This window comes from Hydra viridissima, unplaced genomic scaffold, assembly GCF_058129835.1.
Source record: "Hydra viridissima isolate aposymbiotic clone 2 unplaced genomic scaffold, HvirCarnegie_v1 scaffold_6, whole genome shotgun sequence".
Classification (NCBI taxonomy): Eukaryota; Metazoa; Cnidaria; class Hydrozoa; order Anthoathecata; family Hydridae; genus Hydra; species Hydra viridissima.
In genome coordinates this window covers 6,384,672-6,663,390 of record NW_028324305.1, presented here as the reverse complement: position 1 = coordinate 6,663,390, position 278,719 = coordinate 6,384,672, and the positions used below count along the sequence as shown (strand labels likewise).

Below are 278,719 nucleotides of genomic sequence, written 5' to 3'. Positions count from 1 at the left end.
TGTTTGTTATAATTACTTATCATGATTGTTTATCGTTGCTTTTATTCTTCCATTTAACATAAAATGTTAATAAAAAAAGATATTTTTTGATCATTTATAATAAGATGGTGCAGGTTTATGATTTCGTCAATTTCTTCATTAGTTCTCATTTTATGGTACTTTTAAGAAAAAATATCTTTCTTTTTTTGGAAGCTTTTTACATTAACAAATTACATTTATATTTCCTCACTTTTAATGTGGCATTTAAAAGTCTCATGAAAGAAACAGAAACCAGAAATTCCGTTGTCTCTACAATTTTATACAAATTGTAGTAAGTCACTTTTCTTCAGGTAGTAGATATAACTTTATAAACCTAGTGAGAGAGGCATTGTAGAATAATTTGTAACAAAGAACAGAGTTCGGAACTAATGCTTTAAAAAGTAATAAAATTTAGTCACTGAAAAATCTAATGCATCTCTATCATTTTACTCCAACCATCAGAAAATTGATACATAGCGACCCTAAATTTCTAGTTTGGTAGCTATAAAAAAGAAATTTGATGTTTGATGAATTTCAATCAACGCGTATATAAGTACAAAAATTGGCTGAAATTAAGACAACAGGAAATTAGTTATCATAAAAAGAACTTAAAAATTGACAAATTTCAGAAGTTCAAAAAAAAACAACAACAACAACAACGAAAAAAAAAGCATCTTTTATAGGTCTTTAAGATAGAATATAGCTTCTACAAGTCAAAGTTTGTTAAAAATGCTAAAACAAGATTTTATACATTTATTGACACAACACTGTATTTCAACCAACATTTCGTGATATTTCAGTTAGAACAAGCCTATCTAATTTATAATCTTTGATCAATGATCAACGTTTTTTTCCTAAAAGAAAAAACTGCCCAAAAAATATTTATATATTAAAAGTCAAATGCCTGAATTACGTGTTGGATGTTTTTTTTATATCACAATTTACCAGTAAAAGCAACAAAAATACTTAATAAAAGTTTCTTAAAAAAGTAAATGGTTAACATTGCGTTGTTGTTGTTGTTTTTTATGAAAATAATCGTGGCTATTTTAAAGCTACTTAAAAAGTAAAGCTATTACTCCCAAGCACTCATATAAAAGCTAAAGTCGCTGTCTGCAACAAAAATTCGAGCTGCGAAGTAGAGAAACTCAGAAGAAGAAAGTGTATATTTTGCTTACTAAATGTATGTCTGAAGCCGAATCCCAAGAAACCAAAGTTACCAAAACTTCAGCAAAATATTCAATGCAGGATATACACTTGGAATGCAGGATATACACTTGGAACAACTTTTTCTAGGGTTATTTTTATAAGGCATAACGTAATTAAAAAAACTAGACTTTTTAAAATCAAAACTAAATGGCTTTGAAGTTGAATCTAATAAAACAAATCCACCCCCTAAAAGCGAATGACTGAGAATCTAAAAGACAAATCTATTTTTATAGAATAATGGGAAGCCGGTTATATTGAACAAAAACTATGGACTTTCAAAACTGCATTGTTGGAGTAGATCCTATGAATATGTTCTGGACTTTGCTTACATTATTAAAGTATTTGATACCATGGTAAAGAATTACAACAATATCTTTAGCAGGATATACCCTAAGATTCACCAAAGTTGAGTGAGATTTGCCGGATAATAATAATAATGATAATAATGATAATAATGATAATAATGATAATAATAATAATAATAATAATAATAATAATAATAATAATAATAATAATAATAATAATAATAATAATAATAATAATAATAATAATAATAATAATAATAATAATAACAATAATAATAATAATAATAACATTAACAATAACAATAATAATAATAGTAATAACAATAATAATAATTATAATAATAATAATAATAATAACAATAACAATAACAATAATAATAATAGTAATAACAATAATAATAATTATAATAATAATAATAATAACAATAACAATAACAATAATAATAATAGTAATAACAACAATAATAATAATAATAATAATAATAATAATAATAATAATAATAATAATAATAATAATAATAATAATAATAATAATAATAATAATAATAATAATAATAATAATAATAATAATAATAATAATAACAATAACAATAACAATAATAATAATAGTAATAACAATAATAATAATAATAATAATAATAATAATAATAATAATAATAATAATAATAATAATAATAATAATAACCCTGCAACAATGTTGCGGTATCTTAAAGAAAAATAAAAATAACAACGAACAAATTTTTAAATTTTTAATATTTGCAGTAGCAAAATATCTCAGGATAGTGCAATAAAAAGACGATACAAAGTTGCTTTGCGATCAATGTTATTTGCTCGGTGTGTTTTCGAGCGCTTCAGTGTGATTTCATTACTTATTCTGATATATAGAGAGCGACTTCAACACTGAAAGTGGGAAATGTAGGTGAAGTAGAATGAATGTGTGAATTTGTTTTGTTAATAATTATAGTAGTTATGTCACAGTTTTCAAATTTCAGTTATGGAAAAGTATGTTTGAGGTACTAGTGTAACACAAGTATGATTTCAAATAACAAGCAAGATTTACTTACAACGAACCGCAATAATGATCCTTTAAAAGTAAGCTCTGTCCATGTTGATGGCAAAGTAAAGCGCATGCAAGCTTTCATTAAGAAGCTCGGAAAAAATAGGAAATCATCGTTAGGTGACAATGAGTTTGATAAAGCGAATCATGAAGAATTTGAAGTTGTTGAACCGAGTAAGGAGCCAAAAACTCAAGAAACCCTTCTCTTGCAATATGAAAAGGATGTAAAAAGTGCCTTAACATACTACAAAGCGATTTTAAAAAAAGGTTTTATACAAAAGTTACCTGGTACTGCAACTGCTGTTCTAGAAAGTATAATAAATGCTGAAAATACAATTGAAAACTGTTTAGAAGTGCTTTTTAGGCTCAAAGAATTTGAACCTGAACAAATAAAAGTTTCACCCTTAAAAGTTTCACTTTATAGGAGCATCACTGCTTTAATAAGGTTATCTGATAATGTGCTTTTTGAATCTTATACTCATGTAAATATTGATATAGAATCTGCAAATAAAGCAGCTGATGCTGTTTTATCTTCTCTAGGATGTTTATATGAGTTTGTACTTCCTAAAATTAGAAAGTCTTCTCTAAATGAAGAGCTGATGCATTGTGGTACAAGTTCACATAGCTCATTAGATGCACTAGATAATATTCCTGAAAAGGACAGTGTTGATGATTGTGCATTTTCTGATAATGAATTATCGATGGATCATTTTGGTCCTTCATTAAAGCTACCGGCCAAAAAAGGTGATCCACCACCTAAACCCTATCTCCCTAATGGCAATAGAAATTTTTATGGAAATTATGAAAACACGCAGTTAAGAAAAGCCATCAGTCAACCAGGAGAAATATCTAATTTAAAAGATGATTCAAAACCTCTATGTGAGAGACCTTTATCTGATTTACAAAGTTTTGAATATGGAAGAAGATTTTCTGTTAATAATAAAAATTCAAGTTGTAAAAGTAGCAAATCGTCACTTTCAACTGCATCAAATAGTTCAATTGGTAGTCCTGATAAGAGTAGTAAATATAATACAGCTTTTGACAAAGAAGACTATGCCATGAATCGTCGATTAGAGTCTTACAGCAAGAGTGAAATGAATGACAGCATTAGTAAAGATGATATTCCAATGAGTTCAAATATTGTACAGAAAATCCAAAAATACTCATCTCGATATGAGATATTAGCAAAAAGCACACTTTCTCTCTTTAATGATGATGATGAATTGTGGGATACAAGTGATGATCTTATTCCACCAGCACTGCCAAAAAAGAAAACTAAGCATACTGCTGACAGCTATTTAACATTTGTTCAAGGCTATGATGTTATTGATTACAATGAGCGACCCTCCTCTTACTATGATAACTTACCTGTACCTAATGTACATAACATTACTGAAGATCAGTTTGTAAAAGGTGATGGTTTGCCAAAATTACCTCCTAAAAAAGGAACATACAGAAATAGTTTTGAAACGCCAAAGTTATTGCGTCCAAATGATGGCAATGTTAAAAAACAAAGGCATAGCCTTCGTGAGTCTTCTGCTGTCTATGATGAAGATAATATACCTGCTTTAGACTGTCATGATGTATCTAAGTTTCTTGTTTTTAAAGAAGAAGAAACTGGTCCATTATTATGTGGAGGTACTATTGATGCCCTAATTGTGTATAGTACTCAAGTTGAAGATTTGTTATTTTATCGTGCTTTTTTAGCTACTTACAGAACATTTGTTTCTCCTACAGAATTAATATGTAAACTTTTGTATCGTGCAAACCGCTTTCAAGATAAAGGTGGACCCAATGAGGAAACATCTAAAGCAGTACTAAGACTCTTAGTAAAAGTCATGGAAGAGATGTATGAAGAACTCGATAAGTCCTTGTTTGATCAGTTGCGATCAGTTGTTCATAGATTATTAAATTTTGGACAGCTGAAATTAGCTAAAGATTTGAGAGACAAAATTGTAAATTATTGTATTAAACTTCAAGTCAATCATATGCCTATATATACCCCAAGAAAAAGTGATTCTGAGTTATTTGACTTTAAAAGTGTTGTATTAGCACAACAGATGTGTGTTTTAGATGCTGATTATTTTATCAAGATTGAGTTGCCAGAAGTTCTTCGTTGGGGCAAAGAGCAGAGTGAAACTTTAAGTCCTAATCTTTGTCGTTTCATTGGACATTTTAATAGGATGTCATTTTGGGTACGAACTTTGATATTAAATGAACAACGTCAGCAAGAGCGTGAGAAAATCTTCAAAAAATTTCTGAAAATTATGAGGATATTAAAAAAGTTAAATAATTTTAGTGCTTTTCTTGCTATTCTATCTGCACTTGATTCATCTCCTTTAAGGCGTTTAGAATGGCCTAAACAGTATTCTGAACTCTTAGCAGAAGATACCAAACTTATTGATAGCACTTCAGCTTTTAAAACTTATCGCAAAGCTCTTAGTGAAGCAAAAGCACCTTGTATACCTTACTTGGGTTTAATACTTACAGATATCACTTTTATTCATTTGGGAAACCCACAAGACCTTCCTGATGGAAAAGTGAACTTTGTAAAACGTTGGCAACAGTATAATATTTTAGACACTGTTCGCAGATTTAAAGAAAATTTATATGAGTTTTCCAGAGATGAAAAGGTTTTAGATTTCTTTAATGAGTATGAGGAACACATGGAAGAAGAAGAAATGTGGGAAAAATCTCAACAAATTCGGCCAAGAGTTAGGTAGCATTAAAATGATTTTTTTTTATAAGCAGAATTATTTAATAGGCCTTTTGTTTCTCAAGTATGGCAAAGCTTCTTCATGATTTGGGATTTAATAATTTCTTAATATTTGATTTAGAAAAATATTAAATAAGAATTTGAGATTCTTCATTCTTTCAGCTTTAAAAAATTGAGTTTGCTGAATTTTCTCATTTTGAGAGTATATTTTTGTTGAGTATTGTCTTTTAATGTGTCAATTAAATTTTTTTATTTTTATGAAAATATTAATGAATCTCTTGTAAAGTGTAATTCGAAAAACTGTGTTAATCTAATTTCAAATTTTTTTCTTTTTTTACTTTTTTTGCGCTCCATGAATTCAATGTGTTTGATTGTTATTAACCTTGTTCATTATTCATATTTTATTAGTTGTTTTTTTTATATAGAGAGATAAAAGAATTGATATTCATAAATTATTAGGTTTCGTGGTATTTTATGATAAAAAAAATCTTTGTAATAAGGTTTTCTCAAATATTTTTTCGTTGTACAGCTTGAGTTTTGTATTCTATTGGCAGTAGTAAATAAATCATTTTACAATCATTAGTACGAGTTTGGTGCGATATTGATGTCACAGCTATGTCTGTAAATTAAATGCAACAAAAAAGCGAATAGTTATTGAAGATTTTTTTTTTCTTTAATATAAAAAATGATACGAATTGCTACTTATTCAAGATTTGTCTGTAAATACTACAATGGCTTATAAAACTTTTAGTTCTGTAAAATAACGCTTAGATACGCTAACTACTCAATAATTAGGCAAGTTCAATAGTTATTAATTTATATTATGCCACGGTATAATACAGATAACGATATATTCGTAATTCACTCCTCCACTCAAGATTTTTTCCGGTGTCTTAAAAAAAGTAACTTGGTTTTATCTTACAATTAGGTTTTCTAGAAAGAGCAGACTCGACTGACGAGAAGGTAAATTGTGATGACAATAAATACATAATACGCTAAGGACTAAAATTATTATACCAAGAGAAAAACTCCTACAACTGAGATTTTTTTAAAAACTGGAAAAATATTCTTTTTTTCAGTTTCTTTCATCTCCTCAATAAACCGCAACTGGCGAAAATTCATATTTAAATATCATTTTTGTTATCAAATTTCAACTATCAAATTTTAAATTGCATTACTCCTATATCATTTTTGTTATCAAATTCTATTTAAACAAATTTTCAAAACTACATTGGTTATAAACAAAGTTACAAAGTGTATTGGGTTTGATGATCAATTTTAATATTGCTTAGATCGGATTTAAAAAACAAGATGCTAAACTTTTTAGAGCATCGTCCTATCCAATAAAATAGTGTTTTTGTAAAGATAATAGTGTTTTTCCAATAATAGTGTTTTTGTAAAAAGAAAAATATGCAGATGCATGTAGAACTATCAATACAAAATGAAATAACCGAATAAGCTAATTTTATAAAATAAAGAATAAATTGGAAAAATGTAGTTGCCTGTAGCTAAACAATTAATTAGCACAAACTGCTCAACGGATCAAACGAATAGCCGCGAATTTTGAATTACTATCAGAATCATACAGACCTTTCCCTATCAAACTAATAATCGCGAAAAAGCAATATCTTGTAATTTAAAAAAAAAACTGTAATTAAAAAACAGAAAAGACTAAAAAGAGACACATTAAATTAGTCACATTGTTTCCTAATTTGTTTAGGAGGATTGATGGTTGATTCACGACTACAAAATGTAACTTCCCGCAGAGAGTTGTTTGTTCCTTCTAGTGGCGCAAAAAAAAGTCACCAAAGAAGAAATAAAGAAGTCTTCCCAAAAATACAATTCACACTCAAGAGTTGCAATTTTTCTTTTAGTTTAATTTTCAGACAGTAAAACTATTTTTTCTTTTCTAATATTTTTGTTGTATATCAATCGAAATATGTCGAATAGAAAAGAAAAAATTTGGAAAATTCGTTAATAGATTCAATATCAATCGAATATTGTCAAAAGCTTTTCAACTCTAGAACAGAGATGATCATTTTCCTCGTTAGTTCAGCCTTAAAAATTTAATTTGAAGAATGCTAAACTTATAAGCTGCCTTTTTTTCGGTTACTTTGAAAAAAATTTTAGTTAAAGCCTTTATGTATGTATATGTATAGGGGAGCATGGGGTAAGATGACGAATGGGGCAAGATGACGACCTACCATTATCTTCAAAATTCAACTAAATATGAAAGCTGACTGTAGCTGAGAGCGATGTAGATTATATCTACTAGATTTATTTATGTTTTCTTTATAAATATTATTTTCGGGATGAAAGATAAGTATTAAATAAGGTTTTTCCGATATTAAGAAAAAAAAAATTATTCACTTGCATCTGATTTTTTTCATCATTACATCACCAGCTTAAGGTAAGCAAGAATTTCTCATTCAGTTTGTTCAATTTGGAAGCCATACAAGTAGTATTAAGCTATGATAACTTATTTATGTAGAGTTCTGAGTCATTTTGAAGATTAAGTAGCCTAGGGGAAAGATGAACGGGGCAAGATGACTCGTTTGTCTTTTCGCAAAAGTACATGTTTTACCATAAACCTGCACTGTAATAACTTTTGTGTAGCATAGTCATTATTACATTGCTTTATTATGCATTAAAATATTTTGTTTGACATTTGCTTTATTTTGTTGTGTTGGAATTTGCTATGAACTGATTAATAGACTTTTTTTGCATAGCCCTATATAAATATATAGTTTAATTGTTGAAAAAATTACATAACCATTTGTAGGGGAGAGTGGGGTATTGGCGAACAGCTAAGCGGGAATGCGAATTAAAGACAACTATAACTATATATTGATGATATTTATTGCTTATCATTTAGTCTAACTATTCAGTTAAAAACACTCAAAAGCAATTTTCATACATCTTATAAAAAAATAGAAAATTCGATCAAAAACAAAACCATTGGTGTTCGGAATTACCCTACGTACGTGGGGTAATTCCGAACATACCGTGGGGTAATAACAAACACTTTTGGAGTGGATAAAATGATGATCAAAGCAAATCAAACTTAATTGAAGCGCTAAAATATTATTGAATAAAATTTTAAACAAATCAAATGTTAAGAAAGAAATATCAACAAATTTTATTCAAACAAAATAAAATTACATGAAACAAAGAGAAAAACTTAGAATAGATCTATCGTGAACAACATGCGCATCTATACTACACTACTGTACGTCTGGAACTGATCATGGAACACACTCTCGCCAGGGGGAAAAAAATTTGTCAAGTTTCCTAATCGAACATGCCGTAATGACCTTGTTCGGATTTACCCCGCGTTCGCCAATACCCCACTCTCCCCTATTACATATCTTATTAACTAAAAATTATGATATCGTGTTATTTGAGAAGGTAATGGTGTAATGGAATTTACTTTTTTTAAAGTCGCCATCTTGCCCCGCATACGGGGCAAGATGAAAATTTGAGGTAACTTTGGTTAATGAGTTTTTTCCAGTCTATTTTTATTTTTTATATAGGTTTTTTTTATACATATGTGAAGCATAATAATTTTTTTTCCACTTTTTGATAAAGTTTTACTTATTGAAACAGTTATTGAATAAGATATAAGTGCTTTTCAAAACGTTCGTCATCTTGCCCCATGTTCCCCTACTTATATATGTTTCCATGTATATCCATGTATACATTATTGTATATATTTTTTTCGATGAATGTGAACCCGCCAGCCTAAGATCGTCAAACTGAAACCAAAAAGAGAAAATTGAGGTTTCAAAGACATCAGAATGGCGGAAAACTCAACTGTAAAAAAACCAGTCTTATTTTAATCCCAAAAGATTAAATGAAGAAAATTCGATTTAAAGATTCTTGTATTTACTTTTTTTTTTTTTTTTTTTTAATTAAAATATTACAATCTAAATCTTAAGTGAATTAAACTTTTGATCACTATTGTATTTCCTATTAGTATACCCATGTACTAATACCACTACAACACCCCACCACCACCAGATTGTTCTTCCCAGATCCAGGAAATGAGTAAACTGAAAAAACCTAAAAATGCAAAAATACTATTTTTGTTTTTACTTTGGCATCAATTCCTTTGATCAAGTGAAATCTCCCTTCAGAGTTCGGGGAGTTTTAATAAATATGACGTGATGGTTTGTAATGAAGGAAAGAATATTTACTCAGAATTTTAAAACATTTAAAGTAGACTTCTTAAAATGCATTTTACTTAACTTTAGATCAGTTCACAGGTTTTCTTCTTGAATCCCGTTTGACCAGTTTTTTGCAGTTGAGTTTTCCGCCATTCTGATGTCTTTGAAACCTCAATTTTCTCTTTTTGGTTTCAGTTTGACGATCTTAGGCTGGCGAGTTCACATTAATCGGGATGAAGTTGATTTCGTTTCTTTTATACTATGTTGTGATCAACTTCGAGTATGTCGTTTCTTCGTGTAAAACTTTTAACCCATATTTAATGTAACCCAATTAAGTGCAATTCTATTTGTCGAAGCTGCATCCTTGTTTCGCAAGTCAAGACTCTTTATTTTAGAATTTAGACGCTAAATGGGAGGATTTGGTTTCTGATTTGAATTAAATTTACTGGCGACGCTTAGAACGTTCTCTGGCTCACAGATTATTCTAGGTGATAATTTAACGATGACAATTTTGAACGGTTTTTTTAATTTATTCTGCTGCAATAATAACCAGTTTCAACTTTTTTTTCAATGCAATAAGAACCAACGTTTATTTTTAACGCACTTAAAATGCGAATTTATTTTTTCGAAAGTTAATTTGCGCTGTAAAAATACTTTTAGTTACGTACAAAAAATTTCATAACGTTGTTTGTACGTAATTAAAAGTATTTTTACTTACCAACAAATTTTTCGTGTTTAATTTATACTCGCCCTTAACCCATAAAAACCCTCTGATACTGTTATAAAAAAAATCACTTAAATTCTATTTACAAAGATTTATAGTTAAAAGCCATTAGTTGTATCATGCAGTGAAACTACGCAATGTCGACTTGTTTCTGCTACTTTCCATGATTACTTCCGCGCAATCTAATTTAAAATAATTTTGATTGATGATTTATCAGCTTCTTTAACTAGGTAATGGTTTATATGAAGAAAAGGCAACGAAAAACTTTGTTATTTGCATAGGAAAAAAGCACTGGATAAAATTTATCCAGTAATGCTAGGGAACTTTCACCTTGAATTTTACTTTTTTTGGTATGCTATGTTAGTAAATGCGGGCTTTCTGCAACACACTGCAAATAATTTAAACGACATTCTGCACTTGGAATATATTATTCAAACATATTTTTCTTAACAATAGGGCCATTTTAAAACCCTGACATATTGTTAAAGTATTGAATTTCTTTAAAAATGTCAATACAGCGATGGGAAACTCTGCTTCAGTGTGACATGTTATTAGAAAAGAGTGATAACCTAACATGTCTGAGTTAGTTAGTAACCAACGTCCTCAGAAAGTTTGGTTAGGCATCAGAATATTTCATAAGAAAAGGTCATTATCAATGAAATCAAGAAAATTTTTTGCCCAAAAATTTACAAGTTGTTTCTCTATTCTTTTGCATGTCCTATCCATGTTTAATAAGGCTTTTTGTCAAGTAAGGCTTTTTACGTACCTGTCGTTCATGGAAATTAGCTTCCCTGATACTCCTATGGAATTGTTTGCAGAGTAATCTTAATCCCGTGCTCGTTTTTCACTTTTTCCGCTAAATTTCTTACAGACTAAAATCAATCCTTTTTGATTGTAGCATAATATTACGATCAATGAAAGTAATTATCTTTCTTATTGAGCTTCGTCCTTCCAAAGAAGCAGCAGCACCTCCTAACTTTTTCAATCCTCTCATAATTCTAGATACTGTGCAGTTGGGAATTCAGGTTTCTTTGTCAAACCCACAATATATCTTACCTTACTTTATTAGGTTCGCAACTAAATTAAGTACTGTGTCTGTCTCTGTTTGCCATTTAATTTTGTATATCTTTTCTATTTTCAAATTAAAAAGTAAAACTTAAAAAGTAAAAATTCATGAGCAAAGTAAAAATTAAACTTACTTTGAAAAAATTAAACTTACTTTTATTATGCTGCAATTATCATTTTGCGATTATTTTGGGCAGTTATTAACATCACATTATTTTTAAACTGTTTCGCAACAAAAGAACTGACCTATTTTTTTTTTTTTGCTAAAGATAACTTTATTTTTATTTCACCCAATTTTATTCTGTTATCTTTTATTTACATTACAAAAAAACACGATCCAAAAATAAAAAAATTAATAAAAGTCCTTTGTTGCAAAAAGTATTTATTTTTTGAGGTTCTACAATTTGAAAAACTCATAAATGCCTATAATACAGGGTTGGGCAGAGAAACTTGCTTATTTGAAACATATGTTATAACAAAAGTATTGAATATATACAAATGAATTTTGTTATAGCATAATCAAGAACAAATAAATTTTACAATTTGCCAGTTTTAAAGATGATATCACGTAAATGACGTCCGTTATTGTCAATACATTGTGTCAGTCGTGTCCGGAAATTGGTGTCGACTCTTTCCAGCATCTCAATACGAATGTTGGCGACGGCTTCACGATTGTTATTCTTGAGATGGTTTAGGTTGTTGGGTCTGTCATGGTACACGACGGACTTTAGATATCCCCACAAGAAATAATCGCAAGGCGCAAGATCAGGGGACCTGGCTGGCTACTGAAGATTGCCCCTCAAAGAGATCTTGTGTCCAGGAAAGGCTTCGTTCAATAAAACCATGGATGCTCTTGATGTATGCGCATTTGCACCATCTTGCTGGAACCAAACATCGTCCAAGCCCATCTCGTTAAGTTTTGGCAGGAAGAAATTCTGTAACATTATCACGTAACGCTCAGATATCACCGAAACTGTCCTCTTATTTTCTTTGAAGAACCAGGGACCGATTATTTAACTCGGGATATTGCGCACCAAACAGTCACACGTTGCGAGTGTAGAGGTTGTAGGTGAAGTTTTCGTAGGTTTTCAGAGTTCCAATACCGCATGTTCTGATTGTTCACAGCCCCAGAAAGATGGAAGTGCGCCTCATCGCTGAAGAACACAAGCGTGTCATCAGGTAAGTCGAGAAAGGCCCTACACGCAGCTTCACGAGCATTGAAGTCCCGAGGAATCAGTTCCTGGGCGACAACATTCTTGTAGGGATGGAACTTCAATTCCTCATGAAGAATCCGTCTAACAGAACGAGCTTATAACCCAAGAGCTGATACATGCTTGGGGGCAGATCGTCGGGGAGACCTCAAGATGGATTGCCGCACCGCTTAGATGTTTGCGGAGATCTTGCAGTCCTTTGGAGACCAGGCTTCTTCTTCACATTTCCAGATTCCCTGAAGTTCTTCACCCACAAAATGATTGACTATCGTCCTGGAACACGGCCACGAGGTGCAACATTGAAGTGCCGACGAAATGCACGCTGTGTGGCGATGATTGATTTATCACAGGAAAAATATGCCTCTACCGCAAAAGCATGTTCTACGTTCGTCAATTCCATGACTACTGCAAAGAAAAAAGAAAATAAACTAATGCGGTTCATCATAAAAACAAAACTTTACAGTTTGTGCCCTTGATTAAGCCCCTCCTTAAAGTTATCGTAGCAAATCACACTTCAGGAAGCCCCTCCTTAAAGTTATCGTAGCAAATCACACTTCAGGAAGGCTCAAATAATTGTGCTCTTGATTAAGCCCCACCTTGTAGTAAAGCGTTCTAACGGGAAGCAGATTTTGCTATGTACAATATAAGTTGTGTTTAACACAAAAAAAGTGCATGTTTTAAAAATCCTTCTGTATCTTAAAACATACTGTACATGTTTTAAAAATATAATTTTTAAAACATATACAGTACATAACGTACATGAAATTCACAGTACATGATGTGTATAGTACATAACGTGTACAGTATATGACGTGTACAGCACATGTATCTGACTTTCGATTTTGATCTTTGTAATAAGTCTTGTCCACTGTGCAGTTCTATGATTGTCTCGGTAATGTCTCGGTAATGTGTACGGTAATGTCTGGCTTTAAATTTACCTTCACTGAAACTGTTAAGGTTATTTTTTCACATTTCCTTTTTTTTTTAAACTAAATGTATTTGTTTACGAACACAAAAACTAGAACGAAAAAAGTTGTGTCACTTACATTAACAACAATCAGTTTGCTGAGCGAAAAGCGCGAAAGATAAACGCCTTGATGATTACGATAAATTTGTATTTTAAATGAATTGTGTTTTTAAGTTCCTAATGTAAAAGCGAATTGAAAGAGTCTAATATTTAAAGTTTCTTTTTTAAAAGATTCAAAGTTTAATCAAAGTTCTTTGTTGTTGTTTTTTTTTTGTTTTTAAATTTTTGTATGAAGGAGGACTCGGAATGATTTTATTTTATTAAGTTTGTCTTTTCTCTAATCTTTTTTTCTCCTTTGCATTGGATTTATTTCATTTATTTCAGAGGTGTTTCAGTAGATTTGTTTCATAAATTTTGAACGCGTTTCAGTAGATGTATTTGTAAATTTTGAACTTTATTTTCGTTAGAAAAAGGTGAACGTGTTTTAAATAGCTAAACGTTGCAAATTTTTTTTTAACTAATTTTATTTCGATTTCAGAATCATGCTTCTCAACATATGTTTATTGAGAAATTTGTGTTATTTTATGTAGAGTTTTTCCTCTTGAGTTAAATGACAGCTTAGTTTTTATGAACCGTGGTTTTTATAACAAAAACCGTGGTCTTTCCGACGAAATTATATTAAAAGAAAAAACAAATAGTTAAGTTGAAAATTAACTTCTATTTAATTTAAAATTAAAGTATAAATGCACAATTTATATAACTTTTGTTATTTTTGAAATCATTTTTAAAAGTTTGCTTTTTCTTTTAAAAAATTATTTTAAAATAAAAAATGATTAAAAATTAAAAAAAAGACGTAAAAAAGTAAAAAAAAACAACTACGAATCAAGTTGAAAAAAATATTCCTTTAAGACAAAATTTGAATGTGTTTGGGTTATATCAAGATATTTTTTGCCTAAAAAGACAATTAGTAGTTAGCTTAATAATTTAACAGTAAAAAAGTTGTTAAAATCCATTAAAAAGTTGTCTATTGTCATTTTGGTCTTCAAGAAACACATCTGCATATTTTCAACCCTTTCATGCGCTGGGTTGTTGTATAATGACATTCTAACCGATTGAAAACTTATTTTATAAATGAGAGTTGAAAAACAATATTATTTTATAAATGAGAGTTGAAAAACAATATTATTTTATAAATGAGAGTTGAAAAAGGCTGTAGAAAAAGTCTAATTTAACATTTCATAGTACCACTGTCATTTTGTAGATGGTTTTTAATGAATTATGTTAGTTACAGAAAAATAATTGGTACATGAAAGGGTTAATATTTTAAGCGGTTTTTTGTTCAGGGTTCTGTTTACAGCGTTAAGATTTCTATTTTTGGTCATAAACTTGCTGTTTTCTTCATTTGATGTGATTTTCTTCTTTAATAAACATGTTAGTTGATCTAGTTAGTGCATTTTTCTTTTTTATTTTTTGGGTAACTACTGGTTGACAGTTCTCTCTTTTTCAATTTCATACGTTTCAATAGTTCTTAACATTTGGGATTAATAATAAAATAAAAAATGCTTTGTGATAATCTTACTCAACTTTTTATTTTTATTTTCGTCCCAAAAATTTAGATCTCCTTACTTTAAGAGCAGGTTGTCTTGTAAACACTAAAAATAATTGGCAATTAAAGCTGAAAATACTTTTAAACCAGTAATGAGAAGTTTGATCGAAAAATTAAATCACAACAACACTAAGTTAAAAATCAATACAACAAAAAGAATATAATCACCAAATGTGATCCAGACATTACAATTACAATAAAAAAATAAATGAACCATATCAGATCCTGCGAATAAAGTCCTAAAGGTAAATAAGGTCCTAAAGAAACCTAATATGATATTCGTTACATCGAACTAAAAATTCGCCTTTTTAACTCTTCAATAATTTTTCAGAGCTTCAAACCGAAGTTTCATGCTGAAATATCAATTTTTTACAAATTTTTAGCTTTTAATTTGCAATAAAACTTATTTTATTGGCAAAAATTTATATCCAGGATGGAGGTTTTAGGAAAGTTAATACAAAATCTCTGCCAATGACAAACGAAATCTGTAGAAGTATTAAGATTTAGAAATTTTCTTTATAAATTTGTATAACTGATGTCAATATGAACGATTCTGAGACATGGGGGTTTAACAGCTTAGTTATTTTCAGAACAAATCACCCTATGGCAATTCTTAATAAAATTATTTGGTAGTCCTGTGGCCAGAGATCCCGGCCAGACCTCATACCCATTTTTCTCGGAAACATCAGAGAAAATTTATTACAACAGTGAATCGCACAGTTGGGTCATTCAGACTTTTTTTTATGAGGTATGATTTTCTCATTATCTTTAGTTTCAAGCAACAGCTCCCGACATGAACTAGTAAACATGGTTAGTTATAAAATATCTAAAAATCAAAGCCATACGCTTGCCTTACAGCGCTTTAACAATTTAATTCAGTGCTAGTGAACCATATGGAGTATATTTTTCTTTTCTTTCAATGTTCAAAATCTCTTTGGTAAAAGCTTTTTTCAAGTTCCTAAAGAGGTGCGGTATAACTGTCGAACAGTCGCCGAAACAAAGGTTCTGTTTATGTCGCTTTTCTGGTCCGTCATTTCTCATGATGAAAAATGGCGTATGAAGGTTCACAGGAAAAAGTGAATTGGAGGACTTCAGTATGTACAAAATCAGAAAAGCAACTTGACATTGGAGAAGTTATGAAACTTCTAGAGAATATAGATCAATATCCAAATGTAAGCTATCCTCCAGCAAAACCAAAAGCAGGAGATGCTTATCTTTTCGTGGCAGCCATTCGAGAGGAGCAAGGTAGGTCATGGTTTTTTGCCTTAATATGGATTTATTTTCCTGACCTTAAAATTCTTAATTTTTTTTCTTCTAAAGGGACTTGCGCAAAAAAAAATCTATGTGTTCCAGATATAAATTAAGTTAGTCTTAAGAAAAAGAAATAAATATCATCTTTCCTATCTAACAAACGTTGAGCGGATTTCTAATAGTGTACCTCTACACAATATTCACATTTATTAGAAACCCAAACTTAATATATTTTTTCAACATACTTCAATAATTTAAAAGTATGGTAGTAAGTTTTATGTTGAAATTTAAAATATCCAGGTATCCTTAGCTAACTACATAAACTATTATATAAACGTTGTTTTCAGTAGCCGTTTTTATCATTTGCGATCAAATTTACAATGGAACATTCAAATGTGTGTAAATGTAGTTTCAAATGTGTGTAAATGCAGTTAAATGTGTGTAAATGTTCATTTCTTTTTTAAATCTTATTTATACACTTATTATCTAAACAATAGAAAATTGGAAATCAGATCAGTATCGTTGGTTAAATTATGGCTCCAAGGACATACCCAAGCGTGATCCTTTAGTTAAAAAACTTTTTTTCGTTGGTAAAAACCCAGAAGGTAAAACTAATAAGTTTCAGCGTCATGTTTATACCCTAATAGGAGATCAGAGGATTCCCAAACCAGTTCTAGTACATTACATTGGAGATGAGACTGTTATGGTGGATCACCCACATGGCAATACAAAAAAGTCTAGTGACCCATATTATGCCACAGCTCCTTCTGTTCGAAGAAGTGCTGCTTCTATATCAAAAAAATCTTCTAAAATGCCTTCGAATGAATCAACTGCAGAAGCACAAGTTTTAGATATGTTAGGCAATCCAGTGCTAACACCACGTAATAAAATTCAAGTACGAAATATAATTCGCAACATGAAAAAAGCTAATGAAAAACATCGTCCAACAAATGAAGATATGGCAACATTATACAGACTTGGTACTGAGCTCCCTGGTTTTTTTCATTTTACTCGATCTTTTCCTGATCTAGCAATTATAGTGGGATTAAGTGATATAGCACTTGAGGTAGAAAACTTACTAAAACTTAATGCTGGACCTCTAGTGTTTAGTTTTCATGAAACTTTTAAAGTAGGTAAATTTTATGTTACTGCTTTTAATTTTGTTCATGCTGCTTTTTCTGATAGACCAGTAATACCATTGTCGTTTCTTGTAACTGAAAATGTGGATGATTACACCATGTTTGAAAAGTTTCTTCACTGTATATCTGACAGTATTTCATCTTTGGAATTGCTTGAAACTGCTGTAGTAACAAGTCAAGAACATAATTTTACATCATCTTTAAATTCAGTATTTCCCAATTTTGTGCAAGTGTATGATTGGGAACTTGTACTGATGACTGCTAGGTCGTGGCTTCGTAAAAACAACCAAAGTGTAAAAAACATTACTGACCGAGCAGAAGATTTAAGAGTTCTTTTAAACAGTTCCTCACAAGAAGATTTTGAAAAAAATTTAGATAAGGTTAAGAAACAGTGGGATGATTCTTTTATAAAATACTTTGATGAATATCTCCTTGAAATTATACGAAAACGATTAGGACGTTGGTTATTGGACAAGTACAAGCTTTATCATCCCCAAATGGGTGTTATTGGAGCTCGTAATCTTGACTTGCAAGTAGTTGTTCGTCATTTACAAGAAATTAAAGAAGTTACCCTTGACATCCTCCTTCCATCAATCTATCATTTACAAATATACCTTTCTACAAATGTTTTAAAAGGGTTTTGTGGTTTGGGGAAGTTTAAACTAAGTGCTGAATTGAACTTTTTAAAACGTGAACAGGATGAGTTGATTCTACCAAGTAAAGTGTATGAACCACAGGAAATAGTCAACATTTTAAAAGTCAGAGGAATCTCTTTTGTTTTTGAAGAGATGCAAGAAGAAGGAGACATGGGGAGTGTGGTACAAGCACAAAGAATTTTGGAAATGGATAACATTGTACACAGTCATCAATTGCAAGTATGTTTTACTTAACATTAATTAATTTTCTATAATTTGTTTAGCGGCTTTAACACTTTACCTCCATATGTCCAAAAAAAACATTAAAGGTTTCTATATGAACAATCCAATTTGTCCCAATTTCATTTACAGCATGGGCCCTTAAAATCTGCACTAACTTTGAAGCTCTTTTTAAAATTTATTTCTTAGGAATCATTTTTTTGATTCATGGTTTTGGAATCTCTAATTTGTTCAGAAACAAGTAATAAAATTAAAACTTTGATTTTTTTACTTTGACTGCCAAAAATAAGTTTGTCATTGGCTTTTGTTTCTTGGGTGTTATATTTAAGGACATTGTAGCAAGATTTGAGATGGCTAAACTAACTTTATGATATCTTAAGTTGATTACAAGACTTCAAGGCTTATTAGAGCAGTCAAAGGCTCAATTCATCACATTTCAAATCTGACTCATGATTAAGATGGTCAAGGAACTCTCTGAGTAATCACACAATCAGAAATATTGTTAAGTAAGATCTGAAGGCCAAGTCTAGAGCTAGTTCCAAAAGGCTTCTTACTACTGAAGAAATCAAGGCCAAATGAAATGAGAGAATTAATAAACTTTTGCCCATCTTTAAGAAAGGTCAACTAAAATTTGTTTTCTCAGATGAAAAACTTTTTACAGTAGATTCTGTATCAAATAGCAGGACTGATTGCTATATTAGCACCACAAACCCAGAAGATGTTCTAGAGTCCATTAGGTTTAAGATTAGGACAAAACATGCTACTTCTATGATGATATGTGGAGTTGTGGACTACGGCTTGAAGATGCCTCCTATTTTTATTGATTCAGGGGTCACAATCAATGCAAATGTGTATATTAAAGTCTTGGAAGACCATGTCCAGTCATGGATCACCTCTAACTTTGACCCTGATGCCAAAAGTGTGTACCAACAGGATAGGGCTTCCCCATACAGCCAGAAAGACCCAGGAGTGGATCAGAAAAATCGTGCAGCTTTTTTGGGAGAAAGTTTTGTGGTCACCAAGCGCCTCAGATCTAAACCCTCTGAACTACAGTATAAGGGCATATGTTAAGTTAAAAGCCTGTGCATCTTTCCACAACAGAATGCAGCTCTGAAGGCTTCTGTCATCAAGCAGTGGAATGCCATGCCCAAGGAGATGTCCTGAAGACATGTAAGAGGTTTAGACCTAGAATTGAAGTTGTGATCAAGGCCAATGGTTAATAAATTGAGTAGTTTATTTAAAACTCATGGGAAAATGACATGAAATAAATTATTTTGCTAAAAGTATTTTCTTGTTTACTTGTTTTACAACCTACCACTTTTGGATTTTGAAGGGCCCATATAGCATTTCTTTTGTCAAAAAGTTGAAATAGTAAAGAAAAGTGAAGAATCAAAATAATCACAATATATAAAATAATATTCAGTAGTTTGCTCATTTTTTTAACTAGAAAAAGTGTTAAGTTTGTATATGCAATATTTTATTTTTTAGTATGTGTTTCTAGATTATGTCAAATTTTTAGGCATTTTTAGTAAAGTCTCCTTCTGGCAGCCTTCAAGCTGTGCGCTTATTTCCTCGTGAATCATGCTCCTGTTCGTTTAATCAAAGATGTTCTCACATAATGGCTGTTATGCTTGCTGTTGGATTGCCTTTATTTCCTGAATTGCACACAAAGGGTAATGCTTTATACAAAGCTTTTTTTACTTGCTATTTCTGTAACATTTAGTAATTTGTTTCCCAAAATGTTTAGTGAAAACCTCTCGTAAGATGCGCATGCAACCATCTAAATTTTTTCGTAATGACCTCAATACCTCATCTACCTTTATGGATTATGAGCACGTGAATTTGCTGCCACAACCTACAGTTATAGTGCCTTCTGATGGTGACGATACCTTAGTGCCAGTCGAATTAGTATACCAAGCAGGGGGATTAAACTAATTTTATTTGTTACAACAGAAAAATCTTTTCAAGTTTAAAAAATTTAGCATGCATTATTTGATAGTTTATATTTAATTAACCAATCTCTTTTTCACTCTTTAATTTAATTTTTTTTTTTTTTTACTGTAAAAACATGCATTAACATTATCGTAAATCCTCGATTAGGCGTTCACCATTTGAATAAAAGTTATGTCAAAATACATGATCACATGAGTTCTGCAACTTAACTCTCGGTAGTTCTGCTATAATTTGTAAAAAATGGTTCATTCTATAAACAGCTGATGATGAAATTATGTGAACAATTAAATTAAGAAAAAAGTCAATGAACGAAGTGAAAAATTAAGCAGCGAAGTGTTTTTTTACAAATATTTTTCTCAGCAAATACCAAGATAAGGTCTGTAATATTTGCAGCAACTTGAGAGTTCAACTTTTTTTGAGATTTTGGTGAACAGTTAAACCAAAGTCCCCCGTGCATGAATTCAAAAAAGAAGTTATAAACAAAATTTAAATCGAGCTTTGGAATCTTTTGACTGACAAACAGTTAGATAAAAAATTGCTGTTTGACATGTTTCCTACAATATCATTAACCGTAGTGCATCTGATTGCATAAATGTTAGGTTTTGATTTGAATCTTTACTCTCATACGTAAGTGAAACTTATTCAGTGAGGTTTACTTTATGTTTATTTTGCCTTTTTTTACATTATCTCAATTTTTAAATGGTGAATGTTTATATTTGCTCTTATCTTAAACTCGCTAAATGATGTTTACAATACCAACTTAATAGAAACGTACAGTGAGAACAGAATTTAATTGTACAAAGTAATTTTTCAATAAATTTAACATCTTTGAATGAAACACTATATCATGCAATTATTCATTTGGTAAAAAACCTTCAAAATAATTGTTAAATTTTTGTTTATGCTTTTGAATTACCTGGTTAAGAATTTGAAACGAAAAGAAGGGGGTGAGAAAACTTGCACATAAAATATTTGTACAAGAAAAACGTTATAGAAAACTGAGAAACAGTTTCAAGTTTTTATATTTTATCAATATACTTTAATATTTAGTTAGTCCTCCTTTTGCTTTAATTACGTCTAACAAGCATTTCGGCATTGATTCTACTAGACATTAGACTTGATTATTCTCGATAAAGTATCTAATAAAGTTCATAAATAATAATCTAATAAAGTCTAATAAATGCTCTAATAGATAATCTAATAAATGCTGTATTCGATTTAAATCTGCGCTCTGTAAAGGCCATACTAAAACGTTTATGGCATTTTCATCAAAAAAGGTTTTAGTTTTTTTAGCAGTATATTTTGTCTCGTTGAAACAAAAAACTGTTTCCCAACCTAAGGTTTTTAACAGAAAATTTTAAATTTCGTTTCAATATATTGTTATAGAAATCAGGTTTGATAGTTTCATTAATAAATTCTAGTTTACCAACAGCAAAAGGTTTTTAATGACCTTTTTTTTTTTTTATCAAAAATGTTATTAATTGCTGAAAATAATAATCTAGAAATATAAATTCAATAATAAAGTTGATATTTTATAGCTTAAAAAAACCATAAACATTCATAAAAAATAATAAAACAGTACAATTAATTTTTGTGACGCAAATTAATAACTGTTTAAGTAAAAAATCAAAAATTGTATAACAAACATATTTTCTTATATTTTTACCGATTAATCATAAATAAAAAATAGCTATAATAGACTAAAAAAAAATTGGTTCAATTATTTTCATTATTAATCCAAGATAAAAGCAGGTTTTAGCAAAATAAAATGCAAAAATTACTTTGCGCGATAAATTCTGTTCTCACTGTAAGATTAATCTTTTCAAACATTAACATCTGGTATTATTTAGAATAGAGCAGAAATTATTATCTGCGTCAGCAGCACATGAATAAAGACCTCATTTACAAAAGTACTCTGAGGGCCTGTTTATATAGAAAAGGGCTAGCCCGGAAAACGAGCCAGTTTTAAAATTGCGCTAATTTGAAATTTTGCCAAAAATATAAAAAATAATATCGAGGTCAGCCTGGCTTTTTTTAGAAGGGCTTGCCTCTTTATCGGTAAAATAATAATTTTAAAGATGGCGGCTAGTGACAAAAAAACAAATTGCATTTTAACAATATGTTTAACTAGTATTATAAAAAAAATTTTGAGTACACGGAAATTGCCAATTTTATTAAATTTATTATTTTTCGCGGAAGCTTTCAAATTTAAAAAATGTAAGAATTTGTACGCATGTGTACAAATTTATATAAGAAATTAACCAACCCGTTTGTCGAGATCTCGGCAAAAAACAGTGAGATCTCGCTATCCGGGCTAGCTCGTTTATTCATATAAACGTAAAATAAAATTAAGTTAAAATATTGATGACGTCGAAATCTCGGCAAAGGAGCTGGCTCGTTTGCCGAGCCAGCCCGCTTTCCATATAAACAGCCCCTGAAAGAAAATCTATAGTCGGACCTTTAACAGAAATCTGTATTTGTGAGACACTCGCTGAACGATTAAATGGCGTTTAATTTCAAATGCTGGTTTAGGTTTGTTTCGATGATATTTGATAACAGTTGGTTCCAATTGCGAAGGATAAATTTTTAAGCAAATACAAACTTTCAGAGATTTATAGTACATGTACGGTTTGAACTTCATAGTGCAATTTTTAGCCACAACCGATGCGGTAGTGGCTAAAAAATACGCCCTACGGTTCTCCTTCCCCTACTTTTGTGAAAGGGGAAGGTCATATTTTGTTTTTAGAGGTGCTAAAGTCTTATTAGATTCTACCTGCTCTTTGTCTCTTTTCAAATAAAACTTCTCTTGCATTTAACTGAAAAACCTATATCGCTAAAATTAGTCAGTAACTACCTGTGTTTCATTGGGTTAATAATTATTCTTTGTAAAATGTTGTGCAAAAAATGTTAAGGTTAAAAGAAGTTTCCATTTGGATAAATCCGGACGTCATAAATATATGATCCTTTGAAGCATTACGAAAAGAGCAGGGAAATTGAAAGGAAAGGGCATTGGCATCCTCCGCCTTCGGCACGGAATTAGATAAAAGCCTAATCAAAATTCATTCAATTGGATTTCAGATCAAAATTTAATTAATGTGTGGGAATAAAAATGAGAACCATGCATTTTTTATTTTAATAAAAACGATTTAAACCGGTTAAATATAAAAACCATCGTCCGTATTAAAATCCATGATGTACGGACATGTATGGATATGGATATGTATGGATACATAGTACAGACTCTAAATACGCTCTAAAAACAGACAATGGATTTTCATTTACATTAAAGAAAAACAAAACTAGGGCAAAAAATTTTATTTAAAAAACTAAGTTTTTAATTTTAACAGCTATGCATTTGCTCCGCATTTTTCACCAGTTTTTCATTTTGATAGCTTAACAAAATCCTAATAAGAATTGTTAAAACCTAACGTAAGCGTAAACTCTAGCAGAATTTAAAAACCCATTATTAATGATTAATAGAAATAAATGGAAGGTGGCTAGATCAGGTTCTTCAAGAAAGAAATGATTCCATTTGGGATTTTTTGTTTACTTCATGCAGACTACAGTTTTCGAAACTCTTGGTTTAGAATTGATGTTTGTAAACTAATCGGTACTTGAGGAGTAGCTACGTGGTAGTTTGTTGGTAGTTGAGTGTACGTGATATTATCTTGAATGTATCTAATGCTGGCATTTCCAATTGAAGAGAGCGTAGTTACGTAGTAAATTAACCACGGTTGTACATTGAGTGTTTGTGGTAGCTCGTTCGACGATTGAAACATATTAAAAAATAAGTTAAAAGTAACGTTGTAGCTTCTATCAATGCAAAGATTGGTAAGTTCATAGGTTACAAACACAAACTCTTTTTTTCTTGTCAGCAATATTAGGCATTTTGAATCTAAAAGCCTTACTTGCGTTGTTGCTTTAAAGGATGGTATAGAAAGAATGCGCGCAACTTCACGACCTGCGTTGACGTCATTTTGAGATTCTTTTCTGCAAATGCAAAGCTCAATGTTAATTTCTTTATCACGACATTTACTAAAATGTTGGTATATGCTCACTCGATGCCAACGAGTAATGGCGACACTTTTTTTTTGTTTGTTCGAAAAAACCGTTGCCGAAACTTCAAATAGTTCTTCGTCACGATATTTGTGAACAATAATATCAAAAGTATATACTGTATTACCATCTTTATCTTTTCGTTTCCGAATTTTATCAAAACGCTTTCCTATTAACCTCTCGCAGTTTTTGTATGAGGTATTGTTCAATGACAATGTAATTAAATTATTTAAGTAGCCTAGCGCAAATTCTGCCAGCCAATAAACTTCTTCATTTGAGTCTGATAAATTTTCATTCCAGCCGTCGCATAAACACGACATAAAGGCGTACATTGGTATATCATTGCAATAACGCTCGGCAGATATTTCAGTTAATAAACCTAAGGGTGTGTCTGAATAAATGCTCATTAGCATATGGAATAAGTCGGTATGAGTGATAAGACGCTGTTGATTTACTTTTAGTGCGCTCATTCGGCTTTCTCCAATGATGTTTCGGATATTTTGTGGTAAAATCATAAACATCATAGCTTGTCCGATCTCATGGCGGCCAGCTAAGTAGTCTCTTGCAAATTTTGAAGTCTTTGGTCCGTGATCAGAAAACACTATAGTAAACGTGTTTCGAAGCTGTGCTACTTGGCCGAGAAATCTTGCCAACACAAAATCGTTGTGAGCTATGCGTCTCCCTGTTGTTTCGTGACCCGTGTTTAAATGGGTATATATAAACAACGGGTATGCCTCTTTTATAGTTTCAGCTGCTCTTAAGAACTTATACGTGTAATTCAAGTAGTATTCTGGTAAATGGTATCCATTGTAACAAACTTTAGAAGGGTAGTTGAATTGATTTGTTGTTCCGTAATCTTTAAAAACTTCGCAACTTAAATGAGTCAGACCATAACTGTCAATCGGTAAACGATATAGCTTTTCTTGGAGACTTTGCCAAATTTTCTGATAATCAAATGTATTGAGAAGCAGTTTCATATTATGCTTGTTTTCAGTAATAATAGCCCCCCAAGGGTCATACCAGCAGCTATCTTCTTGCAGAATAGTCTGATATCCCATATTACTAAACTTTCCGAACAGTGATTCAATTCCGTAGCTATTTTTTTCATCATCTGAATCCTGGTCAACCATTCCACTGAACAATGCACGCATGTTTGGAAAAGTTCTCGGGGCTAAACTCTGAAATAATTCAAAGTCATAAACTGTCGCTTTGGAGCTCACGTTTTCCAATTGTTGAACGGTATTTGGTAGTAGTCTGTAAAAATGCTGCCGTGAAACAGAATCAAGCACAAGAAGATTAATATTCATTTTTTTAATCTCAGCTTTACTTTTTTTACTTTTAATTTGAGGAGGTAAAACCAGTGCTTGTTTAATATAGAGCCTTTGATTCGCACATGTAATAATACAAAAATCGTGTCCATTATCATTTGTTTCTTTTATAAGCCTACGCACAATCCGCTGAATTTCTGTATTAGTCCGAGCTGTGAACCATATCGTGGAATCCATCATCAATCCATAGTCAGCCTGTAAAGCACCTATACGTATGACGTTTTTACCACAGATTCTTACATTGCAGTCTAATTTCCAGTTGTTTCGATTTAATGCATTCAAGTCGCGGAAACGGCAAATGTCATAAATATATTGCGATGAGCTTATCTTTGGACACAAGTAATCCGATGTTTTCAAACCGTACTGTTTTTTTGCGGCTTTACAGTCGGCTTCTGACAAATTCCGAGGTTTACATCGCCTATTAGTGTAAATTTCATTTTGTCGACCTGATAGATTTAAAGAAAATAACGGGCATTTGCTTCCTTCCGCTTGCGATACTTTCATTAGCTGCATCCTTTTGATATTTGTGAGTAACTTTTGATAATTTATTGAAGAGAAGATATTGAATCCATGCATGTAATCGAAAAGTAGACCTACCAATGATAAACCGATAACAGCTTTTAAGACCACGCGCTTGAAAAAGAAGAAAACAACATTAGGAAATAGTATTCTCCAATAATGGAAGAAAAATAACTTAGCATGGAGTACTTTTATTTTTGAGTACTTTCGAAATTAAACGTGGCTGAAAAAAATGCACACATTTTAAGTGACTTACGACAAACTTTCGCATGACTAATCCAAACAACTAAACGTTTCTCCCCATCTTTTATTTGTTATAAATATTAAAAGTTATTTACAACCATGTTCTAATCGGACGTTACTCTGTAAATATCCTCTTTTTTGTACCCAATAGCTCTGTGTTTTGCTCTAAACTATGCTCATGCTATTGTAAAATCTATCCAATCAGAGTACTATTTTTTCATGAAGAACTGGATTGGATACAAAGGTATTGTTTGTAGCCAGTAAAAAAGTACGGATTGCCCTTAATAGGAAATCCTCGGATATTTCAGATGTTTAGGATGGTGTTCTTTTTCTTAATTTTTACAGATGCATACGCAAAGATGACTTTAAAAAATAACTAACGAAGAATGTTATAAAGTTATTTCGTTGTAATTTTTTTTAAAAGCCGTTACAAAAAACATTCTAAAGTTGTTTCTTTTTTACACAAATATCCTGATATTGTTCGTTTTTCACACAAATATCTTTAAATTGTTCATTTTTCTATGATTAACAGCTATAATTGGCGAATCAAAATTTACTTTCTCGTGTTCTTTTGATGTTTAAAAGATGAATACTCTGTTGTGAAGTTCGTAACAAAGTATCTTTTTTATACCGAAGAACTAATTTGTTCAGCCTCTGAACTATTTGTGCTGTAGATGAGGGAATGCTCAATAAATGTAAAGCTTGTTACAAATAATTCATTACACAACAGATGAGTTTTCAACACTAAAGCAGCTTCATATTATTAAAAACTGTTCATATTTTTGGGAGGATGGCTTTTACAGTTACCTAAGACTGGGACCAAACAGAGCTGTAATTCAGCTAAATTTTGCACTCTTTTACTTAATGTTTACTTAAAGTTGCGCTTCTTTGATTATTTACCTTGGGAGGATCTTCTTACCCTATACCAATTAAAAAATTATTTGACAAGAAACAATTCATCAAAAAACACAATATACATCTTGTACTTTATTTGATTAAAAGTTAAGTCAAATCTTAAAAGAAACAACTTTAAAAAAAAAATCTTCTTTGGTTCATTCACTTATATTTTTCTTAATGCTCGTTGAATTCGTTTCTATAACTTAATGGATTTATAACGGATTTTTTTCTGACGACATTTGTCAGTTATTCTTTTTAGACTAAAAGAAGTATTTTTAACCAACCATATACTTCATTTTTAAATAGTAAATAAATAATGCAAGGTCTATTCACATACCAAGTCATCATTTTGAAATTGTTGACCAATACTATTAATGTTTTTTTGCAAAAATTTATCAATATAAACGTATCCCAGGCTTGACCTCTCAGTTCTTTATGAAAAGATGAGACTTCTGAAGATAAGCGATAAAGAAGAATTTTAAGTTTATATTTGGCTTTCTGTTTGCTCTTGATATTTTTTGGTGTCCTCCCGAAAAAAATCAGTTTAGAATCAGCTATTTTTTACTAAAGAACTTCAGTTGAATTTAAGGATTCATCCGCTAGAAATCAGTTTTAAACTTTAAGAACCAATTTTTTTTTAGGTAGCAATTGGCACTTTATTTTTTTATCAAATACGTTTGTAAATATTCATTGAATTAGGGAAAATGAATAAATTTCACAAATCAGATATTCACAAATATTTTTCCTGTTAGATAAACTTTTCCTTCTTCCACAAAGCAAATGTAATTAAAAATGCTTGCCTTCTTCAAAGATCCGATTTCTTTAAAGCCAATCATTTTCTGCAATTTTGAATGAATCCTTTGTGCTTTTGTGTTTTAGCCAACCTCAGATAGATACTATTCCCTAAATGTTGACAACATATAAACTCAAAGTTTGTTTTTTGTTGCTTTTTCAGGCAAATATATTTTATCTATTTTTATCGTACAGATTTGACGCATTTAGATAATAAGTTGACCCATTTTGATATAAAAAGCCGCCCGACCTTGAAAAACCACAATAAACCTCTTCTCCGTTTACATCCTTGGTCAGTTATCATACAAGAATTAAATATCTTTCTTTCGCTGTAATATCTTTTATCAACGGAGGAGAAACAGTAGATTTTATTTTTTCCTTATAAATTATATACATATTTTAGCATTCAAAAAGGATATCTGAAATAAAAATGCCACGAATGAATTCCTCGAAATTTGTAAGTGGTAAAAAAGCAGTTAGATCTTGCGCGTACTCATGTTCAAGAAACACGTTAGCTGCCATAAATACTTTGTTTATAGTAAGTTTAAATAGTTTTTATGGACATATGAAAGTAGATCATAAAATTTTATGAAAAATGTTTTAAAAAAAAAAAAATAATAATAATCATAATGTAAAAGAAACATCTGATTGAAAAGCAATCCTCCAAAACAAATGCTAATACTTTTTGTGTATTTTTGAGCATTGCAATTATCTGCGTAGGATATTTTTGTCATCAGAGAAAGTTTTAATTATCCTTGTACCTGTTCTCAAACTCCAATTAAACTTTGTTAAAATGGACAAAATTAAAACACATAAAGGTATTATAAAAAAGTAATTGTTGAGATAAATTTGCTGAATGGCTTCCCTCGAAATTGTTCTAAATCTCCAAATTTAATTAAAAAAAAAAGAATTTCAAAATTCAGGTTCAACAACTTTATTCTTACATCAAGCAATTCTCAATTGGTATGACATAAAGCAATTGGTTACATGAACAAAGTATGTAGGTGTTTTGATTTAGAGCTATAAAAGCTTAAACTAGAATAAGATGTATGTATAAAACGTTAGCAAAATAATGCACCTGCTCAAAAAAGCAGTTAAAAAATGGCTAAAACTTTAGTTAAAGTACGCATTGTCTGACCATCCACTGTATTCACTATATTTGGCCCCCAGTGGCTAGTATCCATTTTCAAACCTGAAGAAATTCCTTGCTTGAAAATGTTTTACATAGACCGAAGAAACCATTGCAGGCATGGATGGGTATTTTACAAAGTGAATCATTTTATAATTGTGGAATAGAATTATTGAAGTAATTTTAGACAAAGAAAATTCTCTGCAAGAAAATTCTGTATATGCATTATTATTACTGTCTTTTTTTTTTTTTTTTGAGAAATTTTTTAAAATTGAGTATCAGAAATTGTATTTTCATCAATAACACACTTGCTCTTTTTTTAAAAAAATGTTTTTCAGTGATTGTTGCACATTATGAAATGGAAAGAAGTATTATAACTTACATTTTACATAATATTTTTACATATCTATGTGTGTGCCATATTGTTACAAATAACTTTTTTTTAGTTTTTAGGTTTAGTCTTGATTGGAATAGCAGCTTATGGAAAAAAAAATGCTTTCTTAGTATCAGTTCCAGCTTTAGGCGGAGTGATAGCATGTGGTGTATTTATTCTTTTAATTGCAGTCCTTGGGCTTGTAGCAGCTATTAGACACAATCAAATATTACTCTTTTTCGTATCTTTTCAATGGATGACTTAAACTTTTACATTCAAACCAGTTTTTTTACAATCACACCAGTCTTTTTAGTGAGTGTAGTATATCATAAACAAAGATGTCAGGTATATGATTGCTGTTAAATATTTGAAATTTTATCTTTAATCAATTATTTTTATTGTAATTATAAATCTTACAGTGATGCTTTGACATTCAATGTGCATCTACCAGAGAAATGTTTTTTGTTAGAACAATGTTATGACTCATCAATCTAAAACCTATATACATTCAACTTAAAAAAGTGTATTTTGGCATATTTGAATTTCACCGTTTAAGTAAGCAATTTTTAAAAAAATTAATAGACAGCAAAAATCTTTAAAGATAAACTACAGAAGCTTATGATTGCTTTGAAGTCATATATGAAGGATTCTTCATCCTTAAAAAAGAACTAGATACCAGTTTTCAATCCTCATATACAGCATTGCATTTTCTGAAATGTATATTTCAGAAAATGCAGTTCTTTATTTACTTAAGCACGTGTATTTCAGAAAATGTGGTGCTGTTTATAAACCTTGGTGAAAGGGAAACAAACAACTTAAATCATTATACTTAAAGAGTTTGTTTTTTCATATAGATCACAGAGTATGAAAGTAATAGTTAATAAAAAGAGTAAAATATTTCTAAGAACATTTGCTACAACCAAGGCCAAAAAGTTTGATGTTTCAAAAGTCCGTATGAATTCTACATGAGTCTTAAGAAAGTTCTGTAAGACTCATAGAATCCCAAAAGCCTATAATAACTCTATGGGTTCTCTAAAGAACTTTTTGTTCAGGGAAGGCCCTAATAACTAACACGAAATGCATCATATTATAAATGTTTAGGATATTGAAAATTATCCCATGATAATCACTAAACTGAACACTTTTTTAAAGCATTTTTATCTATTATCCTTGACTTGATTTTACAGTACATGGTGGTCATGAGTTTACTGTTTATATTCCTTATCGCCTTCTCAGTGGCTGCATTAGCGGTTACCCAAGATCAACAAAAGCTTCTAATTGAAACAGCATGGAATATTAGCGAAAGTCAAAGGAAAGTTGTGGAGAAAAAATTAGGCTGTTGTGGTCTTATCAAAAAAGATAGAGAGACAAATGAATGCAACTATGTAATTCTTGTGTGGTTTTTTAACGATTTTCTTGCAGAATGGTACCAATACCAATATTTTCTAATCAATTGAATATTTTTCCCCCTTAATTTTTGTAGGTTGAGGCTTGCCAGAAAGATATAAACTGTCCTGCCTGTTATGAAGAGTACCAGGAACTTTTGGATAAAGGACTCTCAGTATCTGGTGGAGTTGGACTATTTTTCTCATTCTTATTGGTCAGTAATTTAAAATGATATAAATATCTTATTTAATTTGAACTTTTTTTAAAAAAACTCTGTAATTTAAATTCTATTTTAAATATATTTTTTAGTTACTAGCGGTCTATTTAACAGTGCGTTATCGAAATCAGAAAGATCCACGTCAAAATGCCGATGCATTTTTATAATATCGCGTTTTATCTTTTTTTTTTTTTACTTTTTGCAAGTTAAAAGTTTATCTGTTTTATCAAAATTCAATTTTCAATGACTTTATTTTTTAATTTTTTTTGTTATTCTTTCTATAAAGCAAATATGAGAATGATTTTTATAAATATTCACCCATGAAGTTTGTATCCCTTTGGGGATTTAACGTTTATTTATACTCATTTTGTTGTTTTTGTGGTTGTGCGTTAATGGTGTTTATAAAAATAGAGAACAAAGACTGTTAAATATATTCAGGTATTTAATTTTTACGGCAGAGAGTTCTTCCTTATTTAAAAATTGGAGCTACAGAATGACGGTCACATTCTTTATTGTTTAATGGTTCAGTATTTTTTTGAAACAAGAAAGCAATAGCAACTGGGTTAAAAAATAATGCTTCGATGACAATTATGTATTGAAAGGGTATTGTAAACGTCCAATGATTTTGGAATAATATTTTACAATTTAAAACAAGTCAACGTTCTTTAAAAATAAGTTGCATGGACTATATCTTCAAATTAACCATGTTTAAAATACCTACGTCTTTTTAATTAAGGATATTCGTTCATCATGCCACCAAACTTAAATTGCTTTCACGAAGTAGCTGATCATTGTTTTAGTACAACTGATTTTTAAAATGCGTTCATAACTCTTGAAAAAAAAAAACTTTTTTTCAAGAGATGAACGCGATGATAAGGATGCAATTAAAAAATCAAAACAGAGATAGCTGAACAAGGATATTTTTTCAAAGAGTTGAACTCATACAAAACACATGTTTTTGAAACCCATTCTAAAAACAGTAAAATAAATAATCTGTCCATACTTTCAAAACAGAAAGCAAACATTAAAAAGTAAAAAGAGAAATTTAGGCATTTTAATTACCCGACGCGCTAGAGAAAAAGTGAATACACGTTCTAGAAAGAAAAACAAAATATAACAAATTTTTTATTGAACATTAAAAACTTAAAAAAACTATACAAATATAAACGAAAACTTCTATAAAGTTTCATAAATATATAAAATCGCTTAAGTTTACCAGATTACTCTTCTTTTTATTATTAACAAAGTGGTAAAAAAAGAATTTTAAACATAAAAATTTATTTAATCAACGAGCCATTTGAATGCAATTGATTTCAAAATTAAATTTTTCGATCGTTAGAGTCATTCATATCCCTAACACGAAAATTGGATCTTAGGAACACTTCCTCGAAAAATCTTTTGTGATCTCTATACACCCTTTACGCTGTTTTCATCCAAGAAGTACTAAATAAAGCTGTATGCTTGAAATGAACGTATAAAGCACTGCGGACTGATTTTGTAAATTTGTTGATAATACAGAAAGAAGTTGAGGCCTCGAAGAGAACATTATAAAACAGAACTAGCTCAAAGTTACCCAGCCAATCCAGACGGCCGAACTCTCCCATTAGATTAAATGACGTAATCCCTATAACAAATAACAAGCTTTAATAAGCTTTTGCAAAAAAGTAATTATTTAAACTGACAACGGAAATAGAAATTATCATTCAACTAATTTTGTTTCTGGAAAGGTAGAAGAGAAAAAACAACACAGAAGACGTTTAAATGACAAAAACAACTTATTCAGGCATCAAGATTTTCAATAGCATTATAGTTTTAGGAAACTTTCTGCTGACCCATATTAATTTACAGGTTAGATATTTAGCGTTAGTTAAAAAAAAAAACCTAACAAACTTATGACAATGACGTCACTTACCGAGTGTACGAGATAAAACGGGCAGAGCTGAACTCATCACCAACAAGATTATGCAGTTCAAGATCAGCTAGAGAAAAACATGTATAATTGGTATATATGTATGTACACAACCATCCATAATTATTCGAATGACCGAGATTTAAATAAAAAATGCTTAAACTTTATATTTCATGGGGATATAATTGTGCATAGATAATTTAAGTAAAAAAGTGCCGAAAATAATATAAATTTTACAACATATGCTTTCATATTATCTCAAGTGGGCGTTTACGGTTTCTTTACCTAAATATACTATTTAAATAAACCAAGATAACTTCCGCGGTTTTCAAGACCAATGTTCATGTTCAAGTTATAGACGCTAAGAAACATAAACATTTAGCTATTCCTTCATATTGCATTTCAAAAGTTATGATAGTTTTACCACAGTGAAGTTTGATAATAATTGTAATTTTATTGTTTTTACTAAAGTTGATATTTTTAAACAAAAAATGGCAAGAAAACGCGTATTATCAGTAGAATCACGATCGGCAATATTTATATTGTGGCAAGAAAAGTATTTAATGGGGCAAATTGTAAAAAAAAAAATTAAAACCTCTACTTCAACAGTATGAAATATTACAAAAAAGGAAGAAACTGGAAATGTGATCAAGCAGAAACGATCAGGACGTCAGCGAATTACCTTTGCTGCTGAAGACAGAAGAATAGCTACCACTTGTAAAAGAAATAGAGTTTCAACTGCCCCAGAGATTTCAAATAGTATGAGTTGTATTAGGGAAGATCCGTGACAACAGTGAAGAGGTGATTGATGGAAGCAGGACTTGGTGGTATAGCCGTAAAGAAACCACTTCTTCGGCCTCAAAATAAGAAAAGAAGACTATAGTGAGCAAAACAACATGAGAAATTGACTATTGATGACTGGAAATGTGTTCTTTAGACCTACGAGTCAAAGTTCCAGATTTCTAGTTCGAAGAGAGGAATTCGATTATTAGAAGAGTTAGTTCGAACTAGTTCAAAGAAAGGTGTGTGAACGGATGATGAAACAGTGTAATTGGAGAACCATACATTTTTCAAGAAGGTAATGACCCAAAGCATTCCAAAAATTTTTATAGGAACCGTTTAATTGAATTAGAAAATGATAAAATTATTTAAAAAAATGATTTGGTCTCCAAACCACTGATCTTTCCCCTATTGAACTTTTATGGAATGACATCAACAGAAATGTCAAAAAAAAAAAAAAAAAAAAATGCCCCAGAGTGAAAAGGATATGTAGGAAAATAATGCTTAAGAGCGAAAAGGATACGTGGGAAAATAATGCCCAAGAGTGAAAAGGGTGTGGGAAAACGTAAAAGTTAGTGGCTTAAAAACAACTTTTAAAAACTGGAAAGTTTATGATGCAGAATGTATAAAGCAGTTATTGCCGCTAAAATTGGCTTCGTAGATCAGAAAAATATTATTTCAAGTGATTCTCTTTTTTAATTTTTCCTTTGTAAGTAAAACATTGAAAACATTAAAAAGTAGTCATTCGAATAATTTTAGAAGTCAGTGTATGTAATGTAATGTATGTAATGTGTGTAATGTATATAATGTGTGTAATGTAATGTAATGTATTACATATGTATCTGTCTGTCTGTACATAATTATTACGATGGATATCAAATAGAGAAACACCTTTGTCATACTTGTGTTGTTCTTCTTAGGTGTAAGATGGTTAAAGAGAGGCGAGCTATAAAATCCCACTATTGAAGCAGCCATTATATAACTATTTTGTTATAGTCAGTTAAATAATTTTTCATACGCAAAAACAAGGTGTACACCCATTATGTCAAAAAAATAACAAATTTTATAAAAAAAAAAGATCAAATTGAACTTTAGAGTTTTGCTCTGATGCGATTTTTCAAAATATTACAATGTAAATATAAATAATATAAATGAAAAGATACAAGATAAGGAATATCTGAAGCAATATACCAAACCACCCCAACTTTGAAATTGATATTTTGCCCAACGGATACTAAAAAATTGTTAAAAGCAATTTTTAATAATCTAAAACTTGGAATATACAAAAACAAACGAATATAAATAAAAATTTACTATGAGAACAAAGAAACGTTTTAAAACACAAAAAGCTATTCATAACAAAGACAAAGAAATATTTATAATGAAACACAAAGAAACATTTATAAAACACAAAGAAATTTTTATAATGAAACACAAAGAAATATTTATAATAAAATACGAAAAAATATTTATAATGAAACTTACAAACAAAAATTTAAAATAATAAAAATTTGAAAAAATATTTAAAAAAACTTCATCCATCAAAATATTCAAAAGTATTGATTTCTTAAAATCTTTTTTGTGGTATGATTTTTCGTTATTTAGAACTTAACTATAAAATATTAGAATCAGTATTAGTAATCAACGTAACTATTAATTATCAAAACTATAGGGTCATTTTCATAAAGACAAACATAGAAAAGTTATGAGCTTAAAAAACTAAAGGAGCATTGTTTGAAAGATGAATAATATGCATCAAGAAAAGAAAATACACCAAAGATTAATAGCAAGGTACTTATTTGACGAGTATGTAAATATACTGGGTTAACAAACTTTACCTTGTGAATTAGAGGGTGAGATTCTGAACCAAACACCAACTTAAAGCAATTTAAAGCTACCATTAACAAACATACTGCCTGAATAAAAAGAATTAAAAATAAAATATTGATCAAACATTTACATAAAATCTAAAATAAAAAAAAAACCAAAAAACAAATTGCATAAAAATACAAAAAATAAAAAAAAGTAAAAAATCTTACAGTTACAGCTAACAAGCCAATAAGACACAAAGGATAGAGTAAATTTTTTTCAAATACAGATGCATCTCGTTCTTTTTCTTTAAAAAGAAAAAAAAAAAAAATGTTGATAATTAAAAAAATTTGAAAACTTTATTTACTAGCCTTTGAAATTAGAGGAGTATATATAATATATGTACCAAGTTTAATTCTTTCATGAATGACATCTTGAATTATAGAACTTTTTGAGTTCACTAAGCCTCTTCGCTGAAGATATAGTCCGCTATCTCCATTTAATAAATTACTATGAGAACTCTTCACTAAAAAACATAAAAGCAAGAAGAATATTCCAAACATTTCTATATATAGTGACTATGTGTTAAATACAATTACTATACAGTTATGGACAGAACCATTCATAATTACTTTAGCCAATCTGCATATTTTAATGTACTTCAATATTTTGGTAGTTTTATCAAATAATTGGATAACTTAATTTTGGTTAAACATCCAACTGTAAGTTCAAATGTCATTATGAGAACCTTTTGCCAAGAAAAACATACTTTCAAAAAGAACATATAAACTCTGAATAATGGATGTGTAATACTAAACAGAGGTTTTCTTTGTCTTTTCTATGTTTATCTTTATCTTATTTAAAAATGGCAGCTTTAAAAGAAGCTGTTTAATGCAAAGCATCTAATTCAAATTAACTCGATTAAAAATTTTAGAATTTGAACTGAATTACCTAAATACCTACAGTAATGGGCAAATTTATTTTACTATTTACATATTATGAAATATTATGTTAAAAAACTAATGCTTTCTATTTAGTTAAATTTTATTTTAACTAACAAAAATTGAGCATAGAAACATGAAACTAAAAAAAAAATCCAGAGTTATTGTAAGTAAATATTTGATAAATAGAAATTAAAATCTTTAATAAATCTTTATACTTATTAATATAAACTTGATTATGTAAGAACACCTAATATATTTTATTACATTTATTTCAGGTAACTATGAAAATATTAAACAGAAAAATTCAAATTTTTTTGTTCCATGTTTTCATAGTTACAAAAAACTCCTTGAAAATGACAAAAAATTTTAAAATGACAAAAAAATTTAAAAATTCAATAAAGAATGTATTATAATAATGACAAAATAATGAAGAAAGAAGATAACAGTGTAGATAAGTTTATCTGATTTTATTTGCAGAAATTAGCGGTGTCCAAACTGTCAATTTTAACTGTGCAATGTTGTTTACCAGGGTGTAGCTTAATGGGGTAGTTAAAAAATTCTTATTGAGAAAGCAAAACAAAATTTATGGACATTTTATGAATAATTTAACATAGTAAATTTTCAGGAGAAAAAGAAGGGTGTATATTTGTTAAACAAGTGTTGAATGTGGCATAAACCAAAATATTATGCGGTGAAGTACTAACAACAAATAAAATCCATTAACTTTTTAAAACAATGCAACAACTATCTTATTGCATCAAGTCAAAACTATTATAGCAAAAGTGAAAAAGAAAAAATCATTCAGCATTTTTTTTAAAAATTGTTATTGAACTCTTTTTGATCTTTTTACTGAGGCAGACACCATTAAATGTAAAACACCATTAAATGACATGATTAAATATAAAACTCCATTAAATGACACCATTAAATGTAAAACACCATTAAATGACACCATTAAATGTAAAACACTATTAAATGACACCATTAAATGACAGCATTAAATGTAAAACACCATTATATGACACGATTAAATATAAAACACCATTAAATGACACCATTAAATGTAAAACACCATTAAATGACACCATTAAATGTAAAACACTATTAAATGACACCATTAAATGTAAAACATGATTTAATGACACCATTAAATATAAAACACCATTAAATGACACCATTAAATGTAAAACACCATTAAATGACACCATTAAATGTAAAACACTATTAAATGACACCATTAAATGTAAAACACCATTATATGACACCATTAAATGACACCATTAAAGACACTATTAAATGTAAAACAGAAAAAAAGAAAAATCAAAGATGTAATTAGTTGTGTATTAAAATTTTTAAATAGCAAAACATAAAGAAACTTTTGACTTACACTCCAACTTCCTTCTTATGCTATCCTCTTCCAATTGCAAAGCATGAATCTGATCATCCAGATCAACAAAAAACTAAAATTTAAATTCTTCTGAGTTACAGGTATTCTAAATATATTAGGAGTTCAAAACTTCTTTGACTATCAAATGTTTCATTTACCTTTGGCACAGTGATGTAAGTACCTAATACTGTGAAAAGCTTTGTAAACCCCAAAGGAGTGCATACTACATTAAAAAGAAAACAAAAAACATAGTTGCAAAATTTTCTTTTTAGTGTTAACAACTTTATTGAAAAAAGCTTGTAATTTGGCCTGATTTTTAAATTGGGAGGCCCATTGACATCAATTATAACATTTTGCTTTTAAGATTAAGATAAAATGAACACCATTTTCTTATGTTAATTAAATTTAACTGAATTTTTGTAATTTCATAAAATCTTTCATAAAGTAAATTTCATAAAGTAATTAATATCTATTAAAAATAGGAATTTTATTAGCAACTTATTAAAATGAGTAGTAATCACTTCACCTGTAATTGGGGCTTTTTAATCAAAAAATCAAACAACTTTTTTTTATGATCAATTGTAACTTTTGTAAATGTTTTGTTTTGTAATAAAAAAATATAAATAAAAAAACTCATGCAGCTGCAAGGAAATGAAAGATACAAACCAAAAGAAAAAGATGTGTCTAGAAAGAAAGCTATATGTCTTTCATGAATTGTAAACTCATAATTTACTAATGCTTTGTCTTACCTTATTTATAGACTTATGTATAGACTTATGTATAGACTTATTTATAGACTTAGTCTAAGACTTATTTTTACCTTTGTAAGTTCATCATTTCATTATTCATTACTGAATACAAAAGTAGTTTTTATCAATGCAGCAAAACTTGAACAAGGAAAAAAGTTAAAGAGATGAAATTATATGTTAGTTAAAGAGGTAGAAATTTAATGAAAAACAAGCTGCTTTTGTGAAATGGAAAAAGTAACTTTATGCCACACTTTTGGAAGCAATCAATATCAGATCAATCAAAAAAGATTTCTAAAAAAACATAACTACAAACTGTGAAATTATTTTCCTACATCATATTTTTTTTTGCTTTGTTTTGTTTTTAAACCTTTTTGTCAAATGAAATTTTGTCCAATATTCACCATTTTTTCTTTATAAAAAATGACATACTTGCCAACATTAAAAAAAACTTTCAAAGAAAAAAAGGCAATCAGAAGTATAAGTGATAGATTTTTTTTTAAGCTAGAGAAAATATTTTGAAAATTATAACTAAAAAAAACTTACTCAATAAAACCAATGCACCGAACAGTGATATAAAAGAATACATCAGTGGTAAAGGAGGAAGCCACATTTCTAAAGAGCATATTTTATCAAAAAATTCTAGTAGTTCAGTTAAAGGTTTTAACATAAAATAATAAATTTGTTTTTCTTTATTTGTTGATAATTTTGTTTGGCAGGTTCAAACTAAAAATAAAAATTTCCATAAAGTGATGTCATTACTAAGCTTCTTTACATAACAAAAAAAGCATTTTAATTCTATTTTTGTAATTTTTAATTCATAAGTAAAAAGTAGCTGCATAAATATTTCAATTAAATATAGTAATCTTATTACATATAAAATATTTAAATCAAATAAAATGAGACTAAAAAAAGACTAAAACTTTAAATAAGGATTAAACTAAAAATGAATTAAAGCACTGTCTAAAATAACAAAAACTTAGAAGCATTTAAACCATTTGTTGATTTTACAAACATACCAGAAAGACTTGAAAACCAGCTCATTTCTTTATTGAAAATAAATGCAGAGAAAACCCATACAAGAGTTGAAGCTAACACTAATAGTAACAATAGCACAACAAATGTTTCATGAACACGAGCACGAATACCCTGAAATAGAACAACAATAATTACCAACAACATACATACATACATACATACATACATACATACATACATACATACATACATACATACATACATACATACATACATACATACATACATACATACATACATTTAGTTACATGATTTACATCAAATTAATTTGAATTAGATGCTTTGCATTCTTTTAAACCTGCCATCATTAAATAAGATAAAGAAAAAAAATAAATCTTCTTAGTTTTTGTCAAGAAGAAGATCAAGAATAAGGTGATGCAGCACCTGAACAGATTAGTAGTATATAATGCAGAAATTAGCAGTGAAAAAAAAAAGACTTTTCTCCTATAGGTATATTTTATTGGATAAATTTTGCTAAATTAAATAAATGACAAAAGATGATCAGAAGCATTTGGAGATATAAAGTGAACAAGTTACTTCCAGATTTTTAAAAACAAAAAAAGAGGAATAATATAAATAACAGAGCAGAATTTCTCCTAGAGACTTTTGGAAATAAACCTGTAAGTCATTGCTAGTACATATAATAATAAATCTCATAGAGTACCCTTTTGAAATAAAAAAAAATATCTTTTGGAATTATTGTGGAGATTTCAAATACTTATCCATATATATTACTTAACCTATAGATTAACATCAGCATTCAGATAGATTTCATAATTCATTAGTAAAACTTTATATTCAAACTGAAACAATCATTCCAGAAATGAAGAAGCCAGCCAGCCTTGTAGTTGTGATACATGCTTATTAAGCATCGGCGTTACCGCACTGTTGGTAAAAATGCATAAATCTGCGTAAAAATGCGTAATACGCAAATTGACTGCATTTATCACTTTTTACTGCTTCTTATCACAATTTACTGCTTTTTTTGCTGATTACCGAAAAACTAAACAAGGATTTTTTAAATTGCTTTTTGTATTTCTATTAGTAAACTTTACATTTACAGTTTTAAACAAGTTGTTGATAAAAAAATTAATCAGTAGATAATTCATTGTCTGTTTCTAATAAAATATTTCCAAGCTCAGATGCTCTGTACTTTTTTTTCTCATTCCCCTTCCTACTTGACTTCATTATATTATATAATTTTGGTTTTTTGCTTTTACTTTGTTTTTGTTGTAGTGTCATCGGAATAAACAAAGAGACATTAAGTTTGGTCTTCACCTTGAGTCCCTTCATACCCTTCTTATTGAGCTAGAGTCCTTTGACTCTCTTGAGTATTTAGCTGTAGCTGTTGTTGCTATTTAGGTTCAAGATCAGTTTTAGTATCTGATAGAGTTGGAGAAGCCTTTTCAGGTGCACCTCTTTTTTTAGTTTCAGTTTTACTTTGTGATTTTTCCTGTTGGTGAGTCTTCTTAGTCAGTGGTCTGACATGTGGTAATTCATATGGCTCTTCTTCATAAGTTTTTTTCCAAATCTTTGAGGTTAGAAGGAACTTTTGCATAGTTTTGACTCATAAAAATTAACTCATTTACATTTTGCTTCCACCATTCTAAAGCATCCACATCTCTTTCAGGTAAGGCCATTGTCTGATACTTCTCACATTCAAGCATCAAGGGTGGCTTGAGCTTTGATTGGCTTGACTTTGAAGTCCTAGGGCATTGCAAACCTGCCTCCTGTCTTTCAAAAACTCAAGGTCCACTGGATCCATAGATTTGTCAAGATCTGATGTTTCTAGTGAAGTATGATCATCAACCAATGATTCATAGAACTGGATTGTGGTTGGGTGATTGTCAACCAATTCCTTGATGGCGGCTTCCCTCCCTTCCTCACTGTTGCTTGATGGCGGCTTCACTCCCTTCCTCCCTTTCCTCCCTTCCTCACATTATTATAGAGGATATACACTCAAAACTTTTGAGTGTATATCCTCTATAATAATGGTGGAGAAGTGAACCTACATTATAGAATTTGACTCCAACACCATTATTAGGTAAACCTTTCTCAAATTCTTCCATGAAGTTTTGAAGGCAACTCGGTCTGCAACTTGATGATCATGCTCTTCAACATCATTTACGGTTCTTTTGAGAAGCAAGTGGAGATTTAATGTCTTTTTGAACTTTATGCATGGTCACCTGTTTTTCAGAAGACCAGGAATCAGAGCATTGCTTACATTCTGCCAGAAACAGTAAAATGTTGTAAATACTATTGAACTCTAACTCATCCAGAATCAAACTTTGAAGATCTGGTTTGTTTAGAGTTTCGAGAGCAGCCAGTAAACTAGCCTTTAATTTGAGGGTTGACTTAAGCATCATAATGTTGGAATTCTATCTTGTTACTATTGGCTGAATGATCTCAACTGGTTCTATATTTGCTTCCACGCATGCTCTCTTGATGTCCTGCCAGTGAACTTTGGTGGGTCCTTTGAGCTTTGGTGGGTCCTTTGAGCATGTCCTTTACATTTCTTAATTATAGCATTAATTCCTTCTGATTTTTCTACAGCTTTTGTTAAGCAAGTGTTGAGCAGATGATTGGCACAGGTTAGATGATCACTGATCTCTTTGCTTTCTGTGATTACTTTCTTCATGTTGGCTGCAGCATCAGTAACACCCACTTTGTATAGGTCTTCCCTCTGAAAAGCAGGAAATTGAGAAATCATATGGTCTATTCCTTGAGCAAGCAAAACCCCTGTATGTCTCCCAATAAAGTTTTGGCAATCCAAAGATAAGTTTTTGAGTTCAAAGTCTTTGGTAACATAATGCAATGTAAGGGAGACAAAGCAATCACCATTTCTTGCAATCCATCCATCTGTTGTGAAAGCTGCCACTTCACAATATGGTATGTCTCTCCTTAAACCCTAGCTTAAATCCAAGTATATTATGTTCAGAGATATAATGAGATAGATTGAACTGAAAATGATTTTTCTGCAACCAGTGATTGGTTGCATCATATTTAGTTGCTCTCCTACTTTCATTTCAAAACTAAATAGTTTGGAATGGAAATAGGAGAATTCTTAGCTAAATCAATCTTAGGTTTTTAAAGGAATTTTAAAACCATTTTTCTGGTTATCTCCATGAAAGTTTCTGGTACCAACCTAAAATAAGCTGGAAAGTTCGTTACATCTTCACCATAGTCAGTATTGTGTTGGTATATCTGCTGAACAAGCTGGAGAAAATATGCACCACTATTACTATAAAAGTATGGAAGCATCACCAACATCACCAACTACCAAATGTATGAAACAATCAGTTATTGAACATTACAAACTACCAAATGTATAAAAAAATCAGTTATTGAACATTACCAACTACCAAATGTATAAAACTTTTATTAAACAAACTACTGATGAGCACAAAGTTATAAGAAAGCATCTTTCAAAACATATTTGCTTTTCAAATATAAAGAAGTTTGGATAAAAAAGAGAACTGGTTTGTCACTGTTAAAAGATTTGTGAATTGGTTGGAACTTTCCTTCTTTTCCACTATTATAACATCTTAAGCTGAGTTTGGCTCATCAAGATGACAACCTAGCAGTATTTTAAAATGTAAGTGATCCTCAAATGAAAAAAATCAAAAAGCACTTTGTCCAAATCTTCAAAAACAATAATTCACTTATTTCTAAAACTAAAAAATGAAAATTATTCTACATTATGCTTATATTGGGTCCTACATTATGCTTATAATGGGTCTAATCACTTGCCTAGTATATTAAAGTAAATTCCATATTTTATAGAACTAAAATTGTTTGCCATTTCATTTAGTAAAAGTATATTTCAAAACTCCAACTCACACATACCACACAAAATCTTTAAATATGAAAAAACAAAAGAACAAAACTGAGCTGTCAAAGAAGTATGAAGAGGCAAACTTTACACCTACAGTTACTTGGAAAATTATTCAGGGCTGTAAATTTTACAACCCAGTCACAAAAAATTGTTAAGTCTTAATGAAATTTTTTAAATCATAAAATACAAGCACAACAACTGTTTGAACAAAAAGCACAAAATAATTTCCAACAAAGACTACACAAACATATTTTCTTTTAGCAAAATTACACCACCATAATTTTTTTGTGTGTTTGATGATTGATGCTAAGGATGAAAGTTTAGGTAACATGTAAATGCTGCTCTATTTAACAATACTCAATTTTGAACACTATTCATATAGATTTATAAAGAAAAACCATTATGAATTTACCTTCCGTGATCCTGAAAAACCTTCTGATTCAGTAAAAAACCAAGCAAAGGGCATTGCTAAAAACATAGCAATATATGTTCCCAAGAAGATTTGGTTCCATAACGCTTAAAAAAAAAAAAAAAATCTTTTCTACATAAACATTGAAAAATATAATATTTAAATAAAAATTACAATTGAAAAATATTGGCGGTCTTATTTTCATACCATGTATTAGAGACTCATTTAACCAAATGACATAGTAACTGTTAGGATAATATAGAAGAATCTCATTACTGAATATTGAAAAAGGCAGCAGCAGAACTGCGCCAATAGATACAGCCATTGTAAAGCAACACAACCACACCCTTCATATCAAGTGAATAAAATAATTTATATTACAAAACTAACAAAATGATGCAAACAAATGTATAATGCTAATTTAATCAAAATCAATCAATAGTTATTTTAAAAAAAGACATACGCAACTCTGCATACAAAGTCATCTTCATACTCTAAAATGAATCAAATAAAATTGTTTGTTTTAAGAGCAAAAATGATTAAAGTCTATATATGACACATGTGAAAATTTTAAAATGATTAAGTTAAAATAAAAAATAACTTCTCAGAATTAAATTCTAAATTATATTTGCAAGATTAGATAATGTATATATATTGTGGCCTGACAGAAGGATTAAACATCACAAGTTGAAATACCTTTAATAGGATAATTTTTCTCTTACATATTTAGTGACTAAAATAAAGCCTCTTTAAATATGATAAATCTGAGCTTTTTTATGCTTAAGAAATTCCGAGAATTCCTCTTTGATATTTGAGAGATCATATGTATTTTTATTAAATATTTAGGATTAATTATGAATAATATTTGAAATAGGTATACAATTTGAATATTTCCAATTTTGAGTAAAATGATGTCAATAGTTTTAAATAAAGTTAGAAGTAGTAACATAGTTTCCAATTTAAAATTGGCACTTAAATTCTCCACAACTTTATAGACAAAACTCAAAATAATCTTTGAAAATTATATTTGTGTGACTGCACAAAAAATAAACAAATGCTTACAATCATGTTACTGTTTATGGAAAAATAGAAAAGCAAAGAATTTCAAAAGACAGGATTACACCAATTTGGAGCAACTGATTAGAGTTTTTTTAGTTCATAGATGATCAAAAAATAGTAATTACTAAAACTTTTTTTGGAATGTAGCATATGACCTAATTTTGCTTAGATTGCCTGTAGAGTGAACTGAATTTAGTAGATAACTCAAGATAAAGTCAAATGCTGATCTTAAAGTCCAAGCAATTACAAACACTAATTTGTAGATGAAACATTTAAAGTGTTACTAAGAGGTTGTGTTTTATTAGTTTAGGAATAAAAACTGATAGTTACCATAACTTTAACATAGCAGTAAAAATTGTTCACTTGATAGTACAAAATCATAAAAGTTGCAAATAGAGTTATTCAAACTTTATCTTCTTGTACTAAATGAACATTGGTCAGCTACATAAAAAGAAGCCACATAAAGAAGCGCAGCACTTTTAAATATATTTAAAATCATTTAATCTTATTATTTAATTAAAAAATGAAAGATAATTTTGTGTAAACTTTGCTCAAGTTTAAGATATCTTTATTTTTTTAAAGTTTAGTAGTAAATTAGTATTACTGGTTTTAAAAGGAATCTAGTTTTATTACATTATAGTTGTGGTTTAAATGATTTTATTTGCATTTAGAAACATCAAATACTATATATATATATATATATATATATATATATATATATATATATATATATATATATATATATATATATATATATATATATATATATATATATATATATATATATATATATATATATATATATATATATATATATATATTCCTTGCAAAGTTTGTATTAACTCTTTTATTAAATAAAAAAGGTTCTTGTAAAAACAAAAATATCACAATCATAGTAGAAATTGACAACTATTAGGATGTACTTGCAAAATGGTCAAAAAGGATTCAGTGAATTCCTAACTACATAATGTAACTACAAAGGATCCCTTAAAGATCAAAGAAGATTTACGAGAGACAATTTAAATCATAAATATATTACAGAGTATAAATAAAGAGATGAATATTTATAAAGTTAAAAAGATTGTGTCAATTTTGATAGGTTGCATAACTCTTTTCATGCAGATTTCCAAAACCATGCCATCTTGAAGGAGTTTAAGGTCTCCCAGGAAACAGTTCTTATATTAAAAAAAAGAAAGAAAGTTTTGGAAAAAAAGAAGAATGTAACATTTGGAAATACTAGGATCAAGGAGAAATTAAATGTCACCATTTGTTGCCAAAATAAAGATCCACATCAAGAAGTCATCTCCAGAAGTGATGCTCTGACTATATTATCTTCTGGTTGACTAAGAAAGGGCATACTGAAGGTTAAGATGTAAGGTTTACAAGTCCCTAGAACCAATCTTCCAGACCCTAAAGCTTTCCATCTCCTAGACATAAGTCTCTATGTTGATAGCCTTTGTTAGGATATAGGGTGTTTTAAAAAGACTCAAAAGTTTTTTTTAAATGTTTGACCATAATGCAAAGTCTCAGTTAATTAATTGAAACTGTTATATTATAAATAACTAACCTTCTTCCTGACTTTTTTTCTTTAGCTGATTGATGAGCAAATATGAGAAGAAGTATAGGCAAATGAAGGTTAATAAAGATATCTGGATAAGGGAAAAAAAAAAAACTAAATTGCTATAATTATTAAACATCATTTATTTAAAAAATTTTTTTAGAAAAGTTTTAAAATTTTTTAAAAAAGTTTTTTAACAGTAGTTACATAGAAGCATAAAATTTTCTAAATCTGTCAATCACCAGTGCATAATTCAGTGGGTATCACCATTGGAATAATAAATATATAGACTGTAATAAAAAAATAAATTTATAGAATATAATTAAAAAAACACACTACCCACATATATTTGCATGGAGCAACCACACTCTCACTCTATATACTACATATAATGAATAATTTAATATAAATAGATGCTGTAAATTTATATAGCTAAATTATAAATAAAATTGTTGCATGCATTTAAGCATTTATAATGTTTTTATTTATGTAAATACTTACGATATATTGTCTAATGCATTCATAAAAGTGTTTTTCATCAACATATTCAAAGTTTTCATTAGATAACCAAATATCTGCCATTCTGGAACAGATTTCAAAAGGCATTTTTAGATAAAAAAAAAAAAACAAAAAAAAAACAAAAAAACAAAAACAAAACAACCACTTATGATTAACTTAAGTTACCTTAACAATAATATTAAATCACTCTTAATATAGCAAAATAAACAAACTAAGTAATGCGATAAGAATATTTTGAACTCCAACAGTATTTCTTTTTTAGACAGGTTTTAACTAATAAGCTTTATGTTATCACTGCAAACAAATGCAAATACCAGTCTAAGAATTTGCAATATAGACAGTCAAATTTCACAATAATATCATTATTCAAATCATGAGAATATTATTTCTAAAAATAAGAAAATCAAATCATGAAACACAAACAAGATTTAAAGTATTATTGATTTTTTTTCTTTTTTTTCTTAAAGAACTCTACCTGTGAATTTAGGAATAAATAGATAGACATAGAGTATCCTTGATAAAGGTTTTCTGACATAAGTTTAAAAATAATTTGTTTGCTCTTCTTGTGACCTGTTGACCTAATGCCGTATTTTTTATTTGCGGTAATAATTTTATTGCGATCTCAAACGCTAGATTATTTTGAAAAAAAATTTTGCATTTCAAACCGGACCATTAACACCGTAACTATAAATACTGATTATTCATGTGTATATTATCATTAGTTCTTATTGTCAACACTTTCAGCTCAACATCTCATAAACCTCATATTTATGGAATACATGACGCGGTAGGACAATCTAAAAAATATTTGCTATTGAAGGTTATAAGAAGTAGTCCAAGTTTCACTTATTATTTATTTTTGCACCTTGTAACAACACCCTCATTTATTTTTATTTACTATTTTGCTGATTTAAAAGAAATAGGCTCGAAAACTCAATACTTTTTTCATTCAACATACTTTATTTGGGAAATAATGTCGTTTACAAATGTCTAAATGGTGAAACTAAATAATATTAGGGAGCCATTCGTCGTAAAACTGCGTTAATAATTTGTGGTAACCAGAAAATCTTATCGAAATTTTGTTCTAAAATTCGAAGAGCTTCCTCCAAGAGCATTTTAATATTTTCTGAGTCATGAATTGATATTTTGTGTAAGCTGCCAAGCCAAGTGTTTTTATGGGAGTCTTTTCTTGTAACAAAGCTAACACTTATTAGGGACTGCCTTACAGCATTTTTTTATTATAATATTGTGACCTGGAAGCGCTTTAAATTTGCTTTTTACGCGGATTTCATCTTTTAATCGCACAATTTAACAAGATACTATTACAGTTTTCGTCCATACAAATTCATCCGATTAGCTTTGTTATGCGCTTGTCTAAAAAGGATTTAAAGATTACGCCAAGTACAACGAGATTCCGTGACTGAATCTCGCTCGAATTTGTTGAAATCTCGAGCTTTCTAACTGTATCACACTGATCCACCGACGTTTATTAGGTTTATAAGAATTTTTGTGATGTGAAATTACTTTTATTAGCTCTAACTAAATATTCTATTATTCAAATATTAGGGTGTTGAATTTTTTTATATTCTACGCGATCGCTATTTCCTTTACAGCGGCACCAATTGTTACTGATGCCATGAAAATTGTTAACGATGTCAAGAAAAACTCCAAAAGGGAGGATTATTATATACTTATACATAAGTTGTCGCTTTCAGTTATCATGCTCAGATGAATTATGATTAAGACGATGATTGATGTGAAATCCGTTATTATCTCATAGAGATTACCGTTTTACTGTTCCCAACCTAACTTTAAAGATGTTTAAAATTCTAGAAAATTTAAACAAATTCTATGAAATTTATAAAAGTAACCAAGAAAAACAAGACGGATATTTATTTTTATAACGAGCTAATATACCGATAAAAAAAGATATTTTCTTTTTCTCTTTTGACAAAACAAAAATCCTGAAAGCAAATTGTTAAAGCTACCTAAGATTAAAAGTCATCACTGCAGCTCACAGACTTGTTGTATCAAATTATAAATAGAAGCACTAAAAAATTGAAATTGTTTATCAATAAACTTTTTTGTTACGAGATGAAGACTTTGGTCTCGAGCCTTTCTTTATATCGAGCTTGTTTTTGACTTGGCCATTTCTAACAGAACGTGTCTATAAAAAATTAAAAAAAAAAAACAAATTAGAAGGTGAACTTCTTTTCAAATGAAACGAATTACTTTTTTTTCAAATTAAACAAATATAATAAACAAACCTTCTTTGAATAAAACCTCGTCTTGTTTCGTTTTATCGAAGTTGTTCGCATTTTTAAAGTGCTGCTTATTCGACTCTCTAACGGCTTCACCCTGAAATTACAAATGAGTTCATACCTACATGCAGATTGAGTTGATTGAAACGTTGCACCACTTAATCACCACTTAATTACAATTGTCAAAATATCAAAATATATACAGTACATAAACGATAAATGAAGTCTTATCACTTGGAACAAATTTATTTCAGAACCTAAAAACTTTTTTTTTTTTTAATTTAAATTTAGAGATGTGACCATCTTTATTTAAAATAGTTGATCAGAAAACATAATTTTACTTACTTATATATTCTTACTAGCCAATGTTCAGATGTAAAGGCTTCTTCTAAATGCGTGAGCTTGATATTTTTGTTTCCTATTTCTGTATTACGGGTACGATCGTAGCCAGATGGGGCTCGATGATCCAACTAGGTAAAATATATTGAAATAAATTAATGTATGGAAAGTGATATAATTCTTTAACTTATATTAATAATAAAGTTAAAAAAAAAAAAAAAAAAAAAAAAAAAAAGAGAAAGAAAATTTACCCTAAGATCGCCGAATCTATAGTAACATAGCTTATACATTAGGCAGTTTAACAGAGTTGGTGAGCCACCTTTATCAACGCGAAACTCTCCTTGAGCTGTGAAATAATCTGATTCCTTAATGTAAAAATACAATAAAAAACACTAATAACACAAATAAATAAGTGTAACATAGCAAGATGATAAATTATCAATCAAGTATATTAATAGTTGAATGAAACACTTACTCTGATATCTTTTGGATGCTCACCTTCAGCTATTCTCACCATCCATAAAAACTTGTTTATATCGTCACCTGAATAACCTATCACACCACCAAAAATGACCAAAACGTAATCTACATCTAGCTTTCGCATGATTTCATATGCAGCTGACTCATTGGATGACATGGCTTTACCAACTAATGCTATATGACTATTGTTCCAAGTGTTGTTATCAACTAATGTTGTTCGATTTGCCATTCCAGCTATTTGGTATCCATAATCCCACCAAGACATGACACTGTAAGATAACAACATCATATAAATACACAAGTATCATAAATAATAAAACAAACATGGCTGTGTCCTTTCATAATCACATTTAGAATAAATGAGTTTAAAAACTAAATCATAACACATACCGTGCATCATCAGCAGTATTCTGTCTTAGCCAAAAGTAGGCTTCACGAAAGTCATCCAAAATGTTTCTGGATCTGAAAAAAATTTTTATCACATAAAAAACAGCTTGGACTCAAATTAATTCAAACAAGTTAAATACCATACAACTCTTTTTTTTTTTTTATATTGCAGTAAGATTTATTTCCTAATTTCTGTGGATAACAATAGATTAAATATTAAAAAAAAAAATTGATTAGGTGATATTTGATGAAAAGTATAACCTACTACCGTGATGTAACCTAAGTCCTATGCTTTAAGAAAGTCCTAATTTAAGAAATGACAAATTTCGTATTCATAAAATAAACATTAAGAGAAAAAAATTTAGTTATTTTATCTAACTAGATATCTAGTTAAAACAACAAAGTTATTTTCCACAAATGTTTCTTTTATATATACAAAATTTGTCATTTCTTAAATTAGGACTTTCTTAAAGCATAGGACTTAGGTCACACCACGGTACATAATAAAGAAATATTTGAGAAAAAACAGAGGTATGGTGACAAACTACATTAAAGGTTTGTTAAAGTAAATAATACCCATCATAATTATTTGTGGCAAGTACTATGGAAGGACTTGAATAAGCATTGCTTGTCACCCATGTACAATGGACAGCATACAAAACAAACATAGTAAATATCAATGCAATGACCATCATTTTTAAGTGACTTCCACCATTTTGTCCTTCATTATCTGGATCAGCTTCTGTTTTTTTGAGAGGAATTTCTTCTCTATCCTCATTTCCCTAAAAGTAAACAGATAAAAAGAACTAACTACTTATTCATTACTTCTTAATTTATTCAGCCAAACTACTGACTTTCAATTTGATGATAGTAACAAATTAACATTAACAAATTAACTAAAAAGAAATTAGCAAATAATGCCATATGTAGAGTTTAATGCTGAAGAAATACCAAATATAACAAAAAAAATATTTTAAAAAATAGCTCATTACCAGTAAAAAGTAACACAAAACAACCTGTCCTTTAATGTGGAATTGGGTTAACAATTCAAATTTTTCAATGAGAATGAGAATGCTATTACAATTTTAAAAAAGTGTTTAAGAAGAGTATTTAACAAATAAAAAATTGTGTTTTTAGTTAAATGCTTCTTGGTTTTTGTTAAAACAAAATAATCACCTTGCTTAACATTACAAAAAGTGAAAAATTCAAATAAGCATTAAAGGATTTCATAACTAAAACCGTCTTACAAGCTGCTTAATATTATAATATTAGCTAAGTAAACTATTAAGTTAAAAGAATAGAGACCTACTGGTATTGGTAAGTGATGTATGACAAGACATGTAACTTAGTTGTGGAATGAATAATTTATGATCAATTTATAAGTTTCTATTTGAAACATCATTTTTGGCTGTTGTTTAAAAGTTATGAAAACCAAAATAAAAATATCACTTTGCTTGATATTGTCTGATTCACTACATTTTCCTGTTTATTTGTTTTAAAAAAAAAAAAAAAAAAAGTAATAGAAATTGATCTAATAATTGAGTTATGAAAACAAGTTAAAATCTAGAATTATTTTACAGCAACCACATTTATAACTTTTAATTTTAAATACTCAAATTAATCCTATCAGAACAAAAGAACAAGCTTTAGTAAGACACTAAGACGGTTGCTTTATACAGTATTCTTCTTGTTTTAAAATCTTACCGATTTACCAGAAGCCTCTTTTTTAACATTTTCGATTTTCTTAATTTTTCTCTCCTCTTTAGAAAGAATAGGTGAAAGTTGATCTTTTTCACACAGGTAATGATCTAATGTGTTAGAAAAACCAATTGCTGCTAATACACAAACACATGGGGTCAGTGTTAACATTAAGCGCACCATTACACCAGCAAAATAAGAAGCAGTAACAGCATAGAGAATGACTAGAAAAAGAAAAATATAAGGATTTAAAACAGAATTGCATTTGGTGAGCTAAGTGGTACTGAAATTAAAACATCACATTAAACGAAATATACAACATGCAATCACAAAATCTGCACTAAAGTGCACTAAAGTTGGGACCATTTTTGAATAGATGATATAAACTTTGATTTTTTTTTTGAAAATCTCTAGTACCAAAAGTAAGCAAATAAGAATTTTTGCATAGAAAAAGTCTTGGAAGTAGAACCAACTAACACATCCTCACAATGAAGGCCTTTTCCAATAATAATAATAATAATAATAAAAAAAAAAAAAAAAAAAAAAAAAAAAAAAAACGGATGTGAATGGCAAGAAAACCTGCAAGAGGTTAAGGGTACATTTGGAATAATACGTTTAAAACTTTTGTATTGCTGCTTGCTTTCTCTTTATAATTTTACTACATTTTGTGTGGATTTTGTGTTGCATGAAATATAGAATATTTATCACCATTTTCAAAGGCATTATTAAAAAACTTCTGAATAATCTTTATTGGACCACATTGTGAAAAAAAAATTGAACAAAAACACATATCACATTAATATACTTTTATTTTTATATTATTACAAATGTTTAAAGTACATATCATTAACCAACAAATGTTGTATTGTATTAGTTAAAAGACAAACTAACTTTAGTCCAGTTTAAAATTTCTAAATATCTATTATTTTTGTGGCACATCACATCACATTTTTACATTATCTGATATGATAATAAGAATAACTTACTAAAAACTCTTTCACTGTTTACATGTTTTACACAGAGCCAAAGCCCATAAGGAAATACACATATCAGTATATGTAGATCAAAAAAGAAGGAAACCCATGTTGTTGGTTGATGCTCAGACACTGATGCAATAATTGGAATATGTATCTTTGCATAGCCAGTATCATATAAGGAGTAAAACCGACCACTCCATGGTGCAATATATCCTGCAATAAAATACTTTGAACTTCAACAATATACATTGAACTTCAGTAAAAAAAATTTTTAATGAATTATTTATCAATTATATTTTAACCCTTTAACAGGCCATGCCATAATATGCATACGGGACTATATAAGGGTTAAACTGAACTAGAATACTGACTCTTACATTTACAGTACTAAAATGAAAAATAAACCTGCATAGGTCAAAGCAACTACACCACAAAAGACAACTCCGGCCATAGCAACAATTGCAAAATTAAACAAGAACACAAACTCATTTCTTGAGATTTTATCACGAAGATACTTAATAAACGCATAAGCTTGCAGAAGAGCAAAAACACCTAGGTGTAAGCAGTAAAAAAATTACTTGGCAGGAATAAATCATCTTTATAGCAAACACAAAAAAGCAAATAATACAGACTTTATAATGTATAATATATGACTACTTTAGAGCAATTAAAGAAGTAAACTTTATCTACCTGCAGCAGCCATATGTTCACTTGTTCGAATTGGTTGAAAACCAACAAAAGGTATTTGCATCGAAAGCAATAACCCAATTATGAAGAAAATGCTATATGCTATGAAAAAATATACAGACATAAAAACATTTGGTTCATTCCATATTGAAATTATAACAACATATATAAAATAAACAAAGACACTTGTTTACAACCTTTTCCTTTTAGCTTATTTCTTTAAATTGCAATCTTAGTTGATAAGATTTCTGAATTCTCTAATAAAACCACCTACTTAATAAGTTCTGATCATTTAAAATAAAAGGATGTAATGGGAAATGTCAGTTTAAATTTTAGACTTCATTTTTCAAAACAAATTTTCTATGAAGTACAGTTTTAAATGTTGCATAGATTTATGATTTATTTAAACAAACTTAGTGCATAAAATACTTTCAAATCCAATACTTTAGTGAAATCTACATCTATTTTATGCAATATGTAACTAAATGATTATCATTTGACCTTCTGAAGCAAAATCATTAACACTCTCAGAATAAATTTGAAGAATTTTGTTCATACTAATAACAGAAATTTTCAAATCCTCTAAATCAGAAATTAATTCTAATTTCTATATGAAGCACACAACAGTCATAATTAAGGTTTGATTTGATAAAAAGTGATCATGCGGATCATTTTGTGATAGACATTTCACATTTTTAAACTAATCAACTTAAATTAGATGTAGATGTGATCTTTATAGCTTTTATCTAAGGTCATTGACTTTTACTGATTTTTCTTGATGAACAAATATTTGACAAATTTCTCTCAGTAATTTAATTTCTTAAATCAATTCCAGTTCCTTTCAGCAAAAGTTTGTCTATGTTCATGTAAGACTTCTTTTCAGGTTTTCATGCCTACTTAGTTCAAAGTTAGTGTCAACAAATTGCAAAAATTTATTTAAACAATGCAAGAACACCAAGTAGTACTCTTGCTCTGGCATGTTGAATTCCAGGTGCTTAATTTGCACTTAAACTTTCTTGATATATTACATAAAAGCAAAATCTTTACACTTGTAGATATTCTAAATGATTCATCATCACTCACTGTAAAACTTGGTCACTTCTAAAACTTGACTTTTACTTAGTATATGGTGCTTGAAAAAAACAGGAGGCGGAATTTAGTTTATCTATGTAAGGTAATTCTTTTAAATTATTGCTATCTTTTCAAAAGTACATTACTTGAAGAAAAAAAAATATCTTTACTTGAAATCAGTATCTTTACTTGAAAAAAGCAACTGGTAGTTGTCACAAAAAAAGAATCTTGAAAGATCTTGAAAGTTTCTTCAAGATTCTCAAGTTTTTTTGGTTGCTCCAAACAGGCTTATTTTTTTAGCTGTAGATTTTATCTTGAACTTGAATATTTTCATGAATGAAAAAAATTTTTTCGGAAAGAATTTTTTTTTATTCATCAATAGTAAACTCTGCCAATTATAGTCTAAAGTTTGAGGATAGCAAAGTTGCTAGCAATTTAAATGAGCCTGCAGATTTTTATTCCAAACTGATATTGATGGTCATAAAAGAAATCTGGAGTTTTTAAAACTTCATAAGGTGAAAATAGTTTTTCATAATTCTGTTGTTAAACACAATTTAATGAAACTGTTATAGCATTTTAAGAATACCATGTGATTGAAAGAAAAAATTTAAATGTTTTTATGTTTCTAATATCATATATACTTATAATGCTAAAATAATTTAATAAAATTGATACTTTTATCTAGTTTTGTTGTAAAAAAAACTAGATTAAAAAAGTCATTTATGTAGTTCACATTTTATATCCTATGACAAAAGTAGGAGCAAACATTTAAAAACTATTCTTTATTTTTTAAAGATGAGGACCTTGAAGTCAATAAGTAAAAAAGACAAAATTAAATGAAAGAAAGACCAAAAAGTCCACAGATACAGATATATTATTAAGTTCAAAATTACCTGTAAATATTTTACTAGAAAATCTTCCCATTAAAAGCAGGAAGAAGACATGTAAGGGAATCAAATTGATAATGAACACATACCCTCCCCATGCTGATACCTTTAAAAAAAGAAACACATTACTACAAACATAGCCTAACGAGAAAAAGATTTTAGATTTCATATGTAAACAAGTTTAACACAAGGACTAAAGCTGGCATTTTCACAGGAAAAGTAAATCAAAAATAGATCCCCAACCCAATTGCATTATCATTATTAAAATGCTGCGGTCTTATTATCTTCTATTGATAGGGACAATTTTTAGGTTTTCCCTTTCCTATAGGTCATGAATAATAATTTGTTTTTACATAATGTCAGTTATGATATTGTGTTAAAAGAAAAAAAAAATTTGAGTGGAGAATTTTTTTATTTTATTTTGCTCTTAAACTCCAACAAAACTAACAACCAGTCAATCAATCAATTTAAATCCAACAAAATCAACAATCATTTAACTGATGGAATTATTGGAGGTGGTAAAGAAAATGGATTGAAAGGGAAGATGAATTATTGGAGGTGGTAAAGAAAACGAATTGAAAGAGATGAATTATTGTAGGTGGTAAAGAAAATAATAAAGCTATTCTTTACTTGGTACACACTGTTTACTATGCTTTAACAAATTTATAACTAAAAAAATTATTTTAAACCATTAACTAATAGCAAAGGCAAATAAAAAAAAAATTAAAAAAAAAATACTTTATACCAAACAAGTTTTTGGTATAAAGTCTATTACAGGTGAGTGATACTTCTAATTGTACTTATAGTTTAAGGTAGCAGTTAAATTATTCATTAAATTCAATTGTTTTTCACTTTACTTGTCCAACTGTGCATAGTACAATGCTTCATCTTTATGTGAGGTCAACTGTTTACTATGATGTACAAAGTATGCTTCAAAATAATTGTGATTCATACTTAACAAAATTATTCAGCCTCAATTGGCTTTTACGAGTAGATAAAGTTTCTTTGCTGATTGGCTCAGTTTCAATTAATTTAATATTTTTAGATAAAAACAAAAAATTGAGAGTAGTTCTATCCAGATTTTTCACAAGGCTACATAGACACAAAAGAAAACATAATATGAGGTTTATAGTTTGTCAAATTTACTGAAAGTCCATGATAATATTTTCTAATGAGTATCTTTATTCATAAATAAGGTAAATTAAGTGTTAGATACTTATAGGTGGATTTTTTACTGAACTATTAGTTAACTGTATTAGTATCCTAGTTATTTTATATATATATATATATATATATATATATATATATATATATATATATATATATATATATATATATATATATATATATATATATATATATATATATATATATATATATATATATATATATATATATATATATATATTAGACATGTCCAAAAAACAACTTTTTTTAAAAATGTCTGAGCACAGCCGCTAAATGTGTTCTTTGTAATAAATTAATACTAAATTTAAAAAATTTTTGAATAAAAAAAATTTTTAGGGGTTGCTCAAGACCCTTAAACATCAGACAAGTCCCTAATATTTTGAAAAAAAAAGTTTTTTAAAACCATATCATGTTGGGTCTCAAAAGAAGTGAAATTTTATAAAAATTTCAAAAATATTAACTATTTTATATAAAAATTACCAGTTCAAATTTTATGAATTAAAAACTATCGTTTTTTAACAAAAAATAAAAAAGTGCATATTTTTAAAGTTTTTTTTAATAAACTTTTTAATTTGTGTTTTTTATAAACTTTTTTTTATTATTTTTGAAATTTTTATAAAATTTCACTTCTTTTGAGACCCAACATGATATGGTTTTAAAAAACTTTTTTTTTCAAAATATTAGGGACTCGTCTGATGTTTAAGGGTCTTGAGCGACCCCTAAAAATTTTTTTTATTCAAAAATTTTTTAAATTTAGTATTAATTTATTACATAGAACACATTTAGCAGCTGTGCTCAGACATTTTTTAAAAAAGTTGTTTTTTGGACATGTCTAATATATATATATATATATATATATATATATATATATATATATATATATATATATATATATATATATATATATATATATATATATATAATAGCTTTCCCCACCTGTTAATATATAATAAAGGGTGGGGAGAACTATGATACTGACACACAGTTACTAATTTTATTGAAAGAATTTGAGCCTGTCTTCAATCATACTTATTATTTTATCCACATTTTTCTTACATAATGCAAAACACACTTCTTCAATTTACATGGGGATATTCCTATGTTTATATCACTTAAAAAGGCAGGTTTGTTTTTTAATTTGCATTTATCTAATGGTAAACTTAAATTTTTTAGTTCCAAATTGATATTTGTTATTTACTAGGGTGCCACCCAGGGTTTGATGAAAACTTTGGTTTTCAATAAACAAAACAGAGCTATTCTGCATTCTAGACTAGTATTTGCAACATTTACTTATAAACTATCTATAGCATATTTGTATGTCTTTTTTTGGCAGGTTAGATTTTTTTTTTAAAAACAAGTTTTCATTAAAAGTAATAAGTACCCAAAAGTTAAGGCCACTTCTTAGGTACCTTTGTGATATAATATCCAAAGATCACAGAAGACTTAGATGAATATTGCACAAACTCCTAATGCTAATGTTCAACAAGTCCAGAAAAAAGAAACAGTAAAAGAATAAATACACTTTTTAAAAATTCAAAATGGCCAGTTCTTAACAAGTGGGTTAGGAGTAGTTTTTACAACCACTTTATCCAAGCCTTTCAGAGATCTTTGTTATAGACTAGCTTTTGTATTTCTTAGGATGGAAGATTACACAGATTTGAGTCAAGCAAAGAAGTCTGGAGTATGGGAACAGTTTTTGTTCAATAAAACTGATGAAAATGCAAAGTGTAAGAAATGCACCAGGATCTTATACCAAAAGTCTCAAGACTCATTTCAAATCCAACCATTCATGTCAAGTCATGCAGAAAAAGCTTCAGAACCAAAACCTAAAGTTTTAAAGATAGGTAACTTTTTCAAAAAAGACTGAAAAAATTGGAGAAGTCATTGCCAAACCTGTAGCTCTTGATGGCCTTACTTTGAATTAAATTTCCAAAATAAAATTTAATCAAATGTGCATTTAAAGCAGATGGATATAACATTCCAGTGAACAGGGATCATGCCAAATTTTTATTTATGAAATAATATGAAGAAGTAAAGACTAAAATAAAAAACAAAATTTCTGAAGTAAAGCTTTGTAAAGAAAGATTCAACAATTAACCTTGAAAAATCAACCTCCTCACCAAATCAGAGATATTTCAATCTTAACTTGCACTTCAAGAATGGATTTCAATCTCTTGGTATGACAAGGATAAAAGAAAGCATGGTTACAGAAAAAGTAATTGATCATATGAGAACCAGCCTAGCTGAATATGAGGTTTAATTGGAGGAATATGTTGTTACAACAATCACAGAAGGGGCAAGTGCCATGATGAAGGTTGGAAGAGAAACAAAACCTCTTTACTTTTCTTGTATTGCTCATGCAATTCACATTTGCATATGTGATGTCTTATACAAGTCTAATGCAAAGTGATGATGTTGAAGATGAGGAAGAATGTGAAGATGAAAGAGAATGTGAAAATGAAGATTTAGACTCATAAGATTAAAATGGCATTGAGTTCTTCCTGAGCTAAATATCATAATTACAAAAGTCAGAAATATTGTAAAATTATTCTGCAAGTCACCAGCTTTAACTCATTCATTCTTTTGGAAAAGAAAAGCAACTGCATCTTGACATACCAAATAGGTGGAATAGTTTCTTAAAAATGCTACAACAATTCTATGAAATGATAAAAATGGGAGTGCTGTAACTAGATCATAAATTCTATGTTGATGATGAAGATCTCACTAAGATCAAAGAATTTTGAGATGGCTGTCAATTACTTACCTTTGCCAAGAAAGAGCAGATCTTATTCTTCCTGAGATTGTTATTGCCTTTAAATTAAAAAAAATTGAAGGAAACAAAAACTCTAATTGGAAATGCTCCAGTTCAATCATTTGAAAAAAGAATTCAAGAGAGGACAAATAAAAACCTAATTCAATTGCTTTCTTATTTAAATTCTTCTGAATTCATAGAAAAATTTACTGATCAATTTAGAAAAAAAAACAAAAAACAACAACAACAATTTGTTCTCTTGCAACTTAACTGCTTCAAAGAATATTCAAAACAAAGCAAGAATATGAAATTGATGATCCAGAAATAGAAGTTGCAACCTTTACTGATGAAACAGAAAAAAAGAATTTTGGCAACATTTCTGATGAAATCCAAAAACTTCTGCAAGACCAGGAGAAAAAAGATCTAGACTCAAGCAACATTGAAAGGATTAAAGCTCAGATTATAAAAAAGGAATGTAGTTGTTAAGTGTCAAATTTTAAATCCAAAAAGGACACCCTATCATTTACATACAATTGAATCATACAATTTGACATAAGTATAAACTACATTGTGCATTTTAAAAAGTACCTTTCATGAGTGAAGGTTTATCAACATTGATTTTTATTTTTGGTTAGTAATTTATGGATTTTGTCTAACATATAGAGTTTTTAGTGGATATTCTACAAACTCATTACATTATTCTATATACAAGTAGCTTTAATGTGTATCTTGAATTACTAGTTAATATTACCAGTTTTTGTTGGGTACCTGAAGAAATTTGATAGGGTACCTGAAAAACTTCTCTTACCATATAAAAATAGGAGAGAGCTGTGCAGACAGACCAAAACACTGATCCAGTTTTCATACTACGAATCTATAAAAGTCAATATAATCATATGTCAAACAAATCCAGTTTTCTTAACAGAAAAAAAATTTTATGACTTTTTACAGAAACAATTTTGTTAAACAACTGACACAAACAACCACAAGTTTCCCCCCTTCTATAAGAATATTTTTATACTCTAGCTTTAAAACAGAAGCATTAAGTTTATGACGAAAAAAAAAGAAGCTGACAGAGAAAAGAATATTCAAGTAGGTAAACTTTTAATGATTTTTATCAAATAATATATTAAAAAAAAAAAAACAATTTTTTAAAAACAAATATTATTCAATATGTTCTGAATAACTTTTTCAAAAATTTAAGAACTTAAGCTAGAGGCTAAAAGATATTTGTAAAGAATATTTGGCAATAGCCACCACATATCCTACAATAATCAAATAGTTGCCATCTAAGAAATATACTAACCGACAATTAAGATAAAAGAAACAACTCACCCATAAAAAGTATGTAAACTGCAGGGCAAATATAGCAATTCCTTCATTGTCATATGACCCAGCAACAGAGCGTGAAATATAACCAGGTGCTACAGAAATTTAAGAAAGATTGTAAATTGAAAATAAAAAAAATATATAGGGAATAATCTTGTTAAATAAAAAATTAAAATCAAATTAGAAAACTCAATATCCATAATAAAAACAACACATTTTAAATATTTAATTTTAATTGTTTAACTAAATTAATTGCTTAACTAAATAAATAAACCCTAAAAAACATAAACACTTGACATATAGTTATAAAATAAGTAAAAACTATATATCCTATCACATAGTTACTGTCCCCAAATAATAATTCATCATAAGCAAACATTTACACACAAAAATTTAAGTGTGGAAGAATGACTGCTTAATTGCATCAAATCAAAAGAAATAACTTCAAAGCAAAAAATGATTGAAACTACTGTACAAAGTAACTTTATTTAATGGAAAAAAAAAAAAAAAAGCAGTACAAATTTACCAATTGAAATAAAACATGCAGCCAACAACCCAGCTCTATCACTCCAAAGTTCCTTTGTAAGAAGATATGTAGAAATGGCAGTCAAACCACTAATATTAAACCAAATTATTAATATAAATGAGAAATATAATTATTTTAAATTTATTTTTGTAATACAAAATTTTTAGACATTAAAAGAGAGAAAAAAAGGAAATCTTCTGGATTTTAAAACAAAAGTAAGATAAATGACAACTAGACTGAGCTTTATATAAAACATAAACTAAGCTCTCAATCTAGAAATATTACTTTTTATAAAATCAATTTGTTTTCTATACTTTCTATTGTGTAAAATATATGTGATTAACCTGAAAAGTGGTGCAAGGAAAACGCAAACATCTCTTATATGCACTGTAAAGTGTAGAGAATTAAGAAGCCAATGTAAACCACCAGCAGTTACCATTAACCCTGGGTAAACCTAAATAAAAAAATGTAATAACTTTAACAGAAAAAACTTACAAAATATTACTGTAGTCTACTCTGAATTAGACATTACAGTAATATTGTGAAAGTTTTTTCTGTTTAAGTTATAATATTGTATACTACATTATTGTATTAACATAAAAGTTATTAATTTGTATACTATATTATTGTATTAACATAAAGTTATTTTTTTTAAAGATACAAAATGCAATTAAAATACTGATTTTTAAACCCTTTTTATTGAATGGAATTCAACTTTTTTATTCAATTAAAAGTAGAAAAAATTGTTTGCTGTTATTTCTAGTATTTTAAAAGGAAATTTTGTTAAGAAACTAACCCTAGTAAACAAGAAACTAGTATGTTAGGCATTACCCAAGATGCAAATCTTCTCAAATAAAATTTTGAGTAGATTTCATGAAAGCTTGAGCTCTCCTTGAAACTATAAAACGAGTTTACTTGTAAAAGTTTATGAAACAAAAATAAATTTTTTCAAAAGTTACTCTTATGTTCAGTTTTTTAAATATACAAGTATTTACAAACATACAGTTCCACCAACAATCCTACCCAGTGGATACCAAGCACGATCATCAAACCAGTTCAAAAAGTCATAGAAACCATTTTCAACTAAATGATGTGTTGAACGATAGTTGAACCTAAGACATAATTTTAAAAGAGTAAGCAATGTTTGAACTTATACTTTAAGCTATTTAGAAAGCATACCAAAAATTTATTTAAGTTTTCAGGTATATGAATGTAACTTAAGATTAAAATTCAATAAACATCAAAACAAAAAGTAACGAATCTTAAACATACTTTTCTTATATGCTTATTAATAGAAACTTTTTAATTTTTATTTTTTTAATTTTTTTAAAAACTTCATTTTGAAAGGTTTTTTAGGTAATTACAAAAAACACCTTAACTCCTGATGCACCCAACTTATTGAGGATGTAGATACTTGAAGTACTATAATTATACCTTACAACTACAGCAAAGTTTAGTGAGGCAATTTTATCAGAGACCCTTTAACAATGAAGATTGATTTTTTTTGTGTAAACTTTTCTATTTAATCAAAATATACTTTACTCTCAAATATATCGCTAACAGACGGTAATTTTACGTAGCCTAGGAAAGATGTTTTTGATGTTAAAAAGATGAAGAAAAAATAACGTTTTTGAGTTTACCATGGATCGAACTCATGAATAATGCTTTCAAATCTAACTATAGCAAAGAGGCGACTAAAGAAAGCAACAACCCAGGCTGCTGCTAATATAGCAAAACTAAGTAACGACTGAACTCCTGCTATGCCAGAGACAGTCTTTTTAGACGCTGTATTAGGTGCTGGTGAGTCCACCATCTTTGACTTCGCAATATTGATACCAGTTACATCAAGTTGCCGTTCATACGTATTAAGTTGGTTCTATTACAGAATTTTTTATTGGTTTACGGTACCCGATTTTTTCATGAAAAAGAAAACATCTTGAAATTATTGATCAAGGAATAATTTAATTAAATGAACTTTCTAAATACAATCAACCCATTGTGAATTCAAAAGCAATTTACAAATATGATGCATTTGGAGTAGATATGAACATTTCAGGTCTACTCCAAATGCCTCCTATTTATAAATTGATCAGCTTAAAATTTTTTTTTAAAGATTAATCAGTTTAAAATTGTTAAATTGTTGATAGCTTTTAAACATGTCTGGGCTGCGCAATGTGGATATTTTCGCCAGAACCTATCCAATTTAAATCTTACGAGAAAGTTCTATTGTTATACTTTTGATGGCACATTTTCTTTAAAATTTCAATTACTACTTTTGAAATTTCATTATGCTTTAGTTTCAAATATTGAAATAAAGAATACACCTAAAAACTACATTTTGATGTTTAATCATTTGAATGTTGATACAAAATATTCAAGTTGATTTTTTTTTTAAAAAAAAAAACCCGTATAATGAGGTGACTTCGTCCAACTGTAGTGACATCGTCAGTGGATGGCATATTTTTGGTTTTAACCAAAACTTCACTTAATATTTTTATAAATTTTTAGACAAACTCACCTCATTTTACTACAAAAAAATGGACTAGACATTTTCTCCACTGTTCAGCTAAATTCCTAGAGGTTTTAACTATTTGCTGCCATCTTTAACATTAATGGAAGCTTTTAAAAAGGTTTTATTTAATGTCGTAAGGAAATCATTTGTAGAAATTTTTAGAATTGATTTTTGTCTAGTTTATGCACATTAATTTATGTTCTAATCAGTATTCACGTTGATTCTACAACAGCTAAAGAATGGTAAAAAGATGTATATACTCGACTTTGTTAAATACATCTAAGTGTGGATCCTTTACCCTATAGCTTTAATCATTCAATGTAGTTTATTCTAAAAGCTATAGCTTCAGTACATTAAATTCTAATATTCAATTTTATAAAAGTTGAACGAACCCGGGTTAATTATTTTAGCAAATTTCAGGAATAGGAAAAAACCCTATTCCTGAAATTTGCTAAAATAATTAACCCGGGTTTGCTCAACTTTTATAAAATTGGATATTGTTAAAATTGGATATAATTTTTTAAATTTCAGGAATAGGGTTTTTCCCAGTTGGGTAAGACTAAATATTATACAAAAAATATTACCGCCAAATTTTACCCATGAATCGAGGTAAAATACAACCCTTTCAAAAAATAAAAAAAATTCCTTGCATCAAAATTTGATAATACAGTTAAATCCCGGTAAGTCGAACCATCAAGGGACCAAGGAAATGGGGAAAACTAAAAAACTTTCTATTATTACTTGGGAAATTTTATGTTATTATGACAGTATTTTCTTGTTCACTTGATTTCATGTAGTAATTTTATGAAGTTAGACATGCCAATTATTGGATTTCATTCATTATTTGGGTAAAAATAGGAGAATCGATACTCGTGGTCAACTCGTCTTATCTGATATTAAAAATATTGAAATTGTTTAAACGGCCTAAGAAGTTCTTGAACCTACGAAAGCAAAAATAAAAACGAGTTCTTATTGAATAGGACAATAACAAAAAATATAACAAACAAAATAAATTTAATTTTAAATAAATAAAAAAAAATCTAGTTTTAATTCTAGGTTTTATATAACAATGAAAAAAGTTTTTGTAAAGCTGTAAAGAATATTAACTAACAAAAATAGATACAGATGCTAGAAGATAAATTTTTTATCAGCCGGGTACCTTTTAAATCAAACAAATTTCTAGCGAAAATTGGAGCAACAGATTTGTGAAAAGACTTTTGAGCTTTCGATATTTTAATAGGCTTGTCTTGTACAATTTACTTTAACCAAGCAAATATGGAGGCTATCTTTACTGTTCAACGTTATTACCGAAAAACCATTTCAAGAAAAAAATATCAAACGTGTTATACAAAGAGAACGAAGAAAAGAAATAAATAGTTATCAAACGTGTAATGTAAGAAAAACTTGACAATAAAGTTAATCAGGGGTGTATTGTAAATTGTATAGGGAATGCTTTGGCACCATTTTTTATATTTCCATAAGTGTTCTTCATGAACAAAAAATTTAATTGTTTTTTAAATTATTATATTAAACATGAAAATATTCAAAAGACATCCGAGTTTTTTGATTGCCTGGTTAAATTTGTCATATGCATTTTTATGCTAATATTTCCTACAGTTTGAGGTCAGAAGCTTCATTCCTTGGACTGTCTATGATCCACTAAATAGAAACTAGTAATGTAGTATCAAAAAGATAATGCAACATTGAAAAGATAATACAGCATCGAAAACATACATGTTCAATGAAAAACCATTAAGAGAAACAAGTGAGTTAGTTGTCACTGTCTTCCCTAAGCTTTCACTCGTTCAAATAAAACTTTCCTATGAAAGAACTTTTTTTGTAAAAAAAAAAAAGAACTTGAACACTCGACGAACTAGAACATTGATTGTACCAAAAAGTAAAGTTTCTCAAAGTCTTTTTGTTCACATGGCTTACTTAAAAAAATCAGCACAAAAGGAGCTATTCTATTATGTTTTGCAATATTTAGTGGTTTTGTTACAATTTAAATAATTCTACTCTCATTTCAGATTTTATTTGCTGACTTTAAATTTAATTATTAGTATGCCTAGAACATATAAAAATCATCCAGACACATTTTACTATGTGTGCGGATCATTTACAGCTTTTGGACAATGACGTAAAATTATGAATAACCTTATGAAAATTTACAAGTTGTATTTTGGATGTCCACTAGGCGATCAGACAAATCATGGGCTCCGCACATAATTTGTACTTCGTGTTCTAGTGGTTTGCGTGATTGGCTTCATAAGCGAAAGACTTCACTTTCATTTGCTATACTCATGATATGGAGGGAACCCAAGGATCACCTTACTGATTACTGCTTTTGCAGCATTAATACCACTAGCTTTTCGGTCAAAAATAAGCACCAAGTTGTGTATCCAAATTTGGGTTCAGCCATCAAACCAGTTCCTCGTAATGCGTCACTACCTGTTCCAGTCCCTCAATAGGATGGACTTCAGTCTGTTGAAGCTGAAACTGAATTTAATACTTTTACTGGCAATAGTGATCAGTATTCTACGGATTTGGACTACACCCCTGATTTTAATATAGGACCAGAAACCTTTACCCAAGATAAGCTCAATATTTGGTTAGAGACTTATCCTTGTCAAAACAGAAAGCCGAGCTTTTAGCATCTAGACTTAAGCAGAAACACCTACTTGGAACAGGCGTAAAGGTGTGGCATTATCGAAAACGTAATCTTGACTTATCTAAGTTTTTTGTTGTTGATGGCCCATTGTGTTATTGCGATGACATCAATTGAATGTTTGTAGCTTTATCACAGTCCCACATAGCTTTTGATTGGCGCTTGTTTATTGACTCTTCAAAGCGAAGTTTGAAAGCTGTGCTAATACATAATGTGCAACCAAAGGCCTTGCATACCAATTGCACATTCCGTTCATTTAAGTGAAACACATGAAAACTTGAGAATATTACTCAAAGTAATTGATTAAAAAACTCATCAGTGGAATATCTGTGGTGATTTAAAAGTTATTGGAATGTTAATTGGCATGCAGAAAGGGTTCACAAAATTCTGTTGTTTCCTGTGCCTGTGGGACAGCCGTGCTACTGCACAACATTTTGTCATACGTGACTGGCATCAAAGGAATGTCGCATGTCTTTGAAATTGTTTTTTTTTTACATTCGCATCTTGACTTTTTTCCTGAAAATCTTGGAGTTGTAAGTGATGAGCAAGGGGAATGATTTCACCAAGACATTCAACTAATGGAAAAATACTATCAAGATTTTTGGAATGAGAGCATGATGGCTGACTACTGTTAGATGTTATGTCTCAATAAACCAGATAAATTGCAAAAAATTCGTATTCACAGCAATTTTAATGTTACATTTTTGTTTTATTTTTTTTCAATATTAAACTGATGTCAAATATTCATGGTCTATAAGCTAAACAAAAATTAGATGAACTTGTGTTCGACTCTGTTTCCTGTAAATCTCTCAAATATACATAAAATCTTTGAAATAAATACAATGTTATAATCTCATGAACGAGACGTGCTAAAAGAAAACTAATAACATATTTGGAATCAGTATAAAAAACTGATTTAGAAAATTGTGTTTTAGTTTATGATGAGACGAAAAAGTCCCTTTTTATTTTGCAAGTGTAATTTGCCATATCCAAAAAAAGTTAGCGCTGCGTATGCCAATTTGTCCATGAATCAGGAAGTGACCTCAATAACAAAGGAAACAACGTAAGTGCAATATGTACAGCATGATAGTACATAAATGCTAGGGAAATATAGACCAAAAATGCATTGAATGCTGAAATTTTTTGGAGAAATCAAATGACATTCTTGCAAAGACTTTAATATTATTCTTCAATAAACTGGAAACTTAATCTGATATTACAGTTTTATGTTTCAAATATAGTAATTTAATGCCGTTTAAAACAGAGCATGTTGGTTAAATAAATTTTTAGGGCGGCGTTTTTAATAATTATTAATTTAGTTGTTGTGTTTGTAGAATGAAGCTGTAGTAAAGTTTGAGGAGGAATGGGTACAAGGGTTATGTGGGAGGTTTGAGGAGGTTGGTATTTAGGTTATTAGTATGGAAATAGCTTGGGATAGTTTGGTTAATGCTGGGCAAGGTTTAATCGTTAAAGGGTTAATCTTGTGTTCACCGTCCTTTGTGTATTTTATTATACAATATATCTTTATAAACGTTCTATTTGTGTTAATGGTTAGCACTCTTTTATTCATTACGTTTACATAATACAAATAATACGCTCTTGCTCTACTTGTACTGTTCAGTATTTTCATCAATTACTCCTCTTCTTTATCCTTCTTCTTTGAAAAGAATATCTCTTCTCCTTTTTTCTTAATTTGAAACGGCAAAAAACTCTATTTATTCTTCTTTTCTTCTGACTTTCTGTTTAATTCTTTACTTCTTCTGATTATCAAAAAAAATTTTTTCTTCTTTTTCTCTTTTGTTTATTTGTAAAACTTCTTGCTTTTCCAAATATTTTTCAATCATAAAAACTCTCTCTCTGTAAAAATTTTCTTAAAAACTCACTTAAAAACTCTGTTTTACTTCTCTTTAAAACTCTCTACCTAAAACTCTATTTTTGAGCTTTTAAATTTTTGTTTGTTTTCTGTTGCGATACCAAATCGTGTTTATTTCTTTTTCCAGTTGTTTTTAACTTTCCTTCTTTCCGCTTTATCATTTACTTGCGTGACAGGTTGATGAATAAACGTGTGTACGTCTTTTCCCTATCATTGTTTTTAACTTTTCTTCTTTCCGCTTTATCATTTGTATGGCATCGTGTGTACGTCTATTCCGATCGTTGTTTTTAATTTAAATCTCCCTCCTTACAAAATGAAGAAAAACACGATCAAATCATTACATTAAATGCATTAAAAATATTTTGACATCTTTGAAAAGGGAGATAAAGATTTTCTTACCGTAAAACGCATTTTTTAAAAAATTGTGTGCTAATATATACTAGAAATGTGTAACTAACACACGGAAAACAACTTCACTACAATTAATCATTTATTTGACTAAAAAGTTTATTTTTCTTTAGTTACACTAAGTATGGACTTAACTTGAATTTAAGGAAAAAAATAGAATTGTGTAACATTTTAAATTACTTATTGCAAAGTAGAGATCATAATAAATATTAATAATAAAAAAAACAAAAAAAAAAACAACAGACACATAATAAAATTCAGTTAATTTAACTGTTTTATAAAACTAAAACGTACAAAAAGACGAAGAGTAACAACAATATCTAAGGATAATGCACTCCTTTAAAAATAGTGAATTTAATGTTAAGAAAGGTTTTAAAATATAAATCAAATAAATAAAAACATTTTTAAAATCATTAACAAACAAATTATCATGTTTAAGTAAAAACTACGTCAGTGTTAATCTTTTAAATCATTTTTGACTAAAAATCTTTGTCGAGTTCCGAAATTTTAGAAAAAATTAAATTGAAAGTCAGCTTCAGTAAAATAACTAAAAATTAAACTGAAGTCGAATCCATGATATCTTCATTCTTAAATATTCGATAAACATCTTCCATCGAGGAACTTTTGGGAGTCTTTTTATTTCCTCTCTACACTTGGTAATCGTTTCCAAAGGCACACCAAGATCATTAAATGCCACGTACTTAAAGTTGACGCCATACACTTTTGAAAACTTATTTGTCATTAACAGTAATTCCTCTCCGTGTTTAAAAAGTATATTGTCCGTTTTTTTTGTAATTCTTTCAATCATCTCTTTAAAACCAACTCTATATTCTTGAGAGAGATTTCTCAATTCCTGTTGATAGGCAATCTTTTTGTCTAAAAATAAATAAGTCTAGCTATCAAAGTAGCATCGGGGAAATCAATGCCAAAAAGCAATGTACAAACGGCAAGAAAAGTTGATGCCAGATTAATCTACATGGATAATAGTTCTGCAAAATTAGAAGCAAAATATTGTAAAGAAATTTAAAACAAACAATCCGTCAAACAATACCTTGGCAGGAAACAACTGGAACTACTTTCTTTTTTCGTTTTATTTCATAAATACTACCCATCATACATGACAGAAATAATACAGTTGACAAAATATACATAGTTTTCAGGAAGAGAGGAGCTCTGGGACTTACCATACTGAAAGAATTTTGTTTAACTTTAATGGAAACTGTTGAATTCTACAAAACACAAAAACAAACTAAACTTTAGTTTCCTACAACTACAAATTTTTATAGAATAAAAAAAAAAAAAAAGCTAACCAATTTTAAATTTGCCATTTCAGCTTCTACCATTGCGTTGTTTTTCATAAACAACCTCTTCATGCATTTGCTCATGAGAGAGTAATTTCCACCCAGAGATACTTAAAAGAAAGAAAACATTCTTCTTACAATCTCAATTCCATAAAAAGTAAAACCTTAAAGTAAAACTGCTTCCCTCAAAAAATTCTACTTTTGGTTCAAAGTTGTTAAAACTAAAAACTCACATATCAAAAATCACATATCAACTGAATCACTCACATATCATTCACAAAGCATAAATAAACTAAATTCTCAGCCAAAGTCATGCATCATTAACTGTTATCTGTTGTTAATAATACTTATCTTGTAAATTACAAAAAAATACCTACCTCCATAATTACTACTTTGAGTCTTATAAGTTTTCAAGATGTCAAAGTCCACAACTTTAGAAGGATGTGTATCTACAACATATTGCTCCACTAGGGCATAATCTGCCAACCTTCTTCTCAATGCCTCATAAACTTCATCATGGCTTGTGAAATTCAGATCTTTATACATAAAATATGAAAAGAGAATTTTCTGTCTCTATTTCTATATAATTTGTTTTGGATATCATTTTATAGCAGCAAAGAAATATATTATGCATTATTCCTTCCTTGTTCTAACATTAAATTTCATAAAAATAGTAAACAAACCTGTAGCAAGTTTAAAAAATGACTTCTTTTTTGCCCATAAAAACTCTGGTGACCCGCGTTTGGCAATTATCTAAAGAAAAAAAATGTTTTTATTTTGTTTCATCAAATTAAAAAGCTATCAACATGTGGCATCCACATTTAAGGTGTGCAACTTAGGATTAAAAAAAAAAAAACAACAAATAATAAAAAAGAGAAAAAGTTATTTGAACTTATTGGCTTCTTAAATTCTTCTATTCTCTCAAGTTGCATATCTATGTAAAATCAAAATTTACATTTTAAAAATTTACTTTGTCATTGGGATATGCAAAATTGATAGTCTCAACTGCAGTTAGTGAGAATGCTGAACTCAGATTCCCCACACAAATGGCAGTAAGAGCAATTCCAAGTACTGTAAAAATTATTATACAAAACTTCCCTCGGGATGTCACAGGAACTTTATCACCATATCTTTACAAATTATCAAAATAAAATCATCTTTATAAAGTTTGTAAAAATAAATGAGTATTATTAATTAATCATTAAAAGCAAAAAATATTTTTAGTAAAATTAGAAACAATAAAAAGTAAAAACAACAATATTGAGTTCTTTAACTCACCCAACAGTAGTTATTGTCATAAGAACTAAATAAATGCCTTCAAAAATACCATATAAACAAAAGAAGCAACAAATTTTATGGCTTTGCAGTACTTTATTCTCTTCTAGAATCTTATGCTCCTAAGAAAAATAACACAAAAAGATACCAAACAAAAAATATTCAAAGTTTCATTTTTAAAAAACTTGAAAGAATAAAAATAAAACTAATCAAAAATTATGTTTATCAAATTGAACAATAAAAAAAAAAAAGAAGTTACAATAAAGTAGAAGAGAACTCCAAGTAAGCAATTCAGTAAAAAGTAGAGTACAAACAATGCTACACCCTTTTGAATCAAATTCAAAAATTGTGTTTCCTTTTCTTTCAAAATCTCTTCTTTACTAGCTTGTATTTGAAGTAGCATGTAACCTGGAGTGCTGAAAATAGGCGAATACTCAACATTTAAAGTTGTTCCAGGAGCTGTTACAGGAAATCTAATCATATGTGTTCGACGGTTTTCAAATTCCTCACTATTAAACTCCATTTTGTTATATACTACATTAATATTCCGAGAGAAAGAGAGGCAAAATGCAGCACATTGTAGCAATGATTGTTCTATTGAAGTGACCATCACACCATGTGGTTTTTGTGATGTAAGGAAGAAGGCAAAAGGTTCTAATTCAATATATTCAACTTCAATCTCAGGATTTAGAACATGGCACGTGTCTAAAGGAAATTAAAAAAGGAATAGAACTCCATGAATAACAAATTAAGAATGAATATCGAAATTTTTAGTTCTAGTTTTCTTGTTTCAGAATTTTTGAGAAATTTTTGATATGGTGTTGAATATTATATTGATATATAATATAAGAAAAGCAATAAATTTTTCAATAATTAGGATATTATATTGGATATAAAAAAAGCAATAACTTCATGGTAAAAAAGTTCTTTTCTGTGTCTTTAAGAGCAAATTGCTTATAATGCTATGATTTAAGTTCTAGAAATAGTCATAATCTTAACATTTCATCATCTCTAGTATCTTTTCTAGTGAAATTTTTCTCTCTGAATTTTGAAATTTATATTCTTCAATTAAATTTGTATTCTTCAATTGACTGATTGAAAACTAATCTAATTGATTGTGTCCATTTTTTTAAACATTACATTTTTTTTTCTAGCATGTTATCAACAATTTGTTTGTATTTATCAGCTGTCATTTCTTAAAAATACTTTAAGCAACAGTAGAAAGTTCAAAACAAATAATACAGACCATCCAAACGAATCATCACTATTCATAAAAATTAAAAATTTTTTGTCTTTTATAAATTTTCTGATTTTAAAACCATCAAAGAAACTGGCCTTTAACTTTTCTTAGGACAGGAAAAGATTGACATATATTGGAGGGAAGTTCCATTTATGTTTGATGCTTTCAAACTCTTTCATCAAGCCTAGATTAGCATGCAGAGAATTTATTTTTTACCTTGGTGCCAATTGTTTCGTACTAACCAGTGGTACTTTTTTTTCCTACAATCTCTTTTCTAACAAATGCCCTGCATCTCTACTATCTCTTTCACTCTTATGCTCAGTATATTCTTTGTAAACCATTGTTGATTATAAAAACAATTATAAAAGCTTAGAATCAGTAACTTATTAAATAACATTCATTCTAAATGTTTATTGTACCCATATCATTCCCATAGATATTCAGCACCTCTAAAATGCTTAGAAACTTCTGAACCAAATTATGTGTTGGCCGGTAAAATCTTAAACTTTCTTTTACAGATGAATAAATCTTACAACAAAAAAATAAAGAGCTACATATTCTAAATAACCCTTTAGCAAATATTTTAATTTGATATCATAATACTTTGATATTCATGGATTTAAATTCAACTTTTCATACTTACAAAATAATTTATGGATTTAAATAAGTAAAAATGCTCCATAAATCTAAAAATTATTGCTTACCTAAATAAACCAGAAAAATATAACCATTAGGATTACCATTTACTTCCTTTACTTTTGTGTTTCAATTCAGTATTTCATTTTATTGCATATTGTATATTCTATTTACTGTGAATCATTACACTACAGTATATTGTGATATTTTATATATTACAATTACTTGTTTATATTATTTATTTATTTATTTAAAATTTACTTTTATTTTACATTTTATTTACAATTATATTATTTACATAAAAAAGATAACAATAAGATGTAAATAACTTACAAAACTCAAATTGATTACTGAATGGTCCAACACCAATCTTTGTATAACCAGCTATTTTCAAAGTATAACGTGCATGAACTTTTAAGCCTTTGATTACAATAGAGGTAATTAAACTTGAGGTATTAATATAGTTCCAAGCTTCATCAAATAACGCTACTTCTCCTTGCTCAAAAACTTTGTATGCTATTCTATACCCCAATAACAAACCTCGCCAGTTTTCTTTTGGAATAGCACTCCATGTCACTGTGGTCCCATCAGGATACTGCATGGACAAAACATTTAGATCTTCAGGGGCCTTATCTGGGACTAAAATAGATAAAAATAAGTAAAATATCATGTATAAAGATACATAAAAAATCATCTAAAGTTACTATACTTACCATACTCATCAGTTGTACAGTTAACACTTGCTTTAGGACCTTCTCCAACAGATGTATAAGCAGCTACAGAGATTTCATAATTACTAATAGGCTCTAAAACGAATGCCTTGTACATGTCACTTGATGCTGATATTGAAGCATTTTGGACTCCTATGCCATTTTCTTTTTTATAATATATATTGTAACCTTGTCTAGTGCCTTGCAGATATAAAGAAGGAGAATGGGTCCAGCATACAGTTATAGAATCGAAGGATTTTTCACAGCAATCAAGATAGAAAACAGAAATAAGTGGCACTAAAAATTTGTAATAATCATAAAAAATATTTCAAAAATCAATTGAACAAGCCATACAAAATGACAAAATTAGATTGTGATCATTGATCTTATTTATCAGTAAACAATCATCATCACCATGATACAATCATAATCATAAATAAGAGAATTAAAAAATAAACACTTAAAATTAAATTATAGAAATACTACTTTGTTTTCTCTAATTGGTGTCTTTTCTACTAAGAAATGCTTGTGTTAAAAAGCCTAAGATGAGTTTGATAGTCTTTTCTTATAACTCGAATAATTACTATAAAGTATAATGACAAATTTTTTAGTATTCAAAATTGTTTTTATGATGGTATTATTGTAGTGTTTCTACTGGTACCAGAACTTACGCTAAGACTCGTGATAATATTTATAAAAACTACCTCCTTCAGCTGTTTTTTGTATGCTTCCAGAACTAAAAACACCCTGGAATTTTGTATTTGCTGATATGTTAGCAATGTACTGTGTATTCCCAAACAAATTCAAAATTATAATACTTGTAGCATTTGCAATGGTAATATTTTTAGACCTAGATGGCAAAGAAATACAAACCAATAATGCAAATAAATTTTTTTCAGCTTAGAGTTCTACCAAAACTACTTAAGATTTTACAATATCAAATAACAATATCAAGAAAATCTTACCATTCTAAAATCTCACTACCATTGTAAACATCAGCTAAAGATATATCTCGCCGAATTCTGTCTTTTGGTCTTTTGTAATCTTGTTCATTCACAATTGCTTTAACTAATATACTATAACCTTTGATAACACCAAAATATTCACTTCGATCAAGCAGTTTCCAGTTGAATATCATGCTGTTTGTTTTAATCGATGAAAATGTCAAATTTTTGGGGGGAATAAGCGGAGCTGAAAAATTATTCATGAATGTTCAAATTTATTATACATATAGTCACTTCGTGCCAGATCATTAACAAAAAAATTACAACTTTGCACCCTTATATCTCAAAATTGTTTGATTTTTACATTACATATAGTTTATAATATAAAACATAACTACAAAATTCTGAATCTAAAATACCCAGCAGTTCAAGATGTTTCTAAATTTTTGAAACATCTTGAGAATGTTTAATGTTATCTTTTAAAATTTACTACCCCTTGGTAGTAAATTTTAAAAGATAACATTAAACATTCTCAAGGATTTTGGTAAATGAATTCAAAAATAAAACTTTAGGGATCTTACCATTTAAGGAAATGCCTTGTTTTTACAATTTATTTTAAAAAAATGTATTGAATTTCTAGATTACTGATTTTCAGATTGAAAATGAAGGTTGTCACCTAGAATTTTTTTTCTTTTACTTATACATTAATGTTTACATTATCTTCTTAATTAATTGTATCACATACTTTAGGTCAACTCAAAAAACTATATTTAAGTTTTGTCTCTCTAGTATTTCATAAAAGTATGCTATCAAACATGAAAAAACATAAAAATTTTTAATGCATAAATTTTAACATAAAAAATCCTAAAACTCAAAGTTAACACATTGAAAAAGTCTTGAAAAATTCTAAAACAAATAATTTCTGGTCAGATTTAAGAAGTTAGTAAAATGTATTCTTTTGTTAAAGACAAGATAAATAGATTCTGTTTTAAACTATTTTTAAAAGAAGAAAATAACCACACTTAAACACAACTAGCAGAAGATAATTTTATTAGAGAACAATTCTTAGAGCAAGGAGATATCTTTACTTTACAATTATTAGTTTAAACATAACAGGTTATAAAAAAAACTAACAATGCTCACTGCACTGAAACATTTGATTGCATTTGTATCAAAGTAAATTAAAAGAAAATCAACAATATTATGACTGGATTGCATACAGTTATAATTTTGGTGGGTAGGGATCACTAAAGAAATAACCTAACATGATGTAAAACCAACAGCATTATATGGCTGTACCTACAATTTATGCGATTTATATTTAAAAAACACCACAAGTATTTTAAAAAACTTCTACTTGCATTTAAGAGAATGTTTGACTTTGAAACTTTTTATATATTTATCTTTACTTTATTCTTGCTTTTTTTTCTTGCTTTTTGTTAAACATTAAAATCAAATGTTAACATTTTCCTAACAAGAATTCTTTCACCAACTGTCATCTTTTAAAAAAATGAGTAAGCTATTTTAAAATTATGAAATTTTAAATTAAATTGTAAAAGCAAGGCATTTCTTCTTTTAATAGGATCCTAAAAAAGCCATTTTGAAATTCCTTGAGCAAAAATACAGTAATACCAAGTTTTAAGAAGGTTACATCAATCATTGTCAAATTTAAGGTCAAAATTGTTCCAATTATCAGTTGTCAAAAATGCTGAATCAGCAGAATTTCAATTACTGAAAGGTGTCTTTTTTACTATTATGATTTTTATCATGAACTATAAATAACGTAAAGATCAAGTAATTTTCAGAGATAAATATGTTATGGTCTGATTGACCCCATTGTCATCTAAAATAAAAACGCATTAACAACAGCACCACCACCAACAACAAAAATAAGGCACTTTGAAAATTTGTAATCAGAGCAGAAGATTTTTTTTAAGCTTCATAGACAACATTTTATAGCATTTTATTGCAAACAAATATACTTACGCATCTCGTCAGTTTGAACAGTGATATTCTGTTTTTTACCTATACCAGCCTTATTTTTGGCATAGACCCAAACTTTGAATATTGTATATGGAGGAAGGCCATGAATGTCAAGACTGTATTCTTTATTGCCATAACTATACAAAAATTTAAAAGTTTAAAATTCACAGAGCTAAAATTAGCTTATCAAAGCATTATAGATAATATTGAAGGAAGGTTTTTGAAAATTATCTGCTAAAAATCTATGTTTTAAAAGTCTAATACAAATTGAAAAATTAAAATTTAAAAATATTAATACAAATTGAATCTAAAAAAAGTTCTATAAGACCAGTAGATTCCCAAAAGTCTATATAAATTCTTAAGAATTTTTAAAAAAGATTTTGTCTCTGGGTATCTTAGCAGATAAGATATTGGGATTTTAAACTTACACTTTTAAATTGAATTATATTTTGGATTATGTTAAAGTAAACATCAACTTTTAGTTTCTATTGTTGAATTATGTTTTTTAAATTAAACCTTAGAACAAGACCCAGATAATAGAACCATTTAGAACTTTGATGCTATTCAATGCAACTATTCTAGATAATAATCTAAAAGGTTTAGTTGTAAAATTATAACTATCAATTACATACTCTGATACAAAACCTTAGCGATAAATGTAAAATAAGAAACTTTTTATAGTAATTACTCGAGGAAGAATTTTTTGGGATATTAGTCCAAAATTGACTAAACTCTTTTTAAATACTAGTTTAATTGCAATTGAATATTAGTTTTATTTGCAAAGTAAAGCCAGTGTAAATCCCTTTATGCTGAATTAAAAATAATTTCAACCTACGCAACACATATATTCTTACGAAGAAGCTTTGCATCTTTTTCAATATCAATACAAAATTCCCGACTTTCATTTATCACCCACATATTTGGTGGGATATCATACCACTTCACACAGATTGAAGAAGAGTTGATGTAATTGCCATAAAAAATATTTGGGCTGGTTTGTGGAACTAAAAATGTATCAAAAAAATATTTGAACAATAACTCTTTGTTTTGAATAAAAATGTTTATTGACATAAAACATGGATTTGCAACTTCAACCAAATAAACAATAAAACCAAATTCTTATACCTCTCATATGATTTATAAAAACAAAAAAAGAAAAATCAGTTTCAAGATTATTCCTGTTTTTAAAAATTATTTTGCACTACAATTTAGAAAAATTTTTTTGGTTCTTTTACTGCATTTTAACTTCAGCCTTGATTAAGTTGTATTATTAAATACTACAATACTCCAAGGATAAATGTTCATTTTGTGTGAAAATTCAAGAATAAATGTTCATTTTGTGTGAAAAAAAAAACAATACAAAAAAGCATAAAAAAAAAAAATAAAAAAATAAAAATGAATAAAACTGTGAAACTTACTCCCTGGAAATGTTTTATTAGATAGTTCTATTTCAACACCACAACCAGCAAGTGTGCAAGCAGCTATCTTACACACATACTTTGTATCAGGTAACAACCCATCTACATATCCATAAAAATTAGTTTCATTAGCTACTGCTTTGGCAGTTGATGTGTTTGAGCTAGAGCACCAAAAGGTGTAATTTCGTATAAAACCTTTGCGCTTGCTAAATTCAACTTCACTCCAAAACAAATTCATTCTTGAATAACTAGCCGTTATTACTGAAAAGTTGAGTGGAGGGCCAGTAGGAACTGGAAGAATTATAAAAAAACAATCAGCTAATGTAGTGAAACAAAAACATTTCCTCATTTTAAAACGATATTTATAAAATATTTATTAACATTTCCTAAAAATATATTTATCATAATTTTTAAATATATTTAAAAATTAAGATAAATATATTTTTAGGAAATGATAGCCAAAAGTTGTCTCTTAAAAATTATAGTAAACCATCATCAAAATTTGTGAAAATCTTTCTCCTTTTATTTAGTGAAATTAGTGAAAACAAGTAGAAAACAAATTGATGTACATAAATAAGATTTGTGTTAAAGTAATGTTTGTTTTCAAGCATTGAGCTGATTATTTAAACAGATAACTCTAGAGAAAACTGTTCCTGAAATTGTACACTGTGCAGTTAGTTTGGCAGAACAGTATTCAACTTAAATATATAAGATAATAAGAACTGCTATTAAATTATTTAAATGTTTTTTTTTTTACGAGCAAAAGTTTTTCTGAAAGAATAATTACTTTAACAATGTATAAGAGGAATAAACCAGTTAGAGCTAACAATATTTAGCTGGATGTCATAGATTTATAAAATCAAATTGTAAGATATGATAGAAAAATGGCTTCAAATTATTTTAATCATAATTGAAAAAGAGCCTTTAAATAAATTATTTGGAGAGTAATTCCTGAGTCCTCTGAGGAACTGTAATTGTTCCAAAAGTCCAAGCTTGTCTGGTTTTAAAATTTTAAGTTTTTAGATTTGGTTTTTAGAAGGTTGATAAGCACTTTTAGCAAGCAATAAAGCATAATGTTAAGTTAGATCAGTTTTTTCTCATGAAAAAAAAATATGAAAAAAATAAAGCAATCCTAAAGTTCTGCAAAACTAAAAAAAACTGCAGCATTATTTGTAATATTGGTGCAGTTTTCATACCTCAACTTGATAGAGATTGAGTAAAAAGCCTTACAGATTATCAAAAACTTATCAAATACTAAAAAGGGTTTCATTTTGCAAAGATAATTACAAACTATCCCAGAGCAACATTTCAAAGGCTCATATCTCAACTATTCTTCAAAATCATATTTTTTTCCTTTTTAAAAAATTTTTTTTATTAAATATAGTTTTCTAATCAACATAAAACATCTAGAAATTTAAACAAATACTTTTAAATTGATATCTTACCATCCTCTTGAGTTTGGTGTTTGTAGCTGTTGCCAAACAACCCAATTCCATATTCATTCTTGACTGCAACAGAAAACTCGTACACAGTGAAGCTTTCCAAATTTGATATCTCCAAATTTTTAGAGTAAAAAAGTACTTTTTGATTATCCACTTGCTTACATTTAATAATATATGGATATAAACTGTCAAGACTTATACTATTCCAAAGGCTTTTAGGAAAATCACTAACTGTAATCAGCACAGAGTATCGGGATAGGTCACTCACTGTTTTTATATCAGGACCAACCTCAGGTACTTAAAAGAAAAAAATTACTGTAAATGGGACAAACATGTTTCACAGACTTAACATTTATTTTGATAAACCAATACCTATAAACAAAAAACTTGTTTTAGCAAACTTTATTTGAATTGCTAGAATTCAATCATGCATGTAATCATGTATTCTTGTAGAAAAACATTGATATAAGAGTGCAATTATAATATTCGATAAACAGATTGTTAAAAGAATCTTTCATCAAAATAATGAACAATTAGGTTTTTGTGAAGAATTTAATATTAATCATGTATAGTTAAACAAGATACCATGTGATGTTCAAAGTTAACTAAAAGTGGAAGTTAAAGAGTAACACCTGTTCTTGTTTTCACTAATAGCTGTGAATACAATATTTCCCCAAGTGGAATATTTGAAACAATTCTTTGGCGTATTTCATAAGTTACATTAGGCATAAGTTTTTGAAAACTAAAACTTAATAATTTAGTTTGATATGCAGTTGTACTCCAATCACTGTTGATTTCTCTATACTGTAACTCGTATCCTGTTATTGGATATTTCAGGAAGGGTGCCCAAATAATTTTGATTGATGAATTAGTTACATCCAAAATATCCATTAATGTTGGAGTTACTAAAAAACAATTAATAATATGTATTTTTATAATGTATTTTTTAACATTTAATTAAAAAAAGAATAGAAGGTAAGTAGAGTACAGGCTAATCAATCATACTAATGATTAATTAAGCATATAGCTAGCCCTTTGAAAAAATTTGATGAGTGAGACTGTCATAAGTTAAACTTTACTAGTTTTTCAACAGTGTAGAGCTTTGTGTTGTCATCAACATGAAGATTCACACGTTAAAAAATTATTAAAGTTTAACTTATGTTTATCTTAACCAATCTTGCATTGATTTTCTTATTTTCTGAATAAAATTATATTTTGGTTACGTATATAAAATAAATGTATTCATAATGATATTACAGTAAAATTAAATAGATTCAATATTTTAACAAAGTTCAAATAAATCAGGAATCAAAGAGTTAATAAAAATTAAATGTATAGCAATAAGCTTTAAAATTAAAAACCTTTTTCTTTTAAGGCATGCACAACTGCAGTCAAAAACAAACATTATAATACCTACAATTTTTTTTTTTTAATTCAAAAAAGCTTATTACATTTGCAATACTTGTTACAGGTTTGTTGATCAGGGCAAAAATACTTTGACAAATTTCCTTTAACTGTGCAATATGACTGATAATATCCTTTTCCACAATCACCAAAATCAAATGAGCCACAATCACCATCATCTCTTATAAAACTTTGATTTGTATAATTCACATCAGGATGTTCACCTAACAGAAATTTTAATAAAACAATTTTAAAAATCAAATGAGCCACAATTACCATCATCTCTTATAAAACTTTGATTTGTATAATTCACATCAGCATGTTCACCTAACAGAAATTTTAATAACTAAAACAATTTTAAAAACTTCTCAACATTTCACAAAAAATACAAAGATAATCTAAACTTTTTAGTTTGAGAAGAATGTTTTTTTTTTTTAAACATGAAAACCAGAAAACTGACTTATTTTCTTATTTTTATCATTTTTGCAGAGTTTTAAAATTTTTCGAGTTAATTATGTCACTCAATTAAATCAATAAATTTTTAAAACTCTGCAAAAATAATAAAAAACTATTGCATTCAAATTTGCAGAAAAAGATTATACCATTCAATTTATGTGTATTAAATGACACTGCAAATTTGAATGCTATAATATTTTTCTGAAAATATAAGTTTTTAAAGAAATTAGATTTGATGCTTTTTGTAATTAAAAATAATAACCAAATATTGCTGGTAACTTTAATATTAAAACTGTTTCTAAACATTCTTTTTAAAAAGTTAAGGAAAAAAATTAAAAAAAAAAGTTCAATAAATATAAAAAGTCTGTAAAAAACAATATGAAAAGTTTGATGTTTAGTTACATTCAGAATACTATTATATCTAGATGATTAGTTGTGACTGTTATGTAACTAATAAATTTTTAATTGGGCAGTGAAACCAGAGCAGTAAATTGAGGAACTTTTCCAGGAGTTTGAACAACAATCAAATTTTTGCTGTTGAAGCTCCTAGAAATTTAGGATTGCACTATCTTTAAAGACATAAAAATTTAAAATAAATTTTTTTAAGTTCTATTTTAGTTAAATTAAAAAAAAAAAAAAAAAAATAGTGGGGAATTATGAAAAAGTGGAAAAATTAGGTCCTTGAAAGAAATAAAAATTTCCTCAAAAACCAAGGAAATGAACATACTGATATCTTTAACTAATTACAAAATGCTACAAGGAAATATACATTAAAATCAGTCAATATACATGTATCAGAAAAACTTGTAAAAAGCTTAATTTTAAGAAAAGAAGAATTAAGAAAATTAAAACTTTTTGCTCATTTTTATTTTTGTTGTTGGCTTTTTTTAAACTTTTTAAATTATGTAATTATGTAATTATGATCTTTTTAAAACAATTTTACTGGCTTTTTACAAACCAAGGAAATTCAGAAGCAGTAAAAGTTTAATTTCTAGATGTTCACATAGGCTGTGTTTAAAGCACTCATTTCTTTCTTTCTTCCTTTTTTTAAGTACTGAGTTTTACTAAATCAAATATTAAATCAACCAGTTTTGTCATTGCAATAGATTTAAATGTATGAAGAAAATTGTATAAATAATTGTAAATGTATGAAGAAAATTCTAAAATAAATCATTTTTTTCTTGAACAATAATTAAGATGAAAAGCCAACAATCAATCACTTCAAAGATTATGTAAAGAAAAAAAAAAAATATTGAAAAATTATCCTGATACTGGTAAGATTGAACACTCAAAAAATTAGGACCACAACATATGTTTTGACTGGTAAGCAGCTGAAGAAAATCAAAAGCTATTATATTAACAAGCCCAATATTAGTGAACATTTGACAGCCAGTAAACCCAAAACTTTGAAAATTAGTGTGGAGAAGAAATTGAGAATTAAATCTATGAAGAAGCTCTTTAATCCAAAATATGTGTAAAATCGAGAGAAAAAAAAAAAGAAAAGAAAAAATCTTGAAAGATCACTTAGAAGATTTTATAAGCATTCTGTTCTTTACTAGTGAATGAAACTTTATTAGTGCCAATTTAAAACTCCATCTCAGGTAACAGGTAATGAGTAATAAAATATTTTCAGTATTTTGAGGTTGATATTGAAGCTAAAGCAAATAGAAAGTTGAAGTTCAAAAATAAATATTTGGTTGTAGCAGACAATTACACAGGGTTGTCATGTTTCTGAGCCTCGTGTCAACTTAACAAGCATGTTAAACTTTAAATGTGTGTCAAGGAGAGTCTAGTTCCATTCACAAACCAACTGAAACAAAATGATGATGTTATCTTATGGCAAGATGTAGCTAGTTTGCATTATGCACAAATTGAGTGCAATTATTTAGATGAAAAAAAAGACTATGTAAACAAGAAGAGAAATGCACCAGAATTTAAGAACAATTGGAAAAAGATTTTGAAGAAAGCATTTCAAGTCTCAACTGTAAGACAATGATCATGAAGTTTGACAAAAATCTAATAAACATTTTTGTGTTCTTTTGATTGCAAAAAAAAAACTTTATCACCTCATTAAATCCAATTTTATGTACCTTCAAATATTGTGCTATTAAAGCTAAACCATGTTTTACTTTAAGTTGGTCAACCTTTTAACTAGGTCATGCAATTAATAAATTTATGTTTTTACTCAAAAAGGTAGAACATAATCACTTGTTTAAAAAAGTGTTGTTTTTTTTTTCAGAAAAACTTTAATTAAAAAAGGAATGAAGACTTACCTAAAACTGATCCAGTGAAACTTTTGAATTTTGTGAAAATTTTAAAACTTGATAAAATTGGTATACCATCAAGATATTTTACACCAATTGAATTAGAATTATCATCAAACCCTATTCCATAGTATGAATCAACAGCTTTTATTACAAACATAACATCAGCTAAAATACAATCACAATTATAAGATGAAGGTTAAAAAGGAAGCATATATTGAATAAGAACGTAAAACAGAAATTTGATAAAATGGTTCATAAATCACTTAACAACCAAATAAGAACCAGTTATTTAACAAGTCTTTGATCACTCATTTGGTTTCTGACAAGATCTGCTACATTAATACAAGGAAATTTACAATAATTCTTATTGTGTAAATTATTTTATCTTACATTGTTGGGTTATCCAACATTAAATTAGATTACCTTAAAGATCAGAACTTTGCACCTAAAACTCCAAAAAAAACCTAAACTTTTTTTATATTAAAGCAATTTAAGACTGATTAATTAAATGTTTTAAAAAAAGACACTCCTAAGGAATAGCTATCTAGAATAGAATTGAAACTAACAATATTAATATTTATTATATGAACTTATATAAAGAAAACTGTTATATTTATCAAAATTTTTGTTACATTTATTTAAAGAAAATCCATGATTGTAAGTAGATAATTAGAAAAAAGCAACAGATTTTTTAAGTGTATCATGAGACTAATCTGTCTAAGTTTATCATAAGACTAATAATTAAAAGAAACTGATTTTTAGTGAATAGAAACTTTCGGCTTTGGTATTGGTAATGGCTGAACCTGAAAACAAAAATTTTATTTCAGAAACTTTGTTTGTTTGATTTTGGCTGAAATTTCAGTTCCTGATGCTTGGTCATCCTTTTATAGTAGGTACATGATGCCACAATTCATTTCAAACAATTGGAAGCAGATCAAATTCTGTTGGTCATGTTCTAAGTTTGATGAAACATGCTTCAAACCTTTTTCAAAAACTTGATAATGTTACACAAGAGTGAGAGACAAGACAAGATCATAGTTGACAAATAGAATGAAGCTTTCAAAAAACAAAAGCATATTTACAGGCCTGCTGGGTGTTTGAATCATTAACTTTAACTTGTGATCAAAAAAGAACTTTTTTTACTCTGAACCAATGTTTTTTATCAAGCTTAAAACAATTTAAGTGTTGTAAGCTTGATAAAAAAAAAATTGGTTCAAAATATTTCTTTTCTGAGCTCTGCAAACAAGAAGAAATTTTAATGAAGAATTTTGACAGATTTGGGCTCAAAAATGATGTCCCAACATGCTAGAATTCAACTTATTATATGGTTGAAAAACTTCTGTACCTGAAATACCATACTGCTCAGCCATCCTTCCAATGACATTGAATTTTCTTTACAGGATTGGAACTTGTGTGAAAAGCTGGTGAACATCATAGCACATTTGGAGAAAGCTACCAAATTGCTCTCTGGATGGGATGTATGGATCAGTGCATACATTTTCAATTGTGACAACCATCATGAAGTCATTTAAGATTACTTTAGATGACAAAGAAAAGATGGGTATGAAAAAAGCTTTGAAGAATTCAATGGAAACATGTTTTCTGACTTAGAAACCATAGACCATTTTGGAATATCAAAACTTAAAACAGGACTTCTTAAGATCCCAAGCACCTTTTCAAACTGCTAAAAAAATAAACCTTATTGGAACTAGGCAATTTGAATTAGAGCAAACATGAAACTATCCCTGTGATGAAAACTACTATTGTTGATAATATGGGATTTTCTTCAACGTTGCAAAATATCATTGCAAAGTCAAAAACTAGAGGGGTCAAAAAATCCAACATCCTAATCAGCAAACAAAGTTTTAAACAAGTACTTAGAAAGCCTAATGCTTTTATGCTGATTAGAACTTTGGAAAGAACATGAAAAGAAAAAAAATATTAAAAACAAAGTTTTGAGATAAGAATCTTTTCTACCAAAAGAAAGTTCTAGAATAAAAAAACTGTATTTATGAAAAAAAGAGAAAGGAAGTAGCATAAGAACTTTTTATAGATAAAGATTAAATATATTCCTATACTGTTATAAATTGCAAACTCTATTTTTCTTCAATAAAAGGTTTTTTAGGTAAATTTTACCAAAATTTACTCAGATTTAACTTAACTCATATTCAAAAAGAAAACAATTCATTATAGAATTTAATTTAGTTTACATTTAACCAATCAGGTTTAAATGGTTAAAATAAAAATGCAAATAATAAAATTATGTAAAATTTAAATTATTAGTTTTAAAAAAAATTATTTATAACTTTTTCATTAAATGTGATCATGTTTAGATAACCTTGAATCTGAAGGATTTTTTTAAACGATATTTAAGACAGTATAAATGTATTTTACTCCTAGAATAAAACATGGTTGTGCAGTCTTAAGTTTTTTTAACACTATTTTCTATCTAAAAAAAGTTATAAAAAAATCAAATGACATTAGTATACCAAAATGTAGTTAAATATTAATACAAACTTACAATCCTGGAAGCCTCCATCTCTCACTGACAAAGCTGATAATGAAAAAGATTTTAGATAAAATTGTACTGATGACAGATTTGTTTCATTGTAAAATAATCAAATTTACAGAATGTATAAAGAATCTGATTGCAAATTTACTTTAGTTATAACATTTGCTTGTAAAATCTTGGGAACCACAGCAATAAAAAAACTTAACTATTTTCAAAGCATGAAATTTATTTTATATAAATTCATGTAACATCTATTATTTTTATTAAAAACTTCAGAAAAAATATAAAAAACAAATAATAAAACAATGCATACATGCAACAACTTTTTGTAAAAGACCATTTTTTTCTTCAACTAACTGCACATTTCCAGTATTTAATTTAGTGCCAGATAAAAGCAACGAATAAAAGTTACTTTCTTGATCAACTTTAAAACTTGCCCAATAATTGGGAAGATCCAATGGAGATGAGAACAGCCCAAAACAATAGCTAGAATAGCTACTTGAGTAGTATCTAACTGTTTTTATATCAGCTGAATCAAATAAACTTCCGTATTGATTGAGTGAAGATGAATCCCATTTTGTTTTTGAAAGATTATTTGTGTACCTCCATTCCTAAGTTTTTAAAATGAGATAGAACTTCAAAATCTTATTTTGGAATTAGTCTTTTTTTTTTATACTATTTTATCACAAAAGTTTGTGCTGCCTTATTGTGATTTATCTTGAAATAATGTATTATAAATATTTGTTGTGACATTTCATAAAGTTGAAAGCTGTTTCTTAAATTTTAACTAAGATATAACAATTCTGTGATTGCTATATGGTAATATAAAAAAACATGCTTCTCATTTATTTAAAAGTATTTGCTGATGTAGGCATTACTATGATTTTTATAAGCTTAATAATGTCTTATGGTAATTCAATTTTGAATCACCAGGTCATAGTATATCCTAAGACTAAAGTCAGTATAAAATATGGATAGACTAAATTATACTTCTCCAGCCAAATAATGCTCTTTATGATGTCACTAGTGCAGAGTGTTATTTACAGGAGTTAATTTTTCAAAATTTTATTAAGATAGTTTTCAGATAGCTGACTGAATTAAATATTAAATGGAGTTTCATTTTTTATTTCATTCCAGAGAATCTTTTTATCATTTCTGAGGAAGAATTACAAGTTATGACCAGAAAAAATTTAAATGTTCATGATGATGTAAACTCAAGATTCCCCAGGAAGATGACAATGCAGAAGAAAAAAAAATTTACACACAAAATAAAATTTAACACCTCCAAATACATTTTATTACCATGTACTCACAATTTAAAAAATGTAATTACTTTATTACTATATATTCATTACTTTTTATTAAAAACTTTTATTACTCTTTTCTTTAACATTTGTTTATTCATTATTTCAAAAGCAAATTTTGATTTATTCCCTGATACATATAATTAAATCATGGTTCACTGATGATTGATATTCTTCCTGGGACAAGATAAACATTAAACAATAAATAAATGAAGTTTTTTAATAATATAATTCTTATTATGACTCTGGAAGAGCAATAGTAATGATTAAGCAACTGCACGATTCAGATATACTACAAATATATTCTGAAAGGAAAAGAAAACTTGCACAAACTCATTAAAATTGAAGAATCTGAAAAGAAACTCTTGACAATATTTGCAAACAGGAAAATAATGAACTTAAAATAAAACACAAAAAGACTGTTGACTTGATTTAAAAAAATAATTAAACACAAGAGCTATTATTAAACTACTGACACCTCCCAGATCATCATCAAGATTAAAAAATAACTTCGAAGTCAAAGAACATTAAGAATAAAAACATAAAAAATATTTTAAAGAGAAAGGATTGTTAGCAATTCTACAAAAAGATGTAGAAGAATTAGTGAAAGTTTCTACCCAAAGATGTAAAAGAATTAATGAAAACATATTTTGAGTGCAAAGTTTTTTGCAAACTATGCCTGGAAAAAACCTTTTATGCACCTTTCAGAGGTTTCTTGGAAAGAAATTCATTTAACTATGCTATTAGATTTCTCAACCTTTGCCTGACTGAGACTAAAACTACATTTTTCCCAAAAGAAAAATTATACAAATATCTTAGTTCTAGTGATATACATTTTCACTTCAAAACTCATTCCATACAAAGTTAACAATGATTTAAGTACAGCTATTTGTTTATTTATTCACCTACTTTTCAAAATGTTTACTTATAAATAAAGATTATGTAGTATTATATATATCTTTAACAGCAGCATATCTTCTCTGAACCCAATTGGTTCCTAAAATTTGTCCAAATAAACCCTAATGTTGAAAACTACTTCTTCTTGAAGCTGAGTGACCAAACAGGAGTGTTGGAATGAAATGGATGAAATCACAGAACTTGGATAGTTTTTGAGAGATCATCATTGAAATAGAGTAACACTCATTGAAATCCCAAGAACATGCCATTAGGGAATATGTCCCAGTCCTTGACAGTTAACTTACAGATTTAGCTAATAATCTTTGGGTCTCATTCCACTAGCCATTCTTCACTTGAGTTCTCATACACTTGATCAACTGATCTTTTTCACTTAAGTAGCAATCTGCCAAGGGATATTAAAATCCCAGACATTCTCAATCCTGGTATTTTGAGATTGAGATATTTATTGGCGGGAAATCCCTGGATTAATTAGGAAGCAGAAACAATGATTGGTGGTGAAGAATGTGAAAAACAGATTTTTAAGTACTCATTAAGCACTGAAAAATGATTAATTTATTGATAATGTAATTATATTATCAATAAATTAATCATTTTTCATTTTTTAGTTAACTAAAATAGTTCTTTTAATGAACCTTAGACATTTAAATTATAAAACAATATAATAAAAAGATAACACAATATAAATAAAAATAATATGAATCTACATGAGTATACACAAATTATATTCATTTTTGAAAGTACCACCTTAAAAAACTGAATGCATCAATCATTTTGTGGTTTAATTGCGTTCAATTTTTTGAGCATAAAAACCCAGCCGCTGAGAATGCTTGTTTGTTCTCCACACTTGTTGGCCATATAGATAGCATATAATCATATGCTTTTTGATGATGATTACCTCTTGTGGTACTACTTTCAAATAATGACATTTCTTTTTGAATTTTAGAAGTTATACTTTCTTCCCTTATATGTAGCGTTTGTGTTGCTGCCAATCTTTTTTTCCATAACTTCATTTAATTCTTCACTAACAATTTTGATTTTATTATCACACTCCTTGGTTGATAAAGCCTTGTTCAGCTGAACATAACTATCACTGTTCACATCTGCTGATGTCTTTATATCTGCCGAGTTTAGATGCTTTATAAGGTTTATTATAATTTTTTTATTTTGAGCACTTATATTTCGTACAAAAGCATCTGGGATTTTCAATGAAGTAACCTAAGCATTATGAACATAATAAACTGTGCTGCTTAATGGTATTCTTCTCTCTTTAATTCAGTGACTCAGTTTTCTTAACTCAGATTGTTGTTTTTTTTGGTCAACATAAACTCTAATGCAATGTCAGCTGTAATTAAAGTTGCACCTTGTCAACAAAGTGTTTAACGGGAGTCAAAAGTACTACTAAATCTGATATGGTTTTATATTCATTTTTTGTTCATCTTAATTGAATCATCAAAATTGGAATCCAATTCTAAATCTAGAAATTCTTTTTTAACACAATATTTTAACTTGTCAAATCTTTTAAGCATAAGTAACAAACTGCTCCATTGGATTTTGCAATCCATGATTAAATGGATGACTTTTCCAAACTCAACTTTTATGTAATTTTGTAAATAGTTTTTATTTTTTGTTGGGTATCTTTTAAATACTTTTATGATTTTCCTAACTTTTGTTACAGCCTTCCTCTTCATAAACATATTCATTATTACAATCATCTTTGTTTTCATCACTGTTGTTATCTAAATTTGCAAAAACAGTGTTCTCATCAAACTTCCAAGTGACTGGCATCTTTTTTGTAAAGAACTGATAAAACTGCCAGTTGTAGAGCGTGGCCAAAGCATAACTATTGATCAATTTCTAGAATTTTTCCAAGTTTCTTCATAACACTTGCACCATCAGTCATAATACCAATGATATCATCCTCAAGGTTTATTTTAAATTTGTGGAGTCTTTCTTTTAAAAGTAAAAACGCACTTTTCTGCTGGCATAGACCCTAAAATGCAAATCAAACCTAAATTCAAATCGCCAAAAACTTAAATTTCAACTCATGTACATTCACATTCATATATTTGCAGCTTCTAAAAGAAGTCCACTCATCAAGTGTTCAGGAAAATTTAGAGCCTGGTAAAATTTGATCAATTATTTGTTTTATAACTTGCTTTTTAATCTGCTCGTAGTAGTCTAATACCATTTTTCTGATAGTATTACGTGATTTTGGGACATTTTTATATATTTGTGCAACTAACCTAGCTCGTATATTTATGGAATTACAAATTGTACTAACTGATATACCATCATTTGCTGCCACACTTCAGATAAATTTTCTTCTTTTTTTGATGTTGTTGAAAAATAGTTTTTGATTTTGGTTTTTTATTTAGAGAATCTTCTTCTAAATCTTTTGAATTTGAAGCTCTTGTGGATAAACTTGGTGCTTGTGATTGAAATGTTACTTTAAGTTTATTGGACAGTAAATGGGAATGAAGACCTTTCAATATTTTTTTGCATGCATTAACTTTGCACACAACTGTTTCATCTGTACCACTTAAGAATTGTCTCCATATAAGATTTGTGCTATTGAATTCAGCATATTTCGTCATGATATTTACTTAAGTTCTAACTTTTTTAGAGTTCTAATGCTCTTGAATTATTTCAACTTATGTTTCTTTATCAGATCTATAATTCTAACTGAATTTATTTCTATGAAAATGACTACCACTTTGAATAACTGTAAAAAAAGTTTATTTATTTAATAAACCTTCTATATTTTGAAAACTTCATTAATTTAAACCCTAATTGAAAAATTTTGAGAATCACGCATACATTTCGTCGCATAAGAATTATTGGGTTCTATCGAATTTTTTGTTGTTGTTCTGAGAACTTAACTTTCAATTTTTTTTAGTTAAAATGTTTTTATTCCTGTCATTTTATAATTTATATAATACATCTTTTTTTTTTATTTATGTTTCATAATTAAACTAATAAAACTATTTACAAAATTTTTAAATTTTTTTGTTTTTATTATTAATTGTTAACTAAAACTTATTAATAAATTCTTATAATATAAAAAAAAGCAGATAGTACCCTCTAACTCTCATGTGACGATTTGGAGTTAAAATGAAGCTGAAAATTTAAAATTAAATTAAAATATTCCAAAGAAAATAAACATGTATGAAACAAATATTTTACCAAAGACTATATTTACTAGACATTTTATGATGTACAAATAAGTTAATAGCTTAATCCCTGTTTTATTTCTTTTATCTTTACTTTTTTTTTACATTCTTAAAACCCCGGGAAATTTTTGTGAAAATTCTCAGGATTACGTGATCAAAGTTTGCACAGGATGCTGGGATTGCCATCCATAAATCTGTCATGTAAATGAGGAACTGAAAGGGCAATATGGCTGCTCTAAACCTCATTCCAAAAAAGTAAAAGGATTCATCAGTGAGTATCAGATACTAAAATTTCGGAAAAATATGTTATCACAATAGATATTCATCAGTGAACAGCATTAAAGAGATAAAAAGAATCCCCTTGCATTTTGTCTAGAGAGGAAGGGGTCTATCTGTCTTCATTTGTTCAACAAAATTGCTTATATATATAATCCAATATTATTGATCAACTATCTATCATATTTTCTCCCTGATCTTAGAAATTTTGCAATTCTTCTTGTAGGTCTTTAAACATGCCAATTCTGATATCTTTTTCTCTTTTAACAATCCATGGAAAAAGATGGATATTACTGAAATGCTTCTGAATTTCCACAATTTACTTCAAAATGGCAGTTTCCAAAATCTTTTTCTAGCAAACTCAAATAATGACAGATTAAAAGGTTTCAGCTTTCTCCCTTGAGTTGGGATGAAAATTGGACTCTCAGAAACCAACACATTCAACAGGCCTGAAGCATTAGAAACAAGACTATTGGTAGTCTTAGATCTTCTAAACATATATACAACAATCAACTAGAAACTTTTATTGCTTTGATTGTCTTGAACTTCTCTAAATGTATTTTGTTACATGATTCTCAGCTCTTACTACCATGTTCGTTACTGATCTTCAACTTGCAATGATTACACTTAACTAAGTTTTTATCAACTTGGAAACTTCCTTCTACTTCCAAGTTTTCTTTTCTAATGCTTCAAAATGGAATTGTTTGAAGTTTCAGAAGATTTGAATTGTTATAAAGGTACAGTATAAATTGCAATCAAATATTTTGCACTATAATTGTTTTTATGGTAACCAAATACTATAAATTCTAATGTTTACTGGAAAAATAGTTTAAAAAACTAGATCTCTATATTTTTTAACTAATAAAATTAAGTTCCAATACATTTCACACCTGAAAGACTTTTATAGCATACGATTCTAGTAGAATCAGGATAAATATTTACCATTCAGAACCATTAAAAGAAGACATTACAGATTTTCAAAGATTGAGGTATCTATTATTGAGATTCTATACTGGCAGGTCATAAAATGAATGTTATTTTAAAACTTATGACTTGTATGAACTGTTTGACTTAAATTGGTGAAAAGAACTACACTCCAAAAATGATTGGTAGAACTTTTGAATTTTTTTCAATTTAAAGATCTTGGTAAATGTTAATATCACAGTAGCAATTACTCATGACAATAATAATGTAAAAAACTTGTCAAAAAAGTTTGAACCAGCTATACCACTAGTGATATCTTCCTTCTATTTTATTATGTTCAACTGATAAAATCTGTTTGTAACAACTGGTTAACTAAAAAAAAATGAATCAATAAAATTTTCCAGTTGATGGTTTGGTTAAAGTTGCAAAGTGGAGTGACTTAAAATTACTTTATGAATTTGAAAAGGACAATATTGTCAGTTTATCAAAACTAAATGCTTCAGCCGTTGCTCAGTTGTTTCAAAGCTTTATTGATTTTTGTGATACAACTTAAATACATTAAAAATGGTACAGTTGCTTTTTATCTACATTGATTTTTAAACTGGCTTTAAATCTGATCCTAGAAAGACTCCCATTTAAGAGATGAAAACAAGTACTTAATAATAACAACACATAAATCTGATAAAAAAAATTTTTTTAGCAGATTTTGCTGAGGGTTTGCAGAACATGTTTCATAAACACTGAACAGGTTCACAAAGGCTGGTGCTAGACATGATAGAACACCATGCATACTGTAACAAATGCTTTATACTTTATATAATATTATACAATAAGCATGGATATTTGATTATTGTTTTTAAAACTTTGGAACTTTTTTTTTTTAAGTTCTCACTTTATGTAATGCAGAGTAAACATGTATCATACCTAAGTTAAATTACATAAGCTACATTTTTTTGAGCACATTTTTTAGTGATTAAAAAGGAAATTTTTGAACTTTTCATCCAATCATTTTTCTAAATTTTTATTCTTAGTAATTGTTTTAGCATTATTTCTCCTGTTATTCAGTAATAATAAAACTTTAACTGAAGTAAAAACTGAATCTTTTTTGGAAACCATATAAAAATTCAAAACCTGATAACTCATAAACTCTTTCATCTTCTGAGCAAAAGTTTTATAAATTTATTTCATATAAAAGAGTAAAGAAAGGATTAAACATTAAATCTAAAAACAATAGTTCAAAACATCTGAAATAATATTTGATATCAAATGTTGACTTACTTTGGTTGGGTGAGCTAAAAGTAACAAATCATACATTCCAGGACAACCTAGAAAATATTTTTTGTTTCAGAAATCTTTTTAAAAAAATGTCTAAAAACAAAGGTCTAAACTCTGTTTTCCAAACTTAATGAAAACATTAAAAAAAAAAAAAGAAAGACAAATTACAAACTGCAATGTGATGACACTTCAAGTATCTCAATTTATCAACTTCTTATTTTATTTAGCAGATTTCAATTTGAATACTTAAGTATTTCAGCTTATTAGTCACTCATTTATAATTTGACATTTCTCTTTCATATTATTGTTGATGATTTATTTAACAAAAATTATAAATATAATTATAAATCTTTGAACTAAGTTTATCTTTTATGTTTTTGATCTTACTAAAGATTTGTCAAAAATCAAGAAATGTTTTCAATACCAATATGAATTAATTTAAAACAATAACAAAAATTGATAACAAAAAATAATACTTAAGTAAAAAAAAACTATTAATCAAATACTGCTCAAAATTTAGATTTTTAAATATTGATATCAGGATATTATGATAGTATTATAAGATGCTAAAATATCCACATCATATTGTATTAAGATCATAATATGTTAAAATTATAACATATATCATTCTATGTACTATTTTAACATCTAACAGAATTTGATTGGTAATCTAACCTTAATTTTAACCCTGTCAATATAAAAAGCAGCAGCTTTTTTTTTGAAGTTGAAAACTAACCATATATGAGAATTAGACTAGACCTATGAATAATAGAATGTAAGACTTGATACTACACTGAAAAATAATTTAAATTGTCTACCTGTAAAACTACTTCTAAAAAAATGAATTGGCAACAAAATGCAACCACCAATTTGAATTGTTAGAACAAAGATTTTATGGATGCCGGATATTCTTATAATACTTTGATTCATGTAACGCAAGATAGTATTATTCATTAAGATGAATTTTCCTGATCCAATTAAAACTAAAACAACACGGTTCTCAAGTGGTTCAAAATCAAGTTTTGACCAATCAATAGCAATTACATCATCAGATTTTTCGATGGTTCTTTTTAAACTAAGTTTACTGTTATAAAACATGATTTCTGTATCATTCTGAGGGCAGGCTAAAAAAAAAAAAATGTTTGTTAATATCTTTGTTTACTTTAATGATGAAGTATATATGTATCTATGGATATAAAGTAAGTTACAAAAGGTAGTATATAGGTTTAAAATAGATTCAAAAGTCACATTTGAAAAACCTTTTGTAGAGAAATGTCATGATAGATAAATGTATACAAATGATTATTTAAGGCCAAAGATAAAAGCAGGTATACAACACTTTACCTATTATATCAATGTCATTAATAAACTTATAAGAAGACTAAAACATTGATGAAATATGCAATCTAAAGGTTTTCTATTATTATTTTGCAGATTCATTGATAAATTCCAATAATTTCATAATAAAACATTCAAAATTGTGCCATAAAAAAAAAAGAACTGCCAAGATTAATAATCTATTTTCTAAGCATTTCTGTGATGGGCAACCTGTCTGGAAGGTTGGTAAAATTTAAAAAACTGTTTAAAGATTGGTGCAAATGTTTTGGATCTTTAAGGGTTGTTTATTTTTCAGCAAGTGAATGAACCCAAACATGTAGCAAAAACAGTTTTAGACTTCCCAATCTGAGATGTTTACAAATACCTCAAAGCAAATGAACTGTAATCATCAGATACAAGCCCTGTAAATCATTTACAAGATCATAAAGCTAAGCATATAGAAAAAGATTAATCATAATTAAAAAAACCAACTCTTCCAGAGGAATGCTCTAAAATTAGGCATTTTGTGATAAAAAATTTAGTACAACCAATCCTAAAAAGGGTGGCAGTTAATATAAAGTGTAAGAGTATCTTTAGCCTTTATAACTGTTGCCATTCTTCCATTAAATAACTATTAATAAAGTGTTTTTAAAAAATGAAGTTACATAATAGTTAAACATTACTTTAACTTTCATTTATATTTCTGTTATGTAGTTTATGATTCGTTTAAAATGATTGAAAATATCTTTCACTTAAGAATTCAGTGGCAATTTTAAATGGAGTGATGTTTAAAAAAATTACAAATTAAGAATTTCAAAAAGTTAAACAGTATTGATTACTTTTATGTTTTTTGAAATAAAACCGTAAAATTCAGAATACAACTTCAGCCTGTAACTTTTGCAACTAACTATATATCACTGATAATAATTAAGTACTTATCGTATCTTTATATTTAATATAGTATACATATTGCATGGATATGATTAATAGGATTTAGTAAGATCAAATAAATACCTGCATTTCCATTGGAAATAGAATTAAAAAGCCATATAAAACAATTGATGAATGAAATCTAAATTGAAATGCTTTCCATGAATTATGACACAAACAATGTAAATTACTAGAACATCAATGAAAAATTAAAATATAAAGTCATTGAAACAGTTATTTTAGTTATGAATACATTATAGAAGACTTGGGAATATACTTTTCATGCTGCCACCCTAATTATAACCATGAAACTCACCTGATTACAAAATTGTAATTTAAAATTGTAAAACCTCTTATTTTTTATAAATTCCAGTTTTCTAACAATTAATTTGCTAAAACTTTCTTAATATTCTGATTTTCAGGTTAGTTTATCTTATACAAGTAAAACCAGGTGTTTCTTTTGAGCCAACTTGCTCTTGCAACACACATCACAAGGTACACTTGAACAAGTGTACCTTGTGATGTGTGTTGTAATATTTGTTGCAATGCATTTTCAGGTATAATGAATAGCCATTATGAAAATAAATCCTCAAACTATAACTTTAAGTTCATTTAGATTTTATACCAAAAAAATCTTAATTCAGTATTTTCAGAAAAAATAAGTACATAAAATTTTAAAAAATAGTATATCATAATAAAACATTGCTAATCTAAAATAGGTATTATACTTAATTGATTTTTATCAATCTATGCTTTGACTGTGCAAGCTGTGTGGGGAAAAATCCCATCTTGTTGAAACAGCATTATTTGTCTCAATCAATCAGAATATCATCTGATGGGATCATTCAATTTTTTAGTTTCTATGTAGGCATGATAGTTGATCTGTTTAGATATTTTACAAATGTACTTCATTAAGATTAAAGTAACTTGAAAAACAAATGTTCTCACAACCATCACTACAACCACCACCACCATGCAAATATGTAACGACAATGCAATTGCAGTACTTATCAGATTTAAATTTTTTCTAAAGATTTTTCTCCTATTTATTGCTATGAATAAAATACTATAAATAAACCATATTTTATTGTTAGTATGATTTGGGTAATAATCACATAGAGATTTTTTGGTTCCACACACAGCATAAATATTCACAGCTCATAACTTTTTTTTAACCAAACTAAAAACTTAAAGAAAAATAAAAAACAAAAGTTTTGATACAGCATTTATAGTCAAAATGTACATATTATCACAAATCCCATTTTGTAGACTACAACTGAAAAGTTTCTAGAAAAGTTTCCTAAATTTTATACACTATGAGTAAATCCTTATTTCTTTTTGATTTAAAGAGAGAACTTTTTATTTTTTTACATACTAAAGTTTATCAATATTGCTTTTAATTCATTTCATATACTGCTTTAAAAAGATAGAGTTTTATGGGGTTGGTCCTTGCGATACTTCAGATGCTTGTTCACTTAAGATTCCAAGTGAAGATTGATGCTTTTTGAAAATTTCTGTAACGTGAAAAACAGCATTGGCCTTAGGTATTGAAATACAGTTCAGTTATTGACAGTTAGCTACATTCTTAACTATTGTCAAATTCAAATCAAAGTAGTGGAACTCGCATAGTTTAGATTTAAATAAAGAATTATAATCTTTATTTTTTATAATTACATTATATGATTATAATTTAAATTGGAGAATATTTGAGATAAACAATTTAGGAATCCGTAACTATTCGGCGGCCGAACATTTCAGTATTTCGTAAGAACTGTTTGCTGAGTATTCGAATTTAGTTTTGGACAAAGCTTCTTAAAATTTATTGAAAGGTTATATCAATTCTATTTGTCTGTTTTTTTTTTAATTTTCGAATTTATAAGCTGCTTTAATTCCGGCAGAATGATGTTCAACTCTTTAAACGCTTCATATTAGTTGCACTCTTTTGAAGCACATTGAATGAATTTTTGATAAATTGCAAGGAGCAATACGTTATGTATACAATTCTAATATTTTAATGTGTAGATCCCAATTCTCAAACCCAAAATCGTTACAGGACTAAATGAACTTAGTACCGATGTTGCTAAGTTTCCTAATTTAAAAGTTCTGTAAAGGTTTTTCATGTTCAATTAAAAATCTGCAGCTTTTAAAAGCAATTGGCAAAAAAAAAAAAAAAAAATGGTTTTGACATAATTATTTCTAATTAAACTTAAACGTGCTGTAGATTCTTAGATATCACAATCGCTTGAGTACAGTTACCCGGGGTTGTCTGATTTACCTGATGAACACATCGGTTTACAGAAAGTTGAGCCATTTTGTGTTAATCTGTTTTTAAGAAACTTTAATCGGTTCTTCAATTTTTCCTGCAATGATGCTTCTTTGAAACCCTTTTTAACTAACAGGTTCGCTTCGATTGAATGGCAACTGATTATAGCAGTAGCTACAGATAACTTCACAGCAACTTAGATCTTTGAGGAGAATGAGCGAAACTTTGCTCTTCTAACTTCTAATTTATCCGTTTCAACAGAAGGTGCTGATTTTTTCAATATGTTTATGGTCTTTTGAGTTGTTTAAAAACATTTAATTTAACAATGATTTATTTGAACTGTTATACTCTAATGACAATGAGAATATTTAAATCATAGATGGATAGTATTTCATTCGCCATTTGCGGGTCTTAAAAAAATTTATCATATATTTACTATATTTAATATTTGTAAAGAACTCAATTAGTATTTTAGATTGTTTAAAGAATTGCTATTTATTACCCTCAATCTAAGAAATTTAACACGAAGAAATGTTTCAAGATTTCAATATGAAACATTTGATAATTGGAAGATTTTTACAACGTGTCCTCTTCAATTGAAAACGAGTGAGAAAATGCTCAATAGAACAGAAAGAAATAATTTATTATAACGGAGCCTTATTTGATGTATTTCATATGTTAACAGGATATTTTTTAAAACTATTTTAAAATTTTCAAATATAATCAAAAAATTACAAAAACCTTTACTGTTATTTGTGTCTTCATTTGTTAAAAAATCGTTGTCGTAGTTTTCTCAGTATTTTTAAAAAAGAACTTCTACTTGTTATTGTAAAAATTCACGTAAGAAATTTTAAATATGAATTCAAGCAATACGTATTCAGAAATACAAACTGGTTAATCTTTAGTAGCCTTATTGAAAAGTTAGATTCAATTGTTGCATTTTGTTCAGATTTAATAACTGGAGTACATGGCTTGATATTATTGCCGAAGTTTGAACAATTAACATTGAAATGATTTAACCCTGATGATTAACTGACATAATTTATAAATTAAAAATGTTTGGTACCCGAACTGCTTGGCGTTTGATCAGAATTCATTGCCATTTGGTTCAGTTTTCGGTCATAAAACAGTTGTGGTTAAGAAAGAAAAGATACAAAAATTATTATCATAATATATATATATATATATATATATATATATATATATATATATATATATATATATATATATATATATATATAGTTAATCATATTAGGGTCTCCTTAAAATTTTCTACAATTTTAGTAGCGTGAAATTTTAGCCAGTTCTGCTATTTCTTTCAGCAATTATGCTTTAAAAGATTCTAACTAATAGCTTTGCTTTAAATGAATGGCAACTACCTTTGATCATTCTAATAAGTGGCTGAATCTTCGCCCTTGAAACATCAGTTTTTACAGCGGCCACCTAATTTTCCTCTGATTTTTTTTTTTGATTTTCGGTGCCGTTTTTTAAAACATTAAAAAAACTTAGTGTGAGATAAATGGCATGTTATTCGATATTCTCATTATAATGAGAGTGTTGGAATTATGAATAAAAAGTTTTTCATCATCACCAGTCAAATAAATTCAATTTGGATTTACTATACTTATAATATGTTAAGAAAGTAATTAGCTTGTTACACTGATTTTAACATTTATTACCTTTATTCTCAATAATCTAAAACAAAGATTTCCATTTTGATAAAAATTTACTGGTAACTTGGTATTTTTTTGTATTGTGAACGATACAAATGTAAAGCGAATAACCTGTATCATAATTTTTTAGGAATCAATAAAAATGTTTCAAAAGGATATTTTACAATATCGGAATAAATGCCTTTACAAAACCAAAAGTCATTACAGGTTCAAAAAGATTTTCTTCTTAATGATTTACCAAACTTATGGAGAAAGATACTTTTACTTCGTGTTATTAGGATTTTACAAAAAATCTGACATGACGTTGATAAAACTCATAAAAGTTTTTGAAAATTCTGTCAAATATTTATCAACGATTGTTACTGCAGCTTTGCTTAAAATTAGTCAAAATATTCAACACAATCAAACTATTTAAAAGAAAAAAAGTGTAAAAGGGGACCTTAAAATGCATCTTATTGCGTATTGAAAAACCAATATGACATATCTGCCCACAGATGTAATTTCAACGACATTCCCTGTGATGAATGAAAGGCAAAGTTCTAACATTAACAAATAAGCGTTTTGCATGGATTTGCTCGCCAGAGACCAAGCTTGGTTAAAATCTAAGAGATCACTTAAGCTATTGATAGTTCAGCTTCTCTGCATTTAGATTAGTTTCTCTACAAATTCGTTTAAAAGAATATTTTGTTGAATATTGTTCTTATATTGAATACTGATTGGGAGCATATTTCCCCCGCCCGTGGTTGGTATGTGTTTTTAAGGAATAAACATAAAATTTAACTAAAATTTGATATGATACTGAATTTTTCTTATAAATAACAAAAAATTTCGATTAAATTGAAAAAAAAAATCGGAAAATTGGTTCCGACATCTGAATAAGATTTCCCCAATTTCGAGGGCCACGGCAAATGAAATTTTTAAATATACTTAATATAACAAAAAAAAAAAAATAAATAAATAAAAAAAACGTTGGTAATAAATTAGACCTGCACAATTTGAGATTTTGTTTTATATATTATCATGAAAATTTTGAAATACTTTTACAATCTACGAAAATCATTTAAAATATAAATTAATTATCTTTACCGTCATCTGTACCGCCATATTTAAAAAATAGAATCGTCGCTATAACATACTTAGTATATTTACAAGTGAACTTCTGCTGCTGATTCTAAAAACTTATTTACAAATTTTAAATATGGATGAAATCCAAGCAATAGATATTCAAAAATACAAGCTAGTTAACAATTAGTGGTATTTTTAGGAAGTTGGATTCAATCGTTACAACTTGTTTGGATTTGCTTAAGACCTAGTGACACGAGTTTTTTTTTTGTTTTGTTGAAATACAGTATTTATTAATTTTTAAAAACTTGTGTTAAAGACCGGACATGAAAAGTTATTTCTTTTTTGAGTTATGTAAACTCATTAAAATGTTTATCAAGTTTTGAAATACAGAAGCATGCCAAAGTATCCGGAGAAGCACATAACTTGAGATAACTTTTCAATGAAAAGTCCAATTTCTTTCAAATTTTCACTGGAATGTCAAAAAATTGATTAAAATTCTAAAAACAAATTAATTTTTTTTTACTAAATCTAAGCAATATTATCTAAAAAGTTCATTTTATTGAAATATGCGCGTGCAAAAGTATCCGGGCAGAAAAAAATACTCTAAGTAGATTTTTCTTTAAACATTTTTTTATTAAAAATGTTGTAATTTAAAGTAAATTTCTTTAATACTTCGTCTTGAAACCCTTGGAATTGATTACTGCTTGACAGTGGCAACACATTGAGTCCACCAGCTTAATAATCACATTATTGTCGATTTTTTCCCATTTTTGTTTCAGAATTTTAAATAAATTATATTTACTTGTTGGTTTTTCTGGCTGAAATTTGTCGATCAAGGTGTTTCCATAGATGTTTAATGCAATTAAGGTCAGGACTTTGCGAAGGCCATTCCATTAATCGAATTTTTTTGGTCTTGAAAAAGTCTTTCACAACGGTTGAACTGTGCTTTGCTTCTTTTTCCTGCTGAAATATCCATCCTCAAAACATTTTGACTTCAGCATGTGGTAGTATAACATCCATAATGATACCTTTGTACATACTTTTGCCCATTATGCCATTAATCAAATGGATAGGACCAACACAATCTCTATTGAAGCAACCCCAGACCATAACGTTTCCACCTCCGTGCTTTACTGTTGGTGGCTGGTATTTAGGATCATTTCTATGGCCTTTTGGTCGACGAACATATCTAATACCATCAGATCCAAATGACATAAACTTGGATTCATAACTAAAGAGTACTTTCGACCATTATTCTCTTGACCAATTCATATGTTCATTTGCAAATCTCAAGCGTGCTTTTTGCTTCTTTATAGAAATAAAAGGTTTCTTTGCAGGACGTCTTCCAAATAAATTTGCAGACCTCAAACGGCAATTGTTATGTCAAAACTACATTTTACATTATAAAATTCTTTCATTTCAGCATTTAACAAGACAACATTTTTGGGTGGATCATTTTTTACGGCACGAATTAAAATTTTAGCATGTCTTTCAGATATGATTCGAGGCCTTCCTGACTTCCTGAGAGATTCTATTTTTATTTCTTTCCTTATATCAATAATACCGCTTCTTTGACAGGTAAACTTATATGTTTTCGGTTTGTCATTTTTAAAATTTATTCAAAACAATCTTCTTTTTAATTAAAAATACTTTATGTTTTATTTACCGTTTTTAAACATTAAATAAAAGCCAACAAAAAGTATTGGAATTTTATTATTTTAGCTCTGCTCAGAACTTTTGCACGCGCATTTGCTACCATTTTATAAATGCTTTAAAAAACAGTATTGAACTTTCATTTCTTTTTTCAATAAAAAATGAACTTTTTACATGCTCTATAAAAATTGTGTAGTAAAATAAGCACTAAGATGCTTAGTTTCAAATCATTTGTTTACATATTACATTTTTATATCAAATATACATTTATCATTTACATTTTTTATCAATCAAAATATAAAAACTAAACTTCAATAGACAATTTTTTTTTCAATGATTTTGTTAAATCTGAAATACAAATACGATAACATACCATATGGGTAAAATGGTAAATCAAATGAACGATAAAGAAAATGATCGATGACATACCCAAGAAGATTTCTTTATATAGTTTCTTTATTATTACAAAAAATGCCGGAGTAAATATTCTTGTTAAGGTATCAGTTTTGCAATAATTAGAAAGTGTGATTTAATTCTTTTTGAATAGATATGAATATTGTTTGCACCTTTCAAAAAACAGTCAATCTTTAAATAATTCAGCTATGAAATGCTTTATGTAAGGTTTTGCTTTATGTAAGGTTTTGCTTTATGTAAGGTTTTACTTTATGTAAATATATTATAACTGTTTAGAGATAAAAAAAAAAAAAAAAAAAGGTAAAAAAATTGAGACCCTAAAGTTGCAAACATCCAAAAAAAATATGGACACTTTCTGTAAAGTATCAAGTGATAAGAGCTAATAAAGGATTTTTTAATATACTTTATATATCATATATTTAATACATCAAAGTGGTTTATATGATACTTTTTAAAAGTTGTTTTAGGAAGCACGAAACTTTTAATACCTTTTTTAAAATTATTTTCTATGCTTGGGTTTTTTTCTTACGATTATGATTTTTTAAAAAAACAAAATAAAATGCTAAAAATAGCCTTCAGAAGGGACATAGATTATACAATAATTCTACAAAGCCTAGAAGAGGTGCCTTCTAAACAAAAGTAACGTCTTGAAATGTTACCTCTTTTTGAAATCTGAAAAGCAACAGGATTGGACCAATTGCATTTGCACTTTTTGGCTAGGAAGGGTACTTTTTTCCCTTCTGGATTTTCAGAGAATTTCATGAGTATTTCTTTTTACAGAAAATATTTGTCAGAAAATATTTTTGCAAAAAAAAAAAAATTATCAAACTTCTATTTTATACTAATTTGGAAAGTCTCCGTATTTTGGAATATTAACTGAGATAAAATAAAAAATAATCTGTATAGAAATGAGGAGGAAGAAGAATAAGGAGAAGACTGGAGATTAGCTCTAAAACTACCAAATGTTCAAAGAGGAGACTTATGAAAGTTACTTGATAAAATTTCTGAGCGAAACTCTCTGGAATTATGAAGTGCGTTTTAAAGCATATGAATAGACACAAATCCGTTCTAGATAGTCCACACATTAACCTTCGTGTCAAAAGAGTGGTCAAATTAATGAAAGAACTTCATCAGAATTGCAAAGTTGAAAAACATATAACCCTTTGGTTTATTTCATTTAACACATTTTGATTTTGCATAATGTACTTAATTTTTAAAAAAGAGTTTCAGAAATTTGTTATTAAGTGCGGGACTTTGTTTATCTTGATAACCCTTGTATAGATACCTTCGATTTTATATACGATTGCGGACAAATAATAGTAGTAGCTGTAATAAAAACCCGAAGGGCATTAGATTAAAAATCAATTCTTTACAATTGCTTTACTCTCGCATGCCTAATATACGGGAGGGTACGCTTAATAATTTCGGTAAATTTTCTCACCAACTCAAAGCTTAAACCCCCCCCCCCCCCCTTTATTAATTTTTACTTGTTATACAAAAAAGCTTAAAAGTCAAAACTAAAAAAGAAAATTCAGGGGAAAAACTACAAAAAATATGTCACTGATAAAATAAAATACTTTCAGTGTAATCAGGCTTTAAAAATCGTCGACCTATAAAAAATCTCGTAAATCTCGATTTGTCGAAAATGAGCTTTTGGTTTATTCCTCACCATACTATAAAACTTATATAAGCATATTAAACCCTATTGAAATTATGATAAAACAGATGTTAAAAATGGGCATTTGACCGCAAGCCACCCTAGAATTAAACTGTTGTATGCGTGTTCTGTAAAAAATGTTAATTGGGATTTACGAGATTTTGATTATAGGCAGATGATAAATTCCCACTCACCCTTTTTTTTAAGACCCCCCCCTCCTCCCCGTTAAATAGATCTGGATTAAAATTGCAACCCCCACTTGTATTAAGCACGCGAGAGTATAAGTATTGTTTCACTATCAATTACTTATAAAACTAATTATTTGCAATTCTTATGTTTAACATTTCCTTTTAATTAAATAGTGTAAATAAGAGTAAAAGTTTAAAATTTTCTTATTAGGTTAAAAGTTTTTTATAAATTTCTAAGCAAATTAAAGCTAAGTTTTTAGAAGAATGTGACCTAGCTCTTAAATCGCGTTTAACAAATTTAATACACCATTTCATTTAGACCATGTAATACCTCAAATTTCATCATAATATTTACAGCTGATAAACTAACAAAGCTCTGGTAGAAATAGGATAGAATATTGAAATTCACCTCCAGACAGTACTATTATTATCGATTCTTTGTTTCTGTGTATTTGATGGAATTTACATTTATAAAGTAAAGACATTCATAAAACAAAGAATGCTATCGCCTTTCCCGTTTTCAATATTCTGCCAGAACTAAAAGAGAATTATCAAAGAATGTGTTGCTAACGTATGAAAAATTGTAAAATTTTGTCCGTGGGGGTAGGTTCAGTATCAAAATAGATCTGCATAAAAGAAAATACCTAAGAAAATATTAAAACAAATTATTTTTAAAATATCTTATGTTATAAAAAGTAACTTTTAACTGTACAAACTAATTGCAACGCTAAGTTTTACAAAATGGTTGTGTGTAAATACTAGTAGATGAAATTTACACCTTTTTTATAACGTCTTTATAAATTTGATGCATAAAATAAAATAACAGAATAACAATAATACATCATTATTCTTTCCTTTCAATTAAATTTTTGACGCTGTAATAGTTACATTTATACACCAAGGTATAAACGCAACCATTGAACTTTTTTGGTTGCATATACTAGACACTTCTTCCATCGAGACACTTTCGGGCGTCTTTTTATCTCCTCTCGATACATGGCTATTGTTTCCAAAGGCACACCAAGATCTTTAAACGCGACATATTTAAAATTTACGCCATACATTTTCGAGAACTTCTTTGTGAGTCTCAGTAGTTCAGAATTATGTATGTAAAGCAGATCATCAGTTTTTTTTGAAACTTGTTTAATCATTTCAGCACAGTCGACTCTATACTCCTCATAGAAATCTCTCAACTCAAGAAGATAAGCAACCTTTCTAACTGAAATAAATGACTTTTAATTAAAAAAAGCATATTTATGTAAGAAATAAGAACTAAATAACTTATTTCCTATCAAAAATACCCAGCTGTCAGACTACAATAGGTTATTGACAGTTTTTTTTTGTTAGAAAAATTCAACATTATTTGTTGGTAAACCGGAAAATTATAAATGCTCTAACAAAAGTTTGTAACTCAATTCACAGCTAAAACTAAAGTAATCTTCTTTTGCACAGAATAACATACCTGTTCGAGTCGCAACCTTATTTTTTTTATGTCTAATTCTTCTTCGTCTGAGAAATTCATAGACACCACCAATTATCCAGAGAAGGAGCAAAGTGGACGCTAAGTAGCCAACTACATTTTGATAAACAGGAGCCTTGGGGCTTATCATCTGGATGGTTTTCTCTTTGGGTTTAACAACTACTGTAGGATATTTTTTCTGCATTTCCTTTAACATAAAGAGTGATAGTGAGAACACATACTTTATTGTTAATAATTTAGTAAAAAATATTTTTCATAGAAATTAATTTCCTATAAATATTTTATAGGGATTGCTTCTAATAAACAATACAATTAGTACTCATAGTACACACACTTAAAATTTTATCAAGTCCAAACAAATTTTGGAAAATCCTTACCTCCTTTAACTTGGACATTTCTTGATCAACCAGAGCAGTGTTTATTTTTAACCGTTTTACCACACAACTGCTCAGCACAGAGTAATTTTCTCTTAAGGAAACTATAAGACAAGAAGACACAATTTCTGTAATAAAAATGAACACGATGCACACAAAAAGATGTATAAATGCATTTTTATATAGACATATACATCATTTTGTGCATAGTAAAGCAAGATTAACAAATAAAAGTTAATATGCAAACATTAAAAAAGAAAGAAATAACAGCAAACAAAAATCAATTATAAACAAACTTAAGAGACAAGAAAACAATGGGAAGTACTCAATATTTTTTCTACATTTTTTTTCTAAACATTTAATTAAAGCTTTGACTTATTAAGTTTTTGTACACTTGTTTAAAGTCCTGCTTAATGCAAACATCTTTAACTCTTAAAACTCATGAGCTTTCCTTCATTACTTGTCTCACCAAAACTTCAATACTTTGGTCTTGGAACCAAAATATATAAGAGTTGTAAAATGCCAGTAAAAGTTTAACACACTTTTGTGACTATCTTAAATTATTGCAATGACACAATTTATTACTCAATATCAAAATATAGAAAAAAGTACATACAGTAAGCCTACCCAGTATGGAACCATAATATACAGCATTGATTTGAGTATTTAGACGAAAACTAATTTTACATTTATTTACTTATATTAACTCTTTAACATAACAATTGACCTCAATAAGATTTAAAATTTCTTTCCTTTTTTGAATGATTAGCTTAAATATGCATTGTGGGAGAAATATCAAATTTATATTAATGATATTTGAGAAAAAATTATTTCTTATTTCAGTATCTTAAATACCAAAAAACTAATTCAAACTTTTAGTTTTAAAACAAATACAAATACTGGTCTGATTCAGAAAATTGCACCTGCTTTTCTGAGAGGTACTGTAAGGGGTAAAAATTATCCCAGGTTTATAGTCATCTTTAAAAAATTGGAGAGGAAAGAAAAATGTTAAGCAAATACAAAATTTTGAATATTTTTTTAGTTCTACTGAACAAAAAGAAAAATAAGCATTCAAAAAAATCAAATGTTCTCACAACAGAAACTTTACAAGCAGTCAACAGGCAACAAACATATAAAATCCAAACACAAGGACACTTGCATTGTATCTAAACAAATTCATTTGTGTTGAGTTCTACTTTAAGAAGTACTTTTCAACTCCAGAGAAATTATTCATTCTGTGTCTGAATGTTTTAGCAGCAAAGGAAATTCATAAGAGAGGTCTGCTGTACTTTGCAAAGTTCTAGATAAGTTCATTGAAGATGTAATGAAATCTTGGTTTTTATTCATTAAAAAAACTCTGAAAAGTGAGGATGAATGGTGGAGGTAGCTTTTTCAAAATCTGTCGGGGATTAGTCAACAATAACAAACAATAAAGTCAAAAGAAAGATGAAAAAACCATTTTGGTTTTCTTTTGTTTGAATGTATTCTTTTTTGGTGTTGAGTTTGATTGTATGGAGTGAAGAAACTTTTTATCATTAGGATTGTCATGGACATCATAAAAAACTCAAAACCCATCAAAACTCTTAAACCATTTTCAGTTTGAAAAAATCAAAGCAGCCATTTTGATTTAAAAGTTGCTAATATTCTTTGTGGAACCCAACCACATACTTTAAAACATCCTTGCTGTTTTTGCAAGATCAGCTTTATCAGCTCTTAATCTGATGATCTCAAAAATTTTGACTCTCTGGCTTTATGTAGAAGCCTTTCACTAATCTTTTGGAAATCCAGCAAAAAATTTCCTCAACTCTGTTAATCAGCCTCTTCTTGCTAAAGTTGACAGCACATGAGTTTTGAACATCATAACTCCACCGGAGCTTCATTTGCATCTTAGTGCTGTAAATCATCTCTATTCTTCTCTGAAAAATAATTGGTCTATGGTGGAGGCTCAGCCAAAGTAAGCTACATCAAACTAGTTATCTATCATGGAAGAGTTAGTTTCAATGGTCCAACATGCCGAAAAAAATTAGAACTTCTTCCTCATTAGCACAACAGGTTTTAATTGCAAATGTAGATTGAGGCATTTTGCAAATTAAAAAAGTTATTTGTGTTTGCTTTTGAGCTTATTTCAGTGAGCACTTTGATTCTCAGTGTGATCAAGATCATCAATTTTTCACAACTGCATTATAAATAATTGCACATTTATAATGTAGTTGTGAAAAATTGATGATCTTGATCACACTGAGAAGGCACATTTTTTTCCATATGATTCTCAATTTTTTAAGAGATCATTCAATCTGAGGAAAAATCATCCTGTTTATAAAGGGAACCTTAAAATCAATCCATAATGAACTTGGTGTAAATTGGAACAACAGATTTTAGAAACAGATGTGTCATCCTGACTACAAACAATAGTTTTTCAATTCATTAATTGAATTCAACAATAAATATCCCTGCAAGACACACAAAAATGTTGTGTTTTGTTTTTGGTTGTCACTTTTTTTTGAAAATTTTAGATTCAATTTTAATCTGTAATTAACTTACTTTATGATAAACTTTCAAACTTGTCTTAACATCGAAATCAAAGTAATTTATAAAGAAAAACCTTAAGAAAATGATTAACTAATAGAAGGTAAAAAATTAGAAGTAGTGAGTAAGGAAAGCTTTGAATTTAGGATGCTGAATCAATCAAAATATAGATATTGGTAACAGAAAATGTAAATACCCAGAGGTGAAGTTAGTGAGGGATAAAGGGCCTTCACCCCTCTCTTCCTGGGTAACAACAATTAAAAAATGGAAATTTTTCAAAATTAAAGAAAAGTCACCTCATTGGTATTTTACAAAAATATTCAAAAATCTGTCAGAAGGACAGTGAGTAGAGACAGTTAGAAGAGCATTTCTCTCCTGTAAAACATATTTTAAAGAAGAGTACTCAAAAAAATATCTCTGATATCTGCAGGAAATCAGAAAAAAAAACTAGAGTTTGCAACACAGTAACTTGATAAAGAATTTGAGTTTTGGAAAAACATCCTGCTTACGGATAAAAGATAAATATATTTGGAATTGATGGCCATAAAAAGGTTTCACAATCCACAACTAAGAAGTTGAGTTTGGCTCTGAAACCAGTGGCAATGCGATGGTTTGAGGATCAGTTTAAACAACTGGGTTTAGTAAACTGGTGATCATTGAAGATGTATTGAACCATCAACAATACTCACAGATTTTGTAAAGTAATTTACAGGTATCTGATAACAGGCTATGTTTGGACTTATCATCCTAAGCATACAGCCAAATTAAAAAAGGGGTGGCTTAAGACCAAGCAACACAGCCATCAGACACAAACCCAGTAAAACATTTGCATTTAGATTGAAAAATTTGAAAATAGATGGTTTTGTTTTGAACAAGGAAATTTAAAGACAGCACCTTGACTTGGGTTGAAAGTATTCCAGATACAACAAAAAATCTTGTTAAATCAATACCCAAGAAACTGCAGTTAACATTAACAAGGGGTGAGACTTTTTAACTTTAAATACTAAAAAAGCTAAAAAACTAAACAAGACCCAAACTGGTTTAATGACAAGTACAAAAAGCAAAGCATAATTTCAGAACTATGTACAATATCAATATTCTATATTTCACATATTCGACTTTAACCATATTAAAAAATGTTGCATTGGGCAGCAATAGTTTTTAATATGCTTATGTAAACATCCTTATTCATAATTTCATCTATCAGACAAAAGAGACCTGCACCATAGCTTAAAAAACAGCCCTAAACTGAGATAATGTCTTTTTATAATGGCTTAAAAGCTTGAATTTTGAGACAACTAACAAAACGTTTCCCATTGTTACTAAATAGCATAAAGTTGGTTTCATCACTAAAAAAAATATTTTTTTACTTATTAAACCCTAGATCCCCATGTCAACTTAAATGGTCTTTAATATAAAAAGGGTTTATCGTAGTTTGATGTAAAATTTGTCTACTGATTGTTCTAATTTTTTTCTTGGTCTCCCTCTTTTTCCTTTCTTATATTGATATTGCTACATTCCCAAAGAGTACTGAACTATTTTTGCTATTTCTCTAAATAAAATCCATCATTCTTTATCTTAAAAATAATAATATGTTTATCAACAGAGCAACACTTTTTTTCTGCCCATTTTGTCAATGTTTAGAACAAAACTATAAACTTTTTTTGATAAAATCATAAAATAATTCAAACAAGTTAATGTGCTATTTCTAGATGTGTAAACATATTTATTAAGAGTTAATGTAAATAAAATCATAAGAGCATGCATTTTTTTGTACATCTATTTCAGGTAAATTTTTCATAAAAACTAAATTATTTGTATGTTATTGAACTATTTGGAAATAAATACTGTTTTTTTTAACTTTTTATGTAGTAATTAATCACTTTTATAAGTATTTTAAAAATTGATTAAATAATTTTATTCCGAGAAATTAGAAAATATAATAAGTGTTTTTTGTACTTAACTGTGTATATATAAAAGAAAAAAAAAAAAAAAAAAAAAAATTACTTCCATAGCTGCTGTCCTGAAATTTATAGGTGTTTAAAACAGATATCTTGAAATTCTGCATGATCTGTCTGTAATTTTCCAATGCATACTGTTCTATGATGGCATATTGTGCTTTGCCATCTTTTAAAGCACTTAAAACACCACTGTGAGATGAAAAATTACCTAAAATCAAACTAAGATTTATACTATAAACTAAGATTTATATTTTATAAATAAATTATTATGCTTTCATAGTGATTTTTGGAATGTGAATTCCCATTCAAGATGCCTGGTTTATTACAAAGGGACTAAAGCATACTAACCTTGGGCAAGACTAATAAAAGATTTCCTAACAGCCCAATTATACTCTGGTGATCCATTTTTAGCTATCACCTAATTTAGTGTAAATAATATACTTGAGTTAAAAAAGTCAGCAACTTACAACTATTTCAGATCAGTTCTTAGTTATACTTTTTTGAACTAACTTTTAACAAAAAACAAATTAGACAGAAAATAAAAAAATAAAAAAAAAAAAATCACTTTATCGTTTGGATACTTCATAGTGATTGTTTGAATATTGGTTACTGAAAGTGTTGCACTGAGATTCCCAACGCAAATGCTAGTAATAACTGTTCCTAATAATGCCCAAATTATAATGCACAATTTTCCAAAAAAGGATACTGGGACTTTGTCACCATATCTAAATATGATTCATTCAGTTAGAACAAAAAAAGGCAATATGAAAGTAATTATATCTAATGAAATCAGCTAAACATACCCAACAGTAGTCACAGTCATCATTGCTAAATAGATGCCTTCAAAAACACCGAACAAAGTATAACAACGAAGATTTTCATTTTTGGTGTTATGTTCCTACGAATAAAATTTTCTATGGTAATTGTACTTGTATAAAAGCATGAATAGTGATAAACTTAAGAAACCAAACAAAGAAAGAAAGCAAAAAAAAAAGCTTAAAACAGTAAGTTTTTCTAAAACCACTAACAATTGTAAAGAACAAAGTTCCAATCAGGCAATTTAGTAGGAAGTATATTAAGAATACTGCCAAGGCTTGTTTTATATTTCCAACAAATTTTGTTTCATTCTCTTTTACTACTTGTTGTTCTGCACTTGCAATACGAAGTAGGGCAAATCCTGGGGTGTTCACAGTAGGTGCATACTGAGCGATGTTAATCATATTAGGAGTTGTTACAGGAAACTTAATGCAAGTAGAGTTATATTTCTCAAACTCTGTACTATTCATATCTATATAAGTAAAATTCACAGTAATATTACGAGAAAAAGAGTAGCAAAAGCCAGAGCAATTCAGTAATGATTGTTCTATTGATTCCACCATAATTCCCCCAGGTCTTGAAGATCCAGGTGAGAGTGGCTGCGTAACAAAAGGTTCCAGTAAAATCCATTCAATTTTAATTTCAGGGTTGATAAGATTGCAAGTGTCTAATATAAATATTCAAAAAAAAAAAAAATTATAGTTAATTTATAAAACTTTACAGCATCAAAAAAAAAAAAAATTTCAGTTATTCTATTTTTAATTATCTAGTTTTAATTATCTTTACTTTAAGAAGTTTCATTAAAACCAAAGTTTATAAATTTTATAAAAAAAGTATAAGCAATAGTATTAGAAAAAATAACAAGAAGCTGAAAAAAAACCGATTGAAAATTTTACATCAAAAAGACAAATAAACATACAGAATTGAACTTCATTACTAAATGCACCGCTTCCTTTACTAGTGTAGCCAGCTACTTTTAAAGCATACTTGGAATAAATTTTCAATCCTCTGATAATTAGACTGGTTGTTAAATTTGGACTTTGGAATATCTTCCAAGTTTCATTGACTTCCTTTTCTCCTTCTTCAAGAAGTTTGTATGCTAAATTATATCCCAATAACTGACCTCTCCAATATTCCTTGGGTATAGAGCTCCATGACACTGTAGTTCCATCAGGGTATTCTTTAGATGTAGCAGTTAAATTCAAAGGGGATTTAGAAGGAACTAAAATTACACAAAATATTGAAATCATACTTTACTACTGCAACTTAAATTCATAGCATTCTCTAAAGTATATCCTAGCTCAACATCAACTAAAAATGTTTAAATAACTCTGCTGTTTAATTTTGTCTTTTTGTTGTTTTATTACCAAATTTATTACTTTTTTTCTTTTTATATATTTTACCTTTTTAAATTTTTTTGCATTTATCATAAATTTAATATGTTGAAAATTAATATAAAATTGAAATTAATTTTCAAAATTACTCATTCCTAATTGTTACATTTATTATAGCTTTAAAGATAAAATTGGTTGAATTTTAAATATTGCAAAAAAGTTTAACATTTTTAAAAACATCAATACAAAAACATACCAGACTCATCAGTTGTGCAGTTAATGTTTACACCTTTCCCCTCACCAGCAGTAGTAGATGCAGTCACAGTGAAACTGTAATTAGTTAAAGGCTCAAGAGGAAATGCCAAATACTTAAGACTTAAAACTGGCAATGAATCGTTTTTTACTTGCATATCTTCAAACCCTTTATAATACACAGTATACGCAATTCTAACACCTTGAAGATAAACTGGAGGAGTATGTTGCCAACAAATTGCCAAGGAATCTGAAGTACTAACACAGCAACTTAGAAGGATAACAGAAAACATTGGTACTAAATTAGAAAAAACATTTAAGAACAATCAAACATAAATATCTTACATTTTCATTTCTTGACTTAATTTTTTATAATGAAATATTTAAAATTGAATACTTCCTATATTGGTTGTATTTTTTACTCTAGGGCTGAAAACACCCTGGTACTTTGTGTTTGCAGATATGCCAACCATGTAAGCTGTATTCCCAAACAAACCATTAAGGGAATAAGTTGTTGCAGCTGAATTGTTTACATTTATCACCCTAGACAACAATAATAGCAATTTTTGCTGGATAGAAAAAAACAAAAAGCATTTTTTTTAAGTAAAAGTATTTTATTAAGGAGAATTTACTTAATTAACAAATAAAACTTTAATTAAATAAAAAGAAAAATTCAAAATATGAACTGCAGTTTGGTAAATTTTTATTTGCATTTACCAATGTATTAAAAATGAAAGTAAAAAAAAGACAAACTATCAATATAATAAAATTAAGAAAAATTGAAATAAAAAAGGAATAACACAAAAAACATAAAGCAAAAAAAACAAAACAAACAAACAAAAAAACAATCATTTTGTAGAAAGGACATCATTTTGTAAAAGGATCACAGGATATAAAAAACTCATGAAATAACTATTCTTATTATTATTTTTTTTTTAAAAAAAGTGTTTTACCAGCTCTTACTGAAAACACGAATGTTAGGAGCTTGATAAATATATTGTTCTGGAAGCATGTAATCTTCCATCTGCACAGCTGCTTCTACTCGTATACTGTATCCTTCAATTACACCAAAGTATTCAGTTTCATTAAGAGGAGTCCATTTTAAGAGCATCTCACTAACACTTAGATATACAATGGCAAAATTTTGTGGAGGAACAGCTGGAGCTACAAAACCAAATATTCTTTTCAAACATTAATTTTTGCAAACATTTTACTTTCAAAGTTGAAAAAAAAAACAACTAAAATTCTTTTAAGTCAAAACTTACTTTCATTTAAAAAGATTGAAAAGTTCAATAACTATTATTTTTGTTATCTTGATTTTATCTTAAAAAATGTAAAAAAATTTATTTCTCTTAAAGACTGTTTGGAATATGCAATGAGAAAAATGATTTTCCTATAAACAAGATATTCAAATTTTTGCAAATCCTAAAAAATATAGACAAAATGGCAACAAAAAAACGGATGAAGGAAAAATCTTGCAGCTTACGTAGCTGATCTGTTACAACAAACTTTCTTTTGGAAATCTCTTTTATTCCAATTCCAGCTTCATTCTTACCATACACTAAAATGCTGTAATTAGTGTATGGTTGAAGACCATCAATGATTAGATTATTTATTCCAGTGCTATAACTAAAAATATAAATGCCAAAATCAAAAGATTACTAAAAAAGAACATTAAAAAGTACATAAGTATGCTTAACAAATTAAATCTCTATCTACAGGTAAAAATTGTCACTAAGCTAAGAAATTATGTAAAAGTTTTACAATATAAAAACATATTGCAAAACTTGATCAAAATTAAGCGACAAAACCTCAATTATACAACATACTTAACATATAAAGTTGTCTTGTTATCAACACTTTCAACATCTATACAAAACTTTCGATCTTTAAGAATTACCCACAAATCTGTTTTAATATCATACCATTCAACAAAGATAGAAGAAGAGTTAATATAACTTGAGTTAAAAATTTCTGCGCTAACTTGTGGAACTAAGATTAAAAGTAACAAAAAAATAGTTCTAACAAATGTAATTAATATAATAGAATAGCATTAAACAAGCAGTATAATAAAATAACATTAAAAAAAAAGAAAAAAGAAAAAGAAGATAAAACTAAGAAATAAAAATTTGATCCACAACCATTAGAACAAAATGCTTTTTTACAATCTTGTTGTAAATTTTGGGGAAACTTTTTTACAAAAATTTTTATTAATCTAAAACAGTACTGATATTTTTCCTAAAAGTTTATTTTAAGAGAAATAAGAAAAACAATTTTATGCGAATACCTTTTTCAAAACAATGATTTACATGTATTCATATAAAAAAATTAAAAAAATTAAGAAATATGGTTTAAGTTTGAAGAAGTAAAAGAAACATTTCCTATTTTTCTAGATATGCTTACGAAGTCATTATGTTCACTATAAGTAACAAATAATTCTGTCTAGCTATTTCAGTCTTCAAGTTCAAAATAGTGTTTGAACTGCTTCATCATTTAATAGTAAGTATTTGGTAATTTCTCAAGACAATATTAACATTGTGGAAAGACTAAACTTTTTTCTAAATATCATGTGCAGGAAGATAGGGACAAACCAACTATTATTGAAATTAGAAAAAGTATGACAAATGATAAAGTAATATAAAAAAGGGGTAGAGATGTGTAAAAACAAAAAAAAAAAAGTGATTCTAATATATAAACAATCCTTAATAAATTTGATTGCTTGACCAGACTAATCAAAATAAAATATTTGAACTCTTGTTGTAGTTTATCAATCAAACAATAAAAATTATTTTTAAAAATTCAGAAATTTTTTACTTTTCAAATTCAATAGAAACTTCTCATTCACACCAGAGGCAATCTAATAATGCACCAAATTAAGTATTTCCATATTTTAAGTCAAATGCTAAATATTTCACATTTTCACAATTTCCATTTTATTTTAAAATATCCTTCATTATAGTCAAAACTCTTTAAATTTTAAATATTTTGAAGTTAAATATCATATTAGTCAAAAGTATTTAAAACAAATTGTTCTTTCTTTTCACAACCAAATATTTTTTTTCTTTTTGATACATCTTTTTTTTTTTCCAAATACAGGATGCTCTAATTTATAAAATGGCTTTAATTTTGTTAAAAGTTAGACTGTTTTTAATTTATAACTTTGATTTTATTGCAAAAACATCAAGGTGAACTATTATTCAATTTAATATATAGAGCCTAAAGTTTGTATGTATGTGTGTATGTGGGTGTGTTCTTTATTTAAATCCACAGTTTTGATCCGATCCTCACCAAATTTTACACACAGGTCTAATTTTGACCAGGGAAGGTTTTAGGTCAAGTTATGGCTGGAACAAAGTTCAACCCCCCTCTGACCACTCCTTGCCCCTTGTGAGGAGGTGATTACAGAGCTAATAATTTTAATAGTTTTTACCAATGAAAAACCAAAAAGTTTTAAATATGTATTTGTGGTTTTTTATGACATTTTTCAAGAGATATTTTTGGAAAAGTATAGGTATAAATGAACATAAATGAACAAAAGTATTTGTAAAGGCAGGTTTTTGTTTGCAAAAAACATTGTAATTTATGTGTTTCTTGTGTAAAAGCTACATTACCACAGTGTGGTTTAGTTACTAAAAACATGACTACAAAGCTACAATTGCATTTCTGATTAATACAGTAAAGTTTTGTATCTAATAGCTTGAAAACCCAGAGCATTGCACCGGGTATTCCAGCTGGTATAGTTATATATGCAAAAATTAACTTTTAACATATATTTAAGAACTTAAACATTATTTTTTCGGCCTCCATTATTTAATTGCAATTTGGTGGCATTGATTTTAAAAAACCGCTAAAAAAATAACTGAAAAAATATAAAATATGTCATACAAAAAAGATATAATATATTTTATTTGATCTTTGAATAGACATTTCTCACTTTTTTTTTTCTTTATTTTACTCCTATAGAATCCCAAAAATCTATAGAAATTCTCTAGGATCTCTAAAGAATTTTTTGTCTCTGATATCTTTTGTACTTGGCCCACTCCTTTTCTTGATATTCATAAGCGATTTACCAAGAAGACTTCTTAATAAATGTTGTTTGTATGCTGATGACAATAAAATAATTGCTCCTATTAACACCGAGGTTGATTCAAAATCATTTCAAATTCACATAAAAAAACTTGATGAATGGTCTGTTGAATGGAAACTGAGTTTGAATTTTGAGAAATGAAAAATAATGCATTTTGGTGCAAGTAATAAAAGATATTCTTATTTCATGAAAAATGATGGTGAACTAAAAGAAATTGAAAAATCGACTCTCAAAAAAGATTTAGGTATTTGAAGGAAAAGGATTTGAAATGGGAAAGACAAGTAAGGAATGCTGCCAGTAAAGCAAACAATATGCTTGCAATATTATTACTTTTAGGTATAAAGATAAGTACCTCATGAAATGCTTTTGTGCACCTACGTTAGACCTCTTTTGGAGTTTACAATTCAAGCTTGGAATCCCTATTATAAAAAAGATATCTAAGAACTTGAAAAAGTTCAAAGAACAGCAACTAAATTGATACCAGAAATAAGACATCTGGGATATAATCAAAGACTAAAAAGATTAGATTTAACAACTTTACAAGTTCGAAGACTAAGAGGTGAGCTTATATAACATAAATTACATAAAGGTTTTGAATCTATTGATAAGAAAAGAGTCCACATAAAAATGTATTCAATCAATACACCAGGTCCAGCATCCAATATTAGAGGTTACAAACATCATGTTAGATCAGAGTTTGTTAAAAATTTTTTAAGTAGACAACACATCTTTACAAACAGGGTTGTCTTTGGATGGAATATTTTACCGGAATCGGTGGTGGAGTGTACATCAGTCAAAGAGTTTAAATCCAGAATTAAGCTGATTGACTTGCAGATAATATTGAACAAGAAAGACAGGTTGCAGCTAAATTTTTAGACAACTATTGTGTTGGCTATCATAGATATTGCCTGGCGCTCTATCTCAACAGTATTTGAATTATTATTATTATTATTTCACTCAAAACTCTATTTTTCAATGAAAACACTTTAAGGAAAAAACGTAAATTTGTTCAAAAAAATGATGATTTTGAAGCCATTTTGGTATTAAAACTTTTTGAAACTACACCAAAATGTAAAAAAGCCTTTACATTTTGGTGTAGTTTTTTTTAAAGAATCTGAGCCCCACTCAGATTCTTTAAAAAAAACTAATGCATACTGTTCTATAGTTTTTTTCTTGGATTAATAGAAGTAAAAAAAAAAAAAAAACCACAAAAAAAAATATATATATATATTGAAAAAAAAAGAGAAAAATGTTTATATTTGAGAAATTCTGATGTAATATGACCACCCTTAGTTATTTAAGTTAACCTTTTGATTAACTATGCCCAGCCTAAATAAAATAGCATAAATCCTACACTCTATATTTAGTGTATTGAGAAACTTAAGAAGAACTTTTTAACAAAAATATTTTACATTGAAATTACTCTGCTAATAATAATAAAAAAAGAAAACAAACAACTAACAATGTTAGTAGAACAGCAGCAACATGTTTATTATCCAGATCACATTTTCTTAGACAAAAGAGTTGCACAAAACATTTACTTACTACCCTCCTTCGTTTTGTTAGATTCTTGGGCTTGCACACCACAGCCAACTTTGGTACATGCAGCCACTGTACAATTGTAAATAGTACCAGGTTTGAGATGATTCACTACTCCTTGAAATGTATAATTGTTTACAAGACTTACATTCGAACTGAGATTTGAATTTGCACATGAATATTCATATCGGAGTATTATTCCATTTCGTTTGTTAAAATCTACTGCATTCCATGATAAATGAAATGACGAATGGTTCAATGAAATAACTTTTAAGTTACTAGGAGGAGCAGTGGGAACTAAAAAAAAATTATCATTTATCAAAACATATAACAAACAGATTCTTTTTATTATTTTTAAATGTATTAAAAGCATTTAAAGTTAAATCTAAACAAAGGTTAAAGCTAAAATTTGTTTTAATAACTTTACCTTTACCTTTAATGTATATAAGCAATGTAAAAGCCTTATTTTTAGACAGTAGAACTATTTAATTTCAAAAAATCAAAAAATAATTTAAAATATTGTATACAAATTCGGAAAATTTTAAAAAGTTTTTTTTTGTTATTAGGAGAGAGCATACAACAAACAAAAAATATTTTTGTTAATAAGAGAGTTGGAGAGTATTTTAAAATGTGAATATTTGAAAGGTATTTTCAAATTGAATATACTCACTTTAATGACAAGTATTAGAACAATTATTAAATACATAACACAACTAGTTGAGGCAAGAAACTGGCCTAATTTATCTGACAGTGTGGCTAAAAGAGACCTATTTCTTCAGAAACTGAATAATAGAACAACTTGCTGAATTACAGGTAAAATGTATCACAATAATTGCTGTCAGCATTTTTTTTCACTTCCGAGACTTTCCTAGGTTTCATGTGTGCTCAAGCTGTTAGGCAAGCTGTTACCTGCCTTGATAATTTCAAATGCTTTTGATTTATTTATAATCCATGACACTCTGGAATATTAAATAGAGTAAAACATTTTAAACTTTGCATATGTTCAGCAAAAAAAATTTGAAAATTTTCAAATGTTCAGCAAAGTTTAAACTACACAAAGTCTAGCAAAGTTGCCAAATGTTATTGTGTTCTATATAAGAAACTGTACATTACACAGAATATGGATTTGTTATCATTTCCTTTTGAAGTTAAGCTGCATTTTGCAGAAAAATCAAAAATATTTAAGTAATTTAAATCTTGCAAGAGAAAAGAAATCACAAAATTTGCAAGTATAGACAACCATTAAATCCTAGCTAGGTATTCAACAAAAAAATTTTCCTAGCACCAAAACAACAGCTAACAAACAAAAATCTGTTGAATTATTTAGTTGCTCATTTCTAGATCATTGACATTCCTAGATCCAGATCAAGGTACAAAGTTACAGGAAGATAAAACTTTGATGGATAATTTTACTGATTTATTTTCTACATATTTACTGTACCAATAGTCAACAACAACTAAGGTAGAGGTTTGTTTAGAGGATCTATTTCCAGAATGTCAAATACCACATTGCACATTCAAACATTTAATTGAAAGCAAGTTAATACTTGAAATCTTGTGAATTCAATTTTTCTATGAATGCTAGAAATTGAGACCAAAATTGAATAAGTTATGAACAAGAAACTATTTGCTATTTACTGTCTACAAAATCAGTATATTAGTAGTTTGCAATGGAATCCTCTAATTCAAAAAGACAACTAAGAATGCTAGGTTCTATAGATTGCTTTCTTCCTATACCTTTATAAGGAGTAACAACAGTCACTTATAGTTGTTTTTTTTTTTTTTTTTTGAGAATTCTAGCAAAAAATGTAATTGCTTGATGTTTTCAAAGATTAACTACTGAATGGGTGTTCTTTTTGCCTTATTTTCCAACATGCAAATGATTAATTTGCTACATTTTGAACTTTTTTGATACCTTTCTTAAATGGTTCTCTTATCAAAAATTCATTTAAGTTAAGCACAGTAACTAGGGTTGTGGAATTTTGGCTTTCAAATACTTCCTTTCTTTCTAAGTAACATTTTTTCCTTGATCTGTATGTTTGATTAATTTACAAATTGTTGAATGGGCTTCACCTTCATCTTTAAATTTTTTCCAAATAGACTACCATTTTCTTGGTGCAAATTATAGAACGCATACACACAAGATATTTAGATTAAATGTTTAAACACTACTTGTTATTTTTTAAAATTATTTGAAATATGAATAGAAAGATTAGGAGTAGCTTTATCATTTAAAAAAAGCAAACAACAATTAGGGTGCAAAACTAAGTTATTGTATACAAAAAAAATTGTCCCCTATTATATTGGATGTGTTACAACTGAATAGTTAGATTAATACTTGGTTTTAAGTAGGTTGTAACTACTACAAATGTGAGAACCAGAAGAATCAGGTTTACAAAAAAAAATTGATATATTTTTATTACTGTAAGCATGAAAACTTTAAAATAATTGAATCTAAAAAGTAATCCAATCTTTCTATTAAAAAAAAATAAAAACAAATGATATAAATATAAATTTTTTCAAAAATTGAAAAAAATTTATGAAACATTATTTCAAAACCATCTGGAATTTAGTGATTATAAGTTACATATATACTGGTACTTAATGAAAACTTTACCATAAATAAAAGGAGAAAAATAATAAAGTTCACTGAAATAAATAAAAAACCCAAAAAGAGAAAAAAAATCTCTTTCTAAGCCACTTACCAACTGCAGAGTTTTAATAAAAGAAATAAAATTAATAATAAAAATATAAGTAAAATAAATAATCATATGAATAAGATAATTTAAAATATAAGTAAAACAATTATAAATAAAACAACTTAAATAATCTTTTTAAACACTTACTGTATTCATCAGTAGAACAATTTACATTCTCCTTTTTACCTTCTCCCGCCGCAGTGGAGGCTGAGACAAATAATTCATAATTGGTAAATGGATCAAGAGAATATACTCTATATTGTTGACTATCTGGTGATAATCTGCTTTGATTTTCCGAGCCATTTCTTATATAGTATCCTGTATATTTTTTTCGCTCACCTTGAAGATACAAACGAGGGGTGTGTTTCCAACAAACAGTCAATGAATCAAATGTTGAGTTGCAACATTTTAGATTAATAAGAGAATACAGCGGTACTATTAAAAAGAAAACTTTATTCTTATGAGCTTACCATCTTTAATATCCATTATAATAATTGTTAACTTGTAAAGCCAGAAAAAAAGAAAAACATTATTTTAAAATATCCTAATACCTCCTACTAGTGTTGTTGCTTTTGTTAGTATGGTACTGAAAACACCTTGATATTTGGTGTTTGCAGATATATTTACAATATAAGTTGTATCTCCAAACAAATTTGTTATATTAAAACTTGTTGCAGCTGAATCATTGATATTTTTTTGCCTGAATTAGAATAAAAATAAGGGATTTATTACTTTGATAATAAAAAACTTTGCTTTGAATTAAATTTAAGAATTTATCTTTTAACAACTTTGCTACTAAATCAAAGAATATTTTTTTTTATATTTTATATTATAACTATCTAAAACAACGATATTTTTCACAATATTCACACAACTTATCAAAAATATTTGTGTGTGGTTTGCTTTAAAATAAGTATTTGAAAACAGACATTCTGTACAAAAAAATACTTGTAAACTTACCATTCTAAAGTTAAATTTAAAATATCGGCTGTTCGTTTTTTTCTTCTCTGTTGCACTTCATAATCATTTGGCTGCACATCTGTTTTAACTAAAATGCTGTAACCTTCAATTATACCATAATACTCATGCGGCTCAAGAGGAATCCATTTGAAAACCATACTATTTACATTAATACTTTCAAAGGACAAGTTTTTAGGAGAAAATAATGGACCTACAATTTAGTTCAAAAATCAAATAGTAAAATTATATTTTATGAAAAAAAATTAATTAGTAATCTAACTTTTTTAAAACAAAGCGAGAATTGTCTTAAAAGATAGAATAATGCAGCTTTCAATTCGATTACTATAATTATTTACACAAACCTTGTCAGAAACAAACTTTATGGATTGTGTTGAGAATAAGCAAGATCAAAAATTACTCTCTTTATTCAACATTTTACTTTAAACAGCGCTACAGTTTTAAAAGATTTCAAAATGTTGCGTTTTCTTATTTAAAAAAAAAAAAAAAAGACAGGCAAAACTTATTAGTAAAAAGAGACACTTTAGCTTTAACTAGCCTGCCTGATCTGTTTGCACTACAGCACTTTTGTTAGAGTCTTTAGTTCCATTGCCAGCTATATTTTTTCCATAAACTAAGACTGTATAATTTGTAAATGCCTGCAGCTCATAAAATTCCAGTCTATGAATGGTAATGCTATAAATGAAAAAACAAAATAGCTCAGCAAAATAGATAAATACAATAACACTAATCTCTAAAGTTGCTATGAAATTTAAATGAAAATTGATTGAAAAATTTCCTGCTTACTTTACACATTGAGTTCTTTTATAATCATTACTCTGAATGTCTATGCAATATTCTCTATTTTCATATATGATCCATGTCTCATTGAAAATCTCTTTCCATTCAACAAAAATAGAAGAAGAGTTTATATAACTTGCATTGTTAATTTCAGCACTTGCTTGTGGAGCTATAACAAAAAAAAAAAAAAAAAAAAAAAAATCAAATTTACACAGGTAAAGAAGCTAATTGAAAAAGTTCAATCAGTTAAACTTAATTATAAAGTTTGTATATTGAACTGTAGCTACTAATAAAAAAAGTAACACAAAAAAAACCAAAAAAAAAAACCAGTATTTTAAATATTTAAAAAATTAAATATCAAATAATGGAATAAAGCTTTTTGAAAACTGTAAAATAAAAACAGGCTGTTTAACTTACTCCCTGGTGATGTTTTACCCAAAAAGAAAGGTGTATGGCTACCACAGCCAACCTTTGTACATGCAGCAACTGTGCAATTATAATCAGTACCAGGAAGTAGACCACTTATTATGCCATTGTTCAATGGTGTTTGAGCAAATAATCTTGTGTTTTTTTGTAAACTTGAACATCCAAATGTGTAATTAACAACTATTCCTTTTTGTAAGTATTTCTCAACATCATTCCAGGACAAAAAAAGAGAAAAATAGTTTATTGCTTTTACTGAAAAATTGAGCGGAAAACCAGCAGGAACTAAAAAAAATTTTTTGGAAAATGAAAAAAAATAGAAAGAATAATAATAAAAAAAAAGACAAGTTAATTGCATTGAAGATACAAACGTTTTATACCATTTAAAAAATAGCTAAAAACTGCTTCTTAAAAAATATAAAACAGAAACTCATAAAAGTTTATAAGAATAATTATATATTCCAGTATAATTTTATTGAGATACATTAAATTAAATGAAAAAACATAAGTTGATTAAACTATTCAAAAGTCTACAAGACCTCACCATCCTCTGCAGTTTGATGATTAAAGCCTCTTCCATATGCTCCTAAACCAAACTCATTCCTCACTGCTATAGAAAAAGTATAGTTGCTATAACTTTGCAAGTTTTCCACTGTCACATTATTTTTAGAAAAAGAAATTACAAATTCCTTGTCATTTTCTTTGTATTTAAGACTGTAAGGATTTACTGAGTCAAGTGTTCCATTATTCAAGAAGTCATCAGAGAACTCCTTTATTGTGATTTGTATTGTAGTTTGATTGATGTCAATAATGAAATCTATATCTGGTCCAGCTTCTGGGACTAAAGAAAATTTTTATAACAAAATTTGATATGAAATATGATACAATAGTTACAGAGGCTGTTACAAAAAGCAGCACAGCATTAAAAAGTTTTAATTTTTAGCTTTTATTGAGTTTTATTGAGTTTATTTCAGTTAACACTTTGATTACTTAGTCCTTTAAAGTAAGACTAAATTTTGATAAAGATTAACTAGCCAAAGTGTTCTGGCAATCTAGATTTTTTAAAATTTTATGTAAGTGAATAATGATACCATGTACCTGTCTTTGTTTTCACAACTATGGTTGAATTAATGCTAACAACTTGAACAAATGGAACTAATGGAACTACTTGTAGACTTATGCTATATGTTGTGTTAGGTACTAAATCACGGAACACAAAACTTTTAGATGATATGATGCCAGTTTGATAACATTTGCTAATATTACAACACTCTAATTTGTAGCTAATGTTAGAAAAACCAATTTTGACAAATTCAGACCAGTAAATTGTAATTGAGCTGTTGGTCTCATTTGCTGTCAACAAGGGTGATATCACTAGAAAAATATTCAGAATAATTAGAGAGAAAGAATTATATAAATGATTGCAATTTAATTAAATCAACTTACATTTACAAGTTACGTTACACTGTGGAATAGATGGGCATAGATTTTTTGCAAATTCCCCTTGAATTTTGCAATATGACTCATATATTCCATTCCCACAATCACCAAAAGACAAAGAACTACAATTAGAGCCTTCAATTGTAAAATTTGTGTTTATGAAGTCTTTCCTCTCACGCAAACCTGAGGAAATAATATACTGCTTTTATGATCAATAAAAACAAGTAGAACAATAAAAAATGATTCTAGTTAAAATTGATTTTAACTGTTATTTTAAAGGATATGAATTAAAAGTAAAAAAAAAGCTTAAAAATTAGATTGTATTGGGAAGTGATTCAAAGAAGAAAAATACGTAATAACATTTAAAAATCATTTTATTACAAATACTTTAAGTCTCCAGCTAAAGAATTACCAATAATTTATCAAAGTATACTGCTGCTATTTAACAAACATGATAAACCAACAAACCTTGCTAAAGAATTTATGTCTACATTAAAATAAAACATAAAAGCCTGCTTATAATAGTTAACTAATTTTAAAATAAGGATAATAAACATTTTTGATTAATTTAAATATAAGATAATTATTTTTGTTGTAATCAAAATTCATAACTCAGCAGCAGAAAAAAAAATGTTCCTAAAAAGAAAGTACTAAATTTATATCAACTTAAAAGTCACACATTTTGATTACAAGTAATTTTAAGTTAGTTACAATATCTTGGCAATGATAGTAATTTATTGTGCTAGTAAGGAATTAATAGTTGAATAAAATGAATTGCTCACACAAGAAACTGTGCCTGTAGGAAAGATGAAAAAAAAAACAAAAAAAAAAACTTAGAGATCTTCATGATTATGATTGTAGATTATGATTAAGTTCTTTTTCTACAGTGTTATGTTAATGTGATATATTGATGTACAAGTATACATTTTGTATTATACTAGATATACTTTATGTACTTTGTTGTTTTGTTAAAGACTAGTATAATTACAGCTCTTTTGAGCCAACATAATTAATTATTCTTTACATACAGCAGTTTAATTTTTTTGGTCAATATGAGACTGAAGCATATATTTTTATAACTAAAAAATAAAAATATCTATAAATTGTAGGTACTCTCGCGTGCTTAATACAAGGGTGTGTGGGATGGGGTTGGGGGTGGGAATAAAAGGGGTGGGGGTGGGTTGGGAATTTTAGTCCAGATCTATTTAACGGGGGTGGGTGGGGTGGGTGGGGGGTGGGGGTGAGGGGGGGGGGGAAATGCTCTTAATAAAAGGGTGAGTGGGAATTTATCATCAGCCTATAATCAAAACCTTGTAAATCTTAATATTTTTTACAGAACACACGGCTTTTTCACTATTTGCTAAGTGAATTTTTAAGATCGTCTGTGTTTTATTATTCGGTCTTATTTTTATAAGATTTTTCATTCCGTGATTTCAAGGCCTTCTTAAACCAATGATATATTATGTATAATATGGCATTGTCTTGAACAGACTACGACAGCTCATTTTCCGTAAAGGTAGCGAAGGCCGACTTTTTTACGATTAAAATTATTTTTTATCCTTGCTTTTGTAAACAAACTTCAAATAAAGAGCCTTATTAGGACAAAACATTTTGATTAAATTTCGGAAGCAAGTATTGTGGGAATTTTTTTTACGTTTATAAATAAGTTAATTACAATAAAAAGTTAAAAAGTTTAGCTAAAAATGACTAAACCTCATTTTTATAACTACACGCCTTAGTTGCACGTAAATTTTATTTTAAAAGCATGAGGTATATATTGTATACGTGGTATTATATTATATTTGGGATTGAGGAATCTTTTTTTTTTTTTTAATTATCTGCGCGCGTAGATGACACTGAGACGCGTTTACGCGCGTAATGCGCGTTTTCTGTACACTTGAAGCTTGTTTCTAATACAAAATTTAAATTTTCTGACCAAGCACACCAGTATTGATCTATTACATGTTTATATTTGATGGTCATATAATTTTTGCTGTTTTTTCACCTTTCTGACTAAATGTGCGACTGACACGGTCGTTCAAACTGTTAATAAGCGACAGGTTATTGGGTGCAAGCGCAGTTGGATTATGAAAATTTTAGAACTTTCAAATCGGCTACAGACCTTCGTTACAGAATGAATTTTTACTTAGCGACCAATTTTTCATCACTTATCGCGTTTTTTAAAATCGTCTACGTTGATAACCAGCTTTTAGGCTGTTAGTAGTGTCTCGGTAATTAAATTTTATTAAGAAGTAAGTAAAATGAAAGGGGAATATTATTTTATGATTGAAGAGGATCTACCTAAAAAAAACTTTTTTTTTTGATTTGTTTATAAATTTGGAAGTCTTTTTACATTTTTTTTGAGCGGTAAAACTTAAAAGTTTTTCTACTTTTACTTATATGAATCTTTTAACTTTTTATTTCTTACAAACAATCTTAGCACTCAATTTTTTTTCTTGTTCAAAATTTACATCTACCCACTGTCCTAAATTGATAACATTTTATTTATAACGCTTGTGAAATAAAAATTGTCCTCATGTAAAAAATTTGACTAAATAAATGTTAATAATAGTTTTGAATAAATTTTTTTACTTTATATGCAGTTTTTTATTGATTAATTAGCTTAATTTACTTCATGAATATAATTACTATATAATGCATGTGGTTAAGTTTGATGGTTATTCACATAAGCTATCCAAAAAGTTTTATTATTTTTAGATGAAAATCCATTACAAAAATTTGAATCTTATTTACAGGGGCTGTGGATATTTGGTTTAGAAAAAAAAAGTTTTTGAAAAAAAAAACTCATCTAAAATTTTTCAAAACGTTATGATACCATAAACAATGTGATCAAAAGAATGATATCAATAACACTTCTTTTAAATATGAACTGGAAACCTAATTATGATGAATACTATTGTTGTAGGCAGGTAGAAAAACTCAGTAAAAGTTTAAATGTTACTAAATTACTAAAACAAAAATAAAAAGCTTATTGGTTGCCCTGGCATTGGTAAAAAAGTTTGGTCATCTTCCATGATTGCTACCATTAAAAAAAAGCATTGTGACAGCACATGACTTGGAAATAGATAATTGAAGAACTAAAAAAAGAAACCAATCCTCGTTTACAGCTTTACCAGTGTAATTTTTGTGGTAAAATACCAAAACAACCAGCAACTCTAAAAAAATTTGAATACTTCTTTTGTTTTTTCTGTCTTGTGGAAAATATAAAGGTTAACCAACTCAAAGAAACATTATGTTCAATATATAAAGAGCGTTCTGATTGTACTCTTTGTAAACTCGCAGTTTACAAAGAGCACAATTAGGAACGTTGGAAGTTTTCATAAAGACGTTGAACCCAATCCGTATTTTTTCAAGTGCTTTCGAACTTTATGACTTGAGACTATATCATTTTTAACAATAATGTCATCAATAAATCAGTCCATTACAGACTCAACGTCTCTGTCCACAGATTAATCCGTTTTTAAAATTTTCATCATTTTTCTGGGCGTCACATTCAATCCAAAACCTAATCTTGTCAAGCAAAATTCTTCTCCTTCATATTTGATGATTTAATATTTCCACAATCCTTCGTCAACGCGATCAGCAAATACACTTTTTTCCAATCAATTATCATTAAATTTTCTCTCAACTTTCTCCAGCTATAAAGTTTGGTACTTAAAACATGAACATCTGCACTTTTACTGGACAGTGAGCCTTGTCAGCTTCACTAGGTAGACATCAACAAACTCCTTTTCTTTAAGACGACGATTTACAAACTCTTCATAAACTGTTAGCGGTGAAGTGGAGAGAGCAACAGTGAACGCATTTCTCACATCGGTCTAATCTTCTTTTACATTTTTATACAAGCTTTGATAAACAACTAATGCCCCTCCTGAAAAGTACTACATGCAAATCATCCACTTTTTATAGTTTTGCTCTAAGTTCGAATCACAGAATCCAGCTGGAAAATTCTCCAGAACTATCGTATTGAGACACCAAGTACGCAAGTTTGAAAATGATACTTATTGCCAAAATAGCTTGTTAAATTATTTTTATTTAATTGTATCGATTCCTCTTATAAAACATTTTCACTGAATATCTTATCCAACTTCCGCTCTTCTCGCTTTACAGATCTTGCATGTGGTCGTTCTCATAACTATTCCACCACCAATGCTATGGTCAATTATCATTACATTTGTATTTACACTAGGTTCTCTTCAAGATAAGCATGTAAAAAACATTTTTATTACTTAACTGTATGTTTAAATTTTTTTTTATAAAAAAACTATATTGAAATACAAGTTTCGTATATGCTACTTCTGGAATCATAAAAAGTAAAATGAGTATTGAAAACTTGATGGATGGATATACCTTTTGTTTACAAGTGGAAATCCTCTCAAAGTAAAAATTGGCACACCAGAAAATTAGTCAAAAAGAACTTCATTTCAATAGCTATCTATAAGCAAGCAATTACAAATTGCACTTTAAAATGTGGGAATGCCCTATTTAGCTTATCTGGTCATTCTGGGAAAAAGGCTTATTTTTTGAAGGAATTACTACATTAGAGTTAGACTCTTGGCTGTATTGATAATTGGTATTAAAAACTTTTAGAAACAAATCAGTAAAATCATATATGAAAAACTCTATGAACTGTTTCAATCCTTAGATTGTGTAATTTGACTTGTTTCGGATACTTTAAGTGAGCTTCTGGCTCCTCCACCTGAACTTCATTTGGTAATTGGTTTTGTTTCCTGGCAAGGGTTTGGTGAATGGCTAAAACCTATAAATGTTATTGAATGAAGCTAACAAGGTAGACAATGGAATAGAAACAGCTTAAACAAGTTATAGGAAAAATTGGATTGTCTTGAAATTTGTCACAGTCATCTACATGCTTAATTCCAGTTGTTCAGTATTTAAATGATTTTCGAAATGTAAAAAAACTGTTATTTTTCTAGCATATTACAACCTGCCCTCAAAGAAGCCATAAATAATATTAAGAATTCATTTACTTTAACACAAAAGCTATAAAATTACATAAAAATGAATAAAAAGAAGATGGAAAGTCCACATTCTACTGCGACATGTACAGTCTTATGGGGAACATCTTAACCAAGGATTGTACAGCTTAGCCGAATAAGGCGGACAAAGTATTCTTACAATGTTTAAACCAATATGGTAAAAGGCTAAAAGATTAAAGGAGAATCCAGGTTATGAGGAAAGACTACTATAAGCATTTGTTGACTTTTTTGTTATTAAAGTATTTGATTTTTTATTTATATTAAAACATGTAATTTTAAAATATATTTTTTCAAGCATTTGCATCATTTTCAGGACGAGATAAAAAGAAAGATGAAAATCATTATGTAACAAACTTAAGAGTCAAATCAAGAAGAAAGTTTGTAGTATAAAAATTAAAAAAGCCCCGAGGCTTTAAACAGGTCTAGCCCCCTAAAATGTACCCGTTTGCCCAGTTTTCGATCCTAGCACTTTGTCCAGGTTTTAAATACACACCTATCTAAACCTACAAGTTAAATAATTCCATATTTAAAAGCTTTTGTTTGAATGTCATGACAGTGAACTTGGCGGTCTCTTTGGCCCACAGTGATCACCGTCATAAAATTAATCAAAATCTGTCGAGCGGGGAAAATCATTGTAGATCTATGTTGTTTTAAAAACTGCTATCAAATGGTAAAACTGATTGGTGAAGTAAAGATGATCAAATCATTGTTTAAGTAATTACGCAATTATCACTTTCAACAGTTACAACTTTAAAAATGTGCTTGTTATACAAACTTTCAATACTTGATGATAATTGTGTCATGCTACAAATTGATTGATGATTCTCCGTACTAGAGTGATATGGGTGTACCGTGAAAGTAACTTTTTAATTTTTTATAAAATTTATGACATATATTTAAAATTAATACATCTTGATAACTTTTAACAGAGAAGAATCTAAGTATTATTTGTAGCATACCTAACATTTTATTTTTTTGCTTTTGGGGTTTTTTCGTGAGACAAAGAAAAAACATAGAAAAGAAAAAAATGCCGTAAATGAAATGCTTGTTTACTATAAAAAAAGAAAAAAAAAAAAATTAATGTTTACTAATTTACCGAATTAACAAAAATCTTATGTATATATAACATAACTTAAAAAAAGCTATTTTCATCGCTCCATACTGATGGCCCGTCAATTCCATCAGATGCCTAGGACAAAAACCCTGCTAGTCCCTCTCTTCTAAATACTGTTTGGAAGTAAAAAGAAAAAATGAAACGTTTTGTTTATGCTCCTGGTGTTTCCTACAATCTTATATTACTATTCACACTCCTGAAGAATTGTGACACATTTAGCCCACTCACTAATTAAGTTCAAGGAAAACACAGGTGAAATAAATATTATAAACACGAATTAAGTCTAGAAACGTGTACTTCAAATGATCAATGCTCAGACAAAAAGAAAATTTCCCTTCGTTGATGAAATGGACGTATACCTTTTGGTCAAGAATCGATTACTTGAATTATGAGGAAATAAGGCTCTACTTAAAATCGTACTTGTAATGATTTTCCAATAATCATTATAAGATGTAATTTGACTCAGGGAGTATCAGAAAACCTGAATTTTGATTGCATTTTAGTTACAAGTTGTTTAGTATGGATAAATTACATAATTTTTACATAGGTGAAATATATTCTGTGGAATCTAACTATTCTTATAAAAATTGCACCTATTCGGGGCTTTTATTTTTTAAAACCCTTTTAAATGATCAGTTACACGCCATATGTACACCATAATTAAATATTGAAATTCTAGTAGTTAATATTAATCTAAACAAAAGTGAAATTGATAATTTTTTTTCTTTGAAAAAAGTTATTAACAATTCATCTTTTTAAATATTGTTTTAACATGATAGTCAACACCATCTTGAAAAATTTTTTCAATTTCAAACACTTTTGCGGTAATGTCACTGAGAATTAAACCAACAAGAAAAACTTTAAAAAAATTTTCACTTTTTTTTTTTTTCTAAATTTAACTTTTTCCTTAAATAAATCTGAATTTTTAACATTATATTTGGGCTGTATTTGAAGAGCCATAACTCTTTTCAAAATGGAGACTAAATTTAAACGAAGACAGATTTAGATTTAGAGTTTTTGACCTCTTTTTTATATTAAAAAATTAGTTTTTTTTACCCCATTTCTACGGACAAAATCAACTTTAGAAACAATCGATTCAGCTAAGCTATGCATGAGCTTTGTGTCGATTTTACGAATACAAAACTGAATGCGTTTTATTAATTGATTTAAATTTTCAGCTTGCCAACTGTCATTTTATACCAGTCCTTTAAGAATACTCCAAAAGTTCTCTATGGGACGACATTCTTGTAAGTTTGCTTAGTTGTCTTCTTTTTCAACAAAAACTAATCAACCACGGTTTTAGCATAATGAGCAGACGCCAAGTCAGGCCAAAATACAAATTCATCATCAGAATGGTGCACTTCAATGAATGGAATTAGTCTTTTTTTGATACAATATTCTAAAAAAATTTTTTAGTTGATAGTAAGGCCGCTTGGAATGAAAAAAGGTCTAGACTTTCCATTTTTTGAAAAAATATCCAGACTTGTTATCAAATTTAGCAACAGGCTTTTATTTTACGTTTGTAGAGGTGACATTTATATTGCTTGTTACCATTAATACTGGTATGAGCTTAAGTAAAATAAGACCCGTCATGAAAGATGAAAGCTCGATTTCGAAATTTTTCATCCAGTGTTCTGCATTTTGTTCTTTCAGAATGTCAGTACGGCTTATAATCTTTTTCTTTTTCTCGAACGGATCTCAGTCTTTGTTGCCAGCATTTTACTAATGAACTTTCGGATACTTGTCTTCAAGAAATTCCATCCTTGTGGTTAAACATTTCCTTTATGCACTTGACATTCTTTTTCGTCATCATTTTGGGTTTACAACCACTTCCTGTTGCTTTTCGACAGCTAGCTCCGCTTTTGTTACGCCTTATTGTAGTATAGATAGTTAATTTTGGTACAAATTCTGACATAAAATGGCCAGTAGTAGGGAAAGGAAATATTTAAGTTTTTTCTAAAACCGGTTTTTCGAATAAACCGCGGTTTTCAATATTTTAAAACCGGTTTTCCGGTTTTCTTGTGTATCATTTTATTATGTATATTTAAAGGGAACAACAGCAGCAAAAACATAAATATTTATTGCAACAATGTAATATACGTACATTGAATACAATTGAGCAGCAAACAAATAAGTCTTTTTAATGGTTAATTTTACGTTTCTTAAGACAATAAGCACGTAAAAAACATATAACATTGAGTGTTTCATCATTTAACCTTGACCTTAGTTTAGTGACAAATAGACCACTTGCAGAAAATGAACTTTCAGCCTCCACACTTGTTACTTGGATTGACTTCAAAGCCGTGTACAACAAATCTAAGTTGCTTGTTCGTTTTTTTGTTAGCTCTAATACTGCCATTTCTTTGAGCATTAATTTGGAAGTTGATTCTATTTTTTGTTTCTTTGGTGAAACTCCTTTGACTGTCTCTCTAATGGAGAACTCGAGCTCTTCTGACAAGAAGTAAATTGCTGTACTTGTTCCTGACTAATTTCATTATCTGACAAGTTTTCCTCATCTATAGACTCACTTCTCTTTTGCTCAAACAAACGATTAAACAAACTTGATGTAGTAGTAGCAATTGCATTTCTCTTTGGGATGGAATTTTCGAAAATGTCATGAGTTGCTCCATTAATGACATCAGGATTATTCAGATATTTAACTAAGTTTACTAATATAGCATTCCTCCTCTCAGTGACTCTTTTAGTAAATGAGTCAACTAGCTCTTGACTAAAGATGTTTTTCTGGCTTTTTAGATGCTTGAAAATGAACTTCAGAATGCCATCAGATGAGAGCAAGTTCAAATCTCTTCTGCAAAGTGCTTCAGCACCAACCTTGATTGGTTCTAAAGCATTTACTAGATTTTGTAAGGTGGTAAGTTCAGGTGAAATCATAATATCGCTTGATAACTCAATCAGTGACATTTGAATACATTTCTTAAGGTTAACAAATCTTGAAATCATATCTAGTAAGCTGTTCCAACGTGTCTTAGAGTCTAAGATTAGCTGCAGCTCCTTTCCAAACTCAGACTGGACATGCTTTTGCAGAATCATGTCATTTTTAACTGGAGACTTTTGAAACAATCTGACACATTTTCCGACCTTGTTGATGAGTTCTGTGACATCCTCCCTGATCATCGGAAGAGCTGATACACCTGCTTCTGATGAAACTTCTAACCCAGGTTCCTCATCGCTGTCATCATCTTCTTGGTCCTCTTCTAGAATAGTGACTTGCTTAGGTGTCCCATTGTTTTCTTTCCTAGATTGTCTATATAGAACATCACAGACAGCCAAGTGGATTCCATGTGCGAGGCAGAGCTGATGGTCTGGTAAAATTGAGCTACCAAATTTTTTCATTACAGCAGCTCCGTCTGTGGTTACTGCAGCAATATCACAGGCAAAACGTTGCCCAAATTCTTTCAGTTTCTCGTCAACAATTACACAGGTTAAGCTAAATTTATGACTAACAAGCTTCTTTTCTAAAAATTTTTGTTGATATGTTTTCTTGATATCTTCATAATGTTTCATCAGCAGAACCTTAATCGATTTAGCATCCTTGGGCAATTTGTATCATTTTGTCTCTAGAGCTGTTCTCAAACGTTGACTAGTTGAGAAAACACGAAAGGGCAGCCCATCACATGAAATAAGCTCAGCCAAAACCACATCAACAGAGTCCTTTGTCTTAAAAAACGAATCAATAGGTTTGATGACTTCAAATTTCCTCTCAGGAGGAACAACTGCAGCAAATGTGATATTGTGCTTTGTCCTCAGGTGGTTCCTCATGGAGCTTGTGGTTCCTCCTTTGCACTTAATTTCTTGGTCGCAGAGCTTGCACTTGGCCAATTCAAGTTCTTTTGAGTGCAAAAAGTGCTTCCAAACTGGTGTGTTATCCTTGTGGACTTCAGAAAACGATATTTTCGTTTTTGTGAAAATTTGTTTCACTTTTTTTACTTCACAAATTGCATTAACTTACTGTTAAAGTTCAAGTGGAAGCAAATTTAATGTTTTCATTTACTTTCTTGAGCAACTTCTCATCAAGAAATGTGGTTTAGAATTGCCAAATAACCAAGTAAATTTTGTACAAAAGATATACAGTATAATCTCTCTAATTCGAATCTCTTTAGTTCGTAAATCTCCATAATTCGATTAAATGTAAAGTCACCGTGAAATGCGCGAAAGAAAAGTCAACTTTCTATAATTTGAAAATCTCTCTAATTCGAACTTTTATTTTTCCCCATAAAGTTTGAATTAGAGAGATTGTACTGTATATACAAAAACCGGTTTTGAAAATAACATTTTCGGTTTTCGATATCCAAAAATTTTACGGTTTCCGGAAACCGGAAACCGGAAACCGGTTTTCCTTTCCCTAGTCTGTAGTAAATTTTTTTCCCTTTAACTTTATACGTTTTATAAAGCTCGTACTTACGATTTCTTAAGGTCTATGACTTAAAAATCTTTTTTTTTTTCAATTAATAAAAGTTTATAGATAAATAATGAAATGTTTTGAATGTATTTACAAAGTTTCAAACTAAATGTGGTGTCAAGAAATTAGTCTAAAACTACAGGCCGAATAAAATCTTATCACCCGTTATAATATTATAATATTATAGAAGATCTAACCAAAAATTTCTCCTTTATACTTCTCACAATTGCCATTAGTTCCATAGAATCCAACATAAGCATTACATGGCTTTTTATCAAATCCTATTCCTCTATAAAAATAAGAGCCAAAACTCTGAAGGACGAATCCAAACATGAGCCGATCGCCATTTTCTAGAATAGAGAAAATTATATTTTCATTAATTAAAACAGCTGTTGTTATTTGCATAAACATAAAGTTTGCAACAATTAGTTACAATTGAGTCAGTTATCTCAGAAACCCCGTAAGTCAATATTTTTTAAAAATTAAACTTTATGTGCAATTTGATTTTATAGGTAGACATATAACTTGAACTATACACAGCAAAAATCAAATTATCTACAGAGCATAAGAAGGGGAAAAGAGGTATGAAGGCATCCAATAAACTATGAAAGAAACTCCATTTAAAACGCTTGTATTCATTGAATAAATTGCTATAACTTCAAGGATAATAATTTTGCACTTGAAACCACTGCAAGTAGGTACTTCAATTACATATGGTTACTTTTTAACTAAAAATAATTAACAATTTGGAATATTCTGTTAAATCAAAACGTCGTTATTTCTGATAATAAAACTGCTTTTTTTTTCATTTTTTCTTAGCTTATATTATTAGAAAACACATCTTTTTTTCTGAATTGTTTTCACCTCTGGTTGCGGGTTGAAATATTGTTCCTTAAGAGCCATTGTCTGAGAAATGTAGGCAAAATAAACAAATTTTGGAAGTGATGTCTTCAAATTGTACTCATTTTTAGATATTTTGTAAAAGACAATGAAAGTAGGCCACTGGTAATTTTTTTTTCTAAAATTTGTATTAATTTCGGAGATATTGGGTCCCAAAATTTGGCCCGTTTTGAGAAAATTTTGCGCATGGAGTGCAATTGCTACTTTGAGGAGTAGTTTTAGCAACATGAATATGACAGAAACATTTCTTTTTAACTTTTTTACTAATCTGGATAGATTTCTACAGTAAAAGTAAAAATTCAACATGATTACATTTTCAGTTGTCTAGAAATCGTTGTCCGAAACCACAACATTTGAAATTTTACCCTAACTTTAAGCTCTAATATCTCTTTAGGCCAATACTTGCTCGTAGTTTTTTTAGGTGTTTTTGAAAGATACTAAGACATACATTGATTTTTCGGAACAAAAACCATGTGCATGCAAGGACCTGGGAAGGAGTAACCTGCCAAAAATCACACTTTGCGTTTAACGCGCTTTGATAGATTACCCATAACAACCGTAGCCTTAGGTCCACCATGAACAGTATAAGTTATTTATTTTCCTTAAGTATGCATCTTCCAATATCTGAAAAAAAATCCATGTGCTCGGGTGATAAAAAGCCTACAGAAATCCTAGAAGTAGCCTAATTTTGCCAATTATTTAACTAAATAAATACCCTAGCAACGGTATAGATATACTTAGCAACGGCTACTTTACAGCCTTTTTAGTTAGTACTGCTATTAAAAAGTTTTTTTCAAGTTCTCTTGTAGAAGTTTTATCAATGAAAGAAAGAACCATTAAACTTCAAGATCGTTTTTTCCGTTTAAAACTGATGGGAAATACAGTTTTCTAAGAATTACAAAAAAAATGTAATAAATTTATTAATGGCCAATCTGAATCTCCACGTTGTCAAATCATCTTTTGAGAGTGAATAATCTCCTCTTTGATTAGTTAGTGTTGGTGCATCAATCTTACAAACAATATCAAGAGACGAACATTGGAGAATATTTTCTTTGATTGGCCACTTGAAGCAGTTCTTTCCAGGTGTAACAGAATATTCCATACAAGAAACATATATACCATCATCATTGACCGAATGGTTGAGGTAAAGTAACATCTAATTATTGCTGCTTCCTAAATATTCCTTGAAATTAGTTAATATGGTTAATAAACCAATAATTTTGTAATAAATCTCAATACACAAAAATATAATATTATAATGTTAAAACTTCTTACATTTTTAATTATTGCAGGATACCATTGCATAAAGTATGGAACAATAATCCAATCACCAATTTAAAAATCAGCTGCTAACTCCTATGCAAAAAACTGAATATCGTTATTTAAATCATCTTTGTTTTCAGTTCCATCATTCATATCAACAGTTTCATCAATCACATCATTAGTTAAGTTAACCTCTTCACAAAAAGTGGTTGCCAACCTTCCTGTTCTTTTTTGCTTACTCCATTTAAAAAATTACACTTGAAGGAAATTGCTAAATATTTATCTAAAGTCCCAAGAAAAGAAAAAAGTCACATTTTTTAGCATAAATACTTTGGGTATTTGTAAATATACAAGTTCATTTGCTTGCCTACAGAATAATGATCAAGTTTGTTGAGTTGTCACATATTCACTTGGCTTTAATATTGTCCTCAGCTGCTGGTGAACTTGCTTTGTCTGAAAGGACAGTGGACTTGCTCTAGTTGCTTCACACAAAGAGGTAGCTGCTTTTTTTGATTCTTCGATAGATTCATCTGAAATGATTGTTATATCTGGAACATACATGTCATCAGCAGGAAAGCAAGACTTTATTGGTGTTGGAGCTGGTTCTAAAATGTCAATATTGTTACCTGTAGAAATACTTTTTAGGTGGCTGAAGCAAAATACGGCTCCAACAGGAAGTGATAAACTCTTTTCATTATAAGCAGCAAGGGTGTTCAAAGGGATGGATCTAATTTTTGGTGCTTTTTTACCAATTTGAAATTCATGACTTGGGTGTTGACAACCGTTTGGCTGCTTCCAGCCAATACCAAAAGAAAAGCAATGGTACGCACATAATGAGTCATAGCGTGAAAGATAAGTTTGTAGTCGGCTTTCAATCAAGGTTTTTTCATTCCACTGGTTTGTCGGTAGTAGTTATAAAACACTAACGTTAGATTTTCCACCTATGGAGTAAGAAATCCTGTTTCTTTTAATAAAAAAGTAAATAATACTCTAATATTATTCATACCTTTAAAGCTTGTAAATGATTAGTTATGTCAGCAGTTAATTCATTAACTTGAAAAGTTCCATCTTTGTTCTAACGCTTAAAAGGACCACAAGAAGTCTTCTCTTTATTAAAATATATGGATTTCTCATAAGGACTGACTTTATTCTTGCTCTCAGACATACTTTGTTTATTGATAATTATTTATCGAAAAATATTAAAAAATGCAGTTTTTACTAACAAATTTTATTTCTTCTACTGAAAACTGCTAAAAAAAATTTATGTTATGTAACTCAAGTAAACCATGGGATGTACCAAGTAGTCATTAACAAAAATATCACACTAAGTCGGCAGTCATTTCGTCCCCTAAGTATTGTCTCGTTCTATCTACAAATGAAATAAATAAAATGTTCTGTTTAATATATAAAATAAATACAAATATATATATATATATATATATATATATATATATATATATATATATATATATATATATAAATACAATGTTCTACCTGATGTAATATATTATATTAGATAGAACATTGTATTTATTTATATATAATTTTTATTTGTTTTTATTTTAAGTGCTATATGTATTTTTTGAAGTTCTCTTGTACAGTTCCTTTTAAAAAAGCATTATATTAAACTTTTTAATAGCAGTACTAACTAAAAAGGCTGTAAAGTAGCCGTTGCTAAGTATATCTATACCGTTGCTAGGGTATTTATTTAGTTAAATAATTGGCAAAATTAGGCTACTTCTAGGATTTCTGTAGGCTTTTTATCACCCGAGCACATGGATTTTTTTTCAGATATTGGAAGATGCATACTTAAGGAAAATAAATAACTTATACTGTTCATGGTGGACCTAAGGCTACGGTTGTTATGGGTAATCTATCAAAGCGCGTTGAACGCAAAGTGTGATTTTTGGCAGGTTACTCCTTCCCAGGTCCTTGCATGCACATGGTTTTTGTTCCGAAAAATCAATGTATGTCTTAGTATCTTTCAAAAACACCTAAAAAAACTACGAGCAAGTATTGGCCTAAAGAGATATTAGAGCTTAAAGTTAGGGTAAAATTTCAAATGTTGTGGTTTCGGACAACGATTTCTAGACAACTGAAAATGTAATCATGTTGAATTTTTACTTTTACTGTAGAAATCTATCCAGATTAGTAAAAAAGTTAAAAAGAAATGTTTCTGTCATATTCATGTTGCTAAAACTACTCCTCAAAGTAGCAATTGCACTCCATGCGCAAAATTTTCTCAAAACGGGCCAAATTTTGGGACCCAATATCTCCGAAATTAATACAAATTTTAGAAAAAAAAATTACCAGTGGCCTACTTTCATTGTCTTTTACAAAATATCTAAAAATGAGTGCAACTTGAAGATATCACTTTCAGACTTTGCCTAGATTTTTCAGACAATAGCTCTTAAACTTTGAAAAGATAGAAAGCTCATATTTAAACGATTCCGAAAGTTTTACACAAAGAACGAGAAGAAAAATTGCCTTATTAGTCTTATTTGTGCAACCAGTTTTAAGCAGTGAAGAAAAGACATAAAAATGAGTTTATTAAACAGTCCTGAAGTTTCTGGGCTTTTTAACAATGTTACATTCTTACTAGAAAGTTAGGGGTGCATGAAGAAGCTATATAAATTTGGTTGGAATTGTATATAATAATGCTCAAAGAAATATACATCAGGAAATTTCTTACAATACATCGCAAAGCGGCGATTGGATTTTATAAACATCTTTAGTGATTTTTTATTTAAACTTTTTAAGGTATCTTTTTTCCATTCAGTTTTATATTCACAACAAAGTTAATAATTTAAGAGCTTTTTTTTGAAGGTTTAAAAAACTGATAGCTTTGTTAAAATCCTTTAAAAGCATATAATAAACATTAAATTTCTTGATCTATTTTTATGAATAATCAAAGTAATCACATCTTTAATTTAATGTAAAACTAGAAAAAGAAAAAGAAAGGTGTTACTTATAATTTTTTTTTGTTGCAAAATTTTCGGGCGACCCCTGTGACCACCTGAAGTCAAAAGAGCTACTTTTTGTAAAAAAACAGAAAAAAATTAAATGGTTCAAAATTCAGTTCTAGACCGAATTCCATAAATTTATGGGTTTAACTTTAATTTTTAAAAATACGGGGGACAGTAAATAAGCTGAACTTTGCTATAAGTCAATGCTTATTTAAGTCCACAACCTGCTAAAATAGTAAAATTTTTCCCTGTAAAATTTTTTAAGTAAAGATCAAGTTAATTCAACAAATGAACTCCTTTGAATAAACTTGTACAACTATTTTGATTATTTTATATATATATATATATATATATATATATATATATATATATATATATATATATATATATATATATATATATATATATATATATATATATATATATATATATATATCTAAAATAATCAAAATAGTTGTACAAGTTTGGAATGGCTTTTCATTCAAGAAAACAAAGTAAGGACCTCTTGCTCGTAGTGATCGACCAAAATTCGATTCCGGTTCCTGCCACAATTTTTTTTGTGAAAGCCTGAGAATTAATCGAAATAGGATTCGGCTTTGTTTGAAAACTAATTAATTTTCTTGTTTAAATTTATCTTAAATTAATATTCATATCTTGCAATGTTTTTTTTTGCTATTACTTGAAAGACAATGTTGTTGTTATGTGTATAACTTTTATATAAACAGATATATATTAAATATTAAAATTAACTATAAAATCTATAAAGTGTTAAAATATTCTTTGTTTCTCTTGAATCAGCTCCTTTTAAATTTAGAGGCAAACGTGAAAAAATATTTTTTTTCAAGATGAATCTGCCATTGACGAAAAAATCAGTACTAAAGAAACTGAGAATATGCTATTTCTAATCGCTTAAATTTTTCTTCTTCTTTTCTTCCTCTTTCCTGTGCGACTAGCTTTTGCTTCCAATGCTTCATCTGAAGTTATTATGAAAAAGCTTTTTTAACTCAGGCAGACTAGTTTGACTGGAAAGAGTTGTATCTCTAAAATCTTTTTATAAGTTGGATCTAAATCAGATCAGATTGATTACATACACTTCAATGCAGCCGGTCTTTTTTTAATGTAGCAAACAGCTCTCTGCTTGCCTTCAAATAATTTACTTTGAACTTTCCCACCAAGTATAAAAATTTTCCCGATACTGAAAGACGAAAATGTTAAATGCTGTTTAGCTAATTCACTTTGAAAGACTAAAAAACAATACGCAATTTTAAGCGCATTGCGAGGGAAGTACTGCTTTAGACAAAACCATTATCCATTATCCCATCATCTCGCAATATGAGAAGTAATCGAATTTTGTTTCTTTCTTAACTTTTAAGCAATTATTCTTTACAAAGCTGTGTTACGTAACTGCTATTAGTTCGAGTTTCCAATGTTGCACGTGAAAACATTAAAAATCTTAATGAAAACTATTATTACTTAAACAGTAAGAATTAATTGAAACTCTACTTATTAGCAATTGCTTTCTATATTGCTAAAGGATAATAAGACTGAAAATACAGGTTGAAGTAGCGATTTACATACTGATTTTTAGAAAAGTGCAATTTAAGGCCATCGAAATTTTTGTGTTCTGTTGATGCCTAGCAATTTTTTTACAATTAAATAAACAAAAACAGTTTTAATGAAGCAAAAAGAACTAAAGTGTTATACTTCATTTACGTGGGTTTCAAGATCAGTAAACCTGGAGTGTCCAAAATAAGAATGTAAAAGCAAGGTATAAAAACTTAACAGTGCTGAAAGGGCTCAGATGAATAAAAGCATTAAAAAGAACAGCTTAAGAAGCATGTTGAGTGGAATCCTACCATTTCATTAGAAAGTCTGCCAAAGTGTCTAAAGGTGATGTAAAGACCGTAAGATTGTCAGATATACCAGTCAACTTTCGACAGAAAAACTCATAGTTCTAAGAGTGAAACAATGAAAGAAGCTTTCAAATTGTTTAAAAAGTTGTAACAATTGGTCTAAGCTTTCTCAGATTAGAAAACACTTAACTTCTTTACAACATAAAACATTCTATAATAATTCTGGAATGAAGAGAAAGAAAAAGTGAATGCATGTAGTACTACAGCTGAAAATAATGGATTTATTGTGTTCCAATAGAATAGAGATCCGAGGCATTGGGAAAAAAAGAAACAACAGTTTTTAAGTTACAATGTAACTAACTTTAGGTCATCAAATAAAACCGTAATTGCAATTGAAGCAGATTTTATTCAAGAACAAAAGAGTCTTAGTTTGCCAAAGTCACCTTACAATTTATACGTACGTTCAAAAGCATCAAAATATTTGAGAGAAAATGCCATCAGCCTTGCTCCCAACCTCCATAAACCTTTTTACACAACTTTAAAACCCAAACCTCCCTTTACTCTTTTGCTCAAACACAACGAAAAACATAAAAGAAATACATTTCATTAAAAAAACTCCACCCTCACACTGGGGGTCCCACCGAGATTTATGTATTCACTCATTTCTTCATAAATCAATGAGTTTTTTAAAATTCAAATAATTTTCGAACGAGTATATTAATTATTTTGAAACGGAATTGAAGAGAAAACATTTTAGTAGAAATCATTTTTATTTAAAGAAGAAAAAGAAACAAGTGAAATCACATTTTTAATAAACATTTAAAAACAGCTTTATCAACGTCAAAAATGACAAGTTGTTCAGGTTCACCTCACTCCGATGATAATCCTAATGTTCTACCATTATTTTATTCAAAAACACCGTGTGTACCAAACTGTCTTACACCCAACAATGATATTTTGCCATTAGAACATTTTGATCGAGACTCTTTCGGACATGAAGACAATGATAGACTTGATGAGTATATCGATAAAATCATAAGTGAAAAGAGAATGGAAAAAGTTTTCAGACGGTTATTTAACTCCACAGCAAAACAAGAAGCGGAAGTTTTCTGCTTAGATTGAAAGATAAGAGAAACACGCTCATTTGGTTAGAAAAACTTACAAGCTCACTCAGACCGACGATTGATAAGTTAAACTTACCACAATTTAACGGAGGATCAGAGGATGACATTAAAGAGTTTTTCCTCCAATTTAAGTGAACCTTTAACAAATGGGACAAAATCTTAGCGCATTTCCACTATGCTTAAATAAATCTGCTTCGAATGCACCTAGAGAAGTTGCAAGGCTCAAAGAGGAGATTAGGAAGTTAAAAGTTGGAGACAAGCAACACTCTCCAATATCATAACCAAATTCCAGTAAACAAACCAACCTGCTTTATATGCAATAAGAAGGAAAATTTAGCTAGACATTGCATACAAGAATACCAAGATGCTAGAATTCCACAAAACAGCTCGCAGTATCAGTACAGAAAAACTCTTCTTCTTACCCTCTGGACTCTCTTCTTTTGAGTTTGTATAGTTTTCGCTTGTTTTTTTTACCTTTTCATTTATATATATGGCAGGTTGATGAGTCTTCGTGTTTACGTCTTTTCTCAGTTGTTTTTAACTTTTCTTCATTCCGTTTTATCGTTTACTTACGTGATAGGTTGATAAATCATCGTGTATAAATCTTTTCCCGATCGTTATTTTTAACTTTTTTTCTTTTCGCTTTATCGTTTACGAGTCTCCGCGTTTACGTCTTTTCCCAGTTGTTTCTTTAACTTTTCTTCTTTCCGCTTTATCGTTTATTGATATGGCAGGTTGAAGTCTCCGCGGTTACGTCTTTTCCCAGTTGTTGTTTTTAACTTAATTGTTTTTGCTTCATCATTTGTTTATATGGAGAGTGGACAAGTCATCTTGAGTGCGTCTTTTCCGGTCGTTGTTTTTAATCTAATTCTCCCTCCTCACAAAAGCAAAAGTTCCACGAAAGAAACCATACCTTTCAAAAACCCCATCGAGAGCGAAGACTCACATTTGCTAAGCAATATGTAAAAATGCCGTTATCATTCTGGAAGAACGTTTTGTGGACTGAAGAATCAAAGTTTAATCTTGTGATATACGATGGAGTTCAAAAAGTATTGTTTTCAAAAAGTCTTTTCTAATCGTTGTTTTTAATCTAATTCTACCTCTTTACTCTTTAAATCCACTCTCTTTCAATCAATTTTGAATAGAAAATGGGCTCACTTGAATTCCAATTATTTATGTAAAATTTAAATGTGAAAACTTAAAAAAAAAAAAAGAAGAAGAAGAGGTTTAAGGCCAAACGAAATTGCTGGAAAGGCCGCAATTTGTTGCTGATCATAGCTATTTAAGTATTACTAACATTTTAAAGGAACTGACTTCACCAGTTCCAAATATGGAGATTAAACTATAGCAAACTGCAGCATAAAATTTTTCTCCAATGAATTTTCTTGTATTGTGTAGGAAAAAGGCAGTTTTGATGCTTTTAATGCAGAAGCAGTGAACAGTTACTAAATGAATTCTAGTAAAACTTTATATATGTAGTTATTCATATTAGTATTTATCAAAAACGCGCCTTTTTTTTTTTTGGATTTTTATGCACTTCAGTTTAGATAAAACTTTAAATGGGAAAATGTCTAAATTCTTAGGTTTTGCTTGCAAGAGAGTTAGCTTTTGTACTAACTTAGGAACTCTTTGATTTTATAAAAGCAAATGAAAAAAAGATAGTATTCCATTTTATTTAAATAAGAAAATAACTGTTAAAGAAAAGCGCGAATGAACAGTCAAGAAAAGATATCAACGGAAGCTAGAGCCGGAATATGACACCTAATACAATTCATTTGAATATGTTAAAAAAAAAAAATTGAAGCAAACATAATTAATTGACAGCATTTTTTAAATCACAATCAGAAAATAAAAAATAAAAAAAAAAGATAACGATTTTCGTAATATTCTTCTTGCTCAAATGTTTTCATACTTAATTTAATCAATAGATTGCTGCCTTTACTGCCTTCATGATTACCTTTAGCTGAAAAAATGGTAAATCAATAAACGGCATTGAATGTTGTTTTTCATAAAAACGCGATTGGACTTCAGTCAAAACGCTCAATCAAAGGAAAAGAAAATACTTAACTTTTCTTTTCCTTTGCGCGTTTACTGAAGTCCAATCGCATTCACATATTTTTATTTGGGACGTTTATGCAAGTGATAATGTTAATGGTATAAAAAAATTTTTGATATTACTCCTAACAAAGCTGGCTACTAACTTTATTAAGAAGTATTATTTTTTGACAGATCTCAGCGATAAAGTTGGATTTACAAAGTTCTTGATCTAAAGCAATCCTTCATTCTTTATGATTAAAACAGATGCTCTCAAGTGCTTTACGACTTTATATGACAAAAGTGGTGTTAGTTTTCACTCACGCATTAAAGAAAATTATTTTAAGCAAAATAAAATTTTTTATAAAATACTATTAGAGAATTTACACTATATAGAAACATAAGTATTTAAATCATTCTTATTTAAAGTAAAGTAAAAGAATAACATATTAAGTGAATTTTAAAAAGGATTTATTAAGATGAAATTATAAGCTTTTAGGGTTAGTTAAGTAATATGAATAAGAGAATCAAGTTTCCCTACATACTTGATGTAGTGTTTGAGCCAAAATTAAAAAAAAAAACAGTTTTAATAATTGACTGATTATTCAACAGTAAAATAACTTAAATAACTTTGGTAGTATTAAATAATCAAGTTATTGTAACTAGGATCACCAATGAAGCTCTTAATGAAAAATACCTTTTTAAGTCTATATAAATTAAACTCTAGCTCATATATAAAGCCTTGCTCTGTAAAACAGTTGAAGACAATGGATACATAATGCCCACTTTGCTTGGAAAGGTCGCGTTGTAAAACAACTTTTATTACAGCAAGCATAAAAGATGGATATTATCTATTATTCAATTACTAATCAATAATGGAACCCATGACTTATATTTAATATGATAAAATTTTCTTATATTGTAATTAATGAAAAAGTAGTATCAAGAAGCGCTTCATTTTTCCTATTTCATAAAGTTTTCAATAAAGTTTTTTTGATATCAAACATAAAATGAAGAATAAAAAATTTTACCTTTTAAACGAAAACCACTTGATACAAAAGATTGACTACCTGAAAAAAAAATGCTGCTCTAAAATGATAATCAACCCTATTAACATCATCATCATCATCATCATCATCATCATCATCATCATCATCATCATCATCATCATCATCATCATCATCATCATCATCATCATCATCATCATCATCATCATCATCATCATCATCATCATCATCATCATCATCATCATCATCATCATCATCATCATCATCATCATCATCATCATCATCATCATCATCACTATAAATGAATCAAATCAAATATTTACCCGTTATATGGTTGTCATACTTCATACTATCTAATTGGACTTTAGATAATGAAAACAGATAATGCAAGTTTTGAATCAAGTTAGGTAAAACAAAAAACCAATCATTATTATCATTACTAAATCTCCAATGGTCTTTGTATAAATGAAAACAAAAACTTTTAAATTTAGTCAAGCTATAATGAGATGACTTAATCTCTATATTGGAAATGATGGTTTCATATTGATTGAGTGAAGATGAACTCCACTTTGAACTTTGAGCATCAATATTGTCTGAATATTGCCAGCCCTGAAACAAATAAAAACAAATGTGTTTTTCTTTAAAGGTATTGTTGCAATATTATCATCATAAAAGTTTCAAATAAAATTTAACAGGAGTTCCCAAAGAGAAATAGTTGAGTTTTAAATTTTCAATACCAGTGACTGTTTTAAAAAAGCATTATCTGTCTGTAGTATTTTTTTAAATCATAAAAAGATAATGATTGTGAGTTAAAGCATTTCATAAATTTGCTAATCAAATTTATAGTTAGAGTTAAAAACTGAGAGTTTTGGTAATCCAAATCATTAAACAAAAGCAATATTTTTTCAACACTGATCTAATTTTTTTCTTTCTTCTGATTTAACACAAGGTATGGAAGAATTAATAAACCTTTTTAATAGAATGCTTCATTTATTTCTTATAAAAATTTAGTTTAATTAAAAATTAAAAGTTATAAAGTAAAATGCTTTGTAAAAAGCGCCAAAATTGCTATTTAGTCAATACTTAAATTGGAAGTCTTTTGTAAAATTAAAGATTCAGATTGGGGATCTACAAAGGCGCCAGTTCCTGTCAATATGAATTTCCTCCTTGCTCCCTTTCCTAAATAATTGCCAACCCTCTTCTTTTGTGTGTGAATGCTTCTGCCATTCCTTAATTAATTTAATAATATACTATAAATGATAACTTTCTAGAAAATAATTAACATTAATTTACGCATGCGAAGTTACATTCCTCGTTATGTCATTGGTAATTGCTGTGTTAATTTTCTTACATTCAAAGCTATGCTTCAAACTTTATTTAATAAATTTGATTGTGATTCAATGCTATGCTGTTACCCTACTTATTCAGCTCGCACTGATCAGATTACTAACCATTTGAAACAGAAAATTAATTATAAATTTAACCTGTTGTTAGTGAATTAAAAAGTATTTTGCAGAATAAAATTTTATGTCACGAGGCAAGCATAGAAGATTTTAAGGTCAAACCATATAAATGAGAAAAATGTGTTTTAAAATTGTGTTTAATTATGTATATAAGGTCTATATTTAACCTTATAACCCATTCACACCAACAAAACCGAGTTTTAATAACACTCGCTTTTAAAACGGTGTTTTATTTAGCTACCGTTTTTTTAAACTCATTCATAGGTGTAGAGTTTTAGTTTCCCCGGATGGGGCATGAACTATTTTGTAGGAGTTGAAAATCTATAATAAGAAATAAGAAGTTGTTTCAATGGGCATAAAATGTAATCAATTTTCTCAAATAAAATATGTTCATGCGTATGGAGGCACGCATTATAAACTCATCGATCAAATGATCAAGAGTGTAGGCAATATCGCGATGGCAATTTAAAATAACGAGATAATTCAATCACTCATGAAACATTGTAGAACGCAAATAAGTCTTTAGCCTACGAAGACAAGAAAAAGAGCGCTCGCACGTACATGAGGTGACAGGCATACATAGTAAAATTTTTACCAGCCTCCCAAACTCGGGAATCAGTGGATTTAATTGAAAAAGAACACCATCATGGTCTACAAGCTCATTCAAAACTGATTCAAAATCAATTAGTTGAATATTCTTGAATTTTGCGTGATCCAAAAATATGTCGCGATGGAGTTGTAACCTTCTATAATCCTCAAAGTTATCTTTGTAAAAAGCCTCAACGAATCCAAATTCCAAGCGCTGATCAATGAGAAATATTTCTACATTTGCTAAATGCTTAGTGGTCTCAGTCGGTTCGAAACGGGTCGCAAGTTCCGCTAATACACAATCCAGAGATGCATAGAAAAGCTGGCGGTGGTGGTCCTCTGGAGTCGTATCAAAGTATGGAACTCCACTTTCAGTAAATTTTGATGTAATTTTACGTTTCCGTGGCATCTCTGGTTTGTCAAGTAAACTGCATTTTGCTGCTACTACGGCTGCATCCCATAAGACTTTGAAGCGAGTATCACCCCGGGCTTCTTTTAACACCTCCTTGCGCGTGTTAATGGTATTTCTTGCTTTGCAAAAAATAAGCTGCATGCCTAAAATGATTTTTAATCAACGTTTAACATTATAATTTGCTTAAAATAAATTGGCCCCGAAAATTTTGAATCAACAGGCTAAATTGACACAAAGCGTCCATCAAACAGTTTAACAAAGTTACGCTCTTGATGTTCCCGGTTTGGTAAAATCCCATAAAAAGCTCCTCAATTTTAAACTTTTTATTAACACGCCGAATGCAGATCGAAACTTGTTCTTTCGCGGACATATCCATTGTTTCATCGGCCATCGAACTACAGAATTGTGATTCCCTTATACTTTCGCATACTTACGAAGCTTTGCATGAGCAAAGTCTTGTAGGATTTTGTTTTCAATTTCAGGAGAGAGCCACTTTTGCTTTTCAGGACGATTCAACCATTTCTTCAGTTCCAGAGAATCGTCTGCTCGTAGTTTGAGTAGCATGCGAAAGTTTGAATTATTTTCAACCTTTCCACGAATGGCAAGGCCTTGCGTTCCCTAACACATTAAGAAGAAACATTTAGTTATCCAGTAAATAAATTCTTAAACAAAATTGAGGAATTACCAAATAAAGAAGTGTTGTAAATATTTTTGATAAAGCCGTACAATTATCCATTATTTTTTTATTTTGGTGATAATTAAGCTGTTGGATAACGGTCAATTCCAGTGTTACTTAGATGATCATACTAACAGACGCCCTATGGAGTGCAGATCGCTCGTGAGAACCAAAAATTTGTAACGCTTTCTTCCAATTAGAAAATCCGTTTAAAATAAAAGCTTCGTACGAATCTTTTTCTCTTGAACTACGAGGTAAAGGCATTTTCATTTGGGTAGCTTTGATGCAGGTTTATTTTTTAAATATTTTTTAAAACTCGGTGAGTTTTCCCGGGTGGGGCAAAGCCCCAGCGACAAATTTCCGGATGGGGCTCGAGCCCCCAAGCCCCTGCGCGTTCTACGCCTATGAACTCATTTATTTGAAACAAGGTTTTAAAAAGCAGTGTGAACGGAAATTATATACATATACATATGGGGTATTATATACATATTTAAACAATTTATTGTGTTTATAGTTGGTACATATGTTTATATTATGTTGTTTCTGTGTTTTCAAAGTGCTGTGACTTGGTAAACATCTACCTGAAAATCAATTAGTGTGTTTTAGAGAAGGAGCAGAACAATTTAGTGTATTTTAAAGAAGGAGCAGAACAGATGGTTTTAGATTGTGCAGCTCAACGTGATACGCACCTAACGGCATGGTTTAAGTTGAATATTGAAAATGAAAGAGCACATTGCTATTCGTATTTAGACATTCCTTATCACTTTATATTTAATGATAAACATTGTAAATGGAAGGTTAGACAAAGGGGTGGTGATAAGGTGATAGTAAGAATGTATAAAGTTAATCCAACTGGAGAATTTTTTTTTTAGACTTACTTTTGCAAGCAAAAGGAGCAACATCTTGGGAGGATGTGCATACTGTTAATGGTATTGTCCTTGAAATGTTTCGTGAAGAATGTGTTTTGAAAGGTTTGTTGCAAGATGACACTGAATGGCAGAATACTTTTTCTGAGGTGGTTTCTACATGTATGCCAAAGCAAATTAAACAGTTGTTTTCAATTATTTTGACTTTTTGTGAACCTGATAATCCTTTACATCTCTGGAATACATACAAAGCTTTTATGATGGCAGATTTCATTCACTGCTCAGTCCCACTTCTAATAGCTGAACAAGCTACTCTTCATCAAGTTAAAAAGATTATTAATCAAAGTGGTGAAACGCTGGCTGATTACAATCTGCCTGTTATTGATGAGTTTATAGGCTTAAATCTAGAAAATTTTGATGAAAATGTTCAACAATCTATTGACAAAGCCAATCGAATGAGGCTGTTGCTTAATGTCAATCAATTAAATGTATGTAATTCTATCCTTGCTGCACTGAATAAGCAACCAAGTGTAAAAAACCAACATTCTAGATTTTTTTCATGGAAGGACCAACTGGTAGTGGAAAAACCTTTACTTATAATTATTTGATTGCTGAAACCTTACGTAGGGGCTTTAAATCTGCTACAGCTGCATGGAGTGGCGTAGCAGCAACTCTTCTTACAAATGGATCTACATTGCATGGCTTATTCAAACTTCCTGTTCCAATATTGGATAATAGCACATGGAATGTAACTCCTAACTCTTTTCACTGGCATTTTTTAAGACAAGTTAGTTTTTTTTTGCTTGATTAAACATCCATTATACCTAAACATGCCTTAAATGCAATTGATAGGTTGTTAAAAGATATTTGCAACAACAACTTTTCGTTCAGAGGAAAAATCATTCTTTTTGGTAGTGACTTTAGGCAAATTCTGCATGTTGTGAAAAGAGGACAACCAGCTGAGATAGTAGAATCGTGTATAAAATGTTCTTTGCATTGGCAATGGGTGCAGAAGTTTGCATAAACTGAAAATATGAGAAAACAAGATGGGGAAGGTGAATTTTCCCAATGGCTAATAAAACTTGGGAATGGAGCAATACCTGTCAAAGAGGAGAATCCTTTTAAAGGATGCATTAAAATACCAAATCAGTACATTATTAGAGAAAATGAATTGATTGTTGAAAAGATTTTTGGAGATCCTGATCAAAATGATTATTCTAAATGTGTGATTTTAACACCAACTAATGTTGATTCATTATCAATCAATGAAGAAGTGCTTGAATGTCTGCGGGGTGAGGTCAAAATTTATCTAAGTGCTGATCAAATTGATACTGATGACCTTAATGAAAGAAATAACTTTCCTGATGAGTTTTTGAACAGCTTAACTCCTTTAGGTATGCCACCTCATTGTTTAAAGTTGAAAATTGGTTGTGTAATTATGCTACTTAGAAATTTAGAACTCAAAGCTGGGTTATGCAATGGTACTTGAAGGAAAGTTTGTGGTCTTCAAAATAATTATATTGATGCAGTGGTTTTGACAGGTGTTTCTGGTGGTAAACAGGTTTTTGTTCCTCGAATTCAGTTGGCTCCACCAGATTCTAATTTACCTTTTGTTCTTAAACGCTGTCAGTTTCCTGTCAGATAGGCTTATTCAATGACAATTAATAAAAGTCAAGGTCAAACATTTGATAGAGTTGGGTTATGTCTCAAAAAACTGTGTTTCTCTCATGGTCAACTATGTTTTGCATGTTCAAGAACTAGAGCATTTAACATTTTGTTTTTCAAAATTGATAAACATCTCATTCAAGGTATGGAAGGTGAAAAGTGTTACACAAATAATGTTACATTTTCTAATGTTCTTAATTTATGGTCTTTAGATTTTAAGTCACACCTCTATAAGTACATCGCTTGGCTGGCAAGATTGATAACCTTGCCAGCCAAGCGATGTACTTATAGAGGTGTGACTTGACAGCATTTAGTGCCAGGCGGTGTTACTGCTTTAGAGCTAGGTTGTGTTGTCTAGCCTTTTTTAATTATTCTGGAAACACATAATAATGTCTGTTAATGTTTAGCGTAATGTGTATGAGAGAGTATGCAACCTTGATCTTTAAATCTAGGGTGTTTTAATGTCCGAAATTTGAAGTAATTGAATAACTAATATTGAACATAAAAACAAATATACTTTTATGTATTTATATGTTTAGTAAAAAGATAAATATAGTTAACTTTAAATTGGTTTTCTAATTTTGCCTTTCATATTTTAATTTGGTTTGTTATTTTCGCTGGATTTTAGGATCAAGGGTGTAAATATTCTATTGTGATGTGTTATTGTTGTGATGTTTTGTGTTGATATTCTTTTTTTAACAATAGACACCTTCATGTTGGTGATTATTGTTAAAGATGAATAATAGGTAGTTTCATTATTGGAACTTACTGCTTTTTTTTATTCACTAAAAGCCAAGACAACATGCTAAAAATGCAATTTATATCTTAATTTGATTTTTTTTTTTTTTTTTTTTTTTTATAGCATTATTAATCCTTTTGTACTTCGAAATAGATTTTATAGTTACATTTTCGATGAATATTTATATTAACTGTCATGTCAAAATAGGTAATTCTATAAATAGGTAAATTGATTTTCAGTTTTTATGTGGTGTTTTATTTTTGTTTTTTTTTATTGTTGTAATTATAGTATCATAATTCCTTTTTTTTTTTTTTTTCTTTAGGATTTACGATTGACGCATTTATACGATTTATAAAAAGAAATCTGATTACCTTTTATTGTAAATTTTTGTCAGTTAAAATGATATAAATATATGCAATTAGTTAAATTCTTTTTTTAATTTTCTCTTTTTTATGTCTAATAATTTGTTGTACATAACTTAGGGGATCTTTTTAAACGGGGGAAGAATATTGTAGTTTTGCGCATTTGTCAAATATCGAGTTACTTAAATTTTATAAGGTGTTTAAGTAATTAATTAGCTTAGTTTGCATTTGCTACACTTTTGAGGAAAGAAAAAATTATTATACATGTAAATCATTGTTTTACATTTTATTATTCTGGTAAAAGGTCTTCATCAAAAACTTGATTACTCTTAATAAAAATAACTCTATTCTCCTGACCACCATTAAGGCAAAAGCGGGGAAGGGAGGTCCTTTACTAAAAACTATTGAAACAAAGAGGGCAGATATAAAAATGGTCAGATTAGTGCCATATATAGTGATGGTCAAATGGTCAGTTATTTTTAATAAGTTTATTTAGTTGTGTGCATTTACCGTTTTAAAGACAATTTCCTTTTGTAAAGAAACATATCAAGGGGATACCAAAAAATTAATAACTCATGTATAATATACGTTAGCTTTATATAAATCTTATTAAAGTTCATGTTATAACAAATATAAGAATTTAGCCTTACTTTTTCGTCAATTTAAAGCATGATGAAGTGTTATTATTTAGTGTCAGTAACTAAAAACGTATTGTTTTGAACTTAGTAATATCGAGGAAAATGGTTCTGCCTTACAATGATATGACCTATGTCACGGGTAGGAGTATTTGACAATTTTAGCTGGCCAAAATTATTTATCTCATTTTAACAGCTGAAAACTTTACCATATGACAAGAAATTGTAAATTAAATGTTTTTTGTACAAATCCAAGCCAGTGGCGTTCAATATAGGGGAAAGATGGGTACTTTAGGGATTACATTTTATTCTATTCAATAGGATTTGAGGAAATAAAAGATATATTATTTTTCAAACTTTATTATGGTAAATAACATACTATATTTTGATATTTAATTAGATTCCACTTCGTCATTGTCAGAATATTCTTCATTTTCGTTGTTTTCAGTGTCGGAATCTTGGACTTCTCCAGGAAGAAGCAATTCCACAGCTTCCTTTGAAAAAGGCTTTGTAAGTTTGTGTTTCTTTTTCCCAATGCTGGACAACAGAGGGTCGAATGTTAACAATAACCTATTGATGATATCTTGGTTACAATCTTTTCTAGAAAATTTTCTAGCATAGCTAAGTCTGTACTCCCGGAAATGTTTGTTTCTGGCTTCGGCAGCCTCTTCCGACAATTGTCCAATTGGCAAAAGCGCATTCTCCACTATATCAGGACCATGTACTAAAACTTTATGCAGAGTTGGAGTCATTAGGCACCAGGGGTATAGTTCAACATAAAGCTTCGCAGTATCCAAAGTATACTGTCTGAACTTTTCTACATCAATCTTGTGGCCACTGGAAGTTACTTCTAGGATAATTTTCATTCTGGAAATTAAACGGAAGTCTACTCCAGTGATATCTGCAGATGTTTCCGGGTCGTTGAAGAATCTCCTGCTTGTGTTGCCGTTATTGGTATTCCCAAATCCAACCTTAGGTATGTCGACGAGAATGCCCATTTTGCTCTTGAATTCATCTTGGATTTTCTTTTTCCTATCTGAGATGAGTCTCTTCTCATCTTCATTCAGCCTTTTCTGCCATTTTCTTACAGGCAATTTATATGATAGGTGAAGGAGACTTTCAAAACACCGTATTCTAGCATGCAGAATGGATAGTCCAAATTTGTAGCTGCTTTGATTTTCAACACATGTTCTGTCCAAATCATTAAATTGTCTTGATGTTGCACAAATATAACATCGCATGGTCGATTTAGTGGTGGTTGCTGCGTTACAGACTTTTCCGTCATTCATAGTTAACATCATCACATGATCTACTGCTATGTCTTGAAGTTGAGTTGGTTTCAAGCCTGCAATTTTGTTTTCCATGTAAGCAATTTCTTCAGCTATTACATCAGCAGTTTCTTTTATGAACCTAATTCGAATTGGCCTGCAAAACCTTGGAGACGATGGTGTAGGGTTTTGCCAGATAACCTTTTTATTTACTCCACAAGTTAGCTGTAATGGAACCATTGAGCATTGAAATATACTGGCATCAGAATTAGAGTCATCCTCAAATTTTTGATTAAACTGTGTCTGCTGGGAGCCATCACAACCCCATTTCGTAGATAATTTCATATGTTTACGCCCCCTTTCCGTTAGAGTCTTGATAACTTCTTCTAAATACAACACCAATCTTTCGGCAGTATGGTTTAACAGACTTTGTAAGTCTACTTCAGCTAAACTTTCTGTGACTGTGAACGAATCAGGATCAGGATAGTATGTTTTTTTTTTCTTCGACCAAAATACTGTAGCAGGGCCATTGCTTCTTGTCACTTGTACGTACGATTTCATATTGAGATTTTGTTAGGCCTGCGTCAGTAAATATTAAAAGAGCCTCTAACGGTGTCAATGATTTTTTTGTTGGTTCAAGACTGCTGCGATAGACTTTTTTATACTTTCCCGCTCGTTTGGGAGATGTTTTAAGATCTTTGAGGACGGTTGCAGCACTTCTTTTGCCACTTGTTGTCAAACAAGTTTCAGCTGCAAAAACAACAGCTTCTGGTTCCACATCTTTCCTGAGCTGTTCTGTTTTTCTCCTCTTTGAACGTTCACTAGAATCGACAAAACTTTTTCTTGGTCGTCCTGCTGATGATTGAGTGGATGGGGTACCCGGTATTTGGAAACTCCCTTGCAGCCAAGGGCCATGCTTCTTATTAAATATTTCATGAGTTCTGGATGAAGACGACCACATTTTTCTAAAAATAGCTTTCAACCTCGACATTTGACGCTTGTATACTGTTTTTAGTTCTTCGGTATATTGATTTCTTGATAACAAATTTTGATCAGCTAAGTCCATTTTTTCATTGAAATTTGGAGCCTCCTGCTGCTGAATACTGTTGTAGAAATCCAAACGAGAGATTATTTGCATTCCTGATGACCCATCTAGAAAAAAAAATAAGTTGAAAAATTCATCTTGGACCTTGATGTGCTTAGAACATGATTAAAATTTAGATGGCATCAACAGGCAGTTGAAATTAAGATTTTTAAATAGCTAGTGGTATAAACTCATAGAAAAACGAAAAAAACTAAGAGGGTTTCAATGCTCACTACAACTTTTTCACTTTTAAAGTCAAAATTTTTTTTAAAATTCGTTAAAAAAATGCTAAGTTTCATGGTACATAATTTTTGTAGTAACTAATATTTCAAAACGGTAGTAAGAGTAAATAATGTACATACCTGTCATAGATTAATCCATGATATAACACTGTAAAACTTCTATTGTAAACACTTGTACACAGCTTCAATAAACACCACTAAAATCGCTCGTAAATAAAATGAACCACGCAGTCATAGATCGGATATTTAACTAGACTGTGTAGTTCCAATTACTACTTTTATAACCAAACCATTAACTGCTCATTAAGCGACCATTATCGAGAGATAATAAGGGTAGGTAATTAAGTGGGTACGGCCACTTTTAATAATTCCAATTTTGGCCAGCTAAAATCGTCAAATGCTCCTACGTGTGTCAGTTGTAAATTACTCAAATAACGTCAAATAATTGGTACATTATTTTACCTCCGCATACTTTTTATTTTAATTTAACAGACCGACCATAACCCGAATTACGGGTTGCTTTTTGCTAGTTTAGTATTATTTGCAAAACCATGGGGATTCAAAAAAAAAATTTTTTAATGTAAATAAAAGTTGATTCTTCATAAAAAGAATCCTGAAGGGATATGAGAGACATTCCATTTATCAACCATCCGATTTTTCTGCCAACAGCAAATGAAAACGAAAAAAGGGCATATTTTTTTTATAATACTACAGAAACAAATGAAAACATAAACTCTAATATATATTCAGACATAAAAATTTAATTTCATTAAAAATTTAAAATGCCTAAACCAAGTTAATTTTCACAAAAATATTATTTTTTTGGCAGTTAAGTTAGAGAAAAATGAGGGGAAATAGAGTTTAGTTTGCTATATCAAGAAATTCATTTGATCTGGGGTTACAGAATTAAGATTCTGTTGTAATTAACTTTTTTCTTCAAAGTCCTGGTCATACTTTTTAAATGCTCAATAATTTACCTCATCTTCTGGGTTGGCAATAAAGATTAGTAAATCGTATATTCCTTTTTCACAGTATGTTCCTAAATATTAAAAGATAAATTAATAAAAAAAAAATTATTATATAGAAATTTCATTATATAAAAATGTTTGTAACTCAATATGTACCAGGTTATTTAACGTTACCACATATGCACACAAAAAATAAGTTATTTAAAATTACCACATATCCACACAAAAAATGATTTGAACAATTAAATTTTGAAATAAGTGATTTCAAAATTAATTTTTTTTATTGTACCCGTATTTTCAAATTATTATGTAACCACTCTCATCTTACGTCTGTAATATAGATAAAAACTGAATTGATTATATCCAATTTTTTTTTCATCTAGTATTTGTCTTACAAGTTTATTTAAAATATTCCGTTTTCAAAATTATTTTTTTCAAATTTTATATTATCATTTTATCTCTTAAAATCAATTTAGATTCTTATCTCATCATTCATTTCTTTTGCCAATAAATCAATAATATACTTATATTATCCACTAAACTTCATGAATCAAGCTTTGTTAATTAATTTTAATCAATTTGAAAAAATTTCCCCAGGCCCCGTTTTAATAAGAATATTCCCCAAAACTGCTGGTAAGGCTCGCACGTCAGGTTTAGCCTTAAGATCTACAAATCCTAAATACTGTTATGAGAATAACTGATTACAATAACTAATTCAATTTCTCGAACAGATGCTCATGAAAAGCTGACGCAGAGACCACAATTAGTTTTAGCAGATATCTTGTCATTAAAGTTTAATACACAAATTCAAGATTTATTGAACACCTTCAAAATAAAGAAGAATTTAAAGCAGTCTACTTACATATATGAATCAATACTATCAAGCCGGTTTTTTTTTCCATATAGTTTTCAACAAGGTATAATAATGACTGAAGACATGCAATCATCTCCTGTGAGATTTTCACGTTATTATTTCTTTTTTACGCATTTAATAAATAGAACAAAAAAACTTGTAAAATGAAAATCATTTATTGTCCTAAATATATCCGAAAGTGCCTAAAATTGTCTGAGAACACAACCTACCCTAGAGAAATATACTCCCTACCCCACTTATTATAATACCAGTTTCTTTAATAAACATGATTTATTTAAAACACTTATAATTTTTAAATGTATCTTAAAAAGAGTCATTGCTGATATTTAAACAAAATAGTGAAATATCATTTTTAAAGTTTAATCAGATATCGTAATTAGATGAAAAACCGAATTGATAATAAAACATCAAGTATATGTTCTTTTCACACATCTTTATATAATATGCTGCCCACCCAACATGAGACGACTTTAAGACGTATGTAACTTATCTTTAACTCGTCTAGACGTCTGCAACTTGTTAAAGACGTGTTTATGACGGCTTTTCCACACCTCATTAAGACGTCTTCCGACAACCAGTTTAAGACGTCCGCAAGACATCTTAACAAGACGTCTTACAGAATAACCAGTTTAAGACGTCCGCAAGACATCTTAACAAGATGTCTTACAAAATAACCAGTTTAAGACCTCCGTAAGACATCTAAACAAGACGTCTGTCGGAACAACCAGTTTAAGATGTCCGTAAGATATCTTAACAAGACGTCTTTTGGAATAACCATTTTAAGACGTCTTTAACACATCTTAACAAGACGTCTGTTGCAACCACCAGTTTATGACGTCTTTTAGTATAACCAGTTTAAGATGTCTTTCAGAATAACCAGTTTAAGGCGTCTTTAACTTATCTTAACAAGACGTCTATCGGTACAGCCAGTTTAAGACGTTCGTAAGACATCTTAACAAGACGTCTTTCGGTATAACCAGTTTAAGATGTCTTTAATCATGGACGTTTCCCACCCATCAACAAATCGTCTTAAAGACAAATTTAAGACGACTTGAAATTGATATTAAAGATGTCTTAAACTGGTCTCAAATGAAACACTGTTAGTCGTCTTATTTAAAACGTCTTAAAGTTGTCATATTTAACACCTATTAATGACGGCCTAAAAAGACGTGTGTAATATATATATATATATATATATATATATATATATGTTTAACAACAGAAATATATACAGTTATGGTTAAATAACTTACACATAAAATGAATACAAGAAAGCAAAAATAATTTGTCACAGTTTTAAAGAATTTAGCAAAGCCAATATAAGGCAAACCGCAAGAAGAACTAAGAATTTAATATTAACATAATACGATTTACCAGCTATATATAACCTTAATTTTATTTAACAAAAACTAATGGGTTGTTATGTGCTTTTTATGATAAATGAAAAAATATATGAAATATGAAAAACGAAAACATGAAATATCTGCCGCATTTTGTAAGATAATTATAAATTTAAATAATTTTTGAAAAGGTTTCGCATTATCAAATGAATTATAAAATAGCTTGATGAATGAAGGACTAAGCTGGCGAATGAAGGACGAAAGAATTGAATGAAATCAGATCTTGATAAAAAAGTATATTTAAGCTTTTTTATATTTAGCTAAACTTTTTTTAGTCATTTTAAATTTATCCTTACAGGCCTATTTTATCATTTACAGACTTTGTTTACACGAAAAAAGTTTTCAAGTTTACAAATGTTTATCTTGAAAAAATGATAAAACCTGTTCGTGCGGACAACTAATTTTCTTTATCTTGGTGTAATTTGTTTAGTAATTTGTCAAAACATGAAGTAGTTACTTTATCATGAACAGTCTTATTAAAAAAATGCTATAAAAATTTAAGTTAATACAAAAAGTTAAACTGTAATAAGTTGCACGTCCACTCTTATACGTCCATGCTTTAATTCCTTCCTTAATTGCCTTTTTAATTACGTCTTTATATCCATTTACGGAAGAATGACAAGAATTGTGTGGTTTAAAGTTATTCGGTCTGACAATAAAATCAGTTGAACACACTGTTAAAGTTAGAACTTTTCTCTGTGATGCTCCAGCAAAATCATTTTTAAAATGGACTGTTGTTTATACTGGATATTATTCTTGTTAAAGGGTGCATTATCAAAGGCTCTTGGGAAGGAAGAGTAGTAATGATGTTTAAAATAGTTTAATGAAGAATAAGAATTTCGCAAGCGGACAGATTACGATTTTAGTTGCCAGTCGTATAAGTAACATCAAAGATATAGTCTCCTCTTATAGCTACTGGTATTACATATGTTTCCGGATTTCTGCTTTGACTATATGCAAAAGACCAACTAATAATTCAAAGGAATTTTGAACTACTTCCGTAAAGGGCCTATGGCTAGGTTAATATAAGCACATATTTTAGAAATTTCTGAGAAACTAATCGAATTTAGAAATTAAATTGTTCGCTTATGATAAATTTCAACATGGATCGACAGAGAGGCGGATAGAGAAACTTTAAAGAAACCCACCTTTATACTATAAATGTATAATTGGTAAGTGTCTTCTAACGCTGCTTTACAAAAAAACAATGATATTCTTGACCTATTACTGCTTCATTAATTTTCTCTTTTTAGCGGCTGTCCGAAAGACATATCCAAAGGATTCGGAGAAGACAGTCCGTAAATTTATTCAAGGTGTGTTAAAAAACGTACCAGCATCACGAAAATATTAATAAAATTTTACAATCATGTACTCTTTTTTTGTGGATGCTGTGAAGTATTTTTCTATAGTAAATCATGTCTCTATTTTCAGTTATTGCATTTGGATAGTTTATATATTCACACCTTTCTATTTTCTGTCACCACCTTCCAGTCTCCTAATACAATATAAATATATATATTTATGTTGGCAGGAGACTGAAAGGTAATATATATATATATATATATATATATATATATATATATATATATATATATATATATATATATATATATATATATATATATACACACACGACTTTTTAAGCCGTCATTAATACGTGTTAAATAAGATAATATTAAGACGTTTTAGTTAAGACGACTTACTGTGTTTCATTTGAGACCAGTTTAAGACAAATTTAAGACGGCTTAAGTAAGGCAACTTTAAGACGCTTTAAATAAGACGACTTACTGTGTTTCATTTGAGACCAGTTAAAGCCGTCTTTAATACGTGTTAAATAAGACAACTTTAAGACGTTTTAAATAAGAAGACTTACTGTGTTTAATTTGAGACCAGTTTAAGACATCTTTAAGACCAATTTCAAGACGTCTTCAATTTGTTTTTAAGACGGCTTGTTGGGTGGTGGTTACCTTATAAGGGCAGCAATTAAATCATTTTCATAATGAGCTATTTCATCATATGTCATTTGTCCTTGTTATAAAACACATTGTTAGCTTCTTCACAAGATTGTTTCACAGGGTAAAGGTAAAATCAGAAAATATCTTCAAAATAACAACGCGATTAGTTTTTGAAAAAACTCCATTTTTACAAATTTACACTCGAGGAATAAGATAAGCAAATTTCGAGGAGAAGGCCTTTAAATAACGGGGAAGAACAAGCGAAGACATTTCACATGGATATTTTTTCATCTTAAATATGGGAAGAACATCTTTGTTCATTAAAAGTAGATATTAAATAACGAAGTAACATTTTCACATTATTAAGTATAAAAATATTGAAGAGTTTTTTAGATTTTTAAATGATGCAAAAGAAATAATTATTTCTTGCAACAAACCAAGTAGCAGAAGTTAGAATCGCTTCATTTTTGCTATCAATTGTCCCTACTCTTCTTGAATCTTTTGCAATATTTCTCTGCTCATGAAAATTCTAGGCTTGGATAAATTAAAATACACAGTAGTAATTGATCTAAAAATTTATGATAATATATGTCTTTAAATGTGGGCTCCAAGTTTTTTTTAGAAAAATTAGTGGTAAAGTCTTCCGTTCTGATACTTATATTTGGTAAATGTTTGTTATAAACATTGTTTTCACAAATAAACTTTTTGTATTCTAGTCACACTTGATATTGTCATAAAACATCTCTTTTGTCACAAAATAATCCAACAAATTTCTAAAAAGCAAAACCAATTAAATTTCTTGAATGTGATTTCAAATTAAATATGCGCATTAATTAGAATTTTTTCTTTCTTTTCCGACGAATAATTTTGTATAAGAAATATTTTAAACAAGTTTAATGATAAACTGCGGAAACATACCATTTCTCGACAATTCTTTATTTTGGAAAGTTCTCTAGTGGGGAATTTGCAGCAAGAGGATGAGAATGGTTTTTCTTAACCTTTGCAATTCTGCAGATTAGACATTCACAGGTTGTGGTTGTTCTTGAAAAAATGCAATTAGTTTTTGCAGCATTTGAGTTGGTAATATTTTAGATCACTTTTTTAAGGGATAATTAAAAGAATATTTTAATTATTTGAAAAGGAACAGTTGTTTGCTTTTCGTCAAATGATTTTCTTTAAGCCTTTTTCCGTTTTAAGTTTTTACTGCCTGACTTTTTTCCTATTTTTTTTCTTTAAAAAAAAAAAAAATAATATGAAGAGCAAAACAAATCTTTGTAGAAACAAATAATTATAAGCAATTAATCAGAAATAAAGGTTTGAGAACTTTTTTTAGTTTTAATTAAAGCGAAAATGTTTTTTCTAATTCAGGTATATAAAACATGCTCTATTTAAAATTAACTTTATAGAAGTCAGTGGTATCGTTGATAAAGACATTTAAACTTTGTCTTTATCAGCGAAATAAATTCCATGAAAAAAATTAAATACAGTAAGTCTTAGAAAAAACATTAAGACTGCCTCCTGTATGATGTAATTTACATTAAATCTCAATAAAAAACTAAAAGCTAACCTTGGTTAAACAAGTAAATAGGAAGCAATGAACAAGAGCCAATCGTTACTTGCAAAATTCCAACAATAAATGATGATCTTATTTCGTAAGATGTATCATTTGTTATACAGTTTAAGTATGTGTTTGAATATATTGGCACCAAAATTTGAGGAAAGTCAGTTGATAATTTAAGTGTTACTGAAACGTTTTCACATCCATCATAATCGGACCAATCAATAAAAAGATTATCGTACGATTGATTTATCGACCACAATAAGGTGTACAACTTCTTATTATAATTTACAGTACCATCATCATCAGAAGGGCATACTTTAAAAATGAATAATGAAGTTTTACTTTATGAAAAAGATAAACACCAAATAAAAATTTGAAAAAGAAAATGAACAAAAAAGTAGTTAATATCAACATGTGATTTTTATGTATAGTTAGTTATGTATTTAAAACCATTCAGTCTTAAAACACTTAATACAAATAAATAGGTTTTCCGGTTTCGTTAAATGCTACTTTGCTTAATTATTACTTGTGCAATTTTTTTATTGGTTTAACAGATTACATTATATATTAGTGTTAATTATTATGCTGTAATTTGACATACATATCTATCATAACTTGAAAAAAAAGAAAGTGTGAGATTGGGGAAATTGTAGCGCTAATTTTCTAGGAGCTATATATTTAGAGCTAAAAAAAACTTTTTATGTGCACATGCCCTACTATAATTACACGGCCGGATATCTTGCTTTTCGGAGCGAAAAATTAGAAGGATAACTTTTCAAAACAAAAATATATCGTATAGAATGTTTGGCCACACTTACCGCAATTAAAATTATGATTTTTATAGGGGTTTTATTTACGGAAATGTGTATACAAAATAAAATTTGTCTGACAAATATGATAAATGTATCATAAATTAGACACTTTCCTTTGCCTGATAATTATGTTTCTAAAAAACATACATGTTAAAATATTCATACATGTATGTTCAACTTTGTGAAATAATATCGCTGCACATCGCAGTTCTCTTGAAATAAGTCTAATTTTAAAAAAATCCTCATTTCTCTTCGTGAAATATTGACAAAATTCAAAATGGCTGCGAAATAATAATTTATTATCATTTATAATCAATGCCAAATAATAAGTATTAAGTTATAGCCAAATGTTTTAGCTATAACTTATTATCTTAGGGGCATAAAATTTACTACCAACTAACATAATTCACTAACTGTAAACAAGTTTTTTATATCATTAATGGTCACTCTTAAATTTGTAACTGCTCCAAATGGTTTTGAAATCTGAATGAGCACTCTCTGAAACATTCTTGCTCGATCTTTCAAAGCCAGCATCCATTTCACACTAACTTTAGCAAAGTAATAAAATACGCTATTAGTTTTGGGTGTTTTTGAATAGAATGTCTGTTGAAGATCCAACCTAGATAAAACTTTCTTTCGAGCATTTTAATTGAAGTGAACATCGTAAAACATGAGTTCGACTTTTAGTATTTTATAACAGCTGCATAGATAACTTCAACTAAAACAATTAGGCCATGATTTTTAGTTTTAAGTTTGGAATCATATACAACCGCACAGCAGAAATCAGTTTTTCACAAATTGACTTGAGTCTAAAAACCCTAAACAACACTCTTGTAAAATATTTACAGTATTAGAAGAGATTGATTAGATTGAAGAGGCCTTCTTCACCATTTACGCCTTTTTAAACATAGTTATCACCAGAGTCACCTTTTTTTTTATAACTGAACGATTTAAAAAAATTGTCCTGCAATTCATTTTATAAACTTTAAATCATTACTTTTAGAAAATTTATTTACTATTTTTTTTGATATTTACGGAACGGCTCTAATACCTAAGTTTAAATTCTCCCTTTAAAAGTTCCCCAGTTAGATCTTATCATTTGAAAGAACATAAAAAATTTATGCCATGACCCTTAATGTGCTTTTTCCATCTCAGAATTTCTTTCGAATAATAAAATTCTTTAATCGCCGGTACCAATTGTGAAATACCGAGAGCTATAGGAACAAGCTTATAAAATCTTCCTATTTTTTTATTTATTACACAGATTTACCAACACGTTTAAATTAAAAATGAAAACAAACCTGTAAAAATTAAACCGATATTTGTCATCAGCCATACTATACCAGTTGCATACACAATCTAAATTAGATGAAAAACGTTAAAATATTTGTGCAGCTTGTAAAACGATAACAGTTATATCTGTGGTAGCAAGGTAAGTAAGCTTAAAAAATTTGTAATTTTGGTGGAGAAGCAAAACAAACTTGACTGTAATTTTTTATTTGTTTTGTTTAAAGCAATTTTATTTTTTGGACTTTCCATTTCTACCATGAATATAATAATATAAAAATTTATACAATAAAATGTCACATTAAATACTTAAATAATAAAAATAACGATACCGCTAAAAACGTTATGCTAACGTTTTTTTAAGTTTGAAGTTTTCATTCCTTCTTACAAATTAAAATGCAAAATATCTACGGATTATTATTTTAGATATTAAATCATCACATTTAAATACTGTAAAAGGAAAAATTTTCATTTCATTTCATCCTATTAGTGCTACTTGTCTTTTTTACTTAAGTAAACTCATCATTTACAAACACTTAAATAATACAGTGTGGAAAAAGTTCCCATACCAAATTATAGTTTAAAAAAACTATCTGTGTTTTTTTAAATTATAATTAACCAGTTTTCAGTATTCTTTTGTTTTCAAGTATTTTTGAGACAAATATTGCTTAAAATTAAAGTGCAACTTGTTTAATAGAATAATGATTTCCTCTGATTATAACTAGTGTTGTTATCGACTTCGACTAAATCGACTAAAAGTCGACTAGTCGAAAGTCGAAATAAGTCGACTTTGAAAAATCGAATAGTCGATTTAATCGACTATGGATCTCTTACTAATCGACTAAAAGTCGATTTAGTCGGGTAATCGTCCTAATATTGTTACGATGCTCAACAATTAGTAAAGAGATATATTTATAAGTAGTTTATCTTGTAAAGATAAATTATTTATAACAATTGAGCCATGCGTAAAAAAATATCATTCATAGCGGTTTTTTAATTCAACTAAAATATCTGAGCATTGAACCTAAGTTGCTGTATCACATTAACTTAACTCTTAGCTTACTGTATGTAGCACCACTTCATTAATGTTTCCTTTTTCTCATTATAGTAACCAGTTGATTTTTAAACCAAAATGTTAAGTAATGTGTTATAGTACTCAGTTAAGGATGCGAAAATGTTTTATAAATCTGCCACCCCGAAAAAAGTTTAGCACCCCCATCTTCCCCACCTATCTACGCCACCGTTTTTTTTTTAAACCAAATTTTCTGTTGATTTTTGCTTTAATTGCTGTGAAAAATGATGTAAAATGCACATCTGTATTTTTTTCTTTAGTTTGCGATAGTAATTTCCGTTTTATTTTGTTTGTTTATTCGATTTTAATTCATCTATTAAATTAGATGAATTAAAATTGAAAGAAAATGCTCTTGATATAACGACAACATGTGTTATTATAACAGTATTGCATACCACCTAGGATTTTTGTTTACTCTCTTAAAGTTCTACTTGTTTCATTCCTTCTAAAAAATAAATTGTCAAGCAACATTAACCCTTTCGAGACGGTTTTTTTTAAAAAAATAGGAATATGTTTTTTTTTGTTTTTATAAATTTTTAAGTCAATAGTACCTAATCTATTGGAAAAGTGCAAACAAATTATCTAGGGTTCGGTGGGGTGGTGGTACAAACATGCACCAGTAGTCTTCTGTGGTTCATATGTGTACCATCAGTACCATACAAATATTGTTCTTGAAAAAAGTTGAATTCTTTATTATTATATAATAGAGTATTTTTTCTCAATAAATATTGTATAGTTTGATGTACAACATTTATTGAGAAAAAGTATTCAATTTACGATCCAGTTCATATAGTCCTATCATTTGGTCAGCTTAATCCACCCCTCCCATAATTTCGCGATGAAACGCAATCATCTCTGGGCAAGAACCACTAGATTTTAGGCCGTCTTTCAAAGTTTTCGTCACTTCTGTAACATCATCTTTATGAAAATTACTCAACATAAGCACTTCTTTCGTGTCTTGCCATTTCACAAATAGCAGTCCATCTTTACTGCACTAAAATAAATACTCACCTCTTTTCAGCTTTTTATTGATTTTAGGTAAATATTTTCAATTTTTATTGCACGCTCCTAAAGCGTCATCAACAAATAAAAATATATGCATTTTAAGCGAATTTTACTCACAAAAAACGTCTTGATCAGCAATGTAATTAAGTGGTATATAATAATAATAATAATTAGAGATTAAAGTGCCATTATTTACAACAATCACAATAGTGATGAAGTAATTCAGAAGCACTAAAACAAGTTAGCTAAGAGTTTGAAAAAGCGTTTATAAAAAGTTCATATTTTAGTCTTTTTTTAAATGTTTCTAAAGAGGTTGAGTTTCGCGTGTTCATAGATAAACCATTCCAAATTCGAGGTGCAGTCATACAAAAAGAATTTGAGCCCAGAGAAGTTTTTTGCTGACGACGTGTAAGTTGACAACTGTCTAATGACCTAGTATTATGTTTTGAAGTTCGGATTTCTAGGAGTTCAAATAGATATGCTGGAGATTTAGATAATAAAATTTTATATGTGATAACTGATATCTTATAGATTATTCTTTGATTTATTGGCAACCAGTGAAGAGATTTCAGCAATATTTCTGAATTTAAATGAATAGCAGAATTGAAAATGATTCGAGATAAGCTATTTTGAATTCGTTGGAGTTTTTTAATATTTTTTTGATTAGTACCAGATAAAAGACTGTTACAATAGTCAAGCTGAGAGTTAACAATGCCACATGCAATTGTATTTGCAGCTTCTTTAGTCAGACACGGCCGAATGTGGCGTAGTGCTCGAATATGGTAATTGCAGGATTTAATAGTGTTGTTTATGTGTTTGTCCATAGAGAGCGATGAATCTAGGGTGACACCAAGGATTTTTACTGAATTTATCATATTTAGTGTTGTTCCAGAAAAAACAATTTTTGAATCATTTTTATGCTTGCTAATTTGTTTTCTAGATCCAAATAAAACAGCTTCTGTTTTATTTGGGTTGAGCAGAAGTCCATTTTCTAGAAACCACTTTGTTAATGCATTAGCACACACATTGATTTTATTAATACTATCTATGCCTGGGTTGATGGCAGTATAAAGTTGGGTATCATCAGCATATTGATGATGATTGGTACCAAGCTTAGCTATAATACGATATACAGGTGAAACAAACATGGAAAATAGAAATGGGCCTAATACACTACCCTGTGGTACTCCTGTTGAATTTGCCATTAGTCTAGATTTTGTTGATCCAATAGAAACAAAAGATTTTCGAGAGTGCAAGTATGATGTCAGCCATTTTAGTGCAATATCTGTGACACCAAATTCATCTTTAACACGGGAAATCAGCAGGCTGTGATCAATTGTATCAAATGCTGAAGATATGTCCAGAGATAGGAGAATAGTGTTCAAAGCATCATCAATATATATGTACCGAGAGTCTCGAAAGGGTTAAAGTATATGATTATGATAAAATTTTTATTCAAATATTTCAACTAAATCGACTTTTAGTCGACTAAGTCGATTTTAAAAATGTTTTGTCGATTTTCGTCGACTTAGAAAAATATATTAATAGATTTAGTCGACAGTCGAATAAGTTCAAAGTCGTAACAACACTAATTATAAACAGTTTTTTATCCGCCTGACATTAGAGTACGCCAGAATATTTTATAAAACTAATTCCGCATATTCCTGCCAAAACTTTATAAGATTAGATAATCTGTCAAAAATTTCATATGAACGACAAAAAAATGAGTTATGATTGCTGAGTTTGTTATAGTAAAAGAAGTAATTATAAGTAACAAAGCTGAAAATATTTACCAGTTTTCCAAATTCTAAAAAAAGTTTTCCAAAAGATAGTTTTATTGAAAAACTCAAAAAAGTCTTAAGGGTTTTAAAATTTGACTTGTATTTTATTTCTAACTTTTAATAAAATTTACTAGAAACGTGTAAAAACTTAAAGGTTAAAATTTTAAATTTACATTTGCCATATTAAAATTGTTGAAGAAAAGTCATTGTTGTATTGCAAATATTCCAAAATTTAACTAGTACATTTTAGATATAATCTAACATTAAGTTTTCAAAAAATTTATCAAAATGAAAATCACAGATAAACGACCTTCAAAAAAATGTTGCGTCATCATTTATTTCAATAACTTCTGATGCCACATTTTTAACAAAGTTTGAAAAGTAATTTTATTTCCCTTTGAAATTCATTTCTGTCAAAGACCACTAAAAGTGAAAAAGTAATTCGTTAAAGTTACTCAGTTTTGTTTTATTTGATTTTTACGTTCAGTTTTATATGAAAAAGAATTAGCAAAAAGTATTAACACTTACTATTACAGTATTTGCCATAGATATGTTTTTCTTACTTTTTTCTTCTTTTCGTTTTGGTGGCAAACAAACTGTAATGTAAAGTGTAGAATGATCTATCGCCATTCAGTTATTGATTTCATTGATTCAGCTCATAAAGTTTTAACAGAACTGCCAAAAAAAAGTATTTTCATTTTACATGGAAAATCTATTTTTTATGACTTTTATTCAATTGTTCGTTTTTCAGCTTCTAACAGAAACCTTGCATTGTGTGCAATTTTATTTTACTTTTGTAGTGCTTATTAAGTCTTCTTTACAAAATTTTTTGAAGTAACATGTCTTTTTGTGTATGTCTATATTTACGAAGACAAAAGAAATAATTTGCGCTTTAACAGTTTAAACGTCACGTCCTATTGAAAAATATATAAAAATTACTTATTAAGCATTTGTGTAATAAGTAATCATTAAAATTAAAGAATTAGTTGTTGAAGTTTCATTAAAATCCCTGTGTGTAACTTTTTCTGTTTGCTATAGGCAAATGTCAAATTCATAATCACCACATAATTCTTAAAATTTATGCAAATTGTTCTTCAATTTGCTCATATCAGCAATTTCTCAACATCATATTTAAAAAAGTAAAACAAATAATTACTTCCATTGAAAGTTTTTCTAATAAAGTGATCATCCTTTTCTCATTTTTTTAGTTTGAGACCAACGAAAGTAGTGTAACATAACGATTAGGGTACTTGCTTTTGAGGAAATTTTTGAATTTCAATAAACTACCCTTTGAAATGTGGGACATTGGTGATAAAAATAACTTTGGAAAAAAATTAGCTTGATTGGACCACTCTTGCGCCTCCCCCAGAGCCCATTTAATTAAAAAAAATACGCCGAAAACACGCCAAAAACGACTATGTTCGACAGGCTAGGGGGAGGTGATAATATCAAAAAATTTTTAACTGATTTTTTTTTTATAATACAGGTATTGATTTATATTTTTAAATAAAAAGGGTAGTTAAGACAGAATATGAAAACTTTTGCTGTTTTATTGTGTTAAATAGTGTTAAAAACAGCAAAAAAAAGAATTATTTTGCCGCGAATTTTAAGAACTAGCAAAAAGCTACCCGTAATACGGGTTATGGTCGGTCTGTTACTTATTGGGTTGAGGAATAATTCATGAGCGTTTTTTTCAAACTTATTTTAAACAAAAAAATTACAACGATTTAATCAGTAATATACTCTCCGTTGTTGTTTACGACTTCCTCCCATCGTTCAATAAGTTTTTCGATGCCTCGGCGATAGAAATCTCCCGGTCTTGACTCAAAGAATTCGTCCAACCAAGCCCTCAATTCCACGTCATTATTGAACGATACACTGCGCAAAGCGTTCGAAAGCGATTGAAACAGATGAAAATCTGACGGCGCCAAGTCTGGAGAGTATGAAGGATGAGGCAGCACTTCCCATTCGAGTTCTTGAATCGCGGCTTTGGTCATATTGGCGATATGAGGACGGGCGTTGTCGTGTTGCAGAAGAACGCCATTTCGCCTATTTGGTCATTTTTGCTGAATTGCTTCGTTGAGTCGGTGCAGTTGTTGAACGTAGAGCTCCGCATTGACTATTTGGTTGCGCTCAAGCAGTTCGTAATGAATTATGCCTTCCCAATCCCACCATACACACAACATGATCTTTCGAGGATGAAGGTCTTTTTTTGCTCGCGGAGTCGCTTGTTTTTTGGGGCTGAGCCATTCTTTACGCTGCTTCATATTGACGTAAAGGCACCATTTTTCATCGCCAGTGACAATGCGGTAAAGAAAACGCTGTTTGAGACCATGTGTTGAGCGATGACGAGCGAGCAAACCGGCGGCGATTGTGGAACGTTGATTTTTGTTGTTTTCGCTCAAAGTGTGTGGCACCCAAGTGCCGATTTTGCGAACCTTGCCCATTGAGTGAAGGTGGTTCACCACAGTTTTTTGATCACAATCCATCTGCTCCGCCAATTCTCTGGTCGTTTGACGTGGATTTTCGTGAAGAAGTTGATTCAATCGCTCTTCGTCGAACTCAATGGTCGACCGGTGTGTGATCCGTCCTTGAGGTCAAAATTCCCATTTTTGAAGCGCGAAAACCAACGGCGGGCGGTACTTTCAGGCATTGCTCCTTCTCCATACACAGCACAAATCTCACGAGCAGCTTCGGCGGCCTTAACACCTCGATGCAAAAAGCAAATGGTGTCGAAAATGCTCAGTTTTGTCCACTTGACATTCCATTTTAATGATCTGAAAATGCACAAAAATAAAAAAAACTAACTAATCAAAACACACTATCTTGTAGAGAAAAACATTCTCTTTCAAACAACATAAAACATTTTGCCAATGCATTTTATTTCTGCGTGCATTTTTAAATTTGAAAAAAACGCTCATGAATTATTCCTCAACCCAATAATTTATAGTGGCTGTTTTCCCCAATTTAACGTTGCGAAACCTTAACTATACCCTTTTAGAAAAACGACTTCAAATTGAAAAAATCAAACCATCTGTAAAATTAAGTTAAAAAGTATGCGGAGGTAAAATAATGTACCAATTATTTGACGTTATTTGAGTAATTTACAACTGACACACGTAGGAGCATTTGACGATTTTAGCTGGCCAAAATTGGAATTATTAAAAGTGGCCGTACCCACTTAATTACCTACCCTTATTATCTCTCGATAATGGTCGCTTAATGAGCAGTTAATGGTTTGGTTATAAAAGTAGTAATTGGAACTACACAGTCTAGTTAAATATCCGATCTATGACTGCGTGGTTCATTTTATTTACGAGCGATTTTAGTGGTGTTTATTGAAGCTGTGTACAAGTGTTTACAATAGAAGTTTTACAGTGTTATATCATGGATTAATCTATGACAGGTATGTACATTATTTACTCTTACTACCGTTTTGAAATATTAGTTACTACAAAAATTATGTACCATGAAACTTAGCATTTTTTTAACGAATTTTAAAAAAAATTTTGACTTTAAAAGTGAAAAAGTTGTAGTGAGCATTGAAACCCTCTTAGTTTTTTTCGTTTTTCTATGAGTTTATACCACTAGCTATTTAAAAATCTTAATTTCAACTGCCTGTTGATGCCATCTAAATTTTAATCATGTTCTAAGCACATCAAGGTCCAAGATGAATTTTTCAACTTATTTTTTTTTCTAGATGGGTCATCAGGAATGCAAATAATCTCTCGTTTGGATTTCTACAACAGTATTCAGCAGCAGGAGGCTCCAAATTTCAATGAAAAAATGGACTTAGCTGATCAAAATTTGTTATCAAGAAATCAATATACCGAAGAACTAAAAACAGTATACAAGCGTCAAATGTCGAGGTTGAAAGCTATTTTTAGAAAAATGTGGTCGTCTTCATCCAGAACTCATGAAATATTTAATAAGAAGCATGGCCCTTGGCTGCAAGGGAGTTTCCAAATACCGGGTACCCCATCCACTCAATCATCAGCAGGACGACCAAGAAAAAGTTTTGTCGATTCTAGTGAACGTTCAAAGAGGAGAAAAACAGAACAGCTCAGGAAAGATGTGGAACCAGAAGCTGTTGTTTTTGCAGCTGAAACTTGTTTGACAACAAGTGGCAAAAGAAGTGCTGCAACCGTCCTCAAAGATCTTAAAACATCTCCCAAACGAGCGGGAAAGTATAAAAAAGTCTATCGCAGCAGTCTTGAACCAACAAAAAAATCATTGACACCGTTAGAGGCTCTTTTAATATTTACTGACGCAGGCCTAACAAAATCTCAATATGAAATCGTACGTACAAGTGACAAGAAGCAATGGCCCTGCTACAGTATTTTGGTCGAAGAAAAAAAAAACATACTATCCTGATCCTGATTCGTTCACAGTCACAGAAAGTTTAGCTGAAGTAGACTTACAAAGTCTGTTAAACCATACTGCCGAAAGATTGGTGTTGTATTTAGAAGAAGTTATCAAGACTCTAACGGAAAGGGGGCGTAAACATATGAAATTATCTACGAAATGGGGTTGTGATGGCTCCCAGCAGACACAGTTTAATCAAAAATTTGAGGATGACTCTAATTCTGATGCCAGTATATTTCAATGCTCAATGGTTCCATTACAGCTAACTTGTGGAGTAAATAAAAAGGTTATCTGGCAAAACCCTACACCATCGTCTCCAAGGTTTTGCAGGCCAATTCGAATTAGGTTCATAAAAGAAACTGCTGATGTAATAGCTGAAGAAATTGCTTACATGGAAAACAAAATTGCAGGCTTGAAACCAACTCAACTTCAAGACATAGCAGTAGATCATGTGATGATGTTAACTATGAATGACGGAAAAGTCTGTAACGCAGCAACCACCACTAAATCGACCATGCGATGTTATATTTGTGCAACATCAAGACAATTTAATGATTTGGACAGAACATGTGTTGAAAATCAAAGCAGCTACAAATTTGGACTATCCATTCTGCATGCTAGAATACGGTGTTTTGAAAGTCTCCTTCACCTATCATATAAATTGCCTGTAAGAAAATGGCAGAAAAGGCTGAATGAAGATGAGAAGAGACTCATCTCAGATAGGAAAAAGAAAATCCAAGATGAATTCAAGAGCAAAATGGGCATTCTCGTCGACATACCTAAGGTTGGATTTGGGAATACCAATAACGGCAACACAAGCAGGAGATTCTTCAACGACCCGGAAACATCTGCAGATATCACTGGAGTAGACTTCCGTTTAATTTCCAGAATGAAAATTATCCTAGAAGTAACTTCCAGTGGCCACAAGATTGATGTAGAAAAGTTCAGACAGTATACTTTGGATACTGCGAAGCTTTATGTTGAACTATACCCCTGGTGCCTAATGACTCCAACTCTGCATAAAGTTTTAGTACATGGTCCTGATATAGTGGAGAATGCGCTTTTGCCAATTGGACAATTGTCGGAAGAGGCTGCCGAAGCCAGAAACAAACATTTCCGGGAGTACAGACTTAGCTATGCTAGAAAATTTTCTAGAAAAGATTGTAACCAAGATATCATCAATAGGTTATTGTTAACATTCGACCCTCTGTTGTCCAGCATTGGGAAAAAGAAACACAAACTTACAAAGCCTTTTTCAAAGGAAGCTGTGGAATTGCTTCTTCCTGGAGAAGTCCAAGATTCCGACACTGAAAACAACGAAAATGAAGAATATTCTGACAATGACGAAGTGGAATCTAATTAAATATCAAAATATAGTATGTTATTTACCATAATAAAGTTTGAAAAATAATATATCTTTTATTTCCTCAAATCCTATTGAATAGAATAAAATGTAATCCCTAAAGTACCCATCTTTCCCCTATATTGAACGCCACTGGCTTGGATTTGTACAAAAAACATTTAATTTACAATTTCTTGTCATATGGTAAAGTTTTCAGCTGTTAAAATGAGATAAATAATTTTGGCCAGCTAAAATTGTCAAATACTCCTACCCGTGACATAGGTCATATCATTGTAAGGCAGAACCATTTTCCTCGATATTACTAAGTTCAAAACAATACGTTTTTAGTTACTGACACTAAATAATAACACTTCATCATGCTTTAAATTGACGAAAAAGTAAGGCTAAATTCTTATATTTGTTATAACATGAACTTTAATAAGATTTATATAAAGCTAACGTATATTATACATGAGTTATTAATTTTTTGGTATCCCCTTGATATGTTTCTTTACAAAAGGAAATTGTCTTTAAAACGGTAAATGCACACAACTAAATAAACTTATTAAAAATAACTGACCATTTGACCATCACTATATATGGCACTAATCTGACCATTTTTATATCTGCCCTCTTTGTTTCAATAGTTTTTAGTAAAGGACCTCCCTTCCCCGCTTTTGCCTTAATGGTGGTCAGGAGAATAGAGTTATTTTTATTAAGAGTAATCAAGTTTTTGATGAAGACCTTTTACCAGAATAATAAAATGTAAAACAATGATTTACATGTATAATAATTTTTTCTTTCCTCAAAAGTGTAGCAAATGCAAACTAAGCTAATTAATTACTTAAACACCTTATAAAATTTAAGTAACTCGATATTTGACAAATGCGCAAAACTACAATATTCTTCCCCCGTTTAAAAAGATCCCCTAAGTTATGTACAACAAATTATTAGACATAAAAAAGAGAAAATTAAAAAAAGAATTTAACTAATTGCATATATTTATATCATTTTAACTGACAAAAATTTACAATAAAAGGTAATCAGATTTCTTTTTATAAATCGTATAAATGCGTCAATCGTAAATCCTAAAGAAAAAAAAAAAAAAAAGGAATTATGATACTATAATTACAACAATAAAAAAAAACAAAAATAAAACACCACATAAAAACTGAAAATCAATTTACCTATTTATAGAATTACCTATTTTGACATGACAGTTAATATAAATATTCATCGAAAATGTAACTATAAAATCTATTTCGAAGTACAAAAGGATTAATAATGCTATAAAAAAAAAAAAAAAAAAAAAAAATCAAATTAAGATATAAATTGCATTTTTAGCATGTTGTCTTGGCTTTTAGTGAATAAAAAAAAGCAGTAAGTTCCAATAATGAAACTACCTATTATTCATCTTTAACAATAATCACCAACATGAAGGTGTCTATTGTTAAAAAAAGAATATCAACACAAAACATCACAACAATAACACATCACAATAGAATATTTACACCCTTGATCCTAAAATCCAGCGAAAATAACAAACCAAATTAAAATATGAAAGGCAAAATTAGAAAACCAATTTAAAGTTAACTATATTTATCTTTTTACTAAACATATAAATACATAAAAGTATATTTGTTTTTATGTTCAATATTAGTTATTCAATTACTTCAAATTTCGGACATTAAAACACCCTAGATTTAAAGATCAAGGTTGCATACTCTCTCATACACATTACGCTAAACATTAACAGACATTATTATGTGTTTCCAGAATAATTAAAAAAGGCTAGACAACACAACCTAGCTCTAAAGCAGTAACACCGCCTGGCACTAAATGCTGTCAAGTCACACCTCTATAAGTACATCGCTTGGCTGGCAAGGTTATCAATCTTGCCAGCCAAGCGATGTACTTATAGAGGTGTGACTTAAAATCTAAAGACCATAAATTAAGAACATTAGAAAATGTAACATTATTTGTGTAACACTTTTCACCTTCCATACCTTGAATGAGATGTTTATCAATTTTGAAAAACAAAATGTTAAATGCTCTAGTTCTTGAACATGCAAAACATAGTTGACCATGAGAGAAACACAGTTTTTTGAGACATAACCCAACTCTATCAAATGTTTGACCTTGACTTTTATTAATTGTCATTGAATAAGCCTATCTGACAGGAAACTGACAGCGTTTAAGAACAAAAGGTAAATTAGAATCTGGTGGAGCCAACTGAATTCGAGGAACAAAAACCTGTTTACCACCAGAAACACCTGTCAAAACCACTGCATCAATATAATTATTTTGAAGACCACAAACTTTCCTTCAAGTACCATTGCATAACCCAGCTTTGAGTTCTAAATTTCTAAGTAGCATAATTACACAACCAATTTTCAACTTTAAACAATGAGGTGGCATACCTAAAGGAGTTAAGCTGTTCAAAAACTCATCAGGAAAGTTATTTCTTTCATTAAGGTCATCAGTATCAATTTGATCAGCACTTAGATAAATTTTGACCTCACCCCGCAGACATTCAAGCACTTCTTCATTGATTGATAATGAATCAACATTAATTGGTTTTAAAAATCATGCGTTTAGAATAATTAGCTTTATTTTTATAACTTACATACATATTTAAACACCTTTTTAAAACATTTTTGACACATTAATATACACAAACAATAAAAATACACTTTACATTGTTATAAAAACACAATGATAAAACAACTATAAAGCACCTATTACCACATACACATACATATCAAAAAAACATATATGCAAACAATAAACAGGTGCAAACAAAAATTTTAAAAATGATGCAAGAAAATTTAAAAAGATTCAAAGTAAACAAAATATATATTTACAAACAATACTCTTTACCTTCTTTTTTTTCTTCATAAGAACTGTAATCCAAATAACAAAATTTAACCTTTACATACAATAACATGTGACATGCCATGTCAGTGTTGGCACAAAAGCTTTATTTATTTTTCTAAATTTTCTAAAAAAGAACAAAAATAGTTAATAGCATCACAGAAATTTCAAAATAGTAATAACCATTTTATGGAAATAGCATTTGTATAACTTTAAATAACATCCATACCCCTATTTTCCTTCTAAAAAATAAAATAATAAAAATAAAACTGCTAAAAGAAAAACTAAAACAAACAAAATATAAACGATTTAAAAAATTAAAATCCTTTCTACTTTATCGAATAAAAATGTATATATATATAACTATTTCAGGCGCTACTCAACTTTTCCCCCCCCCCCCCCCTAGTTTTATGATTGATTCTGATAGAGAATTTTATGCTGATTCATAAAAATATAAAAACATAGACCTGAAAATCAACGGAAAGTGCTCTAATTCGAAGTCAAAGTTGTAAAAAATCCCATTAAAAACCCTAATATTCGCCATTTTGAAAATAATAACTTAATGAACTTTTAGCTGAAAAAAGCAATACATTAATAACATGGTTTTTACATTAAAAAAGTCGTTAAAGTATGTTTATCTTGCGCAATTTTTTGTGGCAATGAAAATAGCCGTTTTTTAATTATTAGAGAATAAACTATTTTGCAAGTAATGTACTTTTGTAATAAATTTTAAAAGAGAATTCAACAGTTTTTTTGCCTAAAAGAAGAACTTTTGAAACTCAGTTCATAGTTGTTCTATCACATGTAAAATTTAGAAAATGTAACCTTAAAACCGTTTTTTTTAACAAAAAAAACCAGCGTACGATACAATAATAATTATTCATCAATTTTTCTACATTCTCAAATTCTACGTTCAAACTTTATTTGAAATCTTCTATTAATTTCATTTCCTTATAACACTTTCGTTACCATACTTTAAAATAATAATGCGAAGGCTTATGGAAACCAGGTTTGTTTATTGCGCAATGTAATGGTAATTTATTTTTGTTGAAAATGAAAGCGTTTTGAAAAAAAATGGCGAATATTAGGGTTTTTAATGGGATTTTTTACAACTTTGACTTCGAATTAGAGCACTTTCCGTTGATTTTCAGGTCTATGTTTTTATATTTTTATGAATCAGCATAAAATTCTCTATCAGAATCAATCTTAAAATTAGGGGGGGGGGGGAGAAATTCGAGTAGCGCCACTACATGTTTTTTTTTTATAAGCATAACGCTTATAAGCATATGGAGGCTCAGATTTGGAAAAAAAATAAGCATATGTAAGCATATTCGTGAGCCTCCATAAACTATTTTAAAAATTTGAATTTCATTTATTTAAAAATTTTAAATATATATATTTCTAAATTTATTATTTGTAAAAGAACAAAAGCTTGATAAATTTGTTCTTTTGCTGGACAATTTGAAGGGACAGATGCAGGAGAATTTTAAAGATGCTGTGGTTGCTGCTAAAGGACTTCTATGGTACGGTCTACCAAGTGTCACTGACCTTTGGCAACTAGTTGATGCAGGATATGCTGCCACTCTGAAAAGACTTATTGTGATTGAACATCAAAAATGGCTCGATAGAGATAATCATTTTGATAGATGGTTCAGTAATACACTGCAAAAGAGAGACGAATTTTGATTACACATTGGGGAGGGGAAGCATGAAAAGCTTTAAACACTTCAACGTATGACAAGCAAAGGAAGAAATGTTGGACAATGACTGGGTGTTTAATGACTTCTGATGGCTCAGAAGATTTGCTTGTTAAACCAGAGGGCCTTGATAGTTACAAAGTGCTGCCACCATCCATTACAGATCCTGGCAGTGATCAACCCATAGGAAATCAGGGTGATATTCAGCCGGAGGAGGTAGATGATGCTCTAAATGAAAGTGCCAACAAAATTCTTCCAGATGACACCTTTATTGGTCCGGACGAGAAGGAACGCGAAGTTCATATCTTTGATTTCATTGATAGCATTTGTATATAGTATATATGTTTTATTTTTTGTTATTATACTATAATATTAATTCAGCTACATTAAAACCAAAGCAAATACAGAGCATAAGTCAACTTTTTATTTTTCTTATACCCATTAACCTTTAGTAACGCGCACACTTTAAGAAAGTATTGAAGTAAGCATATTTTATTAGAAATATGCTTAAGCTTAAGCATACTTTTGAGCCCCTTTTAACTTTTTGCTTAAGCATACCCGAGCCTGTTTCAAAAATTTCATATGCTTTTAAAAAAAAAACATGTATTTCATATACTTACTTCAATTATAATATGGTATATAATTGATTAACATGGTTCTTTATGTAATATATCTAAACTAATAATTAAATTCCAAAAGGAAAAATGTTTTAACTCGCTTAAAAGATCTTTCTCCAATTCTCGCTTGCATTTAATGAAAGTGCAGTTACAAAGCCTAGTAACTAATTCAAAGCCTAGTAACTAATGACGAAACGACGTTAAACATTGAAAATTAAGCATTTCTGTAGGAATTATATTATAAAGAAATTGTTTGTTTTACACTTTAATTTTGTTTTTGATCAGTTATTTTCTTTTCTCTATTATATTTGTGAGACAGTAACAATTATACTCGTTTAAACTATAATAAGATAAAAAAAAACAACTTATTACCCTATCAAATTGTAGTTTTTTCTCGCGATCAACAAATCTATAACTGGTAATAATCTTTTTACAAATTTTCTCCTTCATATATACCCCATGCTTTTCCCAAAATATCCTTCCACAAACCGTCATAAATTACCACAAACACATATTTACAATTCTTTTTGGTAAAAACTATTAAAGCTATTAAATCCCTAATGTCATTAAATATTCTAGAACTTTCCGGAATTACACTCCTCCTTGATCCTTACGGATCATCCAAATAGCAATCAAAGTATTTCGAAGGCACGCGCCGTTCCCGACCACTCCGTCGTAAAACCGTGTCGATTTCTTGGGGTCTATCTTCAGCTTCAATATTTTCCTCGTTCGTCTCTAATACATCTTTAATTTGCTCTCCTTGATTTTCAGCGTTCTCTTGACCTATTACAGTATTCATCTCTATTTCCACGTCAGGGATAATTCAGGAATGAGTATCATTTCGAGGTCTAATGTGTTTCACATGAGACATTTATACTTCTTGCCCTTCGAGCTTACACCGGTTTTGTCGGTTGAAACATCATACCAATATAGCGCCTTCGGCCTTGACATTTTCGATCGTTCTACTATTCTCTTATTTGTTTGGTGGTTTCTTTCCACAATTCCATTTCCTTTAGAATAATATGCGGCTTGCAACTTCCTACCGCCAAAGTTCCACCCTTCTCCACTGCCATTATCAAATTGGCTTTTACCACTTCTATATCCTTTTTTACCCAGCCGGTTAGGGAATTCTCTCTTTCTGCATTTCCATTCGACTCTCCTTTGATCTTCATAGCCTCCATATGGTCCATTTTATCATAAAACGTTTCATCAGGACTCCATTCACCATTAGGGTCCGCTATTTTAAGAGTCGGATTTTTAGTTCGACGAGGAAGAAGATTCAAGTTTGGTCGACGTGAAAGTTCCTCATTTGATTTTAAAAACTCTACCCGGTGAGGCGGTCTTTTATCCTGTCGGGGACCACATTTAAAACGACGAAAAATCTTCTTCCGGGATAAATTCTTTGCAAACAAACAGTTCTTTGCAATGTGGTTTGAACCTTTACAGTTGTAACACACTGACGCCATTTTTGTAGCATGGCGCCTAGATACAGCGCCAACAGCGTCACTGTCAATCACATTCGCACAGTTCAAAGCAGCTTTCACTCTGGGTAACATTATATCAATCGGGTCCATTACGGCTCGAAATCTTGATGATAAGACTTCTGGCAAACCTACAACAAACGCTAAACGCACGGACTTCTCTGATAGTTTAGCAAGATAGGCTAATCTTCTTAAATTAGCCAAAAACACCTCTGCTTTTTCTCCGTTACATAACTTTCGTTTTGTAAACAGTTCATATGCAGTGTAGTCATCTACAGAAAACGCTGCTAATAACACACGCTCGACTTCTACTTCATCTTTTTTATCTTTCGCGGTTAAAGCATCGTACACTGCATAAGCAGCTTCTCTGAGAAGAATAGGAAAAAGTAGTTCAAGCTTTAATTTCTGAACTTCAGCAATCACTTTCGTTCGTTGAATCCAGACAGTAGCATCCGAAGTGCCATCATACGTTTCAAACATATCAAATAATCTCATACTTGGTTCCATGCCCGGTTAGCTTGTAGTTTTTTCTCGCGATCAACAAATCTATAACTGGTAATAATCTTCTCTCCTAACTAAAAAACTATCTTTTTACAAATTTTCTCCTTCATATATACCCCATGCTTTTCCCAAAATATCCTTCCACAAACCGTCATAAATTACCACAAACACATATTTACAATTCTTTTTGGTAAAAATTATTAAAGCTATTAAATCCCTAACGTCATTAAATATTCTAGAACTTTCCGGAATTACACAAATTTTATTCGCATTATTGTTGCCGAAATTAATGAATTTGCAGTTTTCTTGAATTTACAGGTACGTTAACTAATTGTCTTTCTTTCTTTTTCTTTTTTTGAACATACAATAAAATTTATTTTTGAAAGTACTAATTATTTATACATTTATCCATGTTTTATGACTTATGGTATTTCAGGTTTTATGATGAACATTAAAGAAACTGAAAACAGAGATGAAGAAAGAGAGCTTAGGTCAAGAAAAAAAGTTTTTTTTTCTTATTGGAGAAGCTAATCCAGTTATATCAGGTGCTATATTGTAATTATTTTGATTGATAATTATATACTTTTTATTTTGCATTAAAATGATACATTGTATGCGTAACTTAATGCATACACGAGTACTTTATATAAAAAATGATAAGGCTATTGTTTATATTAATGTTTCCCAAAAAAAAGAAGCTTTTAGTTTAAGTAATGAAATATTAAGGTATGTATATTATTCACATCAACAAATACATTTTTTATATTGTTAAGGTATGCAACTTCCAACAGGAATGGATAAAATGAAATATTGAAAAACTTTTACTACATCAAATCTTCACTGGAAAAAAATGTGAAAAAGTCATTAATACTATATTGCATACCTAATACAATGAAAAAGAATCAATGTAAAAATGACAAATGCAAGTGCATATTTTCTTTGATTAAAGCTGGATTTCCAATAGTTTCTGACAAAACCTTTAGAAAGCATCTAAGTAGTAAAAAAACAAAACTATTTTATACAGAAGACAAAGAAAGTGTTCTGGATTGGTACACCAAATCTTAGACGTATCATAATGAACGACAAGAAAAGATTAGATAAAGACAAAGCCGAAGATTTGAAGTTTTTAGATGATCGAGAAAGCGATAGAAAGTTTATTGTCGGAACCGATGATAAGAAATATAGTCAAATGTCTAGAGAGAGTATTAGAAAGAAAAAATGCAAAAGAAAGCACAGCACTCTAGGAGTTACAAAATTTCAAATAAAAAATTCAGGAGTCAGAAAATTTAGATCAGGAACCAATTTTAGATAAAAACGATACAGAAATCTTGAATGATATAGACTTTGAACCTGGAAATTGGACAAGGAGAAAAGAAAAAGAAAAACCAATTACGTGCTATTTACCGTGGTAGTGTTGCTCTTGCAGCAACAATGATATACCTCCTGCAGTTCTCCAGAAAGTTATCGCTTCTGTTGTTCATAAATCTTGTGTGGATGTAAGTAAACTTCATTTCAGCATTTCAGCAGCCTCATCACATATGAAAAAGGTAAACTTAATAATAAGTAAACAAGCCAGAAATGACATTAAAGCTGCTTTAAAAGCCTCCAAATATCCACCTATCATTCATTGAAATGGTAAAACCTTATTTGAATTTGAAAAAGGCAAGCGATTCAAAAATGACAGATTAGCAGTTCTTTTAAATATTAATGGAGAGGTTTATCTTCTCGGAGTACCTTCCCTAGCATCATCCTCAGGGAAAGATCAGTATAAAGGCGTGATGAATCTCCTTAAAGAATATGAAACCGAAAGAAACATCGGAGGGTTATGCTTTGATACAACTTCCAGTAATACTGGAACTAAAAAAGCTTCTCTTTTTAGAATAGCAAAAAATCTAGATATCTATCCATTGTTTCTTGCTTGTAGACACCACATATTAGAGCTAAATATTGTTCACTTTTGTAATGTTGTGACACAAAGAAAGACATCTGGAAGGCATATTTGAAAGTCCTGATTTTCATTATGATACGAATGATGTTACACGATTTGATTGGGATAAGACAAAAGGAACTGTTATCGAATAAGCTGCAGTTGAGTTACTTAATTTTTGCAAAAAGTATATTAAAAGTAAGAATATATTTAGAGGCAATAGAAAAGAACAACTGAGCTGGTTGTTGTTTATTTGTCTTTTGAAGGTGTAAAAATTAGGAAACCAGGAGCTGTCCACCATACAAGGTTCCTTGGAAAAGCCATATATTATCTAAAATTGCAATTGCTTTTTAATCAGATTAAATTTGTTCAAGAAGATAAACTACTTTTAGAAGAAATAAATATCATGGCGGAATTCATAGCATGTTTTTATGCAAAATGGTATTTGCAATCTGACAAAGCTATCAAAGCACCATATCTTGATATTTTATCAATACATAAAATGCATCTATACAAAGAGGTTTGTGCCAAACCAGAGGCGATTGAAGAAGTATTGAAATCATTTTACAAACATTCCTGGTATCTTGATTCTACAATTGTACCTCTTTCTTTGTTGGATAAAGATGTTTCTAATGAAGAAAAAAGTAAGATTGCTTCTGCTATGCTTCAATATGACATGCCAAACTCTGATTATTTTAAAATGAACAACAAATTGCTCATTGAAGTGGGAAACAAGATTAGGATTGAAAAGAGAGTTTATAATGATCCCCCAAGTTTATCATTACTAGTTGATCAATTCTCCTACTTAATTTTTGATAGAATTGGGTTGGATAAACAAAGGATTAGAGACTGGCTTACCCTCCCACCTCAGTATTTGTGCACACAATCAAGTTTTAGAATCTTCAAAGATTTTGCTAAATCTCTAGTTGTCGTAAATGATCCTGCTATAAGAGCAGTAGGAATGATGCAATAGTTTGTACACAGATACAATAAAGAAAAGAAAATTCAGAACAGACTGCTAACTGTTGATAAAGCTAGATTTGCTACAAAAAGGCCAGGAAAAAAGTCTTCAAGTTTGTCTAAAAAGAGGTTGATTGACTCACTTTCTACAATGGCAAAAATGATTGAAAAATGAAAACAATTTATACAACAAACTTTAACATTATTTTAATTATTATTTAATTAAAGATAAATCGTCATTCATAAAATATTTTTAATTGTAATGTTTAATTATACTTATAATTCGCGGTAAAAATAATTCATTTTTTTGAAATTTTTAACACTATTTAACACAATAAAACAGCAAAAGTATTCATATTCTGCCTTAACTACCCTTTTTATTTAAAATATAAATCAATACCTGTATTATAAAAAAAAAATCAGTTAATAGTTTTTTGATATTATCATCTCCCCCTAGTCTATCGGACATAGTCGTTATTGGCGTTTTTTTGACCATTTTTTTTAATTAAATGGGCTCTGGGGAGGCACAAGAGTGGTCCAATTAAGCTAATTTTTTTCCAAAGTTATTTTTATCACCAATGTCCCACATTTCAAAGGGTAGTTTATTGAAATTCAAAAATTTCCTCAAAAGCAAGTAACCTAGTAAAGATAGAGATAAAACAATAAAGGTAGAGATAAAACAATAGCCATTCAGTTAAAAAAGTACAGCGGTTGAGTTCATAATTAAATTGTTAGTAAACTATCAATAAAGATAAGTTTTAATTAGAAGTTTAAAATTTTAACATAAAAATAATATATTTTCATCAACTAAGTTCAATTCTTAAATTTCAGCTCATGATTGAACTCCCTTTCTATCGCTTGCGAATAGGATTATGAGCTATATCAGAGCAATAAATCAAAAACACCAGTTGGCAATTGGTGGTCAGTTCTTCATTTTAAAGAATTATTGACAAAACCATTTTGTTTCTTTCTGAAAGTTTTAAGCCAACAATATTTGTTTAAATGTATTTAAAAAAATTTAAAACATAAAAATTAGTTTTTTACCGTGATCATCACCTCAATTTAAAATTGAAATGCCATTATCGCTCTTAGACATAAAGTAATAACAAAGAAATGTAATAAACTGAAAAAAGAATTTTGGCATAATGATGACAATAATTATGATTTTTACGAATATATGGAGACAAAAGGGAAAACCAAAAAATAAATTACTATAACTGCATTTAGAGAAAAGTGGGTTCAGATGTTGAAGTCCAGCATATATAATTTAAAATACTGACCCTATATTGGTTTGAGAGGATCATTCATAACTATTGCATACGCAGTCCTATTTAATTACTGAACTTATCAAAATTAGTTTAAAATTAAACCTAAAAAGGTGTTTTTTAAACTGTTTTTCATCAAAATAAATTTCGTGTTTCAGGAGCTGCGTCCTAGTTCTAAAATTGCAGAAACCGGTAAAAACTTATAAGAAATGTGAACAATATTCTCCTCTAACTCTTGCTCGTTTGTTTACAAATTAAGCGTTTCTAAAGGCGGTAAAATAACTGGAAATTTTTAAAACTTTCGTATATATGTTTAAACTATACTATGACTTTTAAATCGATTTTATAGTGATTACATTTCATCGACTACTCTAACATAAGACTGAGCTCAATATCATCAGATCTGAAAAATTTAAATTGCTCATAACACAATATATATAACAAAGGTTTTGCCCACAGATTTTTCGATGGTAGTATATAGCACTTTTTCATATTTCGAAAAGTATTTAGGAAGTGCCATATTAGTGAAAACAAAAAGAAACAATACAATTCTTTAATGTAAATCCTTTGCTCAAGATTAGAAATGCTTTGACGATCGAGATTTTCTTAAGTGCATGCTTTCATATTTTCTAACAATAGACCATATATAAAATCCCATCATAGTAGTATCCCATCGTCCTTGATATCCACTTTCCATTTTTGCAATGTCCTGATAAAATTTCTCACCATGCCTTTCACTGAAATCACCCATGTTTTCGGGGAAGAAATCTAAATGTGAATGCAAAATATGAATCTATATGGAAATACGACAACCCAGTTTCATGAATTCTTCAAAAAGATTTTTAACTAGTTGTTTTTAATTAGTGTCCTTGAGATTTTTTAAGGAATCCAAAAACTACATCACCGAATGCATACCAAGCTAAATTTTGTCATCTCTCTTTTGAGTTTCTTTGACCTCAACATTACTTTTATTTGAGGCCCAACGAATATGCCACCTTTGATCTATACCTCAGATAACTTTGGAAACATGAGAAGAATTTATTGAAAAGCTTCTCCAAAATCTAAAGCTTTTACAAAATGTATTACCAATCCTAGTTTTTTATGAAGTAGGGGTAATGAGACTTCATTGGAATCTACTTGAGGCTGCTTAAGAACATTAAACAATACTAGTTGTAGTTTCACTCGTGGGGACCAATGAACTTTCTTGTAATGATCACCATCAGTCCTGCTGTCTCATAAGCGAAGGAAACATGAATACTTTGTGTATTCCCCTTGTAAGCCAAGCAAAGAAGCAAGCATCCTAAAATCACCGCAAGCATCCCTTTTAATTTAGAATAACTAACTTTGTCAAAAAGTTCTTTGACATTATCATAGTCTTCTTTTTTATGTACCGAGTGTGCAAGAGACAAAGATGGGTATTAATTTCCATTGTGGAGCAACACTGTCTTGAGACTCCGTTTTGAGCTACCTATGAACAGTCAGCATTGTGTAGGATCATGCCCGAGCCTAAGAGAGTTAAAAAAACCAGTCACATCTTTGCAATAACATAAATTTCAAGTTCTTTATGTTGTTTCCGGTACAAACATGTTCTGCAGTCTTCGCCTAGTAGATACCATTCGATCAGCCTTGATGAGAGAAGTTCAGCTCTTGAATTAGTAAGACCTAAATCTCTGATTAAATTATCTAGCTCACTTTGATTTGGAAATTAAGGCTAAAAAGTTGTTATTGGTGCAAAATCTTTCTCATGTCTTCGCTACTGTTACTTGCTGACACTTGCGAGAGATGTAATGAAATATTCATTACATCTCTCGTAAAAGAACGATTAAATTACATAAAGAAACTTTAACATAGTCTTAAATAACAGTAACTTTCAAAACTTCATTAAAAAATAAATGCATATTAAATACCTCATGTTTAATTAATTTAAATGTAAGACTTTTGGAGAGTATGATGAGAAATATGTTTAAATTTGTTGCGGTACTGGTAATTTGTCAGCATGTGAAACAGGTGCTGTATATGATGGTATGTCTGGATATTGAAGAGCTTGTCTTCCTTTAGCTTTTCCCTACTTCGTAATAGCAATCATACAAAAGTAACAGTCATCGTGATGGTTCTTCTGCAATTCTACTTAGTTCCGAGAAAACCCTATGAAAGCAAATCCCAGAATTTGGCTTTGCTTTAGAAAATAATCGAAGATTCCGTTCTCTTGTGTAAGAGTTCCTGATGACCGTTTTATGGAGGGCGAGTTCCATATTAATCAGATTTGCTTTCCAGTCAGGTAAGTCATTAGGATTTTTTTTTTTTTTAAATTTTGGCTTTACTTCCAAACAGCTAGAATGCCTCTCGGAAGGTGGGATGTTTGATGCTTGCCTATATCACCTCGTTTAACGTCTTGAAGTCAGAAAATCTGCCCGCACAACGAATCTACCTTGGGGCCCCCGGGTGACCGAAATACAAACGAAAAAACGAAAGAAATCGAATAAGACCCGCATCCCCTGCCCGACTTAAGCAGCTCATGACCAAGCTACGTCCCACCTCATCGAATTTTTTACACCACAAAAGTGATGTACCGAATTTTTGATGGGTTTTGGGATACTACACTTGATCTTAGCCATTAGGCCGAGAAGTAAGTGATTAAGATTTCTTCTGTTAATAATAGTCTCATATAGTACCAAACGTAAGTTTAAGTATGGGAGGGTAAAACAGTAAGTAGTTTAATTGTGGTTCACCACTACGTTTTTGCTTAACCTAGGCTATCTAACTCAAGAACTTTTTGTGTTTGAAGGCCACAATTCACAAAAACAATAGGAGTTTATTGCCAATATCATTATCTCATACTAGAAACTCATTTCAACTTTATCAAAGACCTCTATCAAGCTTCATAAAACATATAATCAGAATGGGATGTTTTAAGTTGACAACATTTTAATAGGTAGCTTGCATCAGTTTTAATAAAAGCAATAGTCAAAGATAACATTTATTTAAGATGTAAAGAAAAAAATTCTTTCGCAAACAATTAAATTTTGAAGAACATCACTAGTAGGTCGTTCTTAAAATAAATAAATCAAACTAAAATTTCAAAAAACTTTGGCACAGTTGATATTTTTGGGGATAGTACCCTTCCAGCTAACCCGAAAAAGCCACCTATATGGGGTGATAGTGGACACATGTAGGTGTCCAGAAATAGGAGTTTTGAAATCTATCTATTATGTCCGAGAAAAAAAAGACAATTTTAAGTTGAAAATTTCCCAATTTTTTTACTGTTTCAATTATTTACTAAACAAGTCATAAAACTTAATTGGGGCATTGGGACTTCATGAAACTTTATGGTGGTGTACCTTTATAGTATGGCTACCAATGTATAAAATTTCATGCAGATATCTTGCTTGGTTATTAAGTTATAGGCCAAAATGTTTTGCAAAATCATACATTTTCAAGGTGTTGGTACCAAAAGTTTTTAGTTTCGTTAAAAAATTTTGTCTGATTGTCACACAAAGTGTCAGGGCAATCAGGCAAAATTTTTATAACAAAACTAAAAACGTTTGGTACCAACACCGTCAAAATTTCACTCAAAAATTGAATAATCCATACTGTGAGGATATTTTGTGGTTGTAAATGATTTGTAACCACAAAATATCCTCATAATATGGATTATTCAATTTTTGAGTGAAATGACCAACTCTGAGGAAAATATTTAAAGCATTTGCTACCCTGAGCAGTTATCTATGTAAAATATAATGAAATGCATGTACACATAACACAATTGGGGGTTTAGCAAAATAAGTAGATTTTAAAATAGTAGATTTTTTAAGTAATTCGATCTTTTCATTAAATCCGTATGAATTTCATTCAGAAAAAGCATTACAGAGGCCGGAAAAATTGAGCTATCGAGTAAAAAATTAAACCTAATGTGAGCAACAATTATATATTATATATACTAGATGTCTAACTTGCGGGATTTTATTGGACGAAAAGTGAAGCCGCTTTTTTTGTTTAAAAATTGAATCCGCCATTTGTAATAAGGGCAAATGCTATATCCGACGCGCGAAATAAAAGTTAAAAATGAATGTTTTTGCCCGAATTAGAAATGGGTTCCACGGCTTCACTTTTCGGATCGAAGTTAGACATCTAGTATATATAATATATCATTGGTGAGCAATATACTAAAGAACATTCGTGTAAATTTTGTTTGAAATCTGACGGGTAGTTTTTGACAGAGAAAACTTTTACCGAAAAAAGAAATGAACGGATTTCCCTATTTTTTTAATTAAGCGGGTTAATCCATAAAAAAATCACTTGTTATTGTTTTCAAATCTTGCATTTTATTGCATTTGGAATTTATATCTTTCTTCAACAAAACTACAATTATCAAGGTAAGATTCTTTTTTTACATTTTCAACTTCTGAGGAAAGTTTTTGGTATATGATGTTTAAGATGGAAATGTTTTTCAGCGGAAAAAGTAGGAAGTGGTAAAAAGTTTATTGAGTATAGTGCGCACTTTTATTACAAAAAAATGATATTAAAGAAAAAGGTGCACACTTTAAAAATTGTATTTATTTGATAGATGTATTCCATATTTATTGTTAAAAAAGTTGAGTGTGCACTATACACATATGCAAAGTATAATATATAAAATACTGTAAGATGAAAAGTGGGTAAATGAACTAAAAGGAGAGTAGATATGAAAATAGTTTGCTCTTATATCAAAACTTTTTTAATCCTAATAAATATATTTTAAAGCTCTGAAATTAAATTATTTTAAATTTTGTGACAAAGCATTGCTTAAATTTTAGACCAATCTCCAAATAAAAGGTTCACCCTCACTTTTGTGACCGTCCATATTTCTGCATACAGGTAAAGTTTCGATTCGTTTCAATTGCATATAATGTCAATAACATCAATTATATTTTGGCTTATAAGTCTACAAACATTTGCCTGTTTTTTTTAATTCTTTCGATTTGCACAACTAAGAGATAGTTAAAATTTCAAGGCTGATAAAACTATTTGAATACTCTTGCATTTACAGGAGACTAAGCAATTTCTCACAATGCCAAATCATGCAAGAGGCCACGAGGAGAACAGAAAAATTGTCTGTCTAACTTTCCTTAAAAAGTGCATGAGGCAAAAAACTTCATTCCAAGCGGAGCGTTTGTCAAAAATTTATGGCATCAACTTTGACTTGGGTGATGCAAGAGTGCCTCAAGGAATATGTGATGCATGCCGGACAATCATGAAGAAGCGAGATGAAGGCAAAGAAGTTATTCTACCATCATTGTATTACTTCAAGTCTATCCGTGTCAGATTGGAAACTCGTGGCGAAAACTTTGACTGTCTTATCTGCAGGATTGGGCGTCTAAAGCTGAATGAGAAACATCCGCTATGTTTCTCGAGCTGATGAGAAAGGGCCCACTATGCGCTGCAACGATTGTCTGAGTCCCATCAGGAAAGGCTTTCCACACAATTGTAACCAATCCACATTTCGTGAAAACCTCAAAGGGCTAGCTGCTCAAGATGAGAAAGTTGAAGAACAGATTGCTGCAAAGGTGATTGTAAGCAAAACAGCTTTACCAAAAGGCACTGTGTAGCTATCAAAATCATCTGATGGACCACCTCTTTTTGTAACTCCAGGTGCTTCATTTAATAATGACTACCTCAAGTAATGCTACATTGACACGACAAATATTTTTATTCAAGAAGCATTTTTCTCCTCAATAGTTTAGTAATTGGAAAAATGTTTCATAGGCCAATTTGTAATTACAGGGCCAAGCGGAGATATACCAAAACCCATCTCTCCTGCTTTGAAGACACAAGATATGGTCAATGTTTAGCTCAGCACAGGTTTATCTAATGTGGGAATGATGAAATTGGCAAGAGTAGTAAACCAGACTTCAAGCACAAAGCTTGTTGAGCCGAGTTTCAACAAACATTTTCTGGCTGCTGGTCGAAAACTGAGTGATTTTTTTACCCACTCAAATATAAAGGCTTCTGATGCAAAAGGTGAAACTGGTTCAGATTACACTGTTGCCCACTGTAAAAACATCACTGGCCTTATTGGCACAATCAGCACATATCGAAATGTTTCAACTGAGCGAATTATAAAAATCGGAATCGATGGTGCCAAGGGATTTCTGAAGTTTTGTTTGGGAGTCATCGAGCCACAAAAGAGTCCCCACCTCAAAAGCGGCTCTTGACTGACAGGCTTGGAAAAGATACGGGGTAAAGCGCCAGATGCTTTTGGCAGTTGTAGAAGAGCTTGCCGAGACTTATGAGAATGTCCGCCAAATTTGGTCGCTCATTCAATTCGAAAGAGTAAAGACCATTGTTGCTTGTGACTTGAAACTGGCCAATATTCTCTGTGGGCTTCAAGCTCACTCATGCCCTCACTCTTGCTCTTGGTGTAGCACTGATTTCACAAATCTAGAGAAGGCCGGAGCCTTGAGAACACTTGGGTCATTAAGGTCAACACTTGTGTCAATAAGAGAGCTACAAAAGCTTCTTGAGTGCAAGGAGTATTCTTGCCAAAGCAAAACACACCAGCAATGTTGTCCATCCACCTATCCTCAGTGGAGCCGATGATACTCTCATTCTGGAAATTTTGCCTCCACCGGAAATGTATCTTTTGCTTGGAGTTGTTAACCACATTTTTCAGAAGATGAAAAGTGTATGGCCCAATGAAGAAAAATGGCCAACTTCTCTTAACATGAAACTGAGCCCCTCTCATGGAGGCATGTTTGAAGGAAACAATTGTCGCAAACTTCTTCGGAATGTGGATAGGCTTCAACAGTTGGCAGAAGCTGAGTCGGCTTTCCAAGTTTTTGGATTCATTGAAGCGCTCAGGAAGTTTGATGCTGTAGTGAAAAGCTGCTTTTGATCAGACCTTGAAGATGACTTTTTGGACAAAATCCAACAATTTCAAGGCTCATACCTTGCCATCCCAAATGCTAGTGTTACACCCAAGATCCATATGGTATTTCACCACATCAAATACTTTGTGAACCGCCACATGTCACCACTTGGAATTTACAGCGACCAGGTAGTTGAAGCAGCTCATCAAGACTTTTCTCATCATTGGCAACGATACGAACAACTCCCATCTCATCCAGAATACGCTCTAAGACTTAAATATTGCCTTGTAGACTACAACAGCAAGCACCTTTAATAGTCTTACTCTGCCAAAAAAGCCACATTTTATAATTCTAAAATTGTGCAGCTTATTTTAGAACTGTTTAATTAAATTAGAAAGTAGGTGTTTCTTGAATCAAGAAAAAAAACCTAAATTGTGATTGAGAGTAAATTGTTAAGTTATCAATTTAAGAAGAAAATAAAATTTTTGAGTTAAAAGCTTTTACCTCTAATATTTGAGTTTTCTTCAACTCTTCATTTCAACTATTTCAGGTGACTTACCTGATTAAAATTCAAGTTTTATTGCATCTAAAAGTTATTTTCAGCTTTGAACCTTTACTAAAGCCCCAAGGTGCTTGAAGACGAAGACTTAAAATTTACTTATTGAGCAAAACCCCCCAATTTCTGTTATGTGTACATGCATTCAATTATAATTTACAGAGTAATTTTATTTTTTAATTTTTCATGCAAAAAAAGCCATGGTTACTTATTACTTTTCCATTTTAAACCTATACTAATGCATAGAAAATGTACACGAAAAAGGCCTATTTTATGAAAATCTAAAAACTGACCTAAAAGTTGCAATTTTTTGATATTTTTCAATAGGCTCTATAATATTTTATATTGATTGGTGCTCAAAGTAGCAAAAAAATGCAAAATGGACCTCAGTTGGTCATTTTCATTGAAAATTGATCTGCCAATTTTATAAGGATATTTTGTGGTTATAAATGATTTTGTGGCCACAGTTTTTCAGCAATGGTCCTAATTCCAAAACAGTGTTAATAAAACTTGTTACTTATAACCTGTAGAATATGCACACAAAATGTCAGGGCAATCAGACAAAATTTTTTTAAAAAAACTAAAAACTTTTGGTACCAACACCTTCAAAATGCATGATTTTGCAACACGTTTTGGCCAATAACTTTATAACCAAGCAACATATTTGCATGAAATTTTATACATTGGTAGCCGATGTATAAAATTTCATGCAAATATCATAAAAGGTACAACACCATAAAATTTCATGAAGTTCCAATGACCAAATTTAATTTTATGGCTTGTTTAGTAAATAATCAAAACAGTAAAAAAATTGGGAAATTTTTAACTTAAAATTGTTTTTTTTCTCGGACATAATAGATAGATTTCAAAACTCCCATTTCTGGTCACCAACATGTGTCCACTATCACTCCATATAGGTGGCTTTTTCGGGTTAGCTGGAAGGGCACTATCCCCAAAATATCAACTGTGTTGGGTGAGTCATGTGGAATGAACTCATGCATGTATTTTCTACGAAGGAAGCTATTCTTGATTATATATTGTTGTTTTTTACTTTGAGTAAAAAACCGACTAGAATTAACTATAAGTTTAATATACGCCGTATATTGTCCGAAACATGCTGATTAATAAAAAATGCATATATAACTAGTTAAAAGATCTTTTAGTTCTAGTTGATTTTTACACTAATTTCATCTTTTGTTCTTCATTAAATTTAGGGTAAGTCCGGGAGATTTTTCCATATTTTAAGGAAAAGTTAAATTTACCCCACAACTTTCCAATTTAAAGACTTTCAATGCTATGTGAGCTAACAAATTCACTTTGGAAATTTACTAAAATTAAAAAAAGTCTAAGGTAACCTTAGACTCAGATGAATTCCGCTTTAGAGGAGGGAGACAGCAGCTAAGAGAGATTGCCATGTTACTGCTCTAAAAAGGTGGTGCTTTCAAGTCAGCTAAAAGGGGGCTATCTATTTTACTTAAGAATGATTAGTTGAGTAAAATTGGAGCAAACCGATCATTAATTGTTAAAACCGAACATCTTTTTAACATTTTAAATACTTCAACCTTTTTATTCTTACGAAAAATAAAAAACACTTTAATATTTGAAAAAGCAAAATATAGACGGAAAATATGATCAAAGATCAAGAAAATTGAATTAAATATAAAAACAAAAAGTAAAAAAATTGCGCTCAGGTAGAAAATCTGTTCAAATCAATTTAAATAAAATATAATCAATAACTTAATTTTAAAAACCAATTTAATACACATGGGATACAGAAATAAAAATAGAATTAATTTTTACATTTTTTATACCAACAACAGCAATATATTTTTTGTAGTTTGGTTGGTAAACTTGTTTCATTGCCGAGACAGCTGTTGTAATCCACCAATGACTCAAACTCTAAAAAAGACTATTGTCGGATGTAGAGTAAAATTAATTTGTGGATTAATTGTTTCTGAGAGAGATGATTTCTGGTGACTAGTGACGTTTTAGGTTGAGTGGAAGTAATTCAGTTTCTGAATGGAATTAATTTTAACACTTTTTGCAGTTAATAACTTTATTTCTAATATTTTTTGCAAGAAACTGATTTTTCTCTAGAAATACAATTTCCATTTTATTTCTCTCTTCTTTTTTCATTCGCAGTAGAACGAAAAACAGTGGGCAAACATGTGAAACTTTTGTAACTCTCAAACACCTAAATATTCTACAACTTGTGTCTTTGTAATAATTGGTAAAACAATTGGTAAAAATTGTCTTTCACCTTGTTTAACATAACAATAGACACTTCAGTCCATCGGCTGTAGAAAATGAGACGAATGAGCTGGTAGACAAATCAAGATTATACAATTTTCACAAAATAGCGATAACACTGCGACATCTATGCGAGTTGTGTGTCCATCTAAATGATAAGTAAGCAAATTATCAATAACTTTGATAATCAAATTAAGCTCTATCCAACCAGAAATAGAAATTGAATATTTCTGAACAGTTCGACAATTTAAAACCCATTCAAATAAAAAGTTTCGTTTTGATTTGCATGCTACGAATAGTGGTGTAAAATGTCCATCAGCGTTACAGCAGTTATTCACTAAATAATTGATTTTTTAATTGTTGACAGCGAGTTTCAAATTAGACCTTGCACATTATAGGCCACCAGCGGTTGCTTTGCCATTAGTTCTTTTAACTATCGGTTCTTTTGACCATCTGTTCTTTTTACCATCGGTTCGTAAATGTATAAAATCAGCATTTGCTAGAGCCACCCTTTTTGAATTTGGATGAAGTTATTGAGAGATAAAGATAGCCACATACAAAATCGATGACATGAATCTGTGTTCAAGCTTAACCTCATTCACAAAGGAATTTAAACTTATAAAAACATTATTGACTGTTATGAAAACATTATTGACTGTTTGGTGTGTACCGTTAATAAGCCTAATCCATGAAACTTTATTTTATAATCCATGAATCTTTATTTATATTTATAATAATAATCCATGAAGCTTTATTTATATTCTTGTAACCATAAAAATTGGAGCGCTTATGTTTCATTAACAAATTTAAAGATCATTTCTGTAGACTAACTTTAATAAGAAACAAACCAGCTAGCCAGCCCATAAGGTACCCGAGTGGGTCAAGGCCAGGCTGCAGGACGGGGCCCGTGCGGGTAATCCAGACGGATCCCGGCATTTTTTATCTGCGGGATCCAGACGGGACCCGTCTGGGATTTCCGCCAGAAAACACAAACGGTACCCAACCGGGACCCAGATGGTATTCAGCCGGGATAGCAAACAGAACCCATACGGAACCCAGTTGGTATTCAGCTGGGATAACCCACATGGATCCCACAACTATCCCAGGTATTATAAGTATAATAATAATAATAATAATAATAATAATAATAATAATAATAATAATAATATTAATAATAATAATAATAATAATAATAATAATAATAATAATAATAATAATAATAATAATAATAATAATAATAATAATAATAATAATAATAATAATAGTAATAATAATAATAATAAAAATGATAATAATAATAATAATAATAATAATAATAATAATAATAATAATAATAATAATAATAATAATAATAATAATAATAATAATAATAATAATATTAATAATAATAATAATAATAATGTTAATAATAATAATAATAATAATAATAATAATAATAATAATAATAATAATAATAATAATAATAATAATAATAATAATAATAATAATAATATTAATAATAATAATAATAATGTTAATAATAATAATAATAATAATAATAATAATAATAATAATAATAATAATAATAATAATAATAATAATAATAATAATAATAATAATAATAATAATAATAATAATAATAATAATTATAAAAATAATAATAGCAATAACAATAATAACAATAATAATAATAAAAATATTAATAATAATAATGATAATAATAATAATAATAAAAATAACAATAATAATAAAAATAACAATAATAATTATTATAATAATAATAATAAAAATAACAATAGTAATAATAATAATAATAACAACAACAACAACAATAATAATAATAATAATAATAATAATAATAATAATAATGATAAAAATAATAACAGTAGTAAGAACAATAATAAAAATAATAATAATAATAATAATAATAATTATAATAATAATAGTAACAATAATAATAACAATAACAATGATAATAATAATAATAAAAATAATAATAACAATAATAACAATACTAATAATAATAATAATAATAATAATACCAATAATAATAATTATATTAATAATAATAGCAATAACAATAATAACAATAATAATAATAAAAATATTAATAATAATAATGATAATAATAATAATAAAAAATAATAATAATAATAATAATAATAATAATAATAATAATAATAATAATAATAATAATAATAATAATAATAATTGTTATTATTATAATAATAATAGTAATAATAATAATAATAATAAGAACAACAAAAATAATAATAATAAAAATCGCAGCTGGCCTATACAGACGGGTCCCGTACGGTATTGAACCGGGGATCTGGTCTGGTTATCATCTGGGTTATGGCACCGGGAGTCAGACGGGAACTGTACGGTTTTCCCGGGCGTTAACGCCACATATCGACGGTATTAGAATTTACTTCATGCGTGAAGTTTGATATTGCCATTTTGTTCTGTGAAAGTTTTTGCGATATTTTGTTAATATTATATTACTTTTACGCTTTAATGTTGTTTCTTTTTCAAATAGTGGTATATATTTTTTTGCATATATTTTTCAAATATTTCATTAATGTTATCCGTTTTTAAATTACAATTGTCAGATAAGAACAACATTTTTACTGTTTGATTATAGTAAAATCTTTTTGAGGATAACTTTTTTATTAACAGTATTTTAGGTATTGCAGTTTCATTAAGTTTTCGTTATGTTTGCAATAACTATTTATATATAATTCTATGTTGATTTTTGCAAATTGATTGAAACATTAAGTTGAAAACACTGGTTTTGAGTTTTCTGAGATACTGTAATTACAATACGCGCAAAAGCAATTACAAAGAGTGGACATTGCTCAGTTTCCTTAAAATCCTATAAACATACTTTGAGCGGTATTTTTATGGGCATATTTGAGTTGATTTGTAAAGTGTAAATTGAAGGCGAACTTTTGTGGATGGGAGTTTTTTATTAGAAGAGAAAATGTAGAGTTGAAACGTTGCGGTCGCCTCGAGAAAGCAACATATACGTTGTTAATAATTTTTACCGCATTAAATTTATCAAATCTATCTTCATTTAATTTATAATAATACTATTTTTAACATATCTCATAGTGCTATAAATAATTTGCTTTAGAATTTGCAAAAATCAAATTTAGATTTGCCTAAAGATGCTAGAACACTTCTTAGAACTGATTGAAACATTATTACTGCTTCCGTAGCTGGTAGTGAATATTTTTATATAGGATTAAAAAACTGGATATCTTTGCTCCTAAATAAACCTTCAATTTCATCTGATATTACACAGCTTACAACTCACATAAATATTGATGGTATTCCTTTGTTTAACAGCTCAAACATTTCTGTCTGGCCAATTCTTAGTTCGATTGTAGAACTTGAGGGTAACAATGTCTTTCCTAGTTCTTATTAGTGATGGTGGAGGCAGCTTGACACAATTTATCAAGCAAAACATGGCCTATTTAATGACATCTAAGCAAGCGTAACAGTGTAGCTTGATTGGCCAACGAAGCAAAATCAAATTTTGAGCACTGCAACACTTTCAGATTTTGTTTAGAAAGTATTCACTTCAAATTTGTATGCCCACATATAAAAGAAATATATTAATCTTGAGTTATTTATTTAGATCACAACATTTACCCCAGAAAAGTAATATTTGCTTAATGGTGTAATAACAAAAATAATAATTTAACTTGTATACTGCGGCATCAACATAATTGTTTTATGTGTATTTAGGTGCTGCTAAACAGAACTTTGCCACTAAGGACACAACCAAGGAGATGCTTGAGAAGGAACTTTCTACGTGGTTTGGAAATTCACGGGATCGTGGAAAATCACGGGAGAAGGAAGTCGAAAGCCGAAAAGGAAGAATGCAACAGAAGTCAATTATGTAATACAAGTTCCTGATGATACAGTTACAAATGTTAAACAGTGAACAATGTTTTTTGATCTAGCATCAGTTAAGAGTTTACAAACTGTTTGCCATGGTCTAAGTTATGATTTATTGAAAATAGTACCCAAAGTGTTTTTCAAGCACTGTATACATTATACTGGTTTGTCCAGCCTGTAAATATATTTTGCCTTATAGCACACTGAATCTGATTTCAAATACTCTTATTTGTTTAATTCAATTATGCTCGTTGAAAATTTAGTTAACTAATTGTTATAACCTATAAGCATTCATGTGTATTTCTGGGTATATTTTCTATCAGTTATGACTTGCAGTGATGCAGTAATGCAATTTGCATCATTTATATGCTATATGATAGTATTGGTGCATTTTTTGAAAACATTTTAGTTTAAGATTTGTAATTGCTTTTTTTTTAAATAGACTCTTGCATATAGTTAAATGCTTATCAGTTTTAGCAATTATTTTTTGCAGTGTTATTGTTACCATTAATAAAATGCATCTTATCTGCCAGCAATATAGCTACAGGACTTAGTAATGTGACATAGTGATAATAACAATAATAATAATATTAATAATAAAATTAATATTATTATTATTATTAATATTATTATTAATATTAATAACAATAGTAATATTATTATTATTATTGATATTATTATTATTGTTATTATTATTATTATTATCATTGTTATTGATATTATCATTGTTATTATTATCATTATTATTATTATTATTATTATTATTATTATTATTATTATTATTATTATTATTATTATTATTATTATTATTATTATTATTATTATTATTATTATTATTATTATTATTGTTATTATTATTATTATAATTATAATTATTATTATTATTATTATTATTATTATTATTATTATTATTATTATTATTATTATTATTATTATTATTATTATTATTATTATTATTATTATTATTATTATTATTATTATTATTATTATTATTATTATTATTATTATTATTATTATTATTATTATTATTATTATTATTATTATTATTATTATCATTATACCTATAATACCTGGGATAATTGTGGGATCCATGTGGGTTATCCCAGCTGAATACCAGCTGGGTTCCGAATGGGTTCTGTTTGCTATCCCTTCAGAATACCATCTGGGTCTCGGCTGGGTCCCGTTTGCGTTTTCTGCCGGGAATCTCGGACGGGTCCCATCTGGATCCCGCGGACAAAAACCGGCGGGATCCATCTGGATTACCCGTACGGGCCCCTTCCTGCGGCCCGGCTGGGACCCATCCGGGTACCTTACAGGCTGGCTAGCTGGGAATAATAATAATAATAATAATAATAATAATAATAATAATAATAATAATAATAATAATAATAATAATAAAAATAACAATAATAATAACAATAATAATAATAAAAATAACAATAATAAAAATAATAATAATAATAATAGTAATAATAATAACAATAATAATAATAAAAATAATAATAATAATAATAGTAATAATAATAACAATAATAATAATAAAAATGATAATAATAATAATAATAACAATAATAACAATAATAATAATAATAAAAATGATAATAATAATAACAGTTATAATAATAATAATAATAATAATAATGATAATAATAATAATAATAATAATAATGATAATAATAATAATAATAATAATAATAATAATAATAATAATAATAATAATAATAATAATAATAATAATAATAATAATAATAATAATAATAATAATAATAATAATAATAATAATAATAATAATAATGATAATGATAATAATAATAATAATAAGTGTTTTTTTCCATATCTCAATCAGAAGTCGAATAAAAAAAAAAAAAAGTGTGAGTTTTTCGCACTATTTTTACTAAAAATTATACGCAAACAAATTACATATATCTGTACCTCGGAGGGATACAACACTATGTCCATTTTCACAACTTTACAGGAGAGGAGTTTTAAACTTTTTTTCAACAAAAAGTGTTATTGGCACAGGACTTGGTGTTGTTTTAAAACATGCTATATCCGATTCTAACTGGTTTTGGACATAGTGCTCTATTCCTCTAAGAAATATGAGAAAAGTTGATTTTAATTCTGTAATAAAGTCAATATGGAAAAAAATGGACATAGTGTTGTATCCCTCCGAGGTACAGATATATTTCGTTAAAGGCTCTTCAAGTTCCACTTAATATTCAACTAATTCTGTCTTTAGTTCTCAATTCAATCTCTAATTCTTCATTCATTATCTTCATAAGTTTTACTTCCTAAACCAGTTATTAGTTTCTCGCTAATTAAATGAGTAATTAAAGCGAACACTTACTAGTTATTATTATTGTCAACCTGCAAGTTTGCTAAATTCAAACTTCAGATTCATATGCTAAATTTAAACATTAGATTCATGTCATAAATCAGTTTTACAGAAACTTGGATACTAATAAATTTTTATTTTAAGGTGTAGAAGACGTTTTAAAAACAAGAATCTTCAAAAAAAAAAATTTACTTTTAAATAAAATTAAATAAAATTTAAAATTTAAGTTTATTGGAAAAAGCAAGATAACCAACTTTGTTTTTTGTTCATTTTTCATCGCTGGGAAATTAATCATCAATATTAATTATAAATAGTTTTGTTTTAAAGAAAATAAACCACAGTAAAAAAAAAAAAAAATGCTATAATAACGTATTATTATCTCTCAAATCTGACAAGTTAGTTTTCATTACAAAAGGTATATTTGTCGTTTAGAAATATGGAAAGAAAACTTAAAAAAGCCACTTGATTCTTGGTAACCAGTTGCTTGTAGAATCGTTGCGATAAAACAACCCGTCTGCGTTTCCTTTTTAAAAAAATTGAAATTCACATCTCAATAAAATTTATTATGTTATATAAATCTCATTCACAAAGTCAAACAAACAGTAGTAGATAAATAATTGCAGTAGAAGATAAATAATTTGAAACCATCTACTTATCACATAAACTTATTTATCGGAATTTGAGTAAAATTTTTGATAGAATGTAATACATTTGAATACCAAATCTTTCTTTTTTTATATATCTCTACGGAATCAACCAAAAGTGAATGGTTTACGTAAATAATAAAAAATAAAAATTGGAATGTTGTAACTCTATATGAAATGCAAATTTTTTATTTTCTTAATGGTGAGCATTTGCATGTTTGGAGTTGATTTAAAATCAACTATTGAGAAATAAGGTGTTTGTTATACTTTTTTGGAAACAAAGTTGACGTAGAGTTGGCGAACTTTTTACCGTTTGTTTATTTTCTATCGGTTTTATTCTTGGGAATGTTAGATTATTGCTTTGTTCTGAGAATATTATTTCCTTATACACCAACTAAAATAGCAATCACGGACAAATAAATAAATGCTTATTGAATTTATCTTTTTTAACGCCATGTCTTTGAACTATCTGCGAACCTCCGCACATTTAAGAACCTTTAATACATTATTAGGCTGCATAAGAACTACAAAATCTGCATTACAGAATAGGTAGTTTTCAATATACTTACCCATCCACTGGTTCACACCAAAAGTATAAGTTTGCTCATCATCTCCTTCCAAACTCTTGCTCGTTTTTGAAGTAAAATTGGTTGAAGACACTTTCATGAACTGCTGATTGGTTAGTGACAACCACTTTTTAAGATTGCTATGAAAATACAAATAAGTTTTTTGATTGCGATGGATTGCATAGAACGTTTTTGTGACCGAATGATGCCCAAGCACATATCCCACGCGAGCATCCATGTCTAAAAGATATTTATTTAATTTAAAATTGGCATTAAGAAACAGAAGTTTGTTCAAAACAGCGGTTTAAAACCATTACACAAAAACTTAGTCTGTTTAAAAAATTATTTTCTGACACATTTTCGACACAATTGTTCACTGATCCTTTTCAAGGTAGTTAAAAAAACCTTGCTATACAGAGTGCAGTGCCAAAATCCGGACAAAATTCAGTTTGAAGTTTCAGCTGCTCTATACTGCATGTAGAGGTCATGATTAGCGTCCAAAGAGTTTCCACACAAGTATTGAACAGTTGTAACATAAAAATAATCACTACGTTAAAACCAAGTGCGGATAAAAGCCGAAGAGCCACCGTTGGCGAAAGTGTTCACGCTGGACACTCGGAAACAGAAACCATTTGGTTTAAAGTGTATCCGAGACTATTTGCAATTTATTCGCAAAGTGCAACGAGTATCAACAAACACCATGTTTTACTAACGAAAAATTTAAGATAAAGTTTCCATCTACATAACGAAAGATAAAGTTTCCATCTACATTTTACTAACGAAAGATAAAGTTTCCATCTACATAAACAAAAAAGCAGGAGTGGCAGAAGAAAATTGATAAAGAGGTTTATCATGGTTTCTAAAAGATTAAGTTTTGGCCAGACTCAAAATAAACATTTTGGCAATGCGCGTTAACAAGATTATGCATTCTGCAATCAGCCATAAAAATCGAAAAAACTTTTCCTACATTGTATTTTTACTTTTCTTAAACTCATCTACTAAACGAGTCTAGAATCCGATGAAAAATGAACACTATCAGTACTTATTATTCCTTCCACCTATACCAAGTGTCTGTTATTTAAAAAAATGAAGATCAAATTGAATTATATGGTAGCTAATTAAAAACTGGCAGAAAATCCTCCTAATTTTCTCCTAAACTAATTTCCAAAAGTTTTAAAATAAAACTAAATATTTATCACACCATTTAACTTTCTAAACTTTAATGGTAAAGGTTGCGTGAGAAATATTAAGAAGTTTTACCGTAAAACATCCCAGCAAGCACACGACGTTGAAACAAGGTTGAAATAACGTTGATCAACGTCTGTTTCAACGTCGTGTGCTTGCTGGGATGAAAAATCTACGCGACCAGGTACGGTAAAGATAACTGCATATTAAGGAAACTATCAAGCTACTTTCATTTAAACTATCATTTAAGCTACTTTCATTTAAATATTTGCATTGTAATAAGATCAAAACAATTTTTAAAACGGATTTCTGGCAACTTTTAAAACCCTATTCCCAAACTCAATCTAATTTGTTTTTCTTTACAGTTTAAAATTTTTTTTTTGTATGAAATTATTTCTCTATAAATCCAAAATTCAAAAGGGGCCTGAAAACTGAAATATTATATAAAGGTAAATGGAAGTTAGTAACTTTCATGGGTGTCATATTGAACGTAAAATATTTTAAAGGAAACCAAGAGGATCACTTTCATTAAAAAATTGCATTAAAGTTATAATAAGTAATAAAAATATCAAATAATTTTTTGAAGATTTTGTTAAACCCTTGAAGTTAATTTTTCGTTTCTATCAATTCAAAAGTTTCTAATTTAAATTAGATTTTCTTCGCTGTTAGAAGAAACGACAAATGAAGACGTATTTTTACCTGTCCATAAGAAACCAGCATCACTAGAATAATAACAGGCACTTCTTGTGCTGAAAAAAAGAAGATTATATTGGTATACTTGTTGATCAGTTAAATAAAATAAAAAGTACTTAGAAAGGAAGATAAAACCAAGTTGACAAAATTTCACCTGTCAATATGTTGATTCATGCAGATGTAAATGTATGAATTTTCTGCATCCCAATACATTCCACGGCCGTAATATTCTTAGATGAGAACAAATTAAGTTTACAAACTTGGTTTTAAAAATGACAATTTTTTTAAACTAAAGTTCACTATTCTAGTTTAGAGTTGGGAACAATTAAATGATATAATGCAAAATTGAATTGGTTCCATGATAAATATAATAAAAGTAGAAACAACAATCAATAAAGATAAATCAAAAACAAAACCATTAAGATATAAGAATTTTCAAACGCTTTTTTTTTTAAATTGTTTTTTAAACTAATTTATTATTACCATTCACTTAAAATCCCTTGAAAATTCTATAAATAGTAATAGAATATATTTATTATATTATTTTATGTATCATTTAGATATTTCGGAAATATTACAGTCGTTTGTTTTTTATTACACACATCAACTCACGTAAGGTAAGTGATAAAATTAAAAACTCACCTGGAAGGCTGAGTATATCCCTTGATATTTTAAGAGTTGCTTGTACGCATGGGAGACTATTTTTGTATACTTTTGTTAGCATTTCAGGTATGCCAGCAATATTTTCATAACTCAGTTTCACAGGGATATAGAAAAGAATAATACCAAGTTGAGCACATTTTCTTTTGCTTAACTTCATTGAGATACTATGGTTTATTTTACGGGAAGAAAGAAAACTGCCGAAAAACTAATGAACAATATAATAAATTACAAAGGTAATACACAATTGGAAGTTTTAAAAGCAAAAAAAAAGAGATTTAAAAAATCAAGAAAGTAAGAAAATAAGTAAAATCAAAAAAATTATGAAAAAATCTGAGTACACTTACTGTATATTTATGGTGATAAAATTCATTTTCTATAAAATCTAACGAACCACTATCAGAAGCAAATGAAACAAAAGATGGAAGGAAGTACTCAACTGTTACATTATAACCATACCCAGTCATTTCGAGAGATAGGTTCAGCATGTTTCTATGATAATATTAAGATTCATAATTATAATTTCTTTACAAGAAGTTTGGGTTGAAATAAAATATATCTTTTTTTCAATTTATTATCAAAATTTAAATTGAAAAAACTGATGGCCGTTATTTTCCTTAAAAAAATTGTGTTTCAAAAAATTTATTATACCCCAATTATTTAATCAAAAACCAAATTTAAAATTTGGAAGTTTTAAATTCTAAAATTTTAAATCAAGGTTATTTTTAATAAAACCTTTCTGAAAGATGAGGAGAACTACACTACTGGCAATTAATTTGAGACCAGTGATGAGAAAACAGTAATTCTATTAAAAATCAATTAAATCTATCAGTTATACTTTCGTTTATGTTTTTTTTTATCTCAGTGAATGAAGAAACTACAAATTAGTTCAAGAAATATACTTCATTTAGTTTTCTTCAAAAATATTTCTAAACAAATAGAAAACTTAACAAACATAAAAAAGTCTATTAATTTGCACAAGTTTCAAACTTTGCGTTCATCAAAATAACGACCACGTTTCTTCATCACTGCTTCACATATTCTTGGCATACGAAAGATTACATTTGTTCAAAGTTTCCATGGTTACAGCTTTCCAAGCTTTTTGCAGCAACTGCCATAAATGTTCCTCAAATTTTACTTGGAATTTCTTCACAAACCGGTCTATTTCATCCCAAAGAAGCTCAATGAGATTGAGGTCTGGTGACTACGCAGGCCAGTCCAGTATGTAAGGGTTTTTTTCTTGTACTAGTTGATTCAGATAATTTGTACAAAGTTTAGATTTGTACTTTGGGTCATTATCTTGCATAAAAACAGGCTGGCATCGAACCACCATTCGATGAGCAGATGGAACGGATGATTCTCCAAAATTTCTCTGTATTGCTCCTTTTTCATAATTCCACGAACTCTGATCAAATCTCCTATTTTGTAATCGGCAAAACAACCCCATACCATTATTGAACCTCCTCCATGCTTAACAGAAGGCACAATGCACTGCGGAATGTAACGTTCATTCTGGTGCCTGCGTACAAATATTCTTTTCTTGTTGCCAAATAATTTAAACTTGGACTCATCGCTCTATACTACTGTTTTCCATTGTTTTATTGTCTAGTTGGCATGTTTGCGAGGCTGTTGTAGTCGTTTCACCTTGTTTGCTTTCCTTAGCAACGGTTTTTTGGCAGCTACACGCCCTCTAAGTCTAGCTTTCATCAAACGGCTTCTTATTGTCCGGACACAAACAAGTTTTTCAGCAGTTTCATTGTATTCTCTCATTATTTGTGGAGCTGTTAATTTTCTGTTTGACATAGATAATCTCGTAATACGACGATCACCATGTTCATCTATCTTTCTAGGCTGTCCAGGTCGTGGTAAGTCACAATATTGACCAGTTTCCTTGAAACGCTCGATTGTATTGTGAACTCCAATCTTTGATATTTTCACTCTTTCGGCAATTTTTCTTTCTGAAAAACCTTTTTCATTAAATAAAACAATGAGAACTCTCTCTGTTCAAAGCTTAATTCTTGAACTGGAGCCATTTTATTACGACAAAATAGAAACTAAAAAATCCACTTATTTATTGTGCTCTATTTATTTTTGATCCAAAAATAAAGAAGTGCAAATATGATAATCAGATATATGTCAGTTAAATAGATATGTATATAAGAAGTATATATATATATATATATATATATATAAACATTTCGCTGACTTTTATCAATCTTACCTCATTAAGTCCATCAAAAATTCAACTTTAACTCCAGAAAAATTTAGGAACTTTTTATTTTGTTAAATCGTTGTCTTCTTATTCAACTGCGTACGTAGGTAAGCAGATTTGTTTTAAATTGTTTTTTATTGATTTTTAAAAAGGTCAATAAATGTTAACTAAAAGGTCAAAAATCTTTAATTTTAGGTTCTGAAACTATGTTTAGTTTTGATTGTGGTCCTTTTTCCAAATTTCGCTCCTTTTTCAGACTGTTCGATATAAAAATATTTCTCAATTATAAAAGATGAAAATAAAACGGTGACGAAAAGTGTTCTTACCCTTTGAGGTTACCATAAATGCGAGCTTTTAATTGATCATATTCTAAAAAAATTAAAAGAAGTTGAAACTTAACATATTTTTGAACTTTTATAGCCGATAAACGATAGTGAGCAAGAAAATGAAATCTCGAATTTATAAAATTTGCATGAGCGCTAATAAATCATCATAGGGTTACAAAAATTAAAATCAATAAAAATTAAGCTTGAAAAAAATAATTGTTCTTTTTTTTAACCGATTTTATAACCAAATTTATATCCGACTTAGTAACCAACATTATAATTCACTTTAAAACCCACTTAACAACCGACTTTAAAACAGACTTTGTAACCAATTTTATAATTGGCTTTAGAAATGGGTAACATGATAGTTATTTAAAATCAAGGAATACCGGGCATAATATAATTTTATATTTTTACATCAGTTCTACCTAAATCTGTCTGAGGAACATTTTTCTAAATAATTAAGTAAAGTAATTATGTTAAACTTAAAAAAAGATAAAAAAGCAAAAATAGATTAAATAGTTAATTGCATCAACAACTGCAGTCAATAAGGTTTTTACAGTCAGTAATAGTGGTCAAAAAAAATTATGGAGACAAAAAACTTCACCAAACCGAGCCAGCTCCTTAAAGTAGGCCAGCTGACCCCTCTTGTAAATCAACTCATAGGTTTGAACTTGAGCAAAAAAACGTTGTACAGATAAATTTTTGAGACAGTTTTTTTTTCTTTTTAATTAAATTTAATTAAAATTAATTTGGGAAAGATCTCTCTTAAATTATAAAAGTATGCTTTGTAAAAATATTATGCACTAAATTATTTAAATTTCTTTTGATTTTCTCAATAATCGCTTTTACTAACAACCTCTGACGGGTTAAAAATCTTAGTGTAACTTACCTCTCTTTGTTTTCGCCGTTATGGTAGAGCTGATGCTAACAGCTGGAACTGATGAGACTACTTCGAGATTTATATTATAGATTGTGTCAGGTGATAAGTCTCTAAACACGTAATTCGTTGATGAACCAACGTCAATATTGGTACAGATGTTTGAGGTATTAAAAGATGATACGTAGCAACAATGTAATTTGTAACTAATATTAGAGAAACCGTTTTTGATGAATGGAGACCAGTAGACTGAAATTGAACTTTTGTTGGTCTCATTTATTACCAATGAGGGTGATATCACTAGAAAGAAAGTTTAGAGCAATATATTGCCTGTAAATAAGTATCCAAAAATGAGTATCAAAAAATAAGTATCAAATAATAAGTATTCAACTTAAATAAAAGTAACGCACATATACAAGTTACATTACAAACTGGAATAGATGGGCAGAAGAACTTTGCTGAAGCTCCTTTAGCTTTGCAATATGACTGATATATTCCAACCCCACAATCACCAAATGACAATGAACCACAATCAGAATCTTCTCTAACAAAACTTTTGTTGATGTATCTTTCGATGTCATGGAAACCTAAGAAATGGTCATATTGCATTCTAAAGTGCAATTTACAGCCTGAATTAGTATATATAATTTGTAAAATTATATGCACTAATATTCAGTCATCAGTATATATAATTTATAAAATCTTTTGCGTAATATCCCTTAACTGATATTTTACGTTTATTAAATTACTCAGAATACTATTAGATGATCATTTGACTGAAAATCCTTTTTAAGGGGAAAGACAGGAAGGGGGGGGGGTGTCTCAAAATTATTAATATAGGCAACTATAAGAGTACTCTAGCTATAAACCTAAATATTTGTCTAAATAAACCTTTAAATATTTTTAGAAAAAGTCTTACATTTTTTAATAACTTGTGATTCCAACTAGCTTTATAAAAATTATAATCCTAGAACTCAAACCCAAAATATTTCTGTGGTTTCCGATTGATTTTTAAAGAGAAGGGGAGAGAATACCAAACAACATATCATTAAGAAAAAGTTTTTGTCATGAACTAATTTGCCACTCTTATTCTCAACAAAAAAAAATCAAATTTTTTTGCTATATTAAAAGGGATTTGAGTTTTACAAAAACTTATGTTTCATTAAGTTTTCTCAAATTTTATCTGCTCTCAGTAATTTAATAACCCAAAGTAATAAAATTAACTACGGGTATGTTTTTAATTCAAAATAGCTTACCAAGAAAAGTAATAATGAGTTTCTTTATTTTATTGTATTACAAAATTAAAGGTTTTCCCAAAAATGTCTGCTAATGCATCTCATTTTTCTTTAAAACGCATTAAAAAGGGCAATCACATTTTATATTAAGCTTCTGCAATACTACTGCTTTAGTTTTAAAAACTTTGCAGTTTAATATTTATTGGAGTTTTCAAACTTGCAATTCATTTTTTTACTTAAAAATTTTCATTAATTATAATGAACTGAAGGGTTGGGAGCAGTGTTTTTCTCTTTAACGAAAACTAAAATGAAATTTTTTTTTCGTTTTAGTTTTAGTTTTAGAAAAACGAACTGTTTTTCTAAAACTAAAACTAAAACGAAAAAAAATTTTTTTAATTAAAACTAAACTAAAACTAAAACGAAAATAAATTTGAAAATTAAAACTAAACTAAAACTAAAAAGATTTTATAAAAAACGAAATAAAAACTAAAACGAAAGACTTATGAAAACGAGAATGATAAAAGTGCGGTTTTCATTTCCAGCCGTCAATGGTCAAATCACGCACCGTTTACGATTCCAGGGACCTTACGTATATGCTAAATACTCGATCAGACGCAGGCGCTGTAATGAGGTCTGATGCTTGTGGGATCACTATTGCTGATACAACCATAGCATACTATACTGCGATACAGCTTCACGCGCGTGCGTTTTTCAATAGTGAAGAAATCTGCAAAGTCATGCAGTGCAGCCGCACCAGCTCTTTACGTCAATAATTGCGTTGTAACAAATATTAATAAAGTATAACTGTATAAAGACTATATAGGCGCCATATGGCTTATTTATTCATGCAGTTCTCCGCCGAAAGGCATGTCCTTTACTCTTTTGTCTCGATTTTTTTCTTTCTCCAACTCTTTTCTTCATTACTTCATAACTTGCGTTCATAAGGATGCAATCCAGCATCTGCATCCGAGGCCGTCCTGGGTAATTTTTGCCTTTCATTCTCCCCTCTACCAATGTTACTCTTCACAAGTTAATTACCAAGACAAAATTCATCCACCAGCCGAGAGTCAACTGTACATGCTATGCAAGCAGCTTGCAAAACAGAACTGTTGCGTTATCAAATTGAAATTCATAGTTCAACTATTTGCAATAAATATAAAGGCCATCGCGGTGCTATCAACTTTTGGATTGAACGCAAAACGACTTATCCTATATTAGCACCGCTAGCATTTGACTTAATGTCAGCTCCTGCCAGTGAAGCATACGTTGAGAGAAGATTTTCGCTTTGCGGGGATCTAACAGTGGGCAATAGAAACAGAATGTCAACATTATTGGAAACAAGAGTTTTTCTCAAGCTTAACAATAATCTAATTTCTTAATCTAAGTAATAAAAATCCATTATTTGTTAGATTAATCATGTACCCTATTTAGCTCATGTATGCTTCATAGGCACTCTAGGCAGGAGCTGATATTATGTCAAGACTAATGTTTTCAATAAATTATGTTACAAATAAAGAATAGTTAACTATTTCTGTGAAAATTTTATTGTGAAACATTATTGTAACCAACATTATGTCCAAGTCTTATAGTTTATACATCATAAATCTAATTCCAACAATATTTATTTTATACCACAATTTTGCTTAAAGTTTTAGTGGGGTATTGTACATTCTCTTTTAAAGAATTTTATATCCACTTTCGATAATCGAATAAGATTTTAATATAAAATATTGAGGAATGATTATCAATGCTGTTGACTTTGTTAAGTATATCAAAACTGTTACACTAACTTACACACATTACAAAATATAGTCTGGCTTATATAAAATTACATTGATCAAAAAAGAACGAACATAAAATGTTTAAAAAAACAATACTGAAAAGTTTTAAAAACGAAAACTGAAGCAAAATTGGTTTTTTAAAACTAAAACTAAACTAAAACTAAAAAATTTCAATAAAAACGAAAACTAAAACTAAAATGATTTTAAAAACTAAAACTAAAACTAGAACTAAAAAGAATAAACAAAAACGAAATAAAAACTAAAACCAAAATGTGTTCTAAAACGAAAACTAAAACTGAAACTAAAAAGTTTAATAAAAACGAAATAAAAACTAAAATGATTTCTAAAACTAGAATAACACTGGTTGTGAGAATGTCAAAATTTAGTTTAAAGGGTCAATTTTTATAACACAAACCTAAAATATATCGCTAACCATGGTGAACTAGTTTATTCGATTCTCAAGTAAAGTTAAACAAAAAACAAGTCAAAATTCTTATATAAAGTCTTAAGCCCAAGTGCTGGAGTTATATCTGCAACATTATTCCGTATTAGCAAAAACGTTCTTTTACTTAATGTTTAAGACTTTACTTTTAAGGCTATCAAAGCCTGATGAAGGTGAAAAGAATTATTGCCGGACTATGGTTGCTTATTTACTGCAGTATCTTCCGGAACCAGCTCTAGCAAAGCAATTTAAAGAATTGCATAAAATGAAAAAAAAAACAATGGTAAAAAGTGTTGGGGAAGAGTGAGTAAAAAAATAAACTTATTGTAATGGTATTGAATAAATTGAAAAAATACTAAAAACAAATCGATGATTTAAATATTCTTCAGATTAACAAACTAGAATGTTGAACTGTGATTATAAAAGTAAACTAAATAAGTAAATGATTGGTAAAAGGTTGTAAGAAATATAAATCTTTAATTTATACGAAACTTTACATAAAACCAATGAACATTCTTTTTTCTTGATTTTTTTTTTAGAATTCGTTGAAAAAATGAACTTATTATCTTTATATTAGCATGTAATTCTTTTAATCTCTTTTCATAATTTCTTTTTGCCAAAATACTTTTCAACCAAAATAAAATATAATTTCATTTGATCCAAAACTTATAAATATATATATTGTGATTAAAGATTTTTTGACCAGTTGTATAACTTTTTTTTATATATATATGTTAAACCTTAGGAGTTGATTTATTTATTACGTTATTACTAAATCTTTAAAAAGCATATAATAGTTAGCGAATACGTCTAAATGTTGTACTTGTTATGAGATACTCTTGAGCTTTTAGCAATAAAGTTTTAAGATGCTTAAAAAAATCACAAAGAATTTTTAAGAACTTTTGGGTAAGTTCTTTTTTTCTTCGGACCTCACGTATTTCATACTAAATTTTTTTTTGATAATAAAAACTTTGCTTGTAAATATCCTCAATTACATTCTGAAAACAATAAGATAATCCAGCTTTAAAAAGGTAAATTAGGCCGTAGTTTGAGAGAAAGTTATAAAATATTTCTAAAGCAAATATGTACATGAATAAAAAAATATTCAAAGCTGCAGGCGCATTAGGGTTTTCGATTTCGATTTCGATTTTTTGACTTCCATTACCATTTATAAATGGACTTTACATTTATTTACATTTAGTAAGATGCTTTTATATTTTCATTTATATTGCATAATGACTCACAAAATAAAAGACATAGAGAAACAAGTATACCTGGAGGAATACTTACGAAAATATCGGCAACTGAAATAAAAAGAGGATAATCGCCTTCGTAAGATTTGTCTCTAGAATTATAAGAATGCCTCTCTGAATTGAAGTAGGAGGAGAAATCAAAGAAAAAAGTTACGATTAACGGAAATATCCAAGAAACTTCAAAAACAGTCAAATGATATAACAAAGCTTGACAGAGCGCTGAATACTGATGATCAATGTGTCATGAGGGGAAAATAAAAAGGTCTGAGTGATTTTGTCCATGAAAAAAACTGTGAAAGGTAAATAGTTATTTATTGAAGATCTACAGCAATACAATCTACAAGTGAAAAGCAAAGAGAAGCCAGTTATTCAACAGGTTGAATTGCAATTGAAAAAACAATTCACTATTTAAAGAGAACTCATTAGTCAATTTGTTAAACCATCAGTATCAACATTATGATCAATCGTGACAAATACAACTTAATAAAATAAAGATTTTTACTGATTACATGAAATTTTTTATCACCTAATGCGAGTGTTCAGATATCTAGGAAAATGGGGCATTTTCACTGATTTTTTATCCAAAATTAATTAACATTTACAATGATGGAATCTATGGGGTATTCGCGTAAAGTATGCATTCAGTTTATCCCCAAAGCAAGGAAGAGTTGGAACAATATTTATTTTATGCAAATATGTTGAAATAGCATAACTATAAGCAGCGTCTTCAATAAGTAATGCACATATGTTACTAATTCGCCAATGAGAGTATTTCTAAAATATCTTTTTTCAAAAATATTTTTGTGAATACAGTCATGAAGAGTATTTCTATGGAAGACAGAATTTTCATCATCTAATGCATTTCAGAAGTAGTGGTGGAAGTGCAACAGTAGCACTTCAAAAGTTCAAACAAACACATGGCTTAATAAAAGACCCATTCACCATACACAGCATCAAAAAGTTAGCTGATAAGTTCAAAGAAACAGGCAATGTTCTAGACCAGCAGAAATCACGAACACCGGTAGTGAAGGAATCATTGAATTGTATTGCTTTGAGACTTTGGAGGCTACTGCTCCACTCAACAAATTTCAGATGATACTATCCCTAAAACATCCATTCATCATATCCTCCGTAAAAAGCTTCAAATGTTTCATTTGTTTAAATGTTTCATATGTTCCTAGAAATTTACCATGTTAAAGGAGTTGAAAGCAACCGACCAACCACATCGACTTCATTTTGCCAATAATACAGTTTTTAAAATTAAAATTTAAAAATTCTCTTTAGTAATTTTAAACTTACGATTATTTGAGAAAAAAAGCTTCGCCTCAAAAAGTTGAGTTTGAAGAACCGAACCAAAAAAATATTTTTTTTCAAGTTTTTTTGCTGGTAGTCTGAAAAAAAAAACAACTTATTTCACAAATCTAATTAAAGCAGCAGTTGTTTCTACTGCCGCTACTTTGTGTCTATTGTTTTAGTTATGATGGAACGTTTATCTTTCTTCACAGACACAAATACTATACTAAACATCCTATTTTTCTTTGCAATAAAAACTCATGTTTGTTGGAGAACAAATTACTGCTTTTTCAATTTTTGGTTTCACATCTCCAGTATCTTTATGCTGATTTACCGTGCCCAGGATATTTTTTTAACAATAACCACTATACTTTTTAAGCTTTTTTTCTCTGAACTTCGAATATTTGTGGTGTTAATTTTGAATAGATATGTAACAGAATTTACAGCTTTGGTTTTCCAAAGACTATTTACGGTTTTGCATATAACATTCTCGTACGTTTTTTAAGTATTTAAAGAAATTTTCTGACTACTGAATTAATTTTTTTCCTTGAGATTTCGTGACCCTTGAAAAAAAGTTTTTATATAAATGTAGCTTTGTAATATTCTTACCAAATGTTTCTCCTTTACACATCCAACTCGCTCCATTGGTAGAAAAGTAACCAACTGAAAAATCTACCTTAAAGTTATATCCCATTCCTCTACAGTATATATTTTCAGCATACTGAAGTATGAATCCAAACATTAGTGATACACTATCATCTAGAAAAAATAAAAATAAATAATTTTTGTTCAGCCATGATAATTTTAAAAGTAAAGTAAATGAAGCATCGCTTTTTAAGTAATATTGCTTTATTTTAATCAGTTTTTTAATTATCAATTTTATAAAAATTTCAATAAAATAATATTCACAAACTAATTACCTTAACTACCTAATACTTTAAATTAAAAATCCTAATAGTTCTTCCAATAAAGAAAATTTAGTATTAAAGTTGAAATAAGGTTGACCAGATATCCGTTTATAACCAGAAATGGCCTCTTTTAACGCAAAATACTTATCCTAACTTTTTTACGTGATGTTTTATGTAATACTTAAGTGCATGATCTTCATAATTTCAACAAGAACAAGAAACTATTTTTAGCGGATTTTGTAGGAGTTTAAAATGAAATAGGAAATTTGTTGGAAGAAATGATTTGGTAAACCAGAAAAATGCAATAACAGTATGAAGTGCTTTGTTACTCCAATTTCATAAGTTTAACAATTTCTTTTTTTTACAATATTCATGAAATTGATGAATAGACAAGTTGACTCAAGCTTTGTATTTTACCAAACTTACAATTTATATGAAAACCCTGAGAGAGAAGTAGTTGATAACCTGAATAAATAAAATAAAAAAATGCTCTAAAATGATAATCAATCCTAAAAACATCATCATCATCATCATCATCATCATCATCATCATCATCATCATCATCATCATCATCATCATCATCATCATCATCATCATCATCATCATCATCATCATCATCATCATCATCATCAACTTCAACATTGTCATCACTATACTATAAATAAATCAAATTAAATATTTACCAGTTATATGGTTGTAATAAAGCATACTATCTAATTGGACTTCAGGTAATGAAAACAGGTAATGCAAGTTTTGGTTTAAGTTAGGGGAAACAAAAAACCAATCATCATCATTACTCCAACTGTTTTCATATAAATGAAAACAATAACTTTTAAATTTAGTCAAATTGTAATGAGATGACTTAATGTCATTAGCGGAAGTGATGGTTTCATATTGATTGAGTGAAAATGAACTCCACTTTGAATTTTCAGTATCAATATTCTCTGAATATTTCCAGCCCTGAAACAAATGAAAACAAATGTAGTTTGCTTTAAAGGTTTTGTTGCAATATTATCATCATACATATATTAGATAAAAACTTAACAGGAATTCTTAAAAAAGAAAGGTCGAGTTTTAAATTAGGTCGAGTTTTAGATTTTAACGCTAGTGACTATTTTAAACGAGAATCCATATTTATCTGTCTGTAGTTTTTTTTTCAACGATTAATATATATTGATTGTTATTGAAAGTTAAGGCTATTTTATGAGATTTAATTTGTAGATATAACGCTAAGAAAAGTGAAAATATTTAAATATTTTTTCAACACAAATCTTATTGACAGGGATTTTAATTTCGAATGGAGATTTTTTAAAGATAATTCAGTTTACAACAAAGTCAGCTAACTTATGGTATACAGAAGTTACTGTAATAAATTGCAACTAACTTAGGTCTTTTGTCGAATGAGATACTTAATTTTTAAACTCAATACAAAAAGAACTTGGTTTAATTTTTCAATTTTTTAAATTTTAGTAATATATTTTTTGATTTTATGTTCAATGCTAAAAAATTATATCAAATATTACTACTTTGTATAAACAAATTTTAACAAATCATCATCTGCCAATTGTAGATAAAGAGCAGCAGCAGGTAAACAACGAAGAAGCCATGCCGTTTTAAACGGTAAGAAAATAAACTCTCTGCTTCTTTTTTAGTTTAGATAAACATTTAGTTGGTCTTTCTTTTAATAAAACATTTCAAGATTTAGATTAGATTCCAGAAAACATTTTCTAAGACTTGAAATAAGTTAGAATCTGAACTTCGAGTTCATTTTAGTATGAAAATATTGTTTGTGAGTTTAAGATTATCTACAAAGAATAAAATGACTTTGATTCAAGGCTGAACATTAAAAATTCTAAAACGTTTATTAAGTTGTAAATGCCATTGGTGGATGCATATGCTGCAGTTGATAAAAAACTTAAATGTAGAAATGGCTCATTAATTTTAGAATAGCAATATCTACATTTATTTGAACATTAAGAATTGTTTTTCCGTAATAATCTCTGACAATTTATTAAATCAACTTATCCTGAGTATTCTTTTTTATTTTTAAAATTTCTTGTTAGAATTATTTAAAACTTGTGCTTTGTGGCTTTCTCTCAATATCCAAAAGATATTATTGAATGAATAAGAATAGAATTTCAAGTTTGATGAAAAAAATTTCAAGATGTACATGTTTAAATTTCTAAAAAAATGGAGAATTTTTTGCATTTCAAAACTCGTTAAATGAAAGTTCCCATCCCAGCAAAAATTCAAGTGGGTGTGTATTAGCAGCTTTACCTCGTTGAAAAATGCATACCAAAATCTAAAATGCTTTCTAAAGACATGGTTCAAACAATCCCACAGGTAGAAATTTTTAATATAGCATTCTGAAAAATGATATTGATGACAAATTCTTTTAAGTTCATCCAAAAGTATTTCTGAACGAAAATCATAAATAAAATTAGCAACTTAACATTTAAAAAGTCATTTTATTTCTAATTAATCCAACAAAATGCTGCTATCTTTGCATCATGGTGAAATAATTTAGATCTAAGATGATAACTTTCAAGTGAAAATATGCAAAACGTTGAGTTACATTAAAGAGAACTCCGGAAAGGATGAAATTCTTACTGACATCATTTATCAAAAAAAGACTTAAATTTGTTAGATGAATACCTTTCTCATGGAGCAAGTATTCTAGAATAACATTTAGCTGAGGCCATATGAAACAATTTTGCAACCCTTGGAGAAGTATCATTGAGTATGATACTGCTCTTAAGGCTGAAATATGTTCCCTGATATTAAGATAAGAGTTGCTTAATATTTTCCGTCTAGAGTTTAATACTGTTGAATGATTTTTTGGTGCTTATGGTGATTGAGACACCGAATTGGTTTTGTTGCAAATGTTTCCCAGGGCTGGTAGTAGAAGCCTCTTCAGGAATAATACTAATTCAAACAAAAGAAAGATCATATATAAGAGCAAGTCGCTCGATTTAAATATCTCTATTGTAGAATATTTTTTTAAATATGTGTAATAAGTGGCTGATTTAAACTTTAAGGTTCTTATTATTCATTTACTTGTAAGTTATGGTTAAAAAAACTGACTCATTATATCGGAAAAGAATGTTCTTGCTGGAATTTATCTGGAATTTATCTTTGTACTGTTGTTTAAAATAATTACAACTTTCTAAGCTTAACAAATGTATTAATCGCTTTAAATACTACAGCAAAGTCTTAAATATATTTTTAGTAAGAAACCGAGCGTTAAGTTTACTAATTTTTTCTGTTTGAAATAGTACACTCATCCGCGCAAAAAAAGAGTTGTTATAGGGAACCATTTAAAACCTCATTAAATAGAAATAAAAGAGCTGTGCAATAAAACAAAAAGGAATTATGAAAGATAAATTAAAATTAAATAAAAGGAAAGAAATACTAATTACATATGAAGCATACTAATTACATATGCAGCAAAAATATATTAGCACTTGGAAGTACAGCATCATACAATTAACACATAAAACAACAGCTCAATAAAACATCCTAAAATCGAGTTTATCAGTAGGTGAAGTTGTTTACACTCGTACATCACCAAACTTTGAAAATGATTTTCATTATGTTCTAATAAATTTCAATCACAGAGCTATGTATGAGGCCTTTTTTAAAAAATTAAAATGAAATTAAATATTTTGGTGATTGTATTGGATTTCACATTAAATGTTTTCTTCAAAATATTGGTTGAGGTGCGCGCTGTATTTATGTGGCCTCTTCTTGTTGAAACCACAGCTTTTTCGCATTTACGGTAAACTGCTCTATATTTAGCCGGGTCCAAATTCGGGCCGATTATCAGAAGACCAAAATGTTTTAACGTAATAGTTTACAGTCTGTTATGAAATAAAATATGATATTTTATCTTTTTAACTTTTAAATGTGCAGTTAAGAAAATGTATAGATATGCTTTGAAAACTTAATGACAATATTTGATTATTTTTTTCCTCCGTAAACTCGACGTTTGATATTTTCAAAGTTTTGATAATTACATTCATATATTATTTTGTTTGTAAATCGCTTGAATTAAAAAAGTAGCATTAGAATATTATGTTAAAACTGTATATGTAACTATGCTAGTTTTGAATAATGTATATAAAATCTATTTATATGTGAATTTCTATATATAAACTTGTAATATATTTTCTACCAAATGTCCTATACCTGGCCAAAGATTATTCCTAATTCTGGCCATAGACAAGTTTACGATTTGTTAAAATATAAAACATCTATAACTTTAAAAATGACACATGTTTATAAATGTGTATGTTTGTGTGTGTAATTTTGAAAACTATGTTATGCGCGAAATTTATATTAATGATCAAGTATATAGTTATGCAATTATTATGTGTTATATGTACATGTGTCGGTTTTTATAAACGCTAATGTATATATACTGCATTATATAGCCTATACACAGTACTGTGAATAAGTTTTAGCCCACTTATTAAAACTCGTGTTTTCTTAACAGATTTTAAATAATAGCTTCCGATTATCTTTTTATATAAAATGTCGAACTTCAAGCATTACTAAACACTATTTTAACAAACAAAAGCAATATTTATCAAAATTTTACATGGATTTTGTACTTAGATATCTAACGTGTTTATTTTTATTGTATGCTGATCTGAACCCAATTAGTATCAGCTCGTTTGTTTTTAGTTTGCTCTTGCATTTTTGTTTATTTATTGCTGTGAAGGCTTCATATTAGATGATAGTACAGTTTACAAAGATATCATAGATACTGTGTGTTTAATATTATTTTTTGTTTTTTTAAGAGCGAAACTTCTTCTAATTTACGTTTTTTTTTTTTTTTCTTTTGTATTATTACTTTTATTATTATTTAAGTAATAAAATAGGTAAAATTCCACTACTGGAACGTAAAAAAATTATCGTGCTACATGAAGAAGGTTGTTCTCAACGACAAATTGTTCAAAAAACAAAATATTCATGGACAGCCATTAGAGAAATTATAAAAAAATTTAAAAACACGGGATCTCTAGTGGATAAAATTCGAAGTGTAAGACCTCCAAAGCTTAAAAAACATGACATAAAGTATTTAAAAAAGGTGTCTCTGCGAGATCGGAAAAAAACCTCCAGTGAACTAGCCCAAGACATTCAGGCTGCGACTGGGGCAAATGTTTCCTCATCTTGCATTCGACGACATTTGCTAAAAGCTGGGATTAGAGGGTGTGTTGCAGTTCGAAAGCCTTTACTACGTCGTGACAATAAAGAAAAAAGACTTAAATATGCAAAACAGCATAATAATTGGACGAAGGAATGTTAAACCATGAACTATACACAGATGAATCAAAATTTGAATTGTTCGGTAGCAGAATACGACAGAATGTAAGAAGAAGGGTAGGAGAGACTTATTGCCCTAATTGTCTACATCCAACAATCAAGCATGGGGAAGGTTCTGTTTTAATTTTGGGTTGTATTTCATCATCTGGAGTAGGTGATTTAGTCAGAATTGATGGCAAACAGAAAGGAGAACAGTATAAAGAAATTTTAAGACATCATGCAATTCCATCTGGAATGAGACTAATTGGTAATAACTTCATTCTACAGCAAGACAATGATCCCAAACAGTGTTCCCGAGTGGCCAAAAATATTTACAGGACATGTGTGAGAAGGGATTTCTCGAAATAATGAACTGGCCTCCTCAAAGTCCAAATTTGAACATTATTAAACATGTTTGGGATTATTTGGTTAAAAAAAAGGCTGAATACAACCCCAAAAATGTCAAAGAATGTTTTCGAATATTAAAAAGAGTGGGACAATATTCCACAAAATTTCATTAGAAATTTATATGAATCAATTCCCAGGAGATTCGTGTGATCAACGCAAAAGGCGGACATACGAAGTATTAATTGTTCTTTCTTTTTGTACCATATTTTATCAAATTATTTCTAGATATTATTGTTTATAATATTATGGCTATATGCATTTAAATGCAAGAAAATTCGTTAAATATTTATAACTATCTTTTAGTTTAATACATATGCTTTTTATAGAACTCTGAAATTTCTTATCAGAATGGAAAAAAATTAAGAAAGTAAAAATAGGAAAAAATGTACAAAGTTCTAAAAAAAAATGAAGAAAAGTAAAAAAGTTAACGAGGAAAACACAGTTTACATAGTGATGCAGCTATGATGTCAGCTATTGAAGCTGTAAAAAATGGATTCTCACAGCGTGAAGCATGTAAGGCTTTTGGTGTTCCAAGATGTTCTCTGCAGGTTTGGCTTTCTGGAAAAACAGAATTGGGAGCCAAGCCTGGACACCCCACCCTTCTAAATGATGAAGAAAAAAATGAAATAGTTGATTTTGCATGCAATCGTGGAGCATTAGGAATAGGATCTCAGTTTCTAAAATATGCTGAAAACTTTCCTGCAAAGCATAATAAATCATTCAAAAATAGAACACCTTTTTAAATATGGTGGCGTGGGATGTACAAAAGGCACAAACAGATAACTTTACGTCAACCAGAAGTTATAGCTGCCGTTTGACATCAGTGGATGAATGCTTGTAAAGTTTCAACATACTTTTCTATTCTTAAAAATGTATTAATGGAAAATTAGTAAACCACAGAACATATGGAATATGGATGAGACTGGAATCCAGTTTGATTATCGCCCTGGGAAAAGAATTGCTGAAAAAGGAGTAAAATATCTACATAGTCGTACATCAGGTAATTGGGAAACAATCACTGTTATAGCTTGTGTCAATTCAATTGGTAACTCTCTTTCAACACATTTTGTAATAAAAGAAAAAAACCAATAGGTCAATCAACAGCTTTCTAATTGAAAATGCACCAGAAGGAAGCACATGGAGTATTTCTAATAGTGGTTGGACTAAGCAGGGAGTTGCATTTCTCTGGTTTACCAAATCATTTCTTCTAAAAATTGGTTGTGACAGACCTTAATTACTTATTTTAGACGGCCATGACTCACACAACTTTGTAGAGTTATTCAAAATACATATTTTTGAATTGAAAGCTCACACTTCTAACTGGCTTCAGCCTTGTGATCGAACAGTATTTACCCCACTGAAGAAAGCTTACAGAAAAGCATGTGAAAATTTGATTAGTAATTTTTGTAGGACACTTGTTTCAAGAGTATGTTTCTATGGATTGATGAAGCAGGCTTGGAAAGAATCTGTAACCCCAAATAATATTATATCTGATTTTTTAGCTTGTGGAATTTATCCATATAATCCAAATATAATTCCACCTGAAGCTTAGATACCTAATTCTTTATACATAGGACCCAGTTATCAAAAAAAAATGAGAACCTGTTAAATACTTTAGGTGACATAACTCAAGTATCTAATGACCATTGTGAAACAGCAGCATGCAACATTGATCAATTGAATCAATCAATTGAAGCAGATGTTGACTTTTCTATTTGAACATGTTTAGCAACAAAGCATTCTTTAATATTAAATTTTGACCATACCTATGCTACTCCTAATCCATCACCAGTAAAAAATATAGCTACAGATAATAATAAAACTCGAATTGGTGCCATGAATGAAATAACAGGTTCAAAAGTCTATCAAAACTTCCCATTTAAAAGTCAATCCTTTGCAGGAGATTCAGATTCTGATGTTTTAACATATCCCACTCTATTGAAACTGTATTGAAACTAAAGTATTTTTTACTTAAATCTCAAGAAGAACTGGATAACAAACATAAAGTAGTTCAAAAAAAATAATTAAAGAAAAAAAAAAAAGAGAAGAAAGTGTTATGTAAAAGAGAAAAGAACAAGAGGAAAAAAAACATAAAACCTCCCAACCGTAAAAAAAAAAAAAAAAAAAAAGAAAACGTGAACAATTTATTATTCTTTTAATTTTATTTTAACTTGAATATTGGTGTTCCTGTTTCTTGCTTATGTAATGTTTCTTCTTTCAGTTGAATTTTTTTCTGTTTAAAAACATGTAATTTATAAAAGAAATTATGTTTAAATCTAGCCGATGGCCAGAATTAGGTAAGAAGTGGCCAGAATTAAGTCTCAAAAATTGATATGTGTTTAAGCATCTGAAAAACTTGATATGTGTTTAAGCATCTGAAAAACTGATGCTTAAACACATATCAAGTTTGATTTTGCTCAAAAATTATTTTGAATTACATCCACCCCTAAATATTCCTATTTATATGTTTACTTATTTATTCATGTAACACTACATGAATTTTTATTTTTAAAGCAGTAAGTACGATGTGAGCAGATATAGGTCAGTTTACCCTATCTAATTTGTGTACGAAAAATTAGCAATCATTATTCTGTAGCAGTTTCAATTGACTGAGACGGTATCGCGCATCTTTAGCAATTTAGCTAGTTATCTAGGGCCGGTTAAGAAATCGACTCATTAATGTTGCGCTCCACAATAACTTCTTCGATGCGCCCTATTTTTTGTCTCTGCGGATGAGTATCATCAAACTATGTTAAAATACTTACCAAAGATAATTATCAAAAAAATTCTATCCTTGAGATGATTATTGAACTCTCTTACATTGCACTTAATGATTGGAATTTATGCCAAAAAAACGCTGCGGAATCTTGGATCTCTGCATCGATTTCGGTTAATAGTAAAGACAATATACTTAAAAAAAGTTTAGTTTCTTTTCAGCAGTAGTTTAAGATTATGAATCTTGCAGGATGCGAACTACATGACTAAGCATCTGCGTATCGTTATCGAAATATCGAAACTAACCGATATTTTTTACGATAATGGGTTTCGATATGAATTGGTATATCCGATATGTTACGATATGATTCCGATAAAATATCGTTTGGGTTTCGATATGCACGATATCATTATCGCTTTTAGCGATAAATATCGCATAATTCATCGATAAAAATTGTATAACGATATTTTTGAGTTTCGATATGTACGATACGTTCCGATAAAATATCGTTTGGTTTTCAAAACTTTTCAATATTTTACAAAATTTTGTATTAGATATAACTAAATGTTAAGTTGTTTTATATTAGATATTTTACAATATTTTGTATTAGATTTAACTAAATGTTAAGTTAAAATATTTTGCAATATATTTTCTCAATTTATTGATTAAAATATTGATAAAAAATAATAATCGCCTATTTTTTAACGCCGTTTTTTAGATTAAGTTGTTAAAAACGGCTCAGACAGTTAGGAGAACAATCCAACTGTTTATTTTTTTAAATAAAAACATACCGTGGTGTGACCTTACAAAGTCCTATGCTTTAAGAAAGTCCTAAAATAAAAATTGACAAATTTCGTATATATAAAAGAATCATTTGCGGAAAATAATTCTGTTGTTTAAACTAGATATCTAGTTAGATAAAATAACTAAATTTTTTTCTTTAAATGTTTATTTTATGTATACGAAACTTGTCATTTCTTGAATTAGGACTTTCTTAAAGCATAGGACTTTGTTAGGTCACACCACGGTAAGCGCTCCAAAATATTTTTATTTTTTTAAAAAAGAAAAAGTTATTCTTTAAATATTCGTAACAATTGTGGTTTATTCGATTAAAACTCATTATTAAAGTCCGCTTTTTTAATAATAAAAAATACTTATGTGATTAAAATATCGTCTAGCTGAAATGTTGCCGCTAATTGTAGCGAATGGAAACTTTCGCTACCGGTTTCGGCCGAAACCGAATTCAAAATTTCTGCTTCGACAACCTTTTACTTATTCTGTTTCGGGCAAAATTACGGTTCAAACTACTACTGTAATGAACCAAAACTTTTTATAGGGAGGTTTTTTCTTTAAGTTTAGAAAACTTGTTTTTATTTAGTGTGGGATCATGATGATTTCCTAATTATATTGATGTTTTAATCGTTTGTGGGTAAATCAATTATCAATTACAAAAATTGAAGTAAATATTAATTGAAATCACGTGACAATTGAATCAAGTTACTATTCTCAAATCATTCTTTAAGCGATCATCAAATATTAAAATATTTTCACATGTTCTATTTTTTATCAAATCATGTTACATACTGATCATTTAAATGCCTTATGTCCCATAAATCATTACAAAAACAAATCTATTTTATTTTTTCAAATATTTATTTGTTCAAACAAATTTGAATGATAAAAAAATGTCATAGTTATGGAGTTTTTGAAGATTTTTGTTATTATTATCATATATATATATATTTGATAATAATAACAAAAATCTTCAAAATTTGTCAATTTTTAACTTAGGACTTTCTTAAAGCATAGAACTTTGTTAGGTCACACAACGGTATGTTTTTATTTAAAAAAATAAACAGTTGGATTGTTCTATAGAGATATATAAAGATAAGTTGTTCCGTTGCGAAATTTGTTAGAACGTTATGTTAATAATTTTGATAGTTGTTTGTAACAACTATCAAAATTATTAATTCCGTAATCTTGTTGGTTTTTATGACGTTTTTGAGGGATATTGTCTGGTAAAAAAGAAGTACTAAATTTGTAAAGATAGGTTTTTGTTTGAAGAGAATATTGTTGTCATCTCATCGATGTGTTGCGAGAAAACTACAATATCGATCGATAGATAGATGCATTTGAATAATATATAAGTTTTTGTAATGAGTTATGAGACACTGTTAAGTAAAATAGTTATTTCATGTTATTTTGATAATGATTTGGCTTTCATGTTTCAGATTGTTTCGATTTCGGCTTCACTCAAACTTCGGTTTCGGTTTTGGTTACGGTTTTAATTACGGTTCTACTGAACCAAAATTAACTTGCTAATTGTAATAAAAACGTTTTTAAAAACTCTCTGGGAAAAGGTTTTTGGGATACTCTTTAAATTACTTAGATGTACATAATTAGGCTCTTAAAATAAATTTTTTTTTATAAGGAAAGATATTAAAATTTTAGTTTGAATTAGTATTAAATTTGTAATTGAACAACATTTTGAAGAATGCCAAGGTCAAGGAGCGAAATTTGGAATCACTTTGATGAAGAGGTCAGTACTACACCAGATGAAGAGCGACTTGTTACAGCAAAATGCAAGTATTGTTTTGCAATTTGGAAGTTGGCGGACAGGAGCACATTTGGCATGAGATCACATTTGACAAGGAAGCATCCTGTTCAGTTTGCAGCCCTGGAGGAAAATCGCCATGTTGCTTTTGATGAGTTAAAACAGGTGCAATAAAGTTTACAAACGTTTTTACTTTTTTAATTTAAATATTAACTTTTATTTTCATATGTGTTAGTTATTATTACTATTACAATACCAAGATTTAACAAGATTTAACGATAAATATCAATAACTTTTGATAAATGCTGATGAATGTTTCAATATTAGGTATTTAAATGGGTTTCATATTAATTTTTAGACCTATAATGAAGACGAGGCTTATGAGCAGGTCCGAGATGATAAGACACCATTAATGTTGGGCAGTAGAGTTAAACGAGGAAGACTTTCCGGACCATCAGCAGAAAAGGTCCAAAATCTAAAGCATTGGGTCAAATACAAGCCACAAGACAACGAACAGCTCAGAGGAGACATTAAAATTGTCAAGTTTTTGGCCCGTTTAAATTTGCCATTCTATTTGGTTGAACATGAAGCTTTTAAAGATTTTGTTCACTACTGCAACCCAAAAATGAATGTGAAGGCTGCAACAACATACTCCCGGTTCAAGTACAAAAAATTTTAATTGTTTTAAATAAAATTTTATTGTGGGGAGTCAATTCAATGGGAGTTCCAAGAGAACTAAATTTTTTAAAAAGCTACTTTTTTAAGACCAATCCACACCAATTTTTTTTTGGGTTATCTTAGTAGGTAACCATATTGATATGTAACAAGAAATACCAATAATTTTTATTTTAATTTTAGGTTGCCGTTGTTGTACAAAAATGTGAAAATCTGTTTGGATGACATTCTAAAGGAGGAATTGCCAAAGACCGCTGGATTTGCAATCTCAACTGACCTCTGGCAAAGTAAAAACAATGATGCATACCAAGCCAGTACATTGCACTATGTGAGTGAAAACTTCCGATTAAGGATGTTTGTGATTGGAGTTTCTCCGTTTTCCGGACGACATACAGCTGAAGCCATTGCTCTTCTTCTGGATAAGTATGTTTTAGTATTTAATTTTTATTAGGTTAAAATTTCTGTAAATTAAGTTAATCGTTTGAATTATTTAGATAAGCAAAATCCACCATTTAGTTTAAAATTAATGTCACAAATTAATACTTTTATTTATATCTAAAATAACAACAAAAGTATTAGTTTATATTTTAAAACATCAAAAAGCAAACAACTAATTTTACTTTGCTTTACAGGAATGTCTCAGAGTTGGTCGGAAATAATGGAGTTTCGTCCGTTGTGTGTGTCCATGATTCAGCCGCTAATATGAAGGCGGCAATTAACAAGTGCAATTTTGTAGATGAATCTCTTTTGTGTGCTGATCATCTTTTGAATTTGGCAGTTGAAGCAACTGTCAAAGAAACAAAAGGTTTTGACAGTTTGGATCTTCACGAAGCAATCCAAAGAGCAACTGAATTAAGTTCAAGATGCCACAAGTCATCTTTGTCTGAGCAAAGAATTAAAAAAGAGGTAACTAGTTTAACATCTTTCTTCGCTTTTATAGTAATTTAGTTTATAGTTTAATACAATACAAGCGCAATATAAACTTCTTAGTACACTTTGTGTGACAAAATTTTTCAACTGATAAAATGTTAACATTTAAAAAGTAAAAACATAACATAGTTAATATCAGTTTTTTATTATAGTAAATAGTACTAATCAACTTTTATGTTATGTTTCTTATAATTCTATTTTAATTTTTAGCTAAAGCTGTTGCTTGATGACAGTGATGTTGTTAGCAAGGATAAGTTGAAATTTGTGAAAATCATCACTCCTGTGAAAACACGCTGGAATTCAACTTTTATGATGTTGGAAAGCATTGTAAAAATGCGTCGTATCCTCAGCTCCATTTGGATTTCATCAAGGCTGGTGCGGGATCACCAACAGCACAAATGTTTAACCAAAAGCTGGTGGAAAACTTGGATGTTCGTTTTCCGGACATTGGTTGTCAAAACCTTTTTTACTCTGTTGCCAACTTGCTTAATCCCTTGTACAAGGGAAGAGCTCTGAAAAAACTGGGTGGATTTGATGAAGTCTATGAGGCACTGATTACTCAATCCAATGCTTATCAGGAATGGATTGCTGCAACAACATTATTTAATGAACGGTTACATGCTGAAATCCAAGGTCATGTTTCGGAAGATGATCCTTTCTATAATGTTGGAATGGAAGAAGCTCCTGCACCTATGACTTCCTATTTTGGTCCGGCTCCACCTCCAAAGTCGGACATTGTCACTGAATGGGAAATATTTCAAAAACTCCCAGGGGTTGTTGGTGTGGACGTGCTGGAATTTTGGAGAGCAAATAAATACAAATTTCCTCTCCTTGCTCAAGCTGCTAAAAAATGGCTATGTGTACCTGCTTCCTCAGCATCTTCAGAAAGAGCTTTTAGTGCCGGTGGTGGAATTGTCTCTTATAAAAGAACAAAATTGCAGCCTGAACAAGTTGAAAAATTGTTGTACATTCAGCAAAACTACCCTAAGGTCCAGATCAAAAGATGGCTTCTAACCAGTCGGGATGAAAAAGAAGAATTGTTTGAAGAGGCTTCTACCAATAACTCTCAGAATTCAGCTGCTTCAAGTCAGGGACTTCCTACTTCAACTCTTACATCAGCAGTTGAAATGGATGACTAACTTAAATTGGTTCATTGCCTTAGTGGCGTCATTGGTTTATTTTACTGCTTAAAGTTTATAAAATTTGCCATATAGTGATTTAGTGATTTCAATAAACCTTGACTTTGAGATTAAATTTTAATCTTTTTCTTATATTAAGTCACAGGCACAAACCTTAACGTGTTAAACATGTCACGTCAACAATTTATCAAGTAAAAAATTATTTTTTGTTTTTAGCTGCTTTTTGCTTCAACTTAAGTCTTGAATAAATTAAAAAATCAAAATTACAAATAAAGTTTTGTTTATTTCTTTTTTTTTACATTAAATAGTGCACTTGTCAGCAATTTTATGACAGTATTTAGGTTTTTAAAAAAATTATTTTTTTAGTCGGAAAAAATAATATCGTAATGAATCGATAAGTATCGTTATCGTTTGAGTTACGATATGAGTTACGATATTTAGGTAATTGACCGATAAATATCGTAATGAATCGATAAATATCGAAACTTTATCGTGCAAACTTTTTGGGTACGATATTATCGTAATATAAAAAAACTTACGATACGCACATTCCGATACCTTATCGTATCGTATCATAATACAATATGTTTCGATACGCAGACCCTTATACATGACACTAAAATTTTTAATTGTTTCATTGTATTTATTTATGATCTGCCCTGGATAACTAGCGAAATTGCTAAAGATGTGAGATACATTTGAAATAGTGGTAGCTTTTTTGGAGATTATCTTTTTTAAATGCAGCCATTAGCTTTTTTAAATGTAGCCAGAATGATGTCAGAAAAATTGAACATCCCGTTTCTACCATTGTTAACCGCAGAAGCTATTGTAAAAAACCTTGCTTCATTAAATAATTATCATGTGTTAATTTAGACGTTGAATAAATAACAGAAGTGGAATTAGCCACAAATAGTAGGAAAAAAATTATATTTACTATGCTGCTTTAATAGGGACAAACTATATGATAGTATTTCTTAATATTGTATTTATAATGTTGCAATACCGGTGGATTGCTATTCAAGCTAATTTCCTTTTTTATTAACTGTTTTACAAATTTTTGCTTGACCATGCAGAGTGCTTATGCAATTGTTAGGATAAATATTATTCTCAGTATCTATATAATAACTAATTTAACAATTGAGTCGAACCATAAAATAGGTGCACGTTTTTTAGTTAATATGGCACACATATGCTTTGCATAGATAATCAGTAATGTAAAGAAAAAAATAATCAAATTGCCGATATTTCATCTATGATTCCAAGAACGAAAAAAACTCTAAGACTGTTGCTGCTGAAAGATTTACTTTCGAAAATAAATAATCGCTGGTTTGCAACCATATCTTCTCCATTCCCAAAGCTTTTCTACACACACACATCTGCATCTCTTCGATATGCCTCAATAAAATCGTTAGCTTCTTTACAGCGTAGAACAGGTCGGGTTTTGTTGTCTTTGTTTCATTGAATGATAGCTTTAAGGGAATTTTCCCTTTGGGCGACCCTATTTCATTTTCATCATGCTCTAATAACCATTTTCGATCAATCCAATTCTGCAGTTCGTTTTCATAGTCTGCTTTAGCGCATGTTGGTATTCCGTACTAAGCAACTTTGTTATAGAACCAGGCGGGGCTTTCTCCATTTCTCCATCTCTATTTGACTCTCCATTCAACACCATTAAAAATTGTTGCATGATCTTTCTTTTTAATTTCAATTTTGATGACTTTCTTTTTGTTCGAAACCGCTGTTCCACACTCGAACCAAACTTCGTTTTCCCATTGGAGAAAGGGAAACACCTCCTAGTAACTTAACTGAACTCATTCCAAGCATCATAGCAACTCCAAATGCTTCGAAATCCTCTAGCATAACTTCAGCACATGCTTTAGAGCCACGACCGCTGATCTAATGCGATGATGAACCTTTCCTTCAAACGTTTGGAGAGTTTAAGCATCTACGTCAATTTTTGGGTTGGAAATTTTTATTTGAAATTGTCTTGAACATCCCGTTTCTACCATAGCTGTCACTACCATACCATCAACTTTTAAATGAATAACAAATGAGGTCCTGATTCCACCATATAAGCTGCAAGTAGTAAAAAAATTAACGTAGAGACAAAATCGGGATTCAAGCTGTTAAAAATGTTCACATTATTTGCAAAATTCTTGCACACATGTCGGTATAATTAATTACAAGATAAAAGAATGAAATAATCAAATCATTAATATTTCATCTATAATTTTTTTGAACAACCTGAATAATGATAGTAAGTGTGACCGATTATTTTTCATAAGGCTTTGCTTACTCAGTTGCACTAAAATGTTAAAGTAAAATGAAAAATGTATGTAACTTTTTAAAATTTAAGAGAGAACATTTTCAATACTTAAACTAAAACTTGTTATTAGATAGTTCTGCAGGAGCTGCTGAAGCAGTCAGTATCATATAGTATGTTACATACAATTAAAGAGTTATTAATTACTAAAGACTTAAGTAGTTAATAACTCTTCAGTCTAAATAGTTATTAACCACTTAAGTCTTTAGTAGTTCATTACTTGACAGTACTTAATAAGTATTACCGATAAAGTGTTGCATTTTATTATATGCATTTGTGGTATTCTACAAAATGAATGAAATGCCAACAAATGTACTGATTAGTATTTTTTAAATCACGTTGTTTTGCCATGTTTATGCAGGTAGATTGAAAAAATTATTTTATGTTTTATATGCATTTTATTTGTATAAACTAAATATTTTTTGGATGTGTTTGTCATTAACTATTTTTTTTACTTCAAATATAGATTTTTATTTTGATATAGACTATTTGTTAAATATAAAAATATATAAATTATGTTACTGTTATCTACAAACACAAATATATATAACCTATTACCTATAATTTTAACTGTAGTTATGTCTAAAGCTCATCAAATGAAAGATGCAAGTTCAAATGTTTATAAAAAGTTGTATAATAAGGAGCATTCAAACGTTAAAGTTGCTCTCAAGCGAAATCAATATAGAAGATTTGTAAGAATGCTGAGCAGTTAGAATGAACATTATGATGTTTGAACATGTGTATAATTTGTACAAATATTTCAATATAATTATAATTATTGTTACAACAAATTTTGATTTTTTTCTGTGTACAAAGTTAAAGATGCTTCTTTGATCAGCATTAATGTTAAATATTTATTTATTAGCAGATCCATGTGTTTAACAAAGATAACATAATTTTAGTAGATGGTTTTATTTTACAAAGGTATTAGCAAATGCATGTGTTTTACGAAGATAAGATATTGGTAATAAATATACGTGTACCTCATTCCTGTATTATAATTCTTATCTGCATTATAATTATATGTTGTTAAAATGTCCTTAAGTTATAATAGATTATATAACTTCTTGTTTCTGTGTAGTTTTTGTATTGTATGTTTTTATCTTTTATTGTTTCATTATTATTTATTGACATTTATAATTATTTACTGAATGAAGCTTTTGTTTAAATTGTTCTTTTTTTTCAGTTATGTTCAAAGGGGCGTTTATTTTTTAATTCATTTGGCAGCTGTTAAAGAGGGAGAAGGTAACAGTTATTTGGTAGTGTATTAATTATATATATTTGTGGCATTTTAATGGTAATTGGAATTCTTTTAGTATTTTTATAGTAGAGTTTTGAAGCTTTTTGTCTCTAATTATTGCAGTGAAATACTGATACTATTAATTGAAAATTTTCTGTATAGACCATGAAAATTTCTGTATAGACCATGAAAATTTTCTGTATAGACCAAAATGAATGCAATATCAACAAATAAACCTATTATTTTTTCACCGTTTTTGTGCAGGTGATACATACAAAAAATGTTGTTTTTATTTATGCGCATTTTACACTCACACAAATATATATAATATAATACTTATGATTTTAACAGTAGTTATGGCAATGCCTAAAGCTCATCAAATAAAAGATACAAAATCAAAAATTATCAAATTAAAGATTATCAAAGACTATCAAATTATATAACGAGGAGCATTCGAACGTTGTAGTTGCTCTCAAGCGAAGTAAAGATGCATGATTCGTTAGGATGCCAAGCAATTAGAAAGAACTTTATTATGTTTAAATATGTGTATAATTTATATGATTATTTTAACTTAATTATAATGATTATTATAACAAATTTTGATTTTCTCTGTGTAATTATTATATTAAAGTTGGTTCATTAATCAGCATCAATGTTTACTTTTGTTTCTTAGCGCCAAATTTTACTTTAACTTATTTGGACATTTTAATAAACATTACAAAGAAATAGTTGCGCTTTATTTAAATTAATAGCTGCGCTTTATTTAAAGAAATAGCTGCGTTTTCTCTAAAGAAATAGTTCCACCTTAGTTAAAGAAATAGTTTACTAATTAAAGAGTTAGTTTTAATTTGTTTGCAAAAACTTTACTATTGATTCAAAAGGTAAACAAAAGCAATGATTTTGCAAACAAATTTAAACTATTAATAGTAATATTTAACGTAATATTTTAATAATAATTACTATTAAAGTATTACGTTGGGCCAACGCCAGAATGCGACGCTCGCCCAACGTCGATATCCGACGTTGAGCCAACGTTAGTCCAACGGTTGGTTTGGACGTCGCGCCGACTACCAAATCAACGTTAAGCCAACGTCGGTTACCGACCATCGGCCAACCAATTTTTCGACGTCGGCCCGACGTTGGCCCAACGTATGCGTGCTTGCTGGGTATGTTGTGTAACAGAGAATAATGCTCTAGACGGAAAATACAACTTAAACTGTTTAACGAATTAACCTTTTCCTGTTCTAAGCAATTAGTCCCCCGACCTAGCCCTTACCTGACAAATAGTTCCAGACCTTAAGCCTCATCCTAAATCTTCTCATTTCTTTTTTTTTTAACCCTAGATCTCTTACTTTCCTTATTACTACTACTAACCCTTCGTTTTAAAAATTAACAAAGCTATAAATAATACACCGCCTTCACGGAAAGATAAAAATTTGCAATAGTTAATACATTAACACATTTAAGTGAAACTTCATTTTTTATATTTAAATGATATCTTTAATTAATTTGTTCTATATTTAGAAAGTTATATCAGAGAAAAGCGAAGAGAAATAGCTATATCGAGTTTCTACTGCAATTGACATTTTTCCTTAAACAATCTGAAACAACAAATATTTTATATGCTCGTTTAAATACCTCATCTTCTGGGTTGCCAATGAAGAGAAGTAAATCGTATATTCCTTTTGGACAGAAATTTCCTAAAGTTTAAAAAAAAGATTATCAAATTAAATTTAAAGTAACATTTTTTTAATTTGAAATAGTTATGAACCTACCTTAAAACTGTTTAGTGTTTGGGAAAGTATGAATTGATTATATATATATATATATATATATATATAAACTAAATATAGGTAAATTTGGATTAGTTGAAACATTCCATACTTTCATCTTGTATTTCTTTTACAATTTTACTTTTTACTTGTTCTTTTCAACTTTAAAATGAAGTTGATTTTTTTAAATGCCAATTTTTTTCTCACAATTATAGCATTATTTTAATTCATCAATTCAAGTCATTACTTCAGTTCTATTCATTTTATCTATTTCATATTTCATCGTTTATTTTCTGTCAATTTATCATTAACTTATTTGTACCATCCATTAAACTTCATTAAAAAAAACTATTAAAATGAGCTTTTCCGGAAAAATATTCTCCAGGTTCTCGGTGCGCACATTAAACTCAGCAAAGATATGTCAAAGATGTTTTACTCTCTATCAATTAAAAAAATTTTAACTACAAATACAAATCACTTTAGAACCTGATGGTTTGTTCTAGAGTCAAAATTCTAGTAAAATAGTTTTGTAAAAGCAATTTCTGGCAACACGATTCGTTTCGTCACAACATCAAAATAGAAAAGAAATTTTTTTTCTTGCAACTTTTATCTCAAAAGTGAATAAACTGCTTAAAATGTTTATAACGTATTGGTTTGAAGTATACTGAGCGTTAAACATATTGTTAAAAAAATAAATAAAGTTTAACAATCTTGTAAATAAAGTATTTTTTTGGTAGATATCATGGTAATTTTGCAAAACTTTCAAAGCTTCCACAAATGTCATCGGTCATCCAATAATAATATTTTCTATAACTTCATGCTAGTATTTTATGAGGGCAGAGTTGTTTCATACATTTTTATACTTGGGTAACTTAGGGTCAAATTAAATTGTTAGTAATGTTTTATGTTGATGTCAAGTCATTACAAAAAGGAGCTTAAGACCAGAAAATACAAAGACAACCGAATATGCAAAGAAAATGCAAATGTTTTGAAGATGTAAAATCTAAAAAGCTGACATAATAGTAAGCAACAAAGTATGGTGTTAGTCGAAGAACAATTTGTTACAAAATTAAAGAAGAGCATAGCTTAAAACTTGGTAAATTCTGTTATTTCACCATATTAGAGAAGACTGCCTTTGTCAATTGTACCATGTCATTTTGGACTTTCCTATTGGTTAAGAAGATTCACGTCATATCATAAACAATTATCTCCATAACAAACTCATAGTTCTGGTAGAAAAGCAAAAGAATATAAAATCTTTTCCTTGATTAAATCAAGTCATTTTTACTGAGACACCCAGAGCTAAGAAATAAAGATAATGAAAAAGTTCTAAAAGAATATATTCAATATCTTAGAAAAACCATGTAAAATGTTCCACCATGCAACATATACAAAATGACGAAACAACTTTAACCGTTGACCTTGGCTCAAAATATGTTTGGTAAAAAGAGACAGTAAATACCCCACAAATATAAGAAACACTTTCAAGACAAGTATTTCTTTAATAATATCAGATAATGCACCAGGTGAAATTTTACCATTTAGTGTACTTCTAAGGCTATTAATCTGTGGTCAATTAGGTATGTAGGTGGTCGTAAACCACTAAAAGTTGATGATTAGATGGGGTAGCTTTTGAATATTTTTTTTCTGTAGTTTAAACCTTCTTTAAAAAAGAAGTTAGGAATTAAAGACTTTTTAGGCGATAGATTATTCTCTCACATCTCTCCAAACATTATTAAAGTCAGTGAAAAAAATGAATTAAAGTTTAATTGTCTTCCACATAGCTTTCTTTAAATCTCTGAAAATTGCTCGGCATAAAATTGTTGCAGATTATAAAGCTTCACCTGCAGGCCGCACGAAGACATCTCTTGACAAACAACATTACCAAGAACTTTTAAATATTATTGTATGCTGTAGAGCCAAATCAGACTAGTAATTTACAATCAGATTTTAGAAAATAAAGTGTCTAACCAGTGAATGTCAATGAACTTCTTACAAAATTTAAAGAAAGAGAACCTTATGATAAAGAAGTTCTAGAAGACTGCCTTTAGGTTTTTTTTAAAAGACAATTTTAAAACTTTGGAATATGTAGAAACTTACAAACGAAAAAAGAATCTATCTATTCCTGCAGGTAAAAGAATTAGCATTGAAGATCTTGAAAAATTTAATGTGGTATATGATATTGCCTCAATGAACATTTCAAAGAGGAAAATATAAGCAAAACTTGGAAACTTTACTTAGACCCAGAACAAGGCTTTCAATTGGGTTTTTTAGTGTGCTTTATTAGTTTTGATTTTTTAGTTAAAAAAAGGATAAATTATTTTGTGTGTTTTTTGTTTTTTACAAGGTTTTTTTCAGTGCCATAATTGTTTTATCATACCTTAATTTCATTTATGCAAAAATGATTTTCTTACAGCTACAGAGTCTCGTAGTCCAGGTTTTGTTAAATATCTTTTGACAGTTAAAAATTGTATTACTGTGTCTGCTACCCTTTCTAAGGCTTTCAGCTAGTTTTGCGCTAAATTTTAAACGATCACGCGTAGGAGCAACTTTTAAAAGTTTTTCATTAGATCTACTAAAGTTTCTCGTTTGTCTAGACATTTTTTTACCTACAACATCCTTCGTTTCAATGAAATCTTTAATTGCTGATTGCACCACAATTCAAGAGCGTAATTTTTGCTTTTTTTTTCAAACTTTATAGGATCATTGGTGTTTAATAGTTATTCTGTTTCTGTCGCAGCAGTCAAAAAGATATTTAAAATGCATCCAATATGCATCTGAGAACAAATTCTGTTTCTGTTGATCAAAATTATCGACTTCTTTGCATTTTTCTAACATTCATTAACTTTTCACAAACATTGCTTTTTTTTCAATAAAAGATAAGAGCTAACTTTAAAATATTTAATTAATAGCTAATTGACTTGTCGTTTAATGAAAAAATAGAAACTAATCGAATGCCTTCTATAAACTATTGCTTATGTTAAAGTCATCTTTCTGTTAAAGGCCTCATTCTGTAAACTAGTTCCAGGACCTTTTTTGTTTTTTGATTTGATTAGAGCATTTTGTGCCTGATAACTTTTTTCCATCATTTGCAACTATTGGAAGGAGGAGTTAATAAAATGTATAAGCATATTGAAAAACTTATAGTGAAAAGAAATCAGAAAAAAACTTTTTAATAGCAATGCTTCCTAAAAAATTCGTTAAAATAACCAAAAAATGTAATCCACCAAATTTTTCAAAAAGCAAAACCAAAGAAATTTTTTAAAAGCTGCACATAATGGGTTTCACATTAGATCTGTCTAGTGTTTGTAATTAATACGTAGTAAGGGGGGGGGGGGGGGTACAGTTTAGCATATGAATGTAATGGTTTCAATCATAATTATTAACCAATAGCTTTGGATTGCTTGCCCATCCAAAGCCAAAAAAAAGAAATTACTTTGAGACGTACCCCTCAGATTATTTAACTTGTTTATTGGCCTCAGATTAATTAACTTGTTTATTGGCCTTACTAAACAGCAGAAACAGAATCAGCTTGCTTTATACAATTTCATAATTACAGATAGTATTAAACTATATATTGCATTCTAAACTGATTGCTTCGGTGCATTGAGAAAGGTATTTGCATATGCGTCAACTTTTATTTATTAAATATTTTTGTGGAACTGAATATTGAATTTCTTCTTTAGTTTTGGTCATACATGAGGAGGCCGAATTCTTCCCGTCTCTCCTATATGTACTCACTATTGGAAAATAAGATAAGGAGCAAAGGAAATTCTCTTAGAAAAAAATATATTATGAGCAGTAATTCAGAAAAGACTTTTTAGATTGAGTTTTTAGACATTAGTGGTATCTTTGATAAAAAGGACTTCAAACTTTGTCTTTATCAGTGATGGAAAATTTATTAGATTAAGCACATTCAGAAAGCCTTAGAACAAATGCTAACAATACCTCGACTGAATGGATATTGTATCAGTTTACATTGAAACACAAAACGTTACTGTATTTATTATCACAAGTACAAAGAAAATTTAATTGGTTATGCCATTAAATTCAGGCAAAAGCAGGAGAGTACATTACTTTTTCATATTTTTTAACAATCAAAAGAGACCCAAAAAAAACTAAAAACTAACCTTGGTTTAACAAATATATAGGAAGCAATCGACATGAGCCAATCGTAGCTTGCAAAATTCCGACTTTAAATGATGATTTTATTATGTAAGACGTACCCTTTGTTGTACAACTTGAATAATTGTTTGAATATATTGACGTCAAACTTAGAGGTAATTCCATTGAAAAATCAAGTGAAATGGAAACATCATCACATTGATTGTAATTGGACCAATCAATAAAAAGATTATCGTGTGATTGATTTATCGACCTCAATGAGGTGTACAACTTCTCATTATAAAGTACAATATCAGCATCATCGGAAGGACATACTTTAAAAAATAAAATAATTGAATAAAAATGTAGTAAATATCAACTAAGTCATTTTATGCATAATTAATCATGTATTTATAATATGTATAATTAATAAAGTATTTACCATTATTTAGGCTAAACTTAGAGCATGTAAAAGGGTTTTCCGGTTTCATGAAATGTTATACTTGCATAATTACTGTTTGTGCTGATTTGTTCTTGGGTTAACAAATTATATTACACAAGATTTACCGGAAAGTTCTATGCGTTTTTATCACAACAAGTTTTGAAAGGTAAGCTTATGTTTTATTTGGCACATGTGTACCTCTCTATTTTTATTACTTAATGTATACATCCTCACATAGCAATTTTACTAAAGTAAAGTTAATTTCAATTTTTCTAATAAGTAAAACTATGACGTGACCTTGGCTAAAGTTTATTTACGCCACTGTATTTTATACGATTTTCAACGAGGAAGAAATGCAACAGAAGCATGTTGAAATTTATTGAAAGTGTTAGGTTAAGGTGCTGTTTCTGATAAGACATACCAAAGATGGTTAGAAAAAGTCTAACCAGGTGATTTCAACTTTTCTGATAAGCTAGGTTCTGTGCAATCTTTGATGAAAGACCATTTTTCAGCTAGATCCTTTTCTGACAACATCGGAGCTAGTGGAAAGGATTAATTAAGCTAACCAAACTATTTTAGATCATTTAAGGAAGAAAATATTTAACTGAGAAAATTTTGAATAACAGACTTGTCATATGCACATCGTTGCTTGCTGGAAACAAAGTTGAACCCTTCTTAGACCGGATGAGTTTACCTACGAAAAGATTGTACAGAAAAGGCCATATTGTGAACCCGGAAAACCTTCTCTTCGACGTCTTAATCAAATTTGTCTCTAGATAAGAGAATTTTGTGAACATGGTAGGACATTCGAGGATTAAAAAAATAATATTTAAAAACTAAACGATAAGCTTAACTTGGAGAAAAGTTGTCAGCAACTGGATAATTTAAAAAAAGCAGTCTAAGAAGGGCCCGGCGATGCTAAATAGGAAGAACATCATACTGCATCATGTTTATGCCAGGTCACATGGTGCTTTGTGGACTCGTAAAAAAAATGCAGAAGTAGGTTAGGAACCTCTCTATTCCCCGGACTTAGCATCATCCGACTATCACTTGTTTTTTTCTTACAAAGGTTTTTTAAGAACAAAAAATTCAAAGGTGAAGATGGTCTAAAACAAGCACTGGTTTGATTTTTCGCAGCAAAAATATTTTTGAAAATGAGATATAAAAGTTGCCTTCTGGCAAGAAATCTTTAACAATAACGACAATTGCAGTATTTAGTAAAACTTGATGTTAAGAAAAATTGTATATTGTTTTATTCCGAAAACGAACGAAACTTTCCGGAAGACCTGATATGTTAGTCTTTATATTATGATATTTTAACATTATGCTACCTTATGCTATGTTATTATTATGCTATGTTATATATATTTTCTTATGAGGGGAGTTATATACTTAAAATTTGTTCCTTTAAATGTTAGGATAAGAGTATTGATATATTCATTGAATTAATAAATTAACATTAAAAACCCTAATTTTTCTGTTTACAATTTGAAAATATCAAACACCTGAGATTGGTGGAAGATAATTGCGCTAAATTTTTAAGAGCTACCACACTCTTTTTGGTAAAATTGATTTAGCTTCAGTGCATGCAAAAACGCTTTTCGAAGCAAATCCCTTGACATTGTTAAATTCCTGTGACATTTAAAAGCAGAAATTTAACAAAAGAAAATACAAACTGAAAAAGACGTTTGAACATGTCATCGCCATATTTTGAATAAATCAGTTTTAATAACTATATTCCTTAAATTAAAATTTTAAAAAAAGATTTTAAAAAATCATTAGATTAACAAACAAACAAAAAAGTTCTTTTTGGAGCTCAAATCAATCTCATATTTGAAACATTTGAAAAATGTTACTGATGAACTGCTATAACTTAAAAATAAATAAAACTCGAATCTTTTTAAATTTTTAATTATTTAGTTCCGATTCTCTTACAATCAAAGTAGTTATCAGTATGAGGAATTAGTTTTTCCTTAAGAATATCACGATAAACATACTGATCCATAATGCCATTTATTCGGTAAATAGGTCAAACTCCACTAAAACCAGAAAAACAACCCCAAACCATTGCACTTTTTCCACAACCATGCTTGATTGTTCCTCTTGTGTATTTAGGATCTAAGCGTTTACCTTTAGGTCTACGTACCTTTATATTTCCATCAGGACCTTTCAAATTTTACTTTGAATCATCGCTCCAGAGTACTCTATTCCAATCATTTCTAGTCCAGTCTCTATGAGAATATGCAAACTCAGCTCTAGCTTTTCTATTCTTCTGAGAAATGAAAGGTTTTTTTGCTGCTCTAAAACTCAAAAGTCTTGAAAGTTGTAACCGTCTACAAACTGTATTTTGAGACACGGAAAGTTTCAGTTTTTTAATAGTATCATTAGTGCTGTCAAAAGGATTTTTTTTTAACATGACGAATAATTTTTTGATTGGTGAAACGACATATTTTGAGTGGTCTTCCGACCTTATGTTCCGTTTCTAAAGGACTACCTTTATTAAATCGTTTGATCATTCGACATACAATTGACTTGTTAATGGAGTATTTCGTTCCGATTTCCTTCTGTTTGACTCCTTTCTTGTAATCTTTTAAAATACGTTCTCGAAAAGCTAAAGTCTACTTGTTTCCTGCCACTCTAATCCATAACAGCATATATACGCGATCTTAAATTAATATTGTAATAATTGCAACACTCCATATCCATCTCTGGACAAAAATTAACAATTAGTTGATTCTCATTGGTTAAGTGCTAATAATTTCAACACAACAATTCCCTTGGGCATTATTTCCACACTTGTACTGCTGATTTTCCGTGAGTTTTTGTGAATAATAATAAAAAGTTGCTAATGTTTTGGAGAACCACGTTTTTGCGTTAAAATACCAAAAAAAACAAAAAAACAAGTTTATTCATTTTCAAGTAGTCTTATTATGTACAAACCTTTTTTCTTAAATGTAATATTAAGCATTTTTTGTATTCAAAGCGTAATTAAAAAAATAAAATTGCTCTAATCAGTATTCAAAGTAGAAAAAAGCATTTTTTTATTTGGTTGCTAATGTTTTGGAGGACAGTGTATTGCGTCAATCATTTATTTAAGCAATCCTCTGCTCTCTTTATCAAATTTTAATAAGTTTAAAAATGGCTTCTAAAATAATCTTTTAACATTATTATATTGGCTATAACTTTGTAACTGATTATCTTAGGGGCATATAATATACTTATAACTAATATAAGCTTTACTAGTATATTCACCAGCTGCCCATAGTAAGTTTTTTTCATAGAATCAATGGTTAGCAATAACTTTGTAACTATTCCAAATCTTTTTGAAATCGGAATGAGCACTCTCTGAAACCCTTACTTCTGCAATGTGATATGTATGCAATAAGCTTTTGGTATTATTGTGATTCCAATTGCACTGTAATCTTTCTTGAAATTAGCAAGTGATCTGGTTAGTAAAAATAGTGTCTCCTATCTCATTAAAAGTTTGTGGTAGATGAACGTTTATGGAGAGATTTCACATCTTTTTTGATAAAGTTATTACCAACGCCACCATAAACACCTCTTTCACATTGTTTCTAAGTTGTTGTAAATAACTGCCTTTTAAAAATTATGCAGTTATTTAAAACAACTTTACAATGCCTTTATTCACTGAAAATTGAGTGTTATTAATTGTCGACCAGCTTAAAGTAGGCTTTTGTAACAGCAATGATGGAAATACTCCGGGAAGAGCATTTGAGAACTCTGAGATTCTATGAAATAACAGGGTTTGATATAGAAGTTATAAAAAAATGCTAGGTTGCACCACTCAGCAAAAGTATCAAGAATTAACACTATGAAGATCAGATACCTTTCGATTAGATCGGATCCACAAATCTCAAGCATCTCATTTGTAAAACACAGGAGTTATTGTTAACTTTATCAGGATGATAGTAATGGCTGGTTATTACCGAGAGCAAAGGATTATATTAGCATAAAAACAGTTAATCGTTGACAGTACATATAGAAGCAACTCATATTATGCAATCTTTTAGAAGCTTACCAGAAACAGTTTGAAGAATGGTATAGTTAAGGTGAGACTGATATCATTTGCTCTTTTAAGGCCAGGCAGCATTGTAATGTTGCTGGAAAATCTAGCCAGCGCATAGCCTGTGTTTTTATCTATCTTCAAAATCCAAATCTTATGGTTAAAACATTTGAAAAATTAATGATGGACTTAACTGTTTGCTCAATAGAAAATAAACCATGTATGTTTTATGAATATGAGAAGTATACTGGGAAAGAGAGAAATGAAAAAAAGTTAAATGAACTGGTAGGGGATTCAGAAAATGAAATCTTTTATAAGCAATGATTGAAGACTGATAGATGCTCTTAAGAAACAATAGTTTGAAGTCCTAACGAGTTTCTAGAAGAGTTAACAGGCAAAATATGTAAGCTCACAAAACATCATTCTATCAGCAAATCCCGAAATAGCTGCAAATAAGACTGTTTAGTCGAGTGGACTATATATTTTTAGATTTATTTGGTTTCTAAAATTTAACAAGCTGCTTATATTTTGCCCGTTTGTTGTAGACAACAGTAACTAATTCGTCAACTAACATGTAAAGATTTGTTGGTGAATATAAAAATACTACGGTTTACTTAATTTTGCCATTTTTTTGTACTTTTAAGAATTTTCCCAAAGTTGCAGAGGGTATAGTTTTTTCTAATATATAAGCTAATAAAAATCACTATTTTTAAGACAGAATTTTTCAGAAAGTAATTCTCGAAAAAATGAATCACTTTTTGAAAGTTAGAAAAAAGTAGAAAGGCTTTAAAGTTGTCTATTTTTACCATTCGAGAAATTGAAGGGTTCCACCAGCAAGTATTTATAAAGCTATAATTTTTAAACCGCTGCACTTTGAACTCTGAAATTGCAAATTTAACCTATTTATATAATTTAGATGATAATATGCAAAAATTAACAAAAGCAGAGATGTTGTCGCACAGAGTTTGGTGCGAAATAAAATGATCTGACCCTTTTATCAAGTGGAAGAAACCAGTGTTTTGAAATCCAGCAATTATTTGTGTTTGTATAAATGTGTCACCGGAGCTAAAAAACATTGCTTGTTGTTTAATTAAGCTTCCTTTTTTTAAGTGTATTAAATTCGTAGCAACAAAAAAAGTTGAAAGTACTTTGCATTTAATTCGTTTATTGATAATATACACTGAGTAATTTTTGCTTTTTTTGATTTGTTCTTCTGAAAGCTGCAGTTTCTCTTCAGTGTAAGTTGTTTGCCCTTTAAAAATACAAGTACAAGTCATTTTTGTTTTAAAGGTTTTATGTAGCTATGATAGCAAGAGCTATCACTACTATTTATATTATAACTATTAATTGAACCGTGCTCATTTTAATACGTAAATGTGAGTAATAACCATGTTTACTCTTCTCCAAGTTGCATAGGAACATGCTCTAGATCTTGCAACACATCCCCATAATTTTTTCATTTAATTATAATTAAAAAAAACATTTTCTAATTGAAAAAATGTAATAAAACAGCTTTTTTCATTCAGAACTGTTCAATGTCTTACTAACTATACATACTCAAAAAATCAATATGCATAGTACAATCTTAAGCTATCTAAAAAACTGTAGTTAACAGATTGCCAATCTCTTTGTTTTTATTTACTTCTAGTAGCAATGGGAATTTATCACCATTGAATAAGTTTCTCATCAGTATGTTGTTTTCAATCAGTTTAATATTGAAACAAGGTTCATTGTTTTTCTCTACCCCCCCTTCCTTTGTTAACTCAGCAAGCAAAAGACGTCTTTTAGGCCATCTGAGACTACTCTAACTTGATGCGTATGCTTTAGACGTATATTAGACATCGAAAAAACATCTAATTACAGAGATTTATGTCCAATTCTGGACGCATATTAGATCTATAAACTAGATCAATACATAGATACCTTTTTTTCGGCGAAGTATAGATGTATTTAAGATGGCTTTTATAGATCAGTTAAAACTGAAAGAAAAAATGTTAACTCATGATATAATCGATTTTACAAAACCGCCATTATAAATGACCGCCATTAATGAGACGTGCATTTAGAATGACGGAAACTTGTTTCTACAAATTAGGTATGTGCGTATCTGCGATTTACGGCACCGATTTTAAAGTTAAAATCTGTGACCATTTTTTCACCGCGTGCTCGAGGTAGGTGTTGTAAAGGATGGACTTTTCTCGTCTTTTTTTTAGAATTTTATATTGACTTAGATAATATTTTAAAAGTAGAGTGTTGTAAGTTTATTGCAATCTGTTTTTTTTTGCAGTTACTAACGTTTTTAGTGATTTCATTGCTATTGAAAACTTCATTCCTGTTCTGGAAGTGAATTGACATTGAAGGGATGATGGGTCTTTTTTCTAACTTTTGAATCAATTTTATATATCTATTTTCTATGTACCTGCAAAATTTTGTTAAAAAATAATGACACGCTCATATTCTATTTTTGCACGCAGTAAAGGTACCAAATATTCTTCTGTTGGAGAGGTTGGGGGGGGATTCAAGATTATGAACCTTTTGTATATTTGACTTTTTTATTCATTAAAAAATTGTTTTTTTAGAAAAATGAAACTTTATTTAAAATATTGGTGATTTTTTAAAGTATTCAAAACATGATTTACACACAAAAACACACAAAAAAAAACCATATTCTGTTATTAGTTGAATAAAAATATAACCGAGGCAAAGTAATGCGCTAAAAACTAAACAATGAAGTTCTATTATAAAACCACCGTAAAGCTTGGTTTCCAATAGTTGTAGGAATGTCGTACAACAGTTGTACAACAACTTTGTTTTATTTGCCAGAGCATCTAATAAGGGAAATTTTCTTTCAAAAACATTTTTGAAAGGTTTTTGCGCTAATTCAATGCAATGGAAACATTGCGTTGCACAACAATTTACCGCACAACAAATCAAACGAATGTTGCACGATTGTTGTACGACGTTTCTACAACTATTGGAAACCAAGCTTAAGCCGAACGCTAATTTTTTAAGTTGGTTGCAGTTTTCTTAAGCATTCCTTATAATGAATTTTTGTCACTCAAGTGGGCATAACTTTTAGTAGAATCATTAGTTTTTTATGAAATTTTCACAATCGTTATACTGATTTAAAGCTCTTTACAATGATGTAAAATAATTAAAAAGCTGAATAGTTTTAAAATTTTGCACACATACTTATACAAAGGAATCTTTATTGTGAATCAAAAAAACTTGCTTTTACACAACTTTTTTTAATTTTACTAATATAGTAGCAAAGACACAGTCAATATGTTGGTAATTTTTCTATTTCATAAGTTTTTTAAAAGAAAGGCGAGAAATTCGGCTACCCTTTAATACATTTTTAAATATATTTTGTGCTTTTTCATAGATAAATAGATGCGTAACGAAAATTGTAAAGTACTGTTGCTTGCTTTTTGAATTAGCATTGATTTTTATAATGCCAACGAGGAGATGGGTAAAAATTAGCTTTAAATATTAAAACCAAAGGTACTTTTTTTAATTTCTTCTTTTACAATTTAAGCAATTTAGATTCCTCAACCTAAAATTCACTTAGATACCATCTTTCAGCCAATCAGAGAATGTTACTTGCTAAGTTATTAATGAGAGTACAAAATTATTTTTTTACTGCAAAAGAGGGGTCGTTACTGAAATGTGGTAAAAATTAATATTTAATACCTCTAGAAGAACTTGGAATTGGATGTTCAAGCTTAAAGATTTTTTTAGCTGTAACAATTTTTGTCTCAGATTTCTAAAAACCAAACCATTCTTATCATTCCATAGCTTAAACTTAAAATTTTAGATTACTGATATACAGGGTGGGATTTTAGATTTCTTATTTTTTTTGGTTTTTGAATTTACGTAAGATTATGTATGAGGAATTACCTTAAATTACTATATACGTTTATTAACCTTAACTGTAAATATCTTCAATGATTCTTTTAAAGGACCGAAAAGTTTGCGATTGAAGAACCCCTCTCCTTTTTCGTTTTTGTTTGTTTTTTATAACCTCTTGAAGGACGCACCTTTTAATGACTTCTACACACAATTAATCAGCTAAAATATTTTTTCTTAGCTTGTATTATTTATAGAACATTTATAATTGGTAATAAATTACCTGAAGAAACAAAACCTGTACGGGATATCAACAATATTATTCGAACATCCCATATGAGCTAAAATTAGAATGAAGTAAAGCAAATGCACTTTGCAAGTAAAGATATAAACAAGTCAAACATTTTGGTTAAAAAAAGAAGTTTAGAAATAAAATTAGTAATTATAGTTACATTACTGGAAGTAATTAAATTCTCTGTTAAATTGATTTTCTTTAAAGAATTATTGAAATGAGCACTAATTAATAGCATCGTAATTTCTCTACATTTTTATTTTAAAAAGAAACTATAAATAACAATACTTACTGCGATATTTTTTTTAAAGGTAGTGTTCATCATCTTTTCCTCTTCTTTATGTTTTGGTATCAACAAAAATAGTATTGTTAAAAGTAAAGTCAAGTAATAAACTATCATAAAGTTATCAATAAACTATCAAAAAAGAAATGTTTAAACAGAATTTTAAAATCTTTGTATTGAGAAATTTATTTTTTATAAACTAAATTCATATTTTTGTTGTCGGCTTTTGAATGAACTTTCTTTAAATAGCTTGGGAAATTGTTTGACGCTATTTCAGACCAATGAATTTATAAAACTATTTGGCTAATCATAAATTTGTGGGTTTGTCGTATTATTTCAAAGAATGATTAACAAAGATCTTTTCACCAAAATGTTCGTTTAAAATATTTACAAAACTGAAAACATAAAAAATAAAACTTTAAAATGAGTGTTACCTACACTATAAAATTTTTCAAAGTAATTTATATGTTCGTGTTGGAAATGATTTTGTCATCACGGCAAACATAGCATAATGAAATGAAACTGCAATGAACTGAAAGAAAATGAGATATAAGGTATACGGCAGCGTTACTTCGTGAGAAGTTATTAAAAAATGGAGGTAGCTCTTCTAAGATGCATAGGAAATTCTTTAAAATTGTAAAATTATTTATTATTGAAGAATTTCTCTCGCAAAAAAAAAGAAACAGTTGTTTGAATGAAAAGTTGGAATGTTTTTCAGACAACTATTATAATCCAGATAGTACATGGACTTGGTACGAGCCAACTAATTGGCTCGAGTTGCGTAAAAAAATGAAATAAAAGTGAACACAATTATACCTTTAATTTTTCTTAGGGCCTGTTTATATGGAAAGCGGGCTGGCTCGGCAAACGAGCCAGCCCTTTTGCCGAGATATCGACGTCATCAATATTTTAACTTAATTTTATTTTGTGTTTATATGAATAAACGAGCTGGCCCGGATAGCGATCCGGGCTAGTTCGTTTATTCATATAAACGTAAAATAAAATTAAGTTGAAATAAGGACGACGTCGAGATCTCGGCAAACGGGCTGGCTCGTTTGTCGAGTCAGCCCGCTTTCCATATAAACAGGCCCTTAGACATGCAATGAATCAGATCAGAAAAACACCAGTACAAGTACAAGAAAGTTAATAGGATTGCATAATTGAAGCTAAAACTCAGTTTAGCAATAAAAACAGAAATGAACATTTATGTTTTCCTTATCCAGATGACAATAATTCGTGTTGCCTACATATGATTTTTAACTGAAAAAAAGACTTTGGAAAAAAAAAAGTTTTTAATAAAACGTTCTTTAAATACGGAAATTAAACACTAGACGTCAATAAAGCACCATTTTTTCACAATTTTGCATAATTTTTATATTTTTGGATGTGTTGAATTTTGCATAATTTTTATAATTTTCGCATATGAATATACAGAATTTGAGAATTTTTTAATATAATATCTGTGTATTTTTCTGATAAATATATCTTTATTTTTCAGCGCTTTTTCTTATTGTTCTATGCATACTTTGTGTTCGTAAAAAGTTTCCAAACAATTTTTGTTTTTATATTTAGCGTTAGTAAACATAATTTGGCGTTTTAAGCTAAATAAAACCTATTATAAAATAGAGGAAATGTATCAGCCAAGTTGTTTAAATTTTTAATTTGTTTAAATTTAAAATTTAAATAACTTGGCTGATACATTTGTTTAAGCCAAGTTGTTTAAATTTTAAAATAATTAACCTATTTTAGAATATAATCGAGGTCATATTGTGAGAGAACGGTTCGCGATTCAAAAAAAAAACAGATATTAGATACGGTTCAGCACCCAAAAAATTCATGAGATTCATTTAAAAAAAAAATTTTTTTTTGATCAGTGTAATTTAAAACACAACTCTCACAATGGCCCAAAGAAACGATCAAAACATTTACATTCATAACCCTATGAAATATTTCAACTGAGTCGAGAATTTAATCTAAAAATGTCACACATGAGTGCTTCTCATCAAAACGAATTTCATTTTACACGCATCACATCCTTATAAGAATAAAAACTTATAAAAAACTAATGCCGAACCATTGACTTTGAATCCGACCTCTAATTTTGAACATTAAATTTTAAATTACAAGTTTCTTAAGGCATTAAGAAGTCTGGAAATTACTTTAATTAAAATATTTATGTTTTAATCAAAATATATGATTACTGGAATCAAATATTTTGACATAAGTTGATTTATAAAATACTATCGTAGCTAAAAAAAATCAAATCGTTTGTAAAGCCTCGGTTAGCTGCATTTAAATCAATTTTTAATATTTAAAAAGTAAAAATTTTCCACATTTCTCTAATGAAAGTTATCTTTCTAAGCTCAATCCGGATTAAACATTATCTTCATCCTTCTTTCAGTTGAAAATGATGACCTAGAAGTTTCACTGGTTAGAACATTAAGAAGTAAAATTTGTACAAATTTTAAAATAACCGACACTTTTTGTAAACTTGGGACCCAAAAATCAATGAAACATTTTATAAAAACTATTTTGAGTGGTATATGGCAATAAGAGTACATATCAAGTGGTTTTAAAATCCTGCATTAAAATCCAGACGACTTTGTCTCAACTATTTTGACTTTGACTTATGAAATGTCATGTAAAACTGGTTATTTTAACTGAAATACTCGTTCCTTGAAAAAATATCATAAAATAAATAAAAATTTGTTTTAAGATTTTTTATGAAAAGTTCACCATTTTATCTCGGTTTTGGAATAGAGTTGCGATAATGCGTAACTTTTTGAAAAAAAATTAAAAACGAATTTTTTTTGCTGGCAAATGGCAATATTATTCAATTTAAATTAAATTTTAAAAGTTGGATAAAAATAATTTTATCCATTACAAAAAAATCCCAGCTATTGCCGAAAATCATCAAGAGTGCAGAAAGTGTGTTTGTGTAATCTGCATGAAGAAAGGTGATCAGTACCTGACAGATTATTACATACAAAAAATTCATTCACTGTATTCAGAGTGATATAACCTTCAAGAATTACAGAGTCTCTTAGGCCGTCCCCAGATAACACATGGACGTCGGCCAGATGTCTTGCCGACATTTTTTATATCAGCTTTAGATCGGCATCGTTTTACTTCATCGGCCCAATGTCGGTCCGATAAATAAAATAAATTATGTTCCATTGGAAAACATCATCGGCTTGATATCTGCGAACGCACCATAAAATGACTTGTTCTGTGAATGTTTACAATGCGCAGGCGTAATCATACTAAGCGTGCACAAATTAACCCATTACTTAAGTAATGCGTCAACATGCAAAAATTGACTTACAGTTTTCATTACCAATACTTTGAAATTTTCAGCTGAAGTAAACTTTAGACTTTAGTAAACTTAGTATTTGAGACTTGAGTCTCCATCAAAGTTTATCTTCGTAATAAATTGAAAGGCAAGCTTTTTTAATAAAACTTATGCTAGAAATTAACAAAACGTGTATTTTATAACACACATACACACACACACACACACACACACACACACACACACATACACACACACATACACACATATATATGTATAATATGCATATATATATATTGTATATATATTTCCCATGACTGATGAAGCCACTAAGCTTCTGCATTACGGGTGGCGAGGTCGTTCGAAGTCGAAGTTTCGAAGTGTACATTTGTAACTACGAAAATCGAAGTCAAAGTTTCGAAGTCAATCAAAGCAAATTCGGACTTCGAAAATGTTCGAATTTTTTTCCGAAGTATTTCAAACTTTTTTTGAATTTTTTTTTGAAGTATTCCGAAATTTTCCTGATATATCAAACCCAGTTTTAGATCATTTTTAATGGATTTAAGAGTGTAAAATTTATTCAAAACAGAAAAGTAAATGTATAAAACTTTTTTTAGATTTTATTCTTTGTAACAACTATTATTGCTTGTAATTGATTTGTATTACAATTTACAGATGTACAAATTAAGTTTAATCATCAGAAATATCAATGGAACCACTGTTTGTTGGGATCCTCTTTCTTTGTCGTAGTGGAGTGATAGCAGATTGATCTTTTTGGAAGGTCTTGGATTTCCTTTCTGTTTCCTCTTCTGCTGTTTAAATTGTCAAAGCAGATCGTTCATTATTCATCTTTCCAATGTTGGTCTTGAGGTAAACAATTTTGTCAACATTTTGGGGATCCAATTTTGTTCTTGAATCAGTGACCACACTGCCTGCAGCTGAGAAAACTCTTTCACTTGATGCAGAAGTTAAAGGAATGGCCAAGTATTTTCTTGCAACTGGAAAGTAGTGGAATCATTTTTGCATGGGCTTCCCACCACTTTAGGATATCAGTGTTTGAGGAATTGGGAAGAGGGAGACCTTTGTATGTGTCTAACTCAATTTCAATTTTTGAATTTCCATCCCTGAAAAGAATTTCTTTTCCAGACATTTCTAATGCCATTTTTTCAGCTTTGTCAAGGTCAAAGCTAGACCCTGTCAGATTAAGGAAAGCATTCCTGATTTGGGACAAAAATTCTTGCTGACTTGGATGCTCACTCACCAACCTGTCCTTGAGCCCTTTCAAATCACCATACTTTTTCACCAATGTACCCTTGAAGAAGGGGTGGAGAAAATTTCCCATGGCATGATAGTGATTCTTTGTTCCACTGTTTGGAAATCGCCTATTCAGCTCACCAATCAGAATTTGGACAAAGTCTTTTGTGGCAGATTGTATGTCTGATTGAACAATGGAGTTTAGCTTCATCTGAAGGTTGACCAGTTGGCTGCAGGCAAGATGAAATGTAGGATTCTTGTCAGCAGAAAAGGGCTCGCTGACTTTCAAGAATGAATCCAAGATGGGTTGAACTTCCGCCAAAAGTAAAAACTGACTCTCTGACTGGATGACATCAGCAAATTCACATTTACTGTCACTCTCAATTCATCAAGGACTTCTCTCAACCAAATTACAGAGGTGACATCATGGACTTCGCGTTCCATCTAGTCGAGCAGTCTGTGATGATCTTGACGTAAGAAACTAAAAATAGAAAAAGAAAAAATAAATATTAAGTGTCACAATTATTTGCATGTGTGAGGAGGAGGAGGGGGTAGACAATATTTCAGTGTTTATGAGATTTGTAATGTTAATTTTTACCAAATACTTTTATTAAATTAAAAGTTTCAATTTTAGACCAAAATATTATTAATATTACCTTCATTTTCTTGACACTTTTTTTGATGTCATTTTGACAGTTTGAACTTCTGAGAACCTTTGCAAAGAGATCCTGGGCTTGTTTGATTGCCTTGTAAATGTGGTTGTCGTCTTCTCAGAAGATTAGGACGTCCATTGTGGCTTGAAGACTTAAAAACTTTCTTTTCGTTGGCTTTTTGCAGTACTAAGTTAATCAAGTGATCAGCGCAAAGCAGAGAGCCTGTAATCTCTACTGCTTTCGGAATTGCAGCCTTTATATTAGCTGAGCTATATGAGTGCTGGCTCTGAGAAAAGAAAGGTCTGTTTGCATACCCTTATCCAAAGCTTTGGCTGCAGCTGTATGTTGACCACTAAATGGCTGGCAAGCAAGAACAAACTTTTTCAGTTCAAAGTTTTTGTTGATGAAATGAAGTGTTACAGATATGTAAGCATTGTTGCTTGTGCTTGTCCACATGTCTGTCGAAGCCCCAAGGCCTTCACAGTCATTGAGTTCTCTAGCTAGTTCCTCAGAAATGTATTGCTTTACCTGCCAGTAAAGCAATCGGAGTTTTTGCCTAAAAAATAAAATAATAATAACCAATTAAATATATATAATGCCAGAGTTTCAATTCAAATTACAATTACCCATGCAAACATTTTTAAAGCAGTAACTTATTTTTGACAGCAGCATGCTGTAATAGGAAAGAATTTTACACACACACACACACACACACACACACACACACACACACACACACCTTGAAAAAGTTGTTGCAGACTTGGCTGTCATTCTGGGTTCCCTTTTGGCCGCATACTTTTTGAATCCTTCCGTATCAACAATGTTGAATGAGAGGGAACAGCTCACCAACAGCTCAAGTAGGTCGAAATCATAGTCAAGTTGGCGCTTGTCAAAAATTGAAACTTTGGGCTGAAAGTATCCAACAATTGAATTGTTAGGTGTGGATTGGGCTGGCAACAACTTCTTCTGTTTGTGTGTTTTCAGAGGAGTGTTGTTTGATGGACTGTTGATGAAATCTGAAAAAAATTAAATTGAAACAGTTAAACTTTATTTATGAGCATCTAAAGCTAAATAAGAAGATCGCACATAAGAAGGGCCGCCTGTATTTTAAATTTTCTTACCGTCACGGTTCTTTTTATATTCGTCCACATCAACCAAAGTTTGGTGAAGTTCCAGTGAATTCGCGTCATCTTGCTCAGTTTCTGCTAGCTTAGAGGTTACCACTCTTGCAAGAATTCCTTTGTGACACTTTAAATGAGACCTTAAAGCGCCGGTTGATGAGTTTTCCATTTTTAGAATTCTTCCGCATTCCTTACACTTTCCAGAAGGGTCACGCTCACCTGGAGGTGCGTCATCAGGAGCCTTTATTTTGTCAAACTCTTTCCACAATGATTTTGTTGAAGGAGCCATTTTTTAACTTGTAGAGAGGTTTTTTTTCAAGTTACACAACTAAATGCTTCGTGATAATATATTGAATATTTGTTTATTTACTCTGATATTTAATCAGCTAAAGTCGTAAATGATTGTTTTTGTTAAAAACTTGTATTTACTAAATCTAGAACTATAAATTAGTGCTCAACAAACCATACTATCTGCTAAGCATTTATTTAACTTTGAAAATATAAACTTCGAAAAATTCAAATTCAAATTTCATTACTTTGAAATACTTTGATTGTATTTTAAAAACTAAGTTGAACATTTTACTAATTACTTTTCATTGGTTACAACAATTTTACAATAAAACTCAAAAAATATATATATATATTATAAAAAAAAAAAATCACTTCAATGAAATGGTAAACAAAATTGATACCAATGGCTACTCATTTGTAAAAAACACCGCTCCAACCGTTGCTAACCTTGACACTAACTTTAATTTAAAAATTATTTACGAAACAAAAATATTTCAAAATTAATTAGTTTTTATTTAATATACAATGTGCGATAAGCAAAAAATAGCAAACTTTTAATTAAAAAAACTTTGACAAAAAAATTGAACTTTGAAAATATAAACTTCGAAAATTTGAAATTCGAATTTCATGACTTCGAAATACTTTGATTGTATGCGCAATTGTAAGGACCATTTTGTTCAACTTCGCAAAAAACTGAATTCCGGTTTTCGAAGTTGTTTCTAATGATAAACTTAAACTATTTTTTCTTTAAGTTTAAGTTATAGATTATGTTTAGACACATAATCTTGGTTTTCAAGGAGGTGTTACTTTGAAAGATACTGTCAGATGAAAATGGTCAATACTGATGATTTGGTAAACAGTTTTAATTTCATGGGCCATGGGAATAAACATGCTTTTTCTGTCCTCCAGCTTAAGGACATCATTTGCGGTTAGTAAATAATTGTATGTGTATTATTTAAGTAAATTGAAAAAAGTTGCAATTGTTGTTTGAAAAAGAGTATTTTTGTGAAAGAAGACTTTAGCTTTCATGTTGTCAAGTGGCATTTGTCCTGCAAAACTAGTATCTTGTGATCAAAGAGTTCCGTTAAAATGCTTATCAGTGTTTATGTTCTTTTTTAATAACATTTATTAAAAATTAACCAACAGAAATCTAAATTCATGTACAAACATAGAATCAGCAAAACTTATTTTAGAGTGCTCTTACCACTGACTTGTGATCTTTTCAGATATACAAACCATTACATCAATTCTTTATAAATGCTATTGTAAAAATACAATAAACAAATCCCATGACAAAGGAAGCCAAAAGCGCTGAAACTTAGTCAGCTTAAAAACATGGCTGCGTGTTTCATCTGATAGAGGTGAAGGTCGTAAAAGGCTAGAGGAGGCCAAGAAAGAGTTGCCTGGGATAAATGCAGGGGATTTTTATAAAGCTTTGATAAAATTCCCATTTTTTATGTTTGAGGTGTTATTTTTGTTTATTCTTCTAGGGATGCAAAGCGTGCAAAACCTGGAACAAATGAAGCACAAAATGCATAATACGAAATATCTAAAAATAGCACAATTTGATATATATATATATATACACACAGAGAGAGACATACATACATATATATCAACTTAAGCTATTTTTAGATATTTTGTTTGAATGTATTTTTACTAACTTTTGAATTAAACATAAATATAAATGTGTGTGCTTTTACAATATTTTTGTATTTAGTTCTTTTAACGAAAGAATTAATATCACAGAATTCTTTTTAAAATTAGTGATCGCTTAAATAATATAATATGGCTGTTTTATTGAAATTATATTTATTTTTACTTTAAGTTTATTGTATAAACATTTTTTGCCATGTCTACAATTTTAAAAAGTAATATATAAATGTATAAGTAAATAATAATCCTATAAACATACAATACTTTATACAACAAAGAACTTATATTAAATGTATTATATAGTTAAAATTAATTATTATAATAATATGGTTATTGTTTTCTTATTTGATTGAGTCTATCAAATATACCTTTATTGATATACCTTACTATAGAATATATTTTGTACGTGTCATGTATAGTTTAGCTGTATTTTTTCCGGACAGTTCCTGATCGGCTATTCATCAGCTTATTCATCACAATAAGGTAAATTGCCAATGCTATTTTTACGTTTTTGTTTACGTCCTGCCGATGAACAGCCGCCCATCAAAAATACATAAAAATTACATTTGTAGCAGATTTAATGCGGACGTAGCGCCGATATCGGACCGATGCTAGTGTGTTATCTGAGTCAGCATTACCTAACGGTTTCAAATTGAAAATTTAAGTAAAGGTAAAATTTCAGTTGTGTCCAAAATCTTCGAATTAGTTGCAGTTTCAATCAAACCTTTATCTCGTTCATAATCAATTTGTGATTGTTTAATTTGTTCAATTTCAAAACTCCATAGGAAAGTAAAGCACCCACTTTGCAATGTAACAGCTGCAACAAAAAAAGCACCGCAGCAGTCAGCTTAATTCTCAGAAAATCCTTGACCGTGAACTTCCTCACTAACGTATTTCTGAAGCTATTAGACTAACTCTGTGCAGCATTAAACTGGGACTGTTAGACTAACTCAGAACAGCATTGAAAAACTATTTAGAGGGATTTTTTTTGTTTAAGGTAAATTTGAGTGTGCTGGTTACGAAGATAAATTTGGTTTTTTCTAACAGTTTTAGTTTTAAGTTACACGCGGGATAAAAGCTAGAATAAAGGTATGATTTTATACACAATTTTTTTTTAAACAGTTACTGCGGTTTGGGTAAAAAATGTCTTTAAAAGACTTTCTTGAATGAAGAGTGTGTTTGAGATCCCGACGAAGATTCCAACAGTATTCAGTCATCATCCGTTGGTGGTATTCTTTAATTGTTGAATATCCTGGTTAAACCTTTCAAAATTCTCTATAATCTCCAAGATTTCTTAGGAAATCGATCAAAATGAGATTAAAGATGTAGTTGTAATGTAGTTTAGTGCTCATGTTATACCCTTAATTGTTTCAAATCAGACAACATATTGTTAACTAATTGTAAATAGTTTTCTGATTCCCAAGAACATTTTAGATCATCGAAATAAAAATTCTGTAGGTTCACTTTTTATGTTCATTCGTAGATTCTACAAAATTTGGTTCTTTTATCATCCGTTTAATTTGTTATCAATCAAAAATACCTTCTTTAAACTTTTTGTTGTTCACCCCAGAAAATGTTTTCGACAGAAAAGCAAAACATTTCTCATCTTTATTTAGGTCTTTAACAATTGTTTTATAATACCAAGTTTTATATGAAGTGGAAGTAATATATTTCGATCTCGATTAACCAAAGGCAAATTTATTAAAATTTGACAATTACTGACTTTCTCAATGGCCATTTTTTTTGAGTTCAATAGTTGTTTTTGTCGTGGCTATCCCACGAATGTATAAAACACGGATATTTAGTTAAAGCCCTATTTATCTTAAAAGGAATTTAACTATTTTCACATCTACGCAAATTTGCCAGCTGTACTTTTTATACTTTAGTTTTTCCAACATTAAAGAAAATTTTCTATATTCTTTTTTTATAGAACTTGAATGCCCTGTAGGTATAGAACCATACTCATACTTTTTACATATAATTTTTTTATTTAGAGTAAGCTGATATTTTTTTCTTTCAGACTAGATGTTAAAGTTAGAAGAATATTTTGATAGATTTAAATTCCTTGTACGAGGCCGCTGAGTAGAAGACAACGTCGGATTTGACCGCTTGTCCAAAATTGTTGAGTTTCATACGGGTAATGTTCACAAAAGTGATATTTCCCATGATGATTAGGAGGTTCCCGCCAAACCTTGGGTATTTTGAATTTTAGAGCATATCATTTTCCACGGGACCCTAAGTCGTAAGTGGACAACACAATTTTGGCATACAGTATTTGGTAACCATGGCTTATTTAGATTGAAAGTATTCACCTTCAAAGTAGTTAAAGTACGGAGATTTAACGAAGCCCATGACTGGTTTATGATACTTTGTAAAAATATATTCGCCAGAAATAGCATAAACACAGTCTGGATTGTTTGAACAACGCCTTCCTTTTGCAGCAATTCTTTTTATTCTGACAAAAACGATCAATATATATCGCACCGTCACCGTTGGGCATTGTTATGAACAAATTTTCTTTTTGTTTTTTTTGATAAAAAGATTCAAAAGCTAGCTTTAACAATTTTTTTACAATATGATTCTTAGCAGCACAACAGTTCTTGAAAGAAACCTTCTCTACATAAAACATGGTACAAATTCAACAAATTATCTGGCTTTCTAACAATTGGATGAGGAAGCTTGGATCAGCTCTTAATCAAATCAACCCAATTGTTTAGTAGAGCCAAGTTTTTGCCCAAGCTGGTTAGAAGCTTGGTAATTACTTAATAGTAAGTTGCGTTAGTTTTTCTGACAGCAATTAAAAACACTAAGTTGTTGTCTGTCGTAGCGTTTGCAATCTCAATGATGTTTACCAGACATATATGAAGGTTGGAAACTCTACAATTTCGAAATTACGATTTGATGGAGGTTCTTTTCAAAGTTAACTTTAGCCATATTGTTATGGAAAAGAGTGAATCTCCACTCAACTGTCTTCAGCAGAAGACTATCAAGTTGATTTCTCCACTCAATGAAAAGGAACAAATCCTAGTAACACTCTTACAAAACACTTCAGAAAATTATCAGAAAGTAAAAGCGCTCTATGACATGATCTAATTTCAAGTAAACTGTTGGACATATTCTTTGGTTATCTCTTAAGACCTTAAGGTTGTAAATATCTTATATGGAATTCAGTCCCAAAGAAGCAAGCATCTATGCTGTTGGTGTGATGTTTCATCATTGAACTTTCAGAATTCGTAATCCATTACACCCAGACAATGCAAGCCAACACCTCAAGTTTGTCATCAAATGTAATATCTAAAGATTTTAAATCACAAATTCTTATTAGAATATTCTTTGAAAAGTTGTCTTAAAATGTTTATACAAAAAGAAACTAAAGAAGAACACATGATTATTTCAAGAAGCCAAAGCCTTAGTATGTACAATCGGATTTTATAGAAATTAGAAAAAAACATTTATTAATAACCAAATTAAAATTGCGGAAAAAAAGCAGTATGTTTCATTTATTAATTTTCTGTAAATTTTTATTTTACAAATTTTGCGGGAAATAAACAGTAGGTGCTGTAAAGAAGGCGTCTATTTTTACTATTTTGAGTAAAATAAGGGAAAAATGTTCTTTCTAAATGTTCTAATTAATATGTATAATCACCCCATTAAACGGATTTTTATAGGATGTTTCATTGATATTATTGTCCCAAATATACATATAGTGAAACTGGCGAACTCCTCTCCAAAACCGAGTTTAATAGATCAATTTTTCATAAAATGTCATAAAACAAATTTTATATTTTATGATATTGTTCTTCTTAGAGCTTTGAAAGGCAAATCAATGCATCAATTCTTTCAGGAGAAAAAGTTCAAAGATAAAAAAAGCTTGTTTTCATATTTTAAAGAGCAAATTTGGTTTCATAAAAGTGTAAAGTTTGGTCGGGATCTTTTTACTGCTACAAATTAATGGCTGATACAAGATGAATGACCTTCAAAAAACGATTTAAAGAAACACGCCAAGAAGAACATTTAATGTAATTTAATATTGTTCTAATGAGTTTTTTGAAAAGATTCAACCTTTTTATTTAGGTTGCTTTATTCTCAACAATTTTCTGCTTCAGCTCCGGCCAGAGGTTTAGTTTGAAATATCAAATGAATATTGACATGTTAAATTTAACAACTATGGCCGTAATTTAAACCAAAAAAAAAGAACTTTTCCTCTCAGCGAAAATTCATTCCTAAGGAGTATAAAAAGCGCATTCGCTGGCATTTCTTCACCAACACCAGTTCCCTCTTTAATTTACGCTGAATCTGGATAGAGTAACATGGGAAATATTAAAGAAATTAAACAAAAAAAAACTTTCATCAGAAATCTTCATTGAACCTTACTCATATTTTGAATTTACTTCGCCTGTATGATGTCGTGTTATATAAAAGTAAATGAAAACTAACTAACTAATGAGAAGAATGCAAATATTAATAAAGCCTCTGGGGTTTATGTGTAATAATAGGAAAAAAATATGTTGAAGCGTATACTTTTTTCCAATTATTGCATATAAACATGTCTTCTAGAAAAAAAGGATATTATCAGAAAGAATTATCCCAAGCATACCACGAAGATCAATCGTCTTACAGGGGAGGCCCAAATACTCGCTAACCAGAAACTAAAATCAAAGTATGCAAACAACAAAAAATCATTTAATTAAGAATGACCTTTATGTGAAGGGTTATTTTCGGAAATCAAGTATGTGTTTGCCCACTTCCCAAATCCCCTCTATCCCCCTCCCCCCCCCCCCCTACACACGTACATACTCATATACATTTTTTTCATCTATTACAACAACTTAACCCATCATCATGTGGTTATATGTTTTTCCGAGTAAAAAAAAGGGCCTTTAAAAAATGTCCCCCATCCATACATTCACTCCTAAGATTGTGATTACACCCTTGTGTGTGCCTAATTATTTAAAAATAAGAACAATAAAAATAAGACAGCCTTTGGGTTTTTTTAAGAAAAAAATGGCTTTAACTTTCGACAACCTTAGATTTCAATTCAAACAGCACTCATTCGAAACAATAAAGTCATGAAACTTGGAGATGTGAACTAAAGCTTGATTATGTCATAAAGCTTATATCATGAAGCTTGTAGATGTGAATCAGATAAAGCTTATCGTTTTTACAACTTTTGAACTTGCACATTCATTATTTGGAAAATATATTTTTATCAACAGTATTTTTTTCCGAAAGACCTGTATTTATACGAATTAAAAGCTTTTATTAAAAGCACTTTTTTACTTTATTTTTAATTCTTGCATACCTTAGGAGAGGCAAAAAAACGATAAAAAAAACCTCTTTAAATTACTTTTTAAACACTGAACAATTTTATTTCTCATAGAAACAGAAAATGGAAACGAGTAAAGTTGACATTAAATTAAAAAAGATTTTTATCCTTTTGAACAATTGAACAAAAGTACAGAGGAATAAAGTTTTTCATATGTGTTTTAGAGAACTGAATTTGTTAAAACATGTATATGGTAAAATTAATGATGGCAATACCTCTAGAAGAACTATCAACTATGAGTAAATATTTTTAAATATTACAGTTGAGATTCTTATTAAACTTATGACAGTTCTTGGTGCAGTTTGTTCAACTTGATATTTTTGATATTCAATAGATCCAATAATATTTGAGAATTGCTATCATCAAACTTATCCAGCTCAAACTCTGGCTGATATACTACTTTATTTGGCTAGGTAAGCTGTTACCCAATAAGATTTTGGCTGTTCTCAAAGTGAGTTATGGCTTGGAAGTGTTTCAAAAGTAAATAGCGTAATGCATTGTTAACAATAAAAATAATTTAGATATTGATGTGTTATACATTAAAATGGGGCTCTATGGGATCAAAGAATTCAAATTTTGAGCTAAGAATTAGGTTTAGGCGCATAACCAATCCATAAATCGCACGTTCTAACACGCGTTCTAGCAAACAAACGAATATATATTTTTTATAAAAAAAAACCTATTTTTATTTTTAACATGACTTCATGTAACCAGTAACTAATACTTACCGTTTTTTTCTTTCTTAGGAGCTACCCAGCTAGCCAGCCCATAAGGTACCCGGGTGGGTCCCAGCCGGGGCGCAGGACGGCGCCCGTACGGGTAATTCAGACGGATCCCGCCGGTTTTTGTCCGCGGGATCTAGACGGGACCCGTCCGGGATTCCCGCCAGAAAACTCAAACGGGAACCAACCGGGACCCAGATGGTATTCAGAAGGGATAGTAAACAGAGCCCATTCGGAACCCAGTTAGTATTCAGCTGGGATAACCCACATGGATCCCACAATTATCTCAGGTATAATAGGTATGATAATAATAGATATAATAAAAATAATAATAATAATATTAATTATTATTATTTTTATTATTATTATTATAATTATAATTATAATTATTATTAATATTATTATTATTATTATTATTATTATTATTATTATTATTATTATTATTATTATTATTATTATTATTATTATTATTATTATTATTATTATTATTAGTATTATTATTGTTATTATTATTATTATTATTGTTGTTGTTATTATTATTATTATTATTACTATTATTACTATTATTATTATTATTATTATTATTATTATTATTATTATTATTATTATTATTATTATTATTATTATTATTATTATTATTATTATTATTATTATTATTATTATTATTATTATTATTATTATTATTATTATTATTATTATTGTTATTATTATTGTTGTTGTTATTATTATTATTATTGTTGTTGTTATTATTATTATTATTATTACTATTATTACTATTATTATTATTATTATTATTATTATAATTATTATTATTATTATTATTATTATTATTATTATTATTATTATTATTATTATTATTATTATTATTATTATTATTATTATTATCATTATTATTATTATTATTATTATTATTATTATTATTATTATTATTATTATTATTATTATTATTATTATTATTATTATTATTATTATTATTATTATTATTATTATTATTATTATTATTATTATTATTATTATTATTATTATTATTATTATTATTATTATTATTATTATTATTATTATTATTATTATTATTATTATTATTATTATTATTATTATTATTATTATTATTATTATTATTATTATTATTATTATTATCACTATATCACATTACCAAGTCCTGTAACTATATTGCTAGCAGATAAGATGCATTTTATTAATTGAAACAATAACACTGCTAAAAATAATTGCTAAAACCAAGGGCAGGGAAAATTTAATTGCAATTTAATTGTTTAAAAATATACTACCAATTAATTAATTGCAATTATTATTCAGTGCAATCAATTAATTGCAATTTTTGAACAGTTCAATCAATTTTTCCAATTAATTGCAATTAATTATTGGTTTTTAAAAATGTCTAAAAATTTTAAAAACAGAACATAAAATTATCATTTTTTATTAAATATCATACTTAAAAGATTAATATTGTTGGGTTATTACTTTAAATATATACATGCAATAATTACATATATATAGGTATGTGTGCAAAATTTTTAAACTATTCAAATATTTAATTATTATACATCTTTGTAAAGAGCTTTAAATCAGTATTACGATGGTGAAAATTTCATAACAAACTAATGATTCCACTAAAAGTTATGCCCATTTAAGTGACAAAAATTCATTATAAAGAATGCTTAAGAAAACTGCAACCAACCTAAAAAATTAGCGTTCGGCTTACGGTGGTTTTATAATTGAACTTCATTGTTTAGTTTGTAGCGCATTACTTTACCTCGGTTATATTTTTATTCAACTAATAACAGAATATGGTTTTTTTTGTGTGTGTTTGTGTGTAAATCACGTTTTGAATACTTTAAAAAATCACCATTATTTTAAATAAAGTTTCATTTTTCTAAAAAAACAATTTTTTAATGAATAAAAAAGTCAAATATACAAAATGCTCATAATTGTGAATCCCCCCCCCCCCCCAACCTCTTCAACAGAAGAATATTTGGTACCTTTACTGCGTGGAAAAATAGAATATGAGCGTGTCATTATTTTTTAATGAAATTTGGCAGGTACATAGAAAATAGATATATAAAATTGATCCAAAAGTTAGAAAAAAAACCCATCACTTCTTCAATGTCAATTCACTTCCAGAACAGGAATGTAGTTTTCAATAGCAATGAAATCACTAAAAAAGTTAGTAAGTGCAAAAAAAAAAGCAAATTACAGTAAACTTACAACACTCTACTTTTAAAATATTATCTAAGTCAATATAAAATTCCAAAAAAAAGACGAGAAAAATCCATCCATACGAAACCTACCTCGAGCACGCGGTGAAAAAATGGTCACAGATTTTATCTTTAAAATCGGTGCCGTAAATCGCAGATACGCACGTACCTAATATATATATTTAAAGTTATAACGTACTTTAAACTGGAATTGTACATTACATTGTAATGTATAATTCCAGTTTAAAGTACGTCTTTACTAAGAACTCATAAAAAATAAATTGAAAACCAAAACTTATTTGAAGAGTAAGTCACTAAAACAATCAGTTATTTTCATTATTCATCATAATATCTGAGAGAATTTTCCTGTCCCAAAATCGTTTGTTAACACACAAAAACATTTGCATTTCAAGATTGGATGGAAGTATATTGTCTCAAATGGCCGATTGCGTAACCTGCAGCACTGAAAAATCTTTCCGCAATATTTGACGTTGGCACCAGAAACTTGCAATTCACATATCTTGAATCCGAAGACATTTTTTCTAATTTTCTTTTCTTTAGCAGCTTAGAAGCAAAGTCCAAATCATGATCAATACTAACTGGCGTGATCTCAGATTGCTTTAGAAGTTTATTTACACTTTCCTTTTCATTTAAAAATAGTTCGTGCTCTCTGTTGTCCAATATTTTAACTAGCGCACTTTCAAATGTTTTAGAATGAATAATATCTGCATTTGAAGATAAATAGGTACCCCTATTAACATCGTGTCTTATTATTTCATTCAATTAAAATTCTTACTTCTGAAATGTCAATTGATTCTCTTTGAAGTGCAATGGTTACTGAGTTAAATTTTTGTAGAGTCTCGTTTAGCAACTGAAGATCATTTTCTTCCCTGGCAGACAACATGTAATCTATTAGCTCGGGCATTTTATCGAAGTTCCCTTGGGTGAAAAATGGCTTAAGACGAAAAAATCGTTTTATCATTTCTGAAGTACTTGACCATCGTGATGTGTTTCTTTGAATAGCACAAAGAGAAGTCAACAAGCGGAGTTTTCCGGCTAGCTTTAAATTTTTGAATTTACCCATAAGCGTATTTGTCTTATCAATGATATGTTTATATTTGAGTAAAAACATTTCCATAGCCAAGTTGAACCTGTGAGAGGCACATCCTGTTAATGGAAGATTGCTCAGATTTGCAAGGGCCTTATTTGTTTCACAGTTGTCACCTATTAAAGATGTTACGTTAGTCATATTTTTGCGAAGAATATTTTGAAGAACCCATGATAAATATTCAAATTGGGCTTTTGCTGTAAACTCTGTTTCATTTCCTATAGGTGAAAAGGCAATTAATGCAGTACTGTACTCATTTTCACTGGCATTATTAGGATATGATACAAACAATGCCACATAGTGCGTACTTCCGTTTGACCATCCATCAAAAATAATTGCGAAATTTTCTGGAACTATGTTAGCAATTTCTACTTCAACCTTTTCAGTCAGCAAATTCATGTACTTTTTCATGGTTTTTATGGAAATATTTTCTAATTTAGAGTATTTTTGCGTGAGAGAGTTTTCTACAAATGGAAATGGTTTAAGGCCACAAGTCACCCATTCTATCCATGAATACATATTGTCGGCACTCTTTGGTATTATTGGTCCTGGAATATGAGTAAAACCACTAAACTGTGTAATCGGCTGTTGTGTTGAAGTTGAAGAAGTATTATATTCTATATATTCTGGACGCATACTTTTAACATTATTAAATAAATTGGTCCATCCTGTCTCAGTTTTCTGGCGTAGTTTTTTTCCGCACTTACAGGTCCAATTACTGTCATTAGCTTCATCTTTCTAGAAATAAATATTGACTATTTCGTTTGTATTCATTGTTAGCGAGATTTATAAAAATCCTAAAAAGGATTTTTTTTACTTTATGTCCACATATAAACATAATTAATAGCACAATTGAAATGAAAATGCGTATACATGCGTATTATTGGTTATGCGTCAATCTATCCTTAACCTTATATGCGTATACAGCTCGAAATATTTATACATGCGTATTATTGGTTATGCGTCATTCTATCTTTAACTTTTTATGGTTAAAAACAGTGCTAAACTAAAAATTACATAAAAGTATAATATAATCTCGGTAAATAATATTAATGGCAAAATTATCAATTAATTGCAATTCTGACCCAATTAATTAATTGGTTTAAAAAATATTTTCAATCAATTAATTGGTATTAAAAATTTTTAAATCAATTAATTGCAATCAATTAATTGCAATTAATTGTTTGCCCAATTAATTTTTCCCCGCCCTTGGCTAAAACTGATAAGCGGTTAACTATATGCAAGAGTCTATTGAAAAAAAAAAGCAATTAGAAGTCATAAACTAACAAGTTTTCAAAAAATACACCAATATTATCATATAGCATACAAATGATGCAAATCGCAATAAGGCATCACTGAAAGTCATAACTGATTAAAAATAAACTAAGAAATACACATGAATGCTTACAAGTAATAACAATAACTAAATTTTCAACGAGCATAACTGAATTAAACAAATAAGAGTATATGAAATCAGATCCTGTGTGGTATAAGGCAAAATATATTTACAGACTGGACAAACCAGTATAATGTATACAGTGCTTGAAAAACAGATCACATTGGGTACTATTTTCAATAAATCATAACTTAGACCATGGCAAATAGTTTGAAAACTCTTAACTGATGCTAGATCAAAAAACATTGTTCACTGTTTAATATTTGTAACTGCATCATCAGGAACATGTATTACATAATTGACTTCTGTTGGATTCTTCCCTTTCGGTTTTCGGCTCGCTTCCCCACAATCCCGTGAATTTCCAAACCACGTAGAAAGTTACTTCTCAAGCATCTCCTTGGTTGTGTCCTTAGTGGCAAAGTTCTGTTTAGCAGCACCTAAATACACATAAAACAATTATGTTGATGCCGCAGTATACAAGTTAAATTATTATTATTGTTATTACACCATTAGGCAAATATTACTTTTCTGGGGTAAATGTTGTGATCTAAATAAATAATTCAAGATTAATATATTGCTGTTATATGTGGGCATACAAATTTGAAGTGAATACTTACTAAACAAAATCTGAAAGTGTTGCAGTGCTCAAAATTTGATTTTGCTTCGTTGGCCAATCAAGCTACACTGTTTTGCTCTTGCTTAGATGTCATTAAATAGGCCATGTTTTGCTTGATGAATTGTGTCAAGCTGCCTCCACCATTACTGACAAGAACTAGGAAAGAAATTGTTACCTTCAGGTTCTGCAATCGAACCAAGAATTGGCCAGAGAGAAATTTTTGAGCTGTTAAATAAAGGAATACCATCAATATTTATGTGAGTTGTAAGCTGTGTAACATCATAAGGAGCAAAGAGGACCAACTTTTTACTCCTATATAAAAATATTCACCACCAGCTACTGAAGCAGTACACACAGATAACAGATGTTGCGAAAGCGCAACAAAAATGTTGATTACCGCGCAACATTCAATTTTGGCATTTGACTCCCAAACATTAGTGTTGACAATTTTCAACATTAAATGTTGCGTAATTTAACGCAACATTTAATGCTGCGTTTTTTACAACACAAATGTTGAGAAAGCTAACTTTAGCGAGGACTGCGTTGTAAACCTTTTTTTTTTCAAATTCTGCATTTTAAGGACTGTGCGCTTCATGCTTCTATCAAATCAAATCAAAATTGAATTTTAACAAAAAGCATGAGTTTAGTAATTGCGCATACGAATAAGGAGTCATTCCATTCCATAAGTGTATCTGTGGGATCTTTGGTTTGTATTTCGATAGTCTTATTAATATTATTTCAAAGTAATAATGCTTAAGATTAAAATAAAAAGCAAAAAATAACTACAAAATTTAATGAAGTTTTTCTACTAAAATTAAAAAAAGTAATTGTTTTTAGTTCTTTTGTACAACTTTTAAGTCATTGCTCCCAAGAAGTCTGATAAAGCGGCACTTTTTCCGATTGAAACATTCATCTGCATGAGATGCTCAAGCAGACCATAAACTGGCTTTAATTCGTGTGGATAAGTTAAATTGAATACATAAAAACACTTTAACAAAAACTCAATCGCATCACAAAAACAAGCTGCATCGCGAAGTTCGATGGCCCGGTCATCCAACTTGATGTAATAAATCTTATTAAGACGAAAAAGTAGGGGTGGGAGGTTGTCTATACCTGCCCATACGTTTTTTTGTAGAGAAGCAACTGCTTCAGGGACACTAATCTGTTCCTGTATGAATAAAAATAAATATAGATTTATAATTTACAAGACAACTTGAAAATAATTGCGTGACTTTTGAATGATTGAACTGTTTTTAGAAATGATTTAAACTTACCTCGTTCATATCCACAAACATCAGATTAGACACTACATCCCTCCCGACTCTAGGAGCTTTTAAGCCTCGTTGCGGTGGTGGAATCAATATGTGAGGCAACAGCAATAACGATAACTCAGTCTTTTTGTCTAGAAAAGATAATTAAGTAATTTTTAATATGTATATTAATTAGGAATAGTTTAAAAAATCCTGAAAGTTGCTTACCTTCATCAAATTCATCAGATTGGTACGCTCTGAACATTTGTTGCACACCAGAGTTATCTTTAAGCTTTTCAAAATATACAAATATCTTTTGACGAAAAGATAACATAGCAACTCGCAGAGTAAGAAATTCGCCTGCAATCGCTGCAAACTCCCGGCATATCTAAAAATAACAGAATTATAATAACAGTATACCGTCTTTTTTTTTTTTTTGCAAAATATTGTTATGTTTGCAAAATTTCATAAATAAGTTATGAAATTTTATGATCAGTAAAAATTCTTTTAAATTTATTCTAATCCATTCATATTTATGTTAAACTGTAACAATATCAGGATGAGATAATATTTAAGTTAATAATATTTAAGGATGGGATAATATTTATTTTGTTCCACTAAGTTGCATATGAAAATATATTTACTTTTTAATTATATTTTTTATATTGAAATTTTGAAAAAAACAAAAGCATACCAACTCGTTTACATCAAATAAACGAGGGAATCTGTTTAAAATACAAGTGGCATCAGGATTGCAAGTATTGATCCAAGATCGTCTATTCTCTCTAGTGTTATGCATGAGCTGCACTAACTCAGATAGGTTTATCGCTGTTGGCCTACTTTCTCGAAGTCGACGCTCATCATCATCAATGTTTGGTAAAGGATTACTAACCCTGACTCTACAAAAATTTTAAAAAAATCATATATACACATTTTGGTAACAAAAAATCATATATACACATTTTGGTAACAAAAAATCATATATACACATTTTGGTAACAAAAAATCATATATACACATTTTGGTAACAAAAAATCATATATACACATTTTGGTAACAAAAAATCATATATACACATTTTGGTAACAAAAAAGTAACACTGAGATTATTCTTTAAAAAAAAACCTATTTTTTCGCCAAGTCCAATGCTTTTTAATAAATGGGTCTCTGTGACGTTTTTGCCGCACATATTGGGCAAGATAACCAGTGGCACCTTTTGCACAGTAGATCTCTTCCTTTAAAAAAAAAGAGCTAGATTATGCTTAGTCTTACAATTAGCATTTGAAAATGCACAACTAATTAATGTTTACATATCCATTTGGTGTGGCTTTGGAAAAAAGAACTGGAAATTCCATGACAATACTCTTTGCCAAATTTGTCATTTCTTTTGAACTAGGATCATTTTGACTAAAAAGAATTGGGTAAAAAAGTTAAAATGTTACAGTTTGAAAAAATTTTAAACTAAAAAATAAAGTTAAAAAGATCAAACAAAAAATGATAAAAACATTGCACTAAGGCACTCACATTAAACAATTTTTCATCAGATATTTCCCAAGGACTTTAATCATTAAAACACGTTCTGATCTTGTGTAGTAGATGCCTTGTTTCAGCTTTTCAACTATTTTTGATCCTCCCTTTGTATAGTTACATAATATCTCCTCAACTGCATAAACCTGCACAAAATTGTTACTAATGAGCTAGTTTTCTATATAACTATATTAATAATTCATAAATGCACTTTTTATACTATTTTGTTACATTACCTGTGACTCTACATTTACTACATCACGGGCAGGTAGTGGTAGCATTATTGCAGCTGGAGTTGATACTGATGTTGAATCCATCATTGATGAACATTCTGTTGAAGATTGTGAGTTTACTAATATAAAAAAACGACACTTAGCTAACAACCTAAAATTTACAAAAACCAGAGTGTTTTAAAAACTTATTATTTTAACCAGTGAGCTCTGGCAAAGATAATTAGGAAGCACATTTTCACTAAAATTATATTTCTACCAAATTTCTAAAAAACTATAGGCTAAAATCAAAATTTTTATTTATCTAACTACAAACAAGTACTTTTGCTAACTTAAACTGAAAGAAAATTATTTTAGTTATTATGAAAATTATCTTAAAGCATTAATTATAATTAATTATTTTACCACTTGATTTTATCCAAGACATCAATAGCTTTCGCTCACCCATCTTTAAACCCAGCTCTCTAAGATCTTCTTCATTAAGCAAAACAAAGGATTCAAGAGTCAATCCCTCTTCTATAAGCCAAGATTTTTTAAAAAAGTAACAAAATTTTGTCAATTACGGTTATTAATGTGATGTTAACAAATAGTAATGAAATAGTTTAAAATATTTAAAAATAGTAAAATAAATATTCATTTAAATAATTAGTAATAATTAGTTTGTCCAATTAAACAATAATTATGATTAATGTAAAATAAATTACGAATGTTCAAACTAACATAAAAAGAAGAAACTATATTAAAACAATATACCACGAATTCTACACATAACTTCATCTGATAGATCCCCTTTCACGATACCAGATAAATGCTTTAAAAGAACATCCATTTTTTTTAAAAAAGAAACTCAACTAAAAATAACAAAACTATTTATAAAAACAATTCAATTTACAAAACATTTCATGTATTTTAATATCGAACAATATAAATAATACTAATAATAATTAATACAGTACTATATTCAATGTATGACAGTATTAAATGATAAATTTAAAACAAAATTGTTTTGTTGTTTTTAGTAAAAATTAAACAGTAATTAGAGAAGACTAATATCACATAATTAATAACAAAAACAAAATTTTAAAAAGACTTATATTTATTTCAAAATCCAATAATAAAATTAACAGTTAACACAGCCTTTAACACACAATATGGTAAGGAAGTCGAATAAGACTTATGTTATCTTTACCAGGTTGCAAATAATTAAAAAGGGGATTATGGTCACACAAGCTGTCAATGGTTATACATATAAATTCTGCAGGCAAACTCTGAGATATGACATAGGCATGAAAATGGCTACAAAAATATTCTGTAGTGCATAAATGCAGCACAATGTACCATTTATCAGTATTAGGTAAACTAACGAATGCTACCACCTCTCCAAATACTGGATCACCATTTATTCTGCGACTAATCACAAACCAATGGCCTTTGCGATATAAAATAGAATCAACATTCAATTTCAAAGCTACACAAATAATTTCTGTCTTTTCTATACCAAGTTCAATGCAAATACATTCATGGTATGTACCAGCAAGACTTGCAACCATAAATTCAGATTTATTACCTACAGTGATAATAGTTCTCAAATATTGCTTTGAAAAGCGAGAGTAAAATGAGTAACACTGATGGCGATAAGCCAGAGTCTTGCAAATATTAACAAAGTTGCAAACTACATTTGCAGATCTTTTAAAAAATGAATTTTTTATCTCATATCGAAGACAACTCATTCCAACAAGAGGTCCATTTTTTAAAATAATTGTAGGAAAATGGACCAGAAAGTGATGTTTGGGACGCAACTTTGCTACTTGTCCAAACAGATTCTTAAAATCCAATAAATGATCAGATATAAAGACTCTTAAATATGCTATCATTCCTTTGGTAAACTTAGGAGCAAATATTAAATCTACGAGTTCACACAAATTTAGCAAAAAAATCCAGCAGCCATCATCTTCAGGTACAAATTGACCAACAATCATAGGCAAATACTTAAGCAAAGACCACATTTGAACCGCCTTCATTGAAGGTGAAAGACCTCTTCCTGGTTTCTCAACTTGGCAAATTGTGGGTGGTCGTTTAGATTTTTCAACTGAATTACAATCAAAAAATTGATGCATGCAAGTATTTAAATCTGATAACGAGAAATAATGTTTGATTTTGATTAAATGGTATAGAATGCAACCAAGTTCAAAAGGTACAACACCTTCTAGTAGTGTATGCATTGGATCAAGAACAAAATTTTCAACCACATGAAAACCAGGAATTTTATTTAAAGAGCAAGTTGCTTTGACACCATGGCTATGAGTTCCTAAAGCAAGGGTTTCTAATGCTTTCAGATCATTATTATAAGAAGCTATTGTTCTCATTTCGAAATCTGACTCATATGTTTTAGTTTGAATTGTTTCTTTGGTTGCCAAACATAGAGTGCAAAAGAAATCTGCAGAAAAGCATTCAATGAAGCCAAACAACCCATTGAGAGCAAGATTATCGCAAGACACCTGACAAAGACCAACATAAATCTGTTTAGAACCTATTTTAGGAAAGTCCCCACAAAAGCCAATGGATTGTAGTTTTTGTATTTCACTAACAAAGCGTTCTAAAATTTTATTGTAGCTATAAACTTTCAAATCTTGAGTATAACAAAGTGACAATAGATGTATATTAGCATAACAAGAATTATGACTGGGAGGCAAATTTTGTACTGTATAATAAAAAACTCCAATATTACTGGTTGATGCATTTCCGCGAAGTGGATTTGTTGTACCCATACCATCGTAGAAGAGCTGAATCATGATTGAAAATTTATCATTGTTACTAAATAAATAATGCTTTTTACAGCGTTCTCCATCTTGAAAACAGTCAATTAAATCATCATCTTTAATTTGATTACCAAATATCAGTTCTACAAATTCTTCACTACTAAGTAAGCTACGAAAATTGCTTTCAATTGACACATATTCATAGGTGTCATAGATTAATTTATTGAGTCCATTTTTAACCTCATACCTAGAACCAATTGGAAGTGTTTCAGAATTAACAAAAAGAGGATGTTCAGCAAAATATTTATCTTGTTTGTATTTTGTAGAAAGAAAATCAAGAGGTTTTCTAACCTTGTTAAATACTTCTTCAATATTATTTACAACATCTTGATGAATATTAGGCACACACTTTATCAACTCCTGGACTTGTTCATTTAAATAACCTGTTAAACAGTCAGCCATGTGATTGAAGGATGGAATGACATATGAGATTATATTATGTGGCAAACCACTGTTTGATCTCAGAGAAGATACTAAAGAAACTGCCTCATGATGAATGTCTAAAAGCTTGCATCGCTTATTTTGATCTTCTCTTCCATAGTTACAATCATCATCATTATTGGATAAAGTGTTGCAATTAGTGACAGGGACACAAACTTCTTTCTCGCGATGTGACTGATTGTGATACTTATCCATGTGTCTTTTGAGGTTCCACAAATTGCGAAACGAACTAGTACACTTAGCTTGACAACAGCGAACAGGCATTCTTAATTCACCAGCAGCTTCATGATTACGTAGATGACAGTGCAGCTCTTTAACTTTAAAAAATAATTCTCCGCATAAATGGCATTGATACATTGTATAAAATTATTTTAGGATTTTTCAATAAAAAAAATTGTATTACTTCCAGACTATGCGCCTCGTCAACTTATAAGAAAGTCGAGCGCAATATTTTATCCAAAATGGTAGTGTATACTTCGAATCTCAACAATTAATGTTGAGTTTTATTTTTCAACGAAATTTATTGCTCAAAGACCCGTTTCTCAACATTGATATTGCATTATAATCAACATTTTATGTTGAAAATTGAACTCAACATTTTTTGTTGAGCGGTTTCGCAACATTTGTTTTCTGTGTGTAATAAGGTTTCGATCAGTTCTAAGAAGTGTTCTAGCATCTTTAGGCAAATCTAAATTTGATTTTCGCAAATTCTGAAGCAAACTATTTATAGCACCATGAGATATGTTAAATGCAATCGTCCATTGCTTTAATTCATCTGATACAGTTTAATTAACTTTTGTTACGCAATTGTTGCCATCAATACCATCACTGTCAAAATCATCATGCAAACAAGCTTTCCATTCGATGTTATCACCAGATTCTTCAAAACTAATGATAGAGTTAGTAAAAGGTAAGTTTATATTGTCATCCAACCAGCATTAATTTTCGGGAATTTTAGGAGAAGACTCGGGTAAAAAAGTATTTTTGACAACTGGACATGATTTAGAAGAATTAAACACTAAAATATTATTCAACAACTCGGATTTATTCTATTATACTTCCTTCACAATTCTTGCTAATTCAGCAGCAATTTTTCTACGTTTTGTTCTGTCTGGACTCATAGTAAGGTTACTTATATCTTCGTAATTTTACAAAATGTTTTTCTATTATTTAAAAAAATTAATTAACAAACAATAAATAGATAATAATGTAATAACAAATAATATAAAAAAAGTATATGGGTAATAAAATCTTATTAGGTTATAAATATTCCCCAATTACCAAAATAGTTTTATTATAAGTTAAATGAAGATAAATTTTATAAATTATATGCGGTAAAAATTACTAACAACGTATATGTTGCTTTCTCGCGGCGAACGCAACGTTTCAACTCTACATTTTCTCTTCTGATAAAAACTCCTATCCACAAAAAATTCGCCTTCAGTTTACACTTTACAAATCAACTCAAATATGTCCATAAAAATACCGCTCAAAGTATGTTTATTGGATTTTAAGGAAACTGCGCAATGTCCACTCTGTAATTGCATTCGCGCGTAGTTTAATTACAGTATCTCAGACAACTAAAAACCAGTGTTTTCAACTTAATGTTTCAATCAATTTGCAAAAATTAACATAGAATTAACTATAAATAGTTATTGCAAACATAACGAAAACATAATAAAACTGCAATACCTAAAATACTGTTAGTAAAAAAATTATCCTCAAATATATTTTACTATAATCAAACAGTAAAAAAATTGTTCTTATCCGACAATCGTAACTTAAAAACGGATAACTTTAACGAAATATTTGGAAAATATATGCAAAAAAATATATACCACTATTTGAAAAAGAAACAACATTAAAGCGTAAAAGAAATATAATATTAACAAAATATCACAAAAACTTTCACACAACAAAATGGCAATTTCAAACTTCATCCCTGAGGTAAATTCTAAAACAGTCGATATGTGGCGTTAACGCCCGGGAAAGCCGTACGACTCCCGGTGCCTTAACCCGGATAAAAACCATACCAGATCCCCGGTTCAATACCGTACGGGACCCGTCTGTATAGGCTAGCTGGGTATTCTGCGCTATTGGCCATGGTTATTCAACCCCGACCCGAATCCCAACCCCAACCCCTATTCCAGCCCTAACCCTTGAAAAGTTTGTCTATTTTTTTGGTGCTTTAAACTAAAATCTCAATGAAAACACATCAGCAATCTTATTTTGTTCGGTCTTTTTGAATGTACCTTTTTTCTCTATTTTAAAAAAGCTCTATAATAGCAATAAATTTAATAACCTATATATATATATATATATATTTGTGTGTGTTTTGTGTTTTCTTTGCATTAAAAAGATGAAAACAAAAAAAATGAAGACAAATTTAAACACATGAACTTAAAAGTAATACGATATCCAATTTGTGAAAGAAGTGCTATTTTGAATTTATGTTAAACCCCCTTCCCCCCCGATCTTGTCTTCAATTAGCCGGGGAGAGTTCGTTTAAAAGAAGTTGTTTTGCTACATTTCCCTGGTTGATTACAATTCTTATACATATTTTTGGGAAGCTTAATTTGCCACTCCCCCAAAAACTGTCCAAAAAGACATAGTATCATAAAATATTATCTCTGATTTCTAAAATAGACCCCTCCTTCCTTTCTACATTTCCACCATTAACGAATGAAAAAACCATACAAAGTATTGGGGGACGAGTTTTCGAATAAAACCATTCTATTTTTACAAAAGTATTTTTTTCTTTTTTTTTTTTTTATCATTTTTTACATCCACACACTATTTTATATAAATTTCATTGTTCT

The 278,719-nt window shown here is 29.3% G+C and overlaps 15 protein-coding genes and 2 pseudogenes across 34 annotated transcripts; 7 read left to right on the top strand and 10 right to left on the bottom strand.

Annotated features, from left to right (window-relative positions):
• The first annotated feature begins 2,378 nt into the window (after nucleotides 1-2,378).
• LOC145189781 (rap guanine nucleotide exchange factor 1-like) lies at nucleotides 2,379-5,881 on the top strand. Its single transcript, XM_080066448.2, has one exon. The coding sequence runs from the start codon at nucleotides 2,562-2,564 to the stop codon at nucleotides 5,307-5,309; it is 2,748 nt and encodes a 915-aa protein (XP_079922574.2). The 5' UTR covers nucleotides 2,379-2,561; the 3' UTR covers nucleotides 5,310-5,881.
• Nucleotides 5,882-16,032: 10,151 nt separating this feature from the next.
• On the top strand, nucleotides 16,033-21,102 carry LOC145190264 (uncharacterized). The gene is made up of 4 exons (XM_080067085.2): nucleotides 16,033-16,286; nucleotides 16,790-18,306; nucleotides 19,826-19,979; nucleotides 20,054-21,102. The coding sequence occupies exons 1-4, from the start codon at nucleotides 16,091-16,093 to the stop codon at nucleotides 20,239-20,241; spliced, it is 2,055 nt and encodes a 684-aa protein (XP_079923211.2). The 5' UTR covers nucleotides 16,033-16,090; the 3' UTR covers nucleotides 20,242-21,102.
• A 2,457-nt stretch (nucleotides 21,103-23,559) lies between these two features.
• On the bottom strand, nucleotides 23,560-26,752 carry LOC145190157 (uncharacterized). The gene is made up of 2 exons (XM_080066941.2): nucleotides 26,419-26,752; nucleotides 23,560-26,276 (listed from the first exon to the last, which is right to left on the bottom strand). The coding sequence occupies exons 1-2, from the start codon at nucleotides 26,431-26,433 to the stop codon at nucleotides 23,820-23,822; spliced, it is 2,472 nt and encodes an 823-aa protein (XP_079923067.2). The 5' UTR covers nucleotides 26,434-26,752; the 3' UTR covers nucleotides 23,560-23,819.
• Nucleotides 26,753-28,411: 1,659 nt separating this feature from the next.
• LOC145190548 (tetraspanin-31-like) lies at nucleotides 28,412-31,651 on the top strand. The gene is made up of 5 exons (XM_080067433.2): nucleotides 28,412-28,632; nucleotides 29,670-29,837; nucleotides 30,784-30,981; nucleotides 31,080-31,196; nucleotides 31,292-31,651. Exons 1-5 carry the CDS (start codon nucleotides 28,525-28,527, stop codon nucleotides 31,364-31,366), a joined length of 666 nt encoding a protein of 221 aa, XP_079923559.2. The 5' UTR covers nucleotides 28,412-28,524; the 3' UTR covers nucleotides 31,367-31,651.
• A 662-nt stretch (nucleotides 31,652-32,313) lies between these two features.
• On the bottom strand, nucleotides 32,314-47,805 carry LOC145189643 (protein LMBR1L-like). 7 transcript variants are annotated; one of them, XM_090091250.1, is made up of 18 exons: nucleotides 47,668-47,799; nucleotides 47,175-47,256; nucleotides 47,017-47,055; nucleotides 46,683-46,764; nucleotides 44,520-44,550; nucleotides 44,264-44,403; nucleotides 44,060-44,163; nucleotides 39,794-39,923; nucleotides 39,321-39,389; nucleotides 38,187-38,251; nucleotides 38,029-38,101; nucleotides 36,104-36,223; nucleotides 35,928-36,004; nucleotides 35,727-35,804; nucleotides 35,052-35,122; nucleotides 34,791-34,870; nucleotides 33,112-33,178; nucleotides 32,314-32,823 (listed from the first exon to the last, which is right to left on the bottom strand). In XM_090091250.1, the coding sequence occupies exons 3-18, from the start codon at nucleotides 47,026-47,028 to the stop codon at nucleotides 32,808-32,810; spliced, it is 1,215 nt and encodes a 404-aa protein (XP_089947376.1). In that variant the 5' UTR covers nucleotides 47,029-47,055; nucleotides 47,175-47,256; nucleotides 47,668-47,799; the 3' UTR covers nucleotides 32,314-32,807. The 7 variants fall into 7 exon arrangements, with proteins under 7 accessions (XP_089947376.1, XP_089947373.1, XP_089947370.1 ...); XM_090091247.1 differs by having other exon boundaries at nucleotides 34,780-34,870; nucleotides 47,668-47,775; XM_090091244.1 differs by lacking the exon at nucleotides 47,017-47,055 and having other exon boundaries at nucleotides 34,780-34,870; nucleotides 47,668-47,805.
• A 1,265-nt stretch (nucleotides 47,806-49,070) lies between these two features.
• LOC145189642 (dolichyl-diphosphooligosaccharide--protein glycosyltransferase subunit STT3B-like) lies at nucleotides 49,071-63,650 on the bottom strand. Of its 2 annotated transcripts, none has more exons than XR_016453578.1 (18): nucleotides 63,415-63,642; nucleotides 62,778-62,886; nucleotides 62,119-62,228; nucleotides 61,775-61,863; nucleotides 61,255-61,343; nucleotides 60,728-60,793; nucleotides 55,986-56,085; nucleotides 54,025-54,123; nucleotides 53,740-53,886; nucleotides 53,344-53,547; nucleotides 52,364-52,581; nucleotides 51,201-51,441; nucleotides 50,663-50,938; nucleotides 50,268-50,541; nucleotides 50,044-50,157; nucleotides 49,799-49,923; nucleotides 49,460-49,550; nucleotides 49,071-49,359 (listed from the first exon to the last, which is right to left on the bottom strand). XR_016453578.1 is itself a non-coding variant. In XM_090091243.1 (18 exons), the coding sequence occupies exons 1-18, from the start codon at nucleotides 63,585-63,587 to the stop codon at nucleotides 49,264-49,266; spliced, it is 2,382 nt and encodes a 793-aa protein (XP_089947369.1). In that variant the 5' UTR covers nucleotides 63,588-63,650; the 3' UTR covers nucleotides 49,071-49,263. The 2 variants fall into 2 exon arrangements, 1 of the variants encoding a protein (XP_089947369.1); XM_090091243.1 differs by having other exon boundaries at nucleotides 50,663-50,734; nucleotides 51,236-51,441; nucleotides 63,415-63,650.
• A 5,832-nt stretch (nucleotides 63,651-69,482) lies between these two features.
• On the bottom strand, nucleotides 69,483-102,032 carry LOC145190426 (phosphatidylinositol phosphatase PTPRQ-like). Of its 7 annotated transcripts, none has more exons than XM_090091183.1 (25): nucleotides 101,957-102,032; nucleotides 97,019-97,076; nucleotides 95,506-95,811; nucleotides 94,691-94,737; nucleotides 87,134-87,431; nucleotides 86,830-86,862; nucleotides 84,315-84,473; nucleotides 81,633-81,809; nucleotides 80,814-81,086; nucleotides 80,185-80,478; nucleotides 78,740-79,030; nucleotides 78,157-78,325; nucleotides 77,325-77,458; nucleotides 75,360-75,585; nucleotides 75,099-75,244; nucleotides 74,398-74,691; nucleotides 74,018-74,323; nucleotides 72,068-72,513; nucleotides 71,812-71,930; nucleotides 71,504-71,663; nucleotides 71,217-71,286; nucleotides 70,911-71,069; nucleotides 70,543-70,643; nucleotides 70,284-70,461; nucleotides 69,483-70,108 (listed from the first exon to the last, which is right to left on the bottom strand). In XM_090091183.1, exons 1-25 carry the CDS (start codon nucleotides 101,972-101,974, stop codon nucleotides 69,780-69,782), a joined length of 4,791 nt encoding a protein of 1,596 aa, XP_089947309.1. In that variant the 5' UTR covers nucleotides 101,975-102,032; the 3' UTR covers nucleotides 69,483-69,779. The 7 variants fall into 7 exon arrangements, with proteins under 7 accessions (XP_089947309.1, XP_089947308.1, XP_089947312.1 ...); XM_090091182.1 differs by lacking the exon at nucleotides 101,957-102,032 and adding an exon at nucleotides 99,945-100,064; XM_090091186.1 differs by lacking the exon at nucleotides 101,957-102,032 and adding an exon at nucleotides 99,939-100,024 and having other exon boundaries at nucleotides 70,417-70,461.
• Nucleotides 102,033-106,515: 4,483 nt separating this feature from the next.
• On the bottom strand, nucleotides 106,516-171,561 carry LOC145189806 (phosphatidylinositol phosphatase PTPRQ-like). Of its 3 annotated transcripts, none has more exons than XM_090091171.1 (31): nucleotides 171,479-171,561; nucleotides 167,107-167,164; nucleotides 165,000-165,308; nucleotides 159,213-159,274; nucleotides 148,559-148,844; nucleotides 148,260-148,298; nucleotides 137,286-137,438; nucleotides 126,543-126,719; nucleotides 126,195-126,470; nucleotides 125,641-125,937; nucleotides 125,091-125,381; nucleotides 124,680-124,842; nucleotides 124,432-124,568; nucleotides 123,876-124,086; nucleotides 123,467-123,615; nucleotides 123,063-123,350; nucleotides 120,223-120,513; nucleotides 116,420-116,582; nucleotides 116,077-116,219; nucleotides 115,544-115,754; nucleotides 114,988-115,133; nucleotides 114,595-114,888; nucleotides 113,924-114,226; nucleotides 113,217-113,671; nucleotides 112,992-113,086; nucleotides 112,754-112,913; nucleotides 112,537-112,606; nucleotides 112,235-112,396; nucleotides 107,705-107,805; nucleotides 107,310-107,514; nucleotides 106,516-107,066 (listed from the first exon to the last, which is right to left on the bottom strand). In XM_090091171.1, exons 1-31 carry the CDS (start codon nucleotides 171,494-171,496, stop codon nucleotides 106,738-106,740), a joined length of 6,042 nt encoding a protein of 2,013 aa, XP_089947297.1. In that variant the 5' UTR covers nucleotides 171,497-171,561; the 3' UTR covers nucleotides 106,516-106,737. The 3 variants fall into 3 exon arrangements, with proteins under 3 accessions (XP_089947297.1, XP_089947298.1, XP_089947299.1); XM_090091172.1 differs by having other exon boundaries at nucleotides 106,898-107,062; XM_090091173.1 differs by lacking the exons at nucleotides 106,516-107,066; nucleotides 107,310-107,514; nucleotides 107,705-107,805; ... (5 more) ...; nucleotides 113,924-114,226; nucleotides 114,595-114,888 and having other exon boundaries at nucleotides 115,001-115,133; nucleotides 115,554-115,754.
• LOC149886793 (uncharacterized) lies at nucleotides 151,801-155,071 on the top strand. Of its 3 annotated transcripts, none has more exons than XM_090091229.1 (2): nucleotides 151,801-154,109; nucleotides 154,197-154,717. In XM_090091229.1, the coding sequence occupies exon 1, from the start codon at nucleotides 152,318-152,320 to the stop codon at nucleotides 152,846-152,848; it is 531 nt and encodes a 176-aa protein (XP_089947355.1). In that variant the 5' UTR covers nucleotides 151,801-152,317; the 3' UTR covers nucleotides 152,849-154,109; nucleotides 154,197-154,717. The 3 variants fall into 3 exon arrangements, with proteins under 3 accessions (XP_089947355.1, XP_089947356.1, XP_089947357.1); XM_090091230.1 differs by lacking the exon at nucleotides 154,197-154,717 and adding an exon at nucleotides 154,967-155,071 and having other exon boundaries at nucleotides 151,802-154,048; XM_090091231.1 differs by having other exon boundaries at nucleotides 151,977-154,109.
• On the bottom strand, nucleotides 155,081-158,161 carry LOC149886792 (uncharacterized). Its single transcript, XM_090091222.1, has one exon. It carries the CDS (start codon nucleotides 157,468-157,470, stop codon nucleotides 156,034-156,036), a length of 1,437 nt encoding a protein of 478 aa, XP_089947348.1. The 5' UTR covers nucleotides 157,471-158,161; the 3' UTR covers nucleotides 155,081-156,033.
• Nucleotides 171,562-174,924: 3,363 nt separating the features above from the next.
• On the top strand, nucleotides 174,925-177,631 carry LOC149886791 (uncharacterized). The gene has a single exon (XM_090091223.1). It carries the CDS (start codon nucleotides 175,242-175,244, stop codon nucleotides 176,676-176,678), a length of 1,437 nt encoding a protein of 478 aa, XP_089947349.1. The 5' UTR covers nucleotides 174,925-175,241; the 3' UTR covers nucleotides 176,679-177,631.
• A 7,081-nt stretch (nucleotides 177,632-184,712) lies between these two features.
• On the top strand, nucleotides 184,713-185,830 carry LOC149886790 (uncharacterized; annotated as a pseudogene).
• Nucleotides 185,831-204,104: 18,274 nt separating this feature from the next.
• Nucleotides 204,105-250,144, bottom strand: LOC149886788 (uncharacterized). Of its 2 annotated transcripts, XM_090091201.1 has the most exons (16): nucleotides 249,996-250,144; nucleotides 249,695-249,752; nucleotides 241,123-241,431; nucleotides 236,859-236,920; nucleotides 218,612-218,888; nucleotides 218,355-218,393; nucleotides 217,630-217,779; nucleotides 211,427-211,603; nucleotides 211,029-211,316; nucleotides 210,137-210,179; nucleotides 207,946-208,090; nucleotides 207,581-207,806; nucleotides 207,093-207,168; nucleotides 206,945-206,994; nucleotides 205,064-205,300; nucleotides 204,105-204,373 (listed from the first exon to the last, which is right to left on the bottom strand). In XM_090091201.1, exons 1-16 carry the CDS (start codon nucleotides 250,101-250,103, stop codon nucleotides 204,300-204,302), a joined length of 2,319 nt encoding a protein of 772 aa, XP_089947327.1. In that variant the 5' UTR covers nucleotides 250,104-250,144; the 3' UTR covers nucleotides 204,105-204,299. The 2 variants fall into 2 exon arrangements, with proteins under 2 accessions (XP_089947327.1, XP_089947328.1); XM_090091202.1 differs by lacking the exons at nucleotides 218,355-218,393; nucleotides 218,612-218,888; nucleotides 236,859-236,920.
• LOC149886789 (uncharacterized) lies at nucleotides 224,027-225,195 on the top strand (annotated as a pseudogene).
• A 3,728-nt stretch (nucleotides 250,145-253,872) lies between the features above and the next one.
• On the bottom strand, nucleotides 253,873-256,694 carry LOC145192562 (uncharacterized). Its single transcript, XM_090091227.1, has 4 exons — nucleotides 256,307-256,694; nucleotides 255,925-256,201; nucleotides 255,189-255,741; nucleotides 253,873-255,013 (listed from the first exon to the last, which is right to left on the bottom strand). The coding sequence occupies exons 1-3, from the start codon at nucleotides 256,593-256,595 to the stop codon at nucleotides 255,441-255,443; spliced, it is 867 nt and encodes a 288-aa protein (XP_089947353.1). The 5' UTR covers nucleotides 256,596-256,694; the 3' UTR covers nucleotides 253,873-255,013; nucleotides 255,189-255,440.
• Nucleotides 256,695-270,424: 13,730 nt separating this feature from the next.
• On the bottom strand, nucleotides 270,425-273,589 carry LOC149886787 (uncharacterized). Of its 2 annotated transcripts, none has more exons than XM_090091220.1 (10): nucleotides 273,394-273,589; nucleotides 273,046-273,156; nucleotides 272,647-272,762; nucleotides 272,408-272,556; nucleotides 272,194-272,290; nucleotides 272,009-272,118; nucleotides 271,579-271,783; nucleotides 271,113-271,272; nucleotides 270,909-271,036; nucleotides 270,425-270,802 (listed from the first exon to the last, which is right to left on the bottom strand). In XM_090091220.1, the coding sequence occupies exons 1-10, from the start codon at nucleotides 273,467-273,469 to the stop codon at nucleotides 270,488-270,490; spliced, it is 1,467 nt and encodes a 488-aa protein (XP_089947346.1). In that variant the 5' UTR covers nucleotides 273,470-273,589; the 3' UTR covers nucleotides 270,425-270,487. The 2 variants fall into 2 exon arrangements, with proteins under 2 accessions (XP_089947346.1, XP_089947347.1); XM_090091221.1 differs by having other exon boundaries at nucleotides 271,579-271,777.
• A 190-nt stretch (nucleotides 273,590-273,779) lies between these two features.
• LOC149886786 (uncharacterized) lies at nucleotides 273,780-276,257 on the bottom strand. Its single transcript, XM_090091433.1, has one exon. The coding sequence runs from the start codon at nucleotides 276,255-276,257 to the stop codon at nucleotides 273,780-273,782; it is 2,478 nt and encodes an 825-aa protein (XP_089947559.1).
• Nucleotides 276,258-278,719: the final 2,462 nt, after the last annotated feature.

Bases quoted from the DNA above. Each gene is read 5' to 3' on its own strand.
- LOC149886786 (XM_090091433.1), bottom strand. From the start codon at position 276,257: ATGTATCAATGCCATTTATGCGGAGAATTATTTTTTAAAGTTAAAGAG.
- LOC145190264 (XM_080067085.2), top strand. From the start codon at position 16,091: ATGGCGTATGAAGGTTCACAGGAAAAAGTGAATTGGAGGACTTCAGTA. The intron at 16,287-16,789 runs GTAGGTCATGGT...TCTAAACAATAG, and splicing joins AGCCATTCGAGAGGAGCAAG to AAAATTGGAAATCAGATCAG. The intron at 19,980-20,053 runs GTAATGCTTTAT...CAAAATGTTTAG, and splicing joins TCCTGAATTGCACACAAAGG to TGAAAACCTCTCGTAAGATG.
- LOC149886791 (XM_090091223.1), top strand. From the start codon at position 175,242: ATGAAATCGTACGTACAAGTGACAAGAAGCAATGGCCCTGCTACAGTA.
- LOC149886793 (XM_090091229.1), top strand. From the start codon at position 152,318: ATGTTTCGTGAAGAATGTGTTTTGAAAGGTTTGTTGCAAGATGACACT.
- LOC145189806 (XM_090091171.1), bottom strand. The intron at 115,755-116,076 runs GTAAGCTGCAAG...TTGGTTTTGTAG, and splicing joins TGTTGTAACAGATCAGCTAC to CTCCAGCTGTTCCTCCACAA. The intron at 113,672-113,923 runs GTATGTTTATTT...TATTTATATTAG, and splicing joins TAGTAATGAAGTTCAATTCT to ACACTTGCAATCTTATCAAC.
- LOC149886792 (XM_090091222.1), bottom strand. From the start codon at position 157,470: ATGAAATCGTACGTACAAGTGACAAGAAGCAATGGCCCTGCTACAGTA.
- LOC145190548 (XM_080067433.2), top strand. From the start codon at position 28,525: ATGCCACGAATGAATTCCTCGAAATTTGTAAGTGGTAAAAAAGCAGTT. The intron at 28,633-29,669 runs GTAAGTTTAAAT...ACTTTTTTTTAG, and splicing joins CCATAAATACTTTGTTTATA to TTTTTAGGTTTAGTCTTGAT. The intron at 30,982-31,079 runs GTAATTCTTGTG...TAATTTTTGTAG, and splicing joins AGACAAATGAATGCAACTAT to GTTGAGGCTTGCCAGAAAGA.
- LOC149886788 (XM_090091201.1), bottom strand. From the start codon at position 250,103: ATGATAGTTTATTACTTGACTTTACTTTTAACAATACTATTTTTGTTG. The intron at 211,317-211,426 runs GTGCGTTACTTT...CTTTCTTTCTAG, and splicing joins TTGTAATGTAACTTGTATAT to TGATATCACCCTCATTGGTA. The intron at 210,180-211,028 runs GTAAGTTACACT...TAATTTTTTTAG, and splicing joins AACGGCGAAAACAAAGAGAG to AATATGATCAATTAAAAGCT.
- LOC145189643 (XM_090091244.1), bottom strand. From the start codon at position 47,255: ATGGCAGATATTTGGTTATCTAATGAAAACTTTGAATATGTTGATGAA. The intron at 44,404-44,519 runs GTATGTCTTTTT...CTTGATATGAAG, and splicing joins GACTTTGTATGCAGAGTTGC to GGTGTGGTTGTGTTGCTTTA. The intron at 35,805-35,927 runs GTAAGATTTTTT...CTTTTTATTCAG, and splicing joins TTGGCTTGTTAGCTGTAACT to GCAGTATGTTTGTTAATGGT.
- LOC145189642 (XM_090091243.1), bottom strand. From the start codon at position 63,587: ATGGTGGACTCACCAGCACCTAATACAGCGTCTAAAAAGACTGTCTCT. The intron at 49,924-50,043 runs GTAAATTTTCTT...TATTTTACCTAG, and splicing joins ATAGATTCGGCGATCTTAGG to TTGGATCATCGAGCCCCATC. The intron at 49,360-49,459 runs GTTTGTTTATTA...AATTTTTTATAG, and splicing joins CGAGGTTTTATTCAAAGAAG to ACACGTTCTGTTAGAAATGG.
- LOC145190426 (XM_090091181.1), bottom strand. From the start codon at position 99,962: ATGAAGACACAAATAACAGTAAAG. The intron at 77,459-78,156 runs GTAGGTTGAAAT...ATTTTTGTATAG, and splicing joins CGTAAGAATATATGTGTTGC to TTATGGCAATAAAGAATACA. The intron at 71,931-72,067 runs GTAACTTCTTTT...TATTTTTCTTAG, and splicing joins GAGTTCTCTTCTACTTTATT to GAGCATAAGATTCTAGAAGA.
- LOC145189781 (XM_080066448.2), top strand. From the start codon at position 2,562: ATGATTTCAAATAACAAGCAAGATTTACTTACAACGAACCGCAATAAT.
- LOC149886787 (XM_090091220.1), bottom strand. From the start codon at position 273,469: ATGGATGTTCTTTTAAAGCATTTATCTGGTATCGTGAAAGGGGATCTA. The intron at 271,784-272,008 runs GTTTTTTTTTAA...AAATTTTTGTAG, and splicing joins TGGACTTGGCGAAAAAATAG to AGTCAGGGTTAGTAATCCTT. The intron at 270,803-270,908 runs GTAAGTTTAAAT...TTATTCATACAG, and splicing joins TGTTTGTGGATATGAACGAG to GAACAGATTAGTGTCCCTGA.
- LOC145192562 (XM_090091227.1), bottom strand. From the start codon at position 256,595: ATGGCTCCTTCAACAAAATCATTGTGGAAAGAGTTTGACAAAATAAAG. The intron at 256,202-256,306 runs GTAAGAAAATTT...AATTTTTTTCAG, and splicing joins ATATAAAAAGAACCGTGACG to ATTTCATCAACAGTCCATCA. The intron at 255,742-255,924 runs GTGTGTGTGTGT...TTTATTTTTTAG, and splicing joins TCTGCAACAACTTTTTCAAG to GCAAAAACTCCGATTGCTTT.